This window comes from Rhipicephalus microplus, chromosome 2 (assembly GCF_043290135.1).
Source record: "Rhipicephalus microplus isolate Deutch F79 chromosome 2, USDA_Rmic, whole genome shotgun sequence".
In the NCBI taxonomy this organism is placed as follows: domain Eukaryota; kingdom Metazoa; phylum Arthropoda; class Arachnida; order Ixodida; family Ixodidae; genus Rhipicephalus; species Rhipicephalus microplus.
In genome coordinates, this window is record NC_134701.1 from 77696515 (window position 1) to 77973001 (window position 276487).

The window sequence follows — 276487 nt, forward strand, 5'->3', positions numbered from 1 at the left end:
TTGTGTTATGGTTTGACACGTTTTATTTTCCAAGTATAAGTAAAGCAGAGTTTAAATTGTTTCATGCGATAATATTGTTGCAATGAGTGGTAATGAATGATTATATTTGTCGTAGCGGCTTCTTAGGTAACTGCTTTCTACGAAGAGATATGGTGAACAATGAGCTACGTCGATCATTTGTCGCCTACACCATGGGCCCGAAAAAATGCGGTGGCGCTGTTGTATGTTCGCAGCACAGGCCTGTCTGAGGAGGGCATGTGCATAATGAGACCTAAGGCTTAGTATACAGACACCTACTATGTGAGGCCTCAATATTTCTTCCCTCTCAGATCTGCTCTTTTGAAATCAACCAGTGCTCGTGCATGATAACGCCATTATTCTTGGGATGAGTGACCGAGACTGTATTGTGGCTAACGTTAAGATAATCCCCTTTTCTTGCGAGTATGTTTGGCAACAGAATATACATCTTTTTCATAGAGGAAATTAAGCTTTATTATAGATTGAGGCAGTCCTTTCCTGCAAGTATTCAATCATTTAGCTCAGTCTGCAGATTGCCAAACCCTGTGTGATACATTTTGCTTCGTACTAAAGCAGATGGTACACAAACATGTTCCCTGTAAAAATTTGTCTGCCAAACAGCGTAGTGATAAGTTTTTGGTTACTGCGGAAGTCAAGCGATGAATTCGTGAAGAAAGTAACACAATTCTGGTGTAATCATGGTGCTAACGTTGCTTGAAAAAATATAAAAACGAAAAATAAAGAATACCAAAAAAACTATTTCCTAGCATTGGGCTCAAAGTTACAAAAAAAACGAAAAAACTGTGGAAGTGTTTAAAATCAATCAGCAAAGAATAAATTGGCATCCCAAGCATAAACAATAGCGGTGTACGTTTAATTGATGACACCAATGAAGCTTCTGCTTTCTATTGCTTTTTTCATTCGTCCATTACGCACCCTTGTCACAGAGATGTATTGTGTATTCTTGGCAGTGTCTTTGAACCTATGCCAGAGCTGGTGATAACACACGGTGGTACACTTAAATTGCTTAAAAAAATAAAGGCTTCTTTGCAAATCGCCCTGACGGTATACCCTATTATCTGTTAAATGCTTGCTGTGATGTAATTGCCCACTACCTTGTTATACTTTTTGAGAAATTATTGAGTACTTCTTGTTTACTTAGGGATGTAGGCCCTGCTCGAATTTGGGTGCACGTTAAAGAGCCCCAGGTGGTCGGAATTTCTAGAGCCCTTCACTACGGCGTCTCTCATAATTATATGGTGGTTGTAGGACGTTAAACCCTACATATCGTTTAATGAGTTATTTGTTTACCAAGCGAATGGAAAGTCGCGAATGTGGTTCCGAAACATAAGGGTGGCCAAAAACTATTGTTTTCGACCACAGGCCGATTTCCTTAACAAACATGTGCAGTAGAACAATGGAGAACGTAGTCTAAAGCGTCGTAACGTAACATGTAGAAAGTAACCATTTCACTGAATCTCAACATGGATTTCGGTCTATCTTTTCTTGTTCAACGCAGCTCATATAATTCAGTGAAGATGTTTTTTTTTACTCCTTTGATCTTGAAGTGCAGGCGACTTTCAGAAAGCACTTGATTCTGTGCCCCGTGCTCTGCTGCTGCATAAACTCTCATTCTTCGGTATTACTCCTGCTTGCTTCATTGAATAAGGTGTTATTTGCTAGACCAAACACAACGTGTCGTGATTATTCGTTCCCAATCTGAATATGTTGCTGTTACTTCAGCAGGTCTGCAGAGACCTGTGTTAGATAAACAGATTTGTGGGGTTTAACGTCCCAAAGCCACCACATGATTATGAGAGACGCCGTAGTGGAGGGCTCCGGAAATTTCGACCACCTGGGGTTCTTTAACGTGCAGCCAAATTTGAGTACACGGGCCTACAACATTTCCACCTCCATCGGAAATGCAGCCGCCGCAGCCGGGATTTCAACCCGCGACCTTCGGGTCAGCAGCCGAGTACCTTAGCCACTAGACCACCGCGGCGGGGCCAGAGACCTGTGTTGTAACCTTTGTTGTCTCTAGTCTAGATCAATAATATTGCTCTGGATGTCTCATGCAAAGTACGTCTGTATGTGGATGACTATGTGGTTTACCATTGTATTATAGCCACCCCTGGCCATCTATTCCTGCAACGTGATTTCGACAGTATTTTGCACTGGTGTAATAGGTGGCATATGTCTCTGAATCCTAGGAAGTACCAGTGCGTCTCCTTCACTCGTAAATGCGACCCATACTTGTTTATTATACATTAGATTTCATCCAGCTAACGCGTGTACCTGAGTATAAATATCTTGGTGTCTACTTTTAGCACATTCTACCTGGGCTAAGCACGTCGAATGTGTCACAGCGAGGTCCTCCAGAATGTAAAGCGTCGTTGAACGAAACTTCCGGCTGGCTCCTTCCAAAATCAGAGAACTACTTACTTTTCGATTATCCGACCTATCTTATAATATGCCTGCTAAGCGTGGAACCCACAAACAAAAACCTTGTCTAACAAGCTCAAGATCGTACAAAACCGCTCACCTCGTTTGGTGACTAGCAAGTATTACTTCAGTGTCAGTGTACTGTGCTTAAAGATAGGTTAGGGTGGAATTGGTTATTGTCACGTAGGAAACACTTCAGATTACAAATGCTATTCAAAATATTTATTGGCATATAGGTAAAGAATCTTACATTTCACCTCCCCATTTTCTGTCTAAGAGAAATAACCACCCTTTAAAATTAAGAGAAAGTTTTTGCTAACAAACCTTTACGAATACTCATTTTTTCGCGCGCAATATTCCAGTGGAATCGGCTTCAACAGGAGATTGGAGACTGCCGCATTGAAGCGTCTTTCAGGGACACATTACTACACTCATAGCTATATTTTTGTTATGATCTGTTCTTGTGTTAATGTTGTTTTTGAATAGTTCTATTTATGTAACCATATGTTACGCTGCGTATGTCCCCTCTGCAATAATGCCCTCGGGCGCAGCAGGAATTTTCAAAAAAATAAATAAAATAAATAAATAGCATTGAGAGTTAGAGGGAAGTAAGAAACGAAAATTAGACACGAAATGTCAGAGAGTATAGACAAATGTCTATGCTAAAGAGAGGAGATACACAAAAACGAGTAGAATGAAGGGAAGAAAGGCAAGTCATTGTCGAAACTAAAAAAAAATAAATAAGGAACGAGCAAAGAGGAGAGGGCAGGAGAACGGGAAGGCGTAGGGGTGACGATGGTGGTAGAGGAGAACCGGGTGACGTTGAGCCGATACCGGGCCGCGCCGACTATTGGCGGGATTACGCTGGCGATGACATCGGAGTTCCTCAAGTATAGGCGATATAGCTGGTGAAAGTGCTTGATTCATTACAACAGGCCCGCTGTCAAGAATGTTGTTGATAGTGGGAAAGGGAGGGGGCTTTTCCTGAAGACCTTGGCTATATTGGACAACCACCTATTTTGACTAGATCATTTCCCTGAAAGCATAAGCATCTTACAAGTTAAATTGGTGTGCGCGAAGAAACACAACAGAGAAATACAGAATGCGTACGGATGTCCACACCTTCTTACATCAGAATTGCGGATGGAGTGAGGGTCGCACCCTTTCGGCACCCCGCTCCCCGGGCTATGGTCCTTCGTCAAACGTTGCTGAACCACGCTGTACTTCGCTGACGCTTTCTCTCAGCTCCCCTAACTTTCCGTCTCCGTGACTCTCAGTCAGTTAAAACTACGAGAAATGCTCAGTGTTCCGGCTATAGGCTTACGCCATCACCCACAGCGGTATTGGTTCGACTAAGAGAATTCTGCTCTGAATGATCTACAACGCAAGATGTACACACTTTGGAACAGTTTTTTTTATTCAGTTTGACTGAATTGCTAACCCGTGACCGTCAGGCAAATTGATTTCTCCGCACTAGAAGTGTAATTGTGCGCAAAAAATAGAGAGACGGCCTTGAGCATGCGAAGTCGCGACACAGCCCCGAATCCACATATGTCTGTATAGTCCTCAGAGCCGATGTCGGAAGCGACGAGGTTCAGCCTGAGTGCTGTCACATTGCTCTTGGCTTCACACAACTGCAAAAAGTAAAAAGAAATTATGCGCTTAGCACAAAAAAGAGTTTGTTGATAACTCTTATAATTTTTCGAGGGAAATACTTTGGCACACGTTCCTACGTCTAGTGCCGCCGCCGTTGCCAGGCGGTAATTAGCGTAAAAGATAGACAAGGCAGAGAAATAAAATTAAAAAAAAACGAGAAAGAACGAGATTTAAGCCTTGGCCTTCTCCGTGGCAGTGCAGGTTTTACAATATAACCTGGCTTGTGCGTCAAACTCCTCTGCAAAAAGAACCTATGAATACGTCATGTCGTGTGAGGAATCGCCCTAACATATAAAATTTTTCGCATACCAGTCACCACAAAATAATTGCACAACGCGTGTGGTTTAAGGCTTCCCATCTACTGCAAAGCGGCCATTTTAATTCACTGTGATATGTCATATGCACCTTCAACAGAGTACACATAATACCTTACAGATTTGTTAGGGTACCCAGCTTAACCGCAAAAAGAGGGACGATCGCGTAATGGGTACTTTCCTATGTATACAGAAACTACACTTACGGTGCTGTCAATACGTTGCGGTAATCCAAAAGTTCACGTACAGTTGTCGTTGCCCTAACACGTAGCTGCGCTTACAATGAATATTAGACCTTATCGCAGTTGTCAGTGAATTTTTGTCGCTTTTTCTTTATGTCACGACACCCAGTGATGAGCTGCGGAATACTCCAGAAGGGTGTCTTGCTGGGCTAATCGGTAATATATTAATTTTAAACGTTGATCAAAAGAAACAGGAAAAAAGAGCACAAACATAGCACTGTGTTGGTGCTCTCATTTTCTGCGTTTTTCTCGCAGCGGAAGACTGATTGGGTGAAGTTCGTTTGCAGATGCATGTTCTTCCTAAGATTGATGGAGCTGTTAGCCTGGTGAAATGTCAGCTGCTTGATTTGCTGCAGAGTCGCAGATGCAACTTGCTCAGATACTGATGCGCAAGGTGCACATCCCACGCTCACTCATACAAGAATAAACGGCTAAAGTATGCTACATGACATGGGAGTGCCAGAGTGATTCATTGAAAACAGATATCTTCACTAATTTTACTAGAAATGAATTGGACACGGCAGCGTCAAGCCCGGTTTGGGAACTCTAATAGTCCCTGGTTGCTCTAGCCAGAGACAGAGCAGTAGATCCCACCCATTCGTTATTTTAACTATAAGAAAGAGCTGAGAAAGAAAGGTGCACTTCATTACATTACCAATCATTCAAAACTAGGCCACCCACAGAGGTCAGGAAGATACGGGTCGGAAAACGCCGGGGCCACGTTCACATTTTATTTGTTAGAACATGCGTTAGTGTTTTCATATCTGGGTTTAAAAAGAACAAGTTGGCCGACACCAGCTTAAGTGAGCGGACGACGGTAGGAGAGGCAGACGCACCTACGTGAAGCAAAAGTGAAAAACCTAGGGACACCAACTGATAGAAGACCTAGACCTACATATTTGACATAGAGATATTGCGATCAGTGACCATAACCAGTACTGTGCAGGTGACAGTTGATGCTAAACTGCTGGTAGGATTAAGAGTAAAGATGCTGTGAAAGAGTAGCACCTACACAATCTGGCGTTTGAGGGTTCACGCGTGTGTCTGTGCAACTACGACAAAATGCAAAATATATACGCTCAAGCGGTATCTCTCGGCCTCGTGTTTAAAGCGCATATATATTCTGTAAAATTTACTGAGAGATGAACACCACCATAGCTCAGTGGTAGGAATCGGCTGCGTTATTCAAGTTCGTAGGTTCCGGTGTAGCCGGTGGCAAGCCACCATCAACTTCTCTTATTCATCAACTTCTCTTTCTTCAAATATACATTATTTTCAATGAATACTTATTTTGTCTTGACTGTCTGTAAGCTAATCCGCTCTAAATTTTAACTTATTTCCTTCCCAATGCCTACTGTTACTTGGACTTTGCTCACCTTCAAATTCCACAGTGGCTGGCCTATAGCTATGACACAATTTTCAAATCTATCAAATTTAAGTAGCTATGACATTTTCTCCGCGACATGTTTGCTTGTATTACTATTACTTTTTACCATCACTGCCCATAGCAGGGCCTTATTTTTTAGGGGCCTTTTCTTTCTTTATAAAGGCAAAAAAGCTAACAGATATCCCTGAATACAGTGCTCCTAAAATGTATGACATCAATAGTCATTTATTCTTTTTTATCTAAGGAGCCCTGCGACGTTTTTACAAATACCCGTCTAATTCTTTCATAAAATGAAAAGCCTCACGAAAATATCATCGCAGAAGTTTCAGAATCCGAGATGTACGAGAGGAGTTAGACGTCTGTCGGAAGCTGTAACTCATTTCTCTCTTCTTTCGTCCCAGGGAGTGGGCTCGGCTCTAATCACTGACAGATACCATGGGGGAAAGAAGTTGCATCACGTACGTGTAATTATCTTGAATTCTCTTTCTTTAGGGGCGAATCACCTTAAGGGCGAGCCTTGTTCGGTGTCTGATATGACGGCTGCATTATATGAGGCAACGCTCGGGTATTGCATGATGATGTGAGACACGCACACTAAAGGTTGAAATGTAAACTGATATGGATCCTAATGGTCACATGTGAAGTACAAAACACGTACAAGCACAACCTTTTTACACTAGTCGGTGGCTTCAACGTAGATATTATGGAACTTATGACCTGGCCTTGTCATTGACTCTTTATGTCACTTTACGTCGCTCAATTTACATTAGGTGGGGTAACGTTCACGCCACGTAAAGTTATTGACCAATACGATACACAGAGGTTCACCTAGTGAATATGCATCAATTTTTTTTTGTTCACACGCCTGGCATAATTGCAGTGAGATTACGAGCACACACGTGATAACCTGGTGGCATCCCGCAGCTCCCAAAATAAATATGAAGCACGAGATGCTAAGGCATTCAATCCAATGAATTTATGTCTATGGCATCACTCATAGAGAAAGAAGAGAGGAACATTCAACAGACTTTGAGCACTATAAACTCCAGAACACCTGCTGTTTTTTATTCTATGGCTACCGTATTCTAAAAAGTTCTGACTGCCAATCGGAAGTGTTTCCTGGCCTCTCTGAAAAATTGAAGCAGGTTCCCCAGTAACTCCGGATTTTGGCCTCGATTCTAATGGCCGGAGTGAGCAAAGTGCACATGAATAGCTACTTGTCGATTTTACCATCGGCGAAAGATTACGATAGCCATAAACCATGCCGCGCGCGCTTCTCCTGCGTTTCGCAATGGTTATATGGCACAGTGCACCTCGTATTCAAGTCCTTCGTTGCAGGTGTGGCGTAATATCCGTAGATACAGTTCGCCAGAATTATTGCTTACTTGGAGTAACAGATGCGATGCGAATGCTTAAGCAATCTAAATAATGCATGAAAAGGTGGAATCGGGACGCTTGATCTTAAATGTACAAGGCGATAGTGTAACTGGACGCCCTTAGCATCGTTTTCATAGTCGGTATTATCACTTAACTTCTAGGTTGTAGTTTTCAATTATGCCAGAAAAAAATCAACGTTCGTGCGAGTAACACTCGCCGTTAAAAGCTATTCTAGAATGCCTAATGTTCGAATAGCTATGACGTGCTCCTTATGCCTTAATACTGCCTTTTGCGAATCATCAAAACACGCACTACGTGTCCGTAAGGCAACACGTCAACGTTTTTTGTAAGTCGTTTTGCTAACGAATATGATATAATATGGGTGCTTTGTAGTGGTGGGGAGTTTTGAAGATGCACTCGTTGGGCAATTAGCTTGTTTTGACAGCTGGGTCTAGGAACAATTTCTGGCTTTTGCTACTTAGAATTAGTACATGCGTTAAGTGGACTTGGCATATTACATGACGTTCCTGTAGTCCTTTTTCTCTGGAATTAGCTTTAGGCATTGCTCTGTAGGAGAATAACTTCTTGATATGCAGGAAGCTTCGGTTCAATACTGATTCAAGTACAAGCTATTTTTTTAAACCTATTTTTACCAAAGACGCAGACGTCAACACCAGAACTTCACCCAAACGTGCTTCTGAAGCTGCTGCGTTGAAATAATTGGCACTGGCGCACGTGCGCGCAGTTGGCACAAAAGAGAATGCGCTCACCTTATACCGAAGTGTTTCGGCTGTGTCGAAGGTAAACAGCCAACCTTGGACCTTGTCGTAGCCGACCATCGCCTGGAAAGTCGTGTCTACCGTGAATGAGTTTTTGTAGCTTGGGAAGCTGCATGCCTGTATGACAATGAAATCAATCAAGTTTTCACATGCTAGCGACGATCGGGTTAACATGTAGACTTATATACCATAAATTCAAACATTTTGCATCCAAGAGCAACTTTCTCAGCGGCTAGGTACCTAAAGGCAGAAGTATTGTAATTTGCCTAGTTTTCATAACACGACGGTGGGAGTTAGGTGCGGGGGGAGCACACTTGCATTTCACTTCGTTCCGCTTTTTCTGGAAGCATTCAGCGATTGCCTGAAACATTTTTATCAGGCCCACTACTGGCGCGTGGTGTGTGGTTATGAAAACCAGGCAAAGGCTTTATCTCAAAGTTAGATGCATTGTCTTTTTGTACGCACTCTCATCGACAAGACGAAAATTACTCGTCACTGCACGCATTCCTCGGGCAGTCATAATTCCTCAATATCCTTGCTCAGAATAGCCTTGTGGTCTGCGAGTGTCTGGGTTCTTCTTCTTCGTCACGCTTGCAAACCACTGTTGAAGAGTACGATCGCAGTCATAATATGGCGTCTTGCAAAGAGCTCCATGTGCATTCTGCATCTTTTTGATGTTCGCATGTCTGGGTTAATGACAGACATTGCGTAATACGCGAACATATAAACGGTTGCCAACGCCAGCAACAAGAAATCATGTTTCGAAAAAGTCTCCCCATTGCAAACGTTCCTGGTTTTCATGGTCTGTTTGGGGTTCCTATTAGTTGCGCCCATGTATTAGCAGAGCCCCGAAACAGTAATTCTTGCGCGGGGTCTGAATGAAGCATTTTCGCACGATATTACTTTCCACACTGGCCCCTATAATGTGCCAGCAGTTTTCCGTTGGCGAACAGGAAGCACTTTGACTGGCGTGGTATTTATAGATTCGCCTAAGCTATTCATTATGTCGAGGAGTGAGGTAGAAAAGGTCACAGCTTTGCCGCAAAGGCGAAACAATGAATACGATAGCAACAAATTGGAAGGTCACACGCAGCATGGTAAGCAGATGTAAACGTGCCCCGCGTTTGATGACACACAAAACGTACTCACAGGTACAGATAAACGCGAATAAGCGTCTCAGTTGTTACTTCGCAATGCACGAAAAGCGTGCCCTTTTCACAAATGGAGGATGTGCGACGATTGCAGTGACCATTGTGCGCCTGGTAGCTACAAAATATTACGTGCGAGATGTACGACCTCCCCAAGGGAAGATATGGGCGCGATCGAGCGTGCACCCCTTTATCTCTACGCGGGCCAAAGTACGCGTGAGAGATGAGAACCGTGTGCGCTCACTGTGCCATCTTGCTGATAGTGCTGAAGACACGGTAGTTCCCCCTGAAGATGACCGCCAAAAGCGGTAAGTGGTAGATATAAATAGCTTGCCGTTTGAAAGTCTGAGGAGGCGCCTCTCGGTGGCCCAGGGGCAACGACTGGAATACTCGACGCGGAGATCCCACGATCGATTCCACGCGCCGTAGTATATTTTTCTGGAATTTTTATCTTTCTTGCGTTTTCACATATATCGATACCTATACATATACGGTGCATGATATCGACGCCGACGTCAACGCCGGTGGCGAAATCTGGCCGAGAGTGTCTATATATTTGCTATCGCAATAATAGAGGCGAATGGAGCACTCACTAAGTCTATTCCCGATGTCTGTTGTCCTATATCCCCGCGCTGTTCATTCTCGCAAGGCTTTCCAAGCTGGTAGTTTCCGGCCCCATGGGAATCGCTGTTTCTTCTCTTCGGCCTATACCATCGGCCCGCCATGCCAACTGACACAGCAAATGTAGTTCTGGGACTCCACGCTTGTGGGTTTACCGTCATGCTCCAAATTGTGTTTGCCTGAATATTAAAAAAAAGCAGGGTGCGTCAGCAAATTCGAAGGCTAAAACAGTACACATATTTCAGATGGCTTAGCAAAATGCGCACAAATATGTACGATTCAAGTTTTTGGATCTGTTCTGTACAATAACACACTGTTTCTATAGACTAGTTCGAGTGCTGCAAAGTTTATCGAGCAGGCTGACGTAATCAGAGGTGCTCGCATGATCAAGCAACCGCTGCTCGTGGTATCACACTGTAATAAAACATTTTAGCGTACAGTGGAGGGTGATGTGAAGGTCATTGGGCGAGCTTCGAACATGAACCACCACAGCGCAACGTCCCGGTATATTCTTTCGAGGAGAGGGTGATAACACGCTAGCTTCACTATACTCTTCCTGCCTTTTTTATCTCTTGTCACTCCTTTCTGCAGAAGCTGTTTACAAAGGAATGCCAAGGAATAGTTTCAACACATCTTTCGCAGCAATAATGTCATCGTCCGTGAATGAAAAATTCCTCATAGCAGACGCTTGACCGTGAAAAATTAACAGTTTAAATTAGAGAGAAATAGTGTCCATTCCGTCGTATAGGAACAATTATTGTTGCATGAAACAGTAAACTAGGGCAAAAAAAGCGAAATAGTGATTTTCAGTGTATAGGCCGATCGACGCTTACCCGACGACCTTGATGTCGCGCTCGACTGTACACTCACACCTCTGATGAGGCGTTTTCTAAAAAAAATACCACTGCTGTAGTCGAGACCAATTGTAGTCACTTGTGCACTTCAAAGTCTGCTTAACGAAAAAGAAAAAAAAATCGGCAGATTCCACGTACCTGGGAATCCACGTTATGCGAAGCATGCGGAGGAAAGGTGACCTTGTTGCATTTTTTTATTGGGCGACATGTCGTGAAATGACGCTAAATATATGTGGAAAGGTTGCACGCACAGACATATATTGAAAAGTTGCAGATATTTATATAACCAGTTGTTTTCCCTTGCACAACGATGTCAACTGGAACATGCGCATAGCAACACCAGAGGCTGATATGAAGCGCTGATGCTCGCGAAGATGTTGGCCCCGAACACTGCTACATAAATAACTTCAGCACAAGGCAACTAACCACAGCTGACGTTAACCCAACGTGACGGCTGTATCAAAATAGTACATATATAACGTTTATAAAATTGGTAAGCAACACTGCAACCACTATTTTGTTTCATGAAGATAAGCGTATATTTTAAAAGTAGTTCCGAGACCTGGCGTAGCTCTGTAGTAAAATGCTTCATTGGCACCCAGAATGCTTGGGTTCGATGCAAGGTGGGACTCGCCGGGTCGGCGCTGCTGACGTCGGGTATTTATCAACAATCGGGCGTTAAAACTGATCATGTGTGTTCTCGTCGTTTCTAGGTAGATATCATGTTTTAATCACCTTTGGCACATACCCGCATACCAGTGGCACATACCCGCCCGTGGGTATGTGCCACAATCTGGCGGGAGGTGTTTCACGACGTGCGCGACGGGATCGTGACATCATTTATGTTTGACAAGCACGTAATGTTCGTCAAACCGTCTTACCTGTCATGCTGATTTTCGTTCACGCCAAGCAAATGGGGTGACCACGAGAGCACCCAAACGTAAGTGGCTAGATAGATAAATAGATACGCTCAAAGTCGCCGCAGTTTGCTAAGAAATGCTTCGCACTTAAATAAACTTGGGAAGATGCTGGAGCTTCGCCATGAAAAGATGAACGCAATGGCGTAATCTGGACCTCGGCACATCAGTTTCTCAGTCGGGAGCTTGGCTTTGGTTCTCGGTGCAAGTCTCAATCATGCCATAAGACAAGAGAGGTCAGTGACGTAACGCTGTTAGTTTCAAACTATCGTATAATGGCAAAAAGTTTCGCCATCGCCATCTTTCCTTCTTTCGGTAATCAGCGGAGGGCCCACTGCGTGACTGTAAGGCAACACGCCAACCCAAAGAGCGCCACGCTTGCTTGATCTACGGGCTGGTGGCGATGATTGAGGAATAAATATCTGTGAGAGAGTGACAATGGGTGCACCTTCAAGGCACGAAATTGTTGTGTGGTTCTCATGCATTGACGGCTAGACAATTCAATGCTTCTTTCTGCTTCGAAATAATATGTGTATTAGGGGTGCCTACCTCACGCTCGTAAGGTGTTTTTTAAATGCGAAGTGGTTCTTAACGAACTGTGGCAACTTTGACCGTATCTATCTATCTATCTATCTATCTATCTATCTATCTATCTATCTATCTATCTATCTATCTATCTATCTATCTATCTATCTATATATCTATCTATCTATCTATCTATCTATCTATCTGTCGATCTATCTATCTATCTATCTATCTATCTATCTATCTATCTATCTATCTATCTATCTATCTATCTATCTATCAAACCACCTACGACTTTTACCTCTCCTGGCCATCTCAATAATGGCATCGATACCAAACTTGGTACGGCATAACATGACAGTATGAAAAACATATTTCGAGTGTCATAACGATAAATTCGTATATATGTGTGTCATAAATGTTACATTTTACATTTATTGGTCCTGCCGAAATACCTGTGGTTTCATTCACAAGGCATGTTGAAAAACTGGTATGGTATGACATGACTCCATGGCGAACGAACAAAAGCGACATACCTTTACATGAAAATCATGACATGCGTCTCACGTAAAAACTTGAATACCTGCCTTGCTCGTGATGCGCTCACGGCTGTTTCGCTAGCGTCACATATACCAAATGTCGTATTACGGTACGTGAATGGATGATGAATGTATGTGACTGGTGCAAAAATGATAATCATTAGATGCGTGTCATGTAACAATATGACTACATGCCACGCTCATGATGCGCTGGCGGCCGTTTCGCTAGCTTCACTTATACCAAATTTAGTATTACGGGGCGTGAATGAATGACGAAGGTATGATAATGGTGCAAACTTAATAAACATGAGATGCGTGTCACGTAAGAACATGAATACATGCTACGCCCATAATGCGCCTGCCGACGTTTCGCCAAATTCACATGTGTGAAACTCGATATTACGAGACACGGACGGACATAGGCAAACGGCACATCCAAACATGATAATCATGACTTGCGTGTCAGGTAACAACATGACTACATGCCACACTCATGATACGCTCGCGGCCATTTCGCTATCTTCACTAATGTCAAATTTTGTATTACATCAGGCCAATGGATGGCAAAGGTATGTGACTGTGCAAACATAATAATCATGAGATGCGTGTCATGTGAGAACATGACTACATGCCATCGTCAAGGCGACAGTACATTTCGACATGACGCGGTGCGTGCTCGCCGGCGTTCATTTCGTCGCGTCACGAAGGCGTTGCCACGCCAGGCGCCGGTCCTGCCATATATTCGCAGGCGCGCGCCACGCTGCATTGCTTTGACGCATGCGCATTTCAGCGCATCCGGCGTCCATCCATCACGAAAAGAGGAAGACGCAGTGTTGTCAAGCTAACGCAGCGGTGCGAAATGCAGCATGTCGCTTTCACGGTGGTTGCCGTAGGGCCGTGCCGACGAACGTTGGTTGCATTTTGCTAACGTAGCGTCCCTGTGCTCAGCGTACATGCCGGTCAGTGCTACATATGAGTATATTGGGCCTTTCATGAGGCGCTCACGGCCGTTTTGCCAGCTCAGCATTTACAAAATGTGGTGTTACGTGACGTGAATGGATGACGAAACATAACACTGGTGCAAACATAATAATCGTGACACGCGTGTCACGCAAGAACAGGAGAACATACCACACTCATAGCGTGCCCGTGGCGTTTTCGCTAGCTCCACATATACTAAATATGACGAAGATAAACGACACATCCAAACATGATAATCATGACACGGAATCATGTACGGCATCATTTACCTCCTTCTCTTAAGGTCGTGCTGATTTTAAAGGAACATAACATTTCTCATTCATGCTTCAGATATCATCAATTTCCACTGTACGTGGAATCTGCCATTTTTTTCTCTTGCTATAAACCGCAACAAACTGGCGCTAAAAGAGCCCGTTGCCTGGAGCAATTACTTACGAGGCGGACAGTATACGAGGCGTACAGGTCGGGTTCGAGAAGCTCCTTGCTCAGAAGTGTCGGTGGAATCATCCGACATTTGTCGTATGCAGTGTCTTCCTCCGTGTGATATCCCTCAGCAATAAATATGTCCACTGGAGTAGCGCTGCAACATAATAATTCATTATCTGCTGCTGATTCTCCTCGTGAGGTACCGATCTCATTACGTATACCCCAATAAATAGTAGAGCAATAATGGAATTCAGTGAATTCGGAACCAGACGATTGGCTGGCGTGTGGTGAATATTCTTACATTGTGTTATAGTCAATGTAGTGTTGCCTATAAGTAAAATATATTCTAGTCTTCTTTTCTCCTAGCAGATGTGCTCTAGGATGCATTGAACATATTTGCCGCTGCTAAGGTTACTCAAAAAAACGGACCAAAGTTTGGCTAATTGATTGATATGTGGCGTTTAACGTTCCGAAACCACCATACGGTTATGAGAGACGCCGTAGTGGAGGACTCCGGAAATTTCGACCACCTAGGGTTATTTAACGTGCACCCAAACTTGAGCAAACGGGCCTTTAACATTTCCGCCTCCATCGGAAATGCAGCTGCCGCAGCCGAAATTCGAATCCACGACCTGTGGGTCAGCAGTCGAGTACCGCAGCCAGTACCTCAGCCTCAGCCGAGCCTCAACCGAGTACCTCAGCTGAGTAACTCAGCCGAGTACCGCAGCCGAGTACCTCAGCCACCAAGTTTGGGTAATTAGCATATCTTAGGATTGACGGAAGGTATATAGAATCGCACATTACAGTAGCAGGGCGTCGCGTACGCTGCCTTCCGCTTCATTTCAGATGTTCGAAAATCGCCATGCAACGTACAACGTAACGCCTAAACAGGGACTATTTACCCGATCACACTAAACGTGCGCAACTCCAGCTTCTGTGGAATGCGCGAAACAGTAATGTGCTCTAAAGAAATGAAGAAGTTGCTGTGAATGTGTGCTGCATAGCACTTTGGCGTGAGAAAATGCAGAGGCTGCCTGTTAATTTCCGGCTCATCATGCCTTACACTTTGATTGATTATTATGTGAGGTTTAACGTTCTAAAACCACCTTATGATTATGAGAGAAGCCGTAGTGGAGGGCTCCAGAAATTTTCACCACCTGGGGTTCTTCTACGTGTACGCAAATATGAGAACACAGGCCAACAGCTTTTTAGCTTCCATCAAAAATGCAGCCGTCGTTGCAGCACGCTGAGCTGTTCATTTCAAGACATAAAATTGACACCTAAATGTTCAGAGATGATAACATTATTTTTTATTGTTACTTCGCCTGCAGATATTTACCAAAGAAAAACTGCTCGAAATGCTAGCTCCTTTGTTGGACACCTATAATGAAACCAACGGATTATAAAGCCAAAATAAGAAGTAGACACAATAATCATTCTTTTTTTGTTGACAGTGAGCGAATTAAAAGTTTATGAAGAGGACAAATGAACAACTTTTATGTTAGTGTGAGTAGATACCGTAATAATCTTTGCAGAAGCCATGGCAATGGCATCGTAAGATTTGGCGGCGCCAATTAAAATCGCATATAAATTTGTAGTGTCAACGCGTGTTGTATTTGGATGAAGCGCAACAATTTCCTTCTTTCCAGAAGTATATTGAGCATTTTTTTGTCATTGCCGATAATATTTAATATTTGGCAGTTAATACCCTTGTGAATATTCCGTGTAATGAATGCTGCCTTTTCTTTAAACAACCTAGATGTCCACAACTTTCCGGTATACCATGACAAATATTTGGTAATCATATGCCCATTTATCAGAAGAGTCGCAGTTTTGTGACTGGCCTTCAATTTTCAGTTATCACTAAAACTCCAATCATAGCCCTTTTTTATTGCGTCATTTGTTGAAATATATTTTGTAGATGCGCAATGAACGTTTACTGTACTTTTCGACAAATTTGCTGTACATCTCGTGCGCAGATATTCACCTGTACAATATGTGCTCTATCTATTTTCATAATTTTAGGCTTTCTCGATCCTAAAACAAAATAATCCACCTCGCTTTGTCATTTCTCTTCGAAATTAGTGTTTCTAACTTTTCAAACAATGGCTGCCATTGTTTGAATCTTATCTACATGTCGTTTTTCTGCCTTTCTTGCTACAACGTTCCCTTGTAAGTCTTATTTCTAAAATTGTTCGTGCTAGATTAGTGTTCTGGTGTATGGTACACATGACGATGCAGGAGTGCAACGTACAGGTTAGAATGACACACAGTAACTTCTTAACGTAATCTCGTTTCAAAGCAATAGACATTTTTCAGGTACATTAGAGTCGCCGAAGGATGTGCAAGTGTTCATGGGAAAAGTGTGTACGCCGCAGCAGTCGCTGCGACGAGTGCCGCGTCTCACGCTTTAGCTCTTCGCCAGTGATTTTAGAATACAATGCATGTGATTTGGTATGCATTCAGGTCATAAATTTTAGTCTCCTGAGATACGAGAACATTTATCAGACTTACATCAGACTACTATTCCTTGGGGCAACTATTGGGCCCGCTCAGCGATTCTGAAAGGTCACTGTATTGTTTTTCGTTTTGTTTTTGGTGCCACCATGCACTACTGGGTAATCTAAAAAAACATTCAACTCGGTTTCCTAGATGGGTTCCACGAAGGATCAATGAAGTTCGCCGCGGATTCACCTAGCATCAAAATCTCCCAACTCCTTGACGAGAACAAGGTGAGGCTTTGAGGTTTAAACTTTATGTCACAGTCGCATTTAGGTAAAATAAGTCATAGATATCAAAGGATAAGCCCTAAGCACAACTAGTTAACACTAATGGCTGATAACTTACTTATTACAAACAGCTGGTTGTGTTTTCGCGTGTTGGATCGCATGTGCGTACACTCTCAATATGTGTATTCATACTCGCGGGCAATACGGGACCATCTTCTGGAGGCTATCGCGGCTGAAGGCAATGGGCCATTTGCGGAAGGGCCATGACGCTGAATTCTCACGTGGAAAGTGAGCTCTGGTTATTCGATATGCCAAAATATCAATACAGGCATTAAAATAGTAATCAAGTAAACATTTATTCACTGTTGCAGCTCATAATGTACGACATCTCGACGATAGCGGTGCGGGTATGTAAAGGCACCGCTGGCTCTGTTATGTGTGTGTCAGCGCTTCCTCTATTTCGGTGTTGTGCGGCGGCAAAGCTCAGGAAACTGTCTTCAACTGTATACAAGCTAACGTGGTCTTCGGCAGCTGTGTACTACTGCGGCTGCGCAAGCCTACGACGGACGTCACCACTTCGACGCATGGCAGGATCACCATCCTACCAGGGCTAACCAGGGGGGCGTTTCTGGTGGTCTTATAAAAGAAGACACCACCATTGGACTGACATCATAACAGATCCGGCAGCCGCGCGGGCACGCTCGTTAACGCTGTCCTGTTTTTGCTGCAGGTAGGCATCCTGTATCATTGCCTATGTATGAACTAAAGCCTTTGACTAGAATGGCTGTTGGTCGGCTCTGGTGCCATCCGCTGTTTTCAGTGCTTTATTGATGTTGTCATTTTCACGTTGTGCTATGCATTTACCATGGCTGGAAAGAGCGTCGTAGGGGACACCGACACTGATGCGTTAGTGACCTTCACGAAGGCTTTGGGTGATAAAGCCCCTAACAGCATAAAGGAGGTGGTGAAATTGTTACTGGAAATGACCACTAAATTTACCGATGCAATGAACGATCTCAGGTTAGAAATGCAGAAACTTGATTCCTCGAACAATAGCATAAATGCTGAGCTATCATTAGTAAAGATGTCAATGAACTTTGTTAATACAAGTTTTGAAGAATTTAAGGAGGAACTCAAGTCGCTTCGACAAGAACTTGCAGAAGGGAAGAAAGAAAGTGTTGAGATTCTGAAAACAAATAAGAAATTGAGCAGTGAAGTATAGGTAATTAGGAAAGAGCTAACAGAACTAAAGCAGTACGGAAGAAGGAACAATGTTAAAGTGAAGGGTGTTCCGCTTGCGTAAAACGAAAACATACTCGACACGATTGAGAAGGTTGCCAAATGCTTGCGCATTGAACACTCCAGCAAAGAAAATGATGCTGTGCATCGCGTTCCCACAAAATGTGCACGCCCCCAAATATTGTTGTCCGATTTGTGTCACGGACTTCGAGAGACAACTTTCTGAGAGCAGCTAAAAACACCGCCTTAAAACTTCAATGCTTGGTTTTGAAAATAACATGCCGGTGTATGTCAACGAACATTTGTGTGCAGAGAACAAAATCTTGCTGGGTAAAGCCATACAGGTAAAACGAGAGAAGAACTGGAAGTTTGCATGCTTAGCCGATGGAAAGATACTAATGTGTAAAACTGAGAACTCCAGAGTACTACATGTGTCATGTATTGATGACCTTAATAAAATAAATTAACCTCTTTTTATGGCTGAGTCTCACACATCGAACCCGAAAATAAATATACTTCTTTTCCACTGTAATACACGCATTATAGGAAAAAATCTTAATCTTCTTCTCTCGTCTATCTCGCGGCATGGCAAACATTATGACGTAATAGCAGCTACAGAAACATGGCTGAGAAAGGATAAAACAGTTGCCATACCTGGCTATAAATTGATATCTAAGCCACGTGCATCTAACTCTCGCAGTGGAGGCGTTGCTTTTTTCGTAAACAACGGACCCCGCTTATCTTTACTATCTGAATTCACATGCAGCCTCCCATATATAGAAGCACTTTTTGTAAAGATAGAATGGTCTGTTGTTGTTGGTGTGGTGTATCGACCGCCAAACGCCGATACTAGCTGTTTTTTGATAAACTTTAGGGCATTCTGTCTACCCTGGCAAGAAATGGTCGTACCAGGGTTATTATTCTTGGGGATATAAACATTGATGCCTTTAGTGCTAGTTATAAGGACTACGCTTACCTTATACAATCATAGAATTTCCGCAATCTGATCACTGCGCCTACTCGAGTAACAAGTACAACAGAAACTATGTTGGACCATGTCTTCACAAATGTTCCTAACAACATAACAGCAGGTGTTCTTAATGAGCCTGTCATTGATCACATGCCAACTTTTATCACTGTGGATGGAGGGCCTATAATAAATCATCAGAGAAAGGTTACTTCTTATAGAATTGATTACTCAAAGATTCGTTATTTCTTACGCTCTCTTAGATGGCATGAGGTTTATTATGATGAGGTAGACCAGGAGTTTGCTAATCTAATTAATGTTATTACGGAAGCCGCACATGCCTCGAAAAAAGTCATCCGTAGACGCTTATATGAAACACCAATCTGTCCTTGGATGACCCAAGGATTATTAGGGGCGCTTGAGGCTAAAGAGTACTGGTATCATAAGTGGAAACGGGATTAGCACAGTGCTCATCTACTACATGAGTATAAAACTGCTCGTAACAAATCAGTAGCCATGTCACGTAAATGTAAAAAAGAATATTATTCGAAGCTCATTGAGCAAGCCTCCGGTAACTCGCGCAAAACTTGGCAAATAACAAACGAAGCATCCTTACATACATTTAATTGAAAAAAATAAACGAAGCAATCGGGCATATTCGTGCTGAAAAAACGCTACCCGACAATGCCACTGAAGACACTGTCAACGAAGTTAATACTTATTTTACAAATGTTGGTCCTTCGTTAGCCAAAATGCTGCCTATTCCACACAAAACGCTGTATGAACCAACGTCCTTACCAAATAGCTCCGTTATAAACAACATAGAGATTAATGAAATTCTGCTTATTGCGAGTAAACTAGTAATTAGCAAACCACCGGTCATGACGAGATTACAGCGCACGTTATAAAAGAGAACATTGATTTAATTGGAGAAGCATTATGTAGCCTATTCAACCACTCAACATATGCCGGTCAATACCCATCAATACTCAAGATAGCCAAAGACACCCCTGTTTACAAAGAGGGAGATAGGTCCGATCCTTCTTGCTACCGCCGATCTCTGTACTGAGTGTACTTAACAAAATCTTCGAAAAAATAATTTGGAAACGTATGCTTTCTTTTTTGAGCAAATATAATGTGTTATGTCCGCAACAACATGGCTTTCGGCCAATGCGCTCTACAAGTACAGCAGTGCTCACACTAAGTCAAGTTTTAAATACTGCCCTCAAAGATAACAAATTCGCCGCAGTGGTTTTTCTGGACCTCAGAAAAGCGTTCGACACAGTAGACCATGACATCTTACTTTAAAAATTACGTAGATATGGTTTTCGCAACACTATGTCGAATTTTTTTCAGAGTTACCTTCAAGGTCGGCAACAGATTGTAGTTATCAGTAACATTACTTCTTTTCTCCAGTCCATTCAAACAGATGTGCCACAAGGTTCCGTATGAGGTCCGTTACTTTACTAACTATACATAAATGGCTTGCCTCTAGTACTAACAACTGTCGAGATGCTTATGTATGCTGACGATACTGCCGTAATTATTACCGGCAAAAATCTGTCAGACATAGAAGAACAGACGAATACTGAACTACCTAAGCTTGCCGATTAGTTTACAGCTAACAGACTTACCATCAATTAAAAAAAAACAAAATATATGTTATTCCACTCCCGTAATAATCGTACTCCACATGATATGCAACTCTACATCAATAATTGCTCCCTGGATTGTACTGATTCTTTTACTTACCTAGGTGTTGTTCTAGACAGCTGTTTAAATTGGCAGAGTCAAATAGAAGCAGTCAGCTCGAAACTAGCTTCGAGTTGTTACGTCCTTTTGCAAGCACGTGAATATTTTGACACTACAATTTTGCGCACTTTGTATTTTGCTTTAGCTAACTGCCACCTTGTGTACTGTGTAGAGTCCTGGGGTTCGACGTATGACTCTTATCTTGAGCCAATACGACGGCTGCAAAAACGCGCTATACGTACGATTACTTTCTCACCTTACTACGAACATAGCAAACCACTTTTTTCTACGTTAAAGGTCTTACCATTTGATTTTGTGTGGGAACTAAAATTAGCTACATGTATTAACAGTGTCGTTAGGAACAATCAACCATTCCCAATTTCAATACTGTGTATTCCCCCACGCCAAACGAGGAACCAAACTTTTAACAACTTCAATATACCGCCCATAAAGAACGCCTATAGCAAACGTCTACTACAATATACCGGAGTGAAAGTTTGGAATGGCATACCGCGTTATATAATGAATACCCAGAACTTTTCCCGATCATTGAAAATATACAACTTTGACGCAGTTTTCTCTGCTTGAGTTGACTGATACTTTAGTTTGTAATTTTTCATTTTGTATATATATCGCCCTTTATGTGTTTAGTGTTTTTTTTGAAAGATGTTTTCTTTGAAAGATGTTTTCCTTGAAAGATGTTTCAATACCCTTGTTCTCTATATTAAGCCATATAAGGGAACTAATAATGATACTTGCAACTACAAGTATCATTCTTCAGTTCTGTACGCCACTAATCACCAAATATTTCTGTTTACTACAAGTTAGGTACTTTCCCTTTTTTCTATGTTCAATCGAATTCAAGTGACTGTTGTTATCAGATGAACCTTACTTCTTCTATACCAAATTGGAATTGTTTACTTCTGTTTATTTTTAACTAGAACTATTACAGATTCACTTATGTATACTTTCAATGGGACACGCACTAGCCTTTGGCTATGGGACCATACAGTTTGGGCTTATTTTGTATAAGATATGAGTGCAATAAAGATCATTCATTCATTCATTCATTCATTCATTCATAGCGGCACGCAATAATGTACTTGTTGCATAACTGCTACATTTGATTCATGTCTGTTTGGTAATACTTACACTACACTGCACAAATCCATTCACATTTAGCTAGTAAAAAATACACCCAGAACGTTCGGGTATGTGCGGCATTTACGTTGTAGGAATAGTGAAAGACCAGCCAAGTGTCCTTATTACTTCTTGCTACGGCCACTCCAATGATGCGAACGAGCAGCCAGCTCACTCGGCGTACAATGCGGGCGTATTCACATAGCGCTACGCGCGGCTTCACGGAGCTCCGGCCTTGCTTGAATAAAGTCTAGTGCCCTAAGACATCTCTAGCCTCTGCCTCTTCGTCATGATATTCATCATCAGCTGGACTACACCCAATGCTGGCCACGGGGTCTCACCCGTATTTCGCCAATCGACTCGGCGCTTTGTTTCCTATAGCCACGTTATTCACGAAAACTCTATCTCAACTTTCTATCTAAGTTTTCTATCTAAGAATCTCCTCGACCATTTGCGCTTCTCTTTAAATCCAGCCGCCTGCTCCTAAGGAACAGCGACTATATTGCGTACGTGCTACACGCCCCGCCCATGTCCATTTATTCTTCGTAATTTTGAATACGAAGTCTTTCTCACTCATTTTTTTTTCACTGACCAACCCAGCCCTCTCCTTGTATTTTAAGGTTACAACGATCATTTTCATTTCCATTACTCGCTGCAGAATTCTCAATTTGAGCAGACCTCCTTTTGTAAGCAACGCGATTTCTGCTTCATAGGTAAGTACCGGTAAGATGCAGCCGTTGTATACGTTCCTCTTGAGGGATAGTGGTAGACTGCCATTCTTGATATGAAAATGCTTGCAAAATGAGCTCCACTCCATCCTTATTCTTCTAGTTCTTTCCCTATGGTGGTTCCACTCCGTGGTTATTACCTCTCCTTAGTGAATATATTTTCTAAAAGCTTCCAGCGTCTTCCCACCTACTGCAAATCGCTTATTCCTGCCTAGACTGTTTCACAAAACCTTTAGGTTCATGCGCAATAATTTCCAGACCTACACTTCTGCTTCCGGCGTGAAGCTCAGTATTCATAAGCTGTAATGCGCTCTCCGAGTTATGAACAAATGCAATGTCATCGGAGAGTTGCAGGTTACTAAAAAACACTCTTATTCCGAACTCTTTCTTAACTAAAGCCATGAAAACCTCTTTTAAACTCGTGGTTGGTGGCCTTCGAGGAATCGTGTCTCCCTGACTTGCGTTTTTCTTCGTCGGGTTTATGTCTCTTTCTTTATGAAAGAATATGGTAGTGATAGATACACTGTAAATTTTTTTCATCAGGCTTATACAATATTCGTCGTTGCCTTAACATCGTAGTGCCAGCATGACTGCTGATATATCGGCTGAATTAGACGCCTTCTCGTAATCTCTGAAGCCTATATGTATAGTGGTTGGTTGTATTGCGCACATTTTTCTGTGGACAGATTGGTGCATGGTGTGAAGCAACCAATCTTGTCGAACAGCCGGTAGCCCCGCCGCGGTGGTGTAGCGGCTAAGGTACTCGGCTGCTGACCCGCAGGTCGCGGGTTCGTATCCCGGCTGCAGCGGCTGCATTTCCGATGAAGGCGGAAATGTTGTAGGCCCATGTGCTCACACTTGGGTGCACGTTAAAGAACCCCAGGTGGTCGAAATTTCCGGAGCCCTCCACTACGGCGTCTCTCATAATCATATGGTGGTTTTGGGACGTTAAACACCACAAATCAATCAATCAATCAATCAATCAATCAATCAATCAATCGAATAGCCGGTAAAAAGTCATATTTGGTACTTCCGTTGAATCAATTGTGATGTTTTTTTGTAACAACAGTATCAACATCTTCGTAATTACCTCGCAAACAATGAGGAATAAGATGGTCAGCCTATTATTTTTGAGTTATTCAATTCCCTTCTTCTCATGAATAAAGGTGTTTGTTTCCTTCCAAGAATCTAGTATCCTGCCCGTTCAGAGACATTTTGCGGGTACATGTTCTATAATTGTTTGATATTATGATGGTGAGCATCACATTTCGTTAAATTGCGTCAAGGTTTTGGCATGATAAAAATAGCCGCAAGCCCTCTTGCAATCTATCATATATATAAATATATATATATATATATATATATATATATATATATATATATATATATATATATATATATATATATATATATAAGGGAAAGAAGTGTATACCTAAGGGCTCGTTTTTCCGTGTTTTGACACAATATTAATGAGATCTAGCAGACAGTAATGCCAAGGAATGTATAGAGGAAGTTATTAGAACCAATAAAATGTAAATAAGAAGAAAGAAAAGTGGGTGAAAAAATAACCAGCCGTGACCAAGAATCGAACCTACGACCTTCACGTATATATATATATATATATATATATATATATATATATATATATATATATATATATATATATATATATATATATATATATATATATATTAAAATAGAGGCGTTGTACGTCGAAAAAGGTTCAGGCGCAGCTTGGCAAAATGTGCTTTATCAGGCAGGTCTGGCTAATGGCGAGCGGCGTGCGCGAGCTACTACTACAGCCACCGATCATCATAGTCTTCTTCATTACCAGCAGAGCGTCCGTTATTCAGATTCATTAGAATTACTCCCCGCGAAATAAGGAGCCATCCTGGCGACCTATGGACAAGTAAACACGGGAGGGTCGTAGCAGGGCTTAAGCCTCGAGACGTGAACAATTTCCTGGCCACGGCGACGTTGGTCAGAACATGGTTCCAGTGGCTCAATGAGGTAATCCACTGGTGACGTTTTTTGTAGCACACGATATGGGCCGTGATACTTGGGGACCAACTTGGTAGAAAGGCCAGGTGTAGCAACAGGGACATGCAGCCAGACGAGTGAAACTGGATCGTAGGAAGTAGTGTTAAATTATGCGTCATGGTGGTGCGTTTGGCGTCCTTGGTCTTGGATTGTGAATAATCTTGCCAGTTGGCGACATTCTTCAGCGTATGTAGCGGCTTGAGACAAAGTCGTGGACTCTGAGGAGTCAGGTTTGTACGAAAGAATGGTGTCCATAGTGCAAGAAGGTTCGAGTCCGTAATGGAGGAAAAAAAAGAGAGAGCCCAGTAGTGCTTTGAATGGCGGTATTATAGGCGAACGTGATAAACGGGAGCACTCGGTCTCAATTGAAGTGGTCTGATGAGATATACATAGACAGCATGTCACCAAGGGTGCGGTTGAAGCGCTCTGTCATTCCATTGGTCTGGGGATGATAGGCGCTTGTAGTGCGGTGAACGACGTGGCACTCACGCAGCAAAGCTGTGATGACGTCTGACAAGAATGCGCGACCACGATCGCTCAGTAACTCCCGAGGTGCTCCATGACGTAATACAATGTTGTGAAGAACGAAAGTCGCAACGTCTTTTGCTGTAGACGAGCGAAGGGAGGAGGTTTTGGCATACCGCGTGAGATGGTTGACGGCAACTATGATCCATCGGTTACCGTCAGCAGTGTTGGAAAGGGGACCATAGATATTGATGCCGACACGGTCGCATGGTCGGGATGGGCATGGTAAGGGTAACAAGGTACCGCTGGCGTAACAAGGTACCACGTCGAGCAGCCCCGAACGTATTGTCGTATAAAACGGTATATGCCACGCCAGTAATATCGGAGATGTATGCGAGAATAAGTCTTCAGGAAACCTGCGTGGCCACATTGGGAGTCGTCATGAAACGTGGAACAAATTTCGGATCGCAGATGACGTGGAATCACGAGTAGCCGCTGATGTCCACCGGGAGCGTAGTTGCGTCGGTACAGCATGTCATCGCGAGTGGTGAAGTGCTCGACTTGCCGACGCAACGTGCGAGAAGGGGGGGGGGGGGCGGAAGCCGTCCGCCCAGCCAAGATGTCTAGAATCGAAGCAATCCAAAGGTCCTTGCGTTGTTCAGATGGCATGTCGGCGATGTTGACGACAGTGGCATCACAGGTTAGACTTTCGCAGCAGTCCGGGTCAGGGGGTAGGGGCGTACGGGATAGGGCGTCTGCGTCCGAATGTTTCCGGCCGGAGCGATAGACAACGCGAATATTATATTCTTGGAGGCGTAATGCCCATCGGGTGTGGCGACCGCTTGGATCCTTTAGTGACGACAACCAGCAGAGGACGTGATGGTCAGTCACGACGTCAAAAGGGCGCCCGTACACGTAAGGTCGAAATTTCTCTATCGCCCAAATAATGGCGAGGCATTCCTTTTCAGTGACGGAAAAGTTGATTTCGGCTTTGCTAAGAGTTCGGCTTGCGTAGGCAACCACGCACTCTTGGAAGCCGTCTTCCTGCTGTGCAAGAATAGTGCCTAGCCCGACACCGCTAGCGTCGGTGGGGATCTCTGTGGGTGCCGATGGGTCGTAGTGTCACAGAATAGGCGGCGACGTGAGGAGGCGGCGTAGTTCATTGACAGAATCGTCACAGGTGGCAGACCAGGCTGAAAGGTCTCTAGAGCCGGCGAGGAGCTTGGTAAAAGGAGCGATGATCGTCGCGAAATTGCGGACGAAGCGCCGGAAGTAAGAGCAAAGGCCTATGAAGTTTCGAAGCTCTTTCATGGTGGTCGGTTTGGGAAACGCTGAAACTGCTGTAAGTTTGGCAGGGTCAGGAAGAATGCCGTCTTTCGAAACCACGTGGCCAAAAATCGAAAGCTTTCGAGTGGCGAAATGGCACATCTTCAGATTCAGTTGAAGCCCCGCGGCAGAAATACACGCGAGGACTTTCTCGAGGCAGGTTAAATGGGTTGCGAAATCAGTTGAAAAGACGACAATGTCATCCAAGTAACAAAGGCAAACGTTCCATTTGAGGCCTCGAAGGATAGAGTCTATCGTTCGCTCGAAAGTAGGTGGCGCGTTGCAGAGGCCGAAGGGCATGACTGTGAATTCGTAAATCCCGTCGGGCGTGATGAAAGCTGTTTTTTGCGATCGGCCTCTGCCATGTGTACCTGCCAGTATCCAGAGCGCAGATCTAAAGAAGAGAAAATTCGGCTACCTGTAGGCAGTCCAAGGCATCGTCAATGTGTGGCAGTGGATAGACATCCTTGCGCGTGATTCGGTTGAGACGTCGGTAGTCCACACAAAACTTGATGGATCCGTCCTTCTTCTTCACCAACACAACTGGAGAGGCCCAGGGACTGCTTGACGGTTCGATTATGCCACGTGTCAGCATGTCGTCAACCTCCCGTACGTCAGCTGCGGCAAACACTTTCGAGGGACTGTGGTGGTCGATATCAAGGCACGGATTCGTCAACGTGAGTTTAGCTCGACCGCGGTCGACGAGGGCCTGATGGGTAGAAAAGAAATCCCATCCTAGTATGACATCGTAAGATGAACGTGGGAGAACAAAAAAGTTGACGGGTTACCAAACATCTTGAATAAGAACAAGTGCTTTGCACTGAGCTGTCGGCGCGATGAAATGGGAGATGGCTGTACGCAGAGCAAGATTCGTAAGCGGCGTTGTAACTTTTCTCAAATCGCGACACAGTTTTTCACTAATTACAGAAACGACGGCGCCTGTGTTGACAAGTGCACGTACAGCAACACCTTCTACTAGCACATCAATTTCGTTGGTCGGACCAAGGGGAGGTCTTGTAAAGTTCGACGACGACGCAGTTCTTGCCTCCTGAACTGCGGCTGTCAGTTTTCCTCTCGAGCGGGGCTCGTGCGCCGAAGCATCGGGGAGACAGATCGGCGACAGGGTGGTAATGACCAGCGAGAATCGACAGGGCGTCGTAGGGACAATGAGTCAGTGATAGGAGAAGATGGTCGCTGGGTATTCTGGGCAGCCTGGTAATTTGCAGATTTCCCATGGTCTGGAGACTGGAAGTTGCGACGGCGACAGTAGCGTGCTATATGTCCCACGAAACCGCATGCGAAACAGATGGGCCGATTATCCAAGGTGCGCCATGGGTTAACGACAGAAGGTGCAGGGGGCAAAACGGGATGGGGTGCCGTGTATGTAGGCAGCGTCGTAGGGTAGGAGGACCCGGTGCCCCGGTATGCGCCAGAGACAGGTGGGGCTGGGGGTCTAGCAACGACGGCAGCGTAGGTCAGCGGCGTAGGGACAGATGGCGATGGAGGCAGTGTCTGCGTGACCTGTGTCTCAATGACCTGGCGTAGACGTGAGTCTAACGAGGTCACTGGCGCGGATGCTTCGACCACAAGAGAAAGCTGACGCGCAACTTCTTCAGGAGTGAATTTTAGGGGCGAAGCTCCTTAGGGCGTGGGCTGTGCGTACCCTGTAGCCTGTATGTAGCCACCTCTAGTTCTTGCAGTGTTGCACCTCTAGTTCTTAGTTCTTGCAGTGTTCACTAGATGGCGGTACCGTCCCCTGTATGTAGCCACCTCTAGTTTAGTTCTTGCAGTGTTCACTGGATGGCGGTACCGTCTCCTGTATGTAGCCACCTCTCGTTTAGTTCTTGTAGTGTTTACTAGATGGTGGTACTTTTAGCTGATGATGAAAAGATGCAAGATGTTATAAACTAGAAAGCGGTACTTGTAGTTGATGAAAGACGCGAGATCTTATAAAATAGGAATGATGTCACATATGGCGCGTGTCATTGGTTGAAGGCAATCGTTCGATTTATTGCGGCGACGTACGCTAGGGGGAGCGATGTAATAAAATCGAGTGGGCAAAATGTACAGAGGATTCATGGTTTACCAGGTTTACCTCCGGAGCTTCGCCCACTCATCATCATTCACTTCGTTGATATGGCGGAATTTTTTTGATGTGGTGCAGTAAGACGGTGTGATCAGCAGCGACGTCGTGCATGAGAACGAGACTTCAGCCGTATCTTCAGCGGCCCTGCGCGTCGAGACACGCTGCTTACGCAACTTGTCGTACTCCTGACAGAGCTGGACAACATCGGTGACAGTCTGTGGATTCCTAGCGACGAGCATTTGGAAGGTATCGTCGTCAACTCCTTTGATGATATGCTTGATTTTTTCGCGTTCGGTTAGAGATTCATCGACGCGCTTGCAAACAGCCAAGACATCTTCAATGTAACTTGTAAAGGTCTCGTCCCTGCGCTGGACTTGACTACGGAGACGCTGTTCCACGCGAAGTCGGCGCACGGCGGGACGACCGAAGACCGCGGCGATGGTGGTCTTGAAGGCGGACCAGTTGGTGATTTCGCCTTCGTGGTTCTTGAACCAGAGGCTGGCCACATCAGCGAGGTAAAAGCGCACGTTTGTGAGCTGGTCTTAGGCGTTCCACTTGTTGGAAGCGCTTACGATTTCGTACTCGATGGGCCATTCCTCGACGTCGTGTTCGTCGTGGCCGCGAAAAATTGGTGGGTCGCGTTGCCGACGCACGCCAGTACAGTAGACTGTCGTTGGTAAGGCATCTTGAGAATGGCCAGGAGCAGTCATGGTGAACGGTGAGGGTAGCGTCCGATTGCGAAGTTCCAGGTTGATGGGAGCCCCGGCTCCTCCACCACTTAAAATAGAGGTGTTGTACGTCGAGAAAGGTTCAGACGCAGCTTGGAAAAATGTGCTTTATCAGGCAGGTCTGGCTAATGGTGAGCGGCGTGTGCGAGCTACTGCTACAGCCACCGATCATCATCGTCTTCTTCATTACCAGCAGAGCGTTCGTTATTCAGATTCATTACAATATATATATATATATATATATATATATATATATATATATATATATATATATATATGTGTGTGTGTGTGTGTGTGTGTGTGTGTGTTATTTGACGTTTGCATGTGGGAGAGGCCTTTGTCCTGCAGTGGACGTAGTCAGGCTGATGATGATGATGATGAAGATGTGTGTGTGTGTGTGTGTGTGATTTCTAAACATTATGTAACTAAATTTTTCAGTTCCAGTGAGGTGTCTCGTACTGAGCTTTTTTGATGTGGCCCCACTCTGTCAACAACTTTTTTTACGTACGTCTCCAGGAAGTCTAGTTCTCTGCGGAGAAACTCACCAATACTAGTTAGGAGGTTGTTGCATGAGTACTATTTCGTGCCAACTTTGTGTACAGTATAGGAATACGAAAGGTATCTTTCAACGCCTTCTTCACTTGCTGCTGTCTTGCAAATGTAATGGAATAGTTTTGTGATAACTGTGAGCGTTATCTGTGAGCCATTGGCAGGGTAAGTGATGGAAACACAAGCTGACTGTTTATGGTTTACCACATAAATTGTGAGTTTTTATTTTAGAGCGCAGCGTAGCAGAATCGCTGAAGTGTGAGAGTTCGTAAAATCTGGCTCTAACTATTCCATAGCCTTGATTATCAGCGCAAAAGGTTTGCTGCACTTGCAGCCTTGTTTGCTGTTAGTCTTCTAATCAGTTATTGCTTGGCTTTATCACATAAAGCGGAAAGGAGAGAAAAACTGTATAGCAGACGTAAACAGTGACTGAGTTCCCTATTGCAAAATCCAGCGTCCCACCTTGATACCATTACGTTTTTGGCACTAATACTTCAGTGGGTGGACTGCGAAATTGGTGGGCCGCACTGGAATGGGCGCTGGCGCTGGCTTGACCTCTGTGACGCTGGTGCACACTGTGAAGCGCTGGAAGCACTGGAAATTTCACTGGAGTGAGCCGGCACACACTGGAGCATGCAGTGTTTCTTCCAGTGCCACGTGCACGTTCATGAAGCGAGCGCGCAGTGGTAGGTTTTGGTATCGTTGAATATACTGCTGCTGCTGATGGTAATGATGGTGATTCGATGGTATACAAATGCTAAACTAACAGGTTCCAAGCATGCCTCACAAATGTCGCTTGGCAGATACAAAGAATAAGCGCAGAACAATAATACAATAATATATGATAGGCGAAATCACTGTCATTGTTAATGTTTTCTTTTCGATTGTGCAGAAAGAATGTAGTAATAAAAGAAAGTTACGGACGCTGAATATTTTGCTTTCTAGCACGTCTTTTATTGTTATTTATGTCTTGTCAACAAACAGCGTTAATTCTTGTGGGGCACTTTTGTAATAAAGACACATTTTCTGCCCAACCATCGCGTATACCGTATACGTATTGTTAATATGATTTCATATTGTAGTGTTTAAAAGCCTAGGGGCGCCCCTCAGAACAGAAATAGAAAATCTTTTACGCCGAAAGTTTGACAAAATATAAGTGAGCTCTCGGTTGCTTCACAAGATTCCTCAGCGGAGCCCAGAAAATCTGTTGTCATTCAATATCACCTCACCGGAAATGCATGACTAGAAATACTTGTCCTACTTGCTTTAAGTACAGTTTAGGCAACGGTTGAAAAGGTTCCGAAGCTTAAAAGCAGAAGCTTCAACCATCGGGACTGAGCTATGTCAAAGGCGCTCTTACATAGCCTAATCCTAGCTCGTATTAGGCCTATATCGGGCCGGCTGTGTCGGTGTACATGTTACCGGCGCTTATTGCTTGAAGTACACACAATTATAAAGAGAAAAAATGCTATATAGTTCAGACATCCGTTAACCTGAATAATTAATATTTGTTTGTGTGTGGCGTCCGCACAAGGAGTGATGACTGTCGATGTGACGAGCTGTGAACAGCGCAGGCTCTCACCGAATGCTGCTGGTTGCACTATGGCTGGTAATTCCTGGACTCATATGTAAGAACACGTAATTTCCTGTCTCTAAGGTGGTGCCCCCTAATGAATTGACACATTAGCACACTTTTACAGCCTACTGCGTTAGTATTTTTCTGCGCGTTTTTTTTAGTTGTAGGCTTCGATAGAATTACAAATTTGCACATTGGCACACCGGCTGTATAGTGTCTTATAATCGATTGCGCGAGAGGATTTATTACTCGGTATTCAATAGTACAGGTACCAATGTATCAAACAAGTCGTCATAAGACCACAGCACGTGTTCACCAGTAGGAAGAGCGAGAAACGAAGACGAAAAAAAAGAAACCGGCCGTAACTGCCGGCAAACTGTGGCTGGTCCAGCGTTTGACATTTTTTGAATTTAGGTGAAAATTCCTCAAAAAGCATTATGCTTCTATTAATAACCGCTTGTCATTTGGTGCTTGGCAGCCGTTCGTCAGTTTATAATAAGGAATTGTTATTTGGACAGGAATATTGCGTCAACCATGACTGTGCGATTAGTATACAAGAAGCCGGGTGGCCTGTTCGTTGGATAAATAGTCATGTTCTAGCATGCCATACAGTGGGTAGAGTACTCGGTTAAGAATCAGGTGTCGGGTTTCAAGTATGTAGACAGATACTTTGTTTTTTATCTTGTTTTTTAATGCATTGAGTGCAGGTCAAGTGTATGCACTCAATGGCAGTTATTTAGCTAACATAATTATTCATGGCAAATATCCACCCCAGTTTTAACGCTGTACACAGAGCGAAACGGCGAAAGCCATTTTATCCTGTGTACCCAGCGCCTCCAAGTAACAGGCCACGGCGCCCACAATCGAGCATTAATCTGGACGCTTGTACGCAATGGCGCTGCGTTTTAGGATAGGGCTTTCCTTGATTGCATAACAACTCTCTTAAAGGACCCTGCATCATGCTTGACGATTTCGAGCTCAGAGGCGCAATGCTTCCACGGGGCGTTCACGATCACGTCTGCCAAAATTTTCAACCCTACGCGCCGAGAAAAGTGGTCGAATTTAAGTATGAACACTGCTCTCCCTCCATTTTATGGGCGCGATACCAGAGAATGAGGGCATGACGTACACGTAAGAATTGCCCTAGGTACATGGCAGTGCTATGACGTTGGTCCTCTATATAGACGAATGTGCTCTGACTTTGCCAACAGTAGCAGATGACATGGGGAATGTTATTTAACCCGACATAAGTAGTTTATGCAACTTGTCGCTAGAATAGAAGAATATAACTTGAGTTACATAATAAGACGCAATAAGAGAACGCGCGCGTCTTTTCCATTTTTCGCATGAATTATCACAAGGTGCGGAGATTAGGTGACTGCGTTTTGCGCATCTAGCAGACAACAGCCGCGGAAGCGAAAGTAATACTACTACGCGTTCACGTACTCATTATGCTCTTCTGCTCTACCACGACTATGTAAACGTTAGTGCGGGCACTGAATTCGGATATCACCACTCTCTAGCAAGTGAAATGTCGCAGTTGCATGATCAGCAATAGGTTGCAAGCCTGATTATATGCATGGGCGCATTCGGCATTGCTTCGTAGCACTCATAGAATTTCCTAAAATTACCTAGAGTGGACTGGCGCTGCGATCGCTCAGCGACCATGATAATGATTGCTAGTACACGGATTCACCTAGTCTTCATATTTGCGGCCCGCAAAATGCAATTGTGACTTCGCTCATTGTACTGTTTTGATTTTGTTTTGAAGGAAAGGCCAAACCCTTCCGAACTTTGTGCCTTCATTTGGATGGGTGAGCATAAAAGACTAAGACGCTGAAGCGCAACCGCTAAAGATTCGCTAATTTTTGTTTCGTGACAGAACAGCTCCAAGCTACATGAACAAACATGGAGCCAGAAGTACGAAATTTGTCTACTACACATCATTCGCATGCTCCCTGAAGTGCCATGTGTTTCAGCTCCCATATATACTAGCGGCAGAGCTCGCTCTAGTGAATATATCAAAAACTTTATGGTAGTACTGGTAAACAAAACAATGACACGTGCGTGCTCAGGGGTCGGGCTTGTTTGGGCATGTCATGCATATGTGAACTCTTCGTCAGATGTCAGAGAGGGTAGAGAAGAGAATTGGCTTGCGAAAGCTACACGGGGAGCTCACCTCGAGGAGCTCACTTCGAGGAGCTCACCTCGTCGCATCTGCTTTTCGCCCCACTTCCAAAAACAGTTTTCTCAGCTCGTGATGAAACAATTAAAAAAAGAAACTAAGGTATTACGCTCTCCATCGGAGACACACATTTCAAGGCCAAATAAAATTTGTTATGGGGCCTGGTAAGTGGCCCTCTAACGGTATGAGTTTTCCTAAAGAGCCCAGACACCCCGTTTTGGATCAATAAGACATCCCGTTTTTATCAAAGGCACCCCGTTTTGATCAATAAGTGCCTTATTTGGGTTATTCTTGGAGTACTCACAAAGGAGCTGGCGAAGCTTTAGTGCATGTGATAGAGAACCTAATTTATTATTGAATATATTGTAAACATGCGAGCGGTCATAGAATCGGAAACATTGGCCCACTTGTGAGCTGTGGCGTAACTAGCAGCCGACTGTGCGAGTACCTCCATTTCAGTGAGCGATATTGTTCTGTCGTTAGCTGCACGTGAAATTCAGATATTTGAGCGTTCTTCTGGTTGAAAGCAAAACTGAACAATTTGAAGCGGCGGAAAATGCGGTAAAAGACGACCGACCATTGCTTAGTGCACGCGATGTTGTAGGCTCCATGGTAAAATGTCGATCGCTGGAGATGGGCAGGATTTACAGCCCGCTACTTCCAGGGCGTCACTTGCAGTTATACGTTGTTTCACGGCGTATGTTATATATCTGTAGAGGCGCAACATAGCCTGCACTTGAAAACGACAAATAGTTGGCTGACCATCTTGTGGCTCCTATAGGTCGTTGAAATTACTAATGGAGCAATCGTCAATACCGGTTATTCACTTGCATCGACTGAGCCTCACCAAAACGTTGCCATGATGGCATTTCATCTGTAAAGTTTTCAATATTTCATCATTTGCCTAGCCTACACCCACAATTGTAGGTTTGCAGCATCACATTTTGATCTCCACTTTTGTGTGACAGCCGGGACCTATGCGACTGAACATGTCTGGTCTTTATCGTACAAGAGAAGTTTTACATTGCCAGCTTGCACAAGTCATCGAAACGCCCCATCAGGACATATTTCTTCAGCTAGTTTACTCGCGAGGATTGCCTCTGAATTTCAGGTTATTGAATTATAACTAACAGACGCAATAAGCACCGGACGCTACTCAAATCCTGTTCATGACCGCAGGTGATCACCGAATTTTTCAGAAATTGCAGATACTAATAATGCTGAACTTTGCGGTATCGCAATCGGTAAACGTATTCACTGCTCCCACAATTTTAGAACAGGCTTTAAAACAGGCAAATGGAAATCATAGGTTCTATGCTGGACAACGAATCTGTTTCACGTTGTTTAGAAGGGTCACGTTTTCTTAGCCTAGCTTTAAGTGACTTACCTCAATATGGCACCGAAAGTAGCAAAATTATCAGGAACGAACAGCGGGTATGAGAATATGGTATAGCTGGCGAGAGCAACGTTGTTATTTAGGCGTTTTATCACGTCTGAGATCATCTGCAATAAAAGTGAATGTTTGGAAAAGGAGGATCAGGAGGACACTAGAACTTCTAAGTTTCTGGCAGCTATGCGAATTATTATGGACGAAGTTGTGGCATTTTTTTGCGTTCAGGTCTTGCTATGCATATGCGCTGCTCCACGTTTGTAACGTCGCGCTCTGACATAAAACAATCGAAGCTGTATGAAGATGCCAGCTCTTCATTACTTTCACATTCATGCGAGTTAACATGGGCAGCATAACTATGTCAACTGATAGTGGCGAACAGTCCATAATGCGATCGTCGCAGAACGCGTAGTTTTTTACACACTAGCTAGCCATCTAACCTTCCAGTGTTATTTATTTATTTATTTATTTATACTGTCGATTCCAACAGGGATCTCTACAGGAAGGGCATATTGAGTTGTTACAATATGACAATACAAATATCAAATATTCAATTATACATAAAAAATATTGGAGGTTAACAATTGAAGATGCTCGCGTAAGCACTCTATTACAGTTCACTGTTCGCGTTCTGCGCCCATCACATCACGATTTCAAATAACCGCAAACATTGAAGCCAGGGCTAAACCCAGTGTTGCTTTTGTTGTTGAGCCTTGAACACATCGAAATAAAGTAAGAAACGCGACTGGCAGTATCAATTGGCTTGATCTGAGCTTTGATTGCTCGATTATTTACTGGCCCTACATAATATGGGCCACAGACGCGTTAGCATGGCTATTGCATATGTCCTTAAAGTATACTTACGAACACGTAGCAGCACATATTCAGGAATGCAGGCTAAGAAGAGCAGTCTCAAGCCTGCAGCGGCTGCTCACCAAGCGTCGCTATAATTTTTCGAGAATGAGGCGAGTGACTAAGCGGCAAAGATGGCGCTGTGGTCACCAGTGGGAGCGAACGTATTTCACAATAGGTCCGCCAATTTGTGAATGTTCACGCTGGTTTTTTGAGCTCAGCCCTCGAAAGTAGCACATCATCGGACAAGTCAAGTCATCGTGAACTAAGGACTATCTGTTTTTCTGGCGGTTAGCATGAGTTTTAAAAGTTTTAAAGCTTGTAAAGGGCATTACTTACGAGTGTTCGGCAAGGCCTAATGCTGGTTAGACCTGGCTTGCTTGTTTGAAAAACGTTTATTGCTGCTGCAATGGGAGTAAAATTGTGGAGGCCCAGAAGAGGCCACCCCTCAAAATCACTAGGTAGAATTCTAAATACATGATTTTATTGGCGACCACCGCAAATCGGGATTTCTTGACCATTGTCTTCTGGCTCGTCAGGTCGGGACAGCCGAGGAGGGCCACCTCCCAGTCTCCCCGTGTAGGGTGTAGTTTTGGGGCAAGGTTTGGGGTTGAGTGGCATGCCCAAACCATGTGAAAAATGTACGAAGACTTCTCCGCACAGTGCTGTCATTTTTCTGTACAGGCAGTGTGAAAGTATTTTAGTACTCCCGGACACAGCAGTGTACTAGTGTAAATGAGGAAGAGTGTGTGCTCTTCTGCCTTTCTGAGGACCTGACAGGGCTTAGGATAAATTACATGACCGAAGTGGTATAATTGAACAATCTCTGGAAAAGTGGAGGCCGGATTGGGTTCTGAATCGGTTTCGGAAAGGTCGAAAGGCATTGCCCGGAGAGCGAGCGCGTGGGTGGTGGCGTCAGCATTTTCGTTGCCTTCGAGGCTTATGTGAGCAGGAGCACATATGGTTCTACGTGACGCGGAGGCCCTGATGAGGTAGACCAGTCATGTACAGGGAAAGCCCCGAACAACATAACTGAAAAAACACGAAGCATTTCCGCGACTGAAGACGAAAACGCTGATAGTGTTGCTAAATGGTGAATCGAAGTTGCACGCGCAAAAAAAGGACGCGTGAGCCAGAACAAGAGGGTGGGACAGCAATGCACCTGCTCGCAAAGCCCGATTCGCCAAGGTACTGAAGCATATTGAGCAAAATTCTACGAGCAAGCAAGATGTGCAGACTGCCAAGCGACCATACGAAAGTAACTGTTTGACCGTAGAACGTGCTGAATTTAAGGAGCACGTGCGGCGTGAGTCTTGATAAGGCGATACGCAATGTAGCAAAAGTAGGTGGTGGTAGTGAAAAACATTTATTAATAGTTTTACAGTAAGAGGTACGAGTAAGGCGAGTCTGAAGGCCTTTAACGAAAACTAGAAGGAATCCGTAGTCCAGTATCCCTGCTGCTGCTGCTGTGGTGGCTCGGCCTCTAGCCACCAATGCCTGTTTGGCTTGTAGGTCAGAGAACTGAGCAGGTCAGCTTCAAGTCCTTTCCCTTGGGTGAGGGTGGGGTGTTAGGTAGGATTTGAGAGGCGTGCCCACATCATTGTAATTTGTGTCACAATACTTACCTTATTGGTGGAGGCGAAGAATCCAGCGCTCCTCCACCCTGCTAAAGCCATTACAGAGGAGCATAGAACCCATGAGAGCATTGATAAAGCGAAGTGATTTTTCTGAAGGTGATCGCCACTTTAAAATCAGGTTCTGTAGCTGGCTGCAGATGAGGCGACGTTCGGTGAGTAAGTGCGTAGGCGGCAGCGTCAGCTGTCTAGTTTTCCTTAAGAGCCGCATGAGCTGGAGCCCACACGATGAAATGACGGGCCTGATACTCCGTGTACTCGCAAGCAAGGAGAATTTCAAAGGCAAGGTACGAAATTTACTCTTGCCGAATAATACGGCAGGCGCCCATAGAGTCACTGATAGTGACCCGGGACTCTGAATATATGGCTTCCATTGCAATGACAATCTTCTTCACAAATGTAATGCCTGGAGCACGGGAGGCAACCTCTTGAACTGTAGTGTTGCGGTGTATGGCAACTGCCATGTACAACCTCCCATAGTGTGGGCCGGTAGCATCCACATAAAAGATACCAGGCTAATGACCATATAGTTGTGAGATAGCCTCCGCCTACGGAAGGCGGTGACCACCACGGGCGTTTCTAGTCATGTTGTTTGAAAGTCGTCACACCTGGAGTGCAAAGCGCCAAGCTTTATGAACGTAGACCCGTTCTTCCTCCTCTGCGACGTGAGATTTATGTAAGCGGGACAGAAGGCAGCTCTCCGGAAATGTTTTTGCTCATGTACAAGTATTGATTAGTAAGATTATCTTGTAACTTCCCAAACGCGTTGGTCATCCCCAGATGGAGGAGACGCTGGTTGAACGCTGCTATAGAGAGTGAAGTGCTCTCTTGTAGACCTTGCATAGAACTACATCGAATGCAGTCTCATCGTGGTTTTGTAGGTGAATGTAGGAAGCCCAGTATAACAATCGGCTGGTGACAAATGCATTAGCCAGGGGCCGGGCATGTTTAGATTGTATGGCCTCTTTTTTATAGGAAACGCGGAAAACTATACAGCCCACCTGATCACCCACCTTAGGTACCTTGCATGGGGTAGTGTTGATGTCGCGCCCTTGACTCATAAAAAGCCCTTGCACGTGAATTTTCTCATGTTCGGGTATTGATTCACTAAATATTAACAAGAGTATTTTGGTTACCCACTTTGAGTTAGGGTGGAGATGCGCGAATTCCGATTTACTCGGAGACCATTCAAGGCCACAGCGACGAGCATCATGATCTGCCCCAACCCCACGCAAAAAAAAAATTGTGATAAGCACGCCGGAGCAAAACACAGCCACGGAACTTGTCAAAATGAAGTTTTTGACAATCAACGGAAAGAGGTACAAAACATGAGCATCCGCATCTGTGCCTGAGCTAATGGCAATGAGAAATATACGCAATAAACTCGCAAATTTACTCAAGACCAGCGAAGAGGGAGCCCTCTCTAAAATATGTTTAGTGGTTGGGCAGTACGTGCACCGCGAAACTGCTCAACGAAGAAAACAGAGTTCCCTCGTGGGTTTACTTCAACAGCGTTACGATAAAGGTATCTCTGTAACGGAAGCAGATACACTTATGCAAGGGTGTGGCAGGCACGGCCACTGACCTGACGTGTGTCCGAGAAGATATATCAAATGGAGCCCATTTTGCGAATTAAAGAATCACAGCAATGGACATAAGTGTAGTCCAAAGTGCCAAGTGTGTTAAAGGCTCCCTTATGGCTGACCGAAACTTCAAGGTCAAATACAAGGTGCCGCACTTGCTGAAGCAGAGAAGGTGACCGGCAAAATTAGGAGACTTACAAGAGCGGAGCCTATCCCCATCAGATAGCAGTGTTAGTATGGTGGAAGAAGACCACCCGTGTTGCTCTAGATCGAGATCACGCTCCCAACAGAGTCGTCCACCCAGATCCAGATCTCCATCACCGGTAAAAACACGGTGCCAAAGTTGTAGTAGTAGCATAACTCGGACTCGGAGCAGAAACCGCAGTGAGAGCCGACACTACCCCAACAAGACCTAGGAGGGGCCACACCTGGCGGAAGGCAGAGAAGGCCATGCGAAATCACCTGGTGCGGCATAGTGGCCGGAAGAGGCAGACTTCACGCAGGCGCACCCTCTCTCCAGCCACTCGATGGCAGCAGTCGACCCTGACCTGGTGGCGATAATGTTGAAGAGAGAAAAACAGAATAGGCAAACCAAAGAACAGCTGGCCAGAGCTAAAAAGCAGAACAAAAATCAACAAGAAAAAATTAGGTTCTACAACTGACGCTGAACGAAATGTACAAACGAATGGGAAGACACTCCACAGAGACACCATTCTATGGCACCTGCACGTCCCGTGGGGCTAGATGAAACGGAAAGATGGGCATGTGCTGCGGTGGTAATTGCGTTTTAAGCGAAAGAGCCCAGGTGGTTCTCAACATTCTGAAAACGTGCAGAATCTCGCGCAAAATTTGTAGTTGGCCAGTCCGGGAGCCTTAAAAATACATGTGATCGAAGAAATTGTAAACAGGAAGATGGACAAAACAAAGCGACCGTTTGAGACGCTCCTCATTCAGCTGAACAAGTGTGACGCGTAAAAAATGCACAGTATGCCGTGGTCTATGTCCAACATGTGGCTGTGAATTAGCGAATGGAAGATCTACAAGGTGGGATCATTCAGTTGCAGCAACAGCGAGAAGAGCGCCACGAATTGAGAAGAGACAAACTAACCATTGTCAAAGAAAGCCGCAACCCCCCATCTGCCAACACTGATGCAAAAGACACGTACGGACATTCGCATTCCCCGAATGCCGCTGAGTAACAACCATAGCTACGTTCCGCAAGTCCATCGGCAGACGTGTCCTCTGCCATCGGAGCTGTAGAATCTTCAAAAACAAAAAGCTACGATTGCCAAGAAATCTTGTGGTGGCCAAGAAATTCATGCATGGAAAAAATCTTGTGGTGGAAAAATCTTGTGGTGGCCAAGAAATCCATGCATGTAAAAGGAAGTTCATCAGAAACTCAACAGGAAGATGCGCAAAATGATTGCCGAGATCCACCGAAAGAGTGAGGACCACTGTTATTGAGTGTATGAACAGGAATGACAGCAGCTGTGCGATACGATGAACAAAAACATGAGTACAGGACGCACTATGAAAGTTGTCAGGCACCTGCTGGAACCAACCAGCATAAGAACAGCGACTCGTGTCCAGATGACGAAGGTGCAGCGCACATACAAAGACGACTCACAGGTTTTCATAGAGGAGATCATCCAGACGTACCTCACTCGCCCTACTGGCCAGAGTCACCAGCAATGCTGTGGGGCTTCCAATGAAAAACTCAAGGTAGACTTTTCCGTGCAGGAAATTGTAGTGGTTCTCCGGCTACTCAAGACTGAATTGGCACCCGGCTCTGACAAGATCACCAACAACATTCTGAGGAACATGAATGATGACGCCACGGAGAAGCTATGTCAGTATACCAGCGCATGCTGGCGGAAAGGCCTCATTGCGCAAGATAGGAGTACTATGGATGTTATACTAATACCCAAGCCAAGTACACCGCTTGAGGTTCGAAACATGAGGCCGAAGAAAGGAGGACCATGGATATTTCACTAATATCCAAGCCAAGTACACCGCTTGAGGTTCGAAACATGAGGCCTATATCTCTGACATTGTGCGTCAGAAAGTCAAGGCGCACGCCTGCCTCAACAGGGCGGGTCCCCCTTTTCGAGGACTAGAACCGGGACGCAATCGACACCCACATGATCGGCTTTCACAGAGGGCTTTCAATGCAGTATGCTATGCTAAAGATCAAGAAACAGGTTATTAACAGACCAAGTACGCACGTTCGCGCCTTGCTCGAATAAGACCTCAAAAGTGGCTTCGATACCGTGAAACACGCGGCCACTTTGGTTAAGATCAGCAGTCGTTATCTTCCTGCGGGGTTCCACCAGTACGTCAGCAGCTTCCTGAACGGACACTGGGCGACGATGGAGATCGACGGCGCCCCAACGCGAACAGTTGGCATGGGGGGGGGGAGCGAGTATGCTGCATTGATCGGTGCTTTCCCCCTTGCTTTTGAACCTCGATCGTCCTCATTGTGCTATCAGAGCGTCTTGACACAATAGAGGGTAGCAATAACACGATCTATAACCTCACCGTGTGAACCGAACCGTGTGGACCAAACCGTCTGAACCAAAGACCACCCTCATGGTCAGGTTACACACCTGACCGTGTGTAACCTGACCGTGTGGAGCAAAGAGAATGCGAGCCTCGGTGAAATGAAAGAGAGAATGCAGCGGGCCGTCCGGGAGGTGGACCAGTACCTCGAAGGCACAGGATTTGTCTACCCTCCCAATAAATCAGAAATCTTCCTTCATAAACCACGCAAGAGTGGACCTTATCCACAAGCTGTAGTGTACGTTCGACAAGAAGAGGGGGAGGGGATACAATAATACCCATGGTTTCCAAACAAGAGTGCTGGGCCTGTGGCCTCCCACAAAATGGTTCCAACCACGAGCTGGTTCCTGGTATTCACAAAACAGTGGCAGCCGCGATGCATCTTATGAATCGACTTGCGAACGAATGGAGGGCTGAAGGAACACAACATGACGAAGGTGATACGTGAGTACGCGCTGACCCATATAGCGTACGTTGCCGCGTACGCCGACTGGAACAGAAAGAGAATTGACAAGCTGAACGCGACGATTCACCAGGCGTTCAAGGCAGGCCTGGGTGTGACCCGGTACACGGTCCCTTAGGCCCCTCAAGCTGGCCGTGCGCAAAGGACTAGACGCGACATCAGAGGCGCTGAGGATCGCGCACCTCGAGAGGTTGTCGGGAACCGGAACAAGAAGTTGCTTTCTTGACCTGCTCGAGATTCAATATTATAAGACGCGGGGACTGAAGTAGGCATTGCCAGCAAAAGTTAGGGATCCCACACTGACATACAACATAAAAAGGCAACCCTATTCACGGTTTCAAACGACACAAGTGCTAGCTGTAGCAATATTAAAGGGTCACGGAAGACAAGAGGACATCCTAATATTGATGCAGCCAGGTATCTACTGTGAGTCAGCCATGGCGTTGGGAGACGCTCGTAAACTACCACTACCAGTGAACGAGTGAGACGAAGTGGAGGCACCAACACTACCGCTACTGCTACTGTTACGACAACGACAGCAGAGCCAGCGGCAACATCAACAAGCTCGGCCAATGGCGGCAGTGCCCGCTTTCTACATGGTGGTCATGGATACAACGTGAGTGCTCTGGGTCACGGCACCGGTGCAGATGCTGTCAGCAGAAGCTGCAGAAGAGACAGCCATAACTTTCGCGTTACTCCACGGTGGTGCGGACGACATCCTGATTGTTGGTAATGCTAAACAAGCAACTCGGATCTATATAAAAAAAATGGGTGTTCGAGCAGGTGGCTCGCATGCTTGACGCCAGGGCTGGATATTTCGTGTCAGGCAAGATTGAACACAAGGCTCTCAGGTAGTTTTTCGCGCACATGAGATGCATTGCACCTATCAACACCAATAGCCGTAAAAACGGCACCGGCAATCCGAACGGCCAAAACCCCACTGAATTCCATTCAATCATAACAAGCACGCTCACCTAATCGTGAGGAAACTTACCCGCTACGATGCAGTCAACCAGGGAGTAGCAGCCACCATTGTTTGGATAGCCCCGGTGCCAAAAACGTAATAACCACAGACACCGATACTGCCGCTATTTCACCCACCCCCCCACCTCCGTTGCTGCAGAAGCCGAAGTTGGGGCAGAAAAATCAAGCCAAGTAGGTAAGCCCACTGCTATGCAGAAGAGTTTGTTGCCACCTACCACGATAGGCTTAGGCACAACATGAAAGGGCAGAATAGAGTTCCAAAACCCACAGTGCGCTTCGACAGTTCACAGCTGGTGGACCTTAGGTGGCTGCAGGTTGGCACCTTTAAAAACCACTATCAATTGCACAGGCTGTGGCCTGCGCTGCACCCATCGCCTGGCTTATAATGGTGTGAGCATGGACAGGCTGATATGACAGATGTGCTTTGGCAACGCGCATAAAACGACGATAGACAACAAGCGAGGACAACACACACTGAGGGACACTCCGAAGTGGGGCACCTTGCTGAGCAATTGCAAGCCACCCTTCTAAGTAGAGCCCTCGAAGACCAGATCTGGGCCGTTCAGCAGGCCAAGGTGGTCGCCGAGGACCTCGGTGTATGTTCCTCGAACGATGTATTTCTAACAGCCTAGCCCCGGCCGCAGCAACAATCATTGGACAAATAAGTTTATTCAACTCAAGTAAACGTGTCCTGGCGATCGAACAGCCATCTCCTCTGGGCTTTTTTTTTCGCCAATAATTTAAAAACAAATGAAAAGCACAAAGCTGTTGCGCGGAGTCTCGGCAGTCCTCGTACTTACAGCGGAGCTGTGGCTGCGTGTTGGGGCTGCCTGCCTATAGTATTGGGGCTCGGTGGCTTACCTTCGGGATACATTATTTAGAGTGGTTGCCTCATAGGGCGAAATACGCAAAGTGTTCTGTGCTCTACGCCAGCAGACACTCTTTTCTGTGAAACAAAGGCTATGCGACGATTGTTTTACTACTGCCCACCGCGGATGTCTAGTAGCTAAGGCGCTCGGCTGCTGAACCGCAGGTTGCAGGATCGAACCCCGGCTGTGGCGGCTGCATTTTTGATGAAGGCGAAGATGCTGTAGGCCCGTGTGCTCAAATTTGGGTCACTGTAAAGAACCCCAGGTGGTTGAAATTTCCAGAGGCCCACCCACTACGGCGTCTCTCATAATTATATGGTAGTTATAGGACGTTAAACCCCACACATCAATTTATCATCGGTCGTTTTACTAGCTCCGGCGACGCACTCGGCGCTGTCAGGCTGGTTTAGCGCAGGTAATGAAACTACATAATGAATCCCTTTTCTGCTCACGATAAGCCGTAGCCGAGGGAAGTAAACACGGTTGATCACACCAGCTTGCTTTGTTACTGCTAGCACTTTTCTTTCGAAGCTATAGACGATTAGGCACAGAAGCGACTTATCCGTGGCGTTTAGACTCAATTGTTTACGCTTGTTCATGCATGGCTGCTGAATAATAGTTGAAACACGTGAGATCCAGCCACTGTATGGCCTGACGCTGGCGCTAAGTAAACTTGCCATCAGTGGATGTCTAGACAGCGCAGCCGTAGGAAGCCGGCGTATACGTGGCTGCTGATAGAGGAAACTACTTCTGGCCTGCCCCAAGAGCGACGAAAACGCCAACAGGTAATAAAATATTCCATGCGGCTTTGCGGTAGTACATTTTTTGTGTTTTCCAGCCAAGCCATTTCGTTTTATAAAACGCTGTTTTTTTTCTCGCTGTGCTTTGGCCACCCTCAGTTCTAAATAACGTGTGCCTTGGTAAATAACGTGTGCGTTGTTACGACTCGAGCCACTGCCGCCACTGTTGCGTAGTGCGCCGAGCTCACGGGCCGCCAAGGTCACAACTGTTCGGTAGCGCGTGTTTCTCAGCTCGCGGCTGCTTCTGCACAGAGCCGATAGACGATCGGACAAGACGGCAGTGAGTTAAGTCAAGATTTATGTACAGCATAGAAGAGAGGCATTACATATTCGGCACTTGGGCTGACAGCTTAGGAGCTCGAAGAGCCGAGATGTCTTCGGATGCTCTGGCGCTGTCGTCTTTTCTCTGATGCATAAGTCGGCTGCTTGACGACACGCCGCTTGGTTCTTTATAGGCTTCAGGTTATCGCTTACGTCAGCAACGTCCTAATAGAACCTCTGCTGCCCTGCTGTCAGCATCCTACAATCAAGAACAGCCGCGCTGAATGGCATCCATGAGCCAATGGCATTGCCACGCGTTACGCAGGGCTCGTGAGACAGGATGACGCCGATTGCATCATTGGGATTCAACCGGGCTCATGGGTTGATGGAGCTTGCCGGGCGTTGCGTAAGATACAACGGTGTCGCCAGGCTAGTTGACGTCTCTTAGGTGATGACTTCACGCGGGTTCACTCACTGGCTTTGACACTGGTTGCTTTTGCAGAAGCAATGACATTCGGTCTCGACTACCAGGTATAACGGTATGCAGAGGGTCAGCAAACCAGGCGCGAAAATTCCCCTTACTGTTCTTGGGTAAAAAAGGCAATTCGACTGTTTGGATATAATCCGTCGAAATATCATTGGCACTCAATCGGGGCAATTACCGCCGAAAATAGAGCCTTGAAGTAACGTTTTATTGAATACTCAAAAAGTATTCAATCATTGTGCGTGTTGGCGGACTGCGCTGCTCAGTTCAGGCCTGCACAAGCAACTCTGTGCAACCGAGGAGACCTAAGAAGCTGCCGAGAGACACCTCTCCATTAGCTTCTAGGCGGGAGCCCAGGCCAGCAATCTGCAGGGAATAAAAAAGTTCACCTCCGTCTGTTTCTTTCTCATGTGATATAAAACTCCCACGTAGTAAAATTGATTGTGCTGCCAATATAATAAGTTCCCGAGACGTGATGTTACAAATGCGTCGTTTAGCGCCTTTTAGTGAAACATGATGTAGTAATAATAAAAACGGTAGAATTTCCTAAAGTCATGAGCAACAAGAACTTTCATTTCGAGTAACTTTTCATTAGAGGGCAGATAAGTAATTCTGCAAGTTACCTGTAGGCCTTTGCCGCAATTGGATATTAAAGTCGTCAAGTTGTCTTGACGTCCCAAAGGAGGGTTTATTTGGCCGTAGTGATAAACCCGCTTGGTCCACAAGAGGCGCATTGCTAACTCAGTCCCACGATCCTTGAGAAGCATTGTCATGTCGTGTAGGCTTCCACAAAAACTAGACAAGAAATAGAACAGTTTGATGCGATTAGTACACTTTGTTACAATCAAAATTCATGAGTAGTAAAATGTTTTTCAGTTACAAAGCCATTTGGTCTGACAAATTCATACATAAGTCATTGATGATTGATGCTACAAAGGGGAGGATAGCATTTTTTGTTATAAGCCATCTGCAGTCTCATCATATTTCGCAGAATGTTTTTTTACAAGAAAAACAACAAAATATTTTTATTTGACACAAAAGGCACGAATTCGCTGCAAGGGTGCAGTAATGTATTCCTCAGCACCACATGAAAATGTCACGTGTAGTAAAGCTTCCAGCTCACTGCTTTAGCCTGTTTTTTGTCAGCACTCAAGAAAAAAGGACGCCGGCTCAACCTATGCGAACCTGCTGCAGACAGTCTTGAGACATTCGTGCTGTCCAACGCTTGAGCATACACTGAGAGGCGATAAAACGGGCGCTTGCAAAAAAGTCCGCTGCTGTCATTATTATTTGCAACTTTTTAAACAGTAAACATTTCACACTCTCAAAAATATAAAAAAGGGTTCTGTTGGCGTTCACAGCCTCAGGCACAGCCTGGAAGCATCACTTATGGGGTATACACCGCCATGATGAAACAAAGACACTATGCACGAGAAATAGAACACATGACGGACAGCTAACTAGCCGCTGGAGATTTTTACTATTTTAGAGAGGCCTCATTTTCATCACAAAAATACATGTCACGACAACCATCCTTGTTATCTCTAAGAGTGTGAATTATAGGAACACCACCCCGTCAAATAATTACATGCAGCAGGAAAGCGCGTGTTAAACTCAAAATTTAAGAAGAAAATAAATGCACTGAATAATGTTACACCTCAAAAACGATATTCAAAATCTATCAATATGATTAACGCATCCAAGACATACCTTTTCACAATTGTTCTAGATATTTCAATTACTTATCCACTTCTTTCGCTTGTGGATGCCACATTACACACTCTAAAAAGTCGAGAAACCATTCTGACACGCTAATTCTCTTGGGGTACTAACTTTACCGCTTTTGGAAGGTAAAAGCAGAATAAGAGAGTTTCCATTCAGAAGGGAGTCATAGAACTCTCGCGAAGCGCATTTCGATTGCCTTTCGTGTGGAAGGCACTGCCGTATTTGCAATGTCCACGCGCTATAGGTGGCGCGCTGTACAATGCCAGATTAAAGCACCTGGGGCTTTGTGCTAGATGGCTGCGGGAGGATGATCAACACGTGAACTCGTTTAGGAAAAGATAGGACGTGCGGACGTACGCCCTGTGCCGCTTTCACCTGATGACCTCTTGATCGCCAAATGAATGTACATCAGACCAAAGTACTTTACCAAGCGTTAGGAACTGCTAAGTGTTGTCTAGCTCATTTCTTGCCGCAGTTCTAATGGTGATGGTGTCAGCTGATTGTCCGTGCATCAACGACGGCTTGCGTAATCGTGCACGTGCTACAGAAAACTGCCCGAGCTAGTATTTACATATCGTAAATACTAGTCCGTACATTTTTAGGTAAGGTGGGGGAGGGGGGCACCTACTGAAGGCCTTGAAAAGCCGTATGTTTATTACTTGTTATCAGTAAAACACCTTGCTCCATCCAAATGTGTTGGTTGGGTTTTGTTGTTTTGTTATGAGCCTGCTTAATGTCTGTGTAAATCGCGCATTGTGTAGATTTTGCCACCTTCTTGCGATTTTGTTTCTCATCCTCGTATCACGTTCTTCTTTTCAGGTTCCTTTTTCTATGGCTGCTCACACTGAACAGGCGCTACAACATAGCAAGCCACAAGTTTTATTTCACGTCACGACATTTTTATTTATTCATTATCATACAGAATAATTGTGAGAACATAAGGCTGATATCTGCAGTTTATTTCGCGCGTTTTGACAGTGTGCACATCACACATATTTTGGTTGGCTATACTCGATTAATTTGTGGGGTTTAACGTCTCAAAACCACTATATCATTATGAGAGACGCCGTAATGAAGACTCCAGAGTTTTCGACCACCTGGGGTTGTTTAACGTGCACCCAAATTTGAGCACACGGGCCTACAGCATTTTCGCCTCCATCGAAAATACAGCCGCCACCACCAGCATTCGATACCGCGACTGGCGGGTCAGCAGCCGAGTACCTTAGCCACGAGACCACCGCGGTGGGGCTGGTTGGCTATACTCATATAAGGATGTAAATGAGAATGACGTCATTGGAAGTCACAGACCATTTTATCGCGCTTTTTGTATTGCCGTGCTGGAAACTGTTGTTTACGCTGGTGTTAATGAAATATAGTTAAATTTGAGCTACATTTTCTTCCTAGTTGCTGGGTTTAATGGTAAGTATTATTGTAGTTGCTTTAAAAGAATACTTCACCGTTTCCAGCAGTAGTCAAGCAAAGTCAACCAAATAGATTAAATAGCCGCCGAGTCGCTTGATTTACGTAGGATGTTACCGGCAAGAATCACCTGACTCCCTGAAAAGTCGTAGCTTGATCACAAAAGTCATTTCACTCTTTCTAAAGGGGTCAGGGGACTCTTCTAGAGCGCACCCATTCTGATCCCCCAAGATAGTCACCCTGTCTCTCCAAAAATAGTCATATACGTGGCAAGTCAAAACGTTCCGATTGAGAGTTAGGTATACTCTCTTTTTTTTTAGAATGTACCGGCAAATTTTCTAATCTTATCTGTCTGCCTAACTTTTCTGTCTCCCCCACACCTGCTTGCCTTTTCTTGGAATCCAGTGTGATCCTTAATGGCCAGCGGTTATCTTGCCTTCGCGCCGCGTGCGCCGCCTATGACCATATCTTCTTTCTGATTTTGACTCTGATGTCCCTAAGAACCCTTTTGTTCATTGATGCACTCTGCTTTCTTTTTGTCCCTTAGGGTTACATACATAATTTCATTTATACTGCTCTCTGCGTTGCCCGGAACTTGAGTTGAACACTCTGTGTAATACTGAGGGTTTCGGAGTGCAGATTTTCTCAGACGGTGATCACGCGTGCATGAACTGTGCTGTATTTTAGCATGATGTTTTTCAGGTTTTATCGCCTTGCTGTTTTTTTTATAGATAGCATGTGTGATCGCCAATAAAACATAAGTGGCAAATTAGTGCTGTGTGTGTGTGTGTCTCTTTTTGCCTGCTTGTCGTGGTGCGTTATACCAATATATATGATGAACCCCAACCAACTAGCCCGGCAACGTGCCATAACTTCTATAGTAAATTTTACAAAACTTTGCGGTATAGGAGTATAGAAATTACCACACAAATTGAAACAAATGATTCGAATGAAAGGATAAAGGACGCCCGCTACGCACTTAGCGCGTCCTGCAGGACTGAAATATTTTTTTTTTCATTCCATTCTATTGAGTTGCACAGAGAAATGAGTCGACTATATAACCTAATATAGTTTAGGAGTAATTAGACGCTTCGGTGTATGTCACTTGACCCCTTTAGGTGTGTCCCAAGCAAAAATTTTTTGACTCGCTCAGAAGTGGTCATGTGATCCTTCACATAGCCGTACTGTCACTCTTTTTCAGATAGTCGCAACACTATTCTAGGGCGAAGTGGCTCTCAGCCAGGCGAAGTACCCACAGACCGCTTTAACGGAGTCAGAATTAAAAAAAAAAGGCCATAAGAACTTTCTTTTTCTTTAGAGTGTGATGGGCGTCACCGAAAGTCTTTTTCGCGGACATTCCATGGCGAAACCAATTGTTTCTTTACACATTGAAGTATTCGCATGACACCTATACTTGCTTGGGTCGCATGCACGTAGACTAAAGCTGATGTGCCAATGCTCGTGCTAAAAACCGCCATTGGATCGCGGTCTCCTCGGATGACCATAGGAGCATGTGACAGCACAGCACCATAAAAGCGCTGTCCACCGCAGCCCGATGCAGCGACTCAGAACATTAAGTCGAGTAAACACAAACTTTTATACTGCTGCACTTTAATTCTTGTAGGAAGTTCCAGTCCGCGAGTGCGGTAATGATTTGCGACGTATAAAGCACGCTTTCGTCTGGAACTGTTATAATAGTGTGGCATATGCTGCAAAGTTCTTTTTGCTTTGCAAATGGGGAAGGAACCTCTTGGGGGCCCTATCAAGTTGGTTCACGCGTAATACTTTCTCAAAGAAGAAACAAAGTATGTGGAGAATCTTACTGATAATATCTTGAAGAGCAATATACATTACTCCGCCTATTTCGGCAAACAGTTTTTCATGTAAAATACTGAACTTTGTTCCAATGTCTTTCTCCTAAAATAAAAAATGTAAAAAAGAGCGTACTTGAAGTCGATGCCGATGCCATATTCTGTCTTAGTCTGCTTCTCGGCGACGTCCAAAATACTTGAAACGCCTTCGAATTCGTATAAGGCCGGATCGAGGGTGATCGCTTGGTAGCCGTAAAATGGATACGCCATAATGATCGTGCACAGTCCGTCAGGTGGGGCGTGAGCGAAATTATTTCCGAACGGAGTTTGTACCGTGCAAATGAGGGAGCCCAGTGGCAGCGGCTTCTCTGAAGAACAAGAAAGTACAGTGAAATAACGTGTTAGTAAGAAATGGTAAACAGTACGAATTACGCAGCCTTATTTTCCATTCATTATTTTGATTATTTATTCATATTTATCGTTATCGTTATTTTCATGCAAAGCTTATTTCATGTACACCACTGAAAGCAATTTGCTATGAATTTAACATTGCTATTTTAGTCCTGTAGCCTTATTCATTTTCAGGACTGTCTATATAACTGGTTGTCACACCCAGCTGGAATCACACCTCATCAATGTTTAGGATATCATCGCTGTGACTAGCGATTGTTTCCGTAACCATTAAGCTGGCTGCTCCGGTATATATTGTCACTTCAAACACCGGCTACTTCTAGGGGTGCAATATAGTATGGCCCGCAGGTTATAATAGAAGACGGCGCCATGTTAAAGCCAGTACACAAAGCCGGATTGCGTCTTTTCACAAAAGACGTCATTTTTCATTTGTTTGTCGTTTCACATAGTGCAGAAATGCAGCCATAAAAATTGAGCGGAATTGATTTGATTGGTATGTGAGCTTTCAAGTCCCAAGACCACCAAATGATTATAAGAGACGCCGTAGTGGAGGACTCCCGAAATTTCAACCACCTCGGGTTTTTTAACGTGAACCCGAATCTGAGCACATGGGCCAACAACATTCTCGCCTCTATTGAAAATGCAGTCGCTGCAGCCGAGAATCGATCCCGGGGCTTGAGCGCCAGCAACCGAGTACCGTATAGCCACCAGGACACCGCGGCGGTGCTGCGCTAATTTATGCTAGCGACTTATTTTGAAGGGAACAGCTGCATTATTTCATTTCCAAGCGTTTAATGTCAGCACAAGGTATCCTTTAGTATGATTATAACCATCGCTCCAAGGAGTAGCTGTGGCTAAGCGCAATAAAACAGCGCGTGGCCAGAACTAATAGTGGGTAATATGGTACTGATTATACAATCAACAAAAGTCATGCTAAGACCGACTTAAGACACATCTTAAACTGTGAACCACCGCGCCACCACCGCCGCCGGTAAAATTCCGAGAGAGACAATGCCGCCGCGCAGTAATTCCGGTGCGCCGCCGTTTGTCTTATTTTCACCCGAGCGTGAAATTTGACCACAAAATACATCACTTCACCTTCTTTCCTACGGCTGTAAGATTTTTCGGAGCTGTGTTTGCGGTGTCTTGCCTGCTTTCTTGCGTCCGTGTTCGCATGCCCTCTGTACGTAATACCTGTGGGTGCCGCCATCTTGGGCTGTTAAGTTGATGTTTTCCCAATTTTCAAGAATGCGATGTGATATAATAAGGCCATGAAACATCATATGTACCAAATGAGCTGTCTTGCGTCGTCTACCGTAACACTGTTAGTTAAAGATGCAAAACAAAAGTGTTACCTGTCTAACCTGGTGGCACTGATACCCATCCATAACACAGTTCCAATAGCGGTCCTAAAACAGCTTCTAGACATACATAGTCGAGCATGTTGTTCTCGGCGCTTTTCGTTCTTTCGGCACTACATGCTCATAACCCCAGAACGGTGATTCACTTCACATGTTTAGGGCACATACTCTCGAATTCTCCCTATACGAGAAACATTAGTTGTAAAACGCTTTCTACACTGCTTTCTCAAACATTTACCCCCCCCCCCCCCGCATACTTTTTTCTTTTGTGTCACATCAATTTGATGCGGGATGAGCCTTTGGTTGCGCTGCATTTTGTGACTTTCCGATTGCGCAAGCACGAAAAACAGTATCTCGCCCGCAATCTCAAAAATTTGATTGGCTCAATGCTTGGCGCTCTTACATTGTACACGAGCTTTATGCAGACATTAACGTCGAAGAGCTACAGTCTGTAAGAATCGTAGTAAAGGAAGTGTAGTGGAGTGTAATGAAGAACAGGAGTGGAAAAAGAAGCTCCGCATTACTTCATTTTCCTAACGTACAAATTTTTATACAGAAGATGACGCAGCTCTCCATAAAAAAAGGCGGACCTGCTTCGACGGTTCGTGTTTTTTTATCTCGAAGAAGGAATAAATCGACACTCCTTATGGTCTTTAATCGTCGTGGTCATCACTCAATCTTTCACTGAATCATCACGATTACACCACGTCTTTCGTGCCGGCTATTCTTGTGATACACAGTTGCTTCAACTTACGTCCAACACTGGTTCGTCCCTAAAGACCAAGAACAGGTTGATGTCATTTTAATTACTATTCGGGGGCCCTTGACATAGTTTGTCATGCTAAACATCTTGCTTTTTCACAATTTGTTTGGCAACTACAAGCTGATTGATTCAATTGCAGATTACTTGCTATGGCACTCAAAATGTCTTACGTTTAACCACGCGAAGTCATCTGACCTAGTCGTAAAGTTATAGGCAGCTCTCTTTTAGCTTTAAGAAAAGTATCCGTGAAAAGCGCTTATCCGAAGTGTATATCAGATCAGAAAGGGGCCTCGAAGTATGGTGCTTGATTCACGTTTCTTTTTGTAATACAAATGACGGAGATGAAATTATCCGTGATACTCAAATTAAACTTTGAATGTATCTTGACGACTACGTTATTTGCATAAACATCTCAATACTCAACATCAGGATGTATTGAATGGTGTATTTTTCGTCGTTTTCTAACGGGAGCAAAATATGGTAGACTTCAAAAAGACTATACTCACAACGTTTTCTAATAAGGAACAGCCTTTCCACCTTACATGTAGTAAAGAACGTTTCAAAAGGCGCACCTACTTCGAGAAATTTTCAAAGAGCTCTTCCGAAACTTTGGTGTGGCCAACGCACACTAAGGAACTAGAGAAAAAAAATGCCTACTCGCAGTGCATATTACTTTGGTCAGACTCGAATATGCGTTGATTGTTTCGTCGCCCCATCACAAACATGACATCACTATATAATATAACCTGTTAAAAACAATACTGCTTATAGGTCGTCACTACCACCAGCGATTCTAACCTATTTCACATGCGCATGTTTTATCGCTTCAGCCTTTCTCGAACATCAGCGCACTTGCACTCGTGTAATCCTCCTGTATAAATAAAATAGATCGCACTGGTTCGAGGTGTTTAGCACCCATACCCTTTGTTGCATCTTCTGCACAGTATACCCAATGATTCGAATCTCTCATGTTGAATTCCAATATCAGATCTAGATCAAGTTTTTCTGCTCTTAGCGGAGCAATCACATTTCAATGGCGGATTGGGAGCGTGAATCGTGTGTTCCAATGCCAGATTGAAAGCAACCGCAGACCACGGATTGCTCCATGGAGTGAGAATTCTTGCTACACCGATATCGACGGATTTGACCGGAAGTTCAAGTTTTGGTATCCGAAGACTTTTCGCCTGCGACTCGTGAGGCACGAAAGAAACTGTCTGAATTCGCTAAGGGTCTACCTGGATCCCCGAAATACAAATTGCGCTCCACGAAACTGTATGTCAACCAACAATGCTACGTATATGACTCTTTAACCGATACTGTAACAGAAACGAGTAACTTTCCCCGACCTGAAACGCATCAACGCAAAGCATCGCAAAACAACGGCCTAGACGCTACGCAAACAGCAAACCTAGAGACACGATAGGAAAACGCGAGGGGATGTGGGCGATTGCCGCCCCCGTCACGCTTATCTGTACTTCTTGCGAACGTCAGGAGTGTGCTTAATAAACTTGACTCTTTTAACTCTATTGTAGACACGTGCAGACCTAATGTTATCGCGTTAACCGAAACTTTGCTGAATAATAACATTCGGAACACGGAAATTTTTTACGATGCGTCCCGCTACACAATTTACCGTTTTGACCGTACCCTTCGCCAGGGCGGTGGCGTTATGCTTGCTGTTTTGAATGCACACGATTCTTAGCAGGTTGCTGTTGAAACCGATATTGAAATTATCTTATCGTGTGTTGAGGTGGCGCACCAGCAATTCATTTTTGCGGCATGTTATCGCCCCCCTAACGCCCCACCAACTTTTACTGCCTCCTTACACGATGTTCCTAATACCGTAGTAACTCGCCTGCCAAGCGCCCCGATTTTCTTATTAGGTGACTTTAATTTTCCTCAAATTATGTGGTCCTCCGAATCACCCATGTTTAATTCAAGTTCCTCACAAGTTAGCGACTTTCTGAACCTTTGCTCAACCTTCACCCTTACCCAACTAGTTACCCAGCCGACGAGAATAACAGACAGCACAGCAACGGTACTAGACCTCGTACTTACCTCACGCCCCGACTATGTCTCATGCATTACATATTTACCCGGTTTATCTGATCATTTATTCCTTTCTTTCGACATCTCAGTACCAGCTCTAGAAACACGTAAGACAACTAAGCAAATTCGTGATTATAAGAAAGCAAATTTCAATGCCATTAACACTGAACTGTCCACTTTTCTTGACATTTTTCTAGACAATTTTGACAATCGTACAGTTGAAGCCAACTGGAACTTATTCATGCGAAAAGTGGACGAGCTAACCAACAAATACATCCCGCTTCACAAAATCTCTTCGCATGCCAGAGCTCCATGGTACAATGCCTACTTAAAACGTCTATCAAACCGCAAGAAGCGCCTTTACCGTAAAGCGAAACTGCTGCCCACGGACGCTCGGTTGGTTGCATACAAAGTAGCCAACAATTCCTATGTATCCGCTGTCAAAAATGCAAAATCCAACTTTTTCCAGAGTACCTTACCTAGCCTGCTTCTAAACAATCCTCAAAGCTTTTGGCGTGTAATTATTCCAAGCACGACTGAGTCAATTAAACTGCTGGACCATAATGACGAATCCATTCCCGACAATGAGTGTCCGGTTGTCCTGAACAGGTTTTTTTTGTAGTAATTTTGTGGTTTCTTCCAGTACATCTATTCCTTCCCCAAAGCTGCACGATTATCCACTCATGAATTCAATTATTATTGACACTCGGGGAATTTCTAAAATAATACAGTCACTTAAGCCCTCTTCAAGCCCAAGTGTCGATCTTATAACTTCTAAATTTCTTCAAGGTACGGCCTCGTATTCTTCAATTCTTCTTACCAAACTTTTTCAACAATTCATTGACAGTGGGTCCCTACCCATCCAGTGGAAAATCAGTAAGGTGGTCGCCGTTCACAAATCAGGTAGCAAAGAATCTCCTTTAAATTACCGCCCTATATCCCTTACGAGCATTCCTTGTAAAGTCTTGGAGCATGTCTTGTACACAAGCATCGTAACGTTTCTCGAATCCAATTCATTTTTCACGGATGCACAACATGGTTTTCGAAAGGGATTTTCATGTGAAACCCAATTACTGTCTTTTACACACCAGCTTCACCGCATTCTTGACCGTCGCTCCAAAGCGGACTGTATTTTTTTAGATTTTGCAAAAGCCTTTGAGAAAGTGTCCCATAATCTCCTGCTCCTGAAACTTAGCAAACTTAACCTTGATCGTGATGTGTTTCAATGGCTTGAACACTTTTTGTGTGGCCGTACACAGTTTGTTGCAGCCAACTCATATAATTCCCCAGAATGTTCTGTTAATTCGGGCGTACCCCAAGGCTCAGTCCTGGGCCCCCTCTTATTTTTAATTTACATCAATGACCTCACTGATTGCGTTTCATCAAACATACACCTGTTCGCTGACGATTGTGTGATATTTCGTGAAATTAACGACACAAGCGATGTTAGTATTATACAAAACGACCTTAACACTATTTCAAACTGGTGCAGTCTTTGGCTAATGAACCTTAATATTAAAAAGTGTAAAGTTTTACGCGTATGTCGAACTTTAACCACTCCCGCCTCGTACCATCTTAATAATGTTCTACTCGATTGTGTTTCATCCTACCGGTACTTAGGTGTGCACATTACTTCTTGCCTGACCTGGTCCGTTCACATAAGCAACATTATTTACAATGCAAACCGTATGTTAGGCTATCTTCGTCGCAATTTTTCTTCTTCACCTGCCTCTCTAAAACTACTGATGTATAAGAACTTGGTTAGAAGTAAATTAGAATATGCTGCTTCAGTTTGGGATCCCAGCATGGTTTACCTGATCAAAGCCCTTGAACTGGTCCAAAATAACTCTGCCCAGTTTATCCTACACGATTACGATCGAACAGCAAGCGTTACAGCTATGAAAAACTCGTTGCAGCTGACTTCCCTTTCTTCTCGTCGTAAGTTTTTTCGCCTGTGCCTTTTTCATAAAATCTTCCATAATAGCCCCCACCTTCGTGCTAATCTTTTTCTTTCACCGTCCTACGTGTCCTCTCGCATCGATCATGCGCACAAAGTAGGTATACCTATATGCCAAACAATTACGTGTTCAGAATCTTTTGTCCCACGCACCAGCAAAGACTGGAACCAGCTTCCTGGAGCGACTGCTGCGATTACTGATTATCAGCTGTTTCGCGCTGCACTAACAAACATTGTAAACTGAGGTTACTTATTACGTGTGCCTTTTTCGTTTTTTTATGTTTTTGCGTGTTCTGATGTGTTTTGTAGCTAGAATTGTATACTAGAATTATTTAAAATATGTACACTAGATCTTTTTTGTTCTACTTTTGTGTCCTAACTTTGTTATCAGCTAAAATTGATTATTCAGTAAACGTTGAATCCTGTACTCCTCTTTACTCACCTTCTGAATCCATTTTTTGTAAAACCACTCCCCTCTTCAATGTCTCTGGCCCTGAGGGTACAATAAATAAATAAATAAATAAATAAACGTCTTCTGTACACCCGCGTTTCATTCAAGCACCGGTGGATGTTCGGAAAACGCTTTGCACTGCATCGCACCCACTCGTGCTCCCTCGCTAGATTTCCGCTCAGCAAGAGTTCCCGTCGAGACGCACGCGTTCCAATCGCAGAGTTGGCGAGAGCGATCCCGCTCGGATCTGCACGCTCCATTCGCAATGCAGCCCCGCGCTCGCGATTTGCTATTAGAACTAAACATTAGAAAAAAAATAGTGTGAACTTGTGTTTTCATAGATTGATTTGTGGGGTTTAACGTCCCAAAGTCACGAAATGATTATAAGCGACGCCGTATCGGAGGGCTCCGGAAATTAGGACCACCTGGGGTTCTTTAACGTGCACCAAAATCTGAGTACACGAGCCTACAACATTTCCGCCTCCATTGGAAGAACTTGTGTTTTGTGAAACAGTCTTTTTCGAGGTGCTCGGCATTTGTATTTACACCTGTTATGTCTCGAAAACTGAGACAGCTGAGTTTGTAAATAAACAGCTCTAACACACGCTGCTATCACGTTAACTGCTTCGCGCTTTCCGGGAAACAAAATATTTTATTCAAAACTCAAACGACAAGTTCATATCACCTACAACTCATCAATGTTATGCCTGTCACCCCCCCTCCCCCTACAAGCCGAAGCCTAAGGTGGAAGCACTGGCGCGCAGGTCTAGCCACATATCACTAAAACTAAGCTAATGGAGCTGTGCCGAGCTAATTAAGCCATGCAATCGAAGATATAACTCATTGAGAGTGTGAAATTTAACCAGCTAACTATAATCTTAATGCATAAATTAAGTAGAATCATGCTGATCATTATGCTAATTACAATTGCGTAATTTACTCATCATCACTTTATTACGAGTTGTTTATTGGTGTTTTATTTGAAATCCCGCAAAACAAGACAATTATTCATTCACCAGTTACCAAGAATGTTATAATTGGTACCTAGCTAATTAATAGCACCAAAATTGAGGCCTAGCTCATGATGCCTGCACTCTGAAGCAGAGACAAGAGACTTATTAAACATGGAGCCGCTCAAAAAATGGAACACGTAGGGTGATCACCCACTCCTCTGAGGGCTCAAGCCTTGCGCCAGTAATTCCAGCTGACGAAGTTATTTTTTATGCAATAAAGCTTCGCCTTAACGTCTACTGCATGAAAATTTTGACAGTCAGGTCAGCACTCTGACAGTTACGAGTTGAACTGGGGCCTTTTTTGAATCCACGAGTTGGAGCGTGAGCTTGCATGCCAACTGGTTAGCTGTTCATGGTGAAGATCGAGTGTGCCTGTGGCGTTTGCTAAAGCCGAGGATCAGTGCTCACAAGGTAATACCACTCAGCCTTAGATTGTCCACATCAGTCCACCCTGCGGCTAGTTCTTAGAGTGGACGAATGTGGGCTCTTCACGGATAGTGAAGAAGCTGTTGTCCGGCCCGCTTCTTATAATCATCTCAGGCTAGAATGGGTGCTCTTGTTAACTAACGTTTTGCCGGAAGGCGCCAACCCCATGATCAGTTGTATCTATGCATCTTAATAATGTATCGACCATGAATGTAATCCCAGCTTCATCGCGCAGCCTTCCATTCGAGTACAATAAGATGACAGGTGTGGCCGTGCGTTACAGTGGGTCAGTATTGCCATGCTTACGACGACGCTTGTGAACGAAGGGGTTATGAAATTCTACTAGGTGCAAACTGCAAGTTATTGGTCTCACTGAATGATTGCGTAGTGGATGAGCAGCCAACATAAAGAGGGCCTGGAGGTCCCTCGTTAGATTGAAAGTGCGGCAGTAGAAATAACTGCTAAACAAGAGGTACTCGAATGAAATAACGAAAATAACTGCTAAACAATAAGTAACGGTAAACAGGAAGTACACCTCGGCATCACAAGGAGATGAGTGGATGGCGCAGGCACTCCACGTTGATTCGCTTTAAAGAGTTTTTCAAGCAAAGCTTTACTAACGTGTACATGCACTTCTGTGTTAACTTCATCGTCAAAAAAGGTGTAAGCACAGGTATTGGTTGTTGTGCATATTGTTCAACAAAGTCAGCCTGTTGCTCATAATTTAAAAAGAAGGTCACTCATTCATCGCACAGCGCTATAGAGACTCGATCCTTTATCTATTAAAGCCTTTATTTAACGTGTAGATTCATGACATTATCTGAGGGCCGAAACGCGTGAAACCCGACGCGCCAGTATTATCAATCGACTTATTAATGACCTTCTGCGCAGCCTAAGAAGCCTAGAGGCCCATATTCAGTAATATGCCAAACATCAGACTAGGGTGTGATGCGCATGTGCTGTTTAAAAAATGGCGTGAAGGGAAAGTTGGAAACTTGCGATGAAAGAATCCGTAAACAGCGGTTGCGTCGAGCAGACGTTCCGACAAATGGACTTGTTTTCCTCGACGCTAGAACAGAACTGATTTCTTTCGCGCTACCGTGTCAGCGCTTCGTTCCCTCTCCGGCATCCTAACAAAAGAGGGGAGAGGGCAACATTGATTATGATGGACTAGGAGAGAAGGGCAGGGGGCGCTTGGAACAATTGTGTGAGTGATGAGGAAACAAGTGTTTCGAGAACAAAAAGGAGAAAGGGGTGGAAAGGTGAGGGAGTACACGCTTCGATTACTGATGGTTTGTAGAAGTTGATGACGGTATCTTTCAAATTCCTTGACGAATGAATGAACTCGAGTTGGTTTTCTTTGTGTATATACTATACCTAACTAATAGATGAGAACCACTTTACAAATATGCATATTTGCTGGCTAGACTGTATTGACCTTGAGAGTATACGGAATGACTCAATAATGGCGGTTAAGGACACACAGTAGCGCCGTCTGCCGGAATTCATACGTATAAAACTTCACGTGCGCGCGATTATGAGAAGTATTCGAAAAGTGTGATTCGAGTGATTCAGCCGGGGCCTTTCTAGCTTTAGAAGCTTCGTATGCATTTGTATTAGCTGCAAAACTACCTAAAGTATTTGCCAACAAACATTTTTTTAGCGTGCCAACGTGTGGTCATCGCCGTGCCGTGCATTTTGACGAAACGCTTGCGTAAGGCGTTATGGACGCCCAACTTCAAGAGGCGCTCTGGTAAAAGGTGAGCTCTTACAGAATTCCTTTCATCATGTGTAAGTCAAAACGCTTTTGAATTTTGCGAGCGCTTACGTTCACTGAGGTAAGTGCGATGGCACGGGCGTCTTTTGCTTTTGCGCGGAAAGTGCGCGCCCGAGAGGTAACGTGTATATCTGCATATTCTGCAACGAACGATTCACGGCGACACCTCACCGCAGTTTTCAGAGTGGTATCAAATGTCCAAAGGCGATCGATGTTTTGGTATTGTCAAGTTTACACAACCCTCATTCGAGTATCCATGAGCTCTTTTGCCGCAATAACAATATGCTTCACAACGACCATGCATGGTTTATGCCACCTGCGGCGTTTACCAAAATCATGAACGAAGGACTATTCATTACCAATATATTACAGCAATTGGAAGTTCCCCTGACTATGTTTTTGTCTCTTTCATCCTCGCTTTCTCTACCCGTGCTTTTTCAGCGGGGTTTATTGGCTGATGTGATATGATGCGAACGTTGTTATAATTGAATGCATTGCTTGTCCTGCTCGACTATCAGGTATAATTATTGTACCTTGTTTTCAGTAACACTGTCGGTCTTGAAAAGTCACCTATGTGTTTACCACCATCTCAGCACATCAAGGCTGTCAACAGAAGGACACACGTCGGAATAGTCAAGTCAAAAGAACAGGATCAAGAGAAAATCATTTTGCCATCCCTGTGCTGCAAACAGCTGTTAGAATTTGACCCGCCATGCCAGAATAAACGTCAGAAATCCCCATGAGTACAGTCAGCCATATTTTTAGCTATCGTGCATGAGTGGCAGTTTTTCTGCATACTGTCGTCGCACGACGGAATTTTCAAAAACGTGAGTACACGTTCAAGCCCACAAAGCACATGTCCACAAAGCATTTTTTTAGCTTTGTTTTAATATATGGCGCTGATAGACAAAAAAGTGGCCGCTGCGCACAATAGTTTTGGCTCACTGTACAACCTTGGCAAGTTCGAGGTCGTACTCACCGAAGATTTCAGCCGCAAGACAGTGCATAAAATGTTTTGTGCAAGAGTGTTTGCCGCACACGCGATAATGACAGCTGGGTTGTTTCCCCATTATCGGTTTTATGAAACTTGCATCCCACTACTTCTTTGTTTTGGGGTATGCATGAAAAGTCACTCTAAGCTTAGAAGTCGAGACCACGTCATTTGTTCTTTTTCCCTTATGAGGCTGAACAGAACAGCCGCAGCAATCAAACTCTTCGAGAATCATTCCTTTAACCTGGTGCAAATAAATGTAATAAATTCCTATACGAACACATTCTAGAGGTACACCGTCGTTCTTACGGATATTTGAACTCCAATTCTGGATGCGAAACCTCTGTGGATGCACAGACTTTCATAAGTAAATAAATAAATTAATTAAAATGTTGCCGCTGGCTGAGCCGCAGACGCGACGATGAACGCCAACTTGTATTTGCCGATTTCAGTTTTATCAGTCAAGTATATCTCTTCCGAGGCGTTTTGGAAGCGCACATAATTATTCGGCTCGCTCGAATACGCCCACCACTGCAGGATCAAGCTCTTAACAAACCAGTTCGCTAGGTTAACTGCCTCTGGATTGCAACTGCCTCAGGGTTGAAAGCAAGCGCGCTGCACTGACGACTGCATAGGTGAATCATTAGATAAAATTTACTACGTCAAAACGACAGCAGCGCCGACCATTCCAGTGGTTGTTCTCGGGGCTAATATTTGCTGTCTCGTGCAGACCGGAAACTTGACTGAAGCATGTACAGTTCGCCATTACGAAGTTGTTTTCTGCGACACTCAGATTCTGTACTACTGATTTCAATCAATTCTTTGCCATGTACACGCGATGACTGTGCAGTCTGACAATAACAGGCTGTCCTGTTTTGCCAGTATACTATTTATGACAATATAAACATTTGGAAATATTTATAGCGTTTTCAATAGTGCAGGCAAAACTGCATTTTATACGATACACTCAATAACTCGAGGTATGTTCTATATCTGGTTATCCTGAAATTGTCGGCAAGTGTTGCGTCTTGGCCGGAAGAAAGGCGTTACCTAGACAGTAGAATGCAGGTTCACTTTTGCACGCACGAATCTATCCTTTGAATTCGTATTGAAGCGATACACGACGTTTGGTACTTCGGCAGCTACTTTCCTTATCAGTCGTTGTTTGTCAGTATTGTGAATTACTTGTAAAGGTTATTATTTATGTATGGCAGCGTATTTCAGTGCTTAGTTTTAGATTGTGGGTGCTGGTTGAAATATATAATGGGGTCTTTTAGGGGTGAAAAACCTTAGGGTGTGGGTCGCTCACTCCTCTGTTTGTAAGTGTCATATATGTAACCACCTCTAGTTTATGACTTGTTCACTAAATGTCGTTCTGTGTATATGTCGTTGGAAATAATGTCACCAGATAGTGGACGAATAAATAGGATAGATGTCGTTGTTATGGTAACAAATTCACAGCATTTTCACGTAGTGAATGCTGACTAGTGGGGTGAAGCGTGTGTCTGTTCGATGCGTGCTCTAGTGTGATAGGAAAGTAGGCGGACGGACAGACAGACAGTCCGGTGGACGGATGGATGAATGGACATACCGATACACAGACAGAGAGATGAACAGAAGGGTCGACGGACAGACCAATAGATGAACAGACAGATGGACGCTTCCCACCAGTCATCATCCTTCTTTCGATTGATATGCTGTGAATTTTTCAGCTAGTCTTGTATTCTTATATAGATTACATGCTTTCTTATATTCCTAATTTTGGGTGATCTTGCGGGTAATTTCTTTCAACTAATGCTTCCCTTAGGGGCGTCAATTAGAGCTGTTTGCCGGTCTACTACACCTGTCTGTCTGTCTGTCTGTCTGTCTGTCTGTCTGTCTGTCTGTCTGTCGGTCGGTCGGTCGGTCGGTCGGTCGGTCGGTCGGTCGGTCGGTCGGTCGGTCGGTCGGTCGGGCGGGCGGTCGGTCGGTCGGTCGGTCGGTCGGTCGGTCGGTCGGTCGGTCGGTCGGTCGGTCGGTCGGTCTGCCCTGCCCTGCCCTGCCCTGCCCTGCCCTGCCCTGCCCTGCCCTACATGCCTTGCCTGCCTGCCTGCCTGCCTGCCTGCCTGCCTGCCTGCCTGCCTGCCTGCCTGCCTGTCTGTCTGTCTGTCTGTCTGTCCATTAATAAAGGTACCGGGTACTTGAAACAGCCGACCCCATCCGCAGTTCCCACCAATGTTGCTCAAGGTTTAGTGTTCATACTTGTGCAATTGTCAATAAAAAGCAAATATTGCGAATGTCTGAGGCACCATAACAACACGAATATATTCTGCATGTGAATCTTTCACTAGAAAAAATATATATATACAGACGAATGTGCACACCCGTCTCAGAGCCACGCGCTTTGTTTTCCAAGATAACTGCCAGGTAACGCTCATGTCTCACGTGTGACGTGACTTGGTGCGTTAGTTCGCCTCCGCTGCACGCTCGAGGTACCCTAACGCAGCGCCTCCAGAATGCCATTCACCAATTCTCTTGCGCAGATCATCAAATAGATGTATGGTTGTTTTTCTCCACACGCAAGATTATCATCTTTCGATGACATTTGCAGATTAACATGCAGATACGGGGCCAATAGCTTTATTTTTCTTGCTTCAATGGACTCTATTGCGTCTATGAAGTGAATTTCATTTGCAGAATGGTGCACGGTAATTTCAATACAAGAGTGACACTTGTTACAGTGAGTAATCAATGCCTTTAGTGCGCTTAAACCATTTCTATACAATAAATATGTCGTCTAGGTAGCGGAGATAGGCGGGATGTTTTACTGGAGATGATTTCGACATCTTTGACTCCAAGCGTCCCACATAAATGTTCGCGTATGTTGGCGTGTATGGAGCGTTTAATATGCATTGTTTCGCTACAAGGGCGAAAGATTGAATGCTCCAGCTACAACTAGAAAAATCACGCGAAAAACTGTAAGCAGCTCAAAACATGGAGTGCGCACTTCAAGGAGAAACCACGCACTAAATGAGCATACTCTGGACTATCGTGGACTAAGAATTGTCGCATCTCGACACTTGAAGCGCCCTGTTCAAGCAGCAAGAGTGATGCAGAAAACTAGCGCACAGATATACACAGAACTAGCGCGAACGACTGTCACAATTCTTACTTCTTGTTTGAGCAGCATGCTTCTTTCGCAAACATAGCCGCAGCAGCGAGCGATGTTACCTTCGTGCTCTCTCGAATCATGAGTCTGATAAGCGCATGCGCAGAGGCAACACTCCGCACCCATCGATACGTGAGCGGCGACGACCTTTAAAAAGCGCGCCCACCGCGAGCCTGTCGTGCCAACTTGCTACTCATAAAAAAACTCGCCGAAGTTGCAGAGCTCTGAACCGCAAAAGGTTTTATGGTTATATTCCTACATTCATTTATTTCATATATTGGTACTGTCAGTCCTTTTTGAAGAGATATTACAGGAGTAGAAAAAATCAGTATTTAAACAGAAATGTGCATAAAAGAAACACAAAAAAGAAGCATTGTTACTGAGACACGTTATTTCATTGCATGAATTGAAATTCACATAATAAAGGTGTTATGTACGCAATCTCATTAGTGAAGCAAGAAAATAATCCACCACGGCTCAAACATACATTATACAACTTATCAAAACACCAAATAAATATTATGGTTTAATTACAAATCACAATCGTAATTTACAAATCACATCTCAATCTTTATGTGAAACGGAGTATATAAATAGCCAGCCATTAGAATTTTGATTCAGCTAGCCGTTAGCATTTCGTGGCTTAGTGGCTTCACCACGCGCTGCGGATCAAGAGGCCATTGGTTCGACGCCCCACAGGAAAACAATTCCCTCTCGTATTTTTTCTTTACAATCTTTTAATTTACATCTTACAATGTCATATTTGTGACGGAAATACGTCAGCGGTGTCCTGGTGAACCCCCACACAAAACATTCCTGTCTTAATAATAAGGCGTCATATACGAGAGGTAAACTCCACCGTTATATGTTTGCCGGCTTTGTATGAGTGGCTTTGAGACCGCTTCAATTTTTTCAGTCTGTATGTTTGTTCCTATACAAAGAAAAAAAACACCTGATGTTACCAGAATATGCCTGATTCATGAATGTTTGCGTTTCATTTTTTGAACCAATTATTAGAGCCAAATGAGGTGTATCCTGAAAAAAAGGACAGTAGGGTGGATAGAATATTAGTAAACGAATGATTTAGAAATTTTGATAGCGATTCAAAAGGTGTTTTGTTGTTGGATAACATCTAGCATCCAACAACAACACACTTGTATTATTGTCAGATGCTAGATGTCTGCCTGGCAATTCTGCGATAAAAAATTCGCTTAGAGAAACCTAAAATGTGATTAGAATAAGGTAACAGCGACATACTTGCTTGTTTTGGGGCATGAGAAATCGTTGCATGAATAGTGGGGCTGATTCCATGGCCATAAATTTGTGATGATGCGTTCTATGCTATTATTACACTCTTGAGTCACGTCTGAGGGTAATTTTCGCAAGTTGGTGTTGCTACTGAGTTGTCGGACTGTTTTGTTTGTATAGTTTGCTATAGGGGAGATTAGAAATCAACCATCCATGTCGGCTGGTTTTATAGCAATGTCCTTTGTGTTTGAGAAATGTTTCAAGGCATCGTGTTCTGCATAAGTTAATTCTTCGACTTTCAACACTGTTTCATTGTACTCAGGATTTCTTTCAAAACTAGTTGTATTTATTGATCTAAGTCTTGGCAATGTTCTGTATCTGGTGTTCAGGTGCTCGACGGTCACAAGAAGTCATGGCTCACGTACTCTGAGCTTGATTCATCAAAAAAAGTGTTCCTTTATGCGCAAACGTTTCGAAAACTCAATTTTATATCTGTGGCGATCGTATTTGTTCCGTGTCTTGTTTGTGAAGCCAAATGCAAGGCCGTCCCATAACTTTTGCTACGATACATCCACAAATCAAAGCAATGCAAGCTATTCTCACGCTCTAGGAATTTCAAACCTACAACTGTTAACTTCTCAGAACCGTGATTCAGCGGCACGTGTACATCCTCATGTTCACAACACTTCGGTTTTTTTTTTCTTTTCATTCAGAGAGCACTTACTTCGTTTTCGCTCACAGCATTCGCCATAACGCCCCACCCCTTGCTCGTCACACCTTCGCATCCAATGTTGCCCTCTACACCTCTTTCGTTACAATAGAGTGGAAGAGGGCAACATAAAATAAACTGTTGTGTATCAGCACTTTTGAAACGCTTAGTTTCAGGTATGATGTATCATCTCTAGTATATTGAAAAAATAACTTTCCTTTTTGCAGCACTATTTGTCAGAACATGGCGTGACAAAGCTGTTAAAAATGTCTATGTCTCTACTGTTATCCATCCTGCTTGACACTGTTCTTTCTGCGATTACGAAACGGAGTCTGTAAAACATCCTGAAGTAATTTAAGTGTTGCATCATTTTTATCTTCTTTTCTCAGTACCTTTCATGACGGATACAAACTGTTTAGAGGGGACCGACACGTACCTTCTATTTCTGGCATTTCATTATTATTGCTACTGTTAGCTTGATTTTTGCATATTTTTGTTTTCAAAATTAGCGCAAATAACCTATTTGTGTCTTTTAGCGATATTTTACTTGAAAAAGTTCAAATTTGTGTCATGTGCATTACGCTGACGCACCAGTGCCAAAGCTGCCAAGTTACTTTCTTTCTATGACAGGCCTGCTATCTATGTTGTACAACTCAGGATGACCAAACAGATTATTATTATTATTATTATTATTATTATTATTATTATTATTAATTTTATTATTATTATTATAGCATATATTTGTTGTGAATAAAAGTATTTTTTATTTTTCTGTATTTGTGGCATAAATTTTTGGCGTAAGTTGAAGCATCGCCTTGATTTGTTATTTTGATTCGCTACGTATTGAATGCCACTCCGACATACCACGTGCATGATTCAAAGCCTGTTGATATATTCTCCCGGAAAAATACTACATTTCGTTCTTAAAAGTGTTCTAATAACGCTTGATATGGCAAGAGAAAAGTATGTATAATATGAATCATTGTTTTTGGCACTAGCACAACACGACCAATTGATATGCGGCTACTCATTCAAACACGCGGTATAATATGGATGTGGTAGCAGACACCAATGCTCTGTCTTCATATGGCTAGATATTCTAAGCAAAAATATGGCAGAGTATGCAATGCAAGCAACGGGCAATTTTGCACTTCACAGTTCTCCAGTCTCATAGCATTTCAACACAGGCATATTGTTCAAGCAACACTGCAAACTCACTAGTACTCGGGCTGGTGGTCGGCACTCCAGTTTCAGTAGTGGCAACAGGTGTACCAACAGATGAGATCAGCTGAGTCGAAGCGGCTGGTGTAGCAGCGGTTACTGGTTCTATTGGCCTTGTAGGAAGGACTATCGGCACAAAAAAGGAAAAAAAGAAAGGGTTACGCAACCAATCCCTTGTGGCCATAAAACGTAACACATTGTTGACCAAATGGTTCTAATGAATGAATATCCTGCTCTAACATTTATATTCCAATAATTGTTCTGACGTACGCATTTCTTAAATCGCCGTTTTCATCGTACATTACAGTTTAAAATTATTAGGCAATTTTGATTAGGAATTACGCTGGCGAACCTGAATAATAATGGCTGTGACATTCACTCTCAGGTGTCTTTGAGGTGCTACCATGTATTATGACACTAGTTGCAGTAATTAACGGACAGGCATTCATCGATTCGTTGCTTACAAATAAAGAGCTTTATTTTATGTGAGAACACCAGCCAAGTGTGCTAACAAAGCCTTAATTGAAGGCATTATTCAACTCGTTCACGTGCAAAAAAGCCGGCATATAAATCATACTAAAGACATGATATATTTTTCTACCTTCTTTTCATTCTCGAATAAAACATAACTGACGTATCAGGCACCCTTCGTAACAGACAAAAGCTTCCTACGTATTGCACCTTAAAAACCAATGCTATCCAAACTTGTGGAGGATGCATGGTGTTAAAGTTACTGTTGAGCAACGCTTGCTTACTGTATATCAGTAGATCGAAAAGAATTCAAATTCCTACTGAGAAGACATCGTGAAACTTTAGAAACGTGTGACCGTCTCAACTTCACAGATACGAAGTTTAAATATAGCAGGATTTTTATAATTGCGGACTAAAGCGTGAATACAGAAACTTTTTTACACTGTAGTCGTAAACAGAGATCCATGTCCTTTATACGACAAGTTGTGCAGGCAGTATCTTCTGCCAACCCTTGACCCGCACCTCTCTCGGTATTCCCTTGATTTTTTTCTTCACTGCCTTTTCAGTACAATTGTGTACACATCCTTGCGGGAGACCATATGTTTTTCACTATTAATACACATGCGGACTCTAATAGGAAGCAATGGAAAGCTCAGGAAGACTACGATAGGACAACTTGTGGCTTGCGGTAAACGGGAAGCTTTAAGGGATGTTATAGGTGACTAATTAGTAGAGCAGATACAATAAACAAAAAAATATACAACTGTGCGTAGTGACAAACTGAATAATGAAGTATGTAAACCTTTTACGAAATGGCAGTTTATGCACCCATTTTCAATTCTTTTCATAGCACCAAAATCATGTCACCTACGTTAAATTAAATTTCTTAAAAAACTCCTTGAAAACTGCTGGATGGCTCGGCATCAACCTTCACGTAGATTACAACTAAAGATACAAGTGATTTTAAATACAGGAGGACTGCCAGTTCGGCGTGTTGGTAAAAGTTCATGAAGAAACAAGCGCTAAATATTACAGACATTAAGAGAGGACACAGACGAGCGCTTACTAGCAACTGAAGATCTCATTTCGAAGCGGGCACTATTAATACTTAACACGCATGTACGTCATTCCCAGCCTCCCCCTATCATCATCAACAACGTGATATACCAAAATAATCACTCCCATAATTGATGGCACACAACCGGAAACAAACACGTGTTAAGAAATGAAAACAACGGGCATAAAAAAGTAAAAAAAAAAGCGAAAATGCACCTGGTTATGCTACGTTCAAAAAAGCGAATTCCGCGTCTTTTAGAACAACAGACGCTTGACAGACGCAACCATCACCTGCTTTGCTCATTCTTTACGCTTCTAATTTTTTCCCTCGCCATACACTTCTTGTGCCTGTCAATTATTCGTGTGTCTGAAAATTTCGGTGGGCAGGTGCACTCCTTGCATAGGAACGCTAAGTGTAAGAAGCCCCCTTTAGTAAACTCTTATGTGCATGAAGGCACACATTCAGGCACCAACCAACCTAACCGACGCACTCTTTTCTACATGTGAAAGGAGTGTCGTATACAACATCTTTTAGGGGCGAAGCTCCTTAAAGCGGCACCCGTTCGTCCCTCGTCGTAGTACGTAGCATGTCTTACGCTTGGACCTGCAAGAAGGTGCCGGTGGGAGATTTCTCCTGTGCGTTGCTGAACAATAAAAAAATTGGTGGCAGTCTCACGAGGTGAATGATGATGAGATTGGGTGAAGCTCCTGGAAGTAATACCGTGAAATTTTCTTTCGTTAATTCACCTGGCGGTATGCGCGCTTCCTCGCCGCTTCCCATTGTCGAACGTTTTCCATATCTGCTTCGCCACGTTGACGTGCTGCCTCGGCCTCTCGTTTCCGTACGGAAGGATCTTGCCGACGCTGACGTGCCGCTGCAGGTTCTTGTTCTCTTAGGGCGGGATCTTGCCGACCCTGCCTTGCTGATGTGGCCTCTCGTTCCCGTACGGAAGGATCTTGCCGACGCTGCCTTGCTGATATGGCTTCTTGTTCCCGTACAGCATGATCTTGGCGGCGACGTCGCGCAGCTTCCCGGCGCGCTTCAGCCTCGCGTGCTCTCACTTCAGGGTTCTGTCTGCGAGCGCGCGCCGCCGCTGCCCTGCGCGCCCACTTTTCGCATCCTTATCCATACGAGCACGCACCGAGGGCAACGAGCAAAAGCAACTACAAACCTGTATTGATATGATTTTGATTATAAAACCATTGCTTCAGAAAAAACCTGGCGTCTTTCGTTAAGTAGCTGGCTTCTTCTTTTTGTTTTGCTTTCGAAACATCTGGCGTCTTTTCGTTTTGCCTTTAGAAAACAACTGGCGTCTTGCGTTGGTTGTTTTCATCAATCAACGTCGTTTCGAACAAAAAATTTTTATTGTTTAATTAGGAATAGTAGAAATCTCACCAGGCACTACCTTGGAGGTAAACAATGGCTGCTACTGGAAATTAGAGACATCAGAAGTCGGCTTTTAACACTTTTACTTCTACTAACATTTCCTACTTTAACATGCCACAGGCTACTAATGGGGAATGAGAGACAGAAGAATTCGGCTTTTAGTTAACGTGCACGCAGCGATTTTTTTTTATTGTTCAACAACGCACAGGTGAAATCTCCCACCAGCACCACCTTGGAGGTCAAAGTGTAAGACTGGTTACACAATACTACTACAACTGCGACTACGAGGGACGAACGGGTACTGCTATAAGGACTCTCACCCCTAAAAAATTCGCAGCGTGCGCGTTAACTAAAAGCCGAATTCTCCTGCCTCTCAATCCCCATTAGCAACCATTGGCATGTACATTGAGCACTATCTGACAAGAAAGGGTTGCTACGTTATACTCGCTGGGCGCAACCTCCTTGGTTTTAGAAATGTTTAGCGAGCGTTGGGCTGCAGTGCCATGAATACAGTGAACTAGTATATACCATGAACTCGAGGTGGTTAAAGGTGGGAAGTAGACACGAAGCGCAAGCCGTAAGAAAGTGTGCGTGTGCCTCCTCTCGTTCAGTCCTTGGAATGTCCGCTGGATGGTGGTGCTTCTATATGAGGAATATATGATGAAAAGATGCGAGATGGCGGTACTTGAAGTGTTGAATAGGTGGACGAACGGACACGCAGACAGATGCATGGACGGACGCACGGATGGCTGCACGGACGGACGCAGGGGCGGATGCATGGACGAAGGCAGGGATCGATGCACGGGTGGACTTGCGGACGCACGAGCAGACGCATGCACGGACGGGCGAATGGACGCACAGATGGCCACACGGACGGACGCATGGACGGACGGAAGCAAGAACGAATGGAAGGACGGATGCTTTGCCCCACTTTTCATCATTCAGCACATGGATATGCAGCCATTTTTTCGCACTCAGCATACCTCCTGCCATGTTTTATGCTACATCTGCTCAATTATGCGGTTCCTTTCTTATTGGCTAGCCTTTCTACTGCTGGGCAAATCTTGGATAATTTGTTTTCAGCTGGAAAGACAACCCGCACATCATAACTTTACGCAACTTTTTTCAACCGATGTGAAATACTGTGCAGTTACGGGATGACCACCGTCCGCTCCTTTTCACGCTTAACTTCGCGTGTGCCGGTCATTGTATTTTTCACTTCCCGATGATTCTTCTCACAAGCCATTAGGATACAATCATCTCGGTAACCAGCTCCCCTCAAGCGGTTGATATGCGTGGAAACGGTCTCATACATTGAGTGTACGGACGATTTCACGAGGGCAGATTTGATGCAAGAAGTTGCGATCCCAATCTTTACTATCTTCGAATGTGCTGAATGATAGCTCAGCAATGGTTTTTCCTATCTAGGGTGATACATATAACAGGTGGAAAAAGGGGAGAACTCAATTTTTGGGTCCAGAAACTGAATGCATCATTCATTTGGCACCTCAAAGGTGAATTAACTGTAAGCCGCACCCGCTTTTCCTGAGTTTTCAAAACAGGCACTAGCTTGCTCATACCCGGATGGTTTTTTACCAAAACAAGGTAGTCATCTACTAATCTCAACAGCTGCAGATTCATACCATCTAGCTTTTTACTTACTGCTGTGTCGAGTTTGCTAAAAAAACATTGCAGAGGATTGGGGGGACACTAGACCCAATGCAAATCCCAGGGAGGCTGGTTATCGAGATGATTGCATCCTATCGGCCTGTGAGAAGAATCGTTGGGAAGTGAAAAACACAATGATCGGCATACGCGAGAAGGGGAGAAAAGTTGAGGGTGAAAAAGAGCAGACAGTGGTCATCATGTATCTGCCCAACATTTCACATCGGTTGAAAAAATTTGGCAGATCCCATGTACATTGGGAACCGATGATATGCGAAGCACAAATGAGGAAGGTTGATATGCCACTTTAAAATCATCCCAACGTTACGAGGGAGAGGTAAATTATGCCGTACATTACTTTCATGAAATAATTATCTTATTTGGACGTGTGATTAACCTTCGCCATCTACTCAAATGACTTGATACTAAATTTGGTATATGTGGAGCTAGCGAAACGGCCGCGAGCGTGCTAGGATCGTAGCATGTAGCCATGTTTTACATGACGTGGATATCATGATTATCATTTTTGTACCTGTCATTCGAATTCTTCGTCCATTCACGTCCCATAATACTAAATTTGGTGTATATGGAGCTAGTTAAATTACCGTGAGCCCGCTATGAGCATAGCATGTAGTCATGCTTTACATGATACGCATATCATAATGATTATGTTTGGACGTGTCATTTATTTTCGTTGTCTATTCACGTCACGCAACACCAAATTTGGCATGTGTAAAGCTAGCGAAACGGCCGCGAGCACATCATAAAGGGCCCAATGTACTCCGACTTAACGTTGAAGAGCACGCACGCTGGGCGCAGCGAGGATGCGCAAACAAAATGGACTCCAGGCGCGGCCGGCACGACCAGCGTCCGTCGGTGCGGCCCAGCGGCAACCGGCTCGAAATGAAACATGCTGCATTTCAATGGATGGATGGATGGAAAAACTTTATTTCGTCAGAAAGCAACTGAGGATGATTCCGTGTTAGATGGCCATCAACCCAAGGTTGGCGGCGACCTGTGTGGCCCACTCCACGACCCTTAACTGGACGACTGTGTCTGAGCTGGTCAACACGGCCTCCCAGTGCTCAAGAGAGGGATCACGCATAATATCCACCAGCGGCGGGACTATGCTACATTCCCAAAGTATGTGATCATATGTTGCCACAGCCTGACACCATTTGCATGGCGGCTTAATCTCCTCCGGGTACATTTTATTCAACACGTAAGGGTTGGGAAAAGATCGCGTCTGCAGTTTTCTCCAGACGCATTCCTGCGCCTTAGTCAACCGCTTGTGCGGGGGCGGATAAAACCTCCGCTCTAGTTTATAATGATTCGTTATGTCATGAAAGGACACCAGCCCATCTCTCGCGGACCTCCCCGGAACTGGCGGCTCACCTACCCGGCTGACGAAACCTCGAGCATTCAGGTGAGCCGCCTCATTCCCAGGGTTCCCAGAGTGTGCTTGTACCCAGACAATTTCTATTTCTCTCATTTCTCGTTCCATTGCCCCATGCAGAAATCGTGCGGCGGTCGCCGATATTCTGCCCCTCGCCAGATTTCGGATGGCTGTCTTTGAATCACTGAAAATAAAATCTGACTGCGAATTAGTTATAGCTAGCGCTATTGCCGCTTCTTCTGCAGTTTCCGAGGAGCGGGTTTTGACCGATCCAGAGGCGACCAAGCGCCCCCGCCTGTCCACCACCACAATCACAAAAGCGTCTTTGTCCTTATTTTCCGCAAACATCTGTATAGACTGCCGCTTTGTACTCGCCGTACTCAACGTGTAAAGCTCTGGCACTTGCCTGCCTGCGCTGCGTATGGTGAATCGGATGCATAATTTTGGGCAAAGGTTTTATGTACAGGGCCTTATGTAACTCTCGCCGCACCTGAATTATAGTGTCCCCTGTGGGAGCCTCGGCTCCACTGCCAATCCTTTCCAATATAATCCTGCCCGCTTTGGTTGTCGAAAGCCTAGCGTGCTTCATCACCAGATGCGCCTCCCATAATTCATCCAGGGTGTTGTGTACCCCTAGTTTTAACAGCCTTTCTGTAGGCGCTGTTATGCCAGCGAGTCCTCGTCAAACGTCCGTGCCTCTGAAAAAGGCAATCTGGGTCAAGGCCAGCCCGCAGTCCGCCTGACGCGAACAACCCAACGGCGTGAACACGCGCGGCGCCTCTCTGGCCCACGTGCATTGAGTCAGCGGCGCACGTGACAGCGAGCCGGCGTCCTCGTGTCTGGTGGTCTGACGCATTGCGCGGCGACCCCATTGGAGGAATCTGCCCTGACGACCAGCGGCGCTTCTAATTGGACATTTTGGTTGGACCCGGTGCCTATAAAAGAAGCCCTGCGGTGCGTCGCGATCGGCGGTCCTATGAGAGAGGAGTCCCCATGTCGGAGAGCCGACATGTGTGTGAGTCGGCGGTCTTAGGCGAAAAGCTGACCTATGTGTTAGAGAGGAGAGCTCGGCTCTTCGAGTCTCTGTCGGCCCCAGTGCCGAAATTGTAACGCCTCTGTGTATATGCTGTACATAAACCTTGTTTAACTCACCGTCGTCTCGTCCGCTCGTCTTATCAGCTCTGCGCAGAAGCAGTCGCGAGCTGATAAACATACGCTACCAAACGGCTGGTGACCTTCCCGGCGGAGTTGGAAGCAGTGGCGCCTACGGGACCGTGTTGTCGTCTCCGTCTTTCGCAACAGTGGAGGTCAGCGGTGGGATCCACGGAGGCAGATTCGCAACAGTGGTGGCTTCGGCGGGATCGGTCCGTCGTTCGCAACAGCGCGTTGTTAGGCAACCCAAGCGCTGCCTTGTAAGCTTGCCGGATCATAGTCTCGACCTTACCTTTTTCTGCGGCATCCAACTTCATATAAGGTCTCGCGTAAGTAATCCTGCTGAGCACAAACGCCTGTACCAGCTTACAGAGTTCTTTTTCTTTAACCCCGTTCTTACGGTTAGCGATTCTTCTGATTAGCCTGACAGTAGCATTGACCATGGTCTTAAGTTTTTCAAGGGCCACCCTATTCTTCCTGTTAGTTTGCAGATATAGGCCAAAGAATTCTAATCGTTTGAGCTTCAGCTACAGGCCTACCCCCTACCTTTACCTCTAACGGCGGTGGCGGAATATAGTGTCTAGCATGTAGGCCTCTGGGTTTGTCTCGAACCACAAAGAGCGCGGACTTTGGCTGAGAGCATGAACGTCCCGCCTCCCCTGCCAACTCTTCGACAATATTGACTGCCTGTTGCAGTGTTTCTTCCAGATGCGCGTCACTACCCCTGGTTACCCATAGAGTAATATCATCTGCATAAAATGTGTGTTTGAGTCCCGGTATCTCTTCCAGCCTCGGCGGTATTTTAATTAAGGCGATGTTAAACAGGAACGGTGAGAAAACTGAACCCTGCGGCGTCCCTTTGCCTCCCAACGCGAATGAGTCCGATTTGATATCTCCTATTGAAATTTCTGCGGTTCGGCCCTCCAAGAATGATCTGATGTAGCGAAATGTCCTGACCCCTGGGCCAATTTCCGCTAGGTTATTCTATACTGCCTCATGCGAAACATTGTCGAAAGCTTTATTCAGGTCAAGCCCCAATACAGCTTTGGTGCCCGTGCCATGCCCGGGATTGACTACATAATGTTTTAACTGTATCATGACATCCTGTGTGGACAAATTGGCCCTGAAACCTATCATAGTTGTCCTCTGCATAATTCTGAAGCCTGTTGAGAACCACGTGCTCCATCAATTTGCCCACGCATGATGTCAGCGATATGAGGCGCAGGTTTTCCAAGCAGAGTTTCTTGCCTGGCTTCGGAATAAATATAATCCTAGCATACTTCCATTGTGCTGGGATCTCGCTGGCCACCCAATACTCATTTATCAAGTAAGTGATCGCCCCGACCAATTTGAAATCTAGGTTTCTCAGCATTTTATTAGCAACTCCATCCGGACCTGCGGCAGACGTAGTGCGCAGCTGCCCCATGGCAAACTCCACCTCCACAATTGTGAACTGTTCATCTAGGTCTGAGTTTTCCACCCCCAAGTAGTGTGGTAAGCAACCGTCTACTCCATCAGTTATGTACCGATTCCGGAGTTCCTGTATAAACTCTCCAATTGTGCCTTCATATTGATGCATTAACCGAGCCATTTGCCCCCGTTGCGCCGATTTTGTTGCTGCCGGATCTAAAAGATGCCTTAACAGCTGCCATGTCTTTTTGCATCCAAACTGTCCATTCATGCGATCACAAATCTGGCCCCACTGCTTGGCTTGCAACTCAATTGTATAATTTTTTATTTTACGTTTTAACTTGGCAGTCCTTCTGCGAAGGACGCCATTATGTTTTTGCTTCTTCTACCTTCTCAAGAGACTCGCGTGCGCTTCCCACATGTGTAATAGTCTCTAGTCAGCGGTAAACGCCTCCTGCTCGAGTGGCACTTCTACCGTGGTATTATTTACATCCTCCTTGAGCGCCTGTACCCATGCATTCAGGTCATTAATTTGCCCGTTTACAGTGTCTGCTCTGTTTTTCCTAAATCTGTCCCAATCTGTAATTCTATGCCCCCTCACTTTGTCTTTATGCTTCGCAGCGCTAAACGTCGTGGAAAGGATATAGTGATCACTTCCTAGGGCTTGTCCCGTGTTAATCCACTTTGCACTACTGATGCCTCTAAAAAACGTAAGGTCTGGGGAGGTATCCATGCTTATGCTGTTGCCTATCCTCGTATGATCTTGTGGATTGTTTAACAGCGTCCATCGCAGATCCCGGGCAACTTGCTAAAGCCGATTGCCCTTTGGGCTGGCTCGAATATAACCCCACTCCGGGTGAGGCGCATTGAAATCTCCTACCACTATAAGCGGAGCGCGAGCTGCTAACCGTTAAGTTTGAATCAGGAGTTGTGGCAAGCCCAATCCTTTATCTTTTGGAGAACTATACACATTAAGTAAAAACAGACTCTTCTCATACTTTCGTTTAGGCAAAATCTCAAGCAAGACATAGTCTTCCCTGCTGCTATCTACGGAATGCTGAATGGCAGTGATGCTGCGATGGACTAGCACGGCTGTCAAGACGCGTGATACGCCCCTTGCATCAATTCCTGGCGCTGTAAATGCCTTAATTCCAGGTAATTTTACGTAACCACTAGCCTCCTGTAAGGCTATTATGTCTGGTTTACTGTCCAGATTTTGTACGTGAAACTGCAGGTTACTCCGCTTTTGACGAAAGCCCCTGCAGTTCCACTCCCAAACCTCGATTTGCTGGCGAGGCGCCATGATGAGGCACCAGGTCGACTAATGGCACTTGGCCACCCACGGGAGGCAGTCTTGCCTTCAATAGAGTATGAAGCTGCTGAAACATGCCCATGACCTGGGTTTGGGAATCCCTAAATTCAGTGAAGAGCATGCCGAGACGCTCCTCTATTGTGTCTAATCTGGCTTCGACCTTTTCGACCCGAGCCTCCAACCTATCCTGTCTTTTCCTTTGTTTGCCTGCTTTATCCGCAAGTGTTGTTACATCCGACTTAAGACTAATGACCTTAAAAACAGGCTGTGGCATGTCTACAGGGGACGTTTCGGCTAATCGTTTTGCGTTAGCTACCTCATCCCCCGGCAGTGGTCTCTTCACTGTCCCCCGATTCTCCACTTCCATAGCTGCACTCTCCTGTACGCGAGCAGACGCCTCTTGCGACGCTTTCTGTAGGCCTTGCACTGCTGGTGCCTGTGTCCCCTGCCATTGGTCGTTTCTAAGTGCGCGTTTTATCTGTGCAATTTTGTTTTCCATTCTTTTAATCAAGGCTCCCTGTCGCTGAACCAGCGCTCCTAACTCCTTCTCTCGAGCGGTTTCGTTCTGGGAGGCCGTGCTTGACAAGCTCACCTTTTTGTTGGTGTCGCGTGCGCAGCTGTTGGTACTGGATGCTCGTCCACCATCTTGGCCGCCCCCGCGCCCTGGCAATGGCGGGAAGGAACTCAACTGGTCCCTGCTTTTGCTTCTGCCTTCTTTACCCCTCGGTGACCACTCCGTGGCCCTCGAGGACCGTTTATCGTTGCCAGCTTCGCTCTCTGTTTCGATGCTCTGCTGCCGGCCTGTCGGTGGCTTGCGAGCCAGGCGAAACTTGCAGTTCCGGCTCCCTGTGTGATGCGCACTATGGCACACGATGCTGTCCGGCGTGCACGTAGGTGGCTCTCCTTCTGGCGGGGCAGGATGGTCCTTCCCGCAACGGTGGCATAGGTTGCTCATCGGACGATAGCAAACGTCCGCTCGATGTTCAACTCGTCTGCAGTTGTAGCAGGTCTCGACTAAATTTCTGTACGGGATCACAGCGTACAGACAGTTCCAGTAAGTAATTTGCCGGGGTATGCGTTTTCCCCCGAACGTAATCTGAATCGCCTTTGACTTTCCCAGAGGTCTCGCGTCCAGAATGTCTATGCCTTCATTCTTCTTCAGGAATCCCGCCCGAACTTCTTCCACTGGGCATCCATCATAAGCATTGTAAATCACTCCCCGCACGGAGTTCTCCAACGGCGCCACGAACGCCGAAACCGGCAGGTCACGATCACCCAGCTTGAGCGTCTTCACAGTCGCATATGCCCCACTGCGATTTATGCACGGTGTGCTCACCGTCAACGTGTTGTTTGTGCCATTAACCTGCACAATGTCTTCTTCCGCGGCAATCGCACTCGTTAGACGTGCTGCTGCTCTCAGTGCACATTCGAGTTCTCTCGCTGTGACAACACTCAAGTCCCAGTTCTGGGGCCTGTACACAATCTTGAAATCCGTGGCTGGCAACTTGGGAAACGGTCCGCGTCTCTTCCATACCGGCGCTTTCACCAGCTTGACTTGCTGCACTCCGTGCGTCTTGCGCCCGTCGCTGCCGGCCTGCGTCTCGCAAGGCTTACTCTTGGCGTTGTCGCCATGCTGAGTCTTCTTAAATCGGTCCTGTGCCTTTAGCACTGGAGCCAACTCTCCCGCTTCAAAATCTTCGGGTGTTATAGTCTCCCCTTCGACGTAGTATTCCATCTTCAGCCCAACAAGGCCCATGGTCACTGGGCGCAAGTCAGACATCGGGCGACGCGGCCCAGGCCAGGCTTGGCCTAGGAGGTAGGCCTAGCCTTGCCACCGCGGGGTTGATGGGAAAATCTCGGAAACTTCGAAAACGGGGACAAACTTGCCTAAACGAGTGGTGTCCGTAGGTACAGGGCAACCTCCTGCAGACGAGCCCACTGACAGCAAGTCCAGCAAAAAGCGCGTCCGTCGATAGTCGGTCACCGGGCCCGAGCTCATGCGAAACACGTCCGCACAGCGTCTCCAGCGTCCACACCCTGCTGCATTTCAAGCCCATGATGTTACTCAGCTCTACCCAGACAGCGTTGCGTCCACCTTTCTTTGTGATGGAGGGACATGGGGTGCGCTCAAACGCACATGCGTCAAAGCAACGCAACGCGGCACGTGCCTGCAAGTATTTGGCAGGCAGATCGGTGCCCGACGTGGGATCACCGGCGTGACGCGATGAAACGAACGCCGGCGCACACGCGCGCCAGATCACGTTGAAATGTATTAGCGCCTTGAGTGTGGTGTATAGTCATGTTGTTACATAACACGCATCAATTGATTATCAGATTTGCACCAGTCACATACCTTCGTCATCCATTCACGTGACGTAATACTAATTGATTTCTTTGTGAGGTTTAACGTCCCAAAACCACCACATTAATATGAGAGACGCCGTAGTGGAGGGAGGGCTCCAGAAATTTTGACCACCTGAGGTTCTTTAACGTGAACCCGAATTTAAGTAAACGGGCCTACAACATTTCCGCCTCCATCGGAAATGCAGCTGCCCCAGCCGGGATTTGATCCGGTGACCTGTGGGTCAGCAGACGAGTATTTTAGCCACTAAATCACCAAGGCGCGGCATGTGACGTAATACTGATTGGCATATATGAAGCTAGTGAAACGGCTGCAGCGCATCATGAGTGTGGCATGTAGTCGTGTTGTTAGATAACATGCATATCATGATTATCATGTTTCGCCACATCCTTTACTCGTGCCGTTTGTACGCGTCACGTAATGCCAAATTTTGTACGTGTGAAGCTAGGGAAACACACACGAACGCATCATGAGCGTAGCATGTAGTCATGGTGTTATATGACACGCATTTCATGATTATTATATTCGCACCAGTTTCATACATTCGTCATCCTTTCACGTCCCGTAATACCGCACTTGGTATATGTGATACTAGCGAAACGGCCACGAGCGCATCACGAAAGAGGCATGTAGTCATTATGTTACATGACACGCATCTGCACTGTTGATTATCATGTTTGCACCAGTCACACACCTTCGTCATTCATTCACGTCCCTTAATACCAAACTTGGTATATGAGACACTAGCGAAACGGCCGCGAGCGCACCATGAGCGTGGTGTGTAGCCATGACTAGCATAACATAAAAATCTTGACATACATGTCATGATTTCCACATTAGGGTCTCTCACTTATGTTCGTTATGCATTCATGTCATACCATGTCAGTTTTGCAACATATATGAACGAAACCACCGCAAGAGTAGCAAGACCATGACATGACAAATCATGAATTCATGACGTACTTGTCATGATTTTCAAGTTATGACGAGTGACTTATGCTCGTCATACAGATGCATGTTGGCATACCAAGTGTGGTATCGATACCATTACCAAAACGGCCAGGAGACCTAAAGTCGTAGGGGGATGGATGGATGAATAGATAGATAGATAGATAGATAGATAGATAGATAGATAGATAGATAGATAGATAGATAGATAGATAGATAGATAGATAGATAGATAGATAGATAGATAGATAGATACGCTCAATGTCGCCGAAGTTCGCTAAGAAATGCTTGGCATTTAAAAGTTGCATTAAGGTATGGTGTGCGGGTTGTCTTTTTGGCTTAAAACAAATTATCGAAGATTTTCCCTGCAGTAAGAAGGCTAGCCAACAAGAAAGGAACTGGAGAATCGGACAGATGTAGCATAAAACATGACAGGACGTACGCTGAGTGCAAAAAAGATGTATACGGAACTCCTTTCACATGTGGAAAGGAATACGTCGGTCAGATCGGTTGGAGCCTGAATGTGCGCTTTCATGCACATGAGATTTCAATAAAGGGGGCCCCTTACTCACACTTAGCGTTGCTATGCAAGCAGTGCACCTTCCAGCCAAAATTTTCAGACACACGAATAATTGATAGGCAAAAGAGGCGGACGGCGAGGAAGATAATGGAAGCGTATAGAATAAGGAAAGCAGGTGACAGTTGCGTCTCTCAAGCGTCTGTTCTCCTAACAGATGCGGAATTCGCTTTTTTGGACGTAACATAACACAATGCATTTTCGCTTTCTTTTCTTATTTACTCTTTATGTTTTTAGTTCTCGACACGTGTTTGTTTCCAGTTGTGTGCCATCGATTATGGGAATGATTATTTTGGTACATCTCGTTGTTGATAATAACAGGGGGAGGTTGGGAATGACGTACATGTGTGTTATGTATTTATTAGTGTTCGCTTCGAAATGAAACTTTCAATTGCTAGTAAGCACTCGTCTGTGTCCTCTTTGAATGTGTGTAATTTTTAGCGCTTGTTTCATCATGGACTTGAAATATGGTTCATCAAGTCCTATTGCGTTGCAACTGATGAGAACTCGCCTGTTATTTACGATGGATAAGTTAGGTGCCGCTAACACGTTATTGTTGGTTCAAAGTTGTACTTATAACATGGCCTCACAAAACTGGCCCAAATTGTTTCAGGAATCCGTCCACCACAGCCGGTCCCTTTTAGACATCGGCTCACCTCTTGTGCGTCGCCTGTGAATGATGAGGGGTGGGGGTGAGTTCGTATTATCTTCAACCTTCTTGGCAACGTCGCTGGCGCCACCGGTCTTGTCAGCGCATTTATCACCCCTGCAGAGTTCTTCCATGGTACCGGCAAAGTCTTCGTTGGAGTACGCTGCAAACACATGGTAATGAATGTAGGGGCTCCACGTTGGAACCGTACGAAGTGGTACACAGCAGCTAAACATCAATGATAGGAGGGACATTTTTTGACGTAATTCTTTTCACTCAGACCACATAGGCAAATCATAACAGTGAAAATGCTGTCTTGCAAAAGCACATGCTAATATAATTACATTTATCACACCAAAAGCTTAGCCAATCGAGCTTTGAAGTTGAGCGTTCAACGCGGGTAATTAGAACGACATGTTTGCAGAGCACAAAGAAAAAAGAAAGTGAAAAGTAAGAGAAAAACACAACAAGCGCTTACTTATGTGCTCTCTATTTTTTCTTTTCCCAGTGCAAACATCTCTATTTCAATCATGATAGATGAGGTTTTGCGTCCTGAAACGACGATATGCTCATGAGGGCCACCGTAGTGGTGGCCTCTCCTAATTTCGACCATCTTGTGTTTCTTAAGGTTAAGTAACATCGTGCAGCACATGGGCCTCAACCACTCCGTTTCCACCAAAATGCAACCGCCAAGGCCGGTATTGAAACCAGGACCTTTCGGTAAGCAGCAGAGCACCGTGGTCACTGATAAACCGTGGTTCACTATGTCAGTTTCAAACTGTCACTTAGCATAAGCAACCGCTTATTGGAATTTAGTCGTAACACAAACTGTACACGAACCTTGGCCACCCTCTGGCGGCATGCTGCGCTTTTGTTCATTCCTAATTGTGCAAGGATTATTATTTCCACTAGTATTTTCAGCCAGTCACATTATTTACTCTCGACCTACGGCGCCTTTTGTGGAGGCGATTCACGGACAAGTGAAACCCGAACAGAGAAAACGAGCTAAAACGAAAGCGTAAGTTCGCACACCAACTTTTTCTACAAGAACACTTGTGTATATTCTTTACTGCTATCGAGCTACAGGAAATTTTTCACTGGTTTGTCGCTGATCTGGGTGTTCTACACCAAGAACTCATACACCGCGAACTTGAAGAAATTTTTTTAAATATACAAAAGAGAGAAATACAATATTGGTTCTATTCCATCATAATTACAATTTTATTTTGGTTGACATCTTAAAGCAACATTAAAGAGGAACAATGACATGGTTTAGTTTAACAAACTGCACCCTGAACTCTCTAATGAAATATGTTTTACTGTTTCATTCTTTGCGGAGGACATTCAAGGTGGAAGTACCATTTTAAAATTTCGCGCCAAACTTCTTTATGTGACGTAAGAGATCTTAAAATTTATTTTAGTTATTTTCAGCAAACTCACAAGTTGAAATCACCTGAAAACTTCAATTTTATATCTATGGCGCTCATATATTACATTGTAGTTCATTTTATTGATTATAGGCTACGTAGGACCCAGTAGACGCCTTCAAAATTTCTTACGTCATGGTGTTTGGTGCAGGAATGGTGTCGCCAACGACAATATTTTTGTCCATTTTTTCGTTACTAAGCGGCATGTTGTGGTAAGGGTGCTGTTTTTGGGATGGTGACATTGTACTTTACCAATTCCAAACAAACAATTTTTGAAGTGTCTTTTCGAGATTAGTAAACAAATCATTTGAGCCAATAGTTTCAAAAAGCTAGATTATTTAGCAATCAGTAAGCGAAGTCTGATGGTTTTGTCAGATATATAAAGGCGCTTCATGTGAAAGACCTATCGCCGCTTTGAGATTTGGAAAGAGCAGCTTCTAGTACTTATATTACACCAAATTCAACAGCGAAACCAAATAGATCGACCAATGAGCGCAACAAGCAGCAGCTCATAATGGCGTCACTGTTTAAAAGCTCAATTATAGAAGTGTAGTTCTTCTGCGTTGGTTAACGTATGTTGGCTATACGTCCTATAGGCCATCGAGTGTCTGAATATACACTAGAGGGAACTCTGGCGCTAGTTTCTATGGGAGCTGCCACACATGGCGCTTCAGCGAGCACGGGAATGATGGGTAGTACACACATTTGTCTAATTTTCGTACTTCTGGCCTGCCTCTGGCTCCGTGTCTGTTCGTGTGGCTTGGAGCTGTTTTTTCACGAAAACATAAATTAGCAAATGTTAACCGTCAGTGCTTCGCAACCTTATTCTTTTAGGCTTACCATTTCGAATCAAGTAACTAAGTTCAAAAGGGTTCGTTCTTTCTTTCAAAACAAAACCGAAACACAGCAATAAACAAAGCCGCAAGTGCGATTCGCTGCCCGCAAGTACGAAGACTAGGCGAATGTGTGTACTGCTCATCATTCCTATGGTCACTGAACGATCGCAGCGCCAGACTGCCCTCTGGTTATTTTGAGAAACTCTATGCAATAGGCTAGTGAGTATTTGGCTCGTAAGCTTCTTCTGCATTGGTTAACCTATGTTGGCTATGTGTCCTATAAGCTAGGAAGTAGTTGGCTAATAAAAAAGATACTCACTTCTTTCGACATTTCAGGCGAACACTACAGTTGTGCTCTGTCAAGTGTTGGTTTCACCACCTAATCATATTGAGTTTCTTTAGCGAATACCCATAGTTGCCGCTTTTTTTTTGAAAACTCAAAGCTATACTGAGTTTGTGATAAGAAAGACGCTTTTTTACCCATTTGTGATAACCATCTAACGTCGCTAATTAAAATTTTCATAGACTCGCTTTTATATTTATAGCCCCCAAGGATGTCTTTAGCCATGTTAAGATGCCTGCGATTGCAGAAGTTCTTATATAGGCAACGAGCGAAATCGAATTTCCCTGCATTTTATTTTTAGCAATTTTGGGCTCATTTCTTGAAACACCTTGTATGATTGTCTTTTGATAGTTTTGTTCAGCCGAGTGAATTGGTTTTAGACTTGTTCGTTGTTGCGTTTTGAGCGTATTTTGTTAACCGAGTAGAAAGCCTAGATAAAATAAATACAGAATGAAATGTTGCATTTCACTGTGGCAGTCTATTTTCAGTGTGCTACTTCTACCTAAACGCAAAGCCACTATCATACAGTGTGATACTATTGGTGAATATAGCAGGAACTTACGAGAACCGATGACCACGGTGAAAAAAGCAATGGCTAGGATAACGAAGATCACGCCAAAGCCTATGAAAAAGAACAGTCCGAGGCCAGCAGCCGATCGCCTTTAAGAGAACAGATGGATGTTAGTGGAACCTGTGGCATGACTTCACACAATCAGAAGCAATAAAAATGTTATTGCAAGATTACTTCATATGAACAATAAATGAATAGACGTATGGCGTCAATGTTTCGCATCTATGGCCAAAGATTGTAACGAGTGCCTGGCCTTTATACATCAGTGTGCCTGTTAGAAACATGTGAGCATATTCGACGGAGCTCAGAGTGTTAATATAATTATTCATCTTTGATGCCATTGCCTTTGCTTACAACTGTGGTCATTCATAGAATATTTATTTATTCATTTGCACGTCCAGTGGATGTTAGATAACATATCTGGCTCGTAATTACTAATGAAGACCTAAAGCACCTATGTTTCTGGCCTTCTCCATTGCAGTGTACGTGTCTTCTTTCAAGCGCAGAAACCCCACATAACTGTTCTCTTGAACTGTAAATTTATCTCTTCACTACCCATAGTTATGAGTGTGCGATTCACCAGTGAATTACTTAGTGTAGCATGTTTCAGAGAACCAGGACTCAGCATTACTGCCAAGCTATTATCATATTATTGAGCATCAGTTCTTACTCAGAAAAATAATTTTTGAGAAAGGAGAAACTGTGTTGAGTACTAATATTTTATTTATAGTATATATCTGGGCAAGTAGATGCTATGGGAAACACCACCACCAACATTTCCTAAACATTTTACTTGTAGCAAATAAAAAAATTATACCTAACCATGGCTAAAACATTTGATATGCACAAGCACATATAGATTGCTAAACAGAAACAGCAATGTGCAATAACTAACGTGTATTGTGCTGCACTTGTGTTTTAGAAATTCTTGGTAGTATTCAACATTTATGTCCTTCGAGTATCTGTAAAGTATTTCATACCGGTATGCCAGTATCTATACCATAAATGTGACGGATGTAGTATCGTAAGGGCGAAGAATAAGACGATGCATGGCCAGAACAAGAAGGAACAATGTTTATTCACGAGGCTGCTGTCTTGGTTTTAATACCCTGGCCCGAGGCCGGAGCATGCGCCATGGTGAGGGGTGGAGGCACGTGTTATCGGTATGTTCTTCGGCGCGTGCACCTGATAATCTACGATATATTACTTCCTCCCCTCTGAGCTAAAACCTATCCGGCGGCTTGCGGGCACGGGTGGAGCGTCGGAGTGGGAGTGGTTCTGCCGTGGACCTTGGACTTGCTGGCTCGATGCCACCGCCAGACGCTTCCTCACCAGGCTCGGACAGACCGGCCTGAAGGACTTCGCTGCTAGTTGACTGGATGCCGCTGGATGAGAGTGGCAATTGCTCCATGGCCATTGGCGTTTCGCACGGTTCTTTCTTAACCGGTGTCGACGAGTCGCGTGGTCGTACTTGATCGACGTGTCTACGTTGCACCCCCCTTGGCGTGTTAACGGTTAACAATCGCTTGCCTTCGACTGTTGTCACGGTTCCGGGTAGCCACCTTTGACCTAGCTGACTGTACTGTCGACTCCACACCTCCCTTCCTGGTGCAAACTCTTTCTTTCCAGAGTTCGGAACTCCGTTGACGGTAGCCTCCCTCTTCGCCCCGTCTTCCTCTGCCAGGTAGGTGCTCAGGCGGGTCCGTGGTTGGAATCCAAAAAGCCTTTCCGCGGGCGACTGGTCCTCTCGGGTCGGTGTTGTCCTGTAACGCAACAAAAATTTGGCAAGCCGACTTTGCAGCGTTCCCACCCGATTTTTCTTCAGGCCCTCCTTGATGGTGCGTACTGCCCGTTCCGCCAAACCGTTGGATTGCGGGTAGTATGGGGCCGTCGTTACGTGGCGCACCCCATTTTCCCGGAAGAACCGCGCTTTCTCTGCACTGGTGAATTGCGGACCATTATCCGACACGACAGTCCCTGGTATGCCAAATCGCGCGAAAATGCACCTAAGTGTGTCTACCGTAGTCGCTGCTGTCGCCGTCTTCAAGGGCACTGCTTCGATCCACTTAGTCTCGGCGTCGACGAGGACGAAGATCATATGCCCTTCCACGGGACCAGCAAAATCCACGTGTAGGCGGTACCACCGTCTGTTGTTCTTTGGCCAGTTTGCCGGGACCTGCGCTGGGGGCATGGGCAAACACTGCACGCATTGGGCACACCGTTTTGCAAGCATTTCAATTTCACCGTCTAGCCCTGGGTACCAGAAAATTGAGCGCGCGAGGTTTTTCATTGCCGTCATGCCTGGGTGCGTATCGTGCAACTCTTTCAAAACAAATTGCCGGGCAGCTTTAGGCAGAACCACACGGTGGCCCCAGTAGAGTATCCCGTTACTCACGGCCAATTCATGCCTCCGTGCAAAATACGGTTGGTACTGCTGTTCCTCTGAACCGAGACGCCTTGGCCAGCCTTGCAAGATCCAAGTCTTCACTTGCTGAAGTACGTCATCTTTGCTGGTGTGGTCTGAAATACTCTGCGCAGACAAAACAAAATCATCCATAGCCTGCGCATGCAGGACATATTCGGCTAGTTCATTTTCCCAGCCATTATCGCGAACCGGTAATGGCAACCGGCTTAGAGCGTCGGCATTTGCATTTAGCTCTCCTTTTCTGTATTCCAAGTCGTATTGATAAGCTGCTAAGAGCAGCGCCCAACGTTGAATGCGGGCCACTGCCATTTGCGGAATGGGTTTATCTGGACCTAGCAAACCAGTCAGAGGCTTGTGATTGGTCACCAGAGTGAACTTGTTGCCAAACAAATAATCTCAAAATTTTACAACGCCGAAGACCAGCGCTAGTGCCTCCTTTTCCAATTGTGAATAATTACGTTCCGCCGACGTTAGAGTTCTCGAGCGGAACGCTATGGGATGATCCACTCCTTGTATGCGGTGCGACAAAACTGCGCCTATACCCTCGGCCGACGCATCACACTCAAGCCGCAAGGGTCTTTGGGGGTCGTAATGCACAAGAAAGTTCGCCCTTCTCATGGCGCGCTTGGTTTCTTGGAATGCTGTTCTCTGTGCGGGCCCCCAACACCACAGTGCTCCTTTAGACAGGAGTCGGTGTAACGGGGCCAAAGTGGACGACAAGTTCGGTAGAAATTTGGAATAGTATGTGACCAGTCCTAAGAATGATTTAAGCTGGCTTACCGAAGTCGGTGGCGGTGCCGCTAGCACTGCTTCCAAATTGTCCTGCAGTGGGTGGAGGCCTTTTGCATCGATTCGGTGCCCTAGAAATACCACTTCTTTCTCCCGGAAGTGGCACTTCTCCTTGTTCAGTGTTGGGCCGTTCGCCCGAAGTCGTTCGAACACTTGCCGCAGTATCGTTGTGTCATACTCTTTTTCTGCTACAATAATGTCGTCCAGGTAAACTTTCACCCCTGGTATACCCTGCAGCACGGCTTCTATGCGCCGCTGAAACAGCGCAGGCGCTGAGGCAATGCCAAAAGCCAAGCGGTTGTAGCAGAAGAGGCCTTTGTGTGTATTCAACACAGTTATCTTCTTAGCATCATCATCCAGGGGAAGCTGGTTGTATGCGTTTCGTAAGTCGAGTGTGCTGAACACTTCGCCTCCTGATAGCGCCGCAAAGATGTCGTCAATTTTCGGAAGCGGGTACTGCTCTGTTCTTGTCGCTGGATTAACTGTTAGCTTAAAGTCCCCACACAGCCGGATGTCTCCGTTCTTCTTTACTACGGGCACGACCGCTGTTGCCCATTCAGCCACGCTCACTGGGGACAGCACGCCCACTTCCACCAGTCGGTCAATTTCGGTGGAGACTTGCGCTCTCATGGCGTACGGGACGGTCCGAGCCTTCAGAAATCGAGGTTGCGCACTTTCCTTGAGGTACAGCTTCACCGGTGGTCCCTTACAGCATCCGAGGTTCTCAAAGAGGTCGGGAAACTCGTCAAGAAGTGCGGTTAGCTGGCTGTCGGCGTGAACAACATTCACCGAAGACGACGTGCCTTCTACTAGCAACATGCCTGCTTTGCGAAATTCCTCTATCGTGTCCCTTTCACACAAAAGGGGCCCTCGATGGTCCACTACTATCAGCGAACTGCTCACCGTTACTTGTCCAAGCTGTACCTGCATGTCTACCTTGCCAACGACCGGCAACGGTCCCAGGAAACATGAAAGGCGTAGTGGGGTTTTTTGCAGAGCCGGCCACCACTTGCGATGCTTCTTGTACAAGCTTTTGGGAATCACGCTTACTGATGATCCAGTATCGACAATCATTCGCAGCCTACGGCCTTCCCACGTTAAGGTGTGCTCGATTGGCTGCACCAAGTGCTAATTGGCGGAACTGTGTGCAACGAGAGCATACAACCTCTCTTCTTCGCTTTCACATTCGGTTCCGTCGACAGCGAACGTTCCTGACCTGGGGGTGTGGGGTCTTTTGCAAGCCCTAGCAAGATGCCCTCTTTTACCACATTGATGGCATATGGATCTGCGATGTCGACAGAACGCCGTTGCATGCGCCCCTTTGCATCTGTCGCATGAAAGGCTGCAATTCTTCCTCCACTGTCTGCCTTGTTGCTGTATCACGTTGACGCCGCCACCTTCGGTCCGGGCGTATGAAGTACGCATGCCCCGAGCGTCTTCGTTTGCTTTCTCAGAAGCTAAGGCGAATTCTTCGGCTTCTTCACGAGTCAAGTTCTTGCGGCCCAGCAGGCACCGGCGCGTTTCCTCATCCCGAATCCCACAAACGATTCGGTCCCGCAACATACGGTCCAGTGTCGCCCCGAAATTACATTTTACGGCCAGTCTTCTCAGTTCAGCAATGTAGTCCCGGACGCTTTCTTGCTCATCTTGTTTTCGCATAAAGAAAGAATAGCTTGCTGCTATTTCGTTTGCCTGAGGGTTGAAATGTTCTTCCAAGCATTTCACAACGTCATCGTACGTCAAGGAGTTGATGGCGACCCCCGGCTGGTGCCCTTGCAATATCCGGACGACACTGTCGCTCAACGATGAAACCAGTAGGGCCCGGCGTTTCGCTACGTCGGTAATATCGTTGCCCTCAAAGTAGGCTTCCAACCGGACACGATACGCGCTCCAGCTACTCACGGCGTCGTCGAAGGCCGGGGGTCGGGATCCCATTCTTCTGGTCTCAGCGTCGGAGTGCAATTAACCGGATCCCATCCTCGTCGCCACTGTAGTATCGTAAGGGCGAAGAATAAGACGATGCATGGCCAGAACAAGAAGGAACAATGTTTATTCACGAGGCTGCTGTCTTGGTTTTAATACCCTGGCCCGAGGCCGGAGCATGCGCCGTGGCGAGGGGTGGAGGCACGTGTTATCGGTATGTTCTTCAGCGCGTGCACCTGATAATCTACGATATATCAACGGATATTGCTACCAATGATACACACAAACGCTCACGTCGTGGCTGTACCGAACACTTTGATGTGAAATATCGTAATCAGCAAAGAAAAAAAATGTGCCTCGACATCACTTTTTGTGTTGTTTCAGAGTTGACAAAATTTTGTTAAGAATATATTCAACACGTCACCCCATATACCGCGAAAGAGAATTGAAAGAAAAGTAGCTAAATCATGTAGGTTACCGATTACAGTAGAAAAAAAGTGACGCTGTGGTTTCTAGATACGTGCACTTGAGATATAAATTCTCACTGAAGTGAATCGTCTGTTTATTGCCCCTTGATTAGTAAACTGTTAAAAACGTTCCGCGTCATGCGCTTGTGACCCGCTAGGGAAAAGAAGCACCTCTGCTCCATGTTAATATTTTTAGAATCAATTACATGCATCACATACCTGTACTCACTTAATATTGCTGGAGAGTCACCCATTCAATGTTTTTCCGTTTCAGCTTCTCAGTTGAAGCTAAAGTCACGAATGGAATTATTTGACGTCTGACTTACTTAATGCCTTATGTTCAGTAAGCTCATATATTGTAAGTGACGTTTCAAAGACTGCAATTTAAGTAAAAAAAATTGGAGGCCCTCAAGCTTTGCTTTCAAAAGTTGAACGCGATAGCGATATTTTGTTTCTGGTGCGTACATCAAACACATAGAGTATGAAATAATTTTGAATTTGCTATGCACCCACTACGTGGCCTTGAAGGTGCAGAAGCGTGTGTGCCTTTTCTAGTGGGTGACTGGCTTTAAGCTATAGGGTCAATGTGATAATACTACTTTTTGACGCCAGATGACTATGTACTCTTGTATCACGTGAAACCCTAGTACTACGCAATATTACAATACTTTAGGTTATAATGTGATGCATGTATACAGGACGCGTGTGTTTGTGGAGCATGAAAGTTACTTTCACTGCATTTCCAAGCAGAGGACGTTATTTTGACTGCATTCACAATTAAAAGCATGTCTGTGTAGTGAAACAAAGGCTTGCCACGCAAAATACTTGGGTTCGATCCTCACTGGCTCCCGGAATTCTTAAAAGTTATTTTATTTGCATCTTTCGCAATTTTGCGGCCAAGCACTGATGAAGATTTTTCGCTTACAACAAATGACACCGACGCTTACTGCAACACCAAGGCCAACATAGACGCTGGAATTTGTGCAAAACAAGTATTCTAACTCTGTTGCGTTAGTATTGATTGTTCTACTACTGAGTCCAAATTTCAGTGGATGACCTTCTCGTTTTCAAATTTTACTTGGACTTTGATAATTGTGTACCAATATTCTCCATGTCTTCACTGAAACAGATAACGCTAAGTTCGTTATTTTTATTGTGTGGATTTTAAGAATTGCAGAAGAAACGCTCTATATAATTTGTTATGCATAAAGCTGACTAACACTCTAGTGGTGAACGTTATGTGAATGAGAGAAATGTGTGTTGATTTGCGTGGTCTCTTAAGCAGATATAGCTCGGTGATTTCATGTAATTAAATGTATACATTTATATTTATTTAAACCAAACGGTTTTTCAGAAGTAACTTTCAGCAAAACATGATTCTATCTAAGCCAACGCCTTTTTCTACTTCCACGTCATGTGGCTTTGGTGGTCGTGCTCGCGAAAAATCTTAGAAGAGAAATGTTCGTTCACTAATGTTATGCTGGAATAAGCTTCAGTTAGCATCTATAGCTAACGTAATTGCTGTGACCGAACGTCACCTCTTCAAATTTATGATCAAGATTATTGTTAACGTGGTTCAAGAAATGTGTCCAATATTATAACAAAATCATAAAGAGGCGTTGTTTTCTCACAGTCTTCACAATTGCTTTTTCTGTAGCTGCAGGCATCTTAAAACAATTGATAAGAATACTTTCACTAGCAGTTAGGAAAGTTATAATGATTAACTTGGTAATTAGTGTAAATAGGTACTTAAGTCATAGAGAGGATTGAAGTCATTCATGCAAAGAACCCATTGGCACTTTGAGAATTTGGAAAAGTGGCCTTCAGTATAACTGGGAAATAATGAATTTTTCTTGAACTCTGCGGCAAAACCAAAACGTGATATAGCGCAACTGCCATGTTCATCTGAGACGTCCGCAATGTGACAGCGTTGTTATAAATACCATTATACAACTTCGTTTTCTGAGTGTGTGGGCTGCGCTTGCGATTACAGCATGCATTATGCATATATGTTATTGAACGGGGGAAAACTTCGACCCTGTAGTTGCTCTTTTCAATAGTGACGTCATTGTAATTGTCTGCTCGTTGCGCTCATTCGTCCTTTAGTTTTGGTATTACCGAAAAATTTCGGGTAATTATTGCGATAGCAATCATATGGACACTCTTGATGGACTTCGCCGCCGGCGTCGGCGTCGATGTCACGCACCGTATATGTATACGTATCTATATATATGAAAATGCATGAAAAATTCAGAAAAAAGACTCCAGCATGGGAAATCGGACGTAGCTACTCCGCGTCGTGAATGCGAGACGTTAAACACTGAGCTTCCGAGGGGTATCTCCTTCAACTCTCAAACAGCAAGCTATCTATATCTACCATTTACCGCTGTTGGCGGGCATCTCGAGGAGAGCTTTCGTGTTTTCAACATTATCAACAAAATGGCGCAATGCGTGTGCGGGGGCTCTCACCTCTCACGCGTGCTTTGGCCCGCGGAAAAGAGGTGATTGGACGATCTCTCACGCGCCCTTATCTCCTGTTGGGGAGAATCATTCGTCTTTGCTGGCGTTCGGTTTGCCGTGAAACGATCCTGTTGCCATTATGGAGTGCGCAAAGGTCACTGCAATCGTAGCACAGCCTTCGTTTGCGAAAAGGGCACACTTTTGAGACACAGCGAAGTAACAACTGACACGCTTATTTGGGTGCTTCTGTACCTGTGAGTACGTTTCGTGGGTGACTTTTGTGTGAGAAACACGGAGCACGTATTGATCTGCTTCGCCTTTGCGACAAAGCTGTGACTCTTTTTTCATTTATTTGCAGTTAGTACTAGAGCCTGCTTTTCCGAAATCTCAAAGCGGCAATGAGTTCTTGGCATGGAGGACTTCAATTCTCCCGTTTGACTTGACTGCCTATTCCACTGATTAAAAATTCATTTATTTCAACTTTTATAATTTTTGTTACAATTGATGTCTTATACCCCTTTAATATACCAGTCGATACAAAAAATGCAACTGTGAAGCCTGCGAGCAATAAGTGCCTTTTCCTGATTTTTTATAGAATATTGCACACATTTCTGAATATACTCGGTATAACACCTTCTCGAAAAACCTACTACAATGAACTGCACAATGTGCACAATAGTTTTTTTAATGTTTCTTGTTAGTAGATACATGGATAAAGTAGGTCTGGCAGTTTTACATACTGGATATAAGGAATGAGCCTAAATAAAGATGTGAAGAAAAAAAAGCCGTTAGTACTTATGTTGCCCTAATTTTCAACAAACAATTCTTGATTTGGCATTGGCTGGCACAATAAAAGCACGTCGTTGTTATTTTATTGAGTTGTGCTCTACTTGAAGAATATGAAGTTGATATGCCTTTGAGGGCAATATATGTCCAGTGTAGTGTATCACGGCTATGTTAGCTATCGTCGCGTTGTCAACCACTTTGTTTTTATATTACACGAGCAGGCCAAAGCGGGTGTGGAATGAAGCCAAGACCGCTTATCTTTCTTTGCATACCAATTTACTTCATGTATGTGTAATCAAGGTCAATTAGTGTGATAGCGCATTTTAACTTACCATTCGTGTCATTCCGGAGCTAAATTTGTTTTAAATTCACATATTTCTCCCCTAACGAGTACAGCACGTTCACGGGTCAAGTTATATTTTTAGCCACTCGTAAATCAATCTTCAGATGTTTTATGAAAAGTTTAAAACCCGAGCTTAAATGCATTTCACTGCATTCTTTTTGGGATAATATATTCGGCAGTTAAAGTGAGTGCAGCATCATAACTATGAACGCAACCATAATCGCCATATTTTTGTCAAAATGGAGACTACCATGTTTGCAATTAGGCTGCTATTTTCAGAAACTACTTTTTAGTGCATCTTCCACTAACGAAACGTCTTAATGGCAAACAAAAGACGAGTGACGATCCTAGTAATATTATTCTAGACCTTCTAAATCTGGAAGATTAAGTAGACTTTCTAGGTAGATGAATTCAAGGGTGAGCAAAACCTTATCCTAGTAACGAGATTTCAGCACGAGGCTTACCAAGAAACTGAAGCGCTTTTAATATTTTTACATTTACACTTACTCGCTTAGGTTCATCGCTGAAAAAGGCAGAAAGAAAATTCAGAAGTCACTTATAAAGCAATTCACCTTATATTGAGTGAAATGTGTATTTTACATATTATAAACAGCACAGTGAACTGCTGTGATGTCCGCAACCACGCAGTGTCAGAGCTAATTACAATTTATCACATATATACAACAGGTACAGGCACCATACTGTTAAAGCTACGTGTCGCATACTTGCAGTGATGAATAATCACTTTTCAGGGAACTCGTGGAAAGTTACAATAGTTTACTTAATACGGGAGAGTTAGTTTTGGGGTCTACCTAGCAGTAGGTGGGTAAGAATGCTCTATATATGGCCCATATATATGGAATAATAGCGGATTGTCGCAATCATGAAAAGATCTGTCAGACGTTTCACCTATGAGCCCATCAAAGTTTTCATTCATGATGGGTTGATACAATGTGGAAAAAGTACGCTTCGAATGTGGCTTCTTCGTCTAAGATGAGGAGCAAAACAATATAGTACTGCTACCATCAGCGGGGCACACAATGAGGCAACGACATAAAGGAAAAATGCGAGCAGAGGTACGCGTACACGACAAAGCTTGGGCACGGGCAAATAATCTTTGCTTTATTTTGGATTTTTCGATGTCCACAAGTTTACGTAGGAAAGTTTGCAATTGATTAATAAGACGATTGGTAGGTATTGATCGTACAAATGCACAGCGTAACAATAATATATATATATATATATATATATATATATATATATATATATATATATATATATATATATATAGAGAGAGAGAGAGCACGTTATTCGAAGATCGTAGGTTTCATTCCTGCTCACGGCCAGTTAGTTTTTCACCCTCTTTTCTTTCTTATTTACATTACATTAGTTCTAATAACTTCCCCTCTACATTCCTTATATACCGGGTGTTCAAAATTAAGCTTTATGATTTTTTTAAAATTAGGCGCTCGAAGGCACGTGAGAACCACTTGTGCAAATAAGTTAAGCGGCCAGGGGGACAGAAAGTTAGATGATAATTATCGCTGTCAGCAGCCCAATTAACTAAAATTTAATAATTAACTTTTTACTGGCTGCGGTAAGTTGGCATGTTTATATTGAAAAAATGTAGGCAGTGGTGTTTGTACACAGTTTCAGTTGGAAGATTTTTTCTAGCACGCCTGTGTTCCGAGATATCCGGCTCCAAAGTTTAATTGTCTTTCGCACGATTACGCATGCAAGAGGGTGAGGGTCCGCGCAAAGCTCCTCCCTAAAGTGACGCATCTGTTGCGTGTGGTGTTTAGTGTGTGAAGAGGGTGGAAGCGTAGGCATAGGTGATAGCAATTACCCTTGCCCTCTTCGGCCGGCGAAATCAAAATGTGACAGCGCGGTGCGCCATGAGCCTTACGCATGATCCTGATGAACGCGATAACAGGAGACCATTTTTCGCGACGTTTTTTCGTGACTTTAGATCACACTGAGACATCTTCTTGTGAACGCGTTAGCAGGACCGTCCTGCACTAGGGTGCCTCCGGTTAGAGCACAGCGTCTCTGCATTGAAGGTCTACCAAGGAAATCCACGTGGAGTCCTTTCGAGCTAATATGGCTGCTTCTGGCGTGAGGTATTCTACCAAAGTAAAAGTAGACGTGGTGCTTGCAATGGCTGAAATGAATGGCAACGCTTCGTTAGCAATGGAGCTTTACGCGTCTCGCCACCCACACCGTCCCCTTCCAACAAGGCCCACTTTCACAAACCTGTTTCGACGCTTCTGCACAACAGGCTCTGTCCACCTTCCGAGACGGACCAGGAAGGCAATCGTCGATGAAGACTTTGAAATCGACGTTGTCGCGTGCGTAACCTCGATGCCAGAGCTCAGCATCCGACAGATTGCCGATCAGTGCGGTCGCAGCATCGGAACAGTCACAAATGTTTTAAGAAAGCACAAGTTCCATCCATATCACGTTTACCTTCATCAGGACCTAAATGAGGCGGACTTTGAAAGGCGAGTTGACTTCTGCAATTGGGGCCTCATCAAAACTGATCAAGAAAATGACTTTTTGCACAGAATAATTTGGACTGATGAAGCTCGGTTTTGCCGAAATGGAAGTGTTAATCTTCACAACGCCCATTATTGGGCACAAGAAAACCCACACAGGCTGAGGCAGCACAAGCATCAAGTTCGCTGGAGTGTGAATGTGTGGTGCGGCATACTCGGGGACAGGATCATCGGACCTCACTTTTTTGAGGACAACTTGAACGGAAAGATGTACACAGAAGAAATATTAGGTGTTGTCATTGATGATCTTGTCTGCAGTCTTTCCCTGAATGACCTGCGCCAAGTATGGTTTCAGCACGATGGAGCACCACCACATTTTTCTACCAGGGCGAAGAACTGGTTGGACAGACGTTTTCCACAACAGTGGATTGGGCGCGCAGGAGCGATGTTTTGGCCACCAAGATCACCTGACCTTTCTCCGCTCGACTTTTTCCTTTGGGGCTACGTTAAAGATCGAGTTTACGTAACAGAGCCCAGCGATGTTAATGACATGAAGGACAGGATAACATCTGCCTGTGCGAGTATTCCTGCAGAAGTACTGCGCCGAGTCATCGAGTCGACGCGACAGCGGTTCATGCTTTGCGTTGCTGCCGAAGGCAGGCATTTTGAACACTTTTTGGGGCATTGACGTCTTGAGAGGTGAAGAGTTTCGATGAGATTTGTGCATGACCGAAATATGCTTATGTAGCAGCAGGAAATATGCGTTAGCAAGGATAAAACTGTTTCAGTTATTATTGGTGGAGTTGTTGCTCTTGTTTCAATAAAAGTTACAGTACTCGGACATCAGCAGTCACGCTATTCGCGTAGCCCAGGCAACGACCACGCATGCTTCTCTAGTGATTATTACGCACGCGCACTGGCATCCAGATTCTCCGCTCGCACCATTATCTCGGCATGGTATCTGCCACTATCGTTAGAGGCTCTGCAGTTGCGTGTTACGACACTGGTTGCAAGCGTTCTTCGATTTTTGATTTCGCCGGCCGAAGAGGGCAAGGGTAATTGCTATCACCTATGCCTACGCTTCCACCCTCTTCACACACTAAACACCACACGCAACAGATGCGTCACTTTAGGGAGGAGCTTTGCGCGGATCCTCACCCTCTTGCATGCGTAATCGTGCGAAAGACAATTAAACTTTGGAGCCGGATATCTCGGAACACAGGCGTGCTAGAAAAAATCTTCCAACTGAAACTGTGTACAAACACCACTGCCTACATTTTTTCAATATAAACATGCCAACTTACCGCAGCCAGTAAAAAGTTAATTATTAAATTTTAGTTAATTGGGCTGCTGACAGCGATAATTATCATCTAACTTTCTGTCCCCCTGGCCGCTTAACTTATTTGCACAAGTGGTTCTCACGTGCCTTCGAGCGCCTAATTTTAAAAAAATCATAAAGCTTAATTTTGAACACCCGGTATATATATATATATATATATATATATATATATATATATATATATATATATATATATATATATATATATATATATATATATATATATATATATATTGTGAGTATTATTCATGCGCGTCTTCTTGACATATGTACATACTCATCATCATCAGTCTGACCTGTGTTGTGGGGCAGAGGCTCGGCAAGTAAAAGAAGTGTCTTGGCGCAAAAACGTTGCCTTACAAGTGGTGGGGAGTGCTTTTCGGTCCCCTGGTCCTCTCCCTGCAGCACGTTTTCGTTATCTTCGACTACCAAGCATCCCTGGAGCTCTGGTCGGGTCGCCGTTTGCGCAGTCAGCCCACGGTCATGTCGCGAGACGAGCACAACAACACGGCTCCATCCACCCCGCCTACACCCCTGGGCATGCCTTCATGGACTGTCACCGCCCCTCAAAAAGATCCCCCGATGTTCGCTGGCTTTCGCGGTGAAGACGGTTAAGACTGGTTGTATGAGTACGACCGTGTGAGTGCGCTTACCTATTGGCATGATTCTGTAAATCTGTCCCGCGTGCCGTTCTATCTGATGGGGGTCGCTAAGACATGGTTTCTCAACCAAGCTGGATTTCTCAGACTGGCAAACCTTTAAGCAGCAGCTCCGTCAGACATTTGCCAACTCTTCCGTCAGTGCAGACATAGCCAAGCGAAGGTTGCTCAACGTGTTCGGCACTCCGGCGAGTCTTACACCTCGTACATTGAAGATGTCCACGCCCTCTGCCGTCGCGTCGACAGCTCGATGGCGGAACATGTCCGCGTTCGCCACCTGCTCAAGGGCATAGGCACCGTCACATTTAATGCTTTGGCGTCAAAGAACCCCACCACGGTCACGGATATCATCAGTACGTGTCAGTGACTCGACGACCTTCAACTCATACGTTTATAACCTGACACAGGAGATCTCAGGCCAACGCATGACAATGAGCTCCGTGCGTTGATACGGTCCATGATTCGCGAGGAGCTGCTACTCTAGGCCACCTCGTCATCTTGTGAGCTCCGCATAACGCCTTCTGCAGGCAGCCGCCGCAACATTGTCAAGGAAGAACTAGCATCTATGACGTGTGAGCAAGTCCCGAGCTCGCATACCACTCCAAAGCCGACATACGCTCAGGTGGTTGCCGCGTCCCCTTCTCAGCAATCACCGCAGTATGTGTCAACTACGCAACCCTCCCTAAATGTCCTCGCCCCAAGGGCACCGCCTCCTTTTTTCATGCCTGGCGTCCATCTCGACCAATTTGCTAATATTGCGGAATACGTGGCCACATCTCACTGTTCTGTCGTCGACGTCAACAAGACGAAAGGCGGGGCTATGGTGACTACAAGAGGGATGAGTTTGCTCCTGCTCCACAACATCGCCACCCATACCAACTGTACCATGCCGCTCACCATCTCCACAGCACTTCGATGCAGCCAGTAACTTCCGCTCCTCGCGCCATCGTTCCCCGTCACCTATGTGCCGTTCCTCGTCACCACTTCGTCCGGCTACCACGGCGTCTGATCATCGCCCGGAAAACAAGATAGTGCCGCTTCAGTAGGAAAAGCCGCATTTGGCGGACTGCATCGAACTCCTCCAGAATGCCCTTCAAATGTACTTTCAGTGTGTGTGGAGGGTATATGGACTGAAGCCTTGGTGGACACAGGGGCATCGCTCTCAGTTATTAGTGTGGACTTGTGTTCCCGTTTGCGCAAAGTGAAGACACGGTATGATGGCCCTCCCCTTCGCTGTGCTAATGCGGTTTCCGTGCAGCCTTCTGGCGTTTGCACAGCACGAATTTTTATTGAGGGCATACTTCACCTTATACAGTTTCTCGTTCTGTCATCGAGTACTAATGCGCTCATTTTAGGGTGGGACTTTCTCTCCTGAGCTTCAGCCATGATATCTTGCCGTCAGAGGGTCCTTCGCATGTCACATACTGCGCTTTCGTCCGATAAAGATGCTCATAGCCAGCGCTTCATCACCGCTGAGGACAGTTTTATTCCTCCAGGTAATGAGCATATTCTGACCATGACATCAGATAAGATCAGTACTGGTGATGTGTTCCTGGTACCGTGTGGACGCTACATCTCTGGTGGGCTTACCATCGCTCCTAGCCTGGTGCGCTTTCATGATGGAAGAACATTAGTTACGGCCGTTAACCCTACTTCTTTGCCTGCTGTACTGCCCAGGGCACCAGTGTGGTTTGCTTCGCAGATACCGAACCACTTTCTTTGGTGCCCCTTCATTCAGACGCGCCATCTTTCTCTACGAGTAATGATGACGATGCTACAACGGCTGCTTTAACAGCCACAATAAATCTCGATCTCACGTCAGCGCAAAAGCAAGAGCTTTTGGGTATCCTTCAAAAACAAAGTGCTTCATTTGATGTCAATTCCAAGCTTTTGGGTCGCACTTCCGTCACCGTACATTGAATTGAAATGGAAGGCAATACAATTGTACGCCGCCGCCCATATCGAGTGTCATCCGCAGAGCGGAAAATAATCGAGAACAACGTTGCTGATATGCTCAAACGAGATGTTATCCGGTCTTCGTCCAGCCCGTGGTCATCACCTGTAGTGCTAGTCTGAAAGAAGGATGGTTCGGTGCGATTCTGCGTCGATTATTGATAACTTAATAAGATCACGCGCAAAGACGCGTACCCGATCCCACAAGTCGACGACGCACTTGACTCTCTGCAAGGCGCTGAATTTTTCTCCAGCCTCGATCTACGGTCTGGTTATTGGAAAATACCTATGAACGAAGCGGACAAAGAAAAAACTGCCTTTGCAACACCAGACGGGCTGTATGAATTCAACGTGATGCCATTCGCTTTATGTAATGCTCCTGCCACGTTTGAACGCATGATTGACACAGTTATACGCGGCTGAAATCGGAAAACATGTCTCTGTTATCTAGATGACATCGTCATTCTCTCCTCTTCTTTTCTCCAGCATCTTGATCGTTTAGACGAAGTTTTGACGTGTATTTCTAATGCTGGACTTCAGCTAAACACCAAAAAATGCCACTTCGCCAACAAGAATATCAAGGAGTTAGGCCATCTTGTCAGCAAAGATGGCGTTCACCCGGATTCTGACAACCTTGCTGCTGTGATACGCTTCCCTTGGCCAGAAAATCAGAAACACCGACGAAGTTTCCTGGGCCTGGAGTCCTACTTCCGCCGCTTCATTAGCCATTTTGCTGCCATTGCGTCGCCACTACATAAGCTGCTGACATCCGGATCAACTTTCGCTTGGAACGACGACTGTGAGCGTGCCTTTCAAGCCCTCAAGCATGCTTTAACATCAGACCCTCTTCTGTGTAATTTCGACGAGAACGCACCTACATGTCTCCACACCGACGCGAGTGGCCAAGGCATTGGTGCAGTTCTTCTACAGCGGGATGCACTTCACAGCAAAGAGTTATTGCGTATGCTAGTCGTGCTCTTACGGCTGCTGAACAAAACTACTCCATAACTGAGCAGGAGTGCCTTGCTCTCGTCTGGCCCATACAAAAATTTCAACCATATAATTACGGACTCCACTTCACAGTTATTACAGACCATCACGCCTTGTGCCTGCTATCGTCACTGAAAAACTTGTCTGGTCGCCTCGGTCGTTGGATGCTCCGCCTACAAGAGTACGCTTTCGATGACATCTCTAAGTCTGGCAAAAGACACCAAGATGCAGATGCTCTCTCTCGCTGCCCCCTTCCACTGTCACCATCGAGTACGTCAGGTGATTGCTCGTCTGGTGGGCAAACACTGCGTCACACCTTACATTAACACAACTTGCGGTTATCGACACGCCAACTTCAAATCGCTACACCGAGTTCGCCACACGCCCGCATGATGATCCATATTGCAATAGCATTTTTCAACACCTAAATGGTATATCATCTACTCCTAATGCTAGATTGCGCCGACAACTACAGCAATTTAAGCTCGATAACAATGTGCTCCATCGTTACGTTTACAGTACTGATGGACACCGCTGGGTTCCAGTACTTCCGCGTTCTCTACGTCACCCAGTCCTCGAAGCCTTTCACGACGACCCATGTGCAGGCCACTTGGGATTTCACAAAACACAAAGCCGCATCAGGAAACGTTTCTTCTGGCCTGACATCTCTACTTTTGTGGCCAAGTACTTTGCATCTTGCCATCTGTGTCAACGGCGGAAGCGGCCAACTTCGTCTCCTGCTGGCCTTTTGCAACCCATCTCGTGTCCCGAGCCACCTTTCGCCATCGTTCGCATAGACCTACTAGGACCTCTCCCCATCACGCCAGCAGGTAATCGTTGGATTGTGACTGCTGTCGATCACCTGACACGGTACGCAGAGACTGCTGCACTGCGCACAAGTTCTGCTTTAGACGTCGCAGACGTCTTTCTCAACGCCATTGTATTGCGTCACGGTGCACCTCACGTCCTCCTGAGTGATTGCGGCAAGACGTTCCTGTCCACCATAATCGAAACCCTGCTCACAACCAGTGGTACAGTACATAAGACGACGTCAGCCTACCACCCCCAAACTTATGGGCTGACAGAGAGATTTCATCGGACACTAATAGACATGCCATCAATGTACATCGCACCAAACCACGACAACTGGGATACGATTTTGCCTTTTGTGATGTTTGCCCATAACATCGCTGTTCAAAGAACTACTGGCTACTTGCCTTTCTACCTCGTGTACGGCCGTACACCGACATTCACCATCGACGTCTCTTTTCTAAATGTTCCAACTGACTCCTCAGCAACCGTACCAGAGCAGTTCATCACAAGGCTCGAGGAATGTCGGCAACGGGCTCGCCTTAATACAGAAGCCAATCAGCAAGATCGCAAGTAACGCTACGACAGCTCTCGTCGCGACGTCTCCTTCAATCCGGAGGATGAAGTGTTGCTTTGGACGCCCATTCGTACTCCAGGATTGTGCAATAAATTTCAGTCACGCTTTATTGGACCCTATACAATTAACGCACAAACGTCACCAGTGAACTACCGTGTTACTTTCAGCGACCTTTCTTCGGATCGTCGCTGTCGTGTTTCGGAGATTGTCCAAGTATCGCGTCTGAAGCCATTCGTTTGACGTTCCGTTTCCGCCTAAGACACGTCTGGGCTGGCCGCTCAAGCGGGGGAGGGGGGTGGAAATAAGTGTGAGCATTATTTATGCGCGTCATCTTGTCTGATGTACATACTCATCATCATCAGTCTGACCTGTGTTGTGGGGCAGAGGCTCGGCAAGTAAAAGAAGTTTCTTGCAGCAAAAACGTTGCCTTACAATATATATATATATATATATATATATATATATATATATATATATATATATATATATATATAAATATATCTATATATAGTCCTTGCCTGTCATTTTATGTGTTGTACTATCTTACTGATAGTCCTGTCCCGTATAATGTTATGTCTTAGTGCATATCTTAGACAGGGTAAATTTTTATGTAAGAGAACACGGGAGCCCGTTGCCTGCGCGCTCCGGCGGCTGCTGGCATCGCGTTCAAGCAGGGGTGAGAGCGACCACAGTCTGTTCTCGCGTCATCTCGAGGCGGGCAAAAGAACCATTCCTTGATGATATAAAACCAGCGACGAAATTGCTACCCTCTCCCTCTTCAGAGTGATTACTATAGAGCCAGTGATCAATTAAAGGGAGAGGGGGTTCAAATCTAACCCCTGGTTTCATATGAGCAAGAAATGGTGAATTTTCTCACCGGGAGATGTGCGAGAAGAGGCTGTGGTTGCTCTAACTCCCGCTTTAACACGCTGCCAGCAGCCGCCGAAGCACGCAGGCCATGCGCTCCCGTGTTCCCTTTCATACAAATTTACACTCTACAAGAAATTCACTGCCAAGCTGAAGCGTGCGTGACATATGAAAAATGCGTTATATCAAAAGTAGTGCACACCTTTAACGGTGTCAATATCGAAGCAATGTGGTGGTAAATTATCATGCAAAATATCAAATAACAGGTGCGCTCGCTATTAAATCAAAGAAAATCACCAACCAACTTTATTTTTACAGAGAATATTTCTATTTGTAGAATCAGAAGAAGGGGTTTTCTCCGACGTATTCGGCAAGCATTGCCAGCTCTAACTGTTGGTATTGTAAAATGAAACATTCTCACACATTTAGTGAAATCAGGTGCTCAATAACTATTTATTGTGGTTTAAAAAGTCTTCACTATAAACACTTTTGATATATTTAGTTAGAAATAGTAATATTTTATTTGTATCTCAAAGAATAACCAAAAATAAGCTACCTATTACACATTCCAATGTGCGTCATCTCTTGAATCTGTTATACGTGTCCGCTTGAACTAGTGTGTTATAGTGCCTTTAGATAAAGCTACCAAGATAAAATACCACGTACCGTAATTGTTACGTGGAAACCTTGCCTCTAAAGTTTTTCGAATTTATATTTGTCGTCACGGACTTTTTAAAAAAACGACAATTCGGTAAAATTGTGTCTCGTGCGCCTGCGCTGTAGCCTTCTTTATTGCTGTTTGCTTCAAAATAACTAGGAAATAGAATGAATGCAGAGCCTTACCACTGCGGCTGGTGGACGATTCAACGCTCTTAGAGATGCTTGACGGTTCATCTGCCACTTGAAAGAAACACAAGTCGTCACCAATACAGATGAAACATACATTGCGCCACTTTGCTTCGGATTTAGCAATAAATAACGTAGGCAGATATTTGAATTGTTACGAATTTCAGGTAATATATGATTGAAACATGAAGCCTCATCTTTAGTTTGTTCCTTGCTACTAAATCACGCATGCTATATCGCCACGCACGTTTCTTAATGTTTTTTTTTTCGTTTGCTCGGCTTTGCACCCACAAAGGCTGTCTGGTGTGCAATGCAAGATGGCCCGAGCTTCCCGACCAAGCGAGTTTACTCCGAGCATTTTCTGCGGCGGTCATGGCATGAAGACAGTGCGGAGCGCCTGATAGCAGCGTTGATAAATATGACTACAAGAACGCGTGTGGCATTGGAAACTCATGTGTGACATTTGCGGCGATTATCAAAAGAAACGCCGTGCGCAAACACGTCAGCGGTGCCACTCGGTCAACAATTTAGCGGTGCAGCGAAATCAACGTTATTGCCATGCGATGTTTTTGCCAACTCAACACGCGCCTCCCACAGGCGTATTCATGGTCGTATATCCTTTTTCGGACAAGTTCATTCGTGCCACCTGCAGCATGAAAATTTCCACTCTCGAAATCAGCAAGGGTGCACCCGAAGCACTCTCGTGCAGTTCATTTCTTCTTATGAAGTACTGCAGAAAAGTTTAAGACAGGTGGCCACCAGGGGCGCTCACATCTAGTCGGCAACGCGGCTGTGATTGGATACGTCGTGAGCGCGGCAAAATAGGATGCGAGACATCGTAGAGCCGCGTGTTGACATCACTTTTACTTCTGCGTGCGTGTGTGCATGGTGCCGGTGTGAATGTTAAGCGTTTGATGCGGTGAACGCTAAACGGTAGCTTCTTTGCATGTAAAATAATAATATGAGCCCGCACTGCTTGTGCAAGAATGCCGCCATATAGGGGCTTGTGATAACCCAGCGTCTTGCAGCTTTTTAAGTTGGTTCTTTGTACTGATGTGCGTGGTCGGCTTTGAAGTGAGGACCGCATCATCTCTGTCTTAATTTTGGTATTACTAATCGGCTAAGGATTAACGATCATTACACTGAGCGATCATTATACTGAGTTGTCTTCACTGGTAAGGCTTCAATTAAAAGCTAACTAACTCGGGCGCAATCACCGAGCCCACGATAAGTATTGAGCTAATAAACGCAAAACTGTTTAGGAGGATACTATTATCATAGTAAGGGCTCATTAACATTATTTTACCTAGCATCCTTATCATAAAGGTCCCGTTAGTTAGCATCGTTTAGTTAGCTCATCAACTAGCATGATTTGGTTATCCCGTTTCGCGCTTTACATGACTTCATAAGCACGCGTCTTCATAAGATGTGGCATAATTACCCCAATATTACCATGACTTAGCGTAATTAGCTTCGTCATAGCATGTCCTGGCCTAACTATTCATGTATACCATCCAGCCAAAAAAAGTAGCACCATGTCTAGGAGTAATGATAAGGTGTGGGGCGAGGCTTCACTGAGTTTTATCAGTAAAGCTTAAGGGTCTGCCTGTCTGTCCACCCGTTCGTCTGTCTGTCTGTTTGTTCGTCCGTCGACACCTGCTCAGTGAGTCATCGCAATAGGTTGTCACGTACCACGACGTAGGAGGAAAAGACCCATGGCATTAGGAGCTTGGCTCCTAATAGCTATTTATCCAGCCGCACGTGCGCGGGTGCTAGCAGGCTATAACAAGAAAAACGACGCGCTTCAGCTTATCAGCACGCCAGAAAACCGCAGGCTGACCATTATGATTAAAACGTGGCCTTGGGTTAAGGTGTGCCCGCAATGTTGTAAGACGCTCGGCTGTTACTGATCTCAGAGGCCATCGTGCTGATTATTCTAAAACGAACTTACTGCAGGCCTCAAAAGCTTCGAAAAATTAGTCACCCCATACTGCTACGAAAATATCATTACGAAACGTTTCTGACACTTCCATTGCATGAGTGCACTTCTGCACTCCGTGGAACACAAACAAAGGAAGATGCGTCTGGTTTGAAAACACCGCCCAACTTACCCCCGTATTAAGAAACGCCCCTCTACTCAAATTTCATCCTTCACTTGACTGAGTTGATCACTACGCCACTGCTCGACTGAAATTGACGTGGCGCTTCTCAAGAATTGCTGTAGAATATTACCGATATGCAGTGACTTTGGTCCGTCAAGAGATGGCACTCCCATCGACTTTTTAGTGTCGGGGAGAGCTCTTTAGTGAAGGATCATTTGTTAATACGGGGGTTACCCCCGTATTCACAAACGATCCTCGACTCGACTTTCACCCTTCACTTGACAGAGTTGAGCACTGCGCCACCGCTCGGCTGAAAATGACGCTGCGCTGCTCGAGAATCGCACCACATTATCGCTGATATGCAGTGACATGCTGTGCCTAGGGAGGGCGCTTCCATCGGCTTTCTAAAGTGAAGGTGAAGCATTGAGTGAAGGGACGTTCTAGAATACTCTAGAATACTATAAGGCTCGAATATCTGACGGCACATGTGTATGGACATCGTCCCGCTTCACCACTTGTCAGTTGATCGACGGCGGATGCTCAGTTCGCGCTATCCATGCCAATATGTACCACTGTATTGGGTCTTTCTGTTCACCGGCCACAAGTTCAGCCGAATGAAGAGTTTAGTCTTGGACCTACAGTCTTGGACCCTTCGTTGACGTCAACACCCCCTGAAGATGTAAGCTACATTTTCTTTGCTGGCTTCGAACCTGCTACTTTGTTCGCATTTCTTCGCCTGCCTTCATTCGGTCCCGGAAACTCAGTGCTACACTTTAAAAAAATACCGAGAAAAAAGGGTGTCTTTTTGTCCCAAAACAATAATCGTCATCAGGCTTGCGTGCGCTTCCTTTCTTGAAAACTAGGCGCTGGCCACTTTCCTATCGAGAATGCAATGTAACCATCATAATCGGCATGTCGATCGTGACAGAAATGTACCAGGCGCGGGGCGATAGCGCAAGGATGGAACGCAATATAGATTACGATTATTGTTGTGATACAAAAAGACACCCTTTATTCTCGCTCTTTTTTTAGAGTGTAGTTTCATTTTCAAGAAACATGCACGTTTGTAGCGGTTGCCGGGCATCTGAAGATCTGTTTGAACGGAGTGAGGTTTTTATTTATTTATTTATTATTTATTTATTACAAATACCTACATCGCCCATTGGGCATTGTTGTAGGGGGGTTACAGTAGAAAATAGAATACAAAACAGCAAAATTAAAAGCAAATAAATCGTGCATTACACTATACAGGAGAAATCAACACTTGTAGTGCAGCATTAGGACAAAAGTACAAAACACAGGATTATACAATGAAAGCAGTAATTATACAGATAAAAAATCAACAACCAAGAGAAGTACAAAGCCAACGTTAAATATATGGGTTATTTCAGCAGCTCAAAATGCTGTTTCAATGGCTGTTAGAAAATTAGAATCAGAGAATATTGGTATTTTTAGTGCATTCCAGTCACTAATGGAATTTGGAAAGAAAGAGTATTTAAAGACATTCAATCGACAGGTATATTCTCTAATTTTATATAAGTGATCTTTCCTTTCGGACATATGACTAGGCGTCTTTAAATACCGCTCTTTATTTAGCCCAGTCTTACCGTGATATATATTATAGAGAAATTTAAGTCTTTGAACTTTCCGTCGTTCACAAAGGGGTTCCCATCCCAAGGCCTGAAGAATTCCAGAAGACCTTATTCTAAAATCGTAGTTTCCCGTAACAAACCTAGCAGCCCTTTTTTGCACCCTCTACAACTTTTTTTTAGTACATTCGTGAAAGGGTCCCAAGAAACACAAGCATACTCTAAAATTGGGCGCACATTTGTAATATACAGGGTTTCCTTGAGTGTTTGCGGCGCGTCGCTGAAATTTCTTTGAAAAAAATGAATTAAGCGCGAAGCCTTGGCTGTGATTAGATCTACATGACTGGTCCAATCTAGTGTTGCCGTGAATGTTGTTGATGTATGATCGAAGGTAGTTGATGAATCATCGCAAATGTAGTATTTAAAATGTTTTACGTATAAAAACGATCGATACCACTTTTAAAAACCTTTCTGTTCGGTTGGTGTCTTTTTATTTGTTGTTTTGTGAGTTTTGAATCAGGCGAAGTGCGGCAAGCGGTTGACTTGAGTTCTGTTGGGTAGCGCGCCGCTGTCATCGCTGTTGGGAATTGCGTGTGTCAGCTCACGGCTGCTTCTGCACAGAGCTGATAGGCCGAGCGGACAAGGCGATGGTGAGTTAAGGCAACATTTGTGTACAGTATATACAGAGGCGTTACATAATCGCCATTGGGGCCGACAGCTCAGGGAGCTCGCACTGAAGTGCGACGTGGAGCCGGGATTTCTTCGGACGCACTCAGACGCTCCACTTCGTCGCGCCGCTTGGTTATTTTATAGGCCCTGGTGATCCTTGCATCAGTAGTCTCCAATCAAGAAACGCCACTGATCGCGGGCTGGATTGCACCCGTGCGCGAAAGGCATACCACGCGTTGCGTAAGGCACACTGAACTATATGTGAACGGTTGCATCATCGCTCTGGATTCAGACTCGTGGGTGGAAGGAGCTTGCCGTGCGTTGCATAAGGAGTTGAATCGATGGTTACTGCGTCATCCTGGCTCGTTCGGTGGTTTTGACGCTGGTTGCAGTAGGTGACCGGTAATATGTGCAATCGCAAGGAACTGTGGGATACAACGGCTTCTGGTTCGACGCACCACACGAGTCAACAGCAGTACGCATGCATTTTTGTACTGCTCCGTTGAAAAAAGCACCTCGCCCTGCAATGTCAGTGTTTCTCTATTTTTTTCCAACCGTGACTGTGACGATGACAAACTACGAAAGCCATGAACGGTCCGGAAACTTTTTTGTCGCTACAAAATGATCTGCAATGATTTTATGCTGCTTGGGGGTGCTGTCAGTTTGGCTAACAAATCATTCGATAAACAAAACATTTTTCCTTGTATGATACGGTACTGCAGATAAAAAGTCACCATTCTAATAATCTCAGGGGATGAGGATGACTGTAGCAGTGTGCTAAGAGTTCATTTCAGGACCGCTGCTTTGGCCGACATCGTCAGTCGATCGGCATGAAACGCAACACTTATAGAGCGCATTGAGATATTTTTTTCTAACCTTTAGCGTGCTATAAGATGCATTTCTTAGTTGAAGTCAAACGCTTATTTGAGCGCTGATCTTGAAGCTGCACGGCATGGCGGCACATAAACAATACAGTCAGACATAGACGGCGCCGAATAATCGAAATCCTGCGCTTGTTTAACGCACTTCTTCCTTCAGGTGCCGTCCTGGCGCCCAGTTTGACGAAGATAAACGCAAACGAACTCGTCCAGCGCTTCATGTAAACTTACTCTTGAGTGAAGCTTTCGCGTTTTTTTTTTTTGTCATATACATAGGTGCAATGACCGGCGCTAATCTCGTAGGGCAGGTCGATTTCGTCCGCTCGTTCCCATAATATCTTCGCTAGGCACGCCTGCGCGACAATTTCTCTCTCAATATAATATTCGCGGCAAACTTATACCTAAGCTTTTTTTAGAGTGGAGTACAGAAGTACTTGTGATAAAATGGTTTTCGCACACTCTAACTTAAACTTCTGTACTCAAAGGCTGCCTGTCGCTGTGGCTCTCTTCACAGTCGCGGCCCACCTAATTTTTGTATTCATTACATGGCAATTGATACCTGCGTTTGCCTTGCACGCTCGAGTAGGAGCAGCCAACGGCTGAACAACCGACTATGGTTTATCAGGACGAAGATAAACAGGTGAGCGAACGCGCGAATCTCGAATAATCTCAGGCTTGCGGCGAAGCGGTTTGCCGTCGTCTACTCTTCTCGAACCGGAAGCCAGTTGCAGACGGTGCATCCGACAATCCCTCGCTCTTTTACTGGTCACCTATTGCAGAAGCAATGAAGTTCAGCTTGGACTCGAAGGCATAACTGTTCGTAGCACTTGCATCTCTTATTCTCGCCACTCGCTCAACGACATTTTAGATCGCATTCAGTTATCTCGCTCCGTAGCATGTAAATTCCGGGAAAGATAAGGATAAGTTGTGGTGCGCGTATATTGGAAATTGCAGGGAGGCACGTCCAGAAAATCAACCATGCAGTCGACGAAAATTGCTAAATTGGGCAACATGTGTTTATCCCTGCTCAGCGGTATGTTAACCCGAAGATTTTCAACCTCGCGAAAGTTTTCCAAGTCCCAATTCTCAGCAAGCCTGACTGGACCGACAGAAGTACACTGTCGCTATTGATGTAGACGGCAGCCAAGCTCCTGTCGGCGAAATGATTTACTGAAAATCTTGAATTCGTGTTGTCTCAGCTATGTATTTTTTGCTTCTTTTACTTTTAACATGTAGTTCGAATGATGTGAAGTAATTATAGCCTATTTCCAGCTCATGAAGTTCGTGTAGTGGCTTTTTGAATTATAGTACTAATTAGTACTAGTACTATCACTAAGATATATCGGATGCATGGGCTAAATGCTTCTAAGAAATATTCCAGAGACTCTCGATGGAGCCATCGTTTTGACAAATGAACTTTTCTACGTTGAAGCAACGTTGTTGCCCTGACTGTCATGTAGTCTACTCGCCGAAACAATGCTTCCAGCGACAGTCTTTTACGAAAACTTTGATTGCTTCAACCCCCCCCCCCCCCGCGCCTCTGTACTTTACTTTCTTATATTACTCCAGGTTCAATAACAAAACTATGTGCGCATTCACAACAAACACGACTGATTCAAATACAATTTGTCCTATACTGGTGGTTGTTCAGTTTCACAATAGTTCGGGTATTCTGGGTTGAATATTTGCTCATAACTGTCATATGTCAGTTGTAAATAAAGCTGCCTTTGTGAATTGAGGCTTTCACGTTTTGTGTATGTATCTGTTTTCCCATACAAAACGTGCAATAAAAAGTTCATTTTAATTACGTCGATCGTGTTTCGTCTTAGGGAGAAATCGGTCAGCTTAACTTTCGCCACTTCAGAACACACGAACAAACAATAGCTAACAAAATTTAACGAATGGCAGTATCGCCCCAGCGGTCAGCGGACCTGAAAAAGGCCCGGACGCATTCTGCTAGCATTTGAAGTAGGAAAGGAGAGTTTCCACGCCAATCCCCCTTTTCTAGTTTTTTTTCGTCATTTCCCTCTATTTTATGGTCTCACCAGTGACGTCATGAATGATTTGTTTTGTTCGTGGTTTATTTATTATTAGTTGACCGCCAGCTGCCAGTGGTAAAAGCACCGCTGCCACTGAGTATCACCTTGCGAAAGTGCCCGCATGAGATGTATAGAGAGTTTACACCCCTGCCTTCATCTTGATCTGCAAGATCATTTACAGCTTGCTTCAATACGCTTGATATAATAGCCTGCACGCTACCATGACGTTCACCTTTTCGTAAACTTTTCTTTTTCGCCCTTGAGCTGACATTCTTAGCTTTTCCCCATTTTCTTTCTTTTTGGGTGCACACATAGCTTGTTAAAAAACATTCATACTTTCAGAGCGCAATCGCACAATTTATTTGCACCAGATACACCACACAAGTGCGCTACCAGCACTGTTGACAGTATATCATGTTGCGTCTTGTATGTGATGTACAATTCATGCCAAAGGAAGTAGGCTTGCTTTGCTCACGGAAAACAGGTCTCCCTATGTTGTAAACGACGAATAATTACTGTTAAGATAGAGATCTTTGACACAATCGACACTCTTCAGACTCGTCGCAAAAAAAGCTTACTCATGATTATTTAGCGAATAGTTGCAAAGACACAGAGATGTGAATGAAACAGCTTTACTGAGGCAGCCACTCGTCTGTCTTCGTTACTCTCTATCTTACGGGTTCGCAGAAAGGCAGTAGCTATAGCAGAGTTTCGTCAGCAGTTACGCCATAAGAAATTGCAAAGAATGACAAGGGCCACGTGAAACAATCAATCATTGCTGTTAAATTCATAAGGTTGTTCTTGTGCAGCTACAACGTTTTTCTAATACGAAGTACTTGTGGTTCTGGAAGTTCTCAAGTCCTATATTCAGACTTTTTGTAGGTTACAGAAAAAAGTGATAAATGAAGAGTATATATGAAAAAAGGCGCCCTCAAACTTGTGATAACTAAAGGTATGAAGTCTGTGCTTACCGATACTGCTTTCAATTACGCTTTCACCTGAAGGAGAAAGAAATGATCACGATGTTAATTACGCAAACGGGAGACCAACAGCAACGCTCTGGACGAATACTGCACACTCGCTACATATTACTGCTATGAATATTCTGACTGAACATCAATACTACAGTTGAAAATTGAGAGAAAGACCAATAATATTCTCGCTCATACAGGATAAGCACAATAGGTAATGCGTGAAATGAACAAGCTATGATGGTTTAGGAGCTAAAACACTTGATGCTCACCCACATGATGTAGGATCGAATTTCGGTCGCGGTGGCCGCATTTTCAATGTAGGCGGAATTGCTTGAGGCTCGCGTGGACGTTAAAGAATCCCAGATGGTCGAAACTTCCGGAGCCCTCCACTACGGTGTCTCTCATATTCACATGGTAGTTTGGGGACATTGAACCCCAACAACTATTAAAGCGGCAAATATATCTGCAGAACACGCTCTGGTTCTGCAGATATAGATGCGAAGTAACATCTGCTTTAGGAGTACGAGACACACTAAAAACTTATTAGGACAGATACGACACACTTCGGCACATGGAGTACGCGGAGGATGCTTTTTATTGCACTGGGCACATTTGTAATCATCCAGAAGAACTTAGCATTGCAGAAACCTGAGCTATTCGGTACGTATTCATTAGAAAAAACAGGACGAGGAAACACGGACAAAAAAGGAAGTGCTTGCATGACACCCACAAGACGGGATGTCCTGCAAGTTTACCTGTGGATGTTGCCCCAAGAGTGTTTAAAAAGGCTTTTCATGAGGCCGCTCTTCCAGCTTTCGCTGTGAACATGCTGTTCATTTCGCGCGGAGCGAGCGAATTTTTAAAACACTGTACAGGAACTCCGCACTTACAAAGTGCATATAGACTCTTCACTGTCATTATTATTAAGATAATATATAGACTTCAGGTGTTTGTAATGAAATTAAACTAACACAGCGAGCTCATTCAAGGGTTGTGCCCATACGACAGGAGATAATCTCGCAAATTTTTGCGAAATGCGCAGATCAGTAGCACATTTTTCACAACTGCGAGAACAGTAAATCAAACGAATTTATTTTAAAGGCGTCACTCGATTCAGATGGGTCAAAACAGCAGTGGTAGAGATGCAAAGATTGATTGCATTTTGTATTTTTGTTCGCTTATATATAGATGATTAGAATTATGACAGGCACGCAAGCAGACCATTGCGGTTGTTAAATTGAGGCAAGCTCCGCTGCTTCGCTTGCGTGTTGGCTACGCAAGCATATGGGCAAAAATTATTAATGGTTCACCTATCGGAATTATAGGAAGAAAGCAATGTTGACGTGTTCGTGCCTCACATACTACTTCCTTTTTGTGTATTTGCTCATCCTTTTTACCACGGTGCATTTTTCTACGACGTGGAGACGAATCCTTGTATTGGTTTGTCCATGCTGTAAAAGCATGGCTACGCAGTTCAGGCCGTACCAAACGACTACTGTTCTGATGCCCACACCTAGACATGACCCAGCGCATTAATGTCAACACAGCAATAAAACTTTTGACCACTGCAAGCATCCATATTCTACTATATTTTCCTACTGCTTAAAATAACAGAGTTAGTGAACCACCATTTTGAACTACCAATCAGTGAATTCGGCCATGAGCGCCGATCATGAGCATTTTGTCTGCAGAGCCAAAATCACGTACCAATGAGCTATAATAAAGCAAAAGGCAACTTCTGTGATTTCGTAGATCAATGTTTCTACTAAACCTCTATTGTCAGGTCAGCTTCAAATAGCCAAGCAAAACAATAATTCTGAGAGCTTTGTAAAAATTCATTAAAATGGCACGCTTGGTATTCTCCGTTCACCTGGCCGCTCTAGAGCAGTCCCATGTTGAGTTGTGTGAGCGTTTATTAAGCCATTGCAGGTTATATTAAAGTAAAAGTCTTCATCGCTCAGTGCGGGACGCTCAATAGAAAGGGGTTTTCGTTAAAAATATCTGCACCCTCTGAAACCCACCAGTGTAATCTCAATCGCTTGCAGAAGGACCAAAAAATGATAAAAAGTTTGCATTTATGTAGTGAAAGCTTTTCTTCATATGTGAAAAAACAAGTAGCTCTTACCCATAGTTGTGCTAGAACAGAACAGCAGTTATGATTCTTCTTCGATTACGCAGCACGCGGCTTGTGCCTGCTCGTGAATGCCTCCAGCCCACTATGGGTGGCATGTGGCAGTACAACTGCCTCCAACCCACTATGGGTGGCCGAAGGCTGTAGAAAAGTTACTGCGAAAGAATCGAATTTAGTGTACCACAAATAAAAATATATTTTTAGAGCGAAATTGGTTGAAATACCAAGAATAGTAAAATTTTGGTGATGCATTCCTCAATTAGCCCCGCCACTGGTATCCGTAACCTCAATCATTATTCATTTATTTGATTTGCCTACACAGATACAGAAGGACATAAAGGAAAGAGAGAGAGAGAGCAAACTGACAACGGCCACCTGGAGGGGCACAATGATTGATTGATATATGGGGTTTAACGTCCCAAAACCACTATATGATTATGAGAGACGCCGTAGTGGAGGGCTCCGGAAATTTAGACCACCTGGGGTTCTTTAACGTGCACCCAAATCTGAGCACACGGGCCTACAACATTTCCGCCTCCATCGGAAATGCAGCCGCCGCAGCCGGGATTCGAACCCGCGCCCTGTGGGTCAGCAGCCGAGTACCTTAGCCACTAGACCACCGCGGCGGGGCGTGGAGGGGCAGAAGGCCTGCTCACTCTTTTGGTAAGAGGGAAGAAACAGAAAAAAGCACGATAAGTGGGGAGAAAGAGGACTAAAGAGAGGAAAGTAAAGAAAAAATACGAAGGCTTCGACACGTAAACGTAGAAAAAAATTTCAAAATCTGACTCTAAATGGCTGGCCAGGTTCATTCGGTCCATAAAAGTTAGTAGTACTAACTCGAAGGGTACCGCACTTATGCCTAATCAGAAAGAAAGCGTGGTTGATTGCATCGTGAAAGAATCAGTGTAACACGAAAAAGAACAATGTTTAAGAGAAGCAAGCAGTTGATTGTTTATTGAGCACTACTGTATCAAATATTTCACAATGTTCTTAATACACCTTTAATACAAGTGTAATACGGTTTACAGATTATTTGTAAATATTGTTCTTTGCTGTAACACGGGAAACTAGCCTCAATTAAGGAAACTGGCATTGCGTTTCGAATGAGCTCATACAACACTCGATTGAAATTCGATCAAATGGACAGTCTCTACGCAAGGGAACCTTGCAAGGTGATGGCTAATGACCTATGCACAAGTAACTTTTATGTTATGTCGTTCAAACCCTAGGCGTGCCAAATAGACAGCGTGGCAGTGTGCGTTATACAACTACTTTCTCAGCTCTCCGCATAATTTTTAACGGTCGCTGATCTCTGGAAGTCAAAACGGTTTTCTAGGAACAGCTCACCCTCCCCAGGACCAGGCTCAAGCTCGTCATGAATAATGATTTCACGGCCTTGCTACTGCATCCTAGAGGCCAGGTTGGTTTGAGGTTTGTCGGCCTAGGCACAACGACGCAGGGTATGAATGCGGGAGGTGCGATGGCAGGCAAACACCTCTTGTTTACCGAAACGGTTTGATGAGACAGTGACGGTGTGTTCAGCATTATTCTAACAACCGGCTACGTGGTTCCAACTCACTATGTGTGGGCGGATGGCGTGAACGCACCAGGACTCGAACACCTAACACTATCAAACGTGGTATTCAAGCCCACTGTCACTTCTGGCGCCCGGTGAGTGTGCATTCGCAAAAACGTTGCGCGAATAATTAGGATTTCAGAGGCATCCACGCCGCAAAAAGTTCCAGAGTACGTTGGTGGAAGAGATAACTAGTCGTGACGGAAAAGAGTGCCAAAGCGTGCGTTTAAAAGGTAAAAACACAATTTAAACACAAATAAAATCACGCTAAAACTGTTGTCACAATTTGGATTGAATGAAGTTGAGTGATGAAATGATGGGCTAAGATAATATTGAGGTTGACTAGTAATGTTCACCTCCCGTTTTCTTTGTTGACGGCGAGAATGAATATTGTGCCTAACTTTCTTTCAGCTTGGGCTATAATAAATAAAATGATCAATCAGTAAGACACCATGTGGTGCTACATATGACGGAGCCGCTAGCACATAGTTGTCGATCGGGGAGAGTCCGTTCATCATATGTGTTGACACTGTTTTAGACTCTAACTTTAGAAACTTTGATAGCGGAACAGGACACTATTTATGTATATGTTGTCATTCGTACACTTTTGGAAGCCTTTTTTATGACTCTCTAGGTATTTCACTGCAATGTGCCAAGTTTTATCATCTACAACCGGCCTCCTACTTCATCAACGTCGATCATGTCCCTGAAGGGACTCCGATTCACTTCAAGGATAACAAGCACAGAAGAAACATCACCGTACAACTTTTTTTTCATTTCCTAATATGTTATGTACCAGATTAACCAATTACTAGTTTCATGACGTAATAGTAAGCATGAGAGTGGTAAATGTAAAGTACTGTTAAAGAGTCACTCACCAGGTTTGACGTGGTGACAATTTTGAGCTTACAAGCGCAATGCATAGACGAGGTGTTCATGATCACGTCTGCCAAAATTTTCAACGCTACGCGCTGCGGAAATGGGTCAAATTTCAAGATGAAAGCTGTTCCCCCTCCCCTCTGTCGGCGCACGCGTAGAGAATGAGGGCATGACATAGGCGTAGGAATGGCCCTACGTACACTGCAATGCGGTGACGTTGGTCTTCTACGTAGACTACTCTGCTCTGACGTCAACAGTATACCTCGTGACATGGCAAAAATTATTTAACGCAACTTGCGTAGTTTATGTATTTGTTGCTTTAAGAGAATAATAAAACTTGAAATAAATATTGAGTCGCAATTAAAAATTGTGCGCGTTTTCCTCACATTTTTTCCGTGAAATGCTACGAGACGCGGGCCTCTAATTTGCCAGCGTTTCGCATGCGTTCGTGTCCCCGCGGTCAGCGCATTGAGCAGACGACCGCCGTGTAACGCCCCTACGCGTTCGCGCACTCATTGTGCTCATCTACTCTACCGCGTCTAAGCCAGCGTTTCCAAACCATCCCACAGAAACTGGCAGAAGACCACAAAAAAATGGCAGCATATCCACGGAGTGAATGATGGAGAGTAGGACGAAGAATTCGTCCGTCCATTCGTTCTTGCTTCCGTCCGTCCATGCGTCCGTCAGTGTGACCGTCCATGCGTCCATCAGCCCGTCTGTGCGTGCGTCTGTTCGTGCGTCCGTTCCTGCGTTCGTCCATGCAGCCACCCCTGCGTCCGTTCATGCGTTCATCCATGCATCTGTCTATGTGTCCGTTCGTCCATCTATTCAACACTCCAAGTACCACCATCTTTCATCTTTTCATCATATATTCCCCATATAGAAGCACCGCCATCCATCGGACATTCCAAGGACTAAACGAGAGGTGGCACACGCACACTTTCTTACGGCTTGCGCTTCGGGTCCACTTCCCACCTTTAACCACTTCGAGTTCATGGTATATACTAGTTCACTGTATTCATGGCACTGCGGCCGAACGCTCGCTAAATTTTTCGAAAACCAAGGAGGTTACGCCCAGCGAGTATGACGTAGCAAACTTTTTCACTCAGATAGTGCTCAATTTACATGCCAATGGCTGCTAATGGGAATTGAGAGGCGGAGAATTTCGCTTTTACTTTCTTACGGCTTGCGCTTCGTATCTACTTCCCATTTTTAACCACCTCGAGTTCATTCATGGTATATACAAGTTCGTTGTATTCATGGCACTGCGGCTCAACACTCGCTAAACCTTTCTAAAGCTAAGGAGGTTACACCCAGCTAGTATAACGTAGCAACCCTTTCTTCTCAGCTAGTGCTCAATGTACATGCCAATGGCTGCTAATGAAGATCGCAGCCTGCGCGTTAACTAAAAGCCGAATGCTCCTGTGTCTCATTCCCCATTAGCAGCCATTGACATGTACATTGAGCACTATTTTTTATTGTTCAACAACGCACAGAAGAAGTCTCTAACCGGCGCCACCTTGGAGGTCAAAATGTTATACTTGTTACATACTACGGGGGACGAACGGGTGCCGCTATAAGAAGTTTCGCCCCTAATAACGCTGGTCAACAAAGCAACGCCGCCCGCGTACACTGGGGCTGGGCTGGTTCAGGCACGTCATGCGCACGTCACCTCTTGGTCAGATGCCGGAGAGTGTGGGGAAGAGATTTGGCTTGAGAATGCTACGTGGAGAAGCAGCAAGGGTTTCAAGCTCGCCTCCTCTCTCACTCCGCGCTGCTTCAAAAAACCTGTTTTCCCGCTCGTAATGAACCAATTTGAAAAATGTTTGTGGCAAAACGTTCCTCATCAGACACCCAACAACTTCCACTGTCTAACTATAATTTGCTACGGGGCCAGGTGAGTGGCCCTTTAAGTACAGCGACATAAAGCCAGATATGTTTCAATTGTGGTTTATTGTCATTTTGCCTGGGTCGCATGGGTAGTCATCCAACTGCGGGAGCATTGGTGGTCAAGGAAGAGACAGGAGGGAAAGGAAAAGCAGGGATGTTAACCAGTCTGTAGCGACCGGTATGCTACCATACACTGGGGATAGGGATAAAGTAATTTCAACGATGGAAAAAGAGAGACGGGAAGAGCACTCACACACGTTGGGCTCACAAGTGCTGATGACTTGGAACATGTTGACGCGCACTAACTGACGAAAGTACGAAAGGACGCGGTTTTAGTCAGCTAGAAATGCACTGAATGCTGGATGCTTCCTTCTTTTCTTAAAAATGATGGTGATCGTTAGCCATATTTCTACTCGATCGATTCATGTACTGGGCGTAAGCCACCCAGTACTCTGAGAGCGCTTCTAGCAGACGCTGTCCCCATGTCTAACAAGATCTCCCGGATGGGATCCATGAGAGAACGAAGCATTGTTCTGACTTTGCCAATTTTCTTACGTGTGTCATCAGCGGTTGGTGGTTAGCGGATGACATGGAATAGGCCATTCCTCTGAAGCGATAGTCCTCTCCGCAGTCATCTTTGAATTTGTCGGTCCTGTTGCGGCTTTACTTAATGGTGCAGCAGTAGATGTGGTGCTGTCGTTTAGAGCTTGCGCAGTCTTTGAGGTCGAACGATGGCACCAACGCCGCTGCCGACGACACACTGCTTTGCTAGCATCCCTGTGGGTCGAATTGTCTGTGAGTATTTGCTTAAGCACCGCTCGCTCTTTCCTAATTCGAGGGCAGTCTTTTGATGAGGCGGTGTGTTAGCCGCAATAGCGTTACCCCATTTAAGAAATGTGTATTGACATGCATCTTCCGAGTGGGGTCTGTGCACCGGGGGCGCGGTAGCGAGTTCGGGAACACGCCCTTGACATGACCTAGTTTGAAGAACTGGTGACACTGAAGTGACTTTTCACAAAAGGCAGAACAGGATGTCGAAAGTGTCTGACTTTGACATGGGTTGGTGTGCAGTCACCTTTGAAGACCAATTTCATACAGCGTGACTTACCAAGGCATTGTAACTGAGCGATTACAGTACCCTCATTTGCTGGTTTAATAAAGGTAGGCAAGCCAGCGTCGGTAATCGCAATGGCGCCGTCGTATAACACACCGGCTATGTATGCATTGCCAATCGATGTAAAGGGGCGCACTTTGATGCCGCCTAGCTCAATCACTTGTTTGAGTGGTCCAAGTGCATTCACGTGGAATACGTCTATGGCGCGTATAATTTGTCTCGTATTTACTCAGATTTACTTGATTTCATTAGGCACCACACGTTCCAAAATAGCGGCGAGTGCCTGCCTGTTCAGCAGTCGCACGTTTCCTGAAGACTCTTCTGGCACGAAGACGATGACGTGTGGCCAGCGTTTATGCCTTTACTTCATAGTCGCTGTACTCGCAGAGGTGGACGAGGCTGCGTTGATGATCTTCCTCTTCACCCTCTTGCTCTGGGCCGGAAGGAAATTATCGTCAGATGAGTCATCTTCCGACGCGGCTGAGTACAGCTCTGTGTCCTCACTGTCACTGAGTGAGGTTCCTCTTTTCCTCAGGGTAGTCGGCCGAGATGACTGCTGGCCAGGCGGTCTTCCGGAAGGCCCCGCATCCATGGCCTCATGAGTGGAGCCGAGGCACCAGAAAAAACTGGAGGTTTCACCAAAACAATCGGAGGGCACAAAGAGAAGCGCTTGGAAAACCGAACATTTCGTCGTCGTTCTTTTTCTAGGTGGTCAAAGTCACGAAGAGACCAATGATCTGGCACCGTCGCATTGTGGCAGCCAAAGTTTCAGTCATACTCCCACGCACGGTATATCGTCGACCAACTTAGCATCTTGATGGTTTTTAGCTCAACCCCGTTTGTGTTCTGTAGCGATGACAAATTTTGGTAAACGTCCGCTCTTACATTTTGCAGCTGCTCTTTCAACCAAAGCTATTAAAAGACCGGAACGGAAGCGGGATATAGCGTGATTACGTAAGGGACGGCCCGAGTAGGTTGCACATGCTATGACGAAAAGTGGGTTTATATCAGCCTGTTTCCTCAAGAAATAAACAATTGCAAATGAGTGCCCATCCCGTTTGGGTGTTTTCTTTGTTTGTGTGGTTGTCATTTTAGCACAAAATTGACTAATATTTAATGCAAACACGCACCAACTATCCCAACAGCGAGTTCTACTAGATATGAATGCCGCTACTTCACATGTAAACAGCAATGGCACGTGCAGCCGCCTTAGAACTGTGAAAAAAGCAGTGTTATACAGTGTCTCAGAGGAGGCACTTTCAATATATTTCTTGGTAAATAAAGGGCTTGATAAGCATAGGACCTTTTTTCTGTGTTCATGACATGCTGTTAGGGTGATTTCATGCCGAATGCCCAGCCATTTTGGCGACCATCTCAAATGCATTCGAAATATATTGTGCTGATTACCTGTATTGAAAGCAGTGAAACGGTAGGATATTTTGCAGAGAAAAAAATCTTTGGTCACGTGGTTGCCTTCGGAACTTTCCGGAATGTCGTTTGGGTGTTGTTTGTGAAAAAATTTATTTTAAAAGTACGTTCTACACCAAACACGGTCCATATGTTGAGTAAAGGTTCTTGTGTAAGGTGTTTGAAGCTCAGTAATATTATTGCAATAATACTGGCACATATGCTTCTAAGAATTTATCGAAAATGTGTTATGTTTGCAATTTTTTATTGCAATACTGCAATTCGTATGAATATCTGAGTAGTGAATACTTGCTCCACGCAAGGTATATTTTGAGAAAAAAATATATTGGAGACCTCTCAAGCTGATAAACTTTATGAGAAAAAGTCATAAATTCTACAAAATCATAATTTTTGTCCATATTGAGGTGCGATTTACGTCATGTGGTGGCTCAACTAAAAATTACCTTTACACATAAATTGAAAGCAAGTAAACAGTTCTTTTCATATACCATCATTACATTTTTTTTTGTTTTAACGAACAAAATATTTTTTTAGCATTCCCATTAGCGCCTATCTTCCCATTTGGTCATACGACAGCTGCCGCTTTGAAACTCCCTATTTTCATCAATGGGAAAGTTCAAAACTTATTTTCTTCCTTAAAACAAAAATATGTAATGATAACAATTGGCATATAAAAATACCTTTTTTTTCCTTTTGATTTAGGTTTGAAGATCATATTTATTTGGACCACTCGACACTGCAAATCGCGTCTCAATATAGACGAAAATGACGATTCTGCGAAATTTATAATTTTTTCATGTAATGTTTAGCAGATATTATTTCCTCAAAATATACCTTTTGTGTAGTTAGTATTCATTACTCAGACATTCATAGAAAGTGCAGTATTACAATAGAAAAAACTGCAAATATAACACATTTTGGCTAAGTTCTTGAAGGCGTAATAGACGAAGAAAGTGCTTAACAGCGCAAACGACAACGAGGAAAAGAAGAGATGAGAACAGAGCCCTAAACAAACAACCAAAGTTTACTGCAAACCAACTGCAATATATAGAAAACAGAATCTGTGCATAACTACGCACCATAAGCAGAATTGCACATACATGCACCATAGGCCTACCTTATCAACAACCGGTCATACAAGTGGACCCCAGATAACTAACTTCACAGCACTTAAGAAAAATTGATGTACGCTAACACAGGAAGCACCAAGTTTTTCAATATAGAAGGCTTCACTAATCTCGTGCTCGCGCCGATTTTTATATTCCCCGTGGTCAAACAGTTGTCAAGAATTGGCTGACAACAAGACTTATTACAATGTTCTGCCAAGTGGCTGGGAAGGAAACCTTTTAGAAAGTTAGTGTGCTCCCTCAACCAATCATTCATGCATCGCCCTGTTTGGCCAATGTCCACAAGTAAATTATATCTTGTAGAAAATTGCTAAAACACATTCAACATGGCACATAGCGTGTTTCTTAGTGCCTGCTTCTTTCTTAGGTCCTTCACTGTTGTCCCTGCGACATAGGCCAGCGAGCTTGTCGCGTGCGCAGAACACAACTCTTACACTATTTTGTAGCATTAGCTACACAGGCCTCGCTGAGCCAATTTCGCGTGGCACTGGTCTGCGCATGCGCAATGATACTCCGCCGCCGGTGTGCGCGCAAGTGGATGCGCTGCGCAGGCGATCAGTGGTGTCACGCACCGAAACCGGCACCTTTTCCAGCGACCTTCTTTAGCCTATGGGAAACTTCGTGTACATAGGGAATAACAGCCTTGCTAGAATGGGGCTTGTTGAGTTAGCTGTTGCTTTGTGTCTTATCAGGCAATCTTAGTGACGTTAGGAGAGCCTCGGCAATACAAGTTAGCTGGGGATTAGAAAAGCCTGCTTGTTGAAGGCGGTGAACTTAGAGCGAGAAACTGCACTCTATCTGGCGGTGACAAGAGCCAGTTAGAATTGCCTTTAGACAGGAAAAAGCGGTGTTTAACTTGACTAGCTTAGAATGGGTGGACGTAAAAAGAAGGTTTTTTCTTGAGCAAGGTTTGTACCGCCAATATACATGGTGAACCAAAAAAAAGCTTTTCCGAGTCTAGACGTCGTAACTTGTCGTCATGAATTAAACTCCAACTTAAATTTCAGTTGCTTCATTTCACGCCGAAAAACGTTAAATATCTCACCGGCGCAGATGTGTGCATTGGCTCATGTTTAGCACCAGTTCTTTATGACCTCTTACTCACGCGGTATGAAAGAAGTCTCATGGCTAACTTTGATCACACGAGTAGAGTCAAAGTATTCCGCTACGTTGACGACTTTTTAGTGTTTTACCACATCGATCAATCTGACCCTCGGGGAACCACCGATGAGATATTTAACGTTTTCGGGCGTGAAATGAAAAAACTAGAAATAACGTCGGAGTTTATTTCTGACGACAACATACGATGTCTAGAATCAGAAATGCTTTTTTTGTTGATCATGTATATTGGCGGTACGAACCATGCTCAAGAAAGAACCTGCTTTTTACGTCCGCCCATTCTAAGCTAGTCAAGTGAAGCATCGCTTTTTCCTGCTTAAAGGCAATTCTAACTGGCCACCGCCAGATAGAGTGCAGTTTCTCGCTCCAAATTTACCGCCTTCCACAAGCAGGCTTTTCTAATCCCGAGCTAACTTCCATTGCCAAGACTCTCCTAACGTCACTAAAAGTGGCTGATAAAAGACAAAGCAACAGCTAACTCAACAAGCCTCATTCTAGCAAGGCTGTTATTCTCTACGTACACGAAGTTTCCCAAAGCCTAAAGAAGGTCACTGGCAAAATAGGTGTAAAAGTTGTGTTCTGCGAACGCGATAAACTGGCTGGGCTATGTCGCAGAGTCAACAGCGAAGGATCTAAGAAAGAAGCATGCACTAAGAAACACGCTACGTGCCATTTTGAATGCGCTTTAGGGATTCTCTACAAGATACTTTTTACTTTTGGGCACGGTTACATTGGCTAAACAGGGCGACGCATAAATGATCGGTTGAGGGAGCACGCTAACTCTCTAAAAGTCTCTTCCTAGCCACTTGGCAGACCATTGTAATAAGTCTTGTTGTCAGCCAATTCTTGAAAAGTGTTTGATTATGGGGGGATATGAAAATCGGCGTGATCACGAGATTACCTAGTGAAGCCTTCCACATTCAACAACTTGTGCTTACTGTGTTAGCGTACCCTCAATTTTTCTTAACTGCTGTGAAGTTAGTTATCTGGGGTCCACTTATATGACCGGTTGTTGATAAGGTAGGCTGTATGGTGCATGTATGTGCGATTTTGCTTATGGTACGTCGTTATGCGCAGATTATGTTTTCTAAATATTGCAGTTGGTTTGCAATAAACTTTGGTTGTTTGTTCAGGGCTCGGCTCGTCTCTTCTTTCCCTTCTTGTCGTTTGCGCTGTTAAGCACTTTCTTTGTCTACCATAGAGCACCAACCTGCCGTATCGAGCACTTTGTTAGTCTTGGAGGCGTATGTGCTAGTGAAATTGCACTAATATTACTGTGCTTCAAACACTTTACACACGAACTTGTACTTAACATGTAAACTAATTTTGGTATAGAAGCAAGGAGCAGTACTTTTAAAATAAAATTTGCACAAACAAGATTAAAACGACACTCCGGTAAGTTCATAAGGCAACTACGTGACCAAAAATTTTTTTCTTTCAGAAATACTTTACTGTTTTACTGTTTTCAATGCAGTGAATCATCACAATTTTTTCGAATACATTTGAGAAGGTCGCTATATTAGCTGGGATGTTTGGCGTGGAATGACCCATTAGTGAATCATCATTTTAAGCTGGAGACATCTAGGCCATCTGCAGTTTATCATACATCTCTAACATTATGCATTGTACACAGTTTTCTACACGCACTGCTGTTAATCTGATGGCAAACTGATACTCATATTGGAAAAATAAATAGGTATATAGGACGCATAGCTTGAGATGAAGCCTTCCCATCAGAGGAATGTTCCTAAAATGTACACGATAATTGGTGCACCCTATGAGTAGCATCCACCACTGCTGCAAACCTTTGAGTGAGGTCGTAAGCCGGGAACAGCTGCTTTCATGTTGTGATGAAGAATGCACTGCATCGTCAGCACCCAGTCCATCGTAGAAGACGTAGTGTGCTTTCCTTTCAACATTCTGCATGTAAGAGATGCACAACATTCAACTAAGCATTTAAAAAATACTGGGAACAATCAGAACCTCATTATGATGTGTCATATAATAAAAAGTTCCAGCTTCCCCACTTTCAGCTTTACCATTATTCACTTTTACGTGTAAAAGCATCTGTGCATATTAGTGTACGAATGCAAGTGCCATGTTTGAGTCTACACCATGGTGGTGGTGAAAAAGTGCTTCTCTCTTGAATCATGCACCTACCAAGAAGTTTCAAATATACTGGCATGCTCAAATTTCAGCGTTTTTACCAAGTTTTCTTGCTTAGCTAGAATACCCTAACCAATAGGCCACTACAATGGGTGACACAAAAAATTATATAAACCCATTCAGACAGAAGAGTAGCAATATTTATCAGTTACTTTGAAGGATCGTTTTGTAGACAGGTACACATCACAGATGTACAATCTACTGTGTGAAACTAGTGTAAAACATTGAGCAAGCCCCAATCTGAAAAGATCAACTGCACTTATTAAATGACAACTGCCGCTGGAAACACCACTGTGTATTTGTGGAAGCTCACCTCTAAATTTCTTCTTCAGTTACATAAATTTGGTGTACTGGATAATTTTATAATATGTCTTTCACAGGTTGCTTATTGGTCAACAAAATGATTACTTTAGGCCTTGAGTAAAACTGACTACTGTCAAAAATCAATAAGACCTGCTAATCTTATTATTCGAGTGCATGCGTAAGTAGCTCATTCGCCGTTGAATTTTTTTTAATTCATAAAAACAATCATGCAACAGATAATGCATCACAAGTAAGTTAAACATATGCTCAATAAGCTCTGAACTGCTGGACTATAAATATGTATAATTAAAAAAAATGCACGACTTATTGGAGAAGTAGCTAACACGAATATATGCATGGAGGGCTTATTAGTTGGATCAGTGTGTTTGCATTCGTAAGGATGAAACCTGCACAGACAAAATGCATGAAACAGACAAGAACTGTTAGGTCTGTTTGCTTTCATTTACAGCCACCTGTGTCGCCATGGTCATTTCGTTTTTCGCGAGCGTGTTCTTTAGTGGCTAACTATGCCTACACCATTATCATCTGTGCTGTATAAGCTTAACTGAAAGTTTTGTGTGGGTATTTGTTTGTACACTTTGGCTAAGCTTTCATATGTAACCACAGCACCAAAACCCTACACCAAAATATACAGAAATATTCCATGTGCCGCACTACAACGGTGCAAAAATGCAAAAAGATGTGTGCAATTGAGTGTGGCTGTTCAATCCTTTATTAAAACACATCAATATTTCTATATCCAGATTATCTACAATATACTAGTATATATATAAACAAACCTAACAAGGCATAAAAAGCGCAAATCGCTGACCAAACAAGGCACATCTAAAGTATTTGGTTAGCTGCGAGATTTTTAACAAAACACATCTCACGCCGCTGCAAAGCGCTGGCATGAAGAGGTACTGATACAAATTTTATGTATTTTTGAACTGTTGCTTTAAATGGCGTATTTACTCGCATTAAAAATGCACCCCTATCTTCAGTCATTGAAATCTAGATTTTTTTTTCTCCCGCGTAATAAACGCGCCCTATTTGTCCACTGCAGTCCCACTAACTGACAACTGGCGCCTCCTTTACCGTTGGTCTGCTTCGTTTTTTTATTATGATTATTATTATGCCATTTCTTTCGCCCACCTCGGCTTGCTCACCCCCCCCCCCCCCTCCTTTTTTTTTCTCACCCGCTGCCGCACGCCGTAAGGTCTATCTGCCCGTGGCACATCCCCCCCCCCCCCCCCGTTTTCTTTAACCATGCGCCACAGCGAGGTTCACGAACACTGCGGCTGTTGAGACATCGCAGCTGATAAGCACGCAGCGAGCGAAGGTCACGAAGCTACCGGCCGCCGGCGCCAAGAGACGGTCGCTTCCTGCAATGACGAGTATCGCGGGCAAGTCGGGCGTTGGCAGGCAGACACGCACTTCTGCACTTCGTTGTTCGCATGCACGAAAGCTTACCTTTTCAGCAATAGCACGAAATCCAAAAGCGTTCTCCGTGTAGCTCCCAGCGTACACTCCGTTGATTGCTTGATCGGAAACACTGCTTGCGGCGTGCACAAGCTTCAACGAAAGCCACTGACAGAGGACACACACTCCGCCGCACCGAAGTTGTTCTGTACTTGCCGACGCGCCATAGATTCCAGTGACTTGTACTGTATCTACTGTAAGCGCAAGTTGAACCGTGCAAGCCGTATAAGTACACATCCTGGACAAAGCAGGTGAATAGTAAAATAATAAACCACCATCAGCCTGCTGCAAACACGCATACGACATGTTACCACCCAATTCAAAGTCTACCTGTTGACGATGGCGATGCGCAATTGCTCCGATACCTCGAAACCGAAACCGAAATTCATAGAAGCACCGTTTTATGATATAATTTCCAAGCTACGTCAAGCCTCCAAGACATAGTCTAAATTTTATGCTTGACAACATATTTATTTGCTAGCAGAGCTTCAATGTCGTTTTCTTTTTTGCCACTGACGTGTGCAGGCGGCAAATGCGTAGCCTTCGTAATGCACATTCCCGAGGGAGGCGTGATTGTGGCGTTGTTTCGACATTTTGGAGTCAAAATTTGTTACTTGTGCAACATAGATATAAATAAAAAGTTAGGGAAGGGCGGCGGGGAGGTTGTTTCATATTTGACACACCTCCACCCCTTTCTTATGTTCGTTTGAGGAGCTTTTTTTTATTCAAAATGGGGCAAATCTAGAACCGAAAAAAGCTCAACTAAGCCGCCTTGGCATATACATGCTATCAACGTTTTTCTAGAACAGTGATAAGTATAAATAATGCTTTAATATTACTGTTTTAGAGGAAAGGTGAACGTATGTATGAGCCAATTGAGTGTCATTGGAGCTACTTTCGGGTCAGGATTTGGCCCATTTCGCACACAAAAAAAAAAGCTCCCGATTTGGTTTCTCAAGTATGCAACCACAGGCAAAAATGTACATGCAATGGGTCAGGCCCTCTTTTTTTTTCTCTTTCTATCCCCCTGCATGCATAAATCCTAAAAACACACCCGCTGTGCTATTAGCTTTATTTAAATAACACTCTGCCATTCAGTAAGAACCTGGGGACTATGCTTTTGTCACCAACAAAGTATGAATGATGCTTGCTTTTATTTCAAGTCTTAAACTGTGTGTGAGCATAGCAATTTGCCATTAGCAGTGCATTGTAACGCCACAGTAACAATTACTATCAATTACAATGCTGCAACTCGTCAACTATTCTCCATTGTTGTGGCACGGGTACATTGCGCTAGTGTTGTCTACGATCGTTCGCGTGTATATTAAGTGACGCGCAAGCGTTCATATAAAGGATATAAAAAAGAACAGTAAGTGCCCAGAGTGGTGCATACCATTGTACGAGTTCACCTGTGCTTAGCGGATGTGCGCTGAGCTTGTCCTGCGGCGCGGCATGCGTGCACAGCAGCGGCATTAGAGTAAGCTTAGCCTGTTATTTGTAAACATGCCTAGTTCCACGGCAATGCGAGTGCTGCAAACATTCAATTTGAACTCATCCATGTTCATAGATCTAAATATACATCACTGAATAAATCAGGGACTTGTGTATTGATGCGAAATACTTCAGTGTAAGGAAATATATGGACCCCCGTTAAACAAATTGGCCCCGTATCTGCATGTTTCTGCAAATGTCGAAAGACGATAGTCTTGCGTGTGGAGAGAGTGAACAGGAAATTCATTTGGTGTTCTACGCAATAAAATCGGTGAGTGGTATTCTGAAGGCACTGCGTTTAAGTGCCTCGAGCGTGCAGCGGAGGCAAACTAGCGCATCAAGTCACGTCACACATGAGACATGAGCGTCATCTGGTAGTTTTCTGAAAAAAAAAACAGCAAAGCGCATGGCTCTGAGATGGGTGTGCGCGCCCATCTCAGAGGTGATAAGGTGTAGAACGCAAGGCGACGGTAGGTGCCACCACCATCTCGTCTTAGCAAAGTGTTGGAATTACTCCCCGTTCCGTGCAATCATTGCATGGTCAGCGCAGCGTGATAAGCGCTACGGTCCTTAAAATTACTTATGTATGCTTTTTCTAGTAAAATATGCACATGCAGAATATATACGTGTTGATATGGTGCCCCAGACATGCGCAATAATTGCTTTTTAATTGACGATTGCAGAAGCATGAACGCTCAACCTTGAGCAACATATAGGTGGGTGCTGTGAATGGGGTCGGCCGTTTCAAGTACCAGATGTCGTATAGAGTGGACAAACAGACAAATGTGCAGGCGGACAGACAGACAGACCAAAATTTTTGCGTCGAAAGTCCCCAAGAAAGACTATAGTTTTTAATAAACCAGAAGCTCTCGTACGAACAAATTTGTGTGATTTCAAATGAGAAAGCGCGCACGATAGCCTGTCGAAAACCGTGTGTAATCGTTTCATGTTATGTTTAAGCGCAACATAACCTCTTTTACCGATATCTCTGTGAGAATTAGGGAAGAATGGACATGAGCAGCAGCAAAATATTTTTATTAAGAATCCCAAAAACGTAACCCAAGTAATAAGCTGTTGAACATGTGAATAATGCTCTGAATAATGTAAATAGGGGGTGGTATAATAAACATAATACATAGCACAATATATTTTGGCGAATGATACGGGAAATGAAAAGAAAGGCCCAAACATCGATATTTTTACCAGAACATTGGCATGCGGTTTGATTGCATTCGTTGAGATGTGATATGTATTGATGCTCTAAACTATGCATATATGATAGGTGTAACATTCAAGGAAACACCCTTGGGTGTAATTTGCTAACATACACCTATAGTACACCTAAAAATGATAAATGGGTGTACAAAAGGTGGAATTGCAGAAGTTACACCCGTGTGGATAAGTTTGGCAGAAAGAATAGGTGTAAGATGGGTGATTTATTGTAAAAACCACCCTTAAGGGTGTCAAATGATTTGCAGTGTAGCTTTAAGCCACTACCAGCTTCACCCGTAACCACTATCGTGCAAAATAAGGTAAAAAGAAGCGCAAAAAAATTTCTAGAAGGCGATTCTTACAACCCATAACCTCAGACCCACAGTGAGTTAGTTAGAGCCGTGTATATTTGCTAAACTTCAGAACTGCTATATCTCACTGAAAAGGTTGGTTGGTTGGTTGGTTCTTCAACGCCTTGGCGCAACCCACCTAGGGGGATAGGCCATGAATGGGATGGTGCCTTGCTTTTCAAGCTAATTCACTTCTTGAAAGGGAGGGTATAAATAATTAGGTAATATAGTTATTAATATAAAAGTGTGAGATTTCTAAACAAACAAAAAACTTTAAGAACATAATAAACACACAAAAAATATACATAAAAACACTAAATTTATTTATTTTTAGCATTCCATTCTTTTAAATCCTCGTGACAAATTTGTAACAGCGGTAAAAATGTTCCTGTGACTGAATACCAATGTGACTGCGCCAAATGAAAGAATCACCGGAAGTATCAAGTTTAAGTCTACTTTCGTAGGGGTTCTTCTCGTAGAATTTTTCCTTTGGCTTTTGAGTTTTCGGCATGACAAAAAGAAGTGCTCTAAAGATTCCCTCTCATTACAATGAACGGACAAAGGCGACTGTGCCAGACTCGACCTGTGAAGGTAAAAGTTCAACGAAGGGACTCGAAAACGTAGCCTGATAATCGCTATTTCTTCCTTTCATGATGAGTACCACTTGCTCTTCCAAGGGAACTTTAGCTGTTAGTAGTCCGATACAAGCAAAGGAGATTTTTCGAAGTTATTGGCTGTTGTGCGTTTTTCAAAGCGTGCTGCTGTGATACAGTCCGGACTAGGCAAAATACGTAAAACAGGACAATCAAGGGAAGATACCCAAACTATTGGAACAAGTCACACTTGTCTAGGAATGAGCGAGTAGAAAGTTTCTAGGATGCGCGAAAAAGTTGGTGAGCTTAAGGCAGTACAGACCGAGAGACAGTCTGTTAGAACAATCACCGCTGATAGATCTTGCGGCACTTTACGCAATGCTAAGACTATTGCCAGTAGCTCAGCTTGGTACATAGGGGTAAAGTCGGGTAATCGAATTGAGAAAGCCCAATCTAGAGAGGTTGATATGATTCCTACTCCAGCCTTCTATTAATAAAGAGAAGCGTTTGTCGCTATCACAATGTTTGTTTCTAGATTGGCCAAATGATCTTCCGAAATGCCGTTCTTATACTTATATGGTAATTTTTTGCATTCTTGAGATATATATTGTCAAATTCAATTCTAATTGCATCTACAATGCTGAGTACAAGTATTTCCCAAAGGTTAACTCTTAAGGGCTCCAAAAGTTTCTGTGTAAGTATTATTTGAGGGCACCGTAATTTAGACCATTGGTGGTTGATAAATGAGGTCTGCTGGTTAATGAACACATATTGTGACCTCCGCTGAGGTGATGCATAGATTTTGACGAATGTAAGTACTGTTAGACTATGAAACCTTTTGGTAAGAGAAGGCAGGCCGGATTCTTCGTATAGGATATCGTTCGCAACATACTTAGGTAACCCTAGCTATAAGCGTAAAGATTCGCATTCTAACAAAATCAGTGGTCAAACTTTGTAGGCCGGAGCGCCAGAAAACAAAACACAGCCGAATTCTAATATCGGTCGAACGTACATGCAATATATCATAACGAGCACGTCTCTACTCAAACCAGGGTCACGTAGATTTCAATATATCACGTTGCGTGGCCCCAGCACGTGATCAACAATATGGGACATCGGAACTCTAAGGCGACTTTTGGGAGACCAGGGAGTAAGGTGTAGTTCAGGCTAGTGACCAAAACAAGACATCTCGCAACACAAATATACCTTTATTGGCTGCTGCGAACCTGCAATTAAGTGGACCGACAGTTCATTTTTGCGCTTGTCCGTCTTTCTTGATTTTTTTTTTGCGGCATGAGCTCGGTATTTTAGCCCGACCATTTTTACGGCGCTACAGAAAGCTCACCTTTCATATTGTTTGCAGCTGCAGTAGCTATTCAGAAAAGTGCGTAGTTATTTAGGAGTATTTTTCTATTTGATAGGCTTTAAATACAGATGTACGGATGCTTTCGCAGTTAAAGGGAACACGCGTGTGCACAGCTTGTTTTAATTACTTTAGCTAAAAGAGACGTAGGGGCCAGACATTCAAATGGCCAGCAGAGCTAAAAGTCGTACGTGGATAGATAGATAGATAGATAGATAGATAGATAGATAGATAGATAGATAGATAGATAGATAGATAGATAGATAGATAGATAGATAGATAGATAGATAGGTAGGTAGATAGATACGCTCAAAGTCGTCGAAGTTTGCTAACAAATGCTTCGAATTTAAAATTTCCGTCACTCCAAAATCTTAGTGACCTCGACACTGCCTGGGCATTTTCGTGAGCAAGCTCAGAAATTGCTAAGGAGGCGCTGACGAGCATTGGATCACTAAGTCACGCCAAGACAGCGCCACGGTGATGCATGCTACTAACGTAGGCCCATAGTTACCGCTTATTGGAATATTGTATTTTAGCATAGAGAAATCAACAATATTTGAACCATAGCACGAAGAAAAGTTGACAAGAATCAACGGTCACGTGGCCAGATAGATATAATTCCTGTTTTTGCTGCGAGTGGCGCCACAGCTCATTTCCATGAATTTGAATGAAAAACGTCAAATGTAGGTCCACCTCTCACGAAAAAAAAAACTGGGTTGGTTCGAGTCAACGCGACGAACAATCATTCTATCAATGGAGTCGTCTTATTACTACAAGTACTGGGCAACAGTTCGCCCCTTTATTGTTAATATTTTCTTAACCGTGTCATCACTCTTACTGGGCCTATTACCTAATATGAGAAATGCGCAAAGCTTAAATGTAATAATTAATAACTTCAGCGAGAAACGTATTACTTTCTGTAGAGAGCAAAAGAGCGCACGAGCGTGCTTTCTTGTTTGTTTGTTTTTTTCACTGAGACCCAGTGATCAATATTACGCACGCAAGAAACCTGCTTATTTATTATTAAAATATTAATTTTTTTGTGTGCTTCCATCTCTTACAAACACAAATCAGAGCCTAACTATGCGGACACCGAATACTTAATATTATTCCACTTAAATTTTGGGCGACAGCCGTAAAGTCGTTCATGTTGAGTTCTAACATTTCGAGTGATCCAAAGAGGCAAGAAAGCCACCGACTTTAAGTATATTCACTAGGTGGCAGCAAGAGTCCCACATGTAGCCGAAAAGTTTCTTTATGGGAGGAGGCAAGCGTTTTGAAAGCTGTTGTGCACTGCTTTACAATGTCCAATATACTGGAAAAATTAGACCATGCCGGGTCTCGAGAAGCTATTGCCATCAACCAAGCATCAGAGGATTTTATGGTGGGTCAAGTTCCATGTCCTTCACCTTGCGCTTGGAGATCGATTGATGGCATCAACTTGGGCGTGACATATCAGCCCTTGTTAAGGAATCACGTTAGACTCTCAAAGAGTCCTTTTTGACGGCGTAGTTGGCCTCCGTAGCCACCGTTGTCCACAACCTCGTTCACACGAAATCAAAGAATGAATACAGCAAATAATACCTAGGAAGAGTTTCAATTTGATCCCGGTTTGGCAAGATTTTTCATTTCCGGTAATGTCGCAGCTCAGTTTCGTCGTGTAACTGCAGGCACGTACATTGACCATAAATTTCCGTAATATGACTTGCTGTTTATGACGTTAGTTTTGCTGTATAACGGGGGCATTATTTTATAGCAGCTGCATTACTGTTTGATATTAGAGAATTGTAGTTTAGTGTGTGTAAGGCATGGCATGCTGCACGCTGCGTGTTGCGTACGCTGCGCGTGTGGTTGCCTTTTAGAGCACTAGTTCACCGTGCGCCATATTCGAAATTTTACAGAACCTGAGCGTCAACAGGCTCGCATTTGAATAGAGTTACTGTTTATCCTACATTTAGTAGGGAGCATATACAGTAACTTCATATTTGCGTGGCGCTTTGTGTCAAATAGTGGCAAGGAAATAAGCTGAAACAACCTATATTGCTTGGCGCAAACTTAGTCAAAGTAAAAGACAAGTTGGAGCTTTTATGATGACGGGTTTTGGTTCGTAATGTTTGGGCTAGGCGAGCTTCAAATCTTGTTCAGGTGGTGGAGATCTAAGCAGCGCGACGGACATAGAGAGGATGAAGGTGAGCGCTTGCTGCCAAACTTAAATTCATTGTTTGCTGCGGATAGTTTGCTAGAAGAGAAAAAAAGTGAAAGAATTGGACAAGAATTGCTAAACGCCAAAGGGAACAATACGACCCCCCCCCCCCTCGTTGTCACCGGTGTTTTCCAGAAAGCGTCTCTTTACTTATTTTGAACACGCATGCTTTTACAAGCGATCATTCAGGTATCTGCCAATTTGACGCACGTAGCATTCAGCACAGCTCAAAGGTATCACACCCACGACGGCTCGTGGACAATGCACAAATCTGTCGCGGGTGCTTCATGGCACGAGCGAGTATCCCATCGTTCTACATTGTGCTACTGCTTAGCAGCAATCAAAATTCATCATACCGGTTCACCGACTGGCTTTAGTCTACATAATTAAGCTCCAAAGCAAGGAAAACTCCAAAAGTGACGTAAAAATCATTCGCTGCCCCGATCACCGCACTGCTATTAGTTGCGGCCATCTGACCCTGCGTTGCGTGTCTGGGATGGCCTTGTGGAGCCGACAGCGCAAAGCCACGCCCACAGACGGAGACAGCTCGCGCAGCGGCACACCGAGTTTGCCCGGTATGGGATGAGCCACGGACGAGCGCCGAAAGGTCCGCGCTTCTATCGTGCCAATAGAGCCACGTCTGTACGTTAGTTTCTCGCACTGGAGTACGCCCATCCTGACACGGTCTGTAGCTATGGCTCACTTTCATTTCTCTCCGCCATGAAAATACCTACCATCAGTCAAGAAGGTTACGGTAAGTGCCTAAGACTAACCAGTTTCATTATTTCTTAAATCCAGGTTAAACCAAGGTGGCGCATAGGCATCGATTGTTAATTGAGTAGGAATGGCAGGGATGGTTTTTTCTGGACACTAGATGTTCTACCTCGACCTTTAACAGATAGCCCCATAATATAAAGCGTATTTTTGAAGCTTGGGGTATCTGCGTCGGTAGCGCCTTAGGTTAGAATCCGGCCGCTGTTGATGTGGATGCACAGATAGTGACCAATGGCTCAAGGACCACGCTCATCAAAGAAATTTTCTCTTCAGGGTTATTAATAACCATCTCTTCACTCTATTGATGTCACTACCATGCTGAAAATAGCGACGTATTGATGACACTGGCATAATACACGTTCTTGCTAAAATATTCTGGTTTGAGTGAAACATGAGCACAGCTGAAGCATGAAACATGAGCCCAGAATATTTTCTGCATGGCAGAAAAATATCCTCCACTGTCACGCAGCTGAATAAAAAAAACGGAAGTAGAGACAGGGTGGGTGGACAACATGGAGTCCAAATAGCATTTGCGTGAAGTCCTCCTCCCCTCTTCAAAAGATATAGCCAATCAGGTGTTATGCATTCCTAATGGTCGCAAGAACCTAAAAAGGGGCTGGCCATTTGATATCACGTCAGTCAGGAATCATGCACTCCTAATTGATCGCAATAAAGATCTTCCTCATCCAGTGGCACGCCGATTGCGTGTTACATATAGGTAATGTAACAAGTGCCCCTCTTAAGACTTCGATTATATGAGCTCTCGCCAAACGCGTGTCATGCACTCCCTATTATCTCAAGTGCGCTTACAAAAGATATTGGGAACAAGGTGTCAGTTACCGATAACTGACGAAAGCTGTCGGATAACATTATTCCAGATGGTGTCTGGCGAATCAAGTGTCATAAATTCCCAACTGTGTCAAGTCTCTGTAAAGATCTTTGCAATGAAGTGGCATGTCAGACAGATATAACGCCTTCCTAGCGGCTCTAAACATTTATCGGCGAAGCTTCTCAGGCGTTGGGTCGTTTCCTCCTGTGTAGTAATAACAGTAGTATGTAGCCACCTCTAGTTTATGAACTGGTCAATAGATGACGTTGTGAGTATATGTCCTTGAAATCATTGTCGCTAGGAAGTGTTAGTGGTTTTCGTATAATTCACGATTTCGTATAGTTGATGGATGGACAGACACACAGACAGACAAAATCAGACAGAAGTAAGCACGGATGAACGGATGACAGAGGGACGGCAGAACAGACAGATGGAAGTATGAACGGATGGATGGAAGCATGCACGGACGGACGCAAGTACGGATGGACGGACAGAGAGAAGCACAGAAGGACGGTAGCATGGACTGAAAGACGGACGGAAACATGGACGGAAGGAAGCACGGATGGACAGAAGACGGGGATACGGGCGGACAGACAGAAGCCAGAACGAGCAGACTGACGAGAGCATAGGTGGATGGACCGACGGAAGCAAGGATGGACTGAAGGATGGATGGATGAACGCAACCACAGACGGACATATGGACGCAAGGACGGACGGACGGACGAATTTACAGACTAAAGCAGCATAGACAGATGGAAGCACAGATGGATGGACGGATGAAGTATGGACGGACAGATCGAAGAAAGCACGGATGAACGCACTGAAGCTTCACCCTACTCATCATCAGACAATCCATGGACATGCTGTGATTTTTTTCGTAATGTTCTTTGTCACCCGTTGCCGTGTCAGTTATCTGAAATGCGCTTCTCACTGTTTCGTGTGTCCCAACCGAAGACCTTGGTCAAAAGCTGTCATAGCACTAAAGCGTCATCGCCTCTTAATTATCTCAAGTCTGCTCAATAATGCCCTCGTTGTGTATTAATTTTGTACACTGAAGACTGACCATGCTCATTGTATTCAGAAGTGGGGACACCATCCATTCATTCCGACATAGCCCATAATACACACCCTCTGCTCGACGCTCAACGCTAAATGACCGTTGACATAATCATTTAATGTAACATAAACCTGGCGTCCCGTCCTCTGACATTTAATGAACTGCTGATACGGGACAGGTGTATTGCACCGAGACATCACATACATCGATACATTCATCTCATACATCACATACAAACCTTGTTAGCGATGCTCGTAATACGCTCCCAATGGTGAAATCTAACGAATTATCTTTACTACGAGTGTTGCTGCGTACGCACCGTAGTTGTGAGTAGCAAAAACTAATCGATGCTTGTCTCTATAGCATGCTGGAGTGACCATCAATAGTCGTTTGTCTTGGAGGTTTTTCCGCCTAGTAGTTGGTGACGGTTATAAATTGGTGCGTCACCGACTCGAGTGATGCCAAACTTAAGCCGAACAGCTCACTCGAAGACAACCTACCCAGTGGTCGTTGGTAATATGGCGATTAGAAAGTAATAATACTAATAATAACATTATTATTATTATTATTATTATTATTATATTATTATTATTATTATTATTATTATTATTATTATTATTATTATTATTATTATTATTATTATTATTATTATTATTATTATTATTATTATTATTATTATTATTATTATTATTATTATTATTATTATTATTATTATTATCGCATGGAGTGTCTTGTTGCGAAGTCATGAGATGTTCATGAGACTTCATTGCAGAGGCTCCGGAGATTTTGACGACCTGGAAATCTTAGATGCACCGTAATGTAAATACATGAACTTCTAGTACCTCACATACGTCAAAATTCAACTACCGCTTTTGTCCGAACAAGCATTTTCGTGTTTAGAGCTGGGTGCAACAAACTCTGTACCACAAATAGGAAAGAGAAGTTTGGACTTTATAAAATCTCGCTGCCATTCCTCCTGCTTCAATGAATCAAAAACGAACATTTAGTCGATTTGTTCTGTCATGCCATCAGACATAACGAATAGGGATGGAATGCTTCTTTGGTATATTGCATGTCACTGCAAAGAAGTCAGTATTCACAAAAATTCCAGAGATTCTTAGTCAGGTGAAGACTAAACAAGATTTTAAATGACCAGCTTCAACGCGTGAAAGCTATTAGGTTCAACAGCTTCATATTAGTGGCATCACGTTTCAATATATTAATTACCAGGACGAGGCACATGCTCAACCATAAGGCTGGCATAGAGAAAAAAAAACAGAATCAGCGACAACATTATGTGGCACACTAACTTGTGTGAGTAGGAAACGTCCAGATGTGTTGAAGTGTTACACAAATTGTTAAAGTGTTACATATCAATCGTATATCGAAATTATACATAAATAGGCAGATTATCCACGTTTTTTCGGCTTGTAGCTGACTTTCATGCAGTCCGAAACTTTGCTAGGGGACGAGTAATTGAAGGCGAAAAACTCTGCAAGGTTTTTGAGCAAGTTGAGCCGGGGAAAGGGTCCGAAGCCGCAGCTGCCGTTCCCGTCCTCCTTGTCGATGTTCACAGCGGCGAAAGTGTACAACACATTCGTCGCGTTCACCTTGGCTTTGCATAGCTGCGTCAAAATAAAGAAAAAGTAAGCGGCAAATTATGTGCAATAAGTTCCGTGAGCCATGTGGAATGGGCAACACACAAAAACAATCCACAATAACGAGATACTTACTTGCTTCATTGTCACTGTCGTGATTTTGTGTAGCTACCACACTTTTGTGGTCATATAATTTCAACGCGACCGTTATACTGGTGCGACACTGTTAGCGACATTCAGATTTAGCTGAAAAACTAGTTATAAGTGACGCCTGCCAAGTTGAACGAAAGAATAAAGCCAAGTCCATGGAGTGCATTGTTAAGCAAACTCACAGCTAAACGGCAAGCAGCGTGTGACGCTCTTTTTTTTTGGGGGGGGGGGCGAAGTTCCCTTTGCCGTGTGTTGTGCCTCCGCGATGTATGTAGTAGTATTAGTAGTAGTAGGTAGCCACCATGGCCAGACTTGAGGAACGGCAAGCGCGCACTCTTTTCGATTGAAAAGGAAACCCGCGCACAATAATCTAATGAAAGTTGTTTCAGATCAAATATCTTACAGAGACGAGTACTGTTGACTTAATTTCCAATAAAACTTGCCTTGAAGTTGATGCTGACTAAACAAATTTAGTATCATAAGGACGCACTTTGAGAATTATCTGACAAGAAAGGGTTGCCACGTCAAACTCGCTGGGCGTAGCCTCCTTTGTTGTAGCCAGATTTAGCGAGGGTTGGGCCCCAGTACCATGAATATAGTGAACTGGTATATAGCCAAGTACTGCAGGCGGTGAAAGGCGGGAAGTAGACACGAAGCGCAGGCCGTAAGTGCGCGAGTGCCACCTCTCATTCAGTCCTTGGAATGTCCGCTGGAGGTGGTACTTCTATACGCTGAATTTAAGATGAAAAGATGTGAGATGGCTATACTTCGAGTGTGGACTGGATAGACGGACAGATTGATAGACGGACAGACAGACAGATACGCGGATGGGCGCACAGATGAATGGATGGTCGCACGGATGGACGCAAGGACGAACGCACAGAATGACGCGCAGACGAACGAACGCGCGGTTGAATGCAGGTACAGACGGATGCAGGCAAGAACAAACGCATGAATGGGGTATATAGACGCACGGGTGGTCGCACGGACGCACGCTTCGCCCCACTGATCATCATGCACTCCGTGGATATGAAGTGATTTTTTTAGCGCGTGTTGCACAAAATGAAGCATATAAAACAACAAAAATCTCGTCCTCCGGAAATATCAGGCACCATAACTATACGCTGCACACAAGCGTCGTAAAACCCACGACACCCACAGCGAATCGAAATCAATGAGTGTTGAAGGTGGGGTGCCTGAAAAGACGGGGTGGCAAACGCTTTGTACCAGTGCGTGTCAGCACTGATTACAGCAAAGGAAAGTTGTCGTCTGGAAGTATGTTTATTTCAAAATTTTAAACAAAAAATTTATGTATTTCGATCATTTCATCCGACCTAATCTGGTGCACACTACAACAGTAAAAAACTCCTCTGGCCAAAACATTCCGATCTATTTATGCGAGCTCACGGTCAATAGCAGCCACAAGCTCAATAACGAAACAGTGAAGTGTTTCATGATTATCATGTTCGCACCTGTCATATGCCTTCGTCATCCATTGACGTCACGTAACATCAAATTTGGTGTATGTGAAGCTAGCGAAACGGCCTCGAGCGCATCATGAGCACGGTATGCAGTCTTGTTCCTACATGACACGCATACCATAATTACATATTTGCACCAGACATACACCTTTGACATTCGTTCAAGTCACCTAACACCAAACTTGTTATATGTGAAGCTAGCGAAAGGGCCGCGGCGCACTACAAGAGTATAATGTAGACACGTTTTACACCATAACCATGCCATGATTATCAAGTTTGGACGCGTCATTTGCCTTCGTTGTCTGTTCTTGTCACGAAACACCAAATTATGTGAGGCTAGCGAAACGGCCTCGAGCACATCAGGAGCGTGGTATGCAGTCATGTTCTTACACGACACGCATGTCATAATGACATGTTTGCACCAGTCGTACACCTTCATCATCGTTCAAGTCACGTAACACCAAGTTCATTATATGTGAAGCTAGCGAAACGGCCGCGAAAGCACGACGGGAGTAGCATGTAGAGAAGTTTTATATCGTACGCATGTCATGATTATCCCTCTTTGACGTGTCATTTGCCTTCGTCGTCCATTCGCGTCACGAAACACGATATTCGGTATATGTGAAGCTAGCGAAACGGACACGAGCACACCATGAGCGTAGAATGTAGTCATGCTTGTACATGAGACACATGTCTTGATTATCAAACTTGGACGTGTCATTTACTTTCCTCGTCCGTTCGCTCCACGTATTACCAAGTTTGGTGTATGTGGAGCCAGCGAAAACGGCTGCAAGCACATCATGAGCGTTGCATATTGTCATGTTATTACTTGACACGCATATCATGATTGTCATGCTTGCATTAGGCGTGTACCTTCGTCATCCGTTTAAGTGACGTAATACCCAATTTGGTACATGCGAAGCTATCGAAACGATGGCAAATGCACCATGAGTGTGGCGTGTAGTCATGACTTACATGATATGCATGTCACGCTTCCCATGTTTTGCATTGTCACTTATGTTCACCATGCAGTCATATCGTACCATAAGAGTTTCGCAATATCTAATGTGAACAAACCACCGCCAGAGCAGCAAGACCATGACATGTAAATTAGGACATTCATGACATACATGTGATGATATTCGCATTGTGACATGCGTTTATGATCGCAATGAAGTCATGTTATGCCATACCAACTTTGGTATAGGTCCCATCACTGAATCCGCCAGAAGAGCTAAAAGTCATAGGTGGCTAGATAGATAGATAGATAGATAGATAGATAGATAGAGAGATAGATAGATAGATAGATAGATAGATAGATAGATAGATAGAAAGATAGATAGATAGATAGATAGATAGATAGATAGATAGATAGATAGATAGATAGATAGATAGATGGATGGATGGATGGATGGATGGATGGATGGATGGATGGATGGATGGATGGATGGATGGATGGATGGATGGATGGATGGATGGATGGATGGATGGACGGACGGACGGACGTATGGATGGATGGATGGATGGATGGATGGATGGATGGATGGATGGATGGATGGATGGATGGATGGATGGATGGATGGATGGATGGATATTTTCAAAGTCGCCGAAGTGCACTAAGAAATGGTTAGCATTTAAAATTTTTGTGCTTAGCATGAAGCTAAGACCACCACAGCAACGCGACGTCTGCGATAGTAATATGTAGCCACCTTAGAAAACCTTTAAGTATAACAGTTACCGTTCTAGAATATCTTATTGTGTCTCGAACTATGTCACTGTGAAGCGTCTTAGAGAATACGTTGAAAAAGAAGTTATTGTATTTCATGAGGTTAATACGATGAAAACAGCCAGGAACCCGTGCAATTATTCCTAAATTTGCACCTGTCCTTTGCAATTTTCTTATATTCTTTCAAATTTAGCCTATTAAGTGAAGCACAAAACGTACATTGTTCGAGCATTTTGTTACCTTTATAATTTTAGCAAAATTGCATTAAAACTTTACTTCAACATGGGATTAGTTGTATGCGTCAAGAGGACATACTATAATGAGACAGGCCGTGTATGTTAGGCTACAGATGAGCTCAAATCAGACAGCGTGCTTTAGGAAGCTCCGCATTCCGGGTACAGCTAGCACTTTTGTATTCATCTCCACTCAAAAAGGTCTGCCTAGGAATGAAAGACAAGTTGTGCAGGACTATAGATGCGGGGGTACAACGAAGCCTATATTGAGAAATTGGTTGAGCACGTAGTTAGCACACAGATGGCAGCCCTCACCTTTTTACGAAGATTGAGGGGTCCATCATATGTGAAGACCAATTCACGCTGCACGTTGTATGTGGCCATCGCTTCAAAAGTGTTGTCCGTGTAAAATGACTTGCTGAAATCGTCTCGCGTGCAGGCCTGTCAAGAAAAGATTAGTTGTATATAAAGCTGAACAAAACAGTTGCCAAGCTTGTACTGCTTGCTCCGGCAAAAGTTAACATGTGTAAAATAGGTGCCACAGTTTTTGTGATGCTTTGCCCGCTAACACCAACCGACACACAGCTGCTCCAACTGTTGTGCATGGCATGTAGGTGCGACCGACGCGCGCATGGGCACGTGATGCCGTATCACGCAGTCATCTTCTCTGCCCCACTTCTACCTTCTGGGTTTGCTTTTAAGAGTTAATAAATAGTTTTCCTGTTCTGAAGTGAGACTATGAATTTCTGTACTTTCCCTCCCAGTGCTAGCTCATCGATTGGCTTCTTGCGTATCAGTTTCTGTCGTTCCTTCCTCAAGTCTAGGCAAATTCGAGACCATAGCATTCTATGATCACTGCATCGTACCTTGTCAACTACTTCCACATCCTGCACGATGCCTGGGTGTGCACTCATTATAAAGTCTATTTCGTTCTTATTTTCACCATTAGGGCTCCTCCATGTCCACTTGCGGTTTTCCTCGGTTTCGGTAGACCGTATTCTAAATCCGTAAATATTTGCGTTCTGCGAATTCTACTAGTAGCTCTTCTCTGGCTTTTCCAGTGCCGATGCCATAATCTCCTACTGCCTGGTCTCCAGCCTGCTTCTTACCTACCTTTGCATTAAAGTCTCCCATCAGTATTGTATACTGTGTTTTTACCTTACTCATTGCTGATTCTACGTCTTCAAAAAGCTTTCAACTGAAGCGTCATCATGGCTGGATCTAGGCACGTAAGCCTGTATCACCTTCATCTTGTATCTCTTATTCAGTTTAATTACGATACCTATGACCCTTTCGTTAATGCTATAGTATTCCTCTATGTTGCCAGCTATGTCTCGCTTCAGAGCAGGTACTCGGCCTTTAGGGAGGAAACCAACCTTAGCTTAGATAAAATGAATGATAATCTGACGAGTATCCTTACAGAGTGTGAAAAGGAAGTTGGAGGCAGGGTAGTTAGACAGGACAGTAGCAAGCTTTCCCAGAAAACGAAGAATCTCATTAGGAAGCGTCAAATCATGAAAGTCTCAAGCAAAACAGACAAAATAAAACTGGCAGAGCTTTCGAAGTTGAATGATAGGAGTAAGGTATCCGATTTAAGAAGGTATAACATGGAAAGTATTGAACACGCTTAGAAAAACGGAGGAAGCGTCAAAGCAATAAGGAGTGAACTTGGGATAGACAAAAATCGGATGTATGCACTCAGGGACAAAGAAGGCGAAACAACTACCAATATGTGTAAGATAGTTAAAATAGCGGAGGAGTTTTACAGAGATCTGTACAGTAGCTGGGATAACCATGACTTTAATACAATAAGAACAAGCAGTAACCCCGATGACACCCCACCAGTAATGATACAAGAAGTCAGAAAAGCTCTGGAGAGCATGCAAAGAGGCAGAGCTGCTGGTGAGAATCAGGTAACATCAGATCTGCTGAAAGATGGAGGACAGATTGTGTTAGAAAAAGTAGCCACCCTGTTTACGAGGTGTCTCCTGAAGGGCAGGGTACCAGAGTCTTGGAAGAACGCTCACATCATCTTAGTGCATAAGAAAGGACATGACAAGGATTTGAAGAATTACAGGGCGATTAGCTTGCTCTCTGTAGTATACAAACTATTTACAAAGGTAATTGCTGACAGAGTAACGAAAACAACAGAATTCAATCAACCAAAAAAACAAGCAGGATTTCAAACAGGCTACTCCACAATCGGCCACAATCATACTATCAATCAGGTAATGGAGAAATGCTCAGAACATAACCAACCACTATACATAGCCTTCATAGATTACGAGAAGGCGTTTGATTCAGTAGAAATATCAGCCGTCATGCATACACTGTGGAATCGGGTTGTCAATAAAGTATATATAAATATCCTGGAAGAAATCTACAGGGGATCAACTGCTACCATAGCGCTTCATAAAGAAAGCAACAGAATACCCATGAAGAAGGGTGTAAGGCAGGGAACACAATCTCCCCTATGCTATTTACCGCGTAGTTACAGGAGGTTTTCAGAAGCCTAAAATGGGAACAGTTAGAGATAAGAGTTGATGGAGAGTACCTTAGTAACCTGCGTTTCGCCGATGACATTGCATTGCTCAGTAACTCAGGCGACGAACTGCAACTCATGATTACGGAGTTTGACAAGGAGAGCGGAAAGTTGGGTCTTAAAATGATTCTGCAGAAAACGAAAGTAATGTACAACAACCTCGGAAAAGAGCAGCGTTTCGAAATAGGTAATAGTGCACTTAAATTTGTAAAAGACTATGTCTACTTAGGGCAGGTAATAACCATGGAGCCTAACCACGAGAGTGAAGTAACTAGAAGAATAAGAGTGGGGTGGAGCACCTTTGGCAAACACTCTCAAATAATGACAGGTAGATTGCCACTATCCCTCAAGAGGAAGGTATATAACAGCTGTATCTTGCCGGTACTTAGCTACGGAGCAAAAACGTGGAGACTTACAAAGAGGGTTCAGCCTAAATTGAGGACGACGCAGCGAGCAATGGAAAGAAAATGGTAGGTGTAACCTTAAGAGACAAGAAGAGAGCAGAGTGGATTAAAGAACAAACGGGGTTTAAGGATATGGTAGCTGAAATCAAGAAGAAGAAATGGACATGGGCCGGGCATGTAGCGCGTAGACAGCATAACCGCTGGTCGTTAAGGTTAACTAACTAGATTCCCAGAGAAGGCAAACGGGTTAGGGGGAGACGGAAGGTTAGGTGGGCAGATGAGATTAAGAAGTTTGCGGGTATAAATTGGCAGCAGCAAGCACACGACCGGGTTAACTGGCGGAACCTGGGAGAGGCCTTTGTCTTTCAGTGGACGTACTCATGCTGATGATGATGATTATGATGCTGATTATGATGAAATCGTTTTCCGTCAGTGGCTTTTTCATGTGGACTCTGCACCATGGGGCTCCGAAGTCTCGAAGTAGTGCTAGAGAGGAGAACTGAAATTTCTAAATCATCAACACTCTAGGCTACGCCATGGCTACAGGAGGAATTCCAGGTGACATCGAGCCTTTTAGCGGCAAGAACTGGTCAAAGTTGTTCTTGCGCTTGACCTTCTACTTCATGGCGATTGACGTCAGTGACGAAAAAAAAGGACCGCGAGTTCCTCAGAACGCTATGTGGACCCGACATCTTTGAACCGCGTGCGCCCCTGTCGCGCCGAAGACTCCCGAGGAGGTCTGCTATAACGGCATAGACTTCTTCAGAAACAGTTTGATTTACGACTACCTGATTTGTTCAGCCGGTACGTGTTACAGCGACGTGATCAGCTGCCGGAATAGATCAGCGAATACAGCCCTTAGAAGCTGGTCACTTGACTTACTTCGGTGTGTATACTACAACGTCAGCAACACTTACGCCACCGGCAGAATGCCACCCCGAAGGCCACGAAGAGGACCTCGCAGCTGTACCAGCAAACCCCATCATGCTTTCCCAGAACGTGATGATTCGCGACAGATTCCTGTCTGGCACCCGCGACGAGCATCTAGAACAGCGACTACTTGAGGAGAAAGTTTTGACTTTTAAACGTGCGCTGGACTTAGCACTGTCGTGCAAAAGTGCGTCGAAGCAGCAACAAGAGCCTAATAGAGTGACGAGCTTCGAGGAGGTGCACAAGACCTCGCAACTTAACATCGGCTCAGCAATGGTGCTGCTACTGATGTGATGGACGGCCCGAGGCCTATGCTTGCAAGTTCAAGATGCATTGCGATGTTGCTTTTGTTTCAAAACTGGTCACGTAGAAAACACCACCTTCTCCGAAAAAAGAAAATCAACTAAGGGAACCTACACTGGGCAAAGAACTCATATAGGTAACGCCCAGTATTTGAGTGAGTCACAATCTTTGAGTATCTACGCGTAAAATGTGGTTTTAGTCGGACGACATGCACACTCTCTGTGCGTTGTGAGTGGCGCTAGGTCATTGCCGAGCCTACGTCTGGGACGGCTTCATGGTCGACCTTTTTCCACCACCATAATACTTTGTACTTTGTAGGGTCCAAAGTACTTGCTGAGGAGTTTCCCACTGAGACCTCGCCGTCTAACTCGAGTCCAAACTCAAGTTGGTCACAAGGTTGATTGGCGACTTGTCGATTGTGGATATTGTGCCTTCGGGCATCTCCACAATGCTACCATCTTATGTGCACGCAAGCTAGTTGACGCGCTTCCTCTGCACGCTGAATGTAATCCTCGACGTCAGGAGTTAACTGCTCATGCTGGTCGATGTCACAAGGAGTCATACCATCTAGCATGGTTTGCACGTCTCTACCGTAAATGCGGCGGAAGAGTGCGAATTTTGTTGTCTCCTAGGTTTCCGTATGATACACCAACGTTACGTATGGCAGGATCTCGTCCCACGTTTTATGCTGCACATCCACGTACATGTAAATCATGTTCGCCAGCGTTTTGCAGAGCCTTTCTGTCAGGCCGTTAGGTGGGGGGGGGGGAGTATGCGGTTGTTTTATGGTGGTTCGTGTAACTGAGCTAGAAGGTGTCATGCAACAGTTCTGTCATAAACGCTGTCCCTCATTCAGTGATTGATTGATTGATTGATTGATTTGTGGGGTTTAACGTCCCAAAACCACGATATGATTATGAGAGACGCCGTAGTGGAGGGCTCCGGAAATTTTGACCACCAGGGGTTCTTTAACGTGCACCCAAATCTGATCACACGGGCCTACAACATTTCCGCCTCCATCGGAAGTGCAGCCGCCGCAGCCGGGATTCGAACCCGCGCCCTGCGGGTCAGCAGCCGAGTACCTTAGCCACTAGACCACCACTAGTCCCTCGTTCAGTGATGATGAATGTCGGGACGCCATGAAGAAGCACAACATGATGTATAAAAAAAACTGGGCGACTTCATACGTGTACTGCATGTCAGTGGCTTTGTCTCAGCGTAACGCGTGAAGTAGTCCGTGGCGTCGACGATCCACTTGTTTCCGGAGTAAGGCAAAAAAAAACGGACCAAGGAGGTCCATCCCAGCTCGATAAAATGACATACACGGTCGGTCGATGAGTTGTGGGAGGCCTGCAGACTTTACAAGTGATGACTTTTGACGCTGTCATTCGCGGCACCCTTCATGTAGCGCTTGACGCAAGCTCCCTGGGAAGTTTAGGCCAGGAATATTGCTGTTGTACCCGGCCGAGCGTTCGCGAGTATCCCAGATGGCCAGACGCGGCTCGTCGTGGCATGCTAATAGGATGTCATCGCGAAGGTCTTGAAGATAGATTATAAAATGAGATCTGCTGCTAACACCGGTGTTTTATTTATAATAGGCCGTCTCGAAAGTGGCCGCCACACTGATGAGGTCGGCCGCACTGAAAATCCTCGGGAAGGCACTGTCGTTTTCGACAGGTGAACGGTCGGATTCCAGAGGTGCTCGTGACAGCGTATTGGCGTCTTCAGTCTTTCTAGCTGACTTTTATACGAAGGTGACATTGAACTTTTCAAGTCACAGACTCCCTCGTGCTAATCGCCACAGGAGCCTCAGAGGAAAGCCATCCAATAAAAAGTGTGGCAGTCAGTCACAACTTTAAATGGGCATCCATAGAGATAAGGCCTGAAATTTGTAATTGCCCATATTACTGCGAGGCACTTCTTCTCTGACGTTGAATGGTTGCTCTCGGCTCGTGACAGAGTGCGGCTTGTGTAGGCGATAATTCCCTCGGTCCCATCTTGCGTTTGCATCAAGAGAGCTCAGACACAAATGTTGCTTGCGTCAGAGCGCACCTCTCTATCAGTGTCCTCATTGAAATGACCAAGAACAGGGGGAGAGCACAATCGATGTTGCAGTTCCGCAAATGCAGTCGCTTGTTCGTCAGTTACGTCAATTACGCGTGTCATCACGCGTAATTATGATGAGTGGCTCTGCTATCTTAGGGACGTTTTCAGTAAAGTGACGACAATATGCACAGAGCGCAAGAAATCGTCAAAGACGTTTATTGTCTGTCGGAGCTTAAAAATCGGTCATGGCGGCAGTCTTAGGATCGGGCCGAACGCCTGCAGCGCTCACAAGTTGACAAAGGCACACGACTTCTTAGTAGCCGATATGAAACTTCTCAGGTTTGAGGGTCAGGTCAGCCGATTGCATGGCTTTATGAACACTCCGAAGGCGATTAAGGTGCTCTTTAAAGGTTTCCAAAATGTCAATAACATCTTCGAGGTAAACGAGGCAACTTTTCTACTTGAGGTCAGTAAGAATGGTATCCGCGAGAAACTAGGTGCAGAAGCCTACTCGAAAGCCAACTCGCCGCAGAACGATCAAACTAACAGATCACAATCGAGTGAACAAGGCACAGTGCCGGCTTCGTACGTGATCACACTGCCAGAACAAGCATCATCGCCTCATGATCTGCCCACGACGCCTGCCTCTCAACATAGAGAGAATGAGGACAGGGTGGATATTTGTGCGACGCAAGCAAAAAAAATCACCAACCCAGAGGCTCCACGCGAAACCAAACTGTGCCGAGGCCCCGACGTTATCGGCGTCCACCTGACTGATACGGGAACTGTGTACAAGTGGTAAAGAATGTGATGTCGTGTACACTCACACTAACCGACACATGGCCACTCCAAGTGTTGTGCATAGCTTGCAGGAGCAACCGAAATGCTCATGTGAACGTGATGTGGGATCACATGATCCTCTTCTCTCCCCTACGTCCACCTGCTGAGTCCGCGTCTAATACTTAACAAACTGTTTCCCGCCAGCCGCCGTCTCATTTGGTCTATGTGCCGCTAGACTTCAATGTCCCGACCTAACACTTTTGAAAAAGTACTACATAGTTACTGAGTTACCATTGGGTACAAATAAAGTGTGTAAAGCATTGTACCTTTCATTACTGCATTGCATCTAGTCAACACAGTACAAAAACATGCACAAGAAAACAGCTCGTTTTACAACAAATTCACACTTACTAAACATATAAAAATATTTAGAAAAGCTATGCAGAAATGGCAGCAAGACAGGAAGTATGTTTAGTCTGGGGCGCAGGAAACTAATACCTACTCATTTAACAATCGAAACATAGATGAATAGCATCCCGCGGAACGTGTTGTGAGGCGCCCAAGTTCTTAGCAAAGGACACAAAATAGGTACCACATATTTAAAAAATACGACTTGCGTATATAACTTTCAAAGCTTGTAGTTTACGTAAACTAGTAATGGCTTTAAAGCCTGTTTATTAGAATTCAAGATAAATCTCAGGCTCACCCTAGTAATTTCAGTGATCTGGGTCTCTTTCTGCACCTTCTGTTTCATGCAGCTGTAGCCACACGTCTTGCCTAGTTTGTAGTCTTCGGGAGGAACTCCAGACGTGTCCGAGCCGCAGGGTTCGTACCAGCGGCCACCCATGTCCAGGGACATAGCACATTGGGTGCCTAAAGGCCAATGCTGGTAGTTTGCTGCAAGGTTGGTAATCCCAACACCCTGCATGTCATTTGAAAATCATGTAGGCTGGAAACGGTGACCAAAACATTGGTTTAACAGGCACACATTGAGAAGAGTGATTACTCGGGCCAGCAGGTAGTTTGCAAATGAACGCGGACACATTTTGTATACTTCGGTTGGTGTTTATATGTTCCTCGTCTATATTATTTTCAAACAGTGCATATTCAAGACTCATACATAGAGGTTTTAGCTAGATAGCTGTTGGTGGCAGTCGCTCGCGCTTGCACTGCAAAATAAGATATAGAAGAAATTGAATGCGACGATGATTGTTCCTGCAGTTCCAGCAAATCGTCACGTTGAGCACAAAGCAACGTGTATTCTAGTACCACTCGCTGCATTTTAATTCTTCGACTACTTTTGTCTATACCGCATGATCGCATTGTCTCAATGAAAAGTAACAAGTTCAATTCAGTTTTATGGATATTTATTATTTTCTGACAAGGTTCTCGTTCTCAGTAAATTTATGAAAATTGCTCAATAGAAAATTCTGATTAGGAATATACGTATGATGAGCCCAGAAGAGAGCAAATACATACCGGCAGACAGTTTTATTGTAGTGCTATACCTCGAATAGGAATGACAGATTTGATAATATGCATCTATATTTCATATAGCAGTGCAGGAAGACTCTACTGTACGCACAGTTTGATAGAACTCTGCACAATACCGGCTACAATAACCAAATTAAGGCTTTCAAGGAACTACACTGTTACGGCAAGTATGGCACAACACACTAAAGGCTCTTAAAATTGTAATGGACCTGTTAAAGGGAGACAAGAAGAAAAAGAGAATGAAGATATTGCAAGGGCACTGTTCGCAACAAAAACCATCATCCACCACTTGACAATAAAACCATACCACTAAAACCTGCTGTAGTGGTTGTAGTGGAAGGTGCTGCGTACAGGACACGCCAAAATTGAGGTTAAAGCACAGGTGCTCCGACGAAGCCGTCCCCTCGCTAAACTTTCACCACATCCATCCGGGTTGGGCATGTTCCGAAACGGAGACGACCGGTGACCCCTTTAAAATGTGCGCCTACCTCCACAACGACCAGTTCCACTTCAAAACCGAGAGAAGCCTGTACCTTTGCCGAAAGGCTGAATGAAGCCGTCGAGGCATGGCCCACTCTTCGAAAACAGGGCACCGCGGCTAACAAGTGGGGTCTCGCTTCTCAGCTTTTGAATGTCGTGTTCTTTCTAAGCTTTTATATGATATGCGAAAGAGGAGGATACGTTAACGGCATGAGATCATTTTGTTCCCGAGGTCAAGGTGCGCTTTGGGGACTCCACAATAAAAAAGGAATAGGTGAAACACATGCTCGTGCAACATCCACAACTGCCAAGCGAAACTTTCTCAATGTACATTGAGAAGAATGTTAGACTACACAAGATGGTAGGCTCTGGAATGTCTGAGGAAGACAGAGCCGGGCCCCTCCTAAAAGAAATCGCCGAGGACGTTTACAGTTTGTTTATTGCAAACGACACCCTTGCTTCAATTTCTGATGTCATTCGGCTTTCGAAACACTGAAGACAAGGAGCACCACACCGAAGTTTGGCAGTTTATCCAGTGTGACGACAGTTGCAACCATCGAGAGCAACCTGTCCCTCGATCACTAATCTACAATTCGACTAATAGTTTGCGAAAAAGTCGCCATGCATGCGCAAATGACACATCCAAGCGATGATCACTGACAACTGCCTCCAAAGTTGGAGCTGAGTGTTGCGTCCTTCTCTTCGTATCCGGCGGCGAAGTACATTGAGGAATATAGCCTAACGCATAGAGCAGAGCAATGTCACTACGATAACTGTCCTACTTATGACTTTCAGCTGGAACAAGAACAGTTGAGTTTTATGCCTGAGACTCTGTGACGTATTACGCCCGGCCGCCACATGAACAGCGCGGAAGCTATTACGACGACACGCCTTAGAATGGTTAAAGCGAATTTCAGCAAGCCGTCAGAACACTTTACCTGCATGACAATGAACTTGCTCGAAGACAGGAGCCTAAGATGCGTTCCGACGAATATATTGCAGACAGCGAGCCTTCCACTTGCAACTACTGCACTTACACAGGGCAGATAGCTGGATATTGTCGCCAGTGCCCCCAGTCAAAAAATACGCCACCCATGTTTTCGCCACCAGCAACCAGTACATCACATGACCCGCGCAAGGCCTACTGATTTCTGAGGAACCGTTTTACGCATGACACGAGATGCAGCAACCTTCCAGCATCTGAACGCAGCTTGACACCACCATTTAAACCATTCTCATCGCTCGTTGTCCCCTCACCACTGTTCTTCCACTCCGCCGCCGGGAAACAAACAGCAGTGAGGCCACTGGACGGTGTTCACAAGATTTACCTCTGCCTGTTGTGTTGATCAAAAACAAAGTAAACGTGCTGATTGACGGCATACAAACGATGGCTTTACTGGATACTGAAGCTACTGTATATGTGATGAGCCTCACCTTCAAAATTGTTTTGGCCTCGATGTTATGTTTATACAGAACGATGCGATTACCTTTTGTAGAGAAGGCGGCCAGTAGCTTCATCCCCTTGGTGTTTGGGCATTTACTGTTTTGTTGGCTGGGAAAGTGTTTGTGTCGGAATATGTAGCTCCTTTTTGTGTTACGCACAACGTGATTCTTGCAGTTATCTTGTCGAGGATTGTGCTGCTTCCATTGACGGTGGTAGTTGTGAAACATCGTTAAACCAGTTATCTATACCGGCACTTTGCGAACAGAGCTTCTGTGATATAGACAGGAACAAACTCGGCGTGAATAAAAAAGTATTTGCCCCGTCTTAGTGCTTGAAAGTCATCCGTGTCTCTTCAAGTGCCGTCGGCGTTGCTCGTGTTGGCCTTGTAGTTGGGCCTTTCAGCGTAAACTGTGCTAGGAGCATACTTGTACTCTTTTCTGTCATGTGCATGACAAAAGGAGTTGCGGCTTTCTGGGCGCTCAACAGTTCTGCCACACCAGTTGCGATTCCTCGAGGCATGAAGGTCTGTAGTAAGGAACCGAAACTGAAAGTGCGAACAAAAGTGTTGACGCAAATGAAGACCATGAAGTGGGGTCAGACGAACGTGAGCTTCGGAAAAGCGACGGGCAAAGAAGAACACGGCCAGCTAGCAAGACCACTAGCCGTTGGGACTCAGGGGACTGAACGGAGAAGCCAACGTCACCCACCCAACTGGAACGAGTGTCGCGTGTTCCTGCGGCGAGTGGTGGTTCCAGGCCAGGTCTGACATTCTGTTCCTGTGCCGGACTAGCATGCGGGCCAAGGCAAGCTAATGATTCTCTCTAGACTCGGGTCTGGCACAACCAGTCACTGAGATCGTGGCCAAGGTGCCACGTCGGAGCCGGTCCGGCATAACCGCCAATTGAAGATATGACCTCGGTGTTGTGTCAACCACAGCGTGGGGCCGCCTGGTCCAGCACAAGCAGCTGATGGTCTGCTCGTGGGCTACCGTGCACTTGGCCAGCTTCCCATGGCGCGATTGTGTCGTCGACGCCATCGTATTCAGTGGGAGCGTGAGGAGCACCCGACGGAATTAGACTTCTGAGTAGTGAGGACGCGTGGGTTACTCGCATGCGCGTAAACATAAGGACTGTAGGACTGAGTTATACAGCCAGTGTCTTGTACACACAGCCACAGTGTTGTGATTGTTACGCCAATAAATGTTTTTCTTGTCCATGTTTTTGGTTTCTTCTTCTGAGGGCCCAGGAACCACCACAGGTCGCTCTCTGCAATAAAGTCTCATGCAGGTAAACAGCAGCTCTATATACGAACCTCAGCTCAGCTTCCGCTAGTTGTGACAACCACTTTTCTGAAGTTTCAATGCTAGAGTATGATCAGCAAGGCTCTCTCTACAATGAATGAATTGGAAAGTTCTGGTAGAATTTCTTTCACAACAACTTCCTGCATTTGGCACCAAACATGGAGATGCACAACTTCAGTTACCATCATCCTGCACTCGTCACCAAAAAGACACCACCTCTGCACACCCATCCGCCAGAAGCTCTACCAAGTGTCTTCTTCCGAGCGCGAAATTAGTTCCGAGAAAGTAAAGGAGATAATGAACGAAAGTGTCTTCAAGAGTTCCATCACGTGGGCAGCTATGGAAGTCCTTGTCCAAATAAGATGGTTCTGGGAGATTGTGCCTTTGTTACCAGCGTCTAAATGTGGTGACTAAAAAGATGTATATCTCCCACAGCAAATTGATGATGTTAAGGTTTTTTTCACTGAGCTTCTCAACTTCCTACGCTTGATTTGCTATCATGTTATTGGCAAAAGGAACCGGAAGACAAGAAAAAGACCGTATTCGTGACTCCCGATGACCTATTCTGATTTATTGTTGTGCCTCTTGCCCAATGAAGTTCGCCTGCCACCTTTTAAAAAATTATTGGAACAGTGCTACGTGGTCTTAAGTGGGAGATGCGCACGTTATCCCAACAAAGTTGTAATCTTTGGCCATATGTTTGAAGAGCATAACAACCGCTTTAGTCGTGTTCTCGACTGCTTCGAAAAAGCTAGCCTGCTTCTGAATTCGAAGAAGTGTCACTTTGACGAACCTTAAACATTCGTCCTGGGGCAATTAGTCGACAAAGATGGCGTGAAACCCGATACTCGTGAGATTGTAGTGGTGAGCACCTTAATTTAAACCTCCGCAGTCGGCACGAGCACTTCGATTATTTATCGGCCTATGTTCTTGATTTCGTCGTTTTGTTCCCCGCTTTACGAGATCGTGCACCTACTGACAAGTATCCTGCAACAGGACGCGGCCTTCCAGTGGCCACCAAAGAGCGATGCCGCATTCTCTCAACTAAAGTTTATACTAACGTAAGTACCACCTTCGAGCCGCTTCGATCTATCTTGCCCGACTGAAGCATACACTGACGTAAGCGGTATCGACTTAGAAGCGTTGCTTCTACAATGTCAATGTGGCACCGAACTTGTCATCGCACATGCCTCCCATTTCCTGAACAATTCTGAACGATAATATACGGTGATAGCATAGGAATGCTTGACCGCTATTTTCGCAGTATGAAAGTTCTGCTGTTATCTTAACGGGAGACCATTCAAGATAATCACAGATCATCATCCCTTATGCTGGCTGGTAGGTTTGTGTGATCCCTTTAGTCGCCAAGCACATTGGGTGATGCGCCTACAGGAATAGGACTTCACGGTGTCGCAAAAAGTGGCCATAGTCTTACCGACGCAGATTGCGTGTCTCGGATTCCTCTTCCGACTACCGACTGAGTTGATGAGAATGTCTACTAGATGACTGTCTCGCTGAAATCACTAGCAAGTTTCCAGCGTGAGCGGCTTTTCGCGAGAATAACGGGGTGATCACACTATGGATATGGATCCGGTTTTTATCGCTGCCTTAATCCCCAAGGCAGCGGCCACTTCCAGGAGCATCTCATCGCAGTTCTTGACAAAATGCTCCAGGCCGGGTTTGCGTTTTATCCTAGCTGTTTGCAAGAGTCTTCGCTCCGCAGTTACACACACAATACATGACGATGGAACCTCCGGCCGTTTCAGCTTTGTACGAACGCTGCAACGCACGTGGGAACACAATTACTGGCCCAAGATTTACGAAACAACCAGACGCTATGTCACTAGTTGTGAAACTTGCCATCGTCTCACAACGTGGTGACCACAGCACCAGGTCCCCTTCAGCCATTTGCACCATCTATCATAAGCCTTTCGAGCAAGCAGGAATAAGCCTTTCGAGACACGAGTTGACTTTCTGGGTCCTCTCCTTTATCCAAGATTAATAATTGTTGGATAATCATTTGGTTTTCAATAATACACAATATGCCAAAGCATCAACCATACCGCCTTCCTCCACTGCTTCTGTGGCGTCATTCTTGCTGCAGTTTGCCTTGGCCCACCATGTGTTAGCATCAGTGACCATGACAACTAGTTTACTGCTCATGCCATTGAGGAATTACTTCGTCTGTGCACTTCATAGTTCTGCCATTGTACACCACACAATCCGCAGACAACCGACCTCGTTGAAAAACAGGTTTCAGACCAACATGCATGCCAAGTAGGTTTCCTTCAATCATAGGATCTGGAAGGTCACGTTACCGTTAATCACTTACCATTGCAACATGGCTAAACCTCAAACAACGTATTTTATTCTATTTGAAACTCTGTACGAAAGGTTACCGCGAATCCCTCTGTATAACTTCTTACCTTTTATTTTACGCAAGGATGATTGTGTATTGGAGACCTTGCCTTGCAGAAGAAGCCCGTTAAATAGTTCTTCTTCAAACTGTGGCCTCACAACGTCGTTCGAAGGAGCGATACGACAAACTTCACAAACCACTATCACTCGAAAAAAGTGATTTGATGTTGCTCCGGACGCAAAACGCAAGCTGGATTGCGACAGAACTTCTTAGCACGATAATATTGTTACGATACACGTCTGTACACGTCTCACAAATTACCTAAACAAATTTAATATACTATCGCCTTGTCAATTTGGCTTTCGTTCTGGCTACTCCAGTGACCTTGCGCTAATCTCACTTACTGACCAATTAAAAAAGGCTATTGACAACGGTTACTATGCGGGCGGTGTTTTCATCGACCTAACTAAAGCTTTTGATTCAATCAATCATCACATTCTTTTCAATAAACTTGAAGCATTTGGTAAAACTGGCCCAACATTACTATTATTGCGTAGCTATCTCTGCAACAGGACACAGAAGGTGGTAATTTCTAATGCATATTCTTCAACCAAATTAACTAATATTGGTGTACCCCAGGGGTCCATTCTGGGGCCCCTTTTGTTTTTACTTTATATCACTGATTTGCCGAAATTCCTTTCTTCATCCAGTTGTATATTATACGCCGATGACACCACAATTTTTAACTCCGATAGCAGTATTACATCCTTTACTGGAAGACTAAACTTTGATCTGGCACAGCTCGTTCGGTGGTGCAGTAATAACATGTTAGAAATTAACACGTCTAAGACAAAATTTGTTGTCTTCTCTTCACCACAAAAACCCTTGCCTTCTATCCCTCCTGTTATAATTGCGCGCAATGACATCCCTGTGAGCGACTGCTGTAGATTCCTAGGCGTTGAACTCGACAGTAACTTGAAATATCACCGACATGTTGCATATATTAGGAAAAAAATGACGTATGGCATTCGACTACTGATTAAATCTCGTCTTTATTTCAATCCATCAATACTTATGTCACTGTATTTTTCTTTTGTTCATTCGCACATTTCTTACTGTATTACTTCATGGGGCAACACATACACCACTCATCTTACTTCAGTTCACACAATTCAAAACCAAGCGATAAGAATTCTCACATCAAGCCCATATCTCTCTAACGCTAAGTCACTACTTCACGAAAACAATATATTAACTGTATCTGAGCTAGTTAAATATAACCTTGGTATTTAGATGTATAGAACTATAAATAACCAACTTCCACATTTCACTACCATTCTCTCAAATAACAATGTCACAAGGTTTGCCCTTAACAATAACTTTCTACTGCCAAAAGTTCGCACCAATTATGGCAAACAAACCATTCATTTTTCCGGAATTTCTTTTTGGAATAGTTTGCCTTCCGACATTAAAGTATGCCGTTCCCTGAAGGAAATTAAATCGAAGTTAAAAATCATATCATGTCAACTAACTAGCCTGTTTTGCTGTTCTTTAATTTATTCCTGTTCATTGTGAGTTGTGTTCTGTAATCATTTGTCATTGAAGTTAGCACGTTATTCTTACTTTTAGATTGTTTCTGTGAGATTACAAGGGTATATTCTTACTTTATTTGTTTCAATTGCATTTTACTGTAGCTCTGTCTCCCTGCTATGTACATCACAATCATTCTCAATTCTACATTGTACAAGAGGTCCCCTTGCAGTCTCTGACTATGGGACCTCTTTCTGTATATCATGCACATGTATTCTTCTTCATTTAGCACAATAAAACCTTCTGTTCTGTTCTGTTCTGAATAACTTGTTTAATGATCTATTTACAGCGCACAGAGCTCGACGAGCAAGATAGCGCCAGACCAGCATCCAACGAAAACTGACCTCGTCCTCCTCTTTCATGCAGCCGTGTTTAGCGGCGGTTTTGTATCATAACCCCCGGCGGTAAAAGCACCGTCCCGGTGCTAAATTTACGCAGATGATGTCGAAGGGGTGTAATAGGGCTTTAGCTGAGCCACGTGAACGGTGTCGCTCGGAGCTGACGATTACTTTGTTGGATCGGTTGGAACAATCTCGTACGTGACGTCTGTCACTTGGCGAACGATATGGAATGGTCCAGTGTAGGGCGACAACAGTTTTTCAGACAAACCCATACGCCGAGTAGGTGACCAGAGGAGCACGAGAGAACCCAGAAAAAAATGCACGTCCTAATGGTGAGAATTGTAGAGCTGTTGTTCGCGCGCCTGTGAAGCCTGTAGATGGTTACGGGCGACTTGGCGCGCGTGGTCGGCGCGGCCAATGGCTTCCCCAGCATATTCAGTGGCCGCAGGTAGTAACGCGTCTAAAGGTAAAGTTGGGTCCCGGCCATATAGTAGATAGAAGCGTGAATATCCGGCAGTGTTGTGACGAGATGAATTGTAGGCGGACGTCACATACGGCAATTGAATGTCCCAATCATGGTGGTCTGGCGCAACGTATTTGGCAAGCATATCGGTTAGGGTCTTGTTAAGGCGCTTCGTGAGGCCATTTGACTGGGGATGGTACGAAGTAGTAAATTTGTGCTTGGTATGGCAAGTCCTCAGGATTTCATGAACGACAGCTGATAAGAACTTGCGGCCACGGTCGGTGAGAAATTGACGGGGAGCACCGTGCCCTAATATTATGTTGTACAACAGAAAGTCCGCAACGCCGGTAGCGCAGCTGGTCGGGAGTGCTCGTGTGATTGCGTACCGCGTAGCATAGTCCGTGGCAACAGCAATCCATTTATTTCCGACTGTGGAGAGTGGAAAAGGACCCAACAGGTCGATACTAACTCGAAAGAAAGGCTCGTTGGGAACGTCTATCGGCTGAAGGTAGCCGGCTGGAAGGGCAGACGGCGTTTTGCGACGCTGACAGAGCTCACAAGCGGCGCCATAGCGTCGAACAGAGCGGGCAAGTCCAGGCCAAAAAAAAAAAAAACTGACGTCGTACCCAATCGTACGTGCGAGAAACGCCCAAATGGGCCGTCATGGGAGCGTCATGAAGTTGATGCAGGACAGTGGAACGCAAGTGCGCTGATATGACAGGAAGTAAGTCTGATCTGAAGGAATCAAGGTTTCGGCGATATAGGATCCCGTCTTTCACCAAAAACATTCGTAGGGACGGGTCGCGAGGCGTTGACTCCAGTTTGTCAATGATGGCTCGTAAAGAAGCATCACGACGTTGCTCTTCGCCAACGTTTAACAGCTGCGAAACGGAAAAAACGTCCGTGATAGCGTCAGTATCGGTTGCTTCGTCAACAGGGTAGCGGGATAAACAATCCGCATCCTGATGTAATCGCCCTCTTTTGTACATTACAGAGAACGTGTACTCTTGAAGGCGTAGAGCCCAACGAGCGAGACGTCCCGTGGGGTCCTTCAGGGAGGATAGCCAGTAGAGCGCGTGATGATCCGTGACAACAGGGAATGAGCGCCCGTACAGGTATGGGCGAAACTTGGCGACTGCCCATACAAGGGCGAGGCACTCGCGCTCTGTGATGGAATAGTTGCGCTCGGCTGGAGATAGCAGTCGACTTGCGTAGGCTATAACACGGTCGTAACGGCGTTGTTGCTGCAATAGCACAGCTCCTATGCCGTGTCCACTGGCGTCCGTGTGAACCTCGGTTGGGGCTAATGGATCAAAGTGAGCCAAGACTGGTGGCGTTGTAAGCAGTGTCGTAAGTTGCGAAAACGATGACGCTTGGTTATGGCCCCAGGTAAACGAGGCGTCTTTCTTCAAGAGGTCTGTGAGTGGACGTGCAATGGTCGCAAAGTCCTTAACAATGCGTCTGAAATATGAGCACAAACCCACAAAACTGCGGACATCCTTTGTGGTCTTCGGAACAGGAAAGTTCGTGACTGCGCGAATTTTCTCTGGGTCTGGACGCACGCCTTGGGCATCGACAAAGTGACCGAGCACGGAAATTCGACGACGAGCGAAGCGGAACTTGGAGGCGTTAAGCTTGAGTCCGGCTCGACGAAAAAAGTCTAAAATAGCTGACAAACGATAAAGATGCGTGTCGAATGTGGGCGAAAAGACAATAACATCGTCAAGGTAACACAAGCAGGTGGACCATTTCAACCCTTGGAGCAATGAGTCCATCATTCTTTCAAATGTGTTGGTGCATTGCAGAGTCCAAAGGGCATCAACTTAAACTGATAAAGACCATCAGGAGTGATGAATGCGGTCTTCTCGCGGTCCATCTCGTCGACGGCTATCTGCCAGTATCCTGACCGAAGGTCAATAGTTAAAAAATAAGTGGCACCGTACAGGCAGTCGAAGGCGTCGTCGATGCGAGGTAAAGGATAAACGTCTTTTTTGGTAATTTTGTTAAGGTGACCGTAATCGACCCAAAAGCGCCATGTTCCATCTTTCTTTTTAACAAGGACGACTGGAGAAGCCCAGGGGCTGCATGAAGGCTCGATAATGTTTTTCGCAAGCATTTTGCCGACTTCATGGTGTAATACTGCACGCTCCGACGCAGACACACGGTAGAGGCATCGGTGAATGGGGGTTGCATGGCCAGTATTTATGCGATGGGTGACAATGGTCGTTTGACCTAAAGAGTTGCTGGCAAAGTCGAAAATGCTACGATAGCCCTCAAGAACGTGGCCAAGCGCTGCAGCTTGCTCAGACGTGAGGTCCGTTGACACCATTCGCTCGATGTCGGCGCCGCAAGAACGTGATGGAGTGGAACCACTGACTGAGCTGCAGCAATCGTCAACTCTGAAGGGCTCGACATGGTAATCTTGGAGAGCAGTAATTTTGGTCAGGAAGATACCCTGTGGCAGAACTTGGGTGGTGAGTGAAAAGTTGACCAGTGGAAAGAAGGTGCGGTTTCTTTTAATCGTCAGAATCATATGCGGCACAGCAACCCCATGCGTAAGCATCACTGCAGGAATTGGGGCCACCATGTAATCACCATCAGGTACTGGCGGCGTGGAGGATAAGTCGACATGTGTGACAGAGTTAAAAGGGAGGCGCGTGAAATCAATGCAGCAGAGGCTGGTTTGCGGTGGGCTAGGCGGGTCGGAAAACAGGGGTAAAACGAGATGGAGAGAGCCAGCCGAACAGTCTATGAGGGCAGAGTGCGTGGCTAGAAAATCCATATCGAGAATGAGTTCATGAGGGCAATGTTCGATAACGGCGAAAAGAACGACAGTGCTTCTCTCCCCAATAGACACTCGCGCAGAGCACATGCCAAGAATTGCGGCAGTTCCTCCATCGGCGACTTGTACAGCTCGGTTAAGGGCGGGCGTGACAGCTTTTTTAAGTCGGCGGCGAAGGTTAGCACTCATAATGAACACATGCGCGCCAGTATCTACCAATGCACTGACACGAACATTGTCGACAGTAACGTCCAAAAGGTTCCGGTTTGTTGTTAGCGTTAATCGAGGATTTCTTCCGAAGGTCGTCAACGCAGCTCCACCTCCAGAAGCTGCACGGCCTAGTTTTCCGGTCGGAGATGCTGCGAAGTGGTCGGGGAGGTAGCACGGCATTGTGGGGGCGACCGGGACTGACGACGAGCAAGGGACGGTGACCGGTCGTAGCGAAGTCTGCTCAGAGGTGCTAGGAGCGGCAAAAGTGGTCGGCGTTGATGGAGAAAGTGATGGGGACGATTGGCAAGCAGAAGTGCTGTGATACTGAGGTGCATAATGGGACGGTGGAGCCCAGCGGCTGCGGCAATGACGTGCGATATGACCAACGCGTCGACAGTTGAAACATATGGGCCTGTCATCAAGGGTACGCCATTCGGACGGATCGCGTTGTATGTGAGGAGAAGAAGGGGGACGAAAAGAAGGCGCAGCAGAGTATACGGCAGGAACAGGATGTAGGCCGACATTCGATAGCTCTTGACGAATGACGTCTTGTATCAAAGAAATCGTGGTCGGGGAAGGCGCAGGCGTCGGTAGTGGCGTGGCTACCGGTTGTGCTGCCTCGACCTCTCGACGAATGATGCGTGTGAGGTTGTCACATAGAGGGGCCTGGTGGAAGGCGTCGTCCCACGAAGTGGTCGCTGTGTTCGGAAGGCGCACGATGTTTTGGGCTACACGGCGGGCTTTAGCTTGTTCGAGACGTCGGCATTCTTTAAGGATGGTGTCGATGCTCCAGACGTTGTTAAAAACCAGCAGGTTGAAAGCATCGTCGGCAATGCGTTTCAAGACGTGGTTAACCTTTTCGTCTTCCGACATGGACTGGTCGGCCTTGGAACAAAGGGCCAAAACGTCATGATTGTAGGAGACGTACGATTCGGTAGAAGACTGAGCCCGTGTGGCAAGAGTCTTCTTCGCAGCGAGCTGATGAGCAGATGAATCGCCAAACACGTCACGTATCTTTTCTTTGAAGAGGTCCCAGCTGGTTATGTCGGCTTCGTGGCTTTCAAACCATGTTCGGGGAGTGCCGTCCAGGTAGAAAAGCACGTTGGCGAGCATGAGCGTGGGACCCCAGCGGTTAGTTGCACTGACGCGCTCGTACCACTTCAGCCAAGTGTCGAGATTAATCGTACCATCACCGGAGAAAGTGCCGCGATCCCGGAGGTGCGGGAGTGTGACGTAGGTGGTGGCTTGGACTGATGAGGACGGCGTAGAGGAAGTACCAGCAGTCGAAGCAGTCGAAAGGTCGCCGATGGTGCGACCGCTACGCGTCTGCATCGAGGTACGGGGGTCATCCACCTCCACCAATAATGTTACGAGTAACTTGTTTAATGATCTATTCAAAGCGCACAGAACTCGACGAGCAAGATGGCGCCAGACCAGCATCCAGCGAAAACTGACTTCTTCCTCCTCTTTCATGCAGCCGTGTTTAGCGGCTGTTTGTATCAATATGACCCTTCTGTATTTGTGAACCGTCTCGGTCAAAAAATTTGCCTAATAGTTCGTCTGCTGTGCAACGGTCGACGACCAATTAGAACTGAGCTGATATTGCTCACCTGGATCCTTGCTACCCTCCTTATTAATCGCGGATAATTTTTTGGACACACGATGTCGCGCTTCAACGTTGGTGGTGGCGCCATCCACCCCCACCCCCCTTCTCCTATGCTCGCTCGCGTCTCGTGCAGCATGCTCACATCTCGTACCGGCCCAGGAAGACACCAATCTCCCCCCCCTCTCTAGTCTCGCAAAAATGTCATTCCTCTCTTTCTATCTTGCCTCATAAGGCCGATGCAGGCAGCATCTGCTCATAAAAAATGACTCCTCGTGCTGACTAACCGTTCACTGGCCACACTGTATACAAGGTTTCCCATGTAACATTGGCCAGAGTTTAAAAATATAACGGAACGCGTAATTACGACGCGGCAAAATGCACGTTACCCACTGTTGCTTCAATGAGAAAGTTGTAGATCGGTTTGCAAAACGTGTGATAACACAGTTTTGAACTTTATATCTGTTAGGTTTTAGTGTTTTTCTGCTAATTGCGATTGCCCGCGAACTACAATAAAATACTACGTGAAAAATCCGCTCACGCGTCAGTGCGCACGATGATTGTAGTGCTCCCTAACGTTCTGCGTACGAGCGACACCCTTCCTTTGCACCAATTCATGACAGCGATAAGCAGTCACAGCGGTTATCGTTTTTGTGGCCGATAGCAAAACGTGCTCATCGTAAAGCAACCACTATCGTTGCGGCCTTGCTGGGACAGCATAATAGGGCAAATGCTATAGTCGTTCGTAAGCGGTTCGTCAAGAAGTGCTAGAATCGATGCGCGCACTGGCACACGAGCGTGTTTGTCACGTGGTATTTTTTGTATTTCGCGGGCATTTGTAAATACATAAGAACACCTAATACCTAACACATAAAGTTTGAAACTGTCTAAGCAGACGTTTTTAAACAAATATGCAACTTTCTCACTGAATTTTTTGTCCATCCTCTTTCTTGAATAATTAGTTAATCAAACATATATAACTAAACAATACTTGAAAACACAAAAAAGTCTGACTAAATCCAGGCAACAGTGAGCAACATGCATTTGGTCGCATCATGATTACGTGTTCCGGCATATTTTTAAGCTCTGGCTAAAGTTACGTGGGAACCCAGTATATAGGCACTGAATCGCTCGTTCGGAATTTAGTCGAGGGCGTCTTTACTTGGCTTTTACTTGACGTTGAAGACAACACTTCTGCTTCATTCAATTATTAGAAATAATAAAAAAATAGCAAATAAACATTCACAAACCACACCCAACTACGCAACATTCACGTGATACCTCCACCACTCTGCGACGCATTTACTCCAGTTCTCCCGTGGGGAGATTCGGGTGGCTATTCTTTTTTTCACCCACACTCGCCTTATTGCCTTCATATGCTTCAAGAGGCATGTGAAGGACATGCGAAAGGCAGGAAAGAGGAAGTGAAAAATTGCATTTTGCAAGGGCTCTGTTCGCAACAACAACCAGTGTCCTTTACCTGTATCACAACTTGTAATAGCAATGTTAATGATCGTTCAGAAACAAGCCGACAAGGAACCTTCCGCACGTATTCTTTAAGCTTGTAGCTACTGGTGTGCAAGCGAGCCCTGAACCTTCCCATTCCTACTTCCAATCGCCGCTTTGCGGCCTTCAGAGGGCACAACTTGTATTATGCGTTGCGGGTGGATCATCCCATCAGCCAAATGAACCGCCTGTGATAGACGGTTCTAGAACCACCTTCTGGGCTGGCTCTCACTAGACGAAATCTCTATTAAACGACCCAATTCCTCTGTTCTGGAGCTGTGGCGGCCAAAACTTTGGGTCGAGCCACTTCCTCGCAACATCCATCTCAGTCAACACGCAGGCGGACGCCTAACCTGAACACAGTTTCTCCACGCTCGATTCTCCTGGCGTCTTGGAAGTAGATGTCTCAGGCCCAACCTTCTCGAAGCACTTCACAGCCACAGTAATATAGGACGATCAACACATTGACGACATCTCTTTCCACGCCCCTGATGCAACTAGATCTGCAGAGAGAGCCATCGCTTGGACGTCGTCTCACTACTAGGCAAGAGTGATCATAACGGGCTCGTTCTTTGGCTTTCCCCAATACTTGTATGGTACCATAGCTTTTCTGGGCGCCAACCTTGTCCAGGTTGCCTCATGGCACTTTGAACTTCATTAAATTCGCATAGTCTCTTCTCCTGACTAGGCGCGGCTCTTAGGTAGCAAAGCGCTTCATGCCGCTGTCAGCGTTTCTCTCTGCCAGGCCGTTCCCTTTTCCGACAACGCGTCTCCCTTGGGCCTCTCAGCTTTTACGCAGTACTGCGAAATCATCGGTTAATATCGAACTTCGCGCCCTCTTTACCCAGAACTTGCACAGGGTCTCTCTAAAGTGGACTAGAAACTTCGGAGACGCTTGCAGATGAACACTTTCTTCATTCCTGCAGCCGCTGATTATTATATACCGGTTATATATAGCTACTAAGTGCATTGTGGGGTGCTGGTCGACACCAAACACATGATTGCAATATGCCCTACCATTCCTCTTCCTTTTAAATGCGAATTCAATTCTCAGTTGGGGCAATGTCAGGCGTCCGTCGGTATCCGTCGACCAACCTCTCCCATAGCAACAGCTGTGGGCGCGTGCGTCCCTAGTAGCCGGAGCTCCCAACATGTTACGCTGCGGCATCAGCAGCTTTCAGCAACAACTGCAAGCGCGTGCACCTATTTAACGGTTCACGCAAGCTTCCAGAGCTGGAAGCGACAAAAAGGCCACGTGCGGCAAACGGCGCTATTGGCGCTACGGTGTAAGAAAAAAAAGAAAACACTAATCTTCTAACGCTGGGTTTTCACCTGCAAAACACCGTTACGAACGCTACGCACTGCTTTCGCATTTCGCCATGATTCTCTTCGAGGACGTGGGGGTATTTTTCTATCTCCCTTCTCCCTACCCACAAGAGAGGCTTGAGAGGAGTTCCTGCTCGACTGCTCCACCCAGGATGCTCAACACTACTTGGTAACAGGCTGACGAGCAGTGAGGACCTCCAGTGAACTTCTGGTATAAGGAGACCACTCAAGTGAACTTGTAGTAGAACTCGGCGTTTTTTTTAATAAACGTTTTTCCACCCCTACCACCATTGTAACGGGTAGACAGACGACCACAACTGTCACAGTTCGTTGAAACTTTTGTCGTCAACCGTCCTTAGGGCTGATAGGTTTCTGAGTTGTTCTTTCTTGAAGTTCAGAGGGTGTTCTTCGGACTTCCTATTGTTGGGAAAACTCCGACTTTCAATACAGTTTACTTTTTGAAGAAAGTATCGCAGTCTCCACAATATGCTGTCTGAGTATTTATTTAGAGGTTGTTTCAATGCATAATATTTTTATTTGCTACGATCATTTGTAGCAATATTTGTGATACTGTATTCCATTCTTTCATTTTTTACTTGCTGTTAATTTGAATTTAGACTAGCAGGAGTGATTTAGGTTGCATCTTGATTTTAAATGCCAATAATATTAGATACAAAAATAATAATAAGCATATTTATTATTGTTTCTAGTTATCGCCGTATTTGTCTACTACCTATCGGAAAAATTGCCACGGCGGATACTGGAAAACATGGTGGGCGTAGTCAAAATAATAGGGGGCATGGTGGAAATTATTATAGATATGGTGGGACATAGTGGAAGTTATGGGGGATATGCCGGGACATACTGGGTGGTATGGTGTACAGATGATGGGTAAAGTGAAAATGATGGTGGAAAGCAGAGGATAGATAGTGGGCAATATTGGGACACTCTGCCCACCATTGCTATATTGCTGGGAAGCCCTAAGTATATGTTGGGTGGTGCTTATTATGGTGGGCCACATGATGTACCAAGCTGAGAAACTCTTCCCACCATTGCGATAATGCTGGGAAGCAGTAAGCAGATGATGGGTGGGCTTATAATGGCGGGCAGTTTATATAGGGTACCATGCTGGGATCTGTACACTACATTTTCAACCACCATAATTTCCACCAAAGGTTAGGCCTACCGACCGAGCCCGCACAATTGTGTTATCCGTGCTTCCTGGTTTCAGAATACAGGATTTCGACGATTAAGAATGACAATACAGTGCAGCCATGGCATCAATTAGCCTAAATGAAGCATCTTGCATTATGTATGATGCCTTCTCAAGAAGCAACAAACATCGATGCGACGCGATTCAAGCACTCCCAGAGAACGTAGGTCTCTTCTCACCGACAGCTGCCGGTCGCACTCGCCGGCACTTCTCTGGCTTCTGTGCGAGAACTCAGACGTGGCAATTCGTGTGCTTGGGGAACCAAAATGATAGCGTAATGTTTCCGGCACACTGCATTCATTTTCGCCAAGCCGTTATGTAGTTGTTGCTTTAGCGAAAAAGCTACAGTATTGCGCTGGCACGACCGCCCTCTACATTGCGCGAAAAGCATCCCAATACTCAATCAAATAAATTAGGCGGGCGTATCTATGGAATGAACCTAGAAGCGTCATAAAGCGTGAGCAGATGTCACCCTTTAGAACGAGCATGAAACGGATATTAAACTTGGCAGACCCCACCGGTAAACTGTTGCTGCTCCCCAGTCCACTTGGTTTTTTTTTCTTGTAGTGGTGAATTGTAAAAAAAAATAGCACTGGTGCAATTAACACAGTGAAAATTGTTACAGGCAGCAGTTGCTTGTGTTTAATAAATGTGCAATTTTTAGTAGCAGGTGCAGACCTCGTCTATGTCGTGTACACGACAAACATAACTGAAGTTGAACCGTAAGTTTGTATGACAACTAACAATTTACCACACAACGAACCTCATGTTGGTATGGCGCAGTGGTTAGTGTCTCTAATTGGGGATCCACAGGTTGCACGTTCGATTCCTCCGTGGCGCCTTGTTTTTTTTACGGGACGGGTGTTTTATACCGTTTTTATAGAATTTTTTTTATTTTTTGTGGCAGCTCGTCACGGTGATTCTGACATCATTTCGCGCTCAAGCGTTGCCGGCACTGCAGCACCCACCATATCCCGTCATGCGCCATGGTGGGCGTTTCCCACCATTCACCCACTACATTAATCCACTATACTGGTGGGCGGTGGTTTACACCATGCCCACCATTTGTTTTTTTAAGATAGGGCTGTGTGCCGTATTGAATTTAATTGTGCTGCCTCTTCATAACATACTGTATGTTAGCGTGAATAATTCAGTGATTTATAATCAACAGGGGTTTCTCTCTGGGCACTGATGTACCACAAGTATTGCTATTTTCCCGACGCAAATATTTTCTTCTGTTTCTCACAGAGCGGGTGCAGTTTAGTGTAACTGGAGCAGCTTTTTTGACGTAGCTAGCTACTCACTCTTTTTGTTTAAGCTTGAAAACTGATTTCGACTCGTCTGCTGCGAATCTCCTGCATAGCTATCTTTTTAATTATTCATGCTATGATCTCATAAATGGCCAGTCGTCATTGTTATACAAAGAGACTTGTGGAGTCCCTCAAGGGTCAGTATTAGGCCCAGTCCTAGTTTTACTTTATCGTGAAGATGTTTTTTCAAAATTCTTTCTTGTTTTCTGTAGTATGCTCATGAGATTAAGATACTTAAGTAAATTGATTTCTTTAACGACTATCACTTGCTGCAGTCAGATTTGTGTTCTTGCTCCGAATTGCATTATAACAATGCCTTTTGTTTGAATACCTCAAAAACCACATTCTTGAGTACAAGTCGCAAAACATTCATCGGGTCATTTCCACATTCTCTGAATACTATGTCTTTCGGCAAGGTGTATGAGTTCAGTAGTACTGGTGTTTTTTGATAGCATGCAAAATTTTTCTTCTCACACTAAACGTGCTTTAATGGGTGGTCTTTGTTCTCTCGGCTACATATTCAGAACTTCTCGAGAATACAGTTCTTCTACAGCATTCCACAAATTTTACTGTGCCAATTGTCTTCTGGCACCTAAATATGCATCTGTGATGTACAATCGCATTGCTAACTCTGGCAGTGGCGCCTTTGAGCGGGTCCAGAAAACGTACATGACTATTTACAATCATTGTTTTGCTAGAAAGAATTCTGTATCTAGTTCTAACACTGCCATATTATTATTATTTCCATCGCTTCTCTGCCAACAAAATCACGCTGACCTTTTATTTCGTTACAAACTAGTTCCTGGTACTTCTCAGTTGTTTAAATTTGGGGATTCCGCGTATGTCAACCAGAGCCATTTCATGTACCTACCAAATGTTTACTATATTTTAGCGTTCATAGAATACAAAGCCTCTCTAACAATTTCTTCATCTTGATGTTTTTCGTGTTCCATAAGCACTCTATTATTCAAGATATCAGCGTGACAATGTGTACAAATGTTTCTGTTTTCTGTTTTTCGGGAAGCCTCACGCACGTTTGTGTGTAGTTCGCAATATTTCTGACTACCATTTCTTGACTTTCGTGTTCTATTTTTACAGTTTTCTCCTGTTACGTTGGTTCATATTTCTCTTTGCTCTTTTATTTGATGGCTTTTTCTGGAGACCTCCTTTATAGTACTGTTTACTTTTTGGCTGGGTACACTGATAATCATAATGAAAGGAATATTAATTGTTTGTATTAATAATAACATTAGTAGTAGTATTGATTTACCAGGGAAACTGACTACAATAGTGTCAATCGTAGTAACAGACACACTGCTTCATCAGATCTTTAAAAAGTGTTATCTCCAAAAGTACAGTAAATAGGCAAGCTCTAATATACATAGGGGAGTGACACAAACTGCGGTGTTTGGCGCCAGTCTTGTAAAAACGGGTAGTGCGTTAGCAATGCATGATGAATATTTTATAATTTACTGGCACACCTGACGTGCAAATTAGGTAAGAAGAACCTACATTGGTACTAGCCGGTGAAGGTCACAATGAAGTGTTTTACCTGACGCAAGTGTTGAAGCCCTTGATTGCAGTCAAGCTTAAGCTGGTTGCTGCCCTTCGACAAAGTTTCGAAATTAAATACGCATTAAGCATGGCCCACAACAGAGTTATTACTTACCATGCGCACTTGGTAGTAAGTAATGTTACCAACTGTGCTCACGAGGTCAGCTGTTAGTATGGTTGGTGGCACCATGTGGCAATTAACCAGGTTGATATCAGGCCCAGCGTAATGTATGATGACAACAAAGATGTCCACCGGTACGTCACTGAAGAAATATGTAGATATCAAATGCTGAAAATGTCGCACTAGTAAAGCATTCAAGATAGAATTCTATGATGAGCTTTTTCCAAAGTAATGCTTCATTGGGGCACCGACAACTGTCAAAAGGCTGATCAGCCACACAAACGACTTCCTCAATCCGGCTTACCAATTATTTCATTTGTGCGTTATTTCAACGATATGTTGCGCAAAAATAATAGACTTTAGCCAGCTTACACTGAGTTCGCAAACGCTACTCAGCGTGCGAATATCAGGCTGAAGCAAACTAAAAGCTTTCACAGATTCACCTCAATCCAAGGCACGGTTGAATAAGACATGATTTCACAATTTTGAGCGTTTTTTTGGTTACAAGTTTATTGCCTTTGGAAATCTACATTTCACCATGCCCGATGATGTTCGTACTCTTTATCACATTGATTATCCAGTGTGTTCACTGGATCCGACTCAAATGTAATAGAACGCGTGTTTCTTCAGGTATTCGCTTGAATAGTTTGCAAGGCGATGTTTTTGCAATGCATAACGTAATCAAAGAGAAGAAAACTGAAGTTCAGGAATACATATAAAAAATATTTGTGCTTTAAAACTGCAGTGTGCTAACTATGCCAAAAACAATTAGGTTAAAGTGGACGAAATGGGACCAATGCTGACTACTGGGCCCAAAATGACAACCTTCGAACTATACGCTTGATACCCTACAAATTGACATATTATGGCAGGCGCTCGCCCGCACACCACGTATATAAATTAACATGCGAACAAGTCACACCCACCACTGTCTCCAGTATTCAAACCTGCGCAATCTCGGTATTAATAAGCATAGTTCTGCGCTGATAAAGTATTACGCGGCCACCTACGAATATTCACAGTGCCTGGCATTTTTTTTAATCAAACATGGGCCGTCGCTGTAGGAAGATCAGCATGGATGCAATGCATGTTTTTTTTGCGATGCTGTTGACTAGTGGCCTCAAATGTTATATTATAATAACAGTTTACTACTCGCCTGTACACCCTCAAAAAATGTGACAAAAGGCAGGCTGTTCTGAGAAGCCCACACTCTGAGCAACTATTGCGAAAATTTTCATTTGTTGCCCCGGATGTTTTAAATTACTCAACATCTGTTTGTACCAAGAAAAGTCAGCAGATTATTCGGCCGATGCCACGCTATGTGGGAATCAGGTTCATGCAGAGCACGTGGAGAATACTTTCTGATGATGCATTTTTTTATTTGAGCGAAGTGTTCTAAAGGGCAACAAAAGTGATTATAATGTTGTTTCATGCATGTCGTGGGCTCACGAAAGTCCCTTAAATGGCCACATAAGCTCTGGGGCTTCGTCACCACTTCATTTGGATTACAGAGTTCATATTGAAACGAAGAGCACCCTTAGGTGCGATGGTGCGAATACCATAAGTAACTTTCATTAGCGAATTACTGTGTGGTCGAGAAACGCACGCATATAGTTTTTTGAATGACATTGCCACCAGAAACTGCCAACGCTCAGTGCAAACGTCGCGAACAAAAGAAGCGCTGACAGCACCACTATAACAGACAAAGCCAGCCGCAATGGGTGAACGGGTTTTGTATGCACACGAGCTTTGACCATGCGGCGAGCGCGCGTGAAGACGAAAACAACCATGCTCGACGCAGAGATTTGTGAGTACTACGATCGTTCGGTTCCTTTTCTCAGCTGCTGTGTTATTTCTTTAGCTTTCGAAACACGTTCGCCCTAATTAAACCTTCTAAATAGGACATCCTTGTTTTGAGGTTGTTATATCTGTTACATATTTTGGTGGAGGTGCAGGGCAAGTGATTCCGAGCCCCACACGAGATTGAAGTATAAGCAGTGACCTGACCAGCCGCAACCTGTAGAACTTACACTGGTGCACCAATTAGTGAGCCGCCGTATCCGAGGAGAATCGCCAGAATTTGGACCACTTTCTTCTGTGTCAAGGGCATCAACGACAAAGACAAGTGATACCTCCACTATGACGAGCCAAGTTACGCCGGGCAACTCATCGTAAGCCAACCTGTCATTCCAACGGTTTGTCACGGTGACCAATACGAGGACGCCGAAGACTGGTTAGAGAATTTCGAGAGAGTGGGAAATCTAAATAAGTGGAACGAGGAAGGCAAGCTGCACAACGTTGCACAACATTGCATCGGAAGACTCTGCACGAGTATGGTACAAAAACAACGAGACATTTCTGACGTCGTCGCAAGAGCTTCGGCGGGAGCTATAAACTGAGTGCGTTCGACAACAGTGATCAACGCGAAAAGGCGGAAGCAGCCCTTCGTTCACGGAAGGAACGAATGAACGAAACTCTCGCGATTTACATAAAAGATATGTCCCACCTTTTTAAGCGAGGTTATCAGGGCATGACAAAGACAAGAAGGTGCGCTACCTCATGCACCGGGTGAAGCAATAGTTTTTCGCGGGACTCATCCGTATCCTGCCCCGTACTGTTTCTGAGTTTTGGTCTGAAGCAACAACCTTCAAAACTACGCTGCAGCAAAGAGCCTGACAGTACAACTGCGACGTAGCTAGTGCATGAGTAGGAGTCTACTCAGCAGGCGTCGTGGATAATCTTGACACATTGCGGGAACTCGTCCGGTCTGCTGTCAGGGAGGAATTAAGGAAAGTGCAGTTACCTGATGTCAACCCCGAGCTGTCTGTCGCTGAAGTTTTCTGAGAAGAAATTCGGCAGGCCATGCGGAAGCCTTGGATTGATGTGCCAGCGACCCGAAGGGCGGCAACGTACTCTCTGGGGCTCAGGCGACCTGCTCTGCACTGTGCGCTGATCGAGACACCCAGTATATATGTGAAAACAATGCGCAGCCCGCCTAATATTGTGTAGGCAGCCCACACTCCACCTCGTGCGACAGAGACAATGCCACGGAAGAGCGATGTATGGCGAGTTGCCGCACCTAGGTCCTTGTGCTTCCACTGCGGAGAGGCTGCCCACCTGTACCGATTCTGCCAATATCATCAGGCTGGTCTTATGGGATTCGCCATCAACGCACCGGGTCGACGAAACGACGAAAGGCCTTCCCACGTTGAAGAGTACCTATGCTCACGTCGAAACTTTGACCGGCCTTGTCATCATCAACCACGCCCACCATCCTCCATGCGTTACCACTCGTCCAGCCCACGTCCCTCCCCAAGCACGTCTGGACATCGCGATCTATCCTAAATCCGGGAAACTGAAGAAGGCGACCTGTGGAGGCGAGACTGCTAGTGACTTCGGACTTGAAGATCCTCCACTGCGATACGAGCATGATGACGACGATTGTTTCCAGGTAAATGAGTGAAGTAGAAAAAAATAATTTCAGATTTGTCTTTAGTGATTGACGGAATCGAGCTCAATGCTTCGATCGACACTGGTGCGGAATACCCCGTGATAAGTTACAAGTCAGTGAAGCGACTCGGGAAACTTTTGACCGAATAGAGTGGACATCAAGTACATACTGCAGGCGGTCACCTCATAACCCCTTTCGGCTGATGTACCGCAAAGATGGTGGTACGGGCTTTACTTACGTCAGTGGGTTTGTCGTCCTGCCCATGTGTTCGAGAGAAGTCATATTCTGAATGAATTTCCTACGATATAACGGTGCGATCATTATTTTTCAGAGGTCAAGCATGTCATTTTCTACGGAACATGCTATAAGAGCAGCACGAGTAGAGGAGTAATACAACACCTACTACGGGTCGTTGATGATGATGTAACGGTACTGCCACAAGGCAGTGTAATAATTCTTGCCTGAAAGGATATATTTAGTGACTACGAACGTGTGGCAGCCTGCAAATTGGATGTTTCCTTAAGAGAGGTGTTTGTGCGACACAATGGATTATCAAGCTGCAGAACGGGTGTGCAGAGATTCTCCTCACAAACTTCGAGAACGAGTTCCAACAAATTACAAAAGGAACAGCCATGGCCTTTCTTGATGAGTCCCGTGAAGTGGCAGAAATAAGCAGTCTTGAAACTGCACCAACAGATATGAAACTAACATCTGACATCGGCGTCATCATCATCATCCTCAGCCTGACTTTGTCCACTGCAGGAAAAAGGCCTCTCCCTTGTTCCTCCAGTTAACTCGGTCCTGTGCTTGCTGCTGCCAATTTATACCCACAAACTTCTTAATCTCATCTTTCCATCTAACCTTCTGTCTCTTCCTAACTCGCTTGCCCTCTCTGGAAATCCAGCCAATTACCCTTAATGACCAGCGGTTATCCTGTCTACGCGCTACATGCGCGGCTCATGTCCATTTCTTCTTCTTGATTTAAACTATGACATCCTTAACCCCCTTTTGTTCCTTAGTCCACTCTGCTCTCTTCTTGTGTCTGAAGGTTACATCTACCATTTTTCTTTCCATTGCTCGCTGTGTCGTCCTCAATTCAAGCGGAACCCTCTTTGTAAGTTGCCAGGTTTATGCTCCGTAGCTAAGTACTGGCAGGATACAGCTGTTATATACCTTCCTTTTGAGGGATAGCGGCAATCTACCTGTCATAGTTTGAGAGTGCTTGCCAAATGTGCTCCACCCTATTCTTATTCTTCTAGTTACTTCTGTCTCGTGGTTTGGCTCCGTGGTTATTACCTTCCCTAAGTAGACATAGTCTTTTACAACTTGAAGTGCACTATTACCTATCTCGAAGCGCTGCTCTCTTCCGAGGTTGTTGTACATTACTTTCGTTTTCTGCAGACCCACCCATTTTAAGACCCACCTTTCTGCTCTTCTTATCTAACTCTGAAATCATGAGTTGCAAATCGTCCCCTGAGTTACTCAGCAATGCAATGTCATCAGCGAAGCGCACGTTACTAAGGTACTCTCTAGTAACTCTTATCCCTAACTGTTCCCATTCTAGGCTTCTGAAAACCTCCTGCATGCACGCGGTAAACAGCATTGGGGAGATTGTGTCACCATGTCTTACACCCTTCTTGATCGGTATTTTGTTGCTTTCTTTATGAAGCACTATGGTAGCAGTTGATCCCCTGTATATTTCTTCCAGGATGTCTATATATGCTTTATAGACACCTTGATTCCGCCGTGTCTGCATGACTCCTCATATTTCTACTGAATCAAACGCCTTCTATGTATAGTGGTTGGCTATATTCTGAGCATGTCTCTATTGCCTGATTGATAATATGAATGCAGTCGATGGTTGAGTAGCCTGTTCGAAATCCTGCTTGTTCCTTTACTTGATTTATTTCTAATGTTTTCTTTACTATGTTCGCCATTGCCTTTGTAAGTATCTTGTATACTACAGAGAACAAGCTAATCGGCCAGTAATTCTTCAATTCCTTGTCATCTCTTCTCTTATGCATTAAGAGGATGTTAGTATTCTTCCAATGCTCTGTTATTCTTCTCGTCAGCAGACACCACGTAAACAGGGTGACTAGTTTTTTAGCACAACCTGTCCTCCATCTTTCAGCAGATCTGATGTTACCTGATGCTCACCTGCAGCTTTGCGTCTTTGCATGCTTTCCAAAGCTTTTCTGACTTCTTCTATTAGTACTGATGTGGTGTCCTTTGGATTACTGCTAGTTCTTATAGTATTAAGGCCGTTGTTGTCCCGGCTACTGTACAGATCTCTCTAAAACTTCTCCGCTATTTTAACCATCATATCCATATTGATAGTTATTTCGCCATCTTCTTCCCTTAGTGCATACATCCGATTTTTGTATCCCCAAGTTTCCTCTTCACTGCTTTGACGGTTCCTCCGTTTTTCAGAGCATGTTCAATTTTCTCCATGTTATACCTTTTTACAACGGATACCTTACGCCTATTATTCAACTTCGAAAGCTCTGCGAGTTCTATTTTGTCTGTTGCACTTAAGACTTTCACAATTTGACTCTTCCTAATGAGATTTTTTGTTTCCTCGGAAAGCTTGCCAGTGTCCTGTCTAACTAACCTGCCTTCAACTTCCACTGCACACTCTGTAATGATACTCGTCAGATTGTCATTCATTGCATCTACGCTAAGGTTGGTTTCCTCACTAAGAGCCGAGTACCTGTTCTGAAGCGAGACTCCGAATTCCTGTACTTTCCCTCTCAGTGCTTCCTTATTGATTGGCTTCTTGCGTATCAGTTTAGTCACTCTTTCTTCAAGTCTAGGCGAATTTTAGACCGTACCATTCTATGGTCCCTGCATCGTACCTTGCCAACCACTTTCACATCCTGCATGATGTGTAGGTGTGCACTCATTATAAAGTCTGTTTCGTTCATAATTTCGCCATTAGGGCTCCTCTATGCCCACTTACGGTTTCCTCGTTTTCGGTAGAAGGTATTAAAAAAGTCTTAAAAAATTGCGTTCTGCGAATTCTACTAGTAGTTATCCTCTGTCGTATCTGTGAAAAATAGCCTTTCAGCGATTCAACATCGACAGCTGTATGACTTAGTAGGGGAATATCACAGCTGTTTCTCCAATAGGTCAAAGGTACGGCGCACGAGGATTACGAAACACATGACCATAATGGACGCGAAAACCTGGCTTGGTATGCCAGCACCCGTATCGTTTTTTACCGAAGGAAAAGAAATATTTAAATAATAGGTACGGGAGATGCTTCAGGATGATGTTATCCAGTTCTAACCCTCCGTGGTCATCTCCTGCGGTGCTTGTCAAGAAGAAGGATAACACGCTACGGTTTTGTGTTGACTACAGAAAATTATATGCTGCGAATAAACGACATGTACACCCCCTACCGCACATCGACGACACGTTAGGTGGACTTCAGTGTGCAAAGTTCTTCTCATCACTAGATCTTAAGAGTGGATACTGGTAAATCTAAATTGATGAATCTGATTGCGAGAAGAGTTCACTTATCACACCGGACGGACTGTTTGATTTCAAGGCGCTCTCTTTTGAACTCCGTTGCGCGCCGGCAACGTTCCAACGCATGATGGACACTGTACAGTCCAGTATTGCTTAATGTACCTAGACGACGTGGTCATCTTCGCCGCAACATTGGAGGAGCACATGAAGCGCCTTCGGTCTGTGTTAGAGGCACTCTGTTCAGTAGACTTGGCTATCAAGCCAGAGAAGTGTCAATTCAGCTTCGGAGAACTTCAACTTCTTCGGCACGTCGTCAGCGCCCAGCGCGTTCGACCTGATCCCAGAAATACAGCCGCCGTCAGAAGGTTTCTGATATCAGCAGGCAAATAGTCAGTACGGAAAGTTTTAGGTCTGTGTGCGTATTACAAACGGTTTGTCTGAAATTTCTCGAACATCGTAGACCCCTTAACGATACCTATGAGGGCAGATGAGCTTTTCCAGTGGCAAAATGAGCAACAGAATGCCTTCAACAAGTTACGAAAACGGCTGCAAAATCCCCCAATGCTTTCTCATTTTGACGAGTCAGATAACGCGGAAATGCACCCAGATGCGAGTAACATCGGCCTTGTATGCGTTCTAATACAGTGGCAGAATGACGAAGAAAAGGTCATAGCTTACGCCAGCCGGACTGTAACAAACGCTTAAACTAACTATTCGGCCACAGAGAAAGAATGTCTTGCCATTACGTAGGCCATCACTAGATGTTAGCCTTGCCTATATAGTAGGCCATTCAAGGTCGTCAGGGATCATCATGCCCTTTGCTGGCTGGATCACACCATGGATCCATCCGGACGACTAGCAAGTTGGAGCTTCAGACTCGAAGAATAATATATAACCACGGAATAGAAGCATACTGATGCCGACTGTTTGTCACGAGTGCCGGCAGACACAGCACTATCAGAAGACGAGGACTTTTTGTACGTAAGTAATGTCACTTGTGTCATATGCCACTTGTGTCTACAACACCACAGTACAAGAGACAACCAAAGTTACCCATTTACACTAGTTTACGGTCGTACAGTTACCACAACACTAGACGCCATGTTACTAATAGACCAAGACAACTACCCTCGTGATCTGGGCGACGTTATGCAAAGAGCGGAAGAGGCCCGCCAGTTAGGAAGGTCTCGAATATGTCACCGACAACGGATCGACGCTGACCGCTACAACCGGGGAAGACGTAAAACGTGGTATAATGTTGAAGACAAAGTGTGGATATGAACCCCAGTACGCCGACGAGGCCTGTCTGAAAAACTCATTTGCCGATATTTTGACCCATTTGAGATAGATAGTACACCGACTGAGTGACCTCGTTTATGAAGTCAAGCCTGCAGGACACGTGCATTCAACACGACGCAATCCCACCGAGCGCATACACATTGTCCGCATGAAGCCCTACAACGGCTGATACGAAGACTAGCCAACCAATTGCCTGCTGTACTACAACTGCGACGTGTCCGCCACCCACGCACAATAGGACAGGCCACAGGCGGTCGACCTAGAGGATTGCAGGCGGGCACAATATGTCACTCCAGAATTTGTCAAGTCATAATGTGGTCACAAAATTTTGTCGACCCTTGATGTAATGATAACGTCATATGGTGACGTCATCAAGTGACCTTCACTATATTTATGACTTTTGCTCCGATGCCATGAGACCGTCGTCACCGACACTCGAATTTTGCACTTTATAAGTCATCTATGATGCATTTTTAAAATGAAGTTCATCCCACTTATCTCAATAAAAGAAGCTGAAATCGTTACTGCCCTGCCTTCTACATGTGCTTGATTGTTGTAGTAGTCTCTACGATATAACAGTGCTCCTAAGACCTATAACACCAAGCGTTCGCTATGCCGTGAATTGGTTGGAAAACACGCTAGCGCGTGGAATACGGTGCTAGGGGAGAGGCGGTGTGTGCGCCAAAATCTAGATGTGGTTTTGATTGATTGATATGTGGGGTTTAACGTCCCAAAACCACTATATGATTATGAGAGACGCCGTAGTGGAGGGCTCCGGAAATTTCGACCACCTGGGGTTCTTTAACGTGCACCGAAATCTGAGCACACGGGCCTACAACATTTCCGCCTCCATCGGAAATGCAGCCGCCGCAGCCGGGATATAGATGTGGTTTTGCGAGTACGCCGTGTAAAGTATGGTAGTAGCCATTGTAATTATTGTTTTTCTAATTCTCCCTTATTTATGCATAGCACTTCGTGTGATTTAAAAGGCATTGAACAAGCTCTAACAATGCGCATAGCTTCGAATAAAACAACACTTACAAAAGCCTCTGTCCGACGTAAATAGCATTTGCTTCACTGACCAGCCAATAATGGATAATTCTATAGACTGGCCGCTGCGGGGTCTTCTTATCATTCATCAAGTCAGAAAGCATCTGCAGAGAAAAATATACGCAACCGGCAAGATAAATTCAACATGCGAAACAATTTATTAATGATGCTAGTGGAGTTTTATTGCGCGCTCAGAGTATTTAGGTCTATCCCTTTTTCTGTGTGATTATATAATGAGGTGTTATCAAGGTAGTGTTTATTAAAGGTCAATATTGGCCTAAGGATTGGTGGATAGTATTTTTAGGCGTTCAGCCACTATCTTGTGGCTTTGTTTGTTTGAATCATACTCAATAGAATTCTCCACAATGTTTAGTATGAACCGTTAATAGCCATATGAAATATTTGCACTAAGTTAAAAAGAAGTCTTTCATATATGAAATGCTTTCACCCTTGCTATTTTTAAAACAAACCTACCTTATTGAAAAAAACATTCATTGGTTCACAGATTAAGCTTTTGTTATCGTAGGAAACTCAGTTGCCGTGAATGATGGAGCGATAAACCAGCTAGCTGATGAGCCGTACATGTGTTGTAGCCCGCAGAGGTCATGCTCTGAAGTAAACGAGTAATTCATGGTTGACCCGTTCTTAGCATTGAGAAATTTACCAGTACGTTCACCTTATGTTCACCCGTGAATAACAGGAAGTTTGTTCATGTCAGCTGGACTAAGAGGTACACTCAGTAGAACTACATTTTACATGATTCATCGGTCACCCAAGGTATTGACTTAACGTTTTAAAAAGAACCACTTCAAATCTACTGAGATGCGTAGAATGTATTCCTTCCGTGACCAAATGGGGTACTTAAGTGAAAACTTTGCCTAAAGAGTCTCAGTTCTCGACAACAGAAAGCAAAATAAAGCTCCTTAACTGTGATCTTCAAACTGCTTTTTCAATCTTTTTCGATGACTCGCCCTGATTTTATTTTTATTCGCAGAGGAGGCCAAACTAGGTTGCTATTCGTCGTTTGTCGTTGCCCCTTTTGGTTAGTTCTGGACCGAAAAATACTTTTCAACGAAGCGTTGGGGTAAGTTAGTTTGCACTTGACATAAAACTATTGAGCGCCTGTCCTTTGTGCCTACATTTTGCTTTCTGCTCATGGTAATCGTTTTTACAAATACACGGTGGCTAGTTTCGAGAAGCTTATATTCAGGAAAAATACGTCGCTAATCCGCCTGTGATAGCAATCAGTATAGAATGAAAGTGAAACGAGCCTTAGTATAAGGAGTTGAGCGTTTCTTGTGATTTGTTTCTCCACATGGCCGAATGAATGAATTCTACAGAAACAAATTGCAATGTCGCGAGATGAACGGCAAGCAGCTCGAAACTTGCTGGGTGCTTTTCAAGCATAAATGACGCACCAAAAAAATTATATCTAGTGGGTGTGGACTAGCAATTGTCACAGGTACATGCCTAAAGCGCTATGCTAAAGAACAAAGAAAGGGGCACAAAACGAAACCGCATGTATAGCTCGGCTCAAGCGCGATCAACTGTTCCAAATGTTACTTCATTGTATGTGAGCAGCACAGACCACTTCACAAACGTGGCATCTACAGCGGACAAAGAAACCTTTCCGCTCTTTGTAACTTCAATGTAAACTTGAGCTGAAAGTACATGATTGATATGTGGGGTTTAACGTCCCAAAACCACTGAAGATTATGAGAGACGCCGTAGTGGAGGGCTCCGGAAATTTCGACCACCTGGGGCTCTTTAACGTGCACCCAAATCTGAGTACACGGGCCTACAACATTTCCGCCTCCATCGGAAATGCAGCCGCCGCAGCCGGGGTTCGAACCCGCGCCCTGCGGGTCAGCAGCCGAGTACCTTAGCCACTAGACCACCGCGGCGGGGCAAGCTGAAAGTACATGGCGTAGAGAATAAAAGGAAAAAACAACAATCGTTTTGGGCGACAAGCAAGGAACGGCTCTCGGCTCTCCCATAGTAGAGTACCAAGTACTCTAAATCGTTAACTACTTCTTTTAAACACACAAACTCCCGCTCAAGACATTAGCATACGTGCATCACAGTGAACGGGACGCCAACCTTCGAAGCACGTCATGTGAGCACTTCGTACTATCTCGCTTGTGATCGCTGCAACACGCTGATGCCACTGAACTCACACCGCCTACGATAAGTAGCGTATATAAGCAGCTTGCTGTTCTTATGATGAACATTGTACGCTGTGTGGCCAGCTGATATCTCTATGCAGCTTTGACTCTTTCAGTTTATCTAATATGCCAAACATTACATTACCTGGGGATCGGTGCTCCAGCACTTCTCTGAGCTTCCAAAAACAATATAGGCGTCATCCAATGGTGCTTCGGGCTGAGAATTTGTTGTATTCATACGCGATCTCCATATGTGACAAAGATAGAAGCTGGGTAGTGTGTTATGTGTGGCACATGTATTTGTTTATAGCGCATTAAAACTGCAATACACAAAATTACGCGGTGTGGCTGAACCTCTTTGCGCCTTGACCTGTGAAGTGGAAGGTCGTAGGTACCAGTCGAAGTGAGGGAATCTATTTTCTGGCAACATTTTTGTATCTTTTATAACTTTCTATACATGATGGAATCACGCCACTGGAGCTGTGGTGGTCTCCAGTATAAACACTTTCGTTTGAAGAGAGAAGTACACAAAATCGCAGTATAACTTTCAGGCACTGGTACTTGCCTTCACACCCCTTCCAGCTAATCCCACAGAAACGGAAGCAGGCAATCTTCTATATCCGATTACTCCACTCACTTGACCATAATGGTAGATTCGGTAACGGTTCCATAGATCATCCAAGTGTTTCTTCGTCGAAGGGTCGTCGACTATTTTCTTCATGGCCTTCAGGTCACTGCACGTGCTAGCAAAGAAGAATTCTCAGAATCACTTGGGATTTGCTCAGGACGTAATTATACGGAAGGCTTTCATAATATCTAGGGGGTTCATGAATGATTCGGTAGAGTGTTCATGGTATAGTACTATAATAAACGACATATTACTTACGTGTACTACAGCAGTAAATCATTTAAAAAAGAGAATTTTTTAGCGACAGCTGGTGCACTTTTAAAAGCAAGTTTCCCTTCAGAGAGTGGAACAACGGGTAAACTGAGCCCACTGAAGTTTTTCCAGTATACTGTAATACTTTACAGTATGGTGCAGTTTTCGACAACCACGACCATTTTTTAAAATAGAATTATTATTTATTCATGGTTATATTTCGAACTCTAAAAGTCCTCGCGTTATCATAAAAACGGCAATTAGTCAGATGTGCGCGCCTATGTATTGCTTGTTTGTCCCGTTCTCACGCGGTTCTCGAAAGTTAAAATAGCATATTGATTCACCTATCATACTAATTTGGTGTGAGATTAGCTGCAAAATCAGTATATTGCCAATGGTTTGCCCATTTTGAAGCTGTGTACTGCTGAAGTGCGCTTTGCCTCAGAGAGTAACCAATATTGTGCCCCAACACAGGAAAGGAAAAATGACGACGTTCTTGTTGGGCAAACGAATTTCGTCTTGGTATAGGACATTTCGCAAGCTGAAAAGTAAGGTTGCCACAGTGTTCGGCAAGCTCACTCATGGATCGACTCAATGAATATAACTAAACTCAGTTAGAGCCGTGAGTCAGAGTTTCGGTAAGTCTCAGTGAGTAAACATTGGGAGAGTTTGAATCCGAGTAAGTCCGATCAAGAAGTCCAAGTTAGCCTTAATCACGTAATATGTCTCTTCAATCAGTCTGAATGACGTCTCCATATTACTGCCAACCTCATTCTATCTTCTCATCTTCGACGTAACTATGAGCTTTACATTGGTTAACGTTAGTACTGAAGTTTGTTTACACATATCCAATTGCAATAACGCGCACGTGCTACCACTATCGTTTTTATTCAGAAGAATCAGTTGGAGAAGAGTGGGATGGTCTCACAACCTCCCTCCGCAACGGTTTTACGGGCAGTTATTGTTGAATATATCTCGTGTGGGTCGCATCTTTCATAAACATGTCCTTATTGCATTGAAACGATTTATAACTCGTGTTAAAAGATACAAGGGCCAAAATGCACCACAGGCCTCCGAGCATATCGATATTGTGTTACCAATAAAGCCTTGACATCATGATCAAAAACGCTAATTTTTACCAATGGGCTAATCATTCGATTGCTTAGGATCATTAACTCAGTTCAAGCTTTGAGTCTGAATGTTATTGAGTGCGGCTTAGCAATATGTTTGTCAATCAGAGTCCAAGTTAGTCTAGTTGAGGAATGTTGCGAGCCCGCGTTGGCTGTGAGAGAAGAGTTCATTTCTTAAGTGATTCCAAGATAGCTTCATTTTTATTCCTCAACTTATGGTTTACCAGGTCCCTCATCCTCCGTCGTGTACATGCGGTCACCAGTTATAATAAATACTAAGGCCACGGCATCTTGCCGGGGGCAAACTTACAGTGAAATTTTAGAGGTTAAAAAAACTATGGCGTGAATATCTCAAATGAGCAGCATTCTTTCAATGAAAATAAATTTCTTAACATATACAAGCAAACATCAGTCACAAGAGTCTGGCACAGTCACCAAAAAGATTCGCATCATCAAAGTTTTGTTCTAGATAACTATAAAAAACTTGAAAGAAACCAAGGAATTCTGGTAGAAGTTTTCATTTATTGTGTCACAGGGCCGCAGCAATGCCCTGAACAACTCACAGTGAATCATAGCAAAGTTTTCATATGTCAATGATGGCACTTGTACATGTAACTATGGGCACGTGCACGAGTGTTTAGTTAATAAACTAGTTGTGTTGCGATTCGTGGCAACCTGTCGCACTTTACAAATCATAGCACCCTTTTTTGTATGACCACAGAGTATTTTAATTTTAAATTTAATTTATTTATTTTACCCTCAGGGTTTTCACATTACAGAGGGAAGGGGAATGTTACATGTAAATAATGAGAAACAACACTTGACAAATATATACAAGAACGAAATTTCAATAATTGGCAGAATAATACAGAACTACGTTATAAATAAACTACGTCAACAAAGACAACGTAGCAGTAGCAATAATGCAGGTAGTACATGTTCAAGCACTAAGCAAAGAACAACAAACAATCCCCAAAACAACCAAAAAACCAAAAGAATATGACACACAAACACACAATATATATATATATATATATATATATATATATATATATATATATATATATATATATATATATATATTTATATAATACAAAACAGGAGTCAAGTAACACCAAACATGTTTTCTAAAAAACCTTACAACGTGATGTGTCGGTGATTGCGGTAGCTGATCGTGATCGCGGGAGTAGATTCCATTCAGATGTAGTTCTTGGAATGAAAGCGTGCAAATAGGTTGTGGTTTTGCATTGAGGAACATGAACGTTTTGTGTATGATCTATTCTGGGTCATATGAATGAGGGGGTTTTAACTAAATGTTCGCGAATGCTATTGTTATTATAATAAAGCATATGAAAGACTCAGCCAGACTATTCTACGCCAAATGGCGAGATTTAAGAATTGAAGTTCTCTGTTTTGATCCTAATCTTACTGCGGTCTTATCAGAAAAGTTTTATCGGGGGATATTGCAGCCGTGCTCACGCATTCGGGAAGCTTGCCGAAAATTTAACATTCTTCCGTTGCGAATTTGACACTTGTCAGGGGTGCGCATTCTGACGTTCTGAGGGCAAGCCATTCCATTAGGAGCATCCGCTTCTTCTTTGGGCCTTTGTCCACTTTTCATGGATGTCTAATTGTGAGGCCATGGCGAGTGAGTGGTTTACGACAACGACATCACGAGCGCTGCTGCACGCGTAGGCACGTCAAATAATAAAAATAAGAAGCCGCCAATGTCAACTAAACGCTAAATACGAATGCAGATAAACGCCCAATAAGGACTCTGAGATTCGTGCGCACAACCTCGGAGGCTACCACATGCCACTGACGGTCGATGGGTTCTCCTTAACAGAAGTGCTCTGTGGTACAGAAACAGAACTACGTTTCTTTTTTTTCTTGTTTGTTTTCGCAGGCAATTTCAGTTTCTTTTTTTTGCTTTATTCATTTGTTTTCTTTCTTTCAAGTACTTAGGGATAACACTCTGGAGAGCGTGGACTTGACAGGATGAACAGGCAGACATGGGCACATTCGATTGCAGGTATGATCACGACTAACTGTGAGGTGATGCTCCATGGCCACAATAATTGCGACTTGGTTAACTTCCAAGCAAAACTATGCCAGTGTCTACCCTGATCGCGAATAAAGGTGTCCACGCAGCACCGTTACGCTGAGGAAGCAACCTCGACCGCACGCAGAAGTTCGAGCCGTCGTAGTGACCACAGTTAAGACGGTGGCAACATGATACATGACAGTGTTACACGTTTTTTGCGTTTGTGCCAGCAACATTGCTCGTTTTACTGTCCGCGTGTCTGCGATGCGCTGATAAAAAATTGGCAACATTTGAGCAGTGTGCGGGACATCATTCCCATGTGACTGTTATAGCAAAACAACTGAGCAATGTCTTTTACTGAAAACACGACCGATGCGGTCGCCATTAGACACATTCTATTTGAAATATAGGCTCCTTCAGGATGAATTCACAAATGCTCCACTCACGAAGCTAACTCGTCGAGCGGCCTGACAGAGAATTTTATTTAGACCCTGAGGACAGCTGTCGATCAAGGCGGTACAGCTGTGGAGCACTACCGCATCCGAATAGGTAAGTCGATCTTTAACGCTGTGTCGTGGGCTCTCTGATGTGCACTGAGTTGGTGCAGAAGCTATGAGTTCCTGAGCACAAAAACCCATTCCTGTTTGGTCGTGCGTTCAGGGAATCACGTAATCAGGGAAACGGCCAGAGCATGCAATTTAACGTGCTAGTGGCATGTATTTTGTAGAGTTTCTTATACTGAAGTGAGCTCACGTCGGATGAACGCTCAAACACGTATGGTTTCAATACAGGTACTTCGGCAATACAGGATACCTAATTATGTTCGTAGTGACGGCAAATAAAAATATGTGCTCCTCCAACGACCTGCTTCCACCTTCAACACTAGCCACTGCCATGAAGCTTCAACTTTCGAGTGCCGTCGGGCTTTTTTTTCACATTATACTGGTGTCGCAGAAACACCTTTGACCACGATCACGGCAGACAACGATACAGTTTGGCTCGGCAGTTTGCCACGCAGCCGCACGTCCGACTAAATCATGATCGCACATGCATGTGCCCCTTTATGCCCGTTGGCAATGACCCGTCACCGTCACTTTACGCTCCTGACAGTGCTTTCCCTATGGTACCAAAGGCCAGAACGTAGCAATGACAATAACTTCAAAAACATCCAGCTGCACGGGGAAAAATATGAAAAATTGGCGCGTGTCTGCCTGCTTCGCTGGAATAGTCATCGAACGACAAAAAACTTGTGCCTGGAGGCACTGCGTGAAATATGGATGCCATCTGGCACTCAGGTCGATAAACAGGTGTATGTACAGTACAAAGGAAAACTGGCAGGTGGAAGCACCTTCTCGTTAGCATAGCGCTTTTCGCGGCACGGATAACCACTTAATACTAACGTATTGGTGTGGTGTTTGCGATATGCGCAATATTTGCTTTATGATCGACATTGTTCACAAGTATGAATGCCGCCACAAGATCTAGGTGGCTAGGTGTTGAGGAAATGCTTAGACTTCCACCGGGTAACTGAATGAAGTAACCGGCAGAAAGAGACCAACATTTCGGCGTTAAAGTATCGGAAGAAAGACTACCATCTCTGAAGAACGGAGAGGAAATGGCGTCTGGAAATAAACAACAACCACAAAAAAAATTACACCATCTTCCACTCAAGGGGACCATAACACGACGTGAAGCTGCGCAGGGTGTTGAAATCGCGCAAGTGTGGACCGATGGTCAACGGCTTCGGACAACGCCGACGCGCTTCGTTTCACTGAAACATGAAACACGTTTCCATGGGAGTGAAGGAGGGAGAAGCGGAGCGTAGGAAAGCAAAGAGAGTGCCAGAGGGATGCAAATGCGCAGTCGAGGTAGGGACGTGGTACTGCTGAGGAGGCGTTTCATTGCCTTCGGCAGCAACTCGGAAGAAAGGGGGGATTGTAAGAGATAAGCGAGAATGGGAGAGGTGCGCATGTGCCGTGATGTTGGTCACTCCGCACACCGGATTGAGGTCGACTTAACGTGCTTTGCATCTGAAAAATGGGGTTCCACTCCTGTACCTCAGTGCACATCTCTGGAAAGGGAGACCCACGTTCGTCGGGTGGTGCGGTGCGCATGTCCACGCATGGGTTCCGCGCGTGATTGCTGCGTCCTTCGTGACAGCTACGTCAGCGCCTGTTCGTATCCACGTGGTAGCATACGCTTGTATTGAATTTCGTGGGGTGAAAATCAACCATGTCACAACAGCCATTACATGGCGAGCCTGTGAGTCTAGGCCGGAAAGCGAAAATTCCATATTACCCTGAATTGAGCGCAAGTTGTGATATCTGCAAGGTCTCACTAAAGCTGGACACAATTATTATTTATTTATTTATTCACAATACTGCCAGTCTCCAAAGAGACCATAGCAGGTGGGCCCTACAGTATACAGTTACAAAGAGCACTTAACACTTCCAGGATCGTAAACTGGTAAATAATGTGTAAAAATACAAATCAGCAACCTTGAAGCATACAATCAGCACTTATGCACACCATACACACCAAATACAAGTGAATGCTGGTTTGCATGTCACAGAAAAGCAGACATATCAAGGACGCTAAAAGACGTTCTTTTCAATTCTTGATACGAAATCACACAATGACAGGGCATTAGTGGTGAAAGGGGTTAACAAATTCTATTCGTGGATGGCAACTGGAAAAAAAGAGTATTTAAACGCATCATTGTTACATTTATATTCTAATAGAGTATTTTATGTTGGTGCACTTTTAAAAGCAAGTTTCCCTTCAGAGAGTGGAACAACGGGTAAACTGAGCCCACTGAGTTTTTTCCAGTATACTGTAATACTTTACAGTATAGTGCAGTTTTTGACAACCACGAGCATTTTTTCAAAGAGAAATATTATTTATTATTTTATTTATTATTATGATTTATTATTATCATGTTTCAATTATTGCGTTGCATACATATAAATATATGCGCGTATGTGAGCGCAACAAATACTATAATGCACAAAGACCTACGATAGCATTAGTTAGGTCAGGTCTAATGTCCGAAGGTAAAAGTGTCATACCATCATCAAAAGTGAACCTTCATGCTTGCTCACTGGCAATGTGAGGCGATAGTTTATGATAATATTCAAGTGTAGTGCCACTGCACATGGACTGACAGGTCTCCGCATTATCTCTTCAACATTTACGAGCCTGAAACATACTGTACTGCCTCACACTGGCTTGCATCGACATTACCGTGATATATATGCGCTTTTACATTCTTGTTTTCTTTGTGTCAGCCCTGTTTTTTTTTTCGTGGGTGGGCTGTAAAAAGCGTATATGATTTTTTTTTCTTCTGTCCACATTTCACTGGCTGGAATCACTGCAGGTCTTATTGTGCAGATTTAGCCGTGACTGATGGTGTAGCAGCCTTATGAGTTACACGTCAGTGTTTTAATGAGATTGCACAAGACCTCAATTGGCTGAACGTATTCTAGAGCTTACCCGGTTACAAAAACGATGGAATACCTAATAGAGCATATTACTGCGACTGTTTTCCCTTCATGTGCTCAAGTTAACCCTCTAGAAAATTCAGACTCCACCCTTTTGTGCAGCTGTTTTTTTTTTCAGTAATGGCTTCGTTGAACCTGCCCGTGCATATCATTATCGCTGGGACGTTTGATATAAAGTGCAAAGCCGATAAGGTCGCTTCACTCACGCACTTGTAATGTGCGAGTTCAAGTGTGCGAGAGCTACCAATGATTATGGCTGGCCTAAAGGAAGTCCACCAGCAGCCCTCTGTAAAACAAGTGGCCCGAAGTGTGTGAGGGCGGAGAGGGCTCCCGGAGGGGGGGCCATCACCACTGCGGCGAGGAGTGCTTGGCTCCTGCTGGAACAGAGCGCTTTGAACTTCCCGGGGTAATAACGCACTCCTTATTTTCATAATAGAGATTAGCAAACGGCGCGTACCTTTGTACACAATGGGCTGTCACTAATTTGCAGTAAGCAGATGGACAACTCAAAAGTCGCTTAGCTGGCTGCAGCAGATGCGTTTCCTTGCGCCACCGTTCCCTGAGTTACCTAAATCTTTACTTCATGCTGTATGTGCTGCAATCGCTTTTGTCGTTGCATTCTTGCGGCGAAGTTGTACATGTTTCAATAGTAACCATTTCATCCCGACTTACTTACTCTTGCTTGATGCCAATGCCGAACTCGGATACCTTGTACTTCTTCGAGGTTTCAATAAAATAGTTGAAGTCTTCCTTGTAGGGTGGTGCCAATGTTTGACCAGCATCGTACAACGAGTCGAACGTTATTATGGCGCAGAGTCCGTCAGGAGGAAATGTGTACGTTATCTTCTTGAAGCCTCGTGTTATTGTGCACAGGATAGATCCTGGTGGCAGAGGTATCTCTGTGAACAAAAAAGATAAAGCCTGGTGAGGAGACAGCTAAATAAAATATCAGTTTACATTAATTCTTCAGAGTGAACTGCGATTTATCGTACCTTATGCAGCCTAATTATCTAATAACGGTGCCTTGTTCATAGATGTACTTGCCCGGAAATGTGACAAAATAATTTTGTGATTGCTCTTTACATCAGGCCGTCATAACCCCCTAACTTGAGAACGATATTCTAAGATACAAGTTAAACATTATAGCTCAAGTTCCAAGGTACGAAAGGGGCATGTATGGATCAATGAGTAAGTCGTGTTTGCAAAAGTTTCGCAACGAGAAAGCCAACCTGATCATGTTGCAGACCGGTAACGTGCTGCGCCAGGCAGGTCAAGAATCCGTTCGTGATCTCTGTGCTGCCCACTTACTTTTTTTTAAAAGCACTGTTCTGTTCCGCACTAGAACCATTCAATCATGTTAACTGTCTCATGTCTCGCCGGTTCATGAATTATAAAGATACCTAGTTAACTTGTAGTCTCGCTGGCACAACCTCCTGTATTTTTTAAAAACAGCAGTCTGACAACACTAAGCTCAAGCACTATAGGAGCACGCCAGAATACCGTTCAGTGGTGTTGTGGATGACTTCTTTCTAGTTTATTGGCGAAAAAAAATTATTTGAATGTGAGACAGTCGAATGGAGACAATTAGTCGAATGTGAAACTCTGGGGCGGATAGCTTGCTTTTATATTACGAAAACATTTCTAACAGCCACATGGTGGTTATCTTGCAAGTTTCATTACAACACAAGCCAGGTAATGTAATAAAAGTCAGGTAAGTTACTCATTCGATGTTGCTGCAAGCCAAGCTGAATGCTGCTGCAAAAATGCATAAAGAAAAAAAACAGACAAGGCGGCAAGTGCACGGGGACGAAGTGCCGAGAATGAGCTTACAGGCGCTCCTATGTGTGCGTTCAGTCTTTATGGCCCAATAATGTTTTTGACATGTCTATTTTTTTTCTGAGGTATCAACCAACTAGCTAGCAACCAACCCACTTGTCATGAGTCTGTTGATAAAGTACCTACAGAAATTATCACAAGAAATGTTTTGTGAGGTATGGTACCCTTCATTAAAAAAAAAGTAATATTGGCCTATTTTTCTTGTGCTAACGTCGCCAATGCTTTTGCTAACAGAGCTGACTGGCGTTCTGCTATCGCAAATTTAAACTTCATAGTATTTTGAAAAGCCAACAGGCTCTAAGTTATGCCATCTCCACCCAGCTGCGCCACGTTACCACGTACCTTCCATTGAGAACCTCCACCAAACGGTGTCACTATGGACAGTCATAAATTGTGCAGCTTCGTAGCACCCCCAAAAATTAGATTGGTTAAATCCGAAGTAGCAATTAGTTAATTTTGACACCTACTGTTTTCTAAAAAGCCGTATGAATTCTAGTTGGAAACGTACTATGCCTTTCAGTACCTGTTGGCTCTAAATGTTAGCTGGAATGATAGACTAATCAAACACTCATAATGTTAACACATAAAAAATGTGCAAATTTAGGTTCTGTATAAGATCTCCTCAGAGACGTGGGCAAGACAATTGATGGGAGGTTTTTCCGTAATGCCTGCTCACAGACCTACGCCGAAAAACATGCCCTAGATTTGCCACTGTAGTTAAACTTACGAGTCGTAGTGGTGCCCGCAGTTGTCGCGTCGGTTCGTATGACTCTGACGGTAGTAGTCGATGTCATGGTGGTGGTTATAGCCCGTGTTGAAGGCGGCGTCGACGCGCGTGTCACTGACGTAGTCGCACTTGTTGCTGACGTTGTCGCACTTGTCACTGACGTCGTCACACGTGTCGTTGGTGAAAGGGCTTCTGTCGTTGGTACCTTAGCAGGTGACGTAGGCGGAGATACACTTGTAGGCAAAAGTGTACTGCGAGGTACAGTTGCGGTTTCAGGAAGTGACGCTGTAGGAGGTGTAAACTTCGAAGTTTGTGCAGTGCCTGAAAACGCAGTAAACGATGGCATTATTCGCTGCGATGCTTGGTGTGCCGACTACGAAAATTGAATTTTATTTTATCAAAGGAGAGCGTAAGATTCTTTGGAATTCAACAATATTCATTGTTAGCATGCTCCGACATTATTACCGGTGATGTAACTCTTTCTGCTGTTGAAATAAACCTTTAGAATCCGTAAACGATACTTTTGTTTCGCTTTGCCAAATAATACAGTACGTACGTACTTGTTGCTGGACCTCCTGCTGCGTACACCGATGAACTCCCACCACTTCTCGATCCTTCCTGATCATCTCCGCCGCTTCCGCCGCCAGCACCACCGATGCCGTCATCGGAAAACTCTGCAAACGTGATGAAGGTCATTGAAAAGCAGGGAATTAGTTATTGTAAAAGGAAAATAACGCCTGTATTCTCATTCTAGAAGTAAAAGAATGATAAAAAAACGCTAAATCTTCCTGGAAACCACCGCTTTGTTTAGGCCAGTTGGTTTATTACGGAGCAACTAGGATTCCCGGTGGGAAGACGCTGATGGAAAAAGGACAGTCCTTTTTTCTGTCTGTGCTTTTGTTCTAGGCGTCTGTTTTGCGCTGCGCTGTTAAGACCCCAAGAATGTTTGTGGTTATTTAAACTTCAGTCACAACATATATTGAATATTTGCACAACAACTCTTAGGATAATGATGCGAAAAAAACATAATATTTCTTGTTTTTCTTTAGCAACATTTTTTATCCTATTTTTCGTCATTCAAGTAGTCTACGAAGCTACATTGACGTAGAATTTTGAATATTTGCTGCACAAGCCCATCGAGAACATCTAATACGCATTGTCAATACACTCTAACTTTCATCTTTTACCAGTCTTCTCAGGATCTTTTCCTTTTTTTAACGGGAAGGAGCAGAAAACCCGAGCCAAAGACTTAAAAATGTCTGTCTTCACAGCTGTAAATCCGTGAAAGACTTCCAACAAATGTACACGCCAAGTCCAAAATATTTTCAGTTGACAAATGTGATAACAAAATAAAAAAGTTGCGTTTGTGCCACTACTGAGTCATTCACCTTATGATTTCATTTAAAACGACATTTCACTTGTATTTACTGTACGTAGTCATCATATGGCCAAATGTAATTTGTAAGTTTTTTTTCATACGGTAAACGCATACTTGTCCGTGCAAATGTGGGAGCCAATTTCCTTAAAGTACACAGAAAAGATACTCTATGCCACGATAAACATGGGGCACATTTTTGTTTGTGCAAGCACTAAACTAAAACACAAAGAAGATTATGAAAACCGTGTCATTGACCTACCAGAATCCGAGAACACGAACACTACGAGCAGCAGCAGCACCATGAAGAGCACGCACATTGCGACAACCACGAACCATACCGCATTGATGCCGTTTCTGGAGAGCGAGAAAAAGGCCACACGAATGAAGTGATTCAGTGCACCAATTCATACACAAAGCAATTAAAACTACGAATAGCTAAAAATTCAGCGAACTGTAGTTTGCAATAAAAATTGATAGTGTTAAGAGTTTTCATATATACATTCGATGGCAAGCCCATAGGAGAGCACAGCACTGGCATGGTGTCGCCACTTCAATATTTACCCTAAATTTTAACTGCATGAACGATTGAGTAAAGAAATGAAAACAGGAGGTAATAACTGAGGGCTTGTTGTAGATTACGGATATTTTATCTCAAATCAAAAGATTGGTGTGATACAAACTAATATTTGGTGTTACAATATCTTAATAGCAATAAGCGTCGCTGAAGTCACTTCGATACGGTGACAAATGAGGAGCTCGAACAAATAGGTTATGTTGTGGTGCCAATGTTAACAGCAAAGTATTGAATTGTTCATTTTATTGCAACTCTTTTAAACATAAATAAATTGTGGCCTTCTGTAGAACATTTCATTTATTGAACACTGACACCGATTCAAAGGCGTTCCCGTTAAAATAAAGCACTGGTGTCACTACCAAAAAAGGACGAACGCTAAAAAAAGGCATATTTTGCCGGAATGTCCAGGCAAGAGTTTCAAATTAGTTTCCCCAAGAAAATGTGTTAGCTCAGCAGATTCGTTTTATCGCGAGCGTAGTGCACAAAAACCTTTGCATCATCAGTCAACAACGGCGGACAATGTGTCACTAAAAACACGATGATTAACACCGACTTTTCAAATTGTTTATAAGTGGCATTGGCTGGCTTCATCTCTGATTGTTCTCGTCATTAGGCAGACACTGGTTTTTTTGCAGTGCCAAAACGTGTGAAAGCTTCTACTACCTCGTTAATTATAACCGTTACACCCAAAGAACTGCGATTCCTCAATTTGATTCTAATATATTTCGTAATGTAAATGGTTGGGAAATGCAGATTGCTAGTGAGTGATTTATAACCTATAGCACGAATATATATCATGGAAATATCTTGAGATATATGATTAGAACACTATCAAATGGGACCTTTCCTCTCCGGGGCCTACTTCACAAGTGTACTTGCGTTTATTCTGTAACCTATTTGCGTTATTAATATGCACCTGAAACACGCGTACCTGGTTGTAGGAAGTAGTACTTTTGCAGTAGTAGTCCTAGGAAGTAGTAGTCCTAGGAAGTAGTACTTTTGCAGTAGAATTTCCCGACAATTAAGGTTCAAAGTTTTTGAATACAATGTCTATTACTATTTTCTTTCAGTTCCTAACGCCTTCATTTGTGACGTCCTGTGAGGTATGTGCCAAATCATTTATATCAATCTATCATGACGGCGCAAAATTGAAAATTTCGATAAAATCAATATTCAGGAATATTTTGTTCACGAACAATGCCATGCTCTTCTGATGTTTAGGTTGAAAGAGTTAACTTGATGCCATCACCAAACAATTCAACCCTAGGATATTTTATCACAACAATACCAGCATTTTTGGTAAACCACGAATTCCCGTACAAAATACTTACTGATTGTCTTGCTGGTCTGAAAAGTTAAAAGTAAAATAAAAACATTACAGAAGTAGAACATTTCTCTGTTACATAAAATAATGCCTATTTAGGAAAAACAAATTCAAAGATTCAAAGCAATGGGATTAAAGCAGTATGGTGTGTCTAGCGAGACCATATTGCGTTAACTTTTCCAGAAGAAACATTCTAAGATAATAATACAAACAGGTCACATACTACACTTTTTGCCGAGTACTAAATTGGCATTCATAGAGCTCTCTCGAAAGGTGCCCTTTAGATGACTTTGTAGACAATTATACACAGTGTGGAGAGTCGCCAGAAGTATGCCTATTCAAACAGAGGTAGTTTGCCTCTTTAAAAAGATTATGTATGTGGCAAGCAAAGTGAAGCCTTAAATCTTTACGTGGTGAGCCGCCCTACATGCCTTGAATCTTTACGTGGTGAGCCGCCCTACATTCCTATTGTTTTTTTCAACTTAATATATAAGTACTATTAAAAAAAGGTAAAAGTCATTCGACAATAGTTCCAACCGAAAAAACTGGCAGACCCTACGTACTGTGGTAATCGATGATATGCGAAGCACCAACGAGAAATGTTGATATGTCACTTTAAAATTAGCCCAACGTTACGAGGTGAAGAAAAATGATGCCGTTCATGAATTCCGTGTCATGATTATTATGTTTGGATGTGTCGTTTACCTTCGTCATATGTTCACGTCACGTGATACCAAGTTCATTATATGTGGATCTAGAGAAACGGCCATGAGCATGCTATGAGCTTGATATGTTGTCATGTTCTTACATGACACGCGTGTCAGAATTATCATTTTGCACCAGTGATACATTTTGTCACCAATTGACGTCACGTAACACCAAATGTGGTATATGTGGAGCTAGCGAAACGGCCGCCAGCGCATCATGAAGGGCCAAATATACTCCAATGTAGCGTTGACGCGTGCGCACCCTAGGCGCAGCGATGCTACGTTAACAAAACGCGAGCACTCTATAGTCTGACGCCAGGAGCGACCAGCGCGCCGTCGGCGCGGCCCGATGGCAACCGGCGCGAAATGCGACATACTGAATTTCGCGCCGATGCGTTATCCCGACAGCACTGCGTCTCCCTCTTTTCGAGACGGAGGGACGCTGGACGCGCTGAAACGCGCATGCGTCAAAGCAACGCAGCGCAGCGCACGCTTAAGGGTGTATGGCAAGACCGGCGCCGGGCGTGGCAACGCCGGCGTGACGCGACGAAATAAACACCAGCGAGCACGTGCACGGCGTCACGTCTAAATGTATTGCCGCCTTGACTGTGGCATGTAGTCATGTTCTCACAAAATACACATCTCATGATTATCATGTTTGTGCCTGTCAAATACCTTCGTCATCCTCTGGCGTCACGTAATACCAAATTTGGCATATGTGAAGCTAGCGGAACCACCGCAAGCACATCATCTGTGTACCATGTAGTCATGTTGTTACATGACACATGTCGTGATTATCATGTTTGGATGTGTCATTTACCTATGTCGTCCGTTCGTGTCGTGTCGCGTAATACGGAGTTTGGTACATGTGAAGCTGGTTAAACGGCGGCGAGCGCATCATGAGCGTAGTATGTAGATATGTTGTTACATGACACGCATCTCATGTTTATCATGTTTGCACCAGTATCATACCTTCGTCATCCATTCACGTCCCGTAATACTAAATTTGGTATAAGCGAAGCCAGCGAAACGGCCGCCAGCGCATCATGAGCGTGACATGTAGTCATGTTGTTGCATGCCACAAATCTCATGATTATCATGTTTGCACAAGTCACATACCTTCGTCATTCATCACGTACTGTAATACCAAATTTGGTATATGTGACGCTAGTGAAACGGCCGTGAGCGCTTCATGAACGTGGCATGTAGTCATGTTGTTACATGGCACGCATCCCATGACTATCATGCTTGCACCAGACAGATACCTTCGTCATTAATTCACGTACCATAATACCAAATTTGGTATATGTGACGCTAGCAAAACAGCCACAAGCGCATCATGAGTGTAGCATGTAATCATCTTGTTACATGACACGCATGTCATGATTTTCATGTTAGGGTCTGTCGCTTGTGTTCACATGCAATCATAGCATACTATACGAGTTTTGCAACATGCCATGGAAACGAAACCACCGCATAAGCTGCAGGGCCATGAAATGTAAATCCCAGCATTCATGACATGCATGTCATGACTTTCATGTTATGACTAGTCAAGTTATTTTTTCATACAGTCATGTTCTGTCATATCAAGTTCAGTATTGATAGCATTATAGAAACGGCCAGGAGAGCTAAAAGTCATAGGTGGCTTGATAGGTAAATAGATACGCTCAAAGCCGCTTAAGTTCGCTAAGAAATGCTTCGCATTTAAAAAAAAAGGGAGAGTGTGAGGCCCATGAACGCTCGATTCAAATATGCCTGTCAAATTTCAGGAAAGCGAAACGTTGATTGGTTCATTTGTCATGAGAATAGAAGCAATAATAATAAATTCAAAAGCTCCACACATCAGGGTGCAGTTTTGACATCAGGAGAAATTTCTCAGCCAAAAAACACAAGATGAAAAAAGTGAAGGTAGAAAAAAAAACAAGTGATACAACATATTCGGACTTGATTAGCACCTTCCAACGTTAGTAAAGCAGCGCAGTGAGACTGACTACCTTGCAGGGCAAACAAATAGTCACTATACCAAATCGTCATTTGTGTTCTACCTTACAAAACACAAGAGGTGTAAAGAAAAAGTCGCTTGCGTCTAGTGAAACACAGGCAGCACCGTACTGTAAACTTTCAAAGGAGTTCGATGCGCACTATATACACCACCGTAGCAGAGAGACTACACAATTTGCGCATTTCCTTTCTTTCAAGTTATGCACAGACGAACCTCCAAGCACGTGTTGTTGAACAGTCTATTAGAAAATTGCTGAAAAAGATTCAGTTTGATAAACTGGAAAAATATAGATGGTAAAGAGCAGCAAGGCGAAATAAATTTTGCTCTGACTGCAAAAGCCACTCTTCTGTTTTGATATTTTGACATTGTCGAAAAAGCTGTTTCAGTTTGCATCTTAATTTAATTAGAAGTCATGCAATAAAAAACGTGACTGCTGGGTAACAGAACGTTAATATTAGAAACGGAGTTTACGCAGCCACAACTGAGAAAAACATTGCCCAATTATTGCGGAATGCACCGAGCCCTTGGGTTCTTACGCACTTACGATGGGGAAGAGAAAACGTTAAGGGAAGGCAAATGAACACAAATAGTAGAAACCCCTGACGCCTGGGCCTGCTCTAGTGTCTACTCTTGTGAGACCGATTGTTTACACATTTTCGGTGAGCTGTTACTGTCGTTGTCACCTTGATGTTCCGTATATGCATATCGTTTCACGCGGCTTTTCCAAACACCATCTTTATTTTTTAAAGACGATAGCCTTTTTTTGGGGACCTTCGACACAAAAATTTTGGTCTCAGCAGCAATGGTGTAACTATTGCTGTCTGTCTGTCTGTCTCTACATTTTTATTTTTCTCCACTCTTAACGATACTCGAAACAACACGAAACGATACCCCGTACGGCCGACCCATCCGCAGCGCCTTCCATTATTGCTCAAGATTCAACGTTCATACTTCTGCGATCGTAAAATAAAAAGCAATTATTGCGCATATCTGAGACAAGATAACAACACATCATTATTCTGTATGTTTGTCTCTTACTAGAAGAGGCACACATAAGTAAATTCAAGGACCATAGCGTTTATTATGTTGCGCTGACCGTGCAACGCTTGCACGAAAAGGCAATTGTTCCCAACGCTTTGCTTAGACGACGCGGTGGTGGCACCTACCCGTCGCCTTGCATTCTACATCTAATCACCACCGGAACCATTTTCACAAAGGAACTATTTTCAGGCAGAAGAGTGGCACCGCGATGGGAGCTTCTATTTCCGTCACGATGGCAAACCTGACCATGAAGTACATAGAAGAGAAAGCACTCAGCTCCTTATCGCTGTGACCCAAGCTTTTTCTGCGTTATATGGACGATTGTTTTTACGTCATGAAGACGTCTGAAGTTGACAACTTCGGACAACACATAAATTCCGTGCACCCAGCCATACAGTTTACGACCGAGTGTGAAAAAGACTACTGCCTGCCCTTTCTCAGCGTCAAGGTGGCAAGAAAGTGAAGCGGCCTCGAGTTCTCCGTTCGTAGGAAGCCAACGCACACTGGCCGCCACCTTCAATTCGATTCTTCCCATCCCACCTGCCGCAAGGCCTCGGTTGTGAGAACGCTACTAGAGAGAGCTAAGAACTTATGCTCCAATGACACAGACCGAAAGAAAGAAGAGGCCCACGCAGTTGCGGAGCTCAGAAAAAACGAATACCCCAAAAACTGAATTCGCGCCGCTACCCGTCGCGCGAAGCAACAGATGATACGAAAACCCCCATCAACCTTAATTGGCAGCCCCCCAAAACACGTACTGGTTTCATACGTTCAGGGAACCAGCGAGATGTTGGCGAGCATCTTCAGGAAGGAAAGGGTTCGCATGGCGCACGTGCCTTCGTGTACGCTGGGCCGCCTCCTCCCCCGCCAGAAAGACCACCCTACATAGGACAGGACCCCCGGTTTCGTTAACAAAATTCCGTGCGGCGAGTGCCCCTCTTCGTATATTGACGAGATGAAAAACCTACTGGAACGACTGAACCAACGCGCAAACGATGTGCGGAAGTTCTACAAAGCGCGCAGCGCAGTCTCCGAACATGCTGAGACGTTGCATCACCGGATAAAATTCGAAGCGACGACCATCCTTGAAAGCGAGCCTAACTGGAGGAGAAGGTTATTACTCGAGTCGTGGAACATACAGAGGACAGCTCATAACATCAACCGCTCTCTCGGAACCTTTTCCCCAGTGTATACACATGAACTGCACTCCATTTTAAAACGAGAGAGCGAGAGAAGGGGGTCATTATCAGGCCCACGAATGCTTTGAAGACGCCGCTGCTTCGTAGTCTCCGCAGTCACCCCGGAGAAAGAAACCAAGTCGGTTTCGGAACGTCGGGCCCCTTCAAAACTATTGGTTGGAGTCTTAATCATCTTTCAGTTTCATACCCAACCAGACAGACTTCTGTCGAATGTCTACATTTAAGTTCACGTGCTACGTGACGCCAAACAGGCTCATGAAAAGTGTGCCACACTCGCCTCCACGGCTACAAGTGGCGCTGACTGACACTCACATGTTTACTTCACATATAAACCCCAAAAAGTGGCTGGGGGGATAGCCGCCGTGGTAGCTCAGTGGTAGAGCATCGAACGCGTTACTTGGAGGTCGCAGATTCGGTACCTGCTCACGGCAAGTTATCTTTTCACCCACTTTTCTTTCTTCACATTTACATAATATTGGTCTAATAACTTTCCCTGTATTATATATATATACATATATATATATATATATATATATATATATATATATATATATATATATATATATATATACATATATATATATATATATACACACATATATATATATATATATATATATATATATATATATATATATATATACATATGGGATATGCCGCAACGGGAGCGTTGTCAACAAGGATATATATATTTATTTCCTAACAGTTTCAGAAGGGTCCTCCCTTCATCAGGGTGTGAGTTACACTGACATGAACTTTCAAACTTCGTTGCTGCCGCGTCCCTCTCACCTTGAAAGATGTTTGCGAGAGTGAGAGGGAACTAAAAAAGGAAAGAAAAAAACAAAAAAGGGAAAGAAAAAATACGAAAAAAAGAAAAATAAATAAGAAAGAAAGTAAAAAAGAGGAAGAACCACTGTCAACACTGATTGGTTTGATTTTATTGATTTGTGGGGTTTAACGTCCCAAAACCACCATATGATTATGAGAGACGCCGTAGTGGAGGACTGCGGAACTGTCAACCCTGAGAATGAAACCAACTGTCTGTGTACGTCCACATACAGCTCTTATCACGCGCTGTTCTGTTCTCGACGTGTATCGGGCCACCCAAGATTGTCGCCGCGGTGGCGGGAAGGTCCGTGACGGCATGCGTAAAGAAAGGGTTTCCCCTTAATGGGTTGGTCGGCGTGCGGCGTGCGTAAAGAAAGGGTTTCCCTTTAATGGGTCGGTCGGCTCTTTACCTTTAATCTTCGTCCGATTCCCTTCAATGGTCATCAAGTGGTAAGTGAACGTAAACACTTTGTATGTGCATGTGAAAAAAAGAAAAAAAAGAAAGAAAAAAAGAAGAAAAACAAAAAACAAGAAAGGGCAGTGTACACGTACGAGTCAGTCAGAAAAAAGCATGGTCTCCAGCTATCAATCTCTGTCACCAATTTCCTCCTGGCTTACTTTTCGGAGGCAGTTGAGTTTTCCCAGGTCCTCGTTGATGCCGGCTACTAATGTTCAAAGTTTGAAAACAAATTATGCCTCACGCTGTTCGCGCTCGCGCCTTTCTGAGAAACCGGACTGCAAAAAAGTTACGCTGATATTTTCAAAACTGTGGTTTGGCAGGCGCAGATGTCTAGATAAAGGTAGCTTCGGCAGTGAAGTGGCGTGGTACCGGTGATTATTGAACCGCAGCCGAAATGGCGTGTCTGTTTGGCCGATATGTTCTTCTCCGCAGATGTTGCAATGTAGCATGTATATTACGTTACTGAAGTCACAATTGAGGCTTTCAGTTATGCAGAATTTGAAATCCGAGAAGTTCGCTTTGGCTTCACGTGTTGTCACCATCTGTGGGCATACCTTGCATCGAGCTTTTCCGCAGGGATTGCTCCCTGATTGAAATTTGGGGGTGCTTGTCTTTGCTCTGACAAGAATGTCCTTCAGATTTTTATCCCTGCGGTACACCACGTGAGGTGGCTTCGCGAAAATAGAAGTTAGTCGTTTGCTTAGCCTGATCATGTTGAAATGGCAGAAATGTATGTTGTTGATTCGTGGCGCTGATGAGGAGTAAGTTAGTACAAGGTTCGTTTGGGAAGTTGTTTCAGATACTCTGTTTGGTCCCTTAATTATATCATTCCTGTTCACGTTGCGAGCACGTAGTATGGCATCGTCAATAATGTCTTCCGGATAATTTTGTTTCAATAAGGAATGCTTTGGCTGTTCCACGTGTCTGTCAAATTCTCGCATATCGTTGCATATTCTTCGATACCGGTTGGCCTGAGAATATGGAATACCCATTTTTCAATGCTTTGGGTGGCTTCTGTTGAATTGTAGGTACATTTGACGGTCTTTAGGCTTTTTGTAAAGGTTTGTTGACAAGCGGTCATTTTTGATCGTGACAGTGACGTCCAAAAAGTTAATGCTAGTTTTGGAAATTTTGTGCGTTAATTTTATTGACGAGTGGCACTTGTTAAAATACTCTACGAAGCGGAAAGGACTTCTCTCATCATGGTTTCATATCATAAAAATATCGTCTAAGTATCTTCTGTAGTAGAAAGGTTTCAAGGTGCGTCCCTCAATAAATGGGATTTCAAGTGAAGCCATAAAGGTGCTCGCAAAGTTTGGGGCCATTTTCGTGCCCATTGCAGTGCTACTGACCTGACGGAAATGCAGATGAAAGGTAAAGAGCCGACCGACCCAATAGGGGGAAACCCTTTCTTTACGCACGCCGTCACGACTATCCCACCACCGCGGCGACCACCACGGCGAGAACTGAACAGCACGTGATAAGAACCGTATGTGGACGTACACGGACAGTTAGTTTCGTTCTCAGTGTTCACAGTGGTTCTTCCTCTTTTTTACTTTCTTTCTTTTTCTTTTTTTCGTCTTTTTTCTACCTCCTTTTTGTTTTATTTCTTTCCTTTTTTTAGTTCTCTCTCACTCTCGCAAACATTTTTCAAGGCGAGAGGGACGCGGCAGCAACGAAGTTTGGAAGTTCATGTCAGTATAACTCATCCCCTGATGAAAGGAGGACCCCTCCCGAAACTGTTGGGAAATAAATATATTTATCCTTGTTGACAACGCTCCCGTTGGGCCATATCCCATACCTTCACCAAGACTAACTGACCCATAGAATTATTACTCCCACTGACATTATATATATATATATATATATATATATATATAAGGGAAAGAGGTGTATACCTAAGGGCTCGTTTTTCCGTGTTTTTAACACGATAATAATGAGATATAACAGACAGTAATGCCAAGGAATGTACAGGGGAAGTTATTAACATTAATGGAATGTAAATAAGAAGAAAGAAAAGTGGATGAAAAACTTACCAACTGTAAGCAGGAATCGAACCTACGACCTTCGAATTACGCGTTCGATGCTCTAACCACTGAGCTATTACAGCGGCCCTCCCTCCATCCACTTTTTTGGGTTTATCTGTGAATTTAGAAGTAGGAGCGACAGTCAGCGCCATCTATAAGCCAAACAAAGAGTGTGAAAACACTCTTATGCGCATGTTTGGCGTCACGTAGCACGTGAACTTATTATGAGCGGGCAGCTGAATAATTGCCCCTCTTATACAACCTAAACACACCAAGTCTGCCAGTACGAGACCCTCGTTCAATGAAATAAGGGAAAGAGGTGTATACCTAAGGGCTCGTTTTTCCGTGTTTTTAACACAATAATAATGAGATATAACAGACAGTAATGCCAAGGAATGTACAGGGGAAGTTATTAACATTAATGGAATGTAAATAAGAAGAAAGAAAAGTGGATGAAAAACTTACCAACTGTAAGCAGGAATCGAACCTACGACCTTCGAATTACGCGTTCGATGCTCTAACCACTGAGCTATTACAGCGGCCCTCCCTCCATCCACTTTTTTGGGTTTATCTGTGAATTTAGAAGTAGGAGCGACAGTCAGCGCCATCTATAAGCCAAACAAAGAGTGTGAAAACACTCTTATGCGCATGTTTGGCGTCACGTAGCACGTGAACTTATTATGAGCGGGCAGCTGAATAATTGCCCCTCTTATACAACCTAAACACACCAAGTCTGCCAGTACGAGACCCTCGTTCAATGAAATAAGGGAAAGAGGTGTATACCTAAGGGCTCGTTTTTCCGTGTTTTTAACACAATAATAATGAGATATAACAGACAGTAATGCCAAGGAATGTACAGGGGAAGTTATTAACATTAATGGAATGTAAATAAGAAGAAAGAAAAGTGGATGAAAAACTTACCAACTGTAAGCAGGAATCGAACCTACGACCTTCGAATTACGCGTTCGATGCTCTAACCACTGAGCTATTACAGCGGCCCTCCCTCCATCCACTTTTTTGGGTTTATCTGTGAATTTAGAAGTAGGAGCGACAGTCAGCGCCATATATAAGCCAAACAAAGAGTGTGAAAACACTCTTATGCGCATGTTTGGCGTCACGTAGCACGTGAACTTATTATGAGCGGGCAGCTGAATAATTGCCCCTCTTATACAACCTAAACACACCAAGTCTGCCAGTACGAGACCCTCGTTCAATGAAATAAGGGAAAGAGGTGTATACCTAAGGGCTCGTTTTTCCGTGTTTTTAACACAATAATAATGAGATATAACAGACAGTAATGCCAAGGAATGTACAGGGGAAGTTATTAACATTAATGGAATGTAAATAAGAAGAAAGAAAAGTGGATGAAAAACTTACCAACTGTAAGCAGGAATCGAACCTACGACCTTCGAATTTCGAAGTTTTTCATCCACTTTTCTTTCTTCTTATTTACATTCCATTAATGTTAATAACTTCCCCTGTACATTCCTTGGCATTACTGTCTGTTATATCTCATTATATATATATATATATATATATATATATATATATATATATATATATATATATATATATATATATATATATATATATATATATATATATTTCAGAGGTTCATTAAGGTACACAGCGAATGGGAGGATAGCAGCAACAGCAGGTAAGGCGTAGCCAAGGAGAGAACAGCCGAGCGAGCCAGGCAATGGTAATGCGCTACTGCACGTGTCTACCTTCTTCCTCAGAATCACCCCCAGCATCAACAGGTAGACATTCTGGCGACCTAGAGAGAGGTTAGAGCATCATAGTTGGACTTGAGACGGTTAATGTGAACTGTCTTTCGATTTGACGACGAAGGTCGAAAGATTTAAAATATATAAGAGGTCTGTGCAAGTATTGGGTAGAGTCCGTGGTACTTCAGAAAAAGCTTAGACGAAACACTGAGAGCAGCAACTGGTGAGACACAAAGCCGCACGAGATAGTCGATGGCGGAAGGGTCAGGAGGGATGCCGGAGTAGTTACGCTGTTTTTGATGACACTGTTGGTGGCAGAAGAAAAAACGGGTCAGTTGTTGGCATTTTTCGGCATGGAGAGCCAAGGAAGACATAGGCTCGTAGTCGTCAGCGTCTAGATGGTATGATGAATACGTGTCAATGATGCTGGAGGGTGCGCGGCCATGTAGAAAGCAAATGATGGGAATCCGGTGGTGGCTTGAGAAGTGGTAGTGTACGCAAATGGGACAAATGAAAGAACGAGATCCCAATAGCAGTGGTGTGACGCAACTTGAATCGACAACATATCACCAAGAGTTCGGTTAAATCATTCTATTATTCCATTTGTGTATGGGTGATATGCGTTAGTGGTGCGGTGAATAATTAGGCATTCGAATCAGAATGATTGCTACACGTCTGACAGCGCTCACTGAGCAGTCACGAGGCGCGCCTTGGCGGAGAACAAAGCTGTGTAGAATGAATGAGGCAACGTCTTTGGCTGATACGGCAGGTAATGCAACGGTTTTGGCGTATCTTGTGAAATAGTCCTCGCCGACGACAATTCAGCGGTTGCCAGTGCCAGTGCAAGCGGGGGGGAGGGGGGGGGGGAAGGCCCATACAAATCAATGCCGGCATGATCAAATTGGTCGGCTGCGCAGGGAAGCGGCTGGAGAGGTGCTGTGGTGTGGTGCCAGACTGGTTTGCGTCGTTCGAAAGCGATGCAAGAGTGGACGTATTTCCAGACGGAGCTGTACATGTCGCGGCAATAACAGCGTAGATGAAGGCGGGTGCACATCGCGAACACGCCGCCGTGACCATACTGTGGGTCATTGCGGAATGCGGAGCATACATCCTGACGAAGATGGTGGGGCCCCGCCAATAATCATGTGCAGCCATCGCTGTGGTAGATAAGGCGGTAAAAAAAGGGCCCCTTGGATAGCGCAATGCTGAGCCTGGCGGCATAGAATAGATATTTTTCATCCAAAAATAGATATTTTCGAAGGAATGTCTGATCACAAGATGGTATTCTTAACTTCAGAAATGCAGTTTTCTTCGAAGCTTCAAATAAACGAAAGTATAAACCCGTTGTTTACACATGCTAGTGACATCGACGTACTAGATTTACTTGGTAGTTCATTCTCCTACTTCAGCACTCTGTATAAACTGATGGCTCCGTCGAACAAATATGGCGTTTCTTTAAGGAACTGTTTTGTTTTCGATGCAATGCGCAGTTCGTTGCAAAAAAAAAGATCGTGCGCAGCTCTAACCCTTGGTTGACGAGGGACGTCGTTCGAATGGAGCGTAAGCTTAAAAAGGCGAGAACTAGGCACAAATGTCATCCAACAAATGCTAACGCTGAAAAGATTACTGAGCTACGCACTGTGCTAGTAAACGGTATCAAAAAAGCAAGTGCAGTGACACTAAAAAACTTTCTTCTCTCATCCACTGATAAGTTCTTCCGGCACTTGAAACCACAAAAAAAGTCTCTGCCGCGTCTGTCCGCCGGTGGCACAGTACTCGACGACGAACTTGAAATAGCTCAAGTACTTAACACATACTTCTGTTCTGTGTTGGCTCATAATAATGGCAATGCTCCAAAAACTTCGCATCTCGAAGAAATACTACCGATTGACGACATACTCATTAGTGGGGAGGGGGTCCTGACGTTGCTTCCTAAATTAAACACAAAGAAATATCCTGGTATTGATGAAATACCGAACGCTTTCCTTGTGCGATATGCTGATTGGTGCGCGAAGTATTCAACTCTGCTATATCGCAAATAACTGATTCCTGCGGAACTTCCAAATGACTGGAGATTTGCTCAAATTACCCCCATACCTAAATCATGCGACCAATCATCACCTTCTTCATACCGGCCTATATCAAATTTATGTACTTCTGTGAAGCTGCTTGAACATATTATATTTAAGCACATATCTTCCTTTGTTGAGAGCAATCATTTGATCGACCATCGGCAACATGGATTCCGTAGAGGGATGTCTACAGTAACCCAGCTAGTCTTAACAATACATGACCTCGCTTTAGCATTAGACAGACTTAATCAGGTAGATATAATATTTCTAGACTTCGAAAAAACCTTTGACCGGGTGCCTCATTCCAAGCTGATACTAAAACTGAAGCCCATTCTCAAAAATGATCGCCTTTTGGCCTAGATCGCTGCGTACCTCTCGTCAAGGCGGCAATATGTAGTCATTGAAGGCACAGCTTCTCCTTCAGCTCCGGTGGCATCTGGTGTTCCGCAGGGCTCCGTTCTCGGGCCTCTATTTTTCCTGTTATATATTAATGATATTTTTCAGAGCATATGCGTCTGAATTTGGCTATTCGCAGATGACTGCGCAATATACTAGGAAGTATCTTATCCTATTGATCAGGTTCTGCTAAATCAAGCATCAAGTGCAATTGCAAACTGCTGTTGTACATGGCAGATAGTTAATAGTAAAAAAACGGTAGCAAAGACCACAAGCAGCAAGAATAAACCACTTGAGTTCACCTACTTCATCAATATTCAACCTTTAGGCTTAGTGCAAAGCTACAAGTATTTGGGAGTAATGATAACCTTTGATTTGCGCTGGAATGAACATGTAACGTTTACTGCTAAAAAGCCTACAGACATATCTTCGGTGCACGCTGGGTCACTCAACAACGAAAATAAAAGTATTAGCCTAGAGGACCTTTATTAGGCCCATATTGGAGTTTGCAGCGGGGGCCTTGCATCCCTGTACAGCCTCTAATAAACTAAAGCTGGAAAGTATCCAAAGAAATTCTGTTAAGTTCATTTGTAATAGTTACAGTTGGAAAACACCCCGTCCCACCTCTTACAGAAAGCATGACTAGAGAAACTTGAAACAAGGCGCTGAGGTTAAATTTATTTTACTTTGTTCTATCACAAAATGCTACGATTTGATTCATCCGAATTCATAAAACCTGCTATTAGCCACTTTACTCGGTCTCTTCACGCAAAAAAGTTGGCCGAGCTGAAGTGCAGAACAAACACTTTTACGTACTCTTTCTTTCCTCGGACAATCGTCAAGTGGAACGCCTTATCTGCTCGTGCGGTAGAACGTTCCAACATTGATTCTTTTCTGCAGGCGATCAGAAATGAAGTTCTTTAATCGCCACTATGCTCGAAGCGTCATGTAAAGTCATGTGCTCACTTGCATTCGCTTTCACTTTGCTGTGTTCGAATAAATGGTGAAACTTTCTTTTTCTTTTTCCTTTTGACTTTTTGTGGTATGTAAGTACAATGTCAGTACATGCAATGCTTTCTGCTATGTAAATACTTAATGTGTGTACCTTGTGCTATGCGAGTACTAACTGCCGTGCAATTGGTTCCCTCTCGTTGCTTTTGCATATTTGGCCAATGCCGTTGATTTGCAGAATACTAAGTCATATATTTCTTTTTTATTTGTGCAGTTCTACTCAATACTTCGAGCTTGTTCTGTGTTGTGTATTTATGCCCCACTCCTGCCTAAGGCCTCCATATGAGGCCGGCAGTATGTAATGAATGAATGAATGAATGAATAAATAAATAAATAAATAAATAAATATAAATAAAAAAATAGTGCTTGTGGAGCAAGTTAGGTCAGGGATCTTGACAAAAACTTAAGCAATGTTGTGATTCATAGGTAATTTTGTTGCTTCAAAGCCATGTACAAGATGTCAAGTGGTGAAACATTGTTATTGTGACTAGGTGCGGTGGCATCTGAAATGGGTGGGAAGCGTGACAGGGCGTCAGCATCCAAGTGTTGGTAGCCAAAACAATATACGACGTGGATGTCGTAATACTGGAGTCGGAAGGCCCACCTTTTGAGGCGACTTAGCGGGTCTTTGAGATTTGACAACCAACACATAGCGTGGTGGTCTGCATACGACGTCGAAAGGGCGGCTGCAAGTATAGGGGCGATATTTTTGTAGAGTCCATATGATTGCCTGGAGCTCTTTCTAGGTTACGGTATTATTCAATGGTCTCAGGTTTTGTGAGTGCACAACTGGCATATACAGCCATTTAATCGGCGTTGGCATCGTCACATTGTGCAAGCACTGCACAAAGACCGTCATTGCTGGCATCACTGTGAATTTACGTGTGTGTACACGGAGCGAAGTGACGCAAAATTGGTGGAGACGTAACCAAGCGGTGAAGTGTCATAAACGCATCGTCACAAGCTTCTGACTAAGTAGATAGTTAATTGTCGCCTTGGATTGAGAAGTGTGATGGCAGTAGTGAAATTATGAACAAAGCGTCGAAAATATGAGCATAGGCGGATGTAGGTGCGCCGTGCTCTCAGGTCAGTAGGCTTAGGGAACTCGAACACGGTACGAAGTTTAGCAGAGTTGGGAAGAACGCTTTCTTCGAAGACGACGTGGCCAGTATAGTTTCCGAGTGGCGAATAGGCACTTTTTCAAGGTAACCAGAGACAGGCATTTCGGACACAGGTCTTGACCTAATGCATTCGTTGAAGGTGTGTCGGGGAATCAGGCAAGAAGACGACAATATCGCCTAGATAGCAAAGACAAGTACGCCGTTTTCGGGCATGTAAGATTTCGTCCATCAAGCGCTCAAAGGTGGCGGGCGCGTTGCAGAGACCGAATGACATTACAATGAATTCTTACTATCCATATTGTTTTATAAACGTGGTTTTAGAGAAGTCGGTCTCTGTCATGGGCACTTGCAAGTAGCCAAACCGCAGATCCGAGGAAAAACAAACTTTGCTCCTTGCAAACAGTCGAGTGGGTCATCAAGTCGTGGCAACGGGTACGCATGCCTTCGGGTAATCTTGTTGAGCCAGCGACAATTGAAGCAAAATCGTATCGTGCCATCTTTACTTTAAACAAGAACGACAGGTGATGCCCAGGACTGTTGCAAGATTGAATGACACCGCGGTTAAGCATGTCGTTCACCTGGTCATCAATAAGGCACCTTTTACTTGCCGAATGGGCAGATGGCTTCCGGTGTTGACAGTACGCGAAGCGGTCGTTGTGTGGCCGAGTGTCCTTGCTTGGCAGTCAAAAGAGGAAGAAAGATCGTCGAGCACGCAAATAAGTTCATCTCGTTGTGTCGTCTTAAGGTCACTGGCTATACTTGGTGTGAAAAGTCACGGTAGTGGCCACGGAGCTGATGTCTCGAAGGTGGTCATATCAGTGGGGTCTTCCATGGTGTCAAATGTCGAAGGTGACGTCAGCGGCTCGGCTTTGACGAGGGTTTCTCTGGGGGGCAAAGTGATTGACTCGAGCGATACATTGGTGACACACATCACAGAGGCGCCCGAATTGAACTCGAAGATGGCGAATGGCAATGGCAGTGATCGGCAGCGAACTAGAAGTGTAGACGATGCGAAAAGCACTGCCGTCGTCTTCAGAGTCTACTAGGTAAGCTTGGCAGGCCCAGTAGACTACACTCTAAGGCAAAAGGGTGCTAAAAGAGTGTGTTGTTTGTCTTTTTGGAGACTAATGGGGCTTCCACAACCATTCATTCCTTTAGGAACTAATGCGCCGGGTTCAACAGTTAGTCCCCACCGACAAGCTCAAGGAACTAGCATTTAGTCTTCACATTTACACCTTAGAGAGTAACCGGCAGTTCCAAAATTCACCTCAAAGGATTAATATTTAGTCCTCACATTTGTACCATATAGGGCAACTCTCGATCCCCACATATACACCTTACCGGGCAACCGTTAGTCCTCAGAGTTTCACCTACCCCGACGAACGATTGATCCTCTCAAATACTCCGATCAGATGAACGTTTTATCCCCAGTTCATACATTATTCTTTGTTTATTTTCCGCCAGGCCTAACTTACTTTTTTCATTTGTTTTTCTGCGCAGTGAGCAACAAATAGCGCAGGAAAGAACACGCGAAAAAGTTGTTTGCCACTTATGTGTAACTGCTTTCGCAGTCATGGCAACAGCGAAGGACAAAAGTTAGACATCGATATCTTTTATTTTTGTACATACACCTGAAGTTTCTTCATTCTTTTAAGTGAATTCATGGTGAAGTGTACAAGTTAAGCCTCGTTGTCACATCTTGTTTACTCTTTGTGGAGCTTCTCTGACAGAAGCGATAGATGACAGGCATTGCAGACGCCAGCGCAAGCAGCCTTCTGTTTGTTGTTTTCCCAGGGCTGTACGTAAAATAAGATGATAAAAATAGTTAGACAAACGTTACAGAAGATAGAGATGCACGCATATGACAAGTACAAGTTAATAAAAAAACATGCGTGTGAAACATGACACACACAAATCTCTTTAGCTTCACATCTCACACAGTCCTTCACAAGCTGCTCTGACGAAACAGATGGATGACAGGCAGCGCAGACACCAGCGCACAAAGTCTTCAGCACGATGTGTGCCACGTCTGCACAATAAGTATGTAAAATAGTGAAACAACCGTGACAGAGGATGAATACGAATGCATATGAGATATACGTGAGAGTAAAATGAAAATATACGTGAGATATGACATGCTAATAATTTCACCGTGAAGTCACACATCGTCGAAGCTCATTTTGATCCCCGTATCGCAACAGCTTAGGAGCGGTGGCCGCAGCCACAACTCCGCTAACCACCGTGCCGCTAACAAGTCGGTGAGTCATAAGTGAACGACGTCGTTCAGCTCGAGCAAGTGAACGTTAGACCAAACACGGCGCTGCACGCGGAGTGTCTGCCGCCAGCGAACTTCGAATAGGAAAGCGAGCGTACGCTTGGCCGCCGCCACGAACAGTGCCGAGCTGGTTTGGACTTAGCCCCGGAGAAATCGACGGTAATGTGGCCCTTTTCCACAAACTCAAGCGAATGCGAGTGCAGCGTGCAAACGCGAGTCCGCCGCCGCGGCCAATGAACGGTGCTGAGCTGCTTGCGACCGACTGACGGGAAGGCCAACTGTAATGGCGACCATTTTTCACTGAGTTTAGAAGCTATTGAAAGCCCCGCCAGCACGTGCTAGTGCACTCACAGCGAGCGACATACTACAATCAAGCTCATTACGAAAACCGCAACGTGTTTTTGACGACTCCCAACTCAGCGACGAGGTGCCAGCCAAATATCGCTAGCCCGGAGCTCATTGCGGTGGCGAATACAGGCGAGCACTCGATGAGCGAGCGTACGGGAGGCCGATGGCATAGGCGGCCAATTTCCAGGTGGTCGAAAAGCGTAGGCGAAGTGCAGACGCCGAAGCTGACCTTCGCAATGCATTTCGTGCGTGCGATATACAACACGACCAAGCCAATTGCCGGCAATCGCGATCCGTATTGCACACGCGAAAAGTAGAGTAGAATAATGAATGATAACCTACTTGCTTTAGAATCCAGCGCTGTCTTCTGCCCTGAGTCGGACTGAAGTATATATCCAATAGCCCTGTTCTTCTCGGCCGCCATATTGGCCTCCCCAACTGTTGCTGTCGTGTGTTGGTCGTGACTATCTTGAAGCCAGAGATATACAGCCCGACGTGGGGACGTGTCGAGACTTGCTCCAGACTTCATGGGTGCAGCGAAACGTAACAGCAGCAGCCCACGCTCATCCAAGCGTACACACACGCACAACATTGTAATTCCTAGATCGTCGAGTTTAGGAGGCCATGGTCGAGCACTCTGAGCACGACGCATCGCAAACCGTGGCCAGCAAAATATTAGGAAAGACTGAGCCAGGAGAAGAGGAGGACAGTTAAAGACCTTGGCAACACTTTGAGGACTGCCTGCATTCTCTGGGCGGCTCATCTCTATGGAGCATGTTTGGAGAGTGGTTTGCACGCGGCACGCTTCCATCTGCAGTTCCTCCTCAACGGTCTCTCCGTTCATCGTTCATCGCGCGCCTACGGGCTCCGTTACTCCTTTTTAGGGTAATTTTATCTTAGAATATATATATATATATATATATATATATATATATATATATATATATATATATATATATATATATATATATATATATATATATATATATATGGTTTCAGTGTTTGTAAACAAACTGGCTCGCACTGAACGGCCTACCCCAGCAGACTTCTGATGCGGCGCTTCTGGCAATGCTTTTTCAATGGTTCCTGTGGTGTTTTCGTGGGTCATTTAAGTTTGCTGTTCTGTTATTTCTGGCGCATTTCTTTGCAGCAACGTCTAGTAGCTACATGAAGGGGCTCGACGTATTCATGGCAGGTGCAGGCTACTATAGTTCAGGTAACACTGCTCGCGCGGCCGATGGGCGCCGCGCAAAATATCTGTCGTGGCGTTCCGATGAGTGCGGGCCCGGCTCTGTGTTGCATCTGATAGTGGTCGCGCCTATACAAATAGAAATTGCATAAACTACAGGAGAAGTTTATCAGTGAAATAATTGGCTGAATTCGTTCTGCACGACAACAGTATCGATGAGCTTTGAAGATGAGTTCCAGGAATCGACAGCGCACACCTGTCTTTTTCCTGTCCACGCCTTCAAAGCACACCCAAATCGTCGACATGCAGAAGAAGAGTTGCTCGATTTGTTTGACATGCAGAGAAGAGTCGCTAGAAGTTGTTCAATTGAGCTTTTCGACTAGAACTGGAAGACTTCCTCCTGTTGAACCCTGAACATATTTGTGTTTTCGTCCAAGCGTACAACATCAGGATGAAACGCTTATTTCTGCACCTTTGTCACACTGAACACTTCTTAAAGAGATCAGCAGCGATCGGAATGGTTAGCGATCCAAATTTTTCATGTTACTGAGAAATTACAAATTGTGCTGATGTAATGACGTCAGCTACGTATACTGTGGCTGCAGGGTCACGCGAACTATTATGGTTTACTCACGAGTAAGCCATTTGTAAATCAAACTTTCACGTTGTACCTACTTAAATTTACAGTCCATGTTCACACCCAAAAGATACATAGCGAGAATGCGGCGATGTTCATTAGCGTAAGAAAGACAGGCAATGAGTGATTTGCTCGCACAGATGAGAGCCCACTCGCCGGCGTCACTTTAAAAAAATCAAATGGATTGACAATGAAGCGTGCACACCGCGACGTACACTGTGCGGCGATTTATGTTAACCGTGGGTACTTTGCGTCCCGTGTTGTTACGAACAGGGCACATAATTGATATCACTCAGACTATAAAACAAACACTTTTGCGATGGATTGTCAGTGTTAACTTTCATGTTTTGCTGCCCATTTTAGGCGTCAGTACACTTATGTGCCACGGGTGGCACACGACAGTGACTGCATGATCTGTTCGCAGTAACTGGGTGCCCTCGATTAGTTTAACGTCTGAGTATCACCTCTATGCCATCAGTCTACGCTCAGCTTTACATTGCCTTTGATGGAGGGCAGAACAAACCTACGCGCTCTATAGTGAGAATCCAGTTTTCTCACGTGATCGCTACGATGCAGGCGCTCTTTCTGTCATAATTGGTTAGAAAATAGAACGTTTTGAGTAGCATATAAAATTATTTAGGCAAGTAGACTGCATCCTTTACACAGCTGTGCTCGAGTTGCCTGAGCTTCATCAGAATAATTTTATCCGCATAAAACATTGCAGCCGCGGCCAGCAACAAACGCTAAAACCACGCAAATTAAGCGATAGCAGAAGTTTTCAGGGGTGGTTTTTTGGTGAACGCACAATGATGATAGAGACAGGCTGGCTCTGGAGAAACCGTCTATAGGAAGACACAATGGTGTTGTCAGAAACTGATTTTGCGACAAGTGTTCTCGTCATCAATGAGATATGTCGAAAACGGAAACAACTCAAGTTCTGCGCGGGCGCAATTGGTGATCGCAAGTTGCGTGGAGAGGATATGCCAATCTATTATGACATCGTGAGAACATTATGGCAACGTGATGAATTCGATCACATAAAAAACATCCTGGATGACGACAAGGGCTGTGCAAGCACCGGATGGCTCGACGTGCTACGCGTAACCTGTACGAAGGAAAATTCCAGAAACAGGCGTCGTGACTTTTCCGATATGGTGGCAAAAGCAGCCATCAATCGCTAAAAGGGCAGCGCTGGTGTTGACAAGGGCGTAAGTCCATGTTCATTTTATAGCGACTTTAATAACGTTTTGGGGAGAAACTCGAGGCCTTATTCATTTCACCGGAATTGCAGTTCTCGTCTCCTGAACTGCGTTAATTAGTCTTTCTGTTGGACAGGGCTCTACTGTCGGTGCATTGGAGAAAGGGAGTGGTGGGGAGGAGATGGCGAGCGTTGAGAGGAGGGTGGGATCACGAAGGTATCATCAGATCCATAGTCGTCTGAATAACTGCGGTGGGGTTGACCTGGCGCACACGTAACCCATGGTGAACGAACATTGTTTGAGATAGGTTTCGCCACGGTGGTCTAGTGGCTAAGGTACTCGGCTGCTGATCTATAGGTCACGCGATCGAACCCTGGCTGCTGTGCCTGCATTTCCAATGGAGACGGAAATGTTGTAGGCTAGTGTGCTCAGATTTGGGTGCACGTTGATGAACTTTAGGTGGTCAAAGTTGTTGGAGCCCTCCACTACGGAGTCTATCAAAATCATATGGGGGTTTCAGGACATTTAACCCCACATATCAATCTCTGATTTGTTGAATATGGTCGGTAGAAGAAAGCGACTGTAAGAGCCCAGTCGTCCAACAAGGCCACAATGAAAACAAGTAGGACGGTTGTCTTGCGTGAACCAAGGGTCTTCGGCTCGTGCGTATACTGTACGACAGGTTGGGCGGGTGGCAATACAGACGGGCGAATACAGGTATAAAGTGGGCTGTAACATTACAGCAGAGACCTAGAAGCGACTGTAGTAGTGTACTTCAGGGGAGCAGCAGTCAAAGCCCGAGAAAGAAAAGGCGGAACTGCTTCGGCGACCCGGTCCCTTACGATGTTTTGGGGAGTGGGTGCCAAAGGGGAATTCAACTGGTCGTCAACAAGCGGCACCAAAGCTGTCAACGATCTCTTTCTAGACAAAAGCCTTAATTTCTAACAGCAGAGATCAGTTGTCAGGAGCAACAGCCAATCCCAAAATTTAGGTCACCTGTAGATGAGAGTGCCACGTGGCTGCGCATTGTTTGTGCAGCTCATCAAAACTTTCGCAAATACTGACAAGTTCAGGCAATATGAACGGGTTCATTGCCAGCAGCTTCCGAAAGACGTCGTCTTCAATCCCTTTCATGATATGTATGCCTGATCTTATCGGCATCGGCCATTGTGATATCGACGCGGTTACATAGGTCGACAACGTCTTCAAGGTAGCTGGGGAATGTTTCACCATTCTGCTGCGCACGGCCACGCAACCATTGCTCGACTTGAAGCGTGCGAACAGCGGAGCACCCAAATACTTCGGTCACGTGCGTTTTGAACGCAGTTCATGTCGGCAAGTCACGTAGGTGATTTTGATGCCACACACGGGCGACGCCGCTCATATGAAACGACACGTAATTGAGCTTCACAGCGTCACCCCACTGGTTGGTCATGCTTACCTGTTCGTATTCAGCGAGCCAGTCTTCAACATTCTTTTCTTCCGTACAGCTGAAGCTTGGTGGGTCGCGTTGACACGATGGGCCAGGACAGACCAATGCAGGCACCAGACCAGCAGGTCATTGCGGTAATTGAATTGGTTCTTATTCCGGCATTATAGAGGCTTGCTTGAGTTCCCGGTTTCGAAGTACCAGGTTTTCGCTAACCCACACCTCCACCATTCGTTACGAGGGTTTATTAGGGTACGCGTGGCGACCGAGACGATATCAGCAACAACAGGCAAAGTGTAGCCAGGGAGTGAACAGCCGAATGAGCCAGGCAATGCCCATGCGCTTGTGCACGTGTCTATCTTCTTCCTGAAGGATTGTGTGCTGCATGGTGCCAGTAAACAAACAAAACAATTTTCCACATTCACCGTGATGGCTATCGTCACGAGCAGTGCTAATTAGCACTGCCAGTTTAAATATGCACGCCGTTTCAAAAACTTTACGCCCAAAAAGGTGCAAAAAGGGTGCTTTTATGGGAAAGTGCCCTTTGCAACACCCTTTAACACTCATAAATAGCCGATTTTAAAAAAAAAGCACCCCTTTGTTTTTTATTTGGGTGCATGCCTCGATAGCACCCTAAAATAGCCTCTAAGGGTGCTTTTGTGCCTGAGAAGGGTGTAGGTGACGATTGGTCGGATGGAATATGCAGCAAAACAAGAACACAGAATTATAATATTCGGGGTTTTACGTCCCAAAAACTACGAGATGATTATGAGGGTCGCCGTAGTGGAAAGCTCCAGAGATGTGGACCATTTGGTGTTCTTTTAAGGGGCACTGATATCGCATAGTGCACAGGCTTCTATCTTTTCGCCTCCGTCTTGATTCGACTGCTACGGCCGGCCCCGAATTTACGACCTTTGGATTGACGGCCAAGCAGCGTAGCTACTGTACGAATATGTGGACCTTGCGTTAATTGATGGCCTAATTGACTTAGAATGTGTGAAGGTGCTCTCCGAATACAGCAAGATGCCAGCAAAAGCAAATCGCGTTTCATCTATAATGGCAGTTAACTGCAATCCATTTTACGAAACCTTTCCTTAGAGTTGGCTATAAGCTAGATGTTTGCTGTTGATTATATACACACACATAATGTTCGCCCGAGTATGTGTGTGTGTGTGCCTGAGCCTGCGCATGTGTTCGTGTGTAAGCGCGATTGTGTGTACACCCGTGCATGTGTGCGTGCGCGTGTATGTGAGTCCGTGCTTGTGTTAAGCGTGCCTGTGCACATGTGTACGCCCATGCATGCGTGCGTTTACGGTCACGTGTGTGTGTGGCCTTATGTGTGTCTGCGTGTATGTGTGTGGGCTTGTGAATACGTATACGTGTGTATCAACCCGTGTGCCCTCGAATTCCGTGTGTGTGTGTGTGTGTGTGTGTGTGTGTGTGTGCAGGGGGGCGGGCACTACTGCTTCTTGGAGTTTAAGGTCCCACACCTGTTCAGGCTGGGAGTCTATATGAGAGGTGGCTTAAGGAGTGGCGGTGGTCAACGCACTGTACACGGACTATTCATTACGTGGAAACATCTGCACATTCACGTATCTCATCATTGCTTGCGAACTTGCTGTGGTAGCTGATTAGGTACGCTTAGGCGCTTCTACGCTGGAAACCGTGGGTTATGACCGATACACACGGAAAGCTGTGACTCCGCTACAGCACAACCATGGTTTATATTAACAACATTTAAAAAAGATTGTGCCTTGCCTTTGCTACAGGTGCTTAGCTAGCTCATTGGGTAATCTTATGGAATTAGGTGATGATCATGTGGTCAGCAAGAAGTTTGGTATAACAACCTCAGCACGTTTTGTGGTGCGTGACAAGCCTTCAAAACATACGTGACTGCGGATTATTTTTTCCAGCTTCGGCTACGCGTTCAGTGTTTGCGGCACTATATGCGGAATTGCCGGACATGGACAATGCGAAAACGAATTTCTCTAAAAAAAGGTGTAGCGAAGCTCTCTCGCTAACCCCACCAAGAACGAAACAATTATTGTTTCTGACCATTGCAGGGTGCACTTTGTTTTCCGCAAGTTTTGCTTCACTATTTTTCGCCGACTGCAGTGGCATTCCGTCAAAATACTCAAAGAACGCGAGGCTAGTAAATAACGTTTGCCACTGTGCGTCTGGGTGGAAGGAGAGTTGGCATTTACAAGGAGTCATTCTTGAAGCGCAATTAGATTTTCTTCCGTGTCGTGTCGAACCGCCGCCCGCCATATGCGCCATTCGTTTGCCTTTCGGCGCCCTCTTGGTGGGTTTCCCGCTCACCCCGCTCTCCGCAGCCATCATTGCGCCGGCAACGGCCGTGTAGATAGGTGAAGAGTTGCGGCGACAGTTGAGGCGCCGCCACCAGTGCCTCCTTCTCTCTCTGTCTCACCCGTCATTCAAATGCGTTGCGTTGGTCTGGGTTCTTGGTCGCTGTGTGAGTTCCAGCGGACAGGCGTATCTACAATGGTGGTAACGCATGAAACCGTGTTCGAAGTGACGCTCGGATTAGGGATTATTCATGGAGTGGCGGACTCTGACAACGTGGGCCTGTTAATGGTAAGTGTACTGTTTTCGTACATAGTAATCACACAGTGCTAGCTGGGCGCCCGCAGCAGCTCTGCAGAAGTAGGCTGCCAGCCATTTACAACAGCATGCGTTCACGGGCCTGTTGCGGATGCCTGATTAGACGTTTCACTTAACGAGTTCACACTGCTATGCGCGATGTTGTGTAAGTGCCTGCATCACTCACACAATGAGTGATATGATCACTTAACAAGGGCGCGATTAGTTGCTGATGGCACATTGTCTTCTGCACTGCTGAAAGTGCTTGACATTGTTTCAAGATGCGCTTTAGGCTACATCGTAATAACATTTCTATCAATACTCAAATGTGCAACGTGCTTCTGCAGGTGTAAGCGTAAAAAAAAAAAAAGAAAAGTTTATGTACAAAGACGCACTGTACGAAATGGCTTTTTTTGCCTAAAGACGCTATAGTTTGAAGTGCCGATATGCCGCGATACTCCCAGCACGTGCGCGTTGGTGTTTTAAAATATTTAGGAGACGTGTCACCAGCAACAGGGAAAGATCTAGTACACTTCCAAAGGCGCGTTGTTGTGGCCATCGCCGTGCGTTGTTTTCCCTCGTTTCTGTTTCCTGTTTTCGTGCTATGCTTATATCTGCGATAACGTTCGGCGTTTTAACAGAATCGAGAGAGTATACGTGACTGTGGGAGCTATGTGTGGTAGCTTTAGCATAAGCCATGGCTGATACAACGTAGACGGCGTCCACGCGCGTTGGCATCGTTCAAGCGCTCGTACTTGCTTGATTGTGTTTAACCGAGTGTTTAGGCACGGGTTACGTTTGTAAATCCCGTGGTCAATAACCGCTAATAGCGTGCCTGATTGCCATCACAGGATGGGCTTGGTTGTCGAAATATGCCAGGTGCTTTTTCTGAAAGCAAGCTTTGAAGAAATTAAAAAAAAGAAATGCTTTCATACGTGCTAGACAATGCTTATTGCAGGCCCGCAACTCTTTAAAAACTGGCCGAGCTATCACATCTTTTGATAAATCAAAATGAATTAGGATGATTGAATTAGAGATGGCAAACTTCTGTGCTAGATTAGGTGCACAAAATTCACGTTCGCAGCCCTACGTCTAGAAAGCAGGCAAATAAGAAGCACAGCGGCAAATTTGGATTAGATGCCATGAACGGAGCTTCTTGTCGGGGTAGAAAGAACGAGGAAATTGTTCATTTTTGATGTCCTGATAGAGGTAGTCAGAATTGTACTGATTTCTGAATTGTCACAATTCCTCAAATTGTAAGAGGCATGATTAAAGTCAGGAAATCTCTTAATTTTTTGCAGACCTCCTCGCTGGTGCCACACCCAAGATTATTTGTTCTCATGTAAAAGAAAAAGCAGACATGCCTTCACTGTTTGTACATGAAGAGGTAAGTTTCTTGTGCGTCTTGATTAATGCTACATGTTCTGAACGTTGTACTTTGAAAACTGTTTCTCACTGGCTCATTACCCTATAAGAAATTTGATTCTTAGGTGAGTTCAGGCTTTCGTAAGCGCCATTTTTGAGCTGCAGTCTTACACTTCACCTCAATTCGAGAATGCCCTCTAAGCTGGAAAACTATCTTATCTGTATCATATGAAATTATTGGAATGCATGGGTTTTACGCTTCGAGTTCAGCGTAATGTAAATTACACGCCATTTCAAAGGGTACACACTACACATTCTTCCTATATGGTGCTTCCAGAACAGCCCGAACATCATTTTGTGAGAAGTAGTATTTGCTCTTATTACAGGACGAGAGGGTGCCGCTGACGCGCTGCGTATTCTACCCCGGCCCCAGCCTAGAGCAAGCCTTGTTCCTGAACCTCCACGTGGATGACCGAAAAATCTTTTGTGTCAGTAATGACGAAGAAGGAGTGACAGCACTTGTGAGTTTTTTTTTCAACATTGTCTACGGCCGCAAGGCCTTTAACAACCATTGTGATAGAGCGGCTTTTTCTCGGCGTGAGTTTGGAGTTTATCAACGAAGTTGTTCAGGCAGTACGACGCTGAAAATTTTAGTGTGACAATGCCTGAATAAGTTTTTCCAGCGTGGTCAAGGTAGATGAATAAATATTGTTATTTGTGAAAGTTATTTTGCTTAAATATAGCTGGACCATTCCATGCCAAACGTTCCAGCCACTTCGGCGATCATCTCAAATGTATTTGAAAAAAATGTGCTGAATTACTGCATTCAAAACAGTGAACTGCTAGAATACTTCAGCGAGTAAAAAAATTGTTTAGTGGCTGCCTTCTGAACTTCCTGGCATAATGCCGTCTGGGTATTGTTTGTGGAAAATTTCATTTTAAAAGTACCGCTCATTTTTTCTACACCAAATACCGTCTACATGGTAAGTAAATGTGCTTGTGTAGAGTATTTGAAGCTCAGTACTATTATTAAGATTTCTTTCCCATTGACTTCCAAGAATCAAGCCAAAATTTGTTATGTTTGCAGTTTTATTGCAATATTGCACTTTGTATGAATATCAGAGCAGTGAATACTTACTTCACAGAAAGTATATTTTGAGGCAAAAGTATCTCTAGACCTCTCAAGCTGCTGAAATATACGAGAAAATATCACGACTTTCACAAAATCGTCATTTTTGTCCATATTGAGATGCAATTTGCACTATGTTGTGATACAATGAAAACTCATCTTTATACCTAAATAGAAAGAAATTAAAGTTCTTTTTATAATGAAAATCTTATCACAAAAAGGACCGGAAAGGGCGCTGACTGTCAATTGAATTTTATTGAAGGTGGTACGAGCGCTTTTATACCGAGCACAAGAACAGGGCTATTTGCAAGAACACATGTGTGACCATGCCAAAATAATCTTAACCGAGTGAAAAAATACTCTCTTTCGAAAGAAATAAGTGAAGGTTGTAGCGACCGGGGTTTGCAGGCACCGGGGCTCCGGGATGAAGTTGTCGAGGCAGGAGGAAGAGAGACTTGAGGAGGGTTTATCTACATTATATACTAGGTGAGCTCTCGTACATGACGAGCTCTTTCTTACATGGCGAGCTCTCGAATCTGGCGTTCCTCTACATGGTGCTCTCGAACCTTGCGTTTCTCTACATGGCGCTCCTTCGAATGAGCCGGGTGGCTCATTATGAAGTGTATGTGCTCCCCAGATTCCTAGATCAAGGAAAACGTTCAGATGGTACTGTCCAATCACAGATCACACACAACTGGCGAGGGTGACGAGCATGCACGACCCACGTGAACGTCCAATAATGAGCCTTGATTTCTGCTATCCAAGGTGGCGCCAGCGGGGCTCTTTCTCGTCGTGTGTGTGCCGCTGGTCGAGGCATCCCAAGCTCCTGACAGCATACTTCAAAGGGTCCGCCGAACAGCTCGCCTAATTAGCGGTGTGATTTGCGGTGGCCGCCGCGGTCTCTTCGAAGGAAGATGCTGTACCCGTAGTCGTCTCCTGAACAGCTTAGGGCGTCGTGGTGACACGACGTCTCACCCTCCGGCTAGGAGGGACAATGCCTGGCGGTCATAAGCAGCGGGCCGGCCGGCTAATTGTTCGAGGATCCAAAGAGCGCCGCTCCCTCGTCAGCTGTCACGCCAGTAACAACAAGGTGTACTGATGCATTGATCCTTGGCTTTCCTGATAAAAAGTTCTAAAATCTTTCAATTTTTTCTTGCTTTTTTCCAAAAAACCGTGTTTTATGAAACATAGGACTGCACTTACATTTTTCACAGTGTCCGGCCATGAGACTACCATAGCCCTTCTTAACATTTAAAGCATGCTGTCTTGCTCGATCATTGAAGCATTGCCCAGTTTGTGTTATGTTTTCTTTTCCACATGTTAACGGTATCTCATACATAACATTAGACTGTCATACAGTAAACCTATTCTAAAGACGAATGGTGCAAGATTGACTATTCCTGTTGCTTGAAGTACACACACTTTTGAAAGCTTGCAAGGGGCGGAAAACAACAATATCATATCTTCTGGCTCTTCTCCTAAAATTGTAAGACACCTTATGTACGTAGTACCCTGTAACATGCAAATGTCTTTGGTCCTTCTGTTTTTCTTTTGGTCCTGTTTCCTTTAACTTAACTTTCAGCAGGAGGGTTTCGCAAAAGAGTGTGATCATGCTGTTGGGGTATTGGCTGGTGCTATCAGCCCAGGAGTGCTAAGAATGTTCTGCCTTTTGATAGTGGGCATTCAAAATTATTAAAAGTAGGAATTGACACCACATGTATTCAGGCCACCTTTCAGAAGTCATGTTAGCACAAGGGTGAGGTCAACCTTAAAAACCAGATTGAAAGACTAAAAGATGCTGGATATCCCAACAGAATCATCGCACCCGTTTGCGAAACCCTCCTGCAGAGTGTAAAGTTATAGAAAACAGGACCAACAAAAAAAAACATAATGACCAAAACGTTTGCATGTTGTACCACATCATTCTGTCTCACAATTTAACAAAATAGCCAGCAGATATGATATTATTTGTTCTTTTCCGCCCATTGCAAGCTATTAAAAGAGGGTGTACTAAAAACCAACAAGAATATTTAATCTTGCACCATTCGTCACGAGAAGAGGTTGAATTACTGCCAATCTAAAGTTTGTAGAAGTATTTTATATGAGGAAGGCCAAGGATCAGTGCATCACTACACCTTCACTTATCCTTTCCGAAAGTGAGTATTCTTTTCTCAGTTAAAATTATTTCGTAGTTGTCACACATGTGTTGTCGCACATAAGCTCTGTTCTTGTGCTCCGTATAAAAACGGTCGTAGCACCTTCAATAAAATTCAATTGACAGTCGGCGCTCTTTTCTGTCCTTTTTGTCTCTTCCTCAAGTTGTCACGCTGTGACTAGAACACAACCACAATGAACCAACTCACCCAAATTAAACTCGTGTTACTTGACTTGTAGACCAAGTTTCGTATAGAAAGAATGAGCGGTGCTTTTAAAATAAAATTTTTCACATACAACACCTAGACGGCATTCCAGGAAGCTCAGAAGGCAGCCACGTGACTAAATATTTTCCTCTTCTATATATTCTAGAAGTTCACTATTTTCAATGCAGCACGAGTTTTTCGAACACATTTGAGATGGTCACCAAAACAGCTGGGATATTTGGCATGAAATGACCCAGCTGTGTCAATAGCCATTTATTATTTTATATATTTATTTACAGAGTAACTACTTCGCCATATAGGCATTACGTAGGGGTGGGGGAACAAAAGAACAGTCAGTACAAAGAAATTCGTAGCTATATAGATGAAAATAAAAATCAAAAAGAACCACCACCACATTTATCAGCACATAATTATGCATCACAAAATACATTTTCATACACACAGACCTCACATAATGCAATAAAAATTTCACAGCATAGAAAAAAATAAATCATTATTTGTTATATGAACCAAGTCGTCACCTAAGCTGTTCCACTTTCTTATTGTTTTTGTAAAGAAAAAAGTATTGGATCTGCATTTGAAGGTAGATATCTTTTTGCTATTGTCACAGCGAGTGGATGTGTAGGAGGGTTGAACAAGGTAGCTATGGTGATTAATTCATGTGTTAGAGTATTATATCTGGTGCAACAGTTTAAGCCGTAGTTTCTGTCTATGTACACGTAACAGATCCCATCCCAAAGTGGCCTCTATCGGTGAAACGCTGGTGTAGGGGCTATAAATATTTAAAAGAAACCTTGCCGCTTGGTTATGAAGTTTTTCTATTTTTTTATAAGATAGTCTTGGTGGGGGTTCCATACTACGCATGCATAATCAAGTATGGACCTGACCTGCAAAAAATATAAAGTTTCCTTGGTTTCGCGCATCGCCTGTTTGAAATTTCTTCGAATAAATTATATTATCCTACTAGCTTTTGCCAATGCCGTGTCAATGTGTTTGTTCAATGTAAACGATTCAGTAAAATTAACACCGATATACCTATAATCGCGGTGTGTATTAATAAGTACGCCATAGGAGTTATATTGATGAATTGATTTGGATATTTTCCTTGAGAAGCTTACACTGCAACACTTTTTATTGTTTAAATTCATTTTCCATTCTTCACACCAGTCCGCTATGTGATCTAGGTCGGTTTGCAAAATGTAAGCATCAGATTCAGTCGTGATTTATCTGTATATAACGCTGTCGTCAATAAATAATTTTATGGGTGATGTAATGTTTTCAACTATGTTGTCTATGTAGATTAAGAACAGTAACGGTCCTAAAACGCTCCCTTGGGGAACGCCCGAAGGTACTGCTATGGACGAAGATTTGACATTATTTAAGACAACGGACTGGGTTCTAACAATCAAATAAAATTTATCCACTTTTGAACCCTTTTATTTATGCCCAATGCCGCAAGCCTTACATCCAACAGCTCATGGGACACAGTGTCAAATGCTTTTTGGAACTCTATAAAGACCGCGTCTACACGACTATTGTTATCAATAGCTTTGGATACGAAATGCTAAAATTCTATTAGTTGTGTGTTACAGGAATAACCTCTTCGAAACCCGTGCTGGGAGGGAGTAAAGAAAGCGTCGGAATAAAAGAATTTAAATATATTGGTATGTAAAGTGTGTTCAAATATTTTGCAACATACCGATGTTAAATGAGATCGGTCTGTAATTTTCTCTGAGTTTTTTATCTCCAGATTTGAAAACGGGTGTAACATTTGCTGTCTTCCAATTTTGGGGAATAATACCAGTTTCGAGGGAGAGTTCATAGATGATACCTAAATATAGAACAATAATGTCATGACACTTTTTAAGAACTACTGGGGACAGTCCATCAGGTCTAATGGCTTTTGTTGCATCTAAGCGGCGTAATAATGAATTGACGCCACTAACATCGATTTGAATGTCTGGCATAATATTGCTCAAGGCGGCATTGCTTAGAAGCGATGCCTGCTCGTCAGTTTCATGCGAAAAAATTGATTGAAAATATTGATTACAACATTCTGCCCTCTGGTAGTCTGACGTCACGGCTTTGCTGTTCACAGTTAAGGCTGGTATAGATATATCTTCTTTTTGGTTCTGTTTTACATACTTCCAGAATGCCTTCGGGTTTTCTTTTAAGTCTTTGCCTAATTTAACAAAGAAAGGATATTTCGCAGATTAAATTGTTACTTTTAATAAATTGTTTATTTCATCCAAGTGATTGTCGTTTACCAAACTAGGACTATCAGAAAATATTTTATAAGCGCGTCTAACTTTCCTGACAAGTTTGCATATTTCTGCGTTAAACCAAGGTTTATGCTTTTTCATGCAATACCTTTTTTGTTTTTTTGTGTGTTCTGACTCACTTTCTTGTGCGTTTTAGCTTATTCTGTTTCTGATCATTGTACTGGTTTTTTAAGTATTCGCTGAAGTTGTATGTGCAAAAACCCATATATGTTTGCATCTACATCATTTCTCATAACCAATTGTTATACATCCAGAAATACAAAGCTCTTCTTGGTAAGGATTGTGTACATTAGGGCGTATATAGTGAAATCATGGTGATTTTATATATTTGAAAGAATTATAAGTATATATTTGCTAGTATTTCATTTCTATTAACCGATTGTGTGTATGAAGTAGTACTAAACACAAACGACAGGGATTGTAGATAACTAAAATAGTTATAGGGATAGCGTGGGGCGATAGCGCAAGAATGGAATGCAATATAGATAATGATTATTGTTGTGTGACAAAAAAGACACCCTTTTTACTCAATCTTTTTTCAGAGTGTACAGCCTATTCTAAGGGTGCATAAAAAAAGACCCTTTTTGAAAGGTGCTGAATTAACATCCTTGAGTTGTCGTTCATGGGACAAGCCCATTTACACCCTTTTGGGTGTAAAAATTTTTACTGTGCTGGTATACCCCATAGAACTAGCGTGCGGATCACCAACCCCCCCTCGATCTGTGTAGCATCGGACACGTAAGTCGAAGGTGGAAGATTTGGTCCTTGTGTGCGAGCCGAAAGTTATCTCTTGCGTCTACTTTTACTTTTTCAGATATACATTGCAATTAAGACAAAGCTACAACTCCCTATAGTTTCCTTGGGCGGACTGTCTATTAGTTGTGATTCATGTTGTGTAAAACAAAGAAATATGATCCCTGGAAACTGTGTTTTTTGTTCAATCTGACTGAACAGGCTTTTTAATTATACGCAGTTGTGAGAAAATGTAGGGAACCTTCTAAGATTAAAACAGACATGTCAGATTCCTGATGCTGCTGCGTGAGTGCAGGTCCGCAACTAAGAGCTATAGGACGCTGGCACTTATGGAATTGTGTTAGAGTTATCCAGCACAAAGCTCCATGCTAGCAACATTGCGGTTTCCGTAATGCTTTGTGCATAGAAATATTGTAACAATGTTGAAGGACTCGGGGTATAAGAAAACGTATTTATTAAAGGGCGAACCTGTGCCCACAACTCAAAGGGACTATGGTCGTAGAACGTTACAGCAGAACGGCAAGATGTCTTCTTCTTCTACTTCTTCAAGAAGAGTCCCAAGCGCGTGGCACACATCAGCAGGGGCCAGCTGGGTTCTCTTGCTATCATCATTGTCTCTGCGCAACACTAGACGGCACCCATGTATGTCTCTGTGTGCGTGGTGATGGGCGCGTTGTTTGAATGCAGGCACTATGTCGTGGCATAATCCCCCTCCTCACACGCATCGTCCCGATGCGTCAGGCAATGAATAGATTCGTGGTAGGCGTAGGCGTCACTGGTCTTCCGGTGATCTCTAATAGTACGGCTTCATCCGGACTACATGTACAACCGCTGTAGGGTTGCGGCGTTTTGAGCTCCCGTGTATAGCGAATCTTACTTGGTAAGTTACATCGCTTACACGATGGAGTACTTCGTAAGGCCCAAAGTAGTGGCTAAAAAGTTTTTCAGAAAGTCCGCGGCGACGAACTGGGGTCCACATCCATACTTTGTCACCTGGTTGAAAATGCGCTTCGGTACGACGCTGATTGTACCGATAGGAGTCGATACGTTGTTGGCAGCGTATTCTGTATCTCGCCATCTGTCGTGCTTCCTCGGCTCTTTGCAGGAAGTCGTCTAGGCCAGGTGGATTGCTGCTTTCATCATTCAGTGGTAACATGGCATCCAGTGGAGTGGTGACTGTTCGGCCGAATACAAGTTCAAATGGTGTCACTCGCGTTGTTTCTTGAACGGCTGTATTATATGCGAACGTGATGTAGGGCAATATTTCATCCCACAGTTTATGTTCGTCGTCGATATACATTGAAAGCATATCAGTCAGAGTTCTGTTCAAGCGCTCCGTTAGGCCATTTGTTTGAGGATGGTATGCTGTAGTTCTTCTCTGGTCTGTGTGGGTCATTCGCATCAGACATTTCATTAGGTCTGCAGTAAAAGCTGGGCCACGATCTGTAATAACCAAGCTGGGTACACCATGTCTGAGGACTATGTTGTTGATGAAGAACTTGGCAACTTCAAGAGATGTTGCAGTGTACAGCGAGTCAGTCTCAGCATAGCGAGTGAGATAGTCTGTGGCTACGACTATCCACTTCTTGTGTGCAGTCGATGTCGGAAACGGGCCTAGGAGATCCATACCAACTTGTTGGAATGGGGCATGCGGTGGTTCTATTGGCTGGAGGAGGCCTGCAGGTTTCACGGATGGAGTTTTGCGTCTTTGACACTCACGGCAAGTTTTCACATAGCGCTGAACTGATGATAACAGTTTTGGCCAGTAGTATTTTAGGTGAATTCTGGCGAATGTACGGCTGACACCCATGTGCCCAGATGTTGGCTCATCATGACATGCGTGCAGAATCTCGTTTCGTAAAGGTGCAGGTACAACGAGTAAAAACTTGTCACCATGTGGCTTGAAGTTCATCTTGTAAAGGACCCCTTCCCGAAGACAGAACGAAGGGAGCCCTCTGGATAAAGTGCGCAGGACTTTAACGTTGAGTCCTTGGAGACGCTGTATAAGCGGCAGCAAATCGGGGTCATTTTGTTGTTGTTCAGCGATTTCTGATGCCTGCACGACGCCTAGAAACGGAAAGTCTTCTTCCTCCGGCTCACTCGTCTCCACTGGTGCGCGTGACAGGCAGTAGGCATCGCTGTGCTTTTTCCCAGATTTGTATACCACAGTAACATCGTACTCTTGTAGTCTAAGGCTCCATCTTGCTAGTCGGCCAGAGGGATCCTTAAGATTCGCCAGCCAACACAGGCAACGGTGGTCACTTACTGCTCGGAATGTTCTACCGTAGAGGTACGGCCGAAATTTACTTATGGCCCAAATGACCGCGAGACACTCTTTTTCGGTTGCAGAGTAATTTGTCTCAGCTTTCGAAAGCTTGCGGCTTGCATACGCTAGCACTTTTTCTTGGCCGTTTTACTGCTGGACTAGAATGGCTCCGAGGCCGACGTTACTCGCATCAGTGTGAACTTCAGTTTCGGCAGTATCATCGAAGTGGGCGAGGATTGGAGAGGCTTGCAGGCGTGTTCTTAACTCATCAAATGCTTCCTGTTGTTCACTTTCCCACCTAAAAGGCACCTCGTCTTTTGTCAGATTAGTAAGTGGTTCAGCAATGTTCGAAAAATTTTCCACAAATCGCCGATAGTACGCGCATAAACCCAGGAAGCGACGTACTGACTTCTTGTCTTTGGGTGTCGGGAACTTCGCGATGGCAGCTGTCTTTTCGGGATCTGGCCGAACGCCGTCGGAGCTGACGACGTGTCCGAGGAATCGAAGCTCTTCAAAAGCGAAGTGGCATTTTTCTGGCTTGCTGGTCAAGTCTGCGGAACTAATGGCTTTTAATACTGTGCGTAGTCGCTCTAGATGTTGGTCGAATGTAGCGGAAAATACGACAACGTCATCCAAGTACACCAAGCAGGACGGCCATTTCAGTCCCACGAGGACAGCGTCCATCATTCTCTGAAACGTAGCTGGCGCTGTGCACAGGCCGAATGGAAGCGCTTTAAATTCGTAGAGTCCGTCTGGGGTTATGAATGCCGTCTTTTCACGGTCGCGCTCATCCACCTCAATTTGCCAATATCCGCTCTTGAGATCAAAGGAGGAGAAGTATTTCGCACTCCGTAGTCGATCGAGTGTATCATCGATACGCGGCAGAGGGTATACATCCCGTTTCGTTACGCTGTTCAGTTTCCGATAGTCGACGCAGAATCGAAGGCTGTTATCTTTCTTTTTAACAAGCACTACGGGAGACGCCCATGGACTGCTGGAAGGCTGGATCACGTCATCTGAAAGCATCTCCTCCACTTGTTTCTTGATGACGTCTCTTTCCTTTTGCGATACTCGATATGGGTGTTGGTAAATCGGTCTCGTGGCTTCTTCTGTTATAATCCTGTGTTTTGCAATAGCCGTTCGTCGCACCTTAGAGGACGTTGAAAAGCAGTCCGAAAACTCTTTTATAAGGGCAAACAATCGTTTCTTTTGATATTCTGGGAGCCTGTGGTTGACGTTAACTGATGCGTCGACGTTGCACGTCTCTTGTGGAGTGGTTGGCGGTGTCGCTAAACTGCATAGTTCAGTCGCCATGCAGAACTCGTGGAAATAGGCGATTGCCATACCTTGCGCGATGTGCTGACATTCATTCCCAAAATTCGTAAGGAGGACAACTGAGCGGCCATTCGTTAAGTGAACAACACCCCTTGCCACGCAAATTCCTTTGTTTAAAAGTAGCTCTACGTTTCCATCCGCTATTCCTTCGTGGTCACAAAATGCCTTATTTTCAACAAGCACCATTACACTACAGCGAGGTGGCACTGTGACGTCATCATCAACAACGCGCAGAGCAGTAAGACGTCGCTTTTCCGATTCCTCCACCGACATAGCTTGTTTTGTCGAAAACGTTACACTGGATCTGCGCAGAATAATTATGGCTCCATTGGCTTGCAGAAAATCCATTCCTAGTATAAGCTCCCTTGAACAGTCCGGCAGCACGATGAAGTCAGCAACGTAAGTAAAGCCTCTTATTTCGAGCCTTGAGGTGCATCTGCCGAGCGGTGTAATAGTGTGGCCACCTGCCGTGCGTATCTGTGCCCCACTCCATTTTGTTACAACCTTTTTCAGTTTCTTTGCCTATTTGTGACTCATTACCGAATAATCAGCGCCGGTGTCAACTAAAGCATTCAGCTCGTATCCGTCTATTTTCAACCGCAAATCTGAAGTAATCTTCGCACTGCTGCGCTTATCCTCTGTAAACATAGCATCGTCACCTTGAAACCGCAATGGAGGATCTTCGCAACTGTCGTTATCAGCGGCCTCACCTTCACAGGTCGCTTGCTTCAGTTTTCCTGGTGTGGGCTTGTAGAACGGTGCCCAGACCGTGCGGAAGAAGCACGTGGGCTGGGTGATCGGTAACGCCTGGGCGACGGCGACTTTGGCTGATGTTGGCGTGGAGTGAGTGGGCTCTGGCGCGCGGACAAGTACTCTTCGATCTCGGTTGGCCGTTCACCGTTTCGAGGGCATGGTGCGTACAACGGAAAGCCCCTAATCCTGCCTGTTGGTAAGGGCAGAACCTATACAGGTGACCTGCTTCCCCACAATGGAAACACAAAGGCCTGCGCTCATGGTCACGCCAGATGTCACTTTTCCGGGGCCTTTGATCCACGTAGCGAGCTACACCACGGGCTCGTGGCAGGTATGTAGCCGTCGGTTCCAGTGGACGAGGTGCGCTGCGTACCGTTTGTGGGCAAGGAGAGGCCATCGTAACTGCTGCATTGGTGTGCGCCGCGGGTTGTCTGAGTACTTCAGAGTACGTTGGTATGCGTTGGATCGGCTGTGGCGCACGCTCCGGCTCACGTATCATCTGCCTCAGTTCATCTCGTACTACGTCGACTACAGACAGTGTTGCTGTAGTGTGAGGTGCTTGTAACTTGCTGAGCTCTTCCCTGATCACCGACCTGATGAGTTCTCGCAGAGCGTCCATGTCACTTCGCTGGCGTCCAGAGAAGACATTGGCAGGTGCATAGTTTATGTCTCGATTGTACTGCTGTTCTAGCGTTTTCTCTATGGCTGTCGCTTCCGTATGAAACTCCGCATCTGTTCGTGGTGGGTTGCGGACGAGAACAGCGAATAGCTCTTGCTTCACCCCACGCATGAGGTGGCGTAGCTTCTTGTCTTCGGTCATATGGGTATCTGCGCGCTTGAACAGGCGGATCATGTCCTCGATATACATTGCGACACTTTCGTTGGTGAGTTGGTTCCTGGATTCGAGCGCAGCCTGCGCCTTTACTTTGTGATCCACACTGGCATAAGTCGCCAGAGCTTGTCGCCGAAATTCATCCCAGGTCGTAAAGGAGGTTTCATGGTTTTCATACCACGTCTTTGCGAAGTCCTCCAAAGCAAAGTATACGCGGCGGAGCTTCTCTCTCTCGTCCCAACCGTTCAAACGTGCCACTCTCTCAAAGAGGTTCAGCCAATCTTCTACGTCTTCATACGAGTCACCATGAAATACTGGTGGCTGGTGAGGCTGATTTATCACCACTTGGGCTGGTGTTACATGACTTGTCATGGTGGTGGCGTCCATTGACTGAGTTCCCCTTGGCGTGGAGTGGGCTGAATTCTGGTGAATCACCTCGAAGACGGCGACTGGTCCTCTGATGCACAGGTGTCGGCTCCGCAGTATCAACTGGCTGGTGGTCGGGGCTACGCTGTCTTGCGTTCGTAGGGCTTTGATTCATTACCCCGCACTTCCACCAGAAATGTAACAATGTTGAAGGACTCGGGGTATAACAAAACGTATTTATTAAAGGGCGAACCTGTGCCCACAACTCAAAGGGACTATGGTCGTAGCACGTTACAGCAGAACGGCAAGATGTCTTCTTCTTCTACTTCTTCAAGAAGAGTCCCAAGCGCGTGGCACACATCAGCAGGGGCCAGCTGGGTTCTCGTGCTATCATCATCGTCTCTGCGCAACACTAGACGGCACCCATGTATGTCTCTGTGCGCGTGGTGATGGGCGCGTTGTTTGAATGCAGGCACTATGTCGTGGCAATATGATATAGATCGCATCAGTATGGAAATAATAATGCACATGAATACAAAGTGAATACCTTATCAATGGCGAAAATTCACTTTGACTGCCTATAATAATGACATAATAAATAAAAGCTTAACAAGTGTAGCCATCTCCCGCTTGAGAGAAATTTGTGTAGATGCGAAGCAGTGGGTGCTAACGCTTACACTGGCCGTGACATTGTTGTCCAATCTGTATTTAATCTGTCAGCATGATGAAAGATGTCGTTGTGGAGAATTATCAGTTATGTTGATGTTAAGAAAGAGAATGTGTGTTCGACTGCCATTCATGGCAGCCGCATTTCTTAAACATAATCAAGATTTGTATCTTTATGTTGAAGAATATGATTTTATTTTTTAAATAAAGCTGTGGCAGAGCGATGTGTCATAACACACAATGAGTTATCAAGACTATACTCTTGGTCTGTGACATAGGAACATTATACACAGGTCGCGACCACATTTAAAATATTGCCCGCCATATTGATGTTGACGGCTTGAATATGACAAGGTTCGTTGGCTTACCTCCGCTGTTGGTTGTGCTGTGTACCACGGACGCATCTGCAAAAAGCGAATATTAGTTTGTTGTTTAAAGTGAGGTTCACAAGTACACACGCACGCACAATATGTGTTTCTATCTCTCTCTCTCTCTGTCCCTCTCTGCGAGAAAAACAAGAACAACGGGTAGGTGTTCAACAAAATCAGAGCAACTATACAATTCCCTTCTTCTTCATAGCCAAAAAGTGTATGAGCCACAGCGGCTCTTCTGCAATGGTGGAATGCATCATTACCTCCTCTGCGAACAAGCATCGTGTCGATGCTGTACACGATGGCGAAAAGAAAGTGAAACAAAGGTTACTTTATACAAGCAAAATGAGTGTAGTAACGCAAAATAACGTAGTCGGTTGTTGTGTCAGCAGTCAAATAAAAAAATGGAAAATATTGGAAGTAAAAGGAGAAGAGCAATTGAATGACGCGAAGTCACCGATAATGTCAGTCACGTTACTGGCAAAAGACAGAGCGAAAAGTATGGTTGGAGTGTTCAAACATGAATTATTCAGTTTCCGGTAGGCGACGGACAGTCTAAAAGTGCCTTCTGAGAAAACCTTGTAAGTAACGTCACTTAGAGGTCGTACGTCCTTGTAAGGTCGAAAGTAGCAGTGGAGCAGCTTTTCTGAACGGCCACGCTGTCGCATAACGGTCACACTCATCCTTCATCACCAGGCTTGAATTTTAGCGGCGTGCGTATGCGATTTGGCAACATTGTACAGTTATAGTTTACGGTTAACGTTACCTCGGAGGTCAAGAGAATGGCGTTACCGTGCAGAAAACGTTCGTTGTGAAAAGCGTCCTATAGTTTAGCGGGATTGCGTTTACGTGGTTTACGTGCCCCAGCTGGGACGGTGGCGCCTCTATCGGATAGTTAATAGGGTATTGACAGTGAAAAGGAGAAGAAAATCAGAATGTTTGCCTATGCCACCGCGCGAAGCAATGTTACAAGTTTATTTTACCAATAATAAAAGCTGATAAATATGAACCACGCACCAAACGCAAAAAAAAATATGTTGCCAATTTGTTGACATCGATCTTGTAGCTGGGCCAAGACACGTTCGAAATGGGAAGCTATGTTAAACACTACGCCAACTTATCCGTAATACTCGGTCGTCGAATCTAACTGAAAGCAAGCGAAACCACTTTAAACAGCCGTTTGCTGCGAACAAACTGATTCTTTCAACAACTACGCCAAAATCACTTTGAAGCAGGCGTCCTAGAGCACCGCCATGTTTACGTACACTACGTATGCTTACGCTACCACGGTAGCGTCAAATCTGAGAAATACCGCGCGTACGGTAAGCGGTACGGGTATCGTACGTATCTGAGTATGCGAATTTCGATTCCGGTATCAAGGTACGCCCGGTATTCCGGTAAGCCCGGTATACAAATAACTGTATATTGAATACGACGACGAGCCTTTTGACGGGCCTCCTCTGTGCGTGACGCGAGCTTGGCGGCATACGTGTATTTAATGCCTAAGTTGTCGGGCAGGAGCATGGTGCCGAGCATCGTCGTGACCTCGTGACCACTGACTAAGCGAGAAAGAGTGAAATCGGTACTTTTTCGAACAGCAGTATTAAATGCAAACTTTGTGTAAGGAAGGATATCATACCGTTTTTGTGGTTGATGTGCACACACATTGACAGCATGTCTGCAATCGTCTTGTTGATTCATTCAGTGAGCCTATTTATTTGCGGGTGATAAGTTGTTGCGATGTCCCATGCCACTTGATCGCAAGACTTCCAGCACCATCTCTGCGGTGAAAGCTGTTCCACGATCAGTTATGACGACAGCTGGCGCACAGTAACGTAAGACGATGTTGTTTATAAAAAAAGTGTACGTCTGCTGCAGTATATAGCTTTTTGAAGTACCTTCGTTTCGCAGTACCATGTTAACTACTTCGTAACGGCCAGAATCCACCGGTTTCCAGACAACGTGGGGAATGATCGCAGAAAGCTCAAGCCAATCCGATGAAAACGCATATTCGTTGTGCCTATTGGTTTCAGCAGTCCCACTGGTCATCAAGATGAAACCTTACATCGCTGAGAGACACAATATGTGAGAATGCATCTTCAAAGTCTTTGCGAGACGGGGCTAGTAGTAGGAGCAGTCAATTCGTTGAAACGTGCGCGTACAGCCGATGCTTCCAGACGATGTCTTGTCATGACAAGCACGTAAAGTGTCACCCCAAAATGTGGTAGGCGCAACAAGAAGATACGTAGCTTTTGTAGGGTCGGAGTTCTTTTTATATAGCATGACATCTCGGAAAAAAATGAGGCTAGCGAGCATAAAAACATCAAGGAGAGTGAGTGTTGCACCCTTCCAGGTAGTCATTGAGTGGAATTAGCTCCGAGTCATGATGCTGTTGCTGCGCCAAGCTGGTTACATATATGGCAGGAAGAAAAGTTTCATCGTGTTCAAGGTCGGTGTTCGTATTTCTGACTGGTGCGCACGAAAGACACTGTGTGTTTCTACCCAGATTTGTGGACGGTAGGCATTTCGTATTCTTGTAGCCGAACGTTCCATTGTGCAAGACGACCTCAGGGATCTTGGAAATTCGCGAGCCATCAAAAGAAATGATTGTCACTAATTACCCTGAATGTGCGGCCATAGTAGTATGGGCGGAACTTTGTTATGGCCCAGACAACAGCGATGCCTTCCTTTTCCTTCGCAGAATATTTTTTTTCACTGGAGATGACGTTCTACTTGCATAAAAGATCACGCACCCTGTGCCACTGTATCAGTGAACTAACACCACTCCTAGTTCAACGTTGCATGGCATCTGTGTGTGACTCCGGGTTGGTGTTTTCGTCAAAATTACCAGTACAGGCGGACACTGAAGAAGGTTTTTAAGGATGTCGAACGCATGGAGCTGATATGAACTCCAATCAAACACGACATCATCTTTTGTAAGTTTGTTGAGGGATTCCGCTCAGCATTAGTCCGCCAACGTTCAATTTCGCCTAAACTATCTCAGGCCTGGTATATCGAATTCGATGAACCTTGAGATGAGAGCCGAGAGTGTCGAGATAAAAGCCAGAGAAGCCTCGTTCCCTAACTGTACGTAGATGGCATATGTATTATAGCAACTAAGTAATGGATTAACTGTGACCTAATCTCCAACTGCAAAACTTTTGCGGTAGGTCACATTACTATCGGGGCCTGCTGGGCAACTGCAACAACAACAACACAGCAACGAAAACGCGGTTGATTCTTGTTGTTTGGAATCTGTATAACACGAAAGTGAAACGTAACCGCGCAGCTGTAGTTCAGCATTCATTGGGCATTGTTTCACCACAAGGGCTAATGAATGCGGCAGGTATGCTAAGAACGCCACGAATAACGGCAAGCAGCTCGAAACTTGCAGCGCACACCACAAGCAGAAAACCCACATGATTGGAGCATACACTGGACGAGTGCCGACAAATAATTACCACAGCTCGAAACTTAAAGCGTATTACCGAAACAGAAAGCAATACGTACGAAATAAACGCACAAGTATACGCCTGAACGAGCGCTAATGACGCTCACAATCCTTATTTCGCCGTGTGTGAGCAGCACATTCCGTTCATAAACACAGTCGTAGGAGCAAACAAAATAACGTTTGTGCTCTTTTCAACTACTGTAAATTGAAAATAAACTTGCTGTTAAAGACTAAGAATACAGAAAGTGCGAATCTCGAGATAAGCATGTGCGTGATCGAGCCACTACTATAGATAACAACTATGCGCTCTTTGACTAAGCCATGTGCAGGCACACGAGCACATCGACACGCGGGATGGCGCGGCACAACGACCTTTTGATCGCGCGCGCCATACGCGCTTGTCGTACCATTGCACTACTTATGACAAAACGCCCTGAAGTGCCGAGATCTGGGGACCAGCAGCAGTAAATGGAGTATATGAATGACTTGCCGTTAGCGCGGTGAAGAAGGGTCGCTCACTGGCTTTGCGAATCCCAAATGTCCACCCCCTTCTCTCTGCACCAAAAACCTACGCACACAGGATGGTACATGCAATTTACTTTAACCACCTGACCACACATAAAACATCAGGGGTCAAGAAAATCCTTAATCGCGCAAGGGCCACCTGAAACTCCGAAAATGTGAAAAAGGAAGAAGTGATCACCGCTGAACTTCTGGGCAATGAATACCCGAAAAACTGTATTTGTAGAGTATGCCAGTAACTTGTTGAATGCGAAACTGCCCCCCACCTGCCATATCCAAGGAATGACCCTAACATTGAGGCCTATTCGAGGCATTCCTACGGCATCTCTGTCCTATACGTGCCGGGAATCAGCGAGAAACTGTCCAGGGTGCTGGGGCAAGATGGCAGTCAGGTAGCGCACAAGCCGGTCTCAACAATTGAGCAATTCTGCCGCGACGAAAAGACCGACTGCTTTAAAAGAGGCACCCCGGGCTGTTCTACGAAATTCCATGCACAGATTGTCCCACCACCTACATCGGTGAGACAAAACCACTCCCTGAAAGGATACGGCAACATAAACGCGATGTGCGAAACGCTACAGGAAACGCTCTCGCTAAAAACAGTGAAAGAATGGCCACCAAATCAATTTCGACGACGCCCGAGTCATCGACACGAAGGGTAGCTACGCAAAAAGACATTTCTTAGAGTCCTGGCGCATCCAAACAAGGCCTGGAAATGCTAACCACTAAACATTAACTAGTGTATACGTACACGATCTACACAACTAGTTAAAAAACACCGCATCAACAACGGTTCTTTGAAAGAAGGACAATAGCGAGGGTGACACCGCCAAGAAAAATCGCGAGCTTTGGAGCCGGTAGAGCAGTGGCCCCTGAAGAAGGGACAAAATCGGTCCCGAAATGTAGGGTCAGTTCAAAGTCTTTAGATTTGATCTTTGGAATAAAACTTGGCTGGAGAATTCAAGTTATCAGTATGAAAATCTCCCAGCAAGACCTATGTCTGTCGAAGATGTTTACCTTTACAAAGTTAACACTAATATCCTCAGATTTTCAATTTCGATATTATCCTGTAATGAAAAATACAGCTGACCGTACACTATGAGTAAGACATATAAATCATGCTGCAGTGTATACGACACCCCAAGCCTTATTTTTATGCAATTTTCTGCCAGTCATGTTTGTCATAGTCATTTTGTTGCAATTTCGTGATATATTAGGCTATCTAAACGACCCCAATCTTACCATGAGCATGGCCTGCAGGTAAAGCTGTGTATGATATGAATGTGAGGATATTTATAATACCCCCTAGCATTTGCGTTCATGATAGCCACCTCGGCTAATACCAAGTTTATTGTAAAGGAAGCAAGCGAATTTGCCGCAAGGGCACAATGAGCGTGGCATGCAAGTCATGCTGACGTGACATCAATATCAAGACTTTGATGGTAAAATCTGCCCGTTATCTTCAGCATACATTTAAGTAACGCAATACCAATTATGGCGTCTTCTAATCTATTGAACTGGGCCTTCGCACACAATGAGCGTGGCATGTAAGTGGGGCTGTACACGACATGGATTTCATGTTATAAAATAACCGCATGTCATTTGAAGTTGCTGTTAAGTCACACCACACCATATCAATAATGATGTATCATGGCATTGCAACGAGAATGAGCGCACAGTGTTTTTCGATTGTAAGGTCGCTGTACATAATATGAATATCATCATTTTCGTATTGCCAACTAAGTTACCTTTCGTTATGCAGTCACGTTCTCTAGCACCAACATTTTTGCTTGCCAAGCTATCGGATCAGCCACAAATACACAATGCGCATAATACATATGTCATGGTATAAATGGCATGCGCAATGTTTTTTATTACCACCTGTCATTTGTGTTAGTCATGCACAACTGCCTCGTCATACCAATCGTGGTATATATCAAGATAACGAAACAGCTTCTGGAGCACTAATGTTTTAGGACTAATTTTTATGTACGTATTACAGACAACTTATTCTATACCAATTTTGGTATAAACCTTATTAACGATACGGTCGGGTGAGCGGAACTAGTAGGCGGCCGTACACACAAACACACACACACACACACACACATTTATATATATATATATATATATATATATATATATATATATATATATATATATATATATATATATATATATTGCCGCGAACGTAATAACAGACAGCGAAGAATCGACGTGTTGCTTGCCCTCAGACCAGGGAGCAAAAGCCCTCTTCTTTCTTCACTTCCAAGGGATTCCACCTACAGTTGATGGCTCATACAAAGCATCGGCTCGGTGCTGGTAATGTGGGTTGGGAAAAATTGAGAAAGAAAAGAAGCTACCTTGGAATCCAACAGCGCCGTCGTAAGAAAAAAAAATGGGCTGGTGTCATAGAAGTACTCATTGAAGAAAGGAGTTGGGACACGAGACAATCAAAAAGAAACAAAAGTGACAAAAAAATTGTCATTGCATGGTAAGTTAGTCCATGTTCGTTGGATGACGCGAGAAATATGACTTGAGCCTTGACACGTGCACCACATCACTTTGTGGAAACCGACGGGAACGTCTTGAGGTGCCCTCAGCGAGAACTTCATACGTAACGTCGCTGAGTCGGCGTAGAACTTTGTAAGGGCGGAAATAGCGTCGAAGCAACTTTTCAGAGTGACCACGCTGTCGAATGGGAGTCCACACCCAAACTTCATCGCCTTGTTGGAAGGTAACCTCTTGGTGTGTAAGGTTGTAGCGGTGTGCGTCGGCAGTTTGGCGAGCCTGAATACGGCGTCGGGCGAGTTGACGAGCCTCCTCGGCGCGTTGAGTGAACAATGCAGCGTCCACGTTGAACATTCAAGTTGTTGGGAAGGAGCATTGCGTCGAGCACTGTAGTGACCTCTCGACCATGGAACTAAGCGAAATGGGGTGAAACGTGTACTCTCTTGGACTGTATTGTAAGCAAAAGTTACGTAAGGGAGTATATCATCCCGGATCTTGTGATCAACGGCAACATACTTTGACAGCATATCTGCAATGGTCTTCTTCAACCGTTCAGTGAGTCCGTTCAGTGAGTTTTCCCATGGTTTTCCGATTTTCCGTACCACTTAGTCTCAGCACTTCTTGAAGCATCTCTGCAGTGAAAGCTGTACCGCGATCAGTAATTATCACAGTTGGTGCTCCGTAACGAAGTGCAATGCTGGTGATGAAAAACTGTGCGATTTCGGCTGCGGTAGCCTTGGGTAGGGCTTTTGTTTTGCTGTAACGCGTTAAATAAACGGTGGCAACCACAATCAACCGGTTTCCAGACGAAAAGGTGGGAAATGAGCCGAGCAAGTCAATGCCAATTTGACGTAATGGTGTCTTCGCGTGGCGATAGGCTGTAGTAGACCTGCTGGACGGACAGGTGGAGTCTTACGGCGTTGGCAATCGCGGCATGTGCGGACGTACTACGTGACTGTCTTTGCGAGGCGGGGCCAGTAGTATGAGCGGCGAATTCTTTCTAATGTGCGCGTGTAGCCAAGGTGTCCGGATGATGGTTCTTTGTGACAAGCATGTAAAATATTGTACCAAAGCGAGGTTTGCGCAACCAGTAGGTAAGTAGCCTGGGTATAATCGAAATTTTTCCTATAGAGGACTCCATTCCTGATGCAGAACGAGGCCAGCGAACGTGCGAAGTTTCTAGGAAGGCTGCGTTTCCGGACTTCGAGGTAGTCAATCAGCGAGCTTAGCTCCACGTCGTTGCGTTGTTGTTGAGGCAAGTCGGTTGCTGACACAAAGGAAAAGATTGTATCGTCCTCTTCAACGTCCGCGTTCGTACTTCCAATTGGCGCACGTGATAGACAGTCAGCATCAGTGTGTTTGCGTCCTGACTTGTGAATGACTGTAACGTCAATTTCTTGCAGCCGAAGGCTCCAGTGTGCTAGACGACCGGAAGGGTCTTTGAGGTTGGCGAGCCAGCATAAAGAAAGGTGGTCGCTAACTACCCTGAATTGCCGACCGTATATATAAGGGCAAAACTTTGTTATGGCCCAAACAACGGCTAAGCATTATTTTTCTGTGGCAGAGTAGTTTTTCTCTGCAGATGATATTGTTTGATTTGCATAGGCAATCACGCGCTCTACGCCATTTTGCCATTGAACCAGTACACCTCCAAGTCCGGCGTTGCTGGCATCCGTGTGTAGCTCTGTGGCAGCGTTATCGTCAAAGTGACCGAGTACAGGTGGTGCTTGGAGATGTTTTCGTAGCGTGTCAAAGGCGTGATGCTGATCATAACCCCAAACGCGTCTTTCGTACGTTCATTTAGCGGTTCAGCGATTTTAAAAAAGCCTTTGACGAAGCGTCTGTAATATGCGCAGAGTCCCAGAAATCGGCGGAAGTTGCGCTTGTTCGTTGGAACAGCAATTGCAGCAACAGCTTTTGTTTTCTCAGGGTCTGGGTGTATACGGGCGTGGCGGACAACGTGACCAAAACAAATTGAGTTCCTGAAATGCAAAGCGGCATTTCTCAGGTTTCAGAGAAAGTCCAGCTGTTCTAATTGCCTGAAGAACTGCCTGCAAGCACTGGACGTGTCGCTCAAACGTGTCCGAGAAGACGACCACATCGTCAAGGTAGACCAGGCACGATTACCATTTTAGCCCAGAAAGAACCGTGTCCATCATTTATTGAAATGTAGCTGGCGCCGAGCATAAGCCGAACGGAAGTACCTTGAACTAGTTGAGTCCATCCGGAGTAATGAAGGCAGTCTTTTCGTGGTCGCGCTCATCAACAGATATTTTTCAATAGCCGCTGCGTAGATCCATGGAAGAAAAGTAACGAGCCATGCGACTGCGGTCCAGCGAGTCGTCTATTTGTGGTAAAGGATACACGTCTTTCTTCGTGATCTTATTCAACTTTCGGTAGTCGACGCGAAATAGAGGGTACCACCTTTTTTCTTTACTAACACAAAAGGGGACGCTCAGGGACTGGTCGATGGCTGGATGGCATCGTCCTTGAGCATCTGCTGGACCTGTTGGCGTATAACGTCTTGTTCTTTTTGCGAAATTCTGTAGGCATGCTGTCGAATGGGTCTCTAGGTAGGCTCGGTGATGATACGATGCTTGGCAAGCGGTGTTCGGTTAACTTTCGAAGTCGTAGCGAAGCAGTCCCGAAATAAGCCGAGTAGCTTCAAAAGACGTTCCCGTTGTGCAGACGGTAGACCTTGGTTTACGTCGAGTGTGCTTGGGAATGTCATGGCGGAATTATTGCACGACGAAAGAGCAGATAATGTTGAGGGACCAGGGACGTCATCAATATCATCAAGGTATGCGATCGCAGTGTGTTTGGTAAGATGGCGATACTCCTCGCTGAAATTCGTGACTAATAGGCAAGTCTGCTTTATACTGGGCTCAAAAATACCTCGGGCTACGCAGATTTGTTGTGCGAAAAGTAGGGACAAATTTCCTTCTGCAATTACAGCATCGGGGACGTCTTGGTCACATTCAACGTTGATAAAAAGGCTGCTGCGGGGAGGCAGAGTAACAGATTTGGAGGATACACGTAGGGCAGCCTTCGATGAGCGGGCGTTCTCCGGTTCAGAATGAAACTGGTTTTCGAACGACACCTGCAAGTCTCGTAGGTCACTAATTGCGCCGTGTTCGCGAAGAAAGTCCAGCCCCAGAACGAGTGGATGGGAGCACACAGGTAATACGAGGAAAGACCCTGTGAACGTCGAAGCACGGTCTCGAACACGGGCTGTGCACATTCCAGTCGACGTGACGAGGTGGCCCCCTGCCGCGCGCATAGCGGTCCTTGCCAAGGGGTAGTTACCTTCCTCAGTTGGGATGCCAGGGCGCTGCTCATAACTGAATAATCGGCGCCGGTATCGACGAGGGCAGAGACGACGTCATTATCGACGTGTACGGTGATGTCGGCAAAAACAGTCTGATGACTTTCGGAAACGACTGGGAAGTCAGAACAGTCTTCGTCGGGTCTTAGCGTCAAGAGAGGCTCTTTCACAGTTCATTGGGACGCGGCTTCACCCCCAGGAGCCGCGGTTTCTAGTTTCCCCTGCGGGACTCGGTGACCGGCCTCTGAAAGGAGCAAAAAATTACGAGGGAATGCTAGGTGACATGGGGCGGCGAGGTGATGGTGATCGTGATTGGGGGCGTTGACCAAGGTGAGGAGCTTGCTGGCCCGTAAGGTACGCTTTAATGTCGTGGGGACGCCCACCGTAACGCGGGCACCGAGCATCAGGGTGAAAGCCACGGAAACCAAGTTGGCGGTACTGGAAACTTCGGTAGAAGTGACCCGCTTCGCCACAGTGGTAGCATAGTGGACGGTTATCTGACGTACGCCACACGCTGGCCTTTGTGGCGTTCTGCCGCGATCCAGACGGACAATTAGTTGGTGCACTCGGAAACCTTGAGGCGGGTGGCAGAGTCAAAGAGGTGCCCTGGAATCGATGGCTAGCATGATCCATTGTCCCCATCATGGGATCAGGGCCATGCGGTGCAGGAGATCGCAGAGCCGCCGCATAAGTCAGCGCAGGGGCCTCAGGCCTTGTTGGCGCGGGTGGGGTGACCACCTGTCGGATCTCATTTCGAATTAAGCCTGCGAGAGCACTTACGAATGGTTGGGGCCCCGCTGCTTGGAGTTGGCGCAGCTCGTCCCGCACGACGCTTCTTATAAACTCTGCCCGAGCATGCCTCTCGCTGTCAGCCCCGATAGAACATGCAGCAGGGGTCACGCCGTGGCGTTCATACTGAGACGACCCTCCATTCATACTGGAGAGTACCCTCCATTCTGGTTACCTCATTTATGAACTCTGACACAGTCGTCGTTGGATTGCGCACGAGTCCGGCGAAGAGCTGCTCTTTTTCCCCACGCATTAAATGCCGCACCTTCTTTTCCTCGGACATAGCATATTCAGCACGTTTGAAGAGTCGAAGCATGTCCTCGACAAACCTCGCAACTCTTTCGTTGGGTCGTTGGTTCCGAGACGAGAGAGCTTGCTTCGCTTTCTCTTTCCTTTCAGTGCTGCGGTACGCATCACAAAACTGTCGGCTGAACTCATGCCACGTCGCAAAGGAACCTTCGTGTTTCTCATACCACGTTTTGGCAGATTCTTCTAACACAAAGTGAACTCTCCGCAGCTTCCGAGCTCCATCCCATTCGTTGATGTTGGCAACTCGATCGAAGTGATCAAGCCAGTAATCAACATCTTCATAAATGTCTCCATGAAATGAGCGTGGTGTTTGCGGCGCATGAAAAACATGCGGGAGAGAAAAGAATAGCCGTCGTTAGTTTGACTCGCCTGGTTAGTAGTTGAAGTTGCCATCTCGTCTTGAGAGAGGGGACCGTATAAGGGAAATAGTCCTCGCAGGCGGCGAATGCTTCTTGCCGTGGAAGCTGTAGCTGTCTCCAAGTAGCTTGGTGTGTCGGCTGAAAATCTGCAGCCAAGGCGCATTTACCCAGCACCTCCAGCAGTGCCGTGAACGTAATAACAGACAGCGACGAATCGACGTCTTGCTTGCCCTCAGACCAGGAAGCAAAAACTCTCTTCTTTCTTCACTTCCAAGGGATTCCACCCACAGATGATGGCTCATACCTTTTATACCTGTGACAATCTCTCTCTCTCTCTCTCTCTCTCTCTATATATATATATATATATATATATATATATATATATATATATATATATATATACACTTTATGTATAAAGGCACTTGTGCGCACTGCTGACCATGACGAAGTCCAGTCCACCGGTCGAAACCGTAGGAAATAAAACTAAGACAATTGCTGAGTTGTGTCTCTTCTATTGCCAAGGTACATTTGGCGCATCGGAACAACCACACACACACACACACACACACACACACATATATATATATATATATATATATATATATTGTTAAGTGGTTTATTGGCCGACACTCAGCGATGATTCACGACAGCGACAGTCAAAGCGGGGATCGACTCTCTGCGCGAGCTGCTCTTCTTGTTATGGAAAGGGCGACCCACTAGAAGGCGCTGCAAAGGACGACCCACTGTTCAAAAGCTTTACCACAACTACCCCGGGTACGAAAAAGGAGCCGCCTGGCGACCTAACAGCTGGTTACAATGAGCGGGTCATAGTAGGCCTTGAGGCGCTCCATGTTAACAATGTCGCGTCCTCGACGACGCATGTCCGAAGATGGTTCGATGGGTGCAATCAAGTAGTTGACTGGGGAAGTGCATTTGACGACACGGTAGGGGCCTTCGTATTTGGGCAATAGTTTGAAGATAGGCCAGTTGCTGTAGTAGGGATGGAGAGCCAGACGAGCGCTCCAGGGAGGAACGTGGGCGCAGTAGTGCTGGCGTCAGCGCGAATAGCTTTTTGCCGCTCTTGATCATGCGCTGTAAATGTCCTTGCAAGCTCTCGACACTCTTCAGCAAGCTTGGCTGTAGCAGAAATAGGCGCCCACTCGGACGGATCTGGCTAGTACGGAAGTATAGTGTCGATGGTGTGCGACGGGTGCCTTCCATATAAAAAAAAGAAAGGTGAAAAGCCAGTAGTGCTTTGAGGGGCGGTGTTATATGCGTAGGTGACGAAGGGTAGAATGTCATCCCAATTTGTGTAATCGGCGGCGACGTACTTGGAAAGCATGTCGCCGAGCGTACGGTTGAAGCGTTCAGTGAGGCCATTCGTCTGCGGGTGGTAAGCGGCAGTTTTGCGGTGAACAACGTTGCACTCTTTGAGAATGGCTTCGACGACTTCGGACAGGAAGACGTGGCCTCGATCACTGAGCAGTTCCTGAGGTGGACCGTGTCGCAGCATGAATCGTTAGAGCCGGAAGGAGGCCACATCGCTCGCTGTAGCCGCGGGGAGAGCGGCAGTTTCGGCGTATCGCGTGAGGTGGTCCACAGCAACAATGGCCCAGCGGTTACCAGCTGACGTTAGTGGAAGTGGCCCATACAAATCGATGCCAACGCGCCCAAACGGCCTGGCAGGGCAAGGTAGAGGTTGCAGACCTACCGGCGACAGTTGCGTTGAAGTTTTGCGGCGCTGACATTCTATGCAGGATCGAACGAATTTCTGCACGTAGCGGTACATGCCGCGCCAAAAGTACCGTTGGCGAATGCGGTGGTAAGTCTTCGATACCCCGGAGTGCGCACATTGCGGATCAGAGTGAAAGAATTCGCATATGTCAGAGCGCAGACTGCGAGGTATGACTAGTAGCCACTGGCGGCCGTCACCGTTGTAATTGCGTCGGTGGAGGAGGTCGTCGCGAACGGCGAAATGGTGGGCTTGACGACGCAACGCGCGAGTGGATGGAGTGGATGGATCAGTCAGCAAGTCTATCAGTGAGGCACTCCATCGATCCTTGCGCTCTTCAGTAGCAATGGCATGAATGCTAATCGAAGAAATGGCAAGGTGAGACACTGAGTTGTTGGCATTGTCGTCAGGCAAGGGAGAGCGCGACAGGGCGTCGGCGTCAGCATGTTGCCTTCCTTTGCGGTACAGCACGCGGATGTCATAGTCTTGCAGGCGAAGTGCCCACCGGGCGAGACGGCCTGAAGGATCTTTCAATGACGACAACCAGCATAGTGCGTGGTGGTCGGTGACGACATCAAATGGGCGACCATACAAATAAGGTCGGAACTTTGCAAGGGCCCAGACGATTGCCAAACATTCTTTCTCGGTGACTGTGTAATTAGTCTCGGCTTTCGTAAGCGTACGGCTCGCGTACGCCACGACATATTCCGGGGACCCTGGTTTGCGCTGCGCAAGGACAGCGCCGAGGCCGACACCACTGGCGTCCGTGTGTACCTCTGTAGGGGCCGCAGGGTCGTAGTGGCGGAGTATGGGAGGCGACGTCAACAAACGACGAAGTGATCTGAAAGCGTCGTCGCACTGTGATGACCACGAATGGAGAGGCCCGTTACTTCCGAGAAGCTTCGTCAGCGGCGATATGATAGTCGCAAAGTTTCGAATGAAGCGCCCAAAGTAGGAACACCGTCCTACGAAACTGCGCAGTTCCTTGACGGATGTCGGCTTGGGGAACTCGGTCACGGCTCGAAGCTTGGCTGGATCAGGGAGAATTCCGTCCTTGGACACAACGTAGCCGAGTATTGTCAGCTGCCGAGCTGCAAATTGGCACTTTTTTAGGTTCAGTTGCAGACTGGCATTGCTCAGACGCGTTAAAACATGCCGAAGGCGTTGAAGATGCGTCGAGAAGTCAGGAGCGGAAACAACGACGTCATCGAGGTAGCACAGGCACGTGTGCCATTTCAGGTCACGCAGAACTGTATCCATCATGCGCTCAAAGGTGGCGGGCGCATTGCACAGCCCAAACGGCATAACGTTGAACTCGTACAAGCCATCGGGGGTGACAAAAGCGGTCTTCGGTCGAGCGTCCTCAGCCATAGGTACTTGCCAGTACCCTGAGCGCAAATCGAGGGATGAAAAGAATTCTTCTCCTTGCAGGCTGTCAATTGCGTCATCTACCCGCGGTAGTGGATACACGTCCTTACGAGTGATCTTGTTGAGGCGTCGGTAGTCCACACAGAACCGCACAGAACCGTCCTTCTTCTGGACGAGAACGGCAGGAGACGCCCAGGGGCTGCTAGAGGGGCGAATAACATCGCGGCGAAGCATGTCGTCGAGTTGCTCATTGATTACACGGCGTTCTATGGGAGATACGCGATATGGACGTTGCCGCAGCGGTGGCTGTGCGCCTGTGTCGATGCGATGCGTAACGGTGGATGTGTGGCCGAGAGAAGGTTGAGCGACATCGAAAGAAGAGCGGAATTCTTCCAACAGGCTCAAAAGCTGGGAACGCTGGCCCTGCGTAAGGTCGTCGGGTAAGCAGGGACCGAATATATCATCGGATGATGAAGCAGATGTGGAAACAGCGCCAAGCGTACAGGAACTTGAGCAGTGCATGTCATCGGGTTGATGCATAACTTGCGCATCTTCGATTGGTTCCACGCTGCCGAGACATTCCCCTCGCACCAACGTAACGCTGTACGGAGATGAGTTCCCGACGAAAATAATGGTGCTGCCGTGAGTGAGTTGCACGGTCGCGAAAGGAACCAGCAAGCTTTTTCTTATGAAAACACGATGAGATGGCAAGAGGAGCGCAGCGGTGTCAGTAAGGCTTGCGCAGTAGAGCGACACCGCAACGTACGAGTTTGCAGGCACTTGAGTGTCGTCTCTGACGAGTACCTTGCTTGCAGCGGATGGACTGTCAGCCGGCTTCAAAGAAGAGAATGGCGTGAGTTCTATTTCTGCTGGTGCGCAATGAATGACGGCGTCGTGGCGGGAGAGAAAATCCCATCCTAGGTTGACGTCGTGAGAGCATGAAGAAATTATAATGAATTCGACCGCATACATCACGTCCTGAGTCATAAGGCGGGCTGTGCACATCGCCGTAGGGTGAATACTTTGGGCGCTGGCTGTACGGAGGGAGAGCCCACAAAGCGGCATGGTCACTTTGCGCAGTAATCGGCTAAGTTTTTCGTCCATCACGGATACGGCAGCTCCAGTATCTACAAGGGCAGATGCACGAACGCCATCCACAAGCACGTCTATCACGTTCGACGGGCTTTCCTGAGGGCTTCCGCAGTTCGACAGCGTCGCAGCCCTTGCCTCGTGGACTGCGACGACTAGTTTTCCTGGTCGCCCTCGAGTGGACGTGGCCGCATTGGCGATAGTGAGCGACGTCGTGGAGATGGTGAACGGCGGGTAGACGGAACGGGGCGGGACGACGGTGACATAGGCGGCGGTTGGTCATAAGAGCGGCTTGACTGGCTGGGAAAGTTGGAGGCGACCTGCGGTTGCTGCACACGATTGCAATAGCGTGCTACATGACCGACGCAACCACAAGCAAAGCAGATGGGGCGATTGTCAGCAGTGCGCCATTGGTTTGCGGGTCGCATCCATGTCGCAGAACGCGATTGACGAGCCGGCTGCTGATATGAGTGCATGGTAGGCGGCACTCGGGGCACGTGGGTGACGCCGGCGTATGTAGGCGAGACAGTTTCTCCAAAGGCCTGGGGCCTCGCGACGGGTTCGGTGTATTCTAGGGGAACAGTCGCAGAAATCGGTGGGGGCGGCCTGGCAACAACTTGGGCGTAGCTGAGTGGCACAGATGCAGGAGGCGGCTGGTGGTATTCAGGGACGACCTCCGCGATTTCCTGCTGAATGGCTCGGCGGAGCGGAGGTAGAAGTGTACTTGATGGCTGATGAGCATGTTATGGGGAAGCAAAAGCCAGTAGAGAGACCTGGCGGGCAACTTCCTCACGCACGAACGACTTGATTTCGGCGAGCAAGGTTGTGTGGTCAGGAACTGCTGACAAGGCCAAGAGATCAGCATCACGTGGTGGCGGTCGACGGGTCATCAAGCGCTGCCGCCGCAGCTCGTCGTAACTTTGGCATAACATGATGACTTCTGCCACAGTGCGGGGGTTCTTTGCCAGGAGCATGGTGAAGGCATCGTCGGCGATGCCTTTTAGAACATGCGTGATTTTGTCAGCCTCTGACATGTTCAGGTCGACTTTCTTGCACAAGTCAAGGATGTCCTCGATATAACTTGTGAAGGACTCTCCGGTCTGCTGGGCTCGTTCACGTAAACGCTGTTCAGCTTGCAGCTTACGAACGGCTGGGCGGCCGAACACGTCGACGACAGCGGTTTTAAAAGCGGACCATGTCGGGAAATCAGATGCGTGGTTGTTGTACCACATGCCGGCCACACCCGCGAGATAGAAAAACAGGTTGCCCAGTTTACCTGCCTCGTCCCAATGGTTGGGGACACTCACGCGTTCGTACATGGCCAGCCAGTACTCGACGTCAGTGCCATCCGCGCCGGTGAAGACAGGAGGGTCGCGGATGCGGGGGACACCGGGACATGGCGTCGGCGTAGGAGGAAGCGTTTGCTGGGCGGCGTCTTGGTGCATGGTTGGAGGCACGGTACGGGATCGGAGCTCCAAGGGCATCGAATGCGGACCGAAGGTGTTTGAAGGGCACAGCACTCTCAGCACTCTCCACCAAATTGTTAAGTGGTTTATTGGCCGACACTCAGCGATGATTCACGACAGCGACCGTCAAAGCGGGAATCGACTCTCTGCGCGAGCTGCTCTTCTTCTTATGGAAATGGCGACCCACTAGAAGGCGCTGCAGAGGACGACCCACTGTTCAAAGGCTTTACCACAATATATATATATATATATATATATATATATATATATATATATATATATATATATATATATATATATATATATTTATATATATATATATATATATATATATATATATATTATATATATATATATATATATATATATATATATATATATATATATATATATATATGGCAGACAGGCAGGCATGGTGGTGGAGCGGCCATGGCGTTGCAAATAAATACTAGATCCTCCGTGAGCAGTCACAACGGTGTTTATTTCAACGTTTCAGCCAGATTCTGGCCTCCATCAGGAATGAGGGTACAGTTTGATGATGCTGAGCTTTCTACAATCTTGAAAGAGAGTTGGTACACCACACAAACACAAGAAAAGCATGAGTAGACTCCTCCCCCCCCCCTCGGGCAGTCTCCCTTCAACATCGTTTTTTTTATCTACCTTTTTTATTTTCACTTCTTTCCTTCTTCTTTCTCCTTTTCCTTCACTTCCATTTTCGAGGATCAACTATAAGATGTCCGCTCTCTGCTTTTGCTCCCTTTCTTTCCACCAACGTATTGTTGCCGACCAGACAGCGTCGCATGGCTCCGGTGGTCCGGTGTGGGGACAAGAGCTTTTTTTAAGAAGTTTAAGCCTTTAGCTACTCAGTGCCTCGTGGAAGTCTCGCCGTTGAAAGAGGGGCTCCGCGCATTGGTGCACAGGCTGGAAAGCGGGTGCAATGTCAATTCTGGTCCACTTCTGGATTACGCAGCGGGGCCCCCTGAGTGCGCACAGGGTTGGTGTTGCAAATGTCATGCTTGGTTCAATTGATGGGATAGTAAGGTAGTAACAGAAACAGACAACAGCTGTACTAAGGAAGAGTAGTGAAATTTAGAAGTATTTTCAGTAGTCCAATCACCGTCGCTCTGCAGTGTCGTGAATTCAAATACTAGTGCCAATATTGCCGTTATTGTTTTCTAATGTTGTAATTGCTGCAAGTGTACCCGGATTATCATTTATTGATCTTTCGACGGTGTTAAATCGGTGGATGGGGTATGACTCGTTTTTGGGGTTCTCGGTTTGATTTAAATCCCGTCTCTAAGAGTGTTACTGAGAGTTTTTCGAATGCATGGTCGGGAGGCTAAGATGTTTAGATAGAGGTAGGCTTGGGGATGATTGCGCATGTTCTCTGTGATTTTCGAAACGAATCCTAAATTGTGTTTCTGTTTGTCCAATTCACTGCATACTGCCCACGTTGCATTTGAGTAGGTATACCGAATTAGAGGAATCGCATGTTAGGTTTCCTCGTATGTTAATCGGAAACATGGATTGTGTGCTGGTTGCTTTGTCTGGGACATTCCACGAGAGGTCGACACGGGTCCAAAAGTTGAAATTCTAGATTTCATTGAGTAATTTATATTTCGTGCACCTCTCACCAGGTAGCCCGAAAGTCCACTTCGTTTTATGATTAACGGCATAACTTACGAGAAAAAAAATATCAAACTTCACCAACATGGAGGTACCAATTTTGTCACCTTTTATTTTTTAAAATTGCAAATGCTATCCAAAGATAAATATTTTTGTTTCAAGGAAAATATTTTTTTACTTAAAATGCATGTCTAATGAAGAATGAATTCATACGGTTTCAAGTTTGTAGACCTCAAGAAAATAGCTTTTAAAAATGTCTAACTTTGCGACAGTTTAAAATGAGCTACGTATTATCTATTTTTTTCTCCGAAAGTAATACAAGCAGCGTTTTCAAACTTGACGTGTTTAAAAGATATAGAGTGTTTATTAGGTACATAAATTATTGCTGCCGTAGGGTAAATGTAAATTTTTATATATTGCCTCGAAATTCTCAAATTGGCAAAGTGTACTCCACTGAAATTTGAATAATAAAAAACCCCGTCTTCGATTTTTCTTAAAATCTCGTAAATAGACAACCGAAGGCCATCATAAAGTAATATAGGAAAACATGTTGCAATATTTTGTCTTTAGCGACAATATTTGTTGTACATATCAGAGCTTTTCGAGAATGCGCTAATAAGTTGAGCAATCTAGAAATCGGAACGAAAAAGGGGCAATGAGCTTCAAACGCGAGTAAACGTTACCGCATTTGGTGAAGAAAGGCTGTTTTAGCACATAGGAGTAACTATTTTAAACACGGTATTCTACAGTATCTGAATTCACGCTTATACGGAGAGCACTGAGACTTCTAATATGTGGTGCCTCTCCTTTACTGACACACAGATGGAGCTGCTGTGACGGCCATGTGTTTGCAACACGTTGGGTAAGAGAATTGAATGTTGAATGAGTTCATAAATGATTCATAACAAATTTTTATCATTTGTGGCACGAAGACTGCCGCATTAGACTGAAGAACACGCTTTAGGGCAAGTTGTCTACCGTCGTCTGCTCTACAAATGAATTGCTGTGCGCTGCATCTTGGAGGCAACGCTTTAGATCACATGGTTCAAAGTAGAGAAAAAGAATACGCCTCCCGTAATTTTATCGACAAAAACATTGTGAAATTCATTTTAACGTACTATGCTTCAGTTTTGCATTCTCACTGTGGATACTTGCGCACGTACTATACTTCAGTTTTTCATTCGCACTGTGGATACTTGTGCGCAAGTATCCACAGTGCGAATGCAAAACTGAACTATAGTACGTTAAAATGTATTTCACAATGTTTTTGTGGATAAAATTACGGGAGGCGTATTCTTTTTCTCTACTTTGAACCATGTGATCTAAAGCGTTGCCTCCAAGATGCAGCGCACAGCAATTCATTTGTAGAGCAGACGACGGTAGACAACTTGCCCTAAAGCGTGTTCTTCAGTCTAATGCGGCAGTCTTCGTGCCACAAATGATAAAAATTTGTTATGAATCATTTATGAACTCATTCAACATTCAATTCTCTTACCCAACGTGTTGCAAACACATGGCCGTCACAGCAGCTCCATCTGTGTGTCAGTAAAGGAGAGGCACCACATATCAGAAGTCTCAGTGCTCTACGTATAAGAGTGAATTCAGATACTGTAGAATACCGTGTTCAAAATAGTTACTCCTATCTGCTAAAAGAGCCTTTCTTCACCAAATGCGGTCACGTTTACTCGCGTTTGAAGCTTATTGCCCCTTTTTCGTTCCGATTTCTAGATTTCTCAACTTATTAGCGCATTCTCGAAAAGCTCTGTTATGTACCTCGAATATTGTCACTAAAGACAAAATAATGCATCATGTTTTTCTATATTACTGTATGATGGCCTTCGGTTGTCTACTTACGAGGTTTTAAGAAAAATTGAAGACGGGGTTTTTTTATTATTCAAATTTCAGTGGAGTAAACTTTTGCAAGTTTGAGAACTTTGAGGCAATATATAAAAATTTACATTTGCCCTACGGCAGCAATAGTTTATGTACCTAATGAACACACTATATCCTTTAAACGTGTCAAGTTTGAAAACGCTGCTTGCATTACTTGCGGAGAAAAAAATGGGGACTACGTAACCTATTTTAAACTGTCGCAAAATTAGACATTTTTAAAAGCAATTTTCTTAAAGTCTACAAACTTGAAACCGTATGAATTCATTCATTAGACATGCATTTTAGGTAAAACACATGTTCCTTGAAACAAAACTATTTGTTATTTTATAGCATCTGCAATTTTCGAAAATAACAGGCGAGAAATTGGTGCCTCCGTGTTGGTGAAGTTTGATTTTTTTTCTCGTAAAGTAATGCCGTCAATAATTAAACGAAGTTGACTTTCGGGCTACTTGGTGAGAGGTGCACGAAAATATGAAATACTCAATGAAATCTAAAATATCAACTTTTTGACCTGTGTCGATCTCTTGTGGAATCACCCGTTTGCTTCTGGCATCGCTTTACATACAACACATCGTCACGTTAAGAAGGGCCGGCATGAGTTATTAGAGGTTGAAGTATTGACTCGAGAGGGGACAAGTGTGTCTTTGAGGTTGCGTGATCATCGGCAAACGACGCCAGGAGCGGATGGGAATGCGCGTTTCATACATGCACTTTGTTCCAGGTTGTTGTAATGCTGTTTAAGGATTTTGTTTACATCGGAAAAGTTCGTGCTTAGTTAGACAGCTGTGCATAGTTAGATAGATAGATAGCCAAAGTTCACTACGAAATGTTTCGCGTTTAAAAATGTATGCGGCATTGTAGCGACTACTCAATGAAGATCAACCAATACAACTTACCGAGCTCACTTGACATGACGGACGTTTCATCTGCAAGTATTCAAAAAGATTTGCAATGTACTCTTGCTAAGACGAATGCACGAAGTATAGCCAATTAAGATGCGACTTTTGAAGGCTTATTGTATTCTGCATATCTATCGTTTACACTTTTCTCAGGACTAACAGAAAAAATAGTGGCGGTAGTCTAGTGGCTGAGGTACTCGGCTGCTGACCCGCAGGTCGCGGGTTCGAATCCCAGCTACCACGGCTGCATTTGCGATGGAGGCGAAAATATAGGCCCGTGTGCTCAGATTTGGGTGCACGTTAAAGAACCCCAGGTGGTCTAAATTTCCGGAGCCCTCCACAACGGCGTCTCTAATGATCTTATGGTGGTTTTGGGACGTTAAACCCCACATATTATTCAATCGGAAAGAAAAGAGGGGAGGCGAAAGAATTCAGTTTTTTTATGTTTTTTGTAAGAAAATAATGCACGAATCTAACACTCAGAGACGGCCAGATTCTGGTCCCGGGTGCGTCGGCACGCATACTTTGACTGTTCACCCTTGCATGATTCTTAGCGAGTAGTCCAGCGTTTTTTTTTTTCGTCACTATATATCATACTTATTTTCTGAGCATGCGCCGCAAACTCTCAAGCTTCAGACTGAGGTGTTTTTAGCTGCGTCACATCCATCTCGCACAATATTACTTATAGTGGTAAGCCAAGGTGCCAATGTGTATTGATACGCTTCTTGTGATTTATCTTGATTGATAAATGGGCTGGTATACTTCGGAATTAAGTCGGAAATTACGTCAGCAGAAACACTTCAGTAGGCTCACCAACTTCTTTTGTTCTGGCGACGCGGAAGCGCAGATATTTTTTATCAATGAATAATTGATTGACATTAAAAAATAAGTGAGCATTGATTGATTTGTGGGGTTTAACGTCCCAAAACCACCAGTTGATTATGAGAGACGCCGTAGTGGAGGGCTCCAGAAATTTTGACCACCTGGGGTTCTTTAACGTGCACCCAAATCTGAGTTCATGGGCCTACAACATTTCCGCCTCCATCGGAAATGCAGCCGCCGGAACCGGGAATCAAACCCGCGACCTGCGGGTCAGCAGACGAGTACTTTAGCCACTAGACCACCGCGGTGGGGCAAAAATAAGTGAGTATGATATACTTCATACTTCTCGTGATGGTGATTTCAATACGTTACTTTTAAAATTATAAATACCAACAAGTTAACTCAAATTCAAGTTCTTATTGCAATTGTTAGTGCAGCAATTTTCTTGATAACTTCACAACTGATTACCTGCACATGTAGCCTTTTTTGTAAGCTCCAAAGAGCAATTCGAAAAAAAGTGTTATGCAACTAATCGTGCGAAACTACTCTTTGGAACTTTAATCTCTTTCTTGTAGGACAGCTGGGAAGCCTATTTTATTATGTGATGGTGTTGTAGCTCTTTTTTATGCGTCAGTTATTTCCTTATCTGAGATTTCTTGACGGGGTTACACCTCACGAGAGCTGGAGTGAGTGTTAGTGAAGTTTACGCACTGTATATATTTACCTTTGTCTAATGATGGCATCACACTTAGAAGAGTAGTGCTGCGCTATGTTTTCAGAGTAATGGCTTAATATGGATAACAATCACCTGAATACTCATGCTACTTCTCCTGAGAACATGAAATTAAACAGGCGAAAAGAGCAACTCATCTTCTGCGAAACACGTTGTAAATCAGTGCTGTCATTATACGATTCCCGCTGCTGCGTATTGAGGCCAATACAGAGCTGGCGCAAGACTCAAATTATTTGCAATGTGTGTCTAAAAACTGAATTATCTGTAGCTTTCTGGCTTATACCGTATATTCTCATGTCGTATGAACAATAACGTCTGAAATAGAAATTTCTGACAAACTGACTACATTGACACTGAGGTTCGGGAGACGCCGATGAACGGGCCATCGCAAACTCTAAGCTTTTCCATAATGATGATGTGCAGGAAGTGCCTAACGCCGTTTTTCTTTCAGTGAAGACACCTAGAGTGTTGCTATGATTAAACAATCAGTTTGGTGAATGAAACGCCCATGCAACAATGCAGTGCACACAGAAGCTTCGCTGCTATAACCACGCATAACAAATTCTGTTCAATTAGTCGTTATTACAAATCAAACTGCTAAAACTCGTTCGCTCTGTTACAAGCTCAAACTACGAGGAGCATCCACTCAAAGATGGTTGTTTCTTACCCATCCTTACACTTGAAAAGTGGCGAGACGGAGCAGCTTATGCGAGTTCTTGGCAGGCTTTTCTTCTTCTTAAACCATGGTACATCCCCACTGTCCATAATGTTCTTCTTTTTTTTCTAGTTCACTTTATATTAGAATCCACAGCCACTGTGCGGGATTGGCTAGGAATTGAGGGGTCTGCATAAATGTTAACTGTGAAGATGAGGATGCAACTTGCACAAGATAAAAAGTAAAGAATTGGTGAGCGCTAGCCCTATGAGGTCATTATCATCACCATCAGAATATTGAGGTACATACGATAGAGTCAATATAGGTAAACAATAAATTATATTTCTCTATAACAGGCGAGGTTCGCACGAACAGATGGCGTGTAGGCGTGGAATGTTTTGTGATTCATTCGAATTTTATTTTTATATATAGTATTGTATTGAATTCCTCTTGAAACGACCAACAACTATTTCGTAGTGCACGTAAAAAGGTAATAAACGAAGACCTCCCAGAGCGCGAGCTTTACCAGCAATAAGTGGTTCATTTCTAAGTCGCTAAAAAATCCGTTTCACCACAAGATTGAAGCAGAGATTACGAACGTCACCCGATAACAAAAAGCTGCTGAAAACACGCATCGTGACACTGAAGTACCAAAAAGATGCTTGAAGAGAACGCACATGTACACAAAGGAAAAGTGGAAACTAACGACTCTCATAGTTGTTAATATTATTTTCTTGATTGAGCAACACACTGCAAAAGTCAACTATGCTAAGCAAGATGCTCTAAACTCGCCGACAACTTCCTCTGCTAGCACAGCCAAAGTAACGGGGGTGGAGCTTCTACACAAGTGTTACTACGCCAAGCATTCCGTTATTGTGCGGTTTCGGTTTCGCAAGCTCATCCAACATGTACTTTTTCGCACGACCACCGTGCAAGAAATCGTAAATTTATTTTGAGGAAATAAACAAAATGTTCATTTTTTTAAGGTAAAGAACCCGAACTTTCTTTGAAACGTTAAAATTTATTTCAGAAAAAAATGTGCGGCTGAGAAGGTACTGATCGATTGGAACAACTTAAAGCCATGAAATCATTTCCTGAATTTCACTGTATACTTGGTCGGCATCATTGTTTTCTTTCTTCAAGAGACGCAAGAACCTTCTGCAGACGCTAACGTTATTACTTTTTTAGTGTGATGCGAAGGCAACAATGTGGAAAAGAAGTCTTGGCACCGATCACTCAGGAGCAGGCGTCTGACGTTCGTAAATCTAAGTGGGCCAAATACAATTCTCACTCGGCCAAGAACGCTGTTTTTCCGCAGTCAACTGGTATACATGGACGCGCTCATTGATTGATTGATACGTGGGGTTTACCGTCCGAAAACCACCATTATATTATGAGAGACGCCATTGTGTGGGCTTCGAAAATTTCGACCACCAGGGGTTCTTTAACGCACACCCTGACATGAGCACAGGGGCCTAGATCATTTCCACCTCCATCGGAAATGCAAGCACTGCAGCCGGGATTCGATCCAGCGACCTGCCGATCAGCACAACAGTACCTTAGCCGCCAAAACCACCGCGGCGGGGCATGAACGCGTCTGTTATTCAGGCAAAGAGCAAGGAACGACTCCCTCCGTAGACGCTGGAAGAAGCGGTGTTGCGGTACGTGATCTTCAGCGTTATCGTATCAACCATATTAGGCCGCCGAAACGCTGACAACGTATGCAACGCAACTTGAAAAAAGGTCGTTGCTTTTACGTACAGTTTCCAATCACACTTTTTAAATGCGAAGCATTTCTTAGCGATCTTCGGCGACTTTGAGCGTATCTATCTATCTATCTATCTATCTATCTATCTATCTATCTATCTATCTATCTATCTATCTATCTATCTATCTATCTATCTATCTATCTATCTATCTATCTATCTATCTATCTATCTATCTATCTATCTATCTATCTATCTATCTATTCATCTATCTATCCATCTATCTATCTCTCTATCTATCTATCTAACTATCTATCTATCTATCTATCTATCTATCTATCTATCTACCTATCTATCTATCTATCTCCCAGCAACGATGAAGGTAGTGAGCGTATTATAGAGAAATTCGGTGAGACGAATACTATAAACCTGGAAGGAAGAGCATTTACCCACGTAAAAATGAGTTTGGTGTGTGTATATGCCCCTGTTTCACATCATGGCGATGGGCAGCAGGTCATCTCAACAATCTTATCTTATCTGTGAGGTCGAGATTTCTGTTGGGGACGTTAAATTGGAGGCAGTGTTCACAATTTGTAGTCTGCCTTTATGTCTCATCCACTCACAGTCAGCACTTTTGAGGGTATGTTCAAGAGTTGTGCTGAGGCCATTGTCAGGAATCAAGGTCCAAGCATCTTCCATCGGTGCATAAGTGCCGGATTTAAGTAATGACTTTCTTCTCCATCAGTGTGTATTGCTTGTAACGTTCTTGTGCAAGAAAGGCACTGAAGTTATGTTTTCATACCTTTTCAGTGCTGTGCATGAACTGCTGACATGATTGAAAGGCTTTTCTTTTTGTTTTGGTGTTGTCTCTGTTAGGGCCACACAGCCTCCTGTGGCTTTATAATATTTCACTTCGTAGGATTGCTCTTTGCATGCTTCTTCAGTAGTTTGTACAATTATGAAAGCAGGTACTAGCAGGAGCTGATTGCCCCGCCGCGGTGATTAAGTGGCTAATGTACTCGGCTTCGGACCCGCTGGTCACGGGATCAAAACCGGCTGCGGCGGCTGCATTTCCAATGGAGTCGGAAATGTTGTAGGCCCGTGTGCTCATATTTGGGGGCACGTCAAAGAACCCCAGGTGGTCGAAATTTCCGGAGACCTCCACTACGGCATCTCTCATAATCATATGGTGTTTTGGGACGTTAAATCCCACATATCATTTTTAGCAGGTGTTGATTGTGGTGCTTTTATTTGGTGTTCCACATAATAATTGCTAGATTCATTTGCACAGAAAGCAAAAAATCAAAGTAACATATGGTTTGAGTTTTCTGTTCTATTTTATTATAGCCAGGGTCGGTGCCAGGATTGTTCTATACCAGGGGTGCACCGTCGATAAGCAAGGTCCTTCAGGGGGAGCAGAGAGGCGGGGAACTAGGCCATTGTGTTATGACTATGTTCCTCTTGGGAATATAGTCATAACACAAAGTCATAACACAATACGGAATTCAGGCGAATCTTTGGGTAGGAGGGCCTCCAGCCTCCCTGTGCCTATCCCTGGCAACACCCCATTTTTAGCCTGTGTAATTTCACTGCGGCGACCTCGTGGGACAGCTCTCCCTCTTGCACTCGTTGTTTTTCAGATACCTGCTCGCCTCATCAGTTGAAGACGGTTCATGTGATAAAGATGAACCTCGGTCAGTTATTGTTTTGTAATTTGCTGATGGCGTATCTTCAGTATCTTTTCTCAATGTACCCTTATCTTACTTGGCTGGAAGTTCAACAACGTTACAACTTTCAACTCTCATCATGTTTTTATTCACAGTAAAATGATCACCGCTCCTTTCTCTGGAATTCTGTTTTGTAAGGTTGGCTTGTGAGTACTTCTCTCAGCTGGTGAGTGTTTTGTAAGTAGAACTTTGTCTTTGCAGCCTTCTGGTACTGGACGCAGTGCTCACTCAGCGAGTTTTTTTTTTTTTGCACAGCATAAAACATGAAAAGTGTGGACTAATCACTACAGGTGTGTCCGTTCTTAGTTGCGGCTGGTGTATCTTTGCAGTGGTGATGTGCTGAGTTTGTATTACTAGCCCGACGGGCAAGACCTGTTCTTTTAGTTAGCTGCAAATAAACACTTGCTAAGGTTATAGCCCTTTCAGGTGGGAGTTGTGATGCACTGCCAAAAAAAGGTGTGAAATTGTGATAGCACAATCACAAGGCACTCAATATTACTTTCCAGGAAAAAAACTAATGTGTTTTTTCTGTGAGCTTCAGCAAGCCCTCACGATTTCATGAAAAAAATACTTCGTCATTCTGATGTAAGTTATATTTCTTTTTGACGTAAAAGAATGAAATCATAGGGTGCTGATGTGTGTGCAATTAGTTTTTCATTGCATTAATTTCGAAAGAACAAAAGCAACCCTGGTTGGTTTTGGAGCACAATTTGACCGACCCATCAAAGATAACAGTCCCTTCTCTAGAGATATCATCTACAGTTTGGCGCAGCAGGCTGAGGTCAAGTCAGGACATACTCACAAGGCAAAAGGTTCAGTTCATCCAACTAACTATGTATTTTGCTCTATTCCGGCCCCAAGTTGACACAGCTAGCGTAAACATATTGTGTACACAAATCTAGCTACTGCTGCTAAAGGTTAATATTTGTTTCTCTTAGAAAAATGTTCTTGTTTGAAAACATAGAGTCGCATAAACCATGACAAAATGCTTGAAAATGGGTCAAGGACTTATAACCTGTGATATAGGCGGAACTTTGTGTGGTGGAGGAATAGGCGGATGACGTCCTTGGTCTTCAGTGAAGGCAAGTCGTATATGCGTTAATTGGTGCTCGGTATCCCATTGCTCAAAATTTCAGGGGTGTGCCATTCGTGCAGTGTCCCATTTTTTAGCTTTATTACTACATTAACTATGAAGCACCCATCTTGTACTTTTGTGCCGCCAGTGGCTCATCAATTAAACTGCCTCTGTGCTGAACGAGACTATTTCAGCCATTACTATTACAGATAAGCTTAACATCTTGATCTGCAGGCCAAACTAAAAGTCAAAAGGGTCCTTTCTGTTTGAAAAGGCTTGAAGAAACATGTTCATATACCACATAGAAATGAAAACTAGTCAGAACTTCGGGTGTGCAGAGATGTGTAGTCACAATGATATGAAATACGGGAAGAATGATATGCACCAGCTACTTTGGCCAACTAAGCCGTTCAATTACGCTTGATTTTAGTTCTGCTTGACTCTCCCACTGATTATAGGACGTCCTGAAGACACATACAACACGAAATTGCATGTAAAGTATGTGATAATGAGGAAAAATGAACTAGATATTTGCTGATCACAGTGCAGAAGAGCAAACAGGAGTGCTGAGTCTGGAGAAAAAACTAAAAATATATCAATGAGGTAGATTGACAAACACTGTAGGAGTGAAATTTAAAGATCTCACATGCCCAGTAATAAAGTATGCACTGCTGCTGACTGCACAGGCAACAGTTTTCAGTACTACAAACACTCACTCACTCGTAGTTTAAGATTTATTTATAGATATTGCCTTTTAGTTTTCAATACCCGCCCTGACACCAGCTGTCAACTGATCTTCCTCATGTTTTGGAGAATACCGTGGTTTCTAACACATTTTCAAGTTTGTAACGTGTACGTTCACTAATTTGTCGAAAGACAGCAAGCTGGCTTTAGCTGCACCACTAAACAGGAAATTAATAAAGGATAGCGGGTGTGAAATAAAACTATCTACAGGAATCCGCTTCCCAGATCTGTGCAAAGCACTTCCTTCTTTCCACAGACTTAAAAAAAGAACAGGAGGGAGGGGGAAGGAAGCTGTATTTTTGTATTTGATCAAAACAACACGAAGATGTAAGCGTGCGCGTTTCTTGTTAATAAACCTGCGTGGTATGTGTTCGATGCAGCAGAACGTGAGAACTCACGGAAACGTTTTTTCTTGTGCGTCAAATTGCAAGGCCAAATAAGTCTGCGTACTGCGTAAGCTACCTGATGTCTTGACTACAGTAGATAATGTATATATACCAAATAATCACTAGAAAAATGTCCCACAACAAAATTGTAACTCGCGACGACCCACGGAGGCAAGGTTTCTGGCGCCCACGCACTCCACCACACTTTACCAACCGTTCGCTGCAATTTTGTAGGTATTTCATGTGGTTGTTGCGATACAGGATGCGAGCGTCGGTGCGTATGTAAAATTACGACAAAGGCGTATGTTGTACGATTCAATAAGGGTAACGCAACTGATAACTTCAGTTCCCACACGTCAAGTACTTGCGCCAAGTCTTACAGCGCCAGAAAGGAATCTGGCGTTGCAATCGTGTATCCTATTGACAATTATGGCAAGTACAGGCTTGGGATTGTATCGTGGTAGCCGGTGAACTGTTTACGGATCTTTTGCGGCAGTTTCAGTTTCGTTTTTTTTTTGCGTAGAGTAGGTAGTAGGGTGGGTGCGACAGACTGGAGCGGTGCCTTTGTAGTTCAAAAAAGCTAAAACTGGTAGGCCTCTCAATTTACTGCAACGCTGGAGCTGTACAAGTTGTGCTTGACAGTTTAAGCGAAGCGTTGTCCACTCATTAAGCGTCGTCCAGTCATTAAGTAGTAAAATGTGTTTTTTACAATTTTTCTTGCAAATCTACTGTTTGCCACTGCAGGTACAAGAAATGAAAACAAAATAATTATACTGTGCGTTGCAGGATGTGGTCTGTAAATGAGGTAGCTAATTAATTATTCAAAAACAATATATAAAAATTTGGTACGCAATCACAGTTTTAGGGGAGAAGCTTCAAAAGCCGTGGGTTTGTCCAGGCATGTCTGTGAACGGTTTGTGACCACCTAGTTGTATGACTCACTCAGCATTTAGGGCTAGTGTGAGTGACATGTAAGCAGATGGAAAGACAGACAGACAGACGCTAGGGCAGGCGGAAGCAAGAACTAATGGACGAACGGAAGCACGGACGAACGTACGCTTCACCCCATTCGTCATCAACAATGATGATGAGTGGGCCGAGGCATTCTTCCGTGCGGGCTATGCTGTGCTCTGCGAATATGCTGCACGGACGGACGCGTGCATAGACGCACGGACGAACGCGTGAACAGACGCATGGATGGATGCATGGACGAAAGTACGGATGGACGCTTCGCCCCACTCCTTATTATTCACTCCGTGGTTATGCTGTGATTTTCTATTATCTCGTGACAATACGCATTTTCATTCTTTTTTTCCCAGCAGCTGGCAAACGGCAGTTTTTACACATTTGTGGAAGGCACACAACACACAGATGCCTTGAAAGGTCATGTTACTTAGGGTCGTGTGTTTCACATCTTTAACCTATATACATAGTTACCGAATAGTCCGAAATCACGCGAGTTGAAGGTGTTAACGCGGCTAGCTTCTACAGTACGTTTCTGCTGCGAGCAACTCTAGCTGCTAATGTCACTTTAAAAATGAAGACTAGAGACTAGAACTCTAAGACCTTCCTACTCCCGAGGCGAAAACTTGTATTTCGTGTATGTTGCTTGAGTACCACACGTATGCAAGCAAGAAACTGCATGCAGCCGCGCAACACTCTTTGGCTGGTCATCATCGCTATAGGCGGCTTGCGCAGAATGCATCAAAATAGCAGACTCCGTAGAAGACGACGCTGTTGTCTCCAGCCTCCATAGCGGTGGAGGGGAAAGACATCGAGCAACCCAATAGCGCCCAATTTCGTAATGTTTTCAGGACGCCCGAGCAAGCGCAGTTTCGCCTCCTCAAATGTTATTGCTCCATGCTTTCGTCATCCATTCACGACCCATAATACCAAATTTGGTATTGGTGAAGCTGGCGGAACGACCGCGAGCGCATCATGAGCGTGGCATATAGTCATGTTGTTACATGGCACGCGCCTGATGATTATCATGTTTGCACCAGTCACATACCTTCGTCATCCATTCATGTCCCGTAATACCAAATTTCGCATAAGGGAAGGTAGCGAAACAGCCGCGAGCGCATCATGAGCGTAGCATGTAGTCATATTGTTACATGACACGCATCTCATGACTATCATGTTCGCATCATTCACGTACCTTCGTGATCCATCCTTGTCCCGTGATCCCTAATTTGGTATTTGCGAAGCAAGCGAGACGGCCGCAAGCGCATTAACAGTGTGGCATGTAATAATGTTGTAACATAACACGCATGTCATAATTTTTATGTGAGGGTCTGTATCTTGGATTCGCCATGTAGTCATATCATGCGATACCAGTTTTGCAGCATTCCATGCGAAGAAACCTACCGCAAGAGCAGCAAGACCATGAAATGTAAATCCCCCAGGTGGTCAAAATTTCCGGAGCCCTCCACTACGGCGTCTCTCATATTCTTATGGTGGTTTTGGGACGTTAAACCCCACAAATCAATCAATCAATCAATGAAATGTAAATCATGACATTGATGACATACATGTCATAATTTTTATGCTATGACTAGTCACTTATGCTCCGCATACCGTCATGTTGTGCCATCCTAATTTTGATATTGATACCACTATCGAAACGGCCAGTAGAGCTAAATGTTGTTGGCGTAGATAGATAGATAGATAGATAGATAGATAGATAGATAGATAGATAGATAGATAGATAGATAGATAGATAGATAGATAGATAGATAGATAGATAGATAGATAGACAGATAGCCCCGCCGCGGTGGTCTAGTGGCTAAGGTACTCGGCTGCTGACCCGCAGGTCGCGGGTTCGAATCCCGGCTGCGGCGGCTGCATTTCCGATGGAGGCGGAAATGGTGTAGGCCCGTGTACTCAGATTTGGGCGCACGTTAAAGAACCGCAGGTGGTCGAAATTTCCGGAGCCCTCCACTACGGCGTCTCTCATAATCATCAGTGGTTTTGGGACGTTAAACCCCACATATCAATCAGTTAGATAGATAGATAGATAGATAGATAGATAGATAGATAGATAGATAGATAGATAGATAGATAGATAGATTCAACGTCGCTGAAGTTCGCTAAGAAATGTTTTGCATTTAAAATAACTTATGTTTTAATTTCCTTCTGCCCATATTTGTGGCGCACATGAATGTTTTCGTGGCTGCTGGATCCATTCATGGACAAGGTGGAGGACAGACCACACAATGACAGCACGTAACTTATAGCAAATGTCTCGAGTGAGGCACTAAGCTCCCCGCAAAGTGTCATGAATGTGGCTGTCAATAAATAAATGGTCACACCACGTAATACACTTGACGATAGGCAGCTATGAAGCAGTTTCGTTGTGTACCCGAGCTCAAAGTGTATTCAATTTCAAGTCCTATTTTTTCTCCAAAAAAAAGTGCGCGTCAGAATTGAGTGGATACAAACATACAGATATACGTTTGATGACAGTAAAAAACTTTTGAGCCGAAATAGAAATTGAAAAAATTCCCATATTGTTGAACAAAGCAAAATGAACCCAAATGCCTAGTTAACTGCTTTCTGACATAGTGAAGTAGAAATAAGTTTTCTGAATTGTTTTCCTTTGATCTATTCACTTGACCTTTTTTTGTACATTACATTTGAGTTACGTATGAAGATGACAAGAGAAAACAATGTTAAGCGGAACACAAGTGCGATCCTAAAGAGGCCCTCTAATGCTTGAAAACGTCGCTGCTGGCTGTATACCTCGCAGTGACACTCGCCAGTGCTACTGCGATCGGAAATGACGCCGGAAGGTAGCCACCAAATGATTGGTTGTATGTAACGTTAAATATAATCGCGGAATTGTATCAAATCAAAAATTACTATTGGATTACTCAAAGCGACAGAAATCGTAGCACTTCGAATTTTCTAGTTTCAAAACTGCAAAGCCGGTGAACGAATGCGCCGAACGCCGTTTGCTGTGGCAAACGCGCCGGTGATGCTCCGGGTGTCGTTATTTGAAAAAAAAAATAAATAAAAGCGTTGATATAGGGCACGGCATCTGGCCGCAAAGGGAACGGCACCTGGCACGGCACATAGGGCACGGCACCTGGCGGCAAAGGCACACGGATAATTCGTTTGTGTTCATTGCGCAGATAATCGCAACCCTGCTGCTGATAACCGCAGGCCACGGCCCTGGTGAGCTACAAAGCCTACGGATGAATGACGCGCATGCTGCGCATCTACTTCCAGCCCACCATATCACCGAGGCCGTCCTGCTGACATCGCACAGCACCAGCACATTTCGTCATCAGCTGCCCTCGTCGACCACTCCGAGCGCCTGTTCGGACTTGGATTCGGCGATGGTGGCGCACCGAGCCCTTCGTGCTATAAGAAGAGACGACACATTTCCGTGGGCTGTAGGGCACGGCACTTGGCCGCAAAAGCACATGGATAACCCGTTTGTGTTCATTGCGCAGGTGAGAAAACACTTTCAGCATTGCATGCGTTCAAACGAGCCTTGTTTAATTGTGCTGCCGTGCCCTGGGCTGCTGTGTGAACTTTGCTTTGCAATAGTGCATCTCGCCAAATTATTGCTACTAGCCGGTGATGTAGAATCCAACCCGGGTCCCGACACACCAGAAATTTGACGGCAACTACAACAAATCCTAAAGGAGTTAAAAGATATGAAGGAACAACGCCTAAACGCAATAGACAAGAAACTAGAACAGCTTACAACCCTGGATAAAAAGATTTCGTCTTGCGCAAAATTGGTCACTAACCTACAGAAAGTCGTTTCAACACTAGTACTAAGACTGGACGATCTCGAAAAATCACTCCAGACGATCAAATTTATTAGTATATGGTATGCCAGAAGAAGCCAAAAAAAGCGAAGACACGTTAGAATTCGCAGTAAATGAAAAAGTTTTCAAAAACACCTTCAAGCTTGATGCTGTAAGTATCGCACGTATGCACAGACTAGGCAGGCCAGATGCTTCTAAAAGAAGACCAGTAATTCTCAAACTTCTCGATTTTAGGGACAAAACAAAAAACTTGAAAAATTGTTCCAAGTTGAAGGGGTCAGGATTCTCTATTTCCGAAGACTTTTCACCACGCGTACGGGATTAGCGAAGAAAATTGTGGAATTTTGTCAAATCAAGGAAAGAATCTGGCGACAAAGTGAGTCTAATTTACGATAAACTGCGAATAAGCGGAGATATGTTCTACTGGGACGAGTAGAATAATACTGTAGTTCCCTTGAAATCTGCTTCCGTGAATCCTGACACAAAAAACCAGCAGCGAAGCTATCGAAATCTTTGCTCCCACCGAAACTAACATCCCACATGTCCTTTTTGAACATAAATGCCCGTAGCATGCATATTGAAAAAAAAAAAAGACTCCCTTGGAGCCTTGCTTCTTAAGTTTGAGCCCGATTTTGTAACACTAATGGAAACCTGGCTAATAGGAGATATTAAAGATGATGAGATAGCCCCTCTCAACTACGCTATCATCCGGAAAGACCGGACGACACGAGGCGGAGGTGTGGCCATTCTAGTCAAAAAAGATATTCCGTTTTTAGTGTTACCCGATGTTGTGGGCGCTGAGGCTATCTTTTGTAAGCTGAGCTATGATGTGTGCACTGTAGTCGTTGGTTGCGTATATCGCAGTCCTTCGTCCGACTTCGACAATATACGCCGATTGCATAAGTACACAGAACAACATGTGCCGTCATCCAGATCAATAATCGCAGGTGATTTTAACGCGCCTGGTGTTGACTGGCACACAATGCAGCATCATTCATTCTGTGCGGATGTGTTATTTGATTTTATGTTATCGTTCAACCTTTCACAAATAGTAACTGAACCTACACGTATACAGGGATCCAGCTCTTCCATATTAGACCTAATATTTCTCAGCCATCACTTCATAAGCGAAGAAACTAATTTATGTCTTCTAGATGGTATTTCCGATCACAAGATCACATCTTGCACCGTACCCCTTTATGACACTGTTACCCCTCAAGAAATAGTCGCGTACCCTGACTACAGTAAAGCTGAGGACACTAATATACTTGATCACCCTGCTGATGAGTATGAATCGTTTGTTGAACTTTCCCGTAACAGCAGTACCGACATCGATGCCTTGTGGCTCGCGCTAAAAGCGATCATTTATCATTGTATAAATAAGTACGTGCCGATTAGAAAGAAGCAGCCTAATAAGCGTAATCCATAGATTACGCGCGATGTTATACACGCCAAACGTAAAGTAAAAAGGATGAGAAAACTGCTGAAATTGATTGATTTTGTGGAGTTTAACGTCCCGAAACCACCATATGATTATGAGAGACGCCATAGTGGAGGGCTCCAGAAATTTTGACCACCTGGAGTTCTTTAACGTGCACCCAAATCTGAGCACACGGGCCTACAACATTTCCGCCTCCATCGGAAATGGAAAACTGCTGAAAACCAACCCAATAAAATACACACAGCACGATCTCAGCACGGCTATCGAATACATGAAATAAAAAATTAATACAGCTAAGCAATTCTACTTCATAAACACACTCACTAACTTTTTGAAATCAGCCCCAACGAAGTTCTGGAACTACATAAACCCGAAAACTCGCAATGATGACGGAACGATAGATGTAGACAACCGAAGGTCTGCTAACCTGCTTAATGACTACTTCTGCTCTGTCTTCACGGAGGATGACGGCACACTACCACAGATACGTCCGTAGGAATTAAAGCCTCTAGATCAGCTATTAATCCCTGAAGCAGGCATACTTAATTTGCTGCTCAAACTAGATTCTAAGAAATCATCAGGACCTGACAATATATCAAATGCATTCCTTCACAGATACGCTGAGTGGATAGCCAAGTACCTATTAATCATCTTTAACAAATCATTGTCATCAGGGACCCTTCCTAACGACTAGAAAACAGCTAAAGTAAAACCTATTCATAAATCAGGAAGGAAAACCGAACCCTCTAACTACAGACCCATCTCACTGACATTCACAGCCTGCAAACTGTTGGAACACATCATCTCAAAGCACATAACCAAACACCTTGAAAAGGAACAAATGCTAGCACCCTGTCAGCATGGATTTCGAAAAGGTGTCTCCACAGTCACGCAACTACTTGAACACGATGTATCGCTGAGTGTCGACCTACAGAAACAATTCGATCTTATCTTTTTAGACTTTTCAAAAGCTTTTGACCGGGTATCACATGACAAACTAATTCATAAACTCGAACTAACCTTGGGGAAAGGGTCCATGGTCGATTGGATAAAAGATTATCTTAGTGACCGCACTCAGTTTGTAGAAGTCAGCCGGCAACATTCCCATAAATCTAGCGTAAGATCCGGAGTTTCACAAGGAAGCGTTCTGGCTCCAATTTAATTTCTTATATACATTAATTATCTCCCTCGTAATATTCCTGTCAGCGTCAGACTTTTCGCTGATGACTGCGTTTTATACAAAGTAATTTACTCTTATAGTGACCATCTTGCATTAAACAACTCTTTATCTTTAGTATTCAAATGGTGTAAAGAATGGCAAATGACACTGAACGTTAAAAAATCAGCTGTCCTATCAATAACGAGAAAAAAACACACATCTGATTTTAACTACACTATAGGCAGCGCCACACTCAGCGCAGTGAAAGAGTATAAATACCTTGGCTTAACACTAACCCATGACTTTAGATGGGAACGCCACGTAAGCAACGTCACCTCGTCTGCACTGAAAAAATTGTTTTTTTTTAAATAGACGTCTAATACTAGCCCCCCCTACCACAAAGCTATTAGCATACCAAACCTTTGTCAGATCAACTTTGGAGTACGCTAACGTTGTTTGGTTTCCTTCCACTAAAGAACTCATTTACAAACTCGAGGCCGTCCAAAGGAAGGCAATAAGATGCATTTATAATAAATATAGGCTAAAAGATTCGCCCACAGAATTACTAAAACAGGCCGGTATCCTCACCTTACAAAACCGACCCAAGCTTGCGCGATTAAAAATGGTGTACCAGCTAATTCACAAAGACAAAGATTGACAGTTCTAAATACTTATCTTTAACCCAAACGCCGCACAAACACGCATTATCATTACATGAGCATGTCATCGATACGGAAAGTCATAAATATTCATTTTTTAATGACACGTGAATGGAACAGGCTCGATCCTAGCGTAACAACAAGCGTGACGTTACCTTCCTTTTCAACCTTGCTTGAAGATCAGCTACATGCTGCCCAGTTATGAGCCATCTGTATCATCCTTACTTCTGTATAACTTTTTTACATCAGTGCGTTTTTCGCTCCTGTTTTCCCTTTGTATGCCGCTTTGTTCACTTTTTTTTTGCTGTTACACTGTACGCATAATTTCGTTTATCCTACATACTGTTACTTCGTCTATTTTCACCATTTTTACATAAACATATTTTTTACTTCAGTTTTGCCATTATACACCTCTTTGACCACCCCTTTTTTACGTATTAGGATGTACCATTAATATGATGTACTATTACGTATTCCCGTCTGCCTTTGTTAACCGCCACTATTTTTTATGCATAATAAATATTTGATATTTTTATTGTCATATTGCAACAATTCAATATGCCCTTCCTGTAAAGATCCCTGAGGGGATCGACAGTATGAATAAATAAATAAAAATAAATATATACGTCATTGCAAGAAGAAAGATCAGTAAAGCAACAAAACGTTATAGAAACGTTCGCGAGTTGGCTCGTTTCACACGTATCGTTCCTTCTTCAAGTACCACATTGTTACCATCGCAACGGCGAATATATTACGCTGAACGTAGCAGGCAATATGTCATGTGAGCTTCCTGTACGGTAGGGCTTTCAGTGCATTTCATTGGGCAGCCTTCCGAAGTTTGAGGGCGAAAAAACACAGTAAGGGGAGCCTGCGACAATCGAGTTGAGGGTAAGCATCCATTTAATTGTATTTTAATTGATATCTCTACGCTAAGTAACTTTGCAAGTCGTGGTCCTATGGCTGCCGTTCTTACAGCAATTATCTCTTAAGCCGTCAGCGTACACAACCAGCTAGAAAAATATGTCAAAGTATGAAGTTGTGAAAGTGTTAGAGGGCCCGTTTAACACTGATGCGACTGATGATAATCGTAAACAGTGTGGAACACCCGTCCAACATGCTGCCAGTCTCACATGTTCTGGTAAGTTCTACAGCGCTGTATCACCAGAGGCGTTTTTTTTACTTCACATTTTCCTGTTTTCTACATGCTTTATTTCACAGTTGGCAGTATGTAGGCGCATGTTATCATTTTATATGCACGCATTTCGCACAAGTGAAAGGCCTATTCATAAGGGAATATATATGCGAAGAATCTTATTACTGAGCTAAATTGAAACTTCGAAATTAAGACCGGCATCCAAGACAGTGGCAGTAGTGCTTTGCTGCCGTGTCTTTGTTACAGTGTTACCAGGAAGATGTTAAGGCCTGGTTCAAGCCTGCATGATGCACAACATCAGTGGAATACTGTCCAGCTGAACGAGTCGGAGTTCATGTGTCACTAGATGCTGTTTACATCATATCCTTGAAAGAATGGTACAGTGCCGATTGGTTTATACGGTAGACAACCCCAACCAATATTGTATTCATCAGACACTTTTGTGCATTCGCCAGGCAACGACACGATATTGGAATTTAAGTATTGTGCCTATAATCTGGGGGAATTATGTGTTAGGTAAATCTGTTGGACAGATCGCTATTACTTCAACAGACCATGCATTTAAGGCTGAAGAAGGTGTGATTATTTGTATATGTTAATGGTAGTATAGTATTACGACATAAATGAAAAAGAAACGAAGTGGACAAAATCAACTTCTTTCATGTAAAGACCAAACCTTGTACCTTTGAATACCATGTTCTTTATTTGTTGTAACGTCTCTAGCTGCAAAAAGTTGACTTTTTGATCATTTCAAATCCTTCCCAATTATTCGGTACTACATGTTCTGTGAACCCTTTTCATTATTGTAAAGCTAGCTTTCTTGCTATGCATTTGGCCTTTCTAATGACAGTGGATCAGTTTTTGTGCAGAGTGCTCAAGCGCAGTTTCCTTGTGCAATGAGGTGGAAAATTTAGGCTCGGCTGTCAAAGTGTGCATAACACATGAGCACTAGGAAGTTGAAATCTGAGCTCGTCTGCACTTCATACACTATAGATGTCGCCAATAGTAGGGAAATTATACAGGGAAGAGCAGCACAGTTATGAATCAATAAAGTAAATTTTGCTAAATATTACACATAATGTCTCCTATACTTTCCTTAGCCTCAATCTCTATTGGTTTCATTGAGTTGTGTTGACAAATACAAATGGGCCTTTGGTGCATCCTCTTTTTTCATAAAGGTGTTATGCCAATTTCATCAATTTTTGTTAGTACATTCTATCATAGGATACACAATAATTAACATATACCTCTCGGTATTCAAAGTGCTTTCTGTGGAGTTATGAAACAATCATTTGCGCATGCGGCTTTTATTTGGTAAAGGTGAATGCGCAAAATACAGGTTGGCATATACAAAATCCACGTAGTTTATAGAGCATGATTTGGAACAGTGGCACTTCCTGTGTGTACAGTATTGATGGCGAGGTAGATCACGAATGCATGCGCTCAGGAATTTCAGTTGTCCTCAACACAACTTAGCCATTGGGTCCAGGAAGTGCTGCACCTCACGAAAGAAGACGTGTGGTCCTCAGTTCACTCAGTCAGCTTGTGGACCCACTAAACTTCGTGGCGCAAAAGAGGAGCCGTTTGATTTTCAGCTCACGCAATGAAAGTAATTCCTCAGCAAACCACAGTCACGAGCAGTCTTGTCCAGAAGTGGATGAATGAACAGCACTGCCATTTGCGAGTTGCTCCCCTCCAGTGTCCTCGGCCTCAAGCAACAATGCATCTTTGGCACCACCCTCAACATTGCATCCTCCACTTCAAGCAATATTGCCACAAACCCTAGGTGGACTAAAAGGTACATGAATATCTATGCTCAGCTGTACTAGGGTTTTCAATGAAGGATTATATGTAACGATATGTCAATAACTTATGATTCGCCTATGACTTGGCACTTTTTACCAATGGTTGTGTCAAATTACAAGAAAATGATCGATAAAGTGAACAAAAAAATAAATTTCCAAAAAAAAGAGGCTAGGTCCTGCCATACAGTGAAAATTCACGGAAGACAACTGCAGCCTTGAGTCAATATAGGAGAATGCATAATGGGGTTAGTTATTAACGGGGAGATCTCATGTAAAGAAAATCGACAAACGCAATTGAAAAATTCGAGCTCTAATTCGCTTTCTACTAGCAAAAGGGTCATCAACTTCTCAAATTTATTGAGAGGTGTGCCTAGATTATGAACCTACAGAGATGTGTTTTCATGTAAAAAAAATTGCACCATTGCGAAGAAGCACGATTACAATGTACAATGGCGAGTGACAGTTGGTAGTCTGTCAGGTAGATTTCATTTTGTTGACCGCTGTTCAGTTTACAAAAGTATAAACTAAAGAACGTAGAACTTAGAAAGTGGGGGCAAGCTCAGTGCGAAAAGTGCTTACCGACTAACTTAACAAAGACAATCCTACGCAGCGATCTTCTGTGCAGTACGAATGAAGAAAATGCTGCAGCAGTACTACGAAAACTGCTTAGAAGTTGGCAGGGATTATGCAGA

At 44.6% G+C, this 276487-nt stretch overlaps 2 protein-coding genes across 3 annotated transcripts in view; one reads left to right on the plus strand and one right to left on the minus strand.

Moving 5' to 3' along the window:
- Positions 1–2022: 2022 nt before the first annotated feature.
- LOC142796290 (uncharacterized) lies at positions 2023–129162 on the minus strand. 2 transcript variants are annotated; one of them, XM_075886580.1, is made up of 12 exons: positions 128844–129162; positions 126707–126821; positions 82488–82643; positions 68093–68221; positions 57554–57604; positions 50707–50938; positions 46239–46410; positions 35124–35239; positions 14236–14380; positions 9957–10163; positions 8207–8332; positions 2023–4094 (listed from the first exon to the last, which is right to left on the minus strand). In XM_075886580.1, the coding sequence occupies exons 1-12, from the start codon at positions 129156–129158 to the stop codon at positions 3897–3899; spliced, it is 1962 nt and encodes a 653-aa protein (XP_075742695.1). In that variant the 5' UTR covers positions 129159–129162; the 3' UTR covers positions 2023–3896. The 2 variants fall into 2 exon arrangements, with proteins under 2 accessions (XP_075742695.1, XP_075742696.1); XM_075886581.1 differs by lacking the exon at positions 57554–57604 and having other exon boundaries at positions 2025–4094.
- A 139772-nt stretch (positions 129163–268934) lies between these two features.
- Positions 268935–276487, plus strand: part of LOC142785025 (uncharacterized) — a 21228-nt gene continuing 13675 nt past the window's right edge. Inside the window, exons 1-2 of the mRNA XM_075883452.1 lie at positions 268935–269254; positions 274237–275788. Of these exons, the coding sequence (XP_075739567.1) occupies positions 268994–269254; positions 274237–274278 (303 nt within the window). The 5' untranslated portion in view covers positions 268935–268993 and the 3' untranslated portion in view covers positions 274279–275788. The remainder of the gene's footprint in view (positions 269255–274236; positions 275789–276487) is intronic.

Coding starts and splice junctions, on each gene's coding strand:
- LOC142796290 (XM_075886580.1), bottom strand. CDS start 129,158: ATGTCGTATGCGTGTTTGCAGCAGGCTGATGGTGGTTTATTATTTTAC. Junction 57,605..68,092: donor GACCACCAGCCCGAGTACTA/GTGAGTTTGCAG, acceptor TTGTACCCTCAG/GGCCAGAGACATTGAAGAGG. Junction 14,381..35,123: donor ACTTTCGGTGCCATATTGAG/GTAAGTCACTTA, acceptor ATTATGTTGCAG/CGCTACTCCAGTGGACATAT.